Source organism: Microcebus murinus, chromosome 21, assembly GCF_040939455.1.
Source record: "Microcebus murinus isolate Inina chromosome 21, M.murinus_Inina_mat1.0, whole genome shotgun sequence".
Classification (NCBI taxonomy): domain Eukaryota; kingdom Metazoa; phylum Chordata; class Mammalia; order Primates; family Cheirogaleidae; genus Microcebus; species Microcebus murinus.
In genome coordinates, this window is record NC_134124.1 from 12582597 (window position 1) to 12818366 (window position 235770).

The following is a 235770-nucleotide window of genomic DNA, read 5'->3' on the forward strand; positions in this document are numbered from 1 at the left end:
TTTCAATCATTTTAGGCAAGAGCTAAAGGAGCCCACTCCAAAGACTGTGGTGGGGAGTTAGTCAATATAGTCGTATCAGCTACTATCACCTCATAAAATAAAGGTAATTTCAATATCCCCAAATTTGGAATAGACAGTCTTTTATGTTAAATGAATTTAGCTTTATAAAGGACTAAAAGCATTGCCCTAAATTTTCTCATTTTATATGAGAAGAGTGAAACTTTATATGGACTTATATTGGTCCAGCCCACAGATTCTGATTCAGGGACAATCTTAAAAAAAAAAGTTATGGATTCACAGAATTATAATCACTTAACCAACAAACATTTACTGAATATCTTGCAGATATCGCTCTGAACCGCACTCAAGAGAGATGTGTTTCCTGTCCCAGTAGAGCTGCAGCCAGGGTGGACATCAGATGAGTTCCAGTTTGAGAAGCATGGTATGGACCAAAGAAAATCCAATTACTAGTTGCAGAAGGACCTGTTTGGAGATTTGTTACAAAGCTGATGGAGCCGGTGATTAAAGGCAACTTGACATTTCTGTGTTGGTGTAAGATGAGCGTAACAACTGGGGAGTGTCGCAATGGAGATTGTATCTGAGGTGGGACGGGTGGCCACTCCTCTTCTGGGAGAAAAAAAAAACAAAACATCGCCTGTCAAAGTTGGAGCTTCCAGCATAATTTAATCAGAGGAAACCAAGTCTGGGGGCGACTTCAGTTGTGTCTACGCCTAAAAACGAGCAGATGTCTTTGTAACCTGTCTTTATTGCAGTATCTCTTCCCTACTGTTTCCTGATCATTTCGCTTGGTCTAAATGGGGACCCTCTGGTAGGAAATTTTACATCAAATGATAAAAATCTTGATCCTTATTAAGACGAAAAAATAACAAATATTATGGAGCTTCTACAACAAGCACAGCAGACAACGATGAGCAGCTCCCCCAGTGCATCCTCCCCAGCGGCAGAGCAGAGTGGTGAAGAGACAAAGAGGACTGCGGTCCTGCTCCTGGGGTCTGGGGTTACAGTTCGGTCCTGGCCATCTGTGACAGCGACTGTCCGAGGCAAAGTCAGCCCAATGACCAGCTGGTGCTTTTTGCTTTATTTTCCTGATGCTGTAGTCTCAGGAGCAGTGGTTACTTTTAAATAGTGGCTTGCGGACGTGCATTAGGGTCACCGAATGTGCTTGGGAAGAATGAAAAGTACTGAGTCCCTCTCCCAGGCGTCCTGAACTGGAATGCCCAGGATCTGCATTTTTAAACTCCGTAAATGATCATAACCTGCCTGAAACCATGGCAACCGCTGTCCCCACAGGTGCCCTACTTATCTAGGGATGGCCTCGTGGGGAATATCCAAACGACCTGAGAGGAGGTCTTGCGGGAGGTGAATGGGGGAGGCAGGTGCAGGGGGCCATTTCCCATTGGGCCATTTGTGTGCCCTCCTGGCAAGAAGAGAATGGTCATTTTTTAGAAGTCTCCATTGGTCTGAGGATGCTCTGTGAACCCCACTAGTCACTGTTGCTACTTGACCTGAACTTTCCCAAGGCTATTGTTCATCTTGATTCTGTAGGGCCTTTTAGGCTGAGAACTTCAAAAGCCAGAGATTACTCTCAACATTCTCCAACTTTCACATAGCGGTTTCCAGAGTAACCTCAAGCTAGTGAATCCTGCTGGTTCAGAAGGTAGGCTCAGTCCGGGCACGGTGGCTCACACCTGTAATCCTAGCTCTCTGGGAGGCCAAGGCAGGAGGATTGCTTGAGGTCAGGAGTTGGAGACCAGCCTGAGCAAGAGCAAGACCCTATCTCTACTAAAAATAGAAAATTTAGCTGGGCATGGTGACGTGCCTGTCATCCCAGGTACTCGGGAAGCCTAAGCAGGAGAACCACTTGAGCCAAGGAGTTTGAGGTTGCAGCAAGCTACGATGACGCCACTGTACTCTGCCCAGGGTGACAGAGCTAGACTCTGCACTGTCCCAGAGAAAAAGAAGGTAGGCTCTAGAACAGGGCTCCTCAAACTTTTTAAACAGGGGGCCAGTTCACTGTCCCTCAGACTGTTGGAGGCCATTGGAGAGTGCGGCGCACATTCCACACATGCGCACTGTGGGCCCGGGACAAGTCGGCTGCTAAGCAGGACAGGCAGCGGCGGCAAAAACACATGGCGGGCCAGATAAATGTCCGAGGCAGGCCACATGTGGCCCGAGGGCCGTAGTTTGAGGACCCCTTCTCTAGAATCTAGACACTAGAGGGCTGTGTGCCCTTGGGCATCTCCTTGTGCCTCAGTTTCCTCATCTACACACCAGGTTTACCCCCAGGACTCACCTCATTGGGTAGCAAATGAGATAATCTATTCAAAGCTCTCAGCCATGTGCCTGGAACGGAACTAGTGCACGATCCATATTAGCTCAAATGTACAACCAGTCAAAAATGCTGGGTCTCCCAGGGGGAAGTACCAGTAGCACATCTGACTGCCACAAGAGTCACCATGGGGGTGGGGAAAAAGAAAGGCTTATTCATTGGGAAGCAGCTGATCTTCCCCAGAGAACTCAAAGAGCCTGCGGTGCATGGCTGTGTGGGAGGCGAGGGGGCGAGGGGGGCCCGCTGCTCAGAGCCCCTGCTTGTGCTGGGGTGGGAATCGTGTGTGACAGGAAAGGAAGAGAAAAGAAGGGAAGTGACAAACTGTGCATGTGTCTGTCATCATGGATGAGCAATAGAGATGATAAGAATCCTCCAAGGCTGCGTCATTAGAGAAACAATAAAAAAGCTTATTATTAGGAGGAAATTGATGCTCTGTGAAACCAGTGCTTTTAGAACAAAGAGAATCAGACTGACGTGTTTTGCAGGCTGGGGAAGTGTTGTTTTATTCATGATCGGTTACAGGCGGGGTTTGGGGGTCTTTTGCTTTTTTTGTTGTTTTATTGTTTGGTTGCCCCTGTTCTCCACCAGGCCCCAGGCTGAACCCCGAGGGGAGTCTACGAAACAGCCCTTGAAGGAAGGCGTGGGGAAGGGGGAGGATTTCTTGTCATGGAAGGCAATTTGTATTTTGAAGGGCTTGATTTGAACTGCTTAGAAAATACTTCAGAGGCAGATCTGCATGAGCTCATCCTACATTCAACCTTAGACTTTTCAAAGGAGGCAGTTCAGGGCATGGAGAAGGGTATAGACTCAGCAGCTATCAGGCCTGGGTTCAAACAAGGTTCAAATTAAGGTGATTTACTGTGTTACCTTCGGGAAATCACTCAACTCCTCTAGACCTCAGTTTCCTTATCTGCAAAATGGGGCTGAGATCACAGCCAGCCTTAAGAGTCACTGTGAGCAACGAGACAAGGATGCACAGGTGGCATAGAGCAAGCCCTCGGGCCGGGGTGGGGGTGGGGAGAAGGCACCCTGGTCATCATCACCATCATCATCATCATCATCGTTGCCATCATTGTCATTGTCATTGTTGTCACTATGCCTGAGACGTATGGGAGCCACAATGAAAATCAACTTACAATCAAGAAGTTCCCCGACTTAAAACCGTAGCCGCATTCGAGAAACACACGAATCGCCTGTTCCAGCCCTAACAACCATGGCAATCATAGGCAGATTTATTTTGCAAGTGCTCTGTTCTTTTTGAAAAAGCGGTTATTTCCAGCGAGGAAAGCCTCAAGAATGCACATCCCCGCACAGCGTTGCTGCGGCAGAACAGACGCGTTCTTCACGGGGTTTGCCCGTTACTCCCACCCACCCCCAGCAACCAATTCCCAAGCCTCCTTTCCTCCCCAGAGTGGATCCCCGGGGCACACAGAGCTCAGAGAGGAAAGCAATTCTCACTGGTCTCTCTCAGGTTCTCCTGGTTTTTTTTTTTTTTTTTAGACCCAAATATTTGAACTTTTGTGTCCCAGGCTCCCCAGAGCTGGGGATCGCTGTGGGAATATTTCAGAAGGAGAAGAAGTGTCAGAAGGAGAGTAAGTGTGCAGAATTTAGACAAGGACCACAATCCAAAAAAAGAAGAAGAAGAAGAAGAACACCTCCTCCCACTCACTCACTGAATCATTCCGTAAACACCGTCTGAACGTCTGCTGGGTGTCAGGTCCTGTGCTTGGGGCTGGACGACTAGCAGGAAAGAGCACAGTCCTAGATCTGGAAGCCCACAGGCTGCAAGGCAGACACTGAGAAATGACCGCAGGGGTGTGGCGGGAGAAGGGGCACCTAGAGCATCCTCAGGACTGGCCCAGTGACACCTTCCCACGAGACTATTAGGCTCGTGTCCTGTGGACCAGCCTCAGCAGTAGGTGGTGAGCACTGAGGGGTATCCCCAAATATTTTAATATCCCCCATCCCTCACCTGCCTCAATGCCTGAACTCCCTCCTGAGTCCTTATCATTCCAGAAGAAGGGAATGCCAGTACCCATGGAAATGAGCTGCCATTTCTCAGTTGAATCCCAGTAGCCCCAGGACTGCTCATTATCAGCCGTGCCAAAACCCCTCTCCTTGATTCCTGTAACAGAACTTTACAGTTTACAAAATGTTTTTGTGTCTGTGATCTGATGGTCGGGTGGGCAACCTTGTCCCCATTTTACAGATGGGGAGTCTAAACGATGAGCCTCACAGCTCAAAGGTAAAAGAGCTGGGACGCGAACCCACATCTTTTGACTCCAAGTCCAGTGTTCAGCGAAGCCAGCTGAGGAGCAACCCTACTCCCTAGTACCTAACACATAAGTTACTCTTTCCCTCTCCAAAGTAAATAAGCTGTGCTTCTGATGGAGAAAATAGACTTGGACTAGAGTTCACGTCCCACCCCCCACCCTGCATTCTTCAAAGAGCTCCACGGACGGAGAGGCTGAGAGCTCTCCCGTCCTTCAGTACTTGCGGCAGAGATGGTCTGGTCAAGGGGAGAGGTCGAGGTGGCAGGAAACAGCCGGTAATGACTACCTGTTCCTAGGCCGGGCTCGGTGGCTCACGCCTGTAATCCTAGCACTCTGGGAGGCCGAGGCAGGCGGATTGCTCGAGGTCAGGAGTTCGAAACCAGCCTGAGTAAGAGTGAGACCCCGTCTCTACTATAAATACAAAGAAATTAATTGGCCAACTAATATATATAGAAAAAATTAGCCGGGCATGGTGGCGCACGCCTGTAGTCCCAGCTACTTGGGAGGCTGAAGCAGAAGGATCGCTTGAGCCCAGGAGTTTGAGGTTGCTGTGAGCTAGGCTGACGCCACGGCACTCACTCTAGCCTGCGCAAGAAAGCGAGACTCTGTCTCAAAAAAAAAATAAAAATCTACCTGTTCCTGGGTACTTCCCACGCACCCAGCACTGTGCAGCCAGCAGGCTTCAGCTCCATCACCTGGACGTCCCTACGCCCCACCTGCTCCTTCCTATATAACTGCAGTCCTCTCCCAGCCCCACTACTTACGGATTTCCCCCCACCCAGAGGGAGAACTTAGGAACAAGTCCCCTTGTGCTCTTCATTAATATTCACCGCCCACCCACGTGCCCCTGTGGGGATTATCTTGTCGTCCCCATGGATGCTGTGGCCTCCATTAAATCATTGTCATCCTGCCTGGGATGCTGCCTTCTGGGACTTCAAACCCTTGGGTGGCAAACAGACTTGGGTTCCCTTCTGTTCTCACTGCACTCCTAACACCGTGTGTGAGCCCTTTCCCCACCTCTGCATTGCATTCTGTCACCTTGGCCTCTGAGCTACTAAGTCTCCCATGTCACCTGGGGAGAGCAGAACCTGTAGCTTATGGCTGTCACCCCTGCTCCACAGGGACTGAGCATCTGCTGTCGGAGTCAGGCAGGGGCAGACCCCTCCTGGAGCTTGTACTGGCCCTGTCTACCCATTCCTCTCCCAGGCCCTACACCAAAGGCGCCTCCTTTCTCTTTCAGTGCAAAGCCATGTGAACAAAATCAGGGGACGCGGAGAATCTGGGCCCCCCAAACCAACTGAACATTGCTGAATAATTCTGGGAACGTGATGGGCCCCGGGGAGAGCATGCAAAAGTGGACCCCAATCATAAACTCCTACGAATCCCACACTGTACCCACAGCTGTTGTTTACTGAGACCTTGCATGCATTATCAAGCTAACCCTCACAAGCACCTTCAGAAATAAGTATTATTACCGCCCTCGATTTAGATAAGAAAATGATGGTCACTTGCTGAGGTCCCATTCTCCAAGCTTAAGAAGCGAAGAGATGACCACAGAACCTAAACCCTCAACCCTAATGCAACGCTGAGCCCCAGCATTGCCCGAGCTGGCTGTGTTTGAAGGATTTGCAGATCCACGCAGCATTTCTTACGACTCCATTGCTCTGAGCAGCAATGACAAAGGAGGGTGTAAGCATTGGGTGGGTGGGAGGGAGGCGAAGAAGCTGTTAATTTTAGATCTGTAATTCAGACTGCTCATTAGGTGGCAGAGGTGTCACCCTACCCCTTATCTTTGCCATCTGCCTTCCAAAATAAAGAGTCAGGGCCTATGATTTCCTCAGGGGGAGGATCCATCCTTCACGTACTTAAAGACCCTGGGGATACTGGGGCCGAAGAAGTCACCAACGAAGACTCTGGCCTGCCTGGAGAAGTCTCCCGTCATTTTCCCCAATCTTCCCAAAACGTGCCCTCAGCACCTAGAGTCTTATGCGGTAGGAGAATTGGGACCTGGTCACCTGGGCCCCTCGATCCTGTATCTGGGTCACTCAGATGTCTTCAGCAGCAACGCCTGTGGATCCTACGCCCCGAGGACACTGAATCCCTCCTCCTCTGTTTATATTAGTTCTGTGTAAATTGAAAATCAAGCAATTATTGGCATAGCCAAAGTAAGGACCCCTATTAGCATTGTAGCCAGGTGGGGATGTCTATAATATTACTCCTACTCCAAAATATACAGGGTAGCTTTATATTTTGGGTAAAGAAAGGGTACAAAGAGCGGCTCATATCCACCTGGTGTTTACCGCGTGCCAGGCACTGTTCTCCAGGTGTGGTCCTGGATCACTGTGTCGGGGTCACCAGGTTACAAATTAATAGGCCCCATCCAGGCTTATAGAATCTCAAACCCCGGGGACAGGCTCAGCAATCTGTGTTCTATCAAGCTCTTCAAGTGATTCCGATGCATTCTGAAGTCTGAGCCCTCTTCCCGTACTGCATTAAATCTCACAATGACTGGAAGTTATAGGAACTGGTGGACACCATTGTTTCCATTTTATAGAGAAGGAACCTAAGTCTCCAAAATATGGAGTGGCTTGTCCAGAGTGAATAGTAACACCAGGATTGGAATGCAGGTTGTTCTGCTGCCCAAGTTCCCTCTGCATGTATTTGCCTACTGGTAAAAACCAAGCATGATGGAGAGTCAGGGAGACAAATGACTGTCCCTATGGAAACCAATAAAACGTAGCTTCAGTGCAGGTTTTGGAAAAACATACACATGTGTTGAACATCAGTTGTGTGCCAGTCATCGTATGCTATTGTTCGAATGTTTGTGTTCTCCCAAAATTCGTATGCGGAAATCCTAACCCCCAAGGGGATGGTATTAGGAGGTGGGGCCTTTGGAGGTTGGTTAGGTTATAAGGTCAGATCCCTCAGGAATGGGATGAGTGCCCTTATAAAAGAGACCCCCTCGCCCCTTTTGCCTCACAAGGAAGGAGGGAAAAGATGCCCTCACCACTCTGAATCTACCAGCCAGTTGATCTTGGACTTCCCAGCCTCCACAACCATGAGCAATAAATTCCTGCTGTTTACAAGGTTCTCAATTTGGGGCATTTGTTATAGCAGCCCCAAAACACTAAACGACTCTACATAAATATCTCATCTCATTTAATTTCTCACAAAAACCCTATGCCTGGTGGACATTCTGAAACCAGATCAGGTAAGTAAGCAACTGTCCCAAGCTCTCAAAGCTAAGTAAGTTGCAGGGCAGAATTTGAATCCTGCTTAGTTTGTCCCTGAAATTCCTCACAGCCTCTCTGGGGCACATTTGCACATTCAGCAGATACACGTGTTCTCATGGCAAAAAGGCCAGGAAACCAAGGACGGATGCGTATGTAGCAGCAAATGAGGTCACCCCGCTCCAGGGCTGAAAATGCACCTCTCCAGCAACTGTGGGACTTTGACAGCGTTGCCAGTTACCGCAGTCTGCCCCTCCCGCCCCTCCCTCCCTCCTTCTCAAAAACCACCGACTCTCCCCTTTCTCCCTGTGAGACGGGGGAAGACAAGCGCTTACCAAATTGAGCACGTTGATTCTCTTCCTATTAACTGAGTATTTACCTGCCTTTCTGGGGAAGCAAGGCCCTCAGTGGGTAATGATGCCGGAAATAGGACAAATTGCCAGTTGGAAACGTAGCAATATTCAGTGAGGATTATCATAATGTTATGAATGCCTTTAGCCAGCTCCTCTCACAAAACACATACACACCCTTGAAACTGGCTTGGGATTTACCAGCAACCTTCCAAATAGATGGCTTAATTAGCTCGCAGGCTGTGTATGACATGTCATGAAATGTCTCTAAAACTCAAGTAGCAAGGGGAGGTACAAAACATGGCTATGTTTTTATACTAGCTACAGTTTCCCAGCCATCATTTTGCAGATTTCGTTTTCTAAAAAACAATTTGCTGTTTCTTTTCACTTAAAGACACAGTATTTTTAAACCTCAATCCATAGATTCAAGGAGACATAAAGCGAAAACTCCGGGTGAAAATATTTGTTGGCCTAAATATACAAACAGACCCCCAATCTAAAGGAAATCTCTGCCACCCCCTAGCTTAAAACTCATCACTGGCTCTCAGTTGCTTTTAGGATGGAGCCCAGGTGTCCCAGCCTGCTTTGCCAAGCACTTTGTGGTCAGGTGGCTGCCATTCTCCAGCCCCGAAGCCTGGCACTCCTGCCACACACCCTGTGCCCAGGTTAGGCAGGGTACAGGCAGTTCCCACAAGGTCCCAGGCCCTCCCATCCTTCGTGTCTTTGCACCTGCTTGGCTCTCAGCCTGGAATCTCCCTTCCATTCCTTTGCCAGGCTGACTTTTTCTACTTATGCCCCAAAATTTAGCCCAGGTGCCGCCTCTTCAAGGAAGTCATCTCTGATCTCCAGAGGGGGTTCCCAAGACACCATGTGACACCGGTGTGTGATAGTCTGCTTGCTTCTGTGCCACCTCCAAAGCTGGGAGCTGCATGAAGCATCTCAGCGTTGTCAGGGCCCACAAGAGGGCCAGGCGCAATGTAAGCACTCACAACATGGTTGTTGAATGCATGAGTGAAGGAAAGGATGAATTATGACCACCTCAGTGTTCATTTTCCCCACGGGCTCTGGGTTCGCCACGGATATGGGAGATGTAATTGTTCCTTCCCAATTCCCTTAAAAAGCTGCCTCCTGTAATCCTAGCACTCTGGGAGGCCGAGGCAGGAGGATTGCTTGAGCTCAGGAGTTCGAGACCAGCCTGAGCAAGAGTGAGGCCCTGTCTCTACTAAAAATAGAAAGAAATTAATTGGCCAACTAAAAATATATAGAAAAAATTAGCAAGGCATGGTGGCACATGCCTGTAGTCCCAGCTACTTGGGAGGCTGAGGCAGAAGGATTGCTTGAGCCCAGGAGTTTGAGGTTGCTGTGAGCTAGGCTGATGCCACAGCACTCTAGCCAGGGCAACAGAGTGAGACTGTGTCTGGAAATAACAAAAAAACAAAAAACTGCTTCCACCCCAACGGACTCATATGGACCAACACGGCCAGAAACATCTCAAGGTTGTAGAGAACCCCTAGTCCAAAACATTATCTAGATGAGCCCGATGGTGTCTACAAAGCTCAAGATTCTAGGCCAAACTCCTGCAATTAGTTCTAGTCTGGAATGGTCTGAAAACTCACTTTTCTTCAGATCTTTCTAACATAAGTTTGGTATAAGTATGTTCTATGTATAAGTATATTTTTGTGGGTTTTTAATTATAAAAGCAGTACATGCATTTCAGAAACCTCAAACATAAAGCAATGTATAAAGCAGAGAATAGAAGACTATACCTTGATACTGGTTGACAGTGTGACTCTCCAGAGATAGCCCCTGCTAGGAGTACTTTAGGGCCTGATATGCAATGAGCCTGCAAGACAAAAGCGGCTCACAGATGACCACGTACAATATGTTTTTTAAAACATTTCTATCAGTTGCCTCAAAATAACAATCAAGAGGTTTCACATAACTGAGATACTTTTTCATGGGGCTCCCAGCTTTGGAGGCGACGGAGAATTAAATAGACTACCACGAACCAGCATAAAAAGTACTGTGATTTCCAACATTTCTTGGAAAAGCTAAAGATCAACCACCCTGTTAGCAATGATTTGCTGAAGTTGAGTGGTGTCAATTGCTTAACATGAGGCATGCTCTCAAAGTTATCACAGTCCCTGCCTGACCCATTTTCAAAGCCAGTCTGGTCCCTATATGCATTTGAGATTGCAATCACTGATGTATATCCTTACAAAATCCTTCTATAATATTATGCGTGTTATGAGCGTTGCCTATGACCTTTTTTTTCATTATACTCATGTCAGTATATACAACTTTACCTTTGTATTCTTCTGTATGGCTACATTATGGTAGATGTCACCAATCCCTTCCTGATGGATATTTAGGTTAGCTCTATTTATTTTCCACTACAAACAATGTAACAGTGAATGCCCTTGTATGTATATCTCTGCATATTTTGTGTGCATTTCTCATGGATGAACTTCTCAATGTAGAACTACTGAGTGAAAAAGAACGCACGCTTAAAATTTTGATAGAAAATGCTGACGTTGGTTGAGAATCCAAACCCTGCTGTAGCTCCAAGCAGGAGGCAAGAAGTGGCTGAGGTGGGGCAGTGGTCTGGAGAGATGAACGGCCCACCATCTGAGCCTTCTTCTCCAAAAACCACACTCCTGTACTCCTAGTCTACCCACAGTGATTGCCACGAAGGCGGGATAGTTCTCCATTTGTTATTGAAAGCCAAACAAATTTTTAATCCAAATGTATTGACTAGTCTTTATTCAATTTGTTGGTATTTCTCATTGTTTTATCTAAAAAAAAAAAAAAATGCTCTCTCTGTTTCAGGCTTATTTCCCTTCCTGTTTCTTGTAGATTAACCTGATGTTACTTGGAGAAGGCTGTTTATGCTTCCAGGGTTTGAACTCTATTGAATAGAATGAAAAATAAAAGTCTGGGGTCAAAATTGCAATAAGGTATTGATTTAAGCAGCCTCTTTTGTATGTGATCAGCGTGGCAAAGGAGATGATGTGAAGTTGAGCGTGCAGACTGCCTGGGTTTTAAGTCCTGAGTTCCCCACGCACTAGCTGGGACAAAACAACCTCTCTAAGCCTCTGTGTCCTCATCTCTAAGATGAGGGTAATAACAGGGTTATGTGGTTCTTTGCACAGAGTCTGGTACGAAACAGTGTTAATTGTTATAATTTATTCTAGCATAACAGCCAACCCCGCCCCTTCTTAAAGCCCTACAGGGCACCGAAATGCCCAAGACCACACATAAGCCTCTAGGCAGCCACTCTGTGAGTTGACAGTCATGCAATGGCCAAATCAGAATAAATAACTGCTTCAGGAAAAGAAGCCAGGAGTTGGGCTCAGTTTTACACTGTACTTGAGATGCAACACGGCAGATATGAGGCTTGATGAGGGGATAATGGTTAACCTTTACTGGGCACTTACTCCCGTCACACTCTTTGAAGCCTTTTACAAGCATCATCTCAGTGTATGCTCACAGTAATCCAATGGAGTAAGTGCTATCATTACCATCCCTGCTTTACAGACGAGAAAACCAGGTGCAGAGTGTTTGAGGACCTTGCTCTAGGTCACGCTCTTATTTAATAAGATGGTGCAGGCCATCGGACTGCAAAGCTCATGCTCATAACTCTACATTAACTTAGAAACAGTGTCAGAAAGAGATAAACTACAGCTAAGACAAGAAGAAGAGTTCAGGTATTGCCAACTACTATCTTTTGAGCAACCAGACGCTGTTCTAAGTGCTACCAACACCTATTAGGAAATTTATTCCATATGACAAGCCTGAGAAATACATATTACTTGTCGTATTTTTGTGGAAAGGTCTTAGAGCTTTTAAGCACTCTGGGTCACAGAGCTGTTAGTGGTAGAGCCGAGTTTCCAGAGCACGTCTCCACATTCCAAGTCCCAAAATTTCCCCCGTGGAATGCAATGAGAGTTCCAAACACAAATGAGTCACCCTTATCACTCAGCAAATATTTATTAAGCACTTACTTGTGTCAGGCATAAATTAACAGCACCAACATGGTTTCTGCACCGTGAGATGTAAACTGTGTGGAAGAGAGAGACAATTTATAAGGACAAGCAGGTAAATAACATATAATATCATGCAATTAATATATAATTAACACCATCACAGGGCCCCCTAAAAAATGTCTAATTGACTTGACAAATGCTATTTACAGTCAGTTATAGAAAAATAATTCTAATTCTTGAGAAATAAAAGAGGAAAACATTTGTTTCCCACGTATTCCATATTATCCTGGAAGGCCTACCCATAAAGAGAGACATCTAGGACTCATCAGAGCATTTGGGGAATTACTGAATTTTGCAACTTTCCCACTGGGTGATCAAAAGTACCAGGCTGTGGTTACCCAATGGCCCAGCAGGCAAACTGTCTGCTTTTGCACAGACTTGCCCTGAGTTTAATAAGAACTAAAGCTGCATCCCGCTCACGGTTTTAAATCAAAACATTTACTGATTTCGTTGGAAAGGAAATAGTAAAGGAAGAGGAAGAAGACAGGTTGGGATAAAATGACTGATCACAGGCCTTTTCTTTTGTAAGACACAGTATCTGTTATGGATTAACATCTACTTACAGCACTTTCAGAGCTTTGCAATTTAGTAATTTTTTAATAAAAATTTTTATTTCTGTAAAATTTTTAATTAAAAATTTTTAATTATTAATTATAATGTATCGGCTATTAGGATTATAAGATTAAACTCACCCTGTTGCAAATGTGTTAGTATATCTATAATAATTTAAGCTATTTTTAATCTTTTAAAAAATGTGTTACACTAGTGATATATGTTTTTTGTTGTTGTTGTTTTTTGAGACAGAGTCTCGCTTTGTTGTCCAGGCTAGAGTGAGTACTGTGGCATCAGCCTAGCTCACAGCAACCTCAATCTCCTGGGCTCAAGCGATCCTGCTGCCTCAGCCTCCCGAGTAGCTGGGACTACAGGCATGCGCCAACATGCTCGGCTGATTTTTTTTAAATATATTAGTTGGCCAATTAATTTCTTTCTATTTATAGTAGAGACGGGGTCTCACTCTTGCTCAGGCTCGTTTCGAACTCCTGACCTTGAGCAATCCGCCCGCCTCAGCCTCCCAGAGTCCTAGGATTACAGGCATGAGCCACCGTGCCTGGCCGTGATATATGTTTATCATGGAAAAATTACAAATATACACAAGAAAAATAAAAAAATAAAAATCAGCTAATGAGTCCAGTGGCCAGAAATAATAATTACTAACAACTTGGCAAGCATTCTTCCAGTCTCAATATTATATATATTTTTAAATAACCTGGACTCATAACTTAAGTTTCTATACTTTTTTGTGAATTTCTTTCATATCATTAAATATGTATCTCCCCACCATTTTAAATAGTCATTTAGTATTTCCACATAAATACATGTACCACCATTTATTTACTCACTCCCCAGTTGTTGTACATTAAGGCTGTTTTTAACTTTGCACTATTATAAGTAATGCTATGAGAAACATACTTGAGTATATATCTGTTAGATTAGTATAAATATTTGTGCTATTTCAGGGCCCAAAGGTAGGTCATATTTATAAGACTTTGGCTATATACTAATTTTTTTTACTTTTTATTTTGAAATAATTATAGATTCACAAAATGTTGCAAAAATGGTACAGAGAAGTCCCTTGTACCCTTCACCCAGCTTCCTCCAATGATAACATCTGTATAATTATAATATATTATAAAAACTAGGAAATTGACATTAGCACAATACAATTAGCTGGCTTACAGACTTTACTTCGATTTTACCAGCTGAATTATTTTCTAATAATAGTAGAGTGGAAAGACACATTCTTTCCTGCTTTAAAGCTGTCTTTATAACTTCCTTCTTCTAATCTTCTGTAGAAGAAAGAATATAAACCTGCCTGGTAGACTATTCTCTTTTATTGAAAATCAGGATGAAGAAATGCAGGTAAGAATCTCTCACCAGATGCAGGGGGTGAACTATTGTTTATGGTACAGAAAATAAGTAAGTTTCTGTCCTCCATCTGATTCTTCACAATCACCCCAGTTTCTTTACAATACCCTAAGTCAGAGTTTTCCAAAGCCTGGCATACCCTAACACAAAATGAATAACACTGAATCACACAGTAAGAAGGTTATTCTCTTTTAATTTCTCCTTTACTCTTCTGATCACATCAAGGAGAAAGCCTCAGTTTGGGGCTACTCTTTAATGTCTCTCTAAAACTTGCTAACTCTGGCTTCTTAACCCAAATCCCTCAGGGGGCAAGTTCAGATCTAGGTAGGCAATAGCATTTAACTGGGATTCAATGACACTTCGTTGTTTTAATTATTATAAACATGCATTTTTCTTTCACCTTTAAATGTTAGCAAGAGAAACTGGTTTTCCACTTACAGAAATATTAAGCTTCCTTTTAAAATAAATTATTTCAATAAAGACTGATTTGACATTTTAAAAGAAAAGTATGTGACTATGTCAAAAGGCATAAAGATGGGATGCAAATGACTGAGTTTAGGAAAACATTTGTTAGAGCATTTGGTTCATAAAGAACTGGCCAACCTCACCGTCTAGCATGTTCTTGTTTGGGTTTAGTTTGGGTTAGAGTGGGGACCATCTGACTCCTGGTTCTTTCATGAGATCTGCTTACAAAAAAGAAGAAACATCTAATAACATCTACATTTAATAACCACAGACTCCCCATTCATCACAGATGGTCCACACTTCCTGGATCATGTATGGGTGAGTAGGGAGCGAAGTCCCATGGGTGCCCCATGCTACAACATCAGAGAAGCTCTAGGGCAAGAGGCAAGAAGTACATGGCAGGGTCTTGAGGACAGACACTGCCAGGTAGGATCCACCTGAATCCGGTAAAACTCAGCTTAAGGTGGTGCTGAGAACATTCAAAGCAGCACCCAAGAGGAATCCAGTATAAAACCATTATCGACCACTTGATGTACATCTGCCCAAACACAAATTTTTAAGAATATCCTTCATTCATAAACCCATTCAACAGATATTTATGGAGCATCAACCACATGCCAGTCACTGTGTTAGATACACCTGTTCAGTGGGAAGCTACCTAAGTTCCTTGCTCTCCTAAAGCTATCTGGGGGAGGTGGGTATTAAATAAATCATTACAAAATAATGACAGAATTGCAATTGTGATAATTGTTACAAAGAGGGGAGTGTAGGATGACAAACTCTCTGCTAGTGAGAATCAAGGAAGGCTTCCCTGAGCAAGTGGCATTTTAGAAAGCTCAAATTTGCAGAGAAGGAGGTGAACAAGGCAAAGCGGGAAGGAAGAGAGTAACTAGGAAGAGAGGAAGGGGAAGAGAGCGTGTTGCCAGGAAGAAGAGCATGAACAAATAAATACCTTATGGCAGGAAACCTTAAACTGTCCTAAGAGTAAAGAGAAAGCCAGTGGGTCTGGAGTGTGGTGGGCGAGGAGGAGAAGTGGGTTCAAGCCAAGGCCGGAGAGGTGGGCACCGGCCAGATCACACAGGGCTTGGTAGGTCAGAAGAAGGATTTGATTTTATCTTAAGGCCAATGGGAACCTCCCGAAGGGTTTTGAATAGGGGAACAATATGATCGGATTATCACATTTGCCTTTTCTTATAATCTGAAATCAAGATGTACTTGGAAACACAAGCAGCAGAAGCTCATAAATATCACGCAGGTATTAAAAAAGAGTGCAGCCCGTAATCGGGAGTGCCGATGGGGTGGGAGTGGGGTGGGAGAGGCCGGCAGTCTGGAGAGGGATGCACAATTCACCTTTTTAAAAAATTTCTTCTCCCACCCCACCCCCTAGTTCACTTTTTGTTTGTTTTTCAAAGACTACACGTTCTTCTGATTTGATGCCAAGGTGGCATTTGGGTGAGCCAGGATGAAATCCCCATTTAAAACCCTCCCCCTTCTCTAAAAGTTTCAAAAGAAATTTTCTCCCCAAGACTAAGGGCGCACGTGGGTGGTGCTGGGGACCACCCACAGGGTGTGATTCGAGAGGGGCTAAGAGACCCTCCTCCTCTTCAATGTCAATTTTGTCTGTCCTCCGCTAGTGCCTAAAATTCTACCATACGATTCTATTCGGCTGAATTTTCAGTTGCCAAATATGCTAGGGAAGAGTAACCCACTGGATCTCTCCTGCCTTCTGGGAATGCACTGGTTTGATTGTGTTTTCTCAGGGATGGTTCAAAGTGCTTGAAGCCTCTTGAGACCACTGACCACACAGCGGTGTGGAGAGGCCATGAGACTGCATGGACTATACATAGGAGCCTAGTCTCCTCTCGTGACCTCATTATTTTGTCTTGGCTTAGCCCTAGGATCAGCTGGTGTGTACAGTATAGATAGACGTATAAACTCGTATGGATTTATACAGTAAAGACACATGGGTATACTTGTGGCATGTACATGACTTTTTAAAGTGAAAAGAAATAATAGTAAGGAACACTGGCCCTGGGATGAGACCAACCTGCATTTAAATCACAAGCTTTGTAACTCTGGGAAAGTTATAGTACCTTGCGGGGTGTCTGGGAGAGTTCAATGAGATGACCTGTTTATTTTATTTTTTTTCTTTTCCTTTTTTTTTATTTTAGCGTATTATGGGGGTACAAGTGTTAAGGTTACTTATATTGCCCTTGCCCCCCTCTTCCCTCGAGTAAGAGCTTCAAGCATGAGATGACCTGTTTAAAATCTTAGCCCTGGCCCGGCCCGTGGTATACAGCAAGTGCTCCATATGTGCGTGTGTCCTTATGCAAGCTTGTGTACGTATGTGCACATAGGTGCAGATGTGGGGACGTAAGGGAGCAAGACGGTGTTGCAGAACAAGAGAGGGAAGGAGAGCGAATGTTACCAACCCCTGCAGCGGGGGTTCCAGCATTGGAGTGGCCCTTTCTAGGGTGTGAGGGGACTACAGGACACAGAAGAGACCAGCTCAGCTTTACAAAATGGAACGCCGTAAACGGCCCCGAACCACAAAGGGCTTCCTTGGGGTCACAGAGTTGAGAGTGGGCCTTAATTGGAGGAGGCAGGCAAGCAGAATGGGACGTGATATTTTTGAAGCTCAAAGGGGAGATTTAAAAAATGAGTTGCAAGTGGTCTTTGAAATTGACATGTATCCAAACTAGGCCTCAGTGCTCAGAAGACAGATATTGATAATGTCCTCAGTTTCAGCCTAAAGTTCTCCCTTGTTTTGAACTTTGTGCAAGTTTCATTTTTCAGAACTGACATGGAAGAACTTTGAGAAACCTAAACCAGCACAATGCTCTCAGGCTTTTTGGTCCCCTCTTAAAATTTTCTTGTGGCGCTGTATCTAAGTGTTTTCTGCATAATAAAGACCTGTCATCCTTATGTTGAGAGAGAAAATATAGTTTAAAAACAAAAAAAAAGAACACCTGATTTTAGTCCCAGTTCTGCCCCTAACTCGCTGGGCAACCTCAAAGAATCTCTTGATCTTTCCAAACTCAGCTGCTTCATGGAGTGGTCGTTTTGGTCGTTATCTCGTGACTTCCTGCCATCCTAGATCGGCCTTAGCTCTCTTGAACCACCTCTTCTCCTCCTAAAGTTATATCACTCCATGACACAGTAGCTGAGAGCACAGACCACCTGCGTCTGCCAGCTGTGACTCGAGGTTGAGTTATCTGCCTTCTCTGGGTCTCAAGTTTCCTCTTCTGTAGAACAGAGGTAAGAGGAGTTTAGTGTATCCCCGGCCCTTAAGAAGGAGAAATGGTTTCATATAAGTAAGATATAGAAAACAGTTTTCGGCACAGACGAGTGCTACCCTGGTGTTATGTAAGATTATTATTATTTACTTACTCAATTGGATGCCTTTGTAATTTTACAGGAAATGTGTTATTGAGAAACCAAAAGAAATAGAAGTATACGCATTATTTGGGGATATGAAAAGACGACAGTGAATAACAGGTGGGAGGAACACTGGGGACCATTGCTTTTTCCTTTTTTAAAAGAAAAAGCCCTTCTGTGCTCTGATTTTTCAAGTACGCGTATGTACACAACACTGTTTTTCGAGTTCAAAGAGATTGAGCAAAAAGATCACTAAAGCCCCTGTCATCTCTAAAATTCAGGGATTGACTATGATTTTTAAGGAGCAGTATTTTCTAGGTGGCCAGATTATCCTTGTTATCGTAAATACCATTAAATAACACATTTGACCTTCCCAGGAAATCCTTACAAAAGTTTAAAATAAACACAGTCCCTTTGGTATGTTTATAATGGAGCAGGTTTCAACTCCTTGGATGGAATAGAAAACGGGAAAGGTAAAAATATCAACTTTGTAAATACTTGGCCTTAGGGGCTGACTTCTAAACTGTTTTGCCTCTTACAATCTTTTCCCAGATATCAGTTCAGTTTCCTAAAGGAAGGCTCAGTAACAGAGAGTTAACTCAAAAAAAAAAAAAGCGTTGCTGATAGGCAGCAGCCTGGCGGTGAAAGCGTTAACAGGGCTGGGTAAGGCGATCCCTTTAAATGAGTAAGACTGAGTTGTTAAAGTTTTCAAAGCAGTAGTAGCAGCAGCAGCGGCCACACTTGGGGAAAAAGGAAGCCTGTTGGAGGGAGCAGCCTGCCCCTGCTGAGCGGAGGAGGGGTTGAGAGCCCAGTGGAGGTTCCAGGCACAAGGTTAGTGGCCGCCAGGCACCTTCCCAGCCCGCCATGCCGATGTCTTTGGAGAAAAGTCTTGGGGAGGCCAGGCGCCATCTCTCACCCTCCCGTGTCACGTCTGCCCTGCTTACTGGTTACTAGTTGGGTCGCTCGCCCTCCTGCCAAGCCTCTTGGGCTGTGGTGGCATTCCCTGCAGCCTTGGCACTTGGGAGGGACAACTGAATTCTTCCCAGGAGACTTTTCTGAACTGGAGACTTCTTTCCGTAGGTTCCGAAAGGAAACTTGTTTCTGGGTTGTTTTCATAACACACACACACACACACACACACACACACACACACACACACACACACGGACCCCCACCTGTCTGCTGCTCTATATCGGTTTCTACAAGTTGTGACCACAGTGCAGAATTCCTATCTGCTTCACTTGAAACTGAAAACAATTGTCAGAGTAACTAAACAGGCTGCACGACTTTACCTTGTGGGAGGAATATTGTCTCTGAGCCTAAGGTAATCAGAGTGAGGAGGCAAAAAAAAAGAAAAAGAAAAAGATAAAAAGAAATGGCCTGTAGTTAAGGCAAAACAATTTTTGAAAATGGGTTTCTAAGAGACATTTTTCTTATTCATTGCTAGAACAAAATCGTGGGGGAAGATATATTGTGCAGGAAATAATTCTACATCTGCATGAGATTCAGATAAACTTCCTTCCCTAAACTTAATCTGCGTGTGATGCAGGTAATAGATAAATTTAAACCTGGGGAAGAGGGAGGGGCAGAGAGCCTTGCAGATACTGCATTCTGACGGGGCTTTGATTCAAGAGTTGAGACTAACCGGTTGGGGTGCTCTCCCCAGGCAGGGTAAAGGACCCCTTGCAGCCCTGGCTGGTGGAGAGGAGAGAGCAGCCACTTTTGCAGGCTGGTTTTGTTGCAATGAGCAGTCAGTCCTCTGCCGAGTGTTCCCAGTGATCTTTGCAGCACGCACGAGTTGAGTCTCATACCTGCTAGCACTGAATCAGAATGAGTCATGCGGGACTTGGGTGCCGGAACAAAGTACTTGCAAACTGCCTGATGAGACACTGCCTCCATGTAGGTGGGATATACCTCGCAGAGCAGTCACAGTTTTTTTCCTCCCTTCTTTGAGCAGGCAGGGATTCTGACGCTCTTGAGAGAGACGGGCTCTGCCCCCTTGCCTGAGCCGACCCTACAATGTGGACCCTGCTCCTCCAGCTCGGGCCTGGAGACCTGAAATAAAATGGATGATTTGACGCTGCTGGATCTTCTGGAGTGCCCCGTGTGCTTTGAGAAGCTTGACGTCACAGCCAAAGTTCTCCCCTGCCAGCACACCTTCTGCAAACCATGTCTGCAGAGGGTTTTCAAGACCCACAAGGAGCTGAGGTGCCCGGAATGCAGGACCCTGGTGTTCTGTGGCATCGAGGCGCTGCCAGCCAACCTGCTGCTCGTGCGACTTCTGGATGGCGTGGGCTCGGGGCCAAGCTCCGGGAGAGGGGGCTCCTTCCGCAGGCCCAGCGGGCTGACCTTGCCGGACGGCAGGAAAAGCAGGACCAACGCCAGAGGTCTGCAGGCCAGCCCTTTCCGCCTGGTGCCCAACATCAGAATCCACATGGATGGGGTAAGAAAGCTCTTACTTGTTAATATCGTGCCACTTGGAGGCTGGATTTGCATATACCGGGAGCTAGGGAATATCTTCTTCCAGTTAGGTTTCACAGTGCTGCCGGTGATTGCCCAGGGATAAGTTTCTGTGGGCAGTGATCCTGTCTCTGAAACAAGGTGGAATCCTGAGCCTATCGAGTCCATCTAAGAATTCTCCTTAGAACTGCTAGAGCTTCCTTAGGCTCTCCTCACTTCTTGTCCGGGAGGTAGGAGAGCGAGGAAAGCCTTTTAGATTATATTTTTGGTCTTTCGCTTCTACTGTTCCGAGGGCAAACCAGCGCGTGGGAAATGCGTGAAGGGTGGGGAAGAAAAGAGAGAACAAATCCAAATGCTTGCTGCTTTTGAGATCTCCGAGAAGTTTCCAAACGCCAGGTATCGTTTGCATTTTACCCAAATCCATCTCCCCACCCCTAGTCATAAAGCACTTTGATGACAATGCCCATTCATCATCTGTTCGAAGCTATCGGGTTACTTGACGCCCAAGATAGTGCCAGAGGGAAGCGTCTATGTGGGTGGACGGATTGATAGCAGAGGCTGGGCTGTGAAGCACAACAGATATGTATAGGGGCGCTGCAGATAGGTCTCATTTTGCAAAATGAATAAAACCCACAAAAAATACACAGCAGAGGCTGCATCTTAAAAAACCAAACAGACCCAGGCGAACTGCACAGGTAATGCTTTTGCACAGTAATGCTTTTCGTGTCTGGATAACACGAATCTCTGAGTCCAGCCCTGCAAATGCAGCCCAAGGACTTTATCCGACCTGGTGGTGAGCCTCATAGCAGGATGCAATGTAAGGGCACATCCAGAGAAGGAAGGACATGGTCCCTGGAAGGCTGGCAGGATTATTTGCAGTGTCACCCCTGGAGTCAGCCCGCCAAAGTGGACACAGGGCGCTGCAGCTTGGGTCGTTGGCATAATTAGAAAATCGAAGCTGCATTCTTTGACGCCTTAACCCAAAGCAAACTTCAACCCAGGCAGGAGGGACCCACCTCTCCTCGCTCTGAAGAGGGCGTGGGAGGGTCTCGAGGAGACTCCCTCCCCGCTAGGGAGAAGTGGCTTGTGATGTGCAATTGGAACGACTTTCTGAAATTCTCCCTCCAAGAGCTCACCCCTTCCTGGGTTCGCTGCACCTTTAAGCCACCCACGTGGCAGGGGCATGTGTAGACGTTCAAACATCGAGAGTGGGAAGAAGCAGGACACTGCTATTTCTGCACTGCAGACTCTATCGCTGCTGTGCTCGTGTGTGTGAGCACATTCCAGAAGAGGGCTTGGCACTCCTCTCCAAGTCTCCCCATTAGCCCTGGTCTCCTTGTCATCAATCAGAATCCACAGCCCTGGAGACGGTGGGGTTGGGGTGGGGAAGCAAATTTTTTCTCAAACCTGCCTTGTTTACACAGAAAAGGGCTCTATCTCTGGGTCGGCAAAGACCCCTTGAATTCCTAAGACCCAGCAGCCCCCTCCCCTCCCCCACCTGCCTTTCAGCAGAGTGTCATCACTCACTAGGTAAGGAACATTGTGGACTTGTAGGAGGCAGGTCCCTTATCGGCTTCAAACGTGTTTGCTCAGGTCCTCTCATCTTCTTCCATGTGGCTGTGCTGCTAAGAAAAGGTAGCAACGAATGGATCCACAGCTACTGAGCTTTCAAACCATGCAGCATTCCTGGGGCCCTTCTGTCACAGGGAATTGAGGTGACAGCTCGTCATACGTAGGAGCCAGCCATGAATATCCCGGGCGCCCCTGGAACTCTGCCACAGGGACTTAGAACATCAGAGAGAGGTGCCAGTGATGTGTCTGTGCCTATCCTCCAAGCTGCGCGGGACCGAGTCCTACCAATGAGGCTGAGACACAGACCAAAGACTTTGAGGGCTCCTGCTTCCAGGAAAGACCTGGGTTAGGAAGATGCTCTGCAGTAGAGCAGAGCTGGCAGCCACCACCTCACCCCCCTGCCCTGCTTCCTTCCTTTCTTGAGCGATTCTTTCTTGTAGTGGCTCCTCTCATCCCTTCTGCCTCTCTCACTAGGGACATGAACAAACCTGTTCCTGGATGTAAATATGGTTGATATTCTGCAACCCGTCTCTACTGCCCCAAATATAGCTGTCTTTTCTGTAAGTGTGGAAGCAACCGAGCATCCCTCAGTTAAGAGAACTGGGCATGGCCGCTGCGGTGGCTCACGCCTGTAATCCTAGCACTCTGGGAGGCCGAGGCGGGAGGATTGCTCGAGGTCAAGAGTTTGAAACCAGCCTGAACAAGAGTGAGACCATGTCTCTACTTAAAATAGAAAGAAACTAGCTGGACAACTAAAAATACATAGAAAAAATTAGCCAGGCACGGTGGTGCATGCCTGTAGTCCCAGCTACTCGGGAGGCTGAGGCAGAAGGATCACTTGAGTCCAGGAGTTTGAGGTTGCTGTGAGCTAGGCTGATGCCACAGCACTCTAGCCCCAGCATCAGAGTGAAATTCTGTCTCAAAGAAAAAAAAAAAAAAAAAAAAACACCCAAAAAAAGAACTGGGCATTGTCTGGATGCCACACTGTGTTCTAGGAGTCACAGGAGTGAGCTTGCCCCCTCAGTCAAATCCTCCTGAGCTACTTGCTCTTTCTGCCTTAGTTTAGCCAATCTAGTGAGATAATACTTACTACCCGTGCCTTCCTCTGGGATAGTGTGAAAATAATCATTGCAACATACCCCCGTCACCTTAGAAAACATCTGCTATGTAAATGCAAGGCATCATTATCATTCATTTAAACTTGCTGTATGACTTTGAGTAAGCCACTTAAGTTTGCTGGGTCTCAATTTAAAATTCTGTAAAATGGGAAGACGTATCGTAAAAACACCCATTGTGAGGCTTAACTAATTAGTGTTTTGTAAAGGACTTTGAGAGCCTTAGATGAAAAGCATTTGGAAGATCATTATTATAGTGAACATTATTATTGACTGTTTATTGTGCCCTGCTATGCATGAGACATGCTGCAAAACATGGAAGGAGTTACAACCCTTGCAGGAGAGTGTAATAGATATTATTATTGAAGTTGATTCTATGATGGGTTCAGGCCAGGATAATACTAAGTATGAGGTACTCCCCCAGGAGGGCATAAATAACCTGTTGTCACAGGGTACCATTTTATAAAACACCTCTTTCAGAGGACTTGCTGATAACCTGGCATTCTTAAAGAGTTCATTTAACTTCCTGTCCTTGAGGTTTTTAAGCCCAAAGTCTGCTCTGCTCACCTAGGTGCATCTAAAAAACAAGCTCATCGAGATCCTTTTGTTAGCTCAAAGAAGCCTGATGCATCTCGTGCCAGCCATTTATGCTTGGGTGGAACCAATAGTCACACCTCATGGTGCCAGCCCAATAGACAGGAAAAAAAAATAGCCCATTGTGCCGACATGTCTAAAACCCTCCCAAGCTGATTGTGTAAAAAGAAAACTTGAGAAACAACTGTAGGTTTCTGCAGCACGCAATTATTTCAGACCAACAGGCGAGATCACCGGCCTCCTGTCAGGTCCCTGGTCATGCAGAGCCCAGTGGCTCTTACTCTTTCCCGTCATGTAGTCAAACCAAAGGAGTTTTGCAAGCCTCCGAAAGGACTGTGGGTTTCTGAATAGCTGATCTCTCTTCCTCTTCATTCTGTTTCATTTCAATAACATCTCTGAGTGAGGACAGGCAGTACAGCAGGGAAGTGAAGCATTTGCTGGCTTAGGTTTGAGAAATATCAAAATTCAAATCCTGAATCTGCCCCTCAACAGTTGTGTACTTTGTGGGGGGAGTGAGTCAGTTAAATTCCTCATCTGCACACTGGAGATAATAGTAGTGCCTACCTCGGGGGGGGGGGGGGTCGTTGTGAGAAATAAATGAGATGATTCATGTCACTCAGCTCTTAGCACAGTGACTGGCTCATAGCAAGTGCTCAGTAAGTGTTCTCTGTGGTTGTTATTGAAGTGACTCAACACTTTCTATTCTAAATTGCACGCCCCCTCTCACCCCCTTGTTAATCAAGTGCCATCCAGGTCCTCGGTCCCTCGATTTATTCCCTGTTTTATTCGCCTCCGAATGATCCGTGGCCATGATTCAGGAGTGTGATCCTCCACAGCATGTGCTGGCTTTGCAGCTCACTCCCAGGACCCTGAAGGAGCCAGGAGTTGAGTCTGGGAGAAAACTCCCTAACCAACTTCACTTCCCCAAACAGCAGGCTCAAAGGAAAAGCGTGCACAGGGCAAAGAGCCTGGTCCACTTCCCAGCATCATCGACTCTTCGTTAACTCTTCTGTCTTTCCCTTTCTCCTGCCTCTCACTCTCCTCCCCAACACCAGTGTCCCCACCCTGCGTCTTGTAAGGCTGGACTTTGTCCCTACATCGGTCGTTAAGTATTGTGCCAGTTACCTGCATTTCTGTCTTACTCGCCCCTTATCAGCGAGAACACACCTGTCACCTCCAGCACACAGACCAGGTGGCTTTGTCCTAGAAACTTTTTGGCCAGTGTTGCAAGCAACTGAGGGAGAAAAATGAGGTCAGAGAGCACATCAAGGAGTTGAGGCTGGGTGGAAAAACCAGAAGGCCGTCCAACCCCTTTCCTAGGTCTCAGATGTTGCGTCCCGAGACAGAGCTGTGATGCAGACAGTGGTTTTGCTATATTTGTAAGGCGATTAAAATCATCCCAGGCTCCTGAAAACAGCAGGCAGGGGCCACCTGGGACAGTAAGGACCATATGTGGCAGGTGGAGGAAGCCATAAAGGTAGGCGCTGAGGTTGAGAAGTCAGGAGACCCAGATGGTTCTCCAGCTTCACACACATTTGCAAACACTTTTAAAAACCACATGGCCCCAAACTGGCACTGCCCCCAACCTCTCTTGGTGCACCTTCTTCCTAGTTACAATCCCCTGCCTTTTATTGCTTACCGATTTGTGGCCTAATGGAGTTGGGTTTGTGCTGGGATTCAATCATTTGTTCTCTGTGAGGCCTTAGGCGAGTCACTTAACCTCTCTGATCCTCAGTTTCCATCTGTGTATAGTGGAGATAATAATGGTGTGCATATATTTTATCGTAAGGCTACTGTGAGATTAAAATGAGAATATATATAAAGAGCTTTGGTACATAATAGGTGCTAATAAAATGTCAGCAGCAGTAAGTAACAAGAGAGTAACGACAGAGGAGAAAGAGTGCTGGCCTTGGAGTTCTTTGCACACACATACAAACATGCAGGGATCCCCACTGAAAAGTTAAGCACAGGGGATTGCAAAAGGAAAGGGAGTTCTCAAAACAGACAAAACTACAGTGATGGAAAGCAGATCAGTAGTTGCCAGGAGATATAGGTTGGGGGAGGATGTGACTACACAGGGCAGCATGAGGGGGCTTCCTGGGGTGATGGAACTGTGTTCTGCATCCTGACTGTGTAGTTGTTTGAATGTGTACATGTGTCGAAATTCGTAGAAATATTACACCATGAGAAAAACGTCAATTTTACTGAATGGTAATTTTTTAAAACAGTATTTTAAGAAAGGAAACGAGCTCTTACACATTTCTTTGAATCTCTGCCTGATTTTTACCTGTCCCACTCTGCTTTCTTTTCATCTCTGTGTGTAGTGGGTCAATGTTATTTCTGAGAAGGACTTTGCCACCGTTTAAATGATCGTGGTAATTCCTGCAAGCGGGCTTCTCCCTGTTGTAGCCAGGCCATTCTGTTACCCACTTCTGTGTTCTTACCAGTTAAAGGTGTCTGGCCAAACAGCAGGCAAACACGGCAGTTTGTTCTACACAGGGTGGCCTCAGCTCCAGGGCAGGTGGGTGGGGCCCAGGGTTTCTCTTACTCAACCTCGATAAGCCACCACAGGCACTGGGGACAGGTTACCTAAAGAATTAGCCAGTGCACATTTTTGTGTTGTTTTTGTTTTCTCTTAAGAAAGGGTACCTATCCACCTGTCCTTTCGTACTATAAAGAGATTTTGGAGAGAAGGAAAGTGCCTGTTTAGCCCTTAACTCTTGAAAAGCATCCTTATTTGGCCCATTTCAGATACCCTTACGTTGCTTTGGGCTTGGCTGGGACCAGTTCACAGACAGGTTGAGCATACCTGATCTGCAAATCTGAAATCCAAAGTGCTCCATAATCTGAAACTTTTTGAGTGCTGACAGGAGGCTCAGAAGAAATGTTTATTGGAGTATTTTATCTTTTTGGGTTTTTTTTTCTTTTTTTTCGTTTTAACTCTCTAATCAGATGTCTTGATCATTGGAGCATTCTAAATTTCAGATTTTGTATTTTCAAACTTGGGATGTACAACTGGTATATATTCTGCAAATATTCCAAAATCAAAAAAAATGGTGAACTAACACCTTTTGTAACAACCTGGATAGAACTAGAGACCATTCTTCTAGGTGAAGTATGGCAATAATGGAAAAACAAACACTACATGTACTCACTATTAAATTGGAACAACACCCATGTGCACATATGGTAGTAAAACTCAACAAAACAAACTGGGTGGGAGGGGGAAGGAGGGGACAGATAAATTTACACCTAATGGGTACAGTGCAAACTACCTTGATGATTGGCACACTTATAACTTTTGACTCAAACTGCACAAAAGCAAAACATGTAATCAAGTCATTTGTGCCCCCATAATATTTTGAAATTTAAAGAAAAATTCTAAAATCCAAAAAAATCTAAAAGCCAAAACTCTTCTAGTCCCAAGCATTTCCAGTAAGGGAGACTCAATCTGTACAACTTTACTAAATTTCTTCTCCCATTCTATTTTATTTTCTAGAGACAGGGTGTTTCTGTATTGCCCAGGTTAGAATGTAGTGGCTATACATAGGCATGACCATTGTACACTATGGCCTTTAATTTCTGGGCTCAAGCAATCCTCCTGCCTGAGCCTCTCGAGTGGCTGGGACTAAGGCACGTGCCACCACACTTGGCCCTCTCTTTCTTTCTCTTTTTTTTTTTTTTTTTTTTTTTGAGACAGAGTCTCACTTTGTTGCCCAAGCTAGAGTGAGTACTGTGGCATCAGCCTACCTCATAGCAACCTCAAACTCCTGGGCTCAAGCGATCCTTCTGCCTCAGCCTCCCGAGTAGCTGGGACTACAGGCATGCACCACCATGCCTGTCTAATTTTTTCTATATATATTAGTTGGCCAATTAATTTCTTTCTATTTATAGTAGAGACGGGGTCTCGCTCTTGCTCAGGCTGGTTTCGAACTCCTGACCTCGAGCAATCCACCCGCCTCGGCCTCCCAGAGTGCTAGGATTACAGGCGTCACTGCGCCCGGCCTTTCTCATTCTTTTTATTCATGCCTATACTTTAGACCAGCCTTTCACATGGTATATTCTATAAGCTCTTAGTGGATGTTCCACAAAGTGCCAGGGTCAAACAAACCTGAGATTAAAATAAAGCTAAAAATTTTTTCTTTGCTGCAGGACTTTTCAGAATTTTTGGTATGCTAATGAATTGCAAAACTCTATGTAGAAGATTATAATAAATGTTTCTCAAATTTCTATGATGTTAGCAACTCCCTTCTCCTCCCTTTTATTAGCACTTTAGTAATATTAATTGCCCATGGAACAAAAGTTACAAAATACTATCTCAGACTTAATATGCTCAGTCATAATGTAAAAGATATTTTTAGAAAACTATTTGAAACTCACTATCACCACCCTCTGCAGTAGTTATTTAGTTCCTACCAGTTTCCAGTTATAGGTACTATGGTGACCTACACAGCAAAGTAAAGATTCTCACCTTCCCAATGCAAAAACCAACTCAGACTAGGTGGTAAACCAACCAGTCAGTATACATGTATACAAACATACATATACACTAGACATGTATATTTACATATTAAAATCAGGGATATTGATACTGATTTTAAGATAGTATTCATTTTGATGTGTATTATCTATTTCTTTATAGCTCTTAGGGGGGAAAGAGCATGTTAGATGCTCACTGTAAGAGACATCCAATTTTGGAAATGTTAAGATATTATAAAATGGTGTCTTACTAAAGAGTACATATTGTCTTCCTCATTGACATAAAGTTCTAAAGAAGACAAAACTGTAAACCATAGTGATTTGGGGATAATGGAAATGTTTTATGCAATGGTATATAGGCTGATCACAATTCATCATATAGACCCTTAAAATGGGTACATTTCTGTATGTTAATTATAACCCAATAAAGTTGATTAAGACAAAGAAGTCCTAGACTCACCAAATGAAGGCATATGAGAATGCCAGGTGGTAAAGTGGTTCATTTGGAGGGAAATGAAGCTTAGTCAATATAAATAAACTTCCTAGAAAATATGGGAGTTTTAAGGTTCAGGAAGGATGTGGTCGAGGGATGAAAAGGTGGGTCTATTCTGGGCGTACGGGTCTGGGAAAGGCAGGGGAGGGCAGGGATATCTTGAATTCGAATGGAAGCTGGAGGAGAGGGAGAAGGAAACAGATGGAGAAGAGACAGGGTGACTAGATACTTGCCTTCCTTATCAGGGTGACTAGATACCACTAGGAAGACACATGCCAAGTGCCCTCTGTAATAACGTCTGTCCAGCAGCCGTCATGCCAGACTGGTCGCTTGCCATCACGTGGCCTGTCGGCTGTATCGACAGCAAACCTGATGGATTTGGTGCAGCCCAACAAGATCTCTGTGCTCCAAGTGGGTGTTTGAGCTTGCTGGGTCCCTGAGGAGCAGTCTTCACGTCAGCGGCAGACAGAGCCATTCCCTTCCGTTGAAATGGTCAGGTTACCCGATAACCCTAGTACATATGAACGCCGGCCAGAGGATCCAACACTAAGTGGTAGAACACAGGCAAGCAGAGACTGGCCCGTTCACCACGGGCAGCCTCCTGCGGCTTGGGTCCGTGTTGGCCCCCAGGGCCACACTGTTCCAACTGTTCCAGATCCCAGCTCAGAAGCCCGAGCACTCAACAAACCGTCCCCAAGCTCCTGCTGTGTGCCAAGCTGCATCTTGAAAGTTCACACCGGGGACACTTTGGAGCTCAGGCTCCAAGACTCAAAACAGCTGAGTTCATCTCAGATCTCTGTCATTTCTCCAATCTTTTCCTCAAGCACAAAGAGAACAGGAAACTCATCACTCAATACAGTGCCCAAAGCACCCATTCCACAGCCCGGCCCATATTAGGAAGCTTGAAATGTTTTTTTAGATGGAAGAGTAAGTAAATAAACATACTCATGACTGCAGTAGACTTCATGGAATCACGAAATAACTCCTCGTGATGCAGAAATAACCCTTCATGAATTGAGCCATTACAGAGCTATGTGGGGAGTGAGCAGCACCCTCTATTCGGTGTAAAGTCATGTGGTCACTGAAGTATGCTTGATGTAAATCACCTCGTTAATGCCTTTTTGGGTGACAAAATATCGCTCAGGAAAACACAGTGGGTCAGGTTCAAAATCGCGTAGCTCGTGAACCCTGCCCCAAAGAAGATAGTAAATGCCACTCCACAAACAGCTAAACTTGTATGTCATACACCACCTTCCACGTGCTCTTTTGATCTGGGGAGAAACACTTTATCTCCAGTTAATTGACACTTAGTCACAGGGATCCCAGTGACAGAAAGGAAGAGGCTCTGAAAGAATGTCCCCTGAGTTTATGAGCTGAATCGACCTGGCCTCCAATGTGAACAGAAAGCAGCATTTCAGGTAAGAACGTGGCCCGTCTGCATGCGGTACCCGTGCTGCCAAAGCCCTGATTTCGTCGTTTTTTTCCAACAATTATGTTTTTTATTGTGGTAAAATATACACGGCATGAGATCTATCATTTTGGCCCTTTCTAAGTGTCCAGTTCCATGGCATTAAGTACAGTCACACTGTTCTGCAAAAATCACCACTATCTATCTCCAGAACTTTCCATCATCCCACACTGAAACATATTCCAAAGCCAGCCGGCGGACTCACCACCTAATGTACGCGCCTCTCAGTGTGTTTGCAATCCTCTGTGTCATGGGTTTCCGTTAATGCCTGCGTAATATAGGAATCGGATCATCTGCATTTTAAAAGAGGACCATCTCAATAATTTCCCTGAACGCTTCCACAAAGGGAGGGATTCTAAATTTTGATCTGGGCACATATTTTGGAATATGTGCCTCTCGGGTGCCATTCACAAGCACAGCACGGAGAGCCAAGAGCAGAGCCCAGAGAACTTGGATCGTTCACTGTTAGTCTTTCCTGAAAGGCTGATAGGAAAACCCTAGCCTGGAGACAGGAGAAATTAGGCAAATAATCCTCGCGTGTCTGAAGCAGAACACTGAGCTCAGGGCATCGTCAGAGTGCCAGTGTTAGAGAAGGCAAGAATGAAACTGTCCACTTAATCACAGAACTACCCCCACGTGGCTTACTGCAGCCCCCCGCCCCCCACCTTAGGTCTCCGTGTAGCCTGTTTTATTGTTTTGTTTGTTTTCTTGATTTCTTACTTCAGAATATTATGAGGGGTACAAATGTTTTGGTTACATAAATTGCTTTTGTACTGTTTGAGTCAAAGTTACAAGTGTGACAATCCCCCAGATGGTGTGCATTGTACTTGTTAGGTGCGCATTTACCCATCCCCCCTCCCCCTCCCACCTGCTTGATTTCTGATGAGTGTTATTTCCACACGTGCACATAACTGTTGATCGATTAGTTCCAACTTGATGGTGAGCACTCGTGGTGTTTGTTTTTCCATTCTCGTGATACTTCCCTTAGAAGAATGGGCTCCAGCTCTATGCGTATAGCCTTTGTTCATCCAGAAACTCAGCCGTTGGTCCCAAGCTCGGGTTGGGCTTAGGTTCCTCTGCAGCTTTCCAGGGTGCCCCGTGCTACCTTCCAGCTTCCACATCACGTATCAGACACGTGACAGCATCGTTTGCTTATGTCTCTTTGCTACTGGACTACAAGCTCCCTGGGTAAGGACGTGTCTTGTCCTCCCCTGTACCTAGCCTAGTGCCTGAAATGCAATCAGCATTCACTAAATAATTATTGAATGCATAACATTCACCATATTGCAAGAAATTGCAGTTAGATCAACCAGCCTCATGGCTGAGGAGCTCCTAGTCTCTTCCCCCGAGACATACCAGCCATTTTGTCCCCAGGATCCCTTCCAGCCCCTGTCTTGTTGACGAGGGTGTTTCTTGACGTGAGGCCAGGTGTGTTAGAAATGGCACGTAGGTGCTTGCAGGGGATTCAGGGGTAATTGGGAAGGGAAAAAAGAAGTCAAACCAGAATGGAGCCAGATATCAAGGAGAACACCAACTGACTGGCATGTTGAAGCCCTCTGAGCAGGTCGCCCTGGTTTTTGCAGAATTAAGAATGATATCGCTGTACACATTAAAGTACTTTAATTGGTTGCCAAGGCAATGTAGCAGAATCACGGGGCAGCCGAGCAGGAATGGAGCTCTGCAGGGCTGTGTTCAGGAAAGGTGTTCTTCTGTGATATTAACCAACTGCCTGGATATGAGGAAGGCAAGGCAGCAATAAATCTTATCTGGGACTTTTGCTAAATAAACAAGAATGGCAGAGAAATGGAGGGGCAGAAGAGAAAACGTCCCTTTCCAGCTCTCTGGAGAAGCAGGGGAGGTAATCTGGATTCCAAATTTCTCCTTGGAGTGGTGAATTCCCATGGATGAGGGAACTCCATCCAAGTAGATTGGTTCCACGCTTAAAGGAAGGAGAAGTCAAGGGAGAGAAGAATGGAAGAAGAGAGAAGTGTTCTCTTCCTCTTGAGAGATTACAAAAGAGATCCAGGGTGCAGGAGCTTACATTTTAGCAGGGAAAAAAATATTTCTAATTCCCTGCCTTTTGCTTCTCTTTGAATGCTAAAGGAAAAGAATTTGCAATTAAAATACATTTTTATTGCCTTGTTGTTGTTTTCTGAAGGTTTTGAAACAATAGGGTTTTTTCACAACCATAAAGCTTTGTGGTTGAGGCATGTCCAGGTTTCTTACCTGCCTCTGTCCCAGTTGCTATCCTAAGATCTGGAGAATGGAGCCAAGTTAACCAAGTAGAGTGATTGTTCTGATTGCCTGGCATGGACCAGGGCGCCAGGAGAGACAGAAGTCAGAGAGGAAGTGGATATAGCTGTGAGTCACCGCCTTAATAACTGCTCCCATCCTGCAGCTCACACCATGTGCCAGGCACCAAGCAAAATAAGCCTGGTTTCTTTTAACCCTCCCAGCAATCCTTGGAGGTCCATGGTAATTTTCCCCTTTACAGATGACAAAACTGCTAGAAAGTGACAGAGACAGAACTTGAGCCAGGTCTGCCTGAATCCAAGGACTGGGCTCCAACCAGATCAGTCAAGGTGACCGAGATCAGTGTGGTGTTCCCTGGAACCTCAGGGAACCCTGCACTAGCTGCTGTTGCTGGTCAGTTCCTGCTGACACCAACGCCACTGTTCCCATGTTGGTGATAAGCTTGAGGAGCACGATTTAACCCACAGCAAATCCAACTCCATGTTAATGATACACTGCGTCTTCGCTGGGTACTGTTGGGTGAGAAATTTAAGGATTTAAGTAGTGAAAATGAGTCTAGGAGAATAGAGAGGGAGACAAGAGAGGGTGAAGTTGAGAGAAAAGAGGAGGATGGAGAAGGAGAAAGGCGGAAAAGGCGCCCGTGAGATCCAGACAGCAGCAACAAAAACCAAAAAAGAATGAGGGGAACGGGGAAAGTCAATTAGAAATCAAATGTACAGGGCAGGCGTGGTGGCTCACACCTGTAATCCTAGCACTCTGGGAGGCCTAAGTGAGCTCAGAAGTTCGAGACCAGCCTAAGCAAGAGTGAGATCTAATCTCTACTAAAAATAGAAAGAAATTAGCTGTACAACCAAAAAAAAAATTATATATATGTATATAATTAGCTGGGCATAGTGGTACATGCCTATAGTCACAGCTATTTGGGAGGCTGAGGCAGGAGGATTGCTTGAGCCCAGGAGTTTGAGGTTGCTGTGAGCTAGGCTGACGCCATGGCACCCTAGCCTGGGCAATAGAGTAAGACTCTGTCTCAGGAAAAAAAAAGAAAAGAAAAGAAAAGAAATCAAATCTAAAAGGGAGGGATATTTGGAAGAGATATTTTATCAGAAGATATGACAAGCTCTGATCCAGAACTAATCTGTTTTTCCTAAAAAGTAAACAGAGTCAGGGCAAAGTACGTATGTTCTGTTCCTTACAGAAACCTGCCATCTGGGTAGGCAAAACGGTCCATGATAGGTGGGGAAAAATAGAACCTGAAATTCAGGAAACTCGGCTTCCAGTCCTGTCTTAGCTGAAAACCAACCAACCAACCACGTGACATGGAATGTACCTGAGTGCTTAACAAATCGTATCATTGCCCATGGATATGAGAAAAGTTTAAATTCACTGAGTCTCAGGATTCTAACATCCCAAATTTAAAACTTTCCCTCTTCATATTCTACAGAGGATGCAGAGGATACAGAAGTATTTGCATTTATGTTTTTAAGAAAAAATATAAATTCAAAGGTTTTCAGATGAGCTCTTACAGGCTTCAAGGGGCTGTGCTAAATACATGACCTGCAAAAGCTTATTTAATTCACAGAGTAACACTTTTTCACAGATAAGGAAACTGAGGCTCAGGAGTACTTTTGGCAAGCTACCCATGTAGACTGACTCGAAACCCATATTCCTGACCGTCGTGTTATGCTGGTTCATCTTGCAGCACAGTCGCTCTGCCTGCCTTAGGTAAAGAGCGTGCATAGCACGTATCTTTTTTTATTTACTAGCATGGCATTAGTAAATTTCTCCCAAGTCATGTTGCCATTGCCAGCTTACATCTTGGCCCTTCAGAACTACATAGTGCCAACCACATGTGCAGGGAGTAAATGAATTCGGTGCATTCACATCTTCAGTAGGGGGGAGTTTTCTGTGCCTAAACACACCCTATTCTCTGCACCTCTGGAGACCAATATTAGAAAAGTCTTCCTGAAGTTGAGCCTCACAAAACGCATCTGCCCACCCTTCCATGGGAACCTACAGCTCTTTGAAGGCAACTCAGGAAGGTTGCATCTTATTTTAATATCTTATTTTCAATCTTATTTTCTCCAGGCCGAAGTACTTCACTTAGTTCACCCAGTGAACTGGGTTCAATTATTCCTAACCCAGGAAAAAGACAGAGGAATGGTTAAGAGCGTGGGCTCTGGAGTCAGAAGAGCTGGTTTCAATATCTCTTGTTGGCTGTATGACTTTGGGTAATTTAACCTCTCTGACCCTCAATCTCTCCATTGAGAGTAACATATGAAGGTAACGTATAACTCACCCCATGCATTGGCTCTGAGGATTAATGGACACACTTAAGAACTGGCCCATAAATGTACTTTATACATATTAATGATTTTGGTTATCATTCGGTATTATTATTGTCACTCTGCACAGTATCTGTCTTATTCCATTGAGGGTACCTGGTCCAAGGTCCAGTTGCATTCTATTTCAACCACCCACAAATAAGCAGAACGGGGTTTTGTCCCATAAAACAATCTCTGAAGCATTTCCATGCTGGGTTTCAGCACTCCTGGAATTGCCACACTCCTAGAGGATCTCTCTTGTGATTCCCTCCCTATAAGAAGAGTCTCTAGCCATGACAAACTTTGCTAAAACAACACCTTAAACGAAATGCTACTCTTAAAAGCACTATAGCAAAAAAAAAAAAAAAAAAGGATTTTTGCTCTAAGTTTTAGAGAACACATTCATTTTACATTCTGTGGGTGCTTGGTAGCTACTGGTATAAGCTAAACTCAGCAAAAGGAAGAAATTCTATATTTAAATAATAATAACCACTAGTATTCACTCATTGCACTATGTATATTGAGTCCTCACTGAGTACCAGACACTAAACTGGGCACTAGGATATAACCGTAAACAAGATATTGATAGATGTATCATGTGCACTCTATTGCGATAAACAGAACAAGAAAGACCATGGTCTTACTTGGGTTCCTCCGAGAAGCAGACCCTGAGATGAAGATTGAGTGCTCACAGATTATTTGGGAGGTGTAAGGACATTGGCAGCGGAGTGGGAGCATCACATAGGGAAGAGAAGGCAGCCAATACAAATGTGTTATAAAACCACAGTGGGCAACTGAAGCTTAATCCTCTGGGGAAACTCTGGGAAACAGTGCAAAACTCAGACCTCAGAATTATGTTGGCCAAGAGGTGAGAGATCTGGATATTTATATCCCTATATCTGTCAGTCATTGGTGAACAGCTGCCCCCAGGGGCCAAGTAGGTTCTAGAAGTTCAGGAGGAGGCTTCCAACAAAATAGCAGGTGCTGGCTATTGGAAGGGAAGTTGGATTGTGCAGAAATGGTAAAGGGCTCTGAAGAGAGGTGGGCAGAACACCAGCAGCATCACAACACACACACACACACACACACACACACACGAAAGTACACACCAGTACAGTGTAGCTGTATACACCAACTCCAGACAAGGGCATGGAATGTAGGATAAAAGTGAAGATCTTTGATCAGGGTGGTCAAAGAAGGCCTTTCTAAGGGAGGCATTTGTGCTGGTGCCTGTAAGAGGAGAGGAAGGCAGCCCTGTGAAGAGTGGAGAAGTGGTTTCCAGCAAAGGGGAGCAACTTGAGCCTGTTCCCAGGGGGCAGAGAGAACTTAGCAAGTTCTGAGTTCTGGAAACAGAGTGCAGACCCACGTGACTGGACGGTTATAACCACTGAGATACGCTGCAAGGGAAGAAGGTCTAGAGAAGATTTAGAAGGTCATGAAGCCACGGTAATGAAGGGGGTTGGGTCCCAGATGCAAATGAGAAAGGTTAAAGCAGGGAATAGCCTGACCTGATTTTCAGTTCAAAATATATCGGCTCCTGTGTGGAAAATGAATTTTTGGGGACAAGAATGGAAGTAGAAGACCAATTCTGTTTATCTAGACGAATGGCCTGCACTAAGATAGTAGCAGTGATGGAGAGAAGTGGATAGATTTAAGAGTAAATTTGGAAGTAGAAACAGTAGAATTTGTTGCAAGGTGGACATGCAAATTGGACCCTTTATATATCACTGACCTTACTGAAAACTCAGTGTTCTAAGCACTTCCATGAACCTCTTGCAGCCTCTGTGTGTGGCAGGTACTATTATCCCATTTTACAGGTGAGGGGATTGAGGCTCAGAAAGATTAACTTGCTCGAGGGCACAGAGGGCAAGAAACAACACTGGATTTGGCCAAAGCTGATGCTCTGGGAGGCACTGTATTGTAGCATTAAAACTGGAGTGGAGTGGGGAGGAATCTACCAAATGTTACCCTCTCTGAATGTGCATCTCTCTGTTCACTTCAACAGCGTTTAGTTACAGGCAGAGAGAACATTACAGGCATTAAATCCAAAAGACCTATATTTGAATCCAGTTCTCTCACTTGCTGGCTGTCATTAGAACTCTCAGAGCCTCAGTTTCCTCCTCTGTAAAGTCATAACACCTACTTCAAATGGTTGTTCTCAAGACTAAATGGAACCCTGTAAGGCTAAATCGCTGGATTGTCCCAGAGTCGACTCGGATCACCTCCCTGGGTACCTCCAGCTGGGAGCAGAATTGGGGTAAAGTCAAGTTCACATCCTTAGGAGTTGGTCCAAGAGCCTTGCACTAAGGACTCAGGGGCAGCTTTCCTTCCAAGGGGAACTCATCCAAGCAAATTCTTCCCATGACTGCCTGAGGCCTGATCTGGATTGGGTTTTGCATCAAAGGCACCCCTAAACCAAGTTCATCACAGGATTTCTTTTAAAATGCCACCTTTTAAGGACTCACAAAACACAGGTGGTGAGGAAAGGGCTGTAAAAAAAAAAAAAAAACTGGTTCAATGATTTATTATACAAATATGGAGTTTAAGGCTTAAAGAGAGGAATGGAACTTTCCAAGGTCACATAGTTTGCCAGGGAAACAAGCACAAGGACCAAAATCCAGGTTTCCTGGGACTCTCAGTCCATGCACTTTGTATTTTACCAAACTGCCTCGCATCTTGCCCAGGCCATTGTAATTCGTTTGCTGGGCTTGGGTCAGAGGCCTCCAAACCAGATTGCAGCATAAAGAATTCCATTAGAAACCCGAACACATCCAGATTGTGTGTGGTGATTTGCAATGTGGCCTGCTCCGGGCACTTTGGGACCTCTGGCGCTCAACTGCAATTTGGTCTGAAAAGCAAATAAGCATGTACATGGTTTCACAGTTTATGCCAATTTTGGGCCTCAAAAGGCAGCTTCCAAAGACTCCAGGGAGAGGACCAGGGAAAAGCTATACAGATAGACACAGAATAAAATTAAGGGAGCAATAAAAACATCTTTAAAAGGTAAAACAAAAGAGATGATAAAGGCGAACATGGAATTGGCAGCAAGTACCCCCAACTTCATGGATATTATTATATCAGAAAGCATTTTTTATGCAACCATTTGCCCGATCCCACCAACTATTTTGGTTTTGCTTTTTAACATTTTATGTTATTTCCAAAGAACAGAAAAAATGATTACTGGGCCAAAGGGAGTGAATACTTTTGAGACTCCTGATGCATAATATTAATTTGCTTTCATCTGCGTTTGCTGAACTCTTTCAGTTGCAAGGGACAGAAACCATCTCACACTAGCTCAAACAAAACTAGGAATTTGTTAGTTGCAGAATGGAAGGTTCAGAGTTAGAGGTGGCCTCAGGGCCTGCAAGGGCCCAGATGGTCCTGGCAGGTGGTTCTCCTCGGCCTCGACTCTACCTTTTTGAGTATGTTGGCCTCATTCTCTCCATGTACAAATGGCGCTCTCCACGATGTGCATCCCTCGGGGTTCTTAGTTGCAAACGACAGAATCCACTGCAAAAAAATTTAAACAGAGGCAGGATTAACAAGAGGATATTGGGCTGTTCCCAGAACTTCTAGGAGGGCTGAGAGACTAATTTGAAGAGCCACCTTGCAGGAACAATGCCCCAAGTGACCAAGTACTGACTTCCAGGTCTGCCTTGGCCCAGCCTCTATTGCTGCTATCGGAGGTCAACCTGCTCTAGCCTCTACCATCATCACACAAAGGTACAGAGGAGTCTTCCCTGGTCCTCTCTTTGGGTCACTAACTCCCAATTTGAAATTCAAGTCAGGTTTATCTAATTGACAAAGCCTATATCCCTGGCTGAAAGCTGATAATGCTTGCATTTTAACTCTTTTCAGTTTTGGAGCAGGTTCTCCCACCCACCAAAACTCATAAGGTGGGTAAGTTCCCAAACATAGAAAGGGGGTTCAGATGCAGGCCATTCAAAAGAATCACAAATATATACTACAAAAAAAAAAAAAAAAAAAAAAAACATGGCAACAGATAGCTCAGACTTACATGCTTCCAGTTCCGCCACTCTAGAAAAGAAAGAAAATCTCCTTCAACATCACCTGGTTCAATGCCTGGCACTTAGTAAACATCTGTTGGACTGAACTTATCCAAAAGGTTAACGAAAAAGGCCTGATTCTAAGTTCTAAGACTCCTTTGTAGCTAATACTGACAAAACTAAGATGGAATTCAAGTCCTATGCCCTCTACTTTCCTAATGTCTAAAATATTTGTTCCCTAAACTTTTGTTTAATTTTTGTGGCTGTCTAATTTCTTTTTGTAGTGGGGGCCGGGGGGGAAGGGATATAACATTTCTGAAAAGTGGAAACCTAGCATTTTTACCAATGAAAGTCTACTGAAATAGAAAATGAGATTCTTACCTAGGAAGAATATTAACAGGATGTAAAATTGCTACTGGCACTTAAAGGTACATTAGCAGAGTCAAAACTGGGATCAAAAAGAACCCTAATAGGCAAGGCAACCAACAAATAGAAATCTCAGTTTCATTGAAAAACAGAGCAGGAAGTTAAAATGCAATTCCTCAAAGAGCTTTCACAGGTAGTGTGATATTTGATAGCAGCAAGCAACTGATGGAAATTTTTACACAGATGCTGAAATTAGTTTTGCTAACACATACTCCTACAGTGAACGCCACCCAGCCTCGACTCTTGCAAAGTTGCCTGTGGATGTCAAATGAAGAGGGCAAATTGATAACATTTTTGAAGACAGTGGGATTTTTCAGGAGCTGCTGCATGCCTGCATCCATCCTCACTTTTTTGCCTCCTGTCGGTTCCAGAGAGTTTGTAGTGGGGGAAATCCCAAGGGGGTCTTCGTTAGATGTGGTTTATGGGGAGCTCCCTTATTTGGTAATAGAAATAAGAATGTGGCGACTCATTAGAATTTTCTCACTTCTCAGGAAGGTACATTCTTTGACCTTCTCTGAATACCACTGCCTCTTTCTGGCCTTAGGGGACGGAGAGAACTGAGGAGAGAGAGAACACTTTAGATATAGATAAAGTAACCAACACTGGGATTCTAGGTAAAGATAGGGAACTATGTCAGGATTCTTCGGAATGAAAGGACTCGAATACCTAAAATACAGGACATAATCATGGTGAATAGTGATTAAAGGAATTTTAGTAGCTTAGATGTAAAAAAAAAGAAAAAAAAAAGAGGAGTCTGGGCAGCCACATGGCCATGTGCTATAACTTCAGTGGTTTGACCATTTTAACTGAAGTGTTGGATTGAGGCCATTGATTCAGCAAGAAAAGAAGAGTTGGTGAAGCCAGATGTTAGCCTGAAGTGTCCATTTTTGTTAATACCGATTAGAGTCCAGGCGTCCTCAAACTACGGCCCGAGGGCCACATGCAGCCCACCGAGGACATTTATCCGGCCTTCCGGGTGTTTTTGCCGCTGCTGCCTGTGCTGCTTAGCAGCGGACTCGTCCCCGGCCCACAGTGCGCATGTGTGGAATGTGCCCGCACTCTCCCACGGCCCTCCAACGGTCTGAGGGACAGCGAACTGGCCCCCTGTGTAAAAAGTTTGAGGACCCCTGGGTTAGACCAACGTATTCAGGAATTGTCCCTTGTGTCAATACAGTTTACTCTGCGTATGAAGACCTTTTCTGTTGTAATTTGCAAAATTTCTTCTCAAATTGGCTTCAGCTAAGTAAATAAATAAGGGAGAAGTGATTAGAGGATCGGTAGTTTCATGGAGATGTGAAGGGTGGGCTTTAGACACATGATGGCTTCATGGATTCTGGGTTCTAGATCTTTCTATATCTCAGCTCTGCCTGTTGCTGCTTCCTTCATCCCCAGGCAGGTTCTTTCCGGGAATGAGACGTTGGCAGTCAAAGCCTACAGCATTCTGTAAACTCTTAATCTTAAAGAAACGGAGGGTGTTCTCCATGACAGTTCTGCCAAGGAGACTCCCATTAGCTTACCTGGGTCTTCATGGTGTCTCTGAGCAGTTGCTGTGGATGGGACATAAGGAATACTCTAATTGGTCAGGACTGGGTCATGTGACCACGCTGCCTCCAGAGGGCGGGGCAGGATCAGCCCACTGGGACCACGTGGCCCTGGTTAAATTACTAGGGAATAAAGGAGAGACAGTTCACAAAAGGAGGAGAGCTTGTTCAGACAAGTGTCTCAGTACAGATACGTTTAAGTCCTAAGTGCATTTTTAGGGTTATTAATGTTTTATACATGGGAGTTATATTAAGTAATAAAAGCAAAAAGGAACTGAAACTTGAAGTACTTACCAATACTTTATTATTTCTCTTAACACTTTGATTCTTTTATCCAATCTCTCCACTACTCCACAAATCAGTCAATCAAAATCCTGCCCACAAGTTTCTAAGGTCCTATTCAAACATGCCTCTTTGGAAAATCATCTCAGTTGGTCCCTGCCTGAGATTCTGTCTCCACCTTCAGTTCCTATAACAAGACTCACCTGACACTTACCTTGTCCCGCCTTTCTGTGTCTTATATAATATATGAATGGTTTCTGCCTTATGCCCTCTCCCCACCCCCACCACCGGATTAAAAGCTCCGAAAATATTAAAAGACAGTAAGGGAGCAAGTGAAGGAGAAAGAAAAGGGTGTCTCTGAGTCAAGACTCCCTTTGGACTCATCTCCCCCATGATAACACTTATCTCCCTTGGTTGACATTTATTTATGCTTCCCCTCCTGAACTCAGTATTCCTTAACGTCAGTGACTCTATATTATTCCACTATTCTTTTTTTTAATAGCTTGCACAAAATAAGTACTGGATCTATGGAGGATGGATGAATTAATGACCACATTTGTAAAGTTAGTTGTAGTTTCTGACATAAATCTCCCCTTTGGCCTGATAAGAAAGAGTTCCAAAAAAATTAAGGGATTAAGATCAGCTGAGTGAGGGATCAAAACTTTTATACAGGAAAGTATCATAACCATATTAAAAACAGATGGAACACAATACATTTAGGCTGTTACACAAGAGAATTTGTTTTAATATGATGAACTATGGTTCTATCAGGCTGATTAGACACCCAAATCCTTCCCACCATCATTTTGTAACTGGTTCCCAAATCCCCTGAAGATGGGGAGCTGGATTAAGTGCTATCAGGTAACATTTTGCACCCCCATCCCTTACCTCCTTGATTTCTTGGGAACTCCCTTAATTGTTGTGGTTTTCTAGTTGCTGTGTCTCCCTATCACCAGAAAGTCCATAAACTGCAGTTGTAACTAAGTTGTACCCAACAGCAAAAACGAGAGGTGAGCAGGTTGTAGAGACTTGCCCTGTGTCCATTTTGACTGTGGATTCTTAAGTGACCCACCACAGGGCTCTCCTTGGTTCTCACAAAGCACACTCCACAAGCAGTCATTTTCTTATGTGTTCTGAGGACAATTAAATGAAGTGGCAAACTCGTTTTTCAGGCTTTTGTTATTTCTGACAAAGCTGTTCAAAAAGCAAAAATTAGAAGAATCACATTTCAGCCACCAATTGCAAGTTTTCCATTTTCCTCCTAGAACTAGCACTGCCCCATTTGGTCAATGGTATTTGCCCTCAGACAATGTCTGATTCTGTAGGTAACCATGAAGTGAAGAGTCCGTGTGAGCTTTATTAGCCCCAGAGTAAACAGTCAAGTGACAAGCTGTGTTAGAAATCCTCTTGAGCCTGTTCTGAGCCATCACCCGTTTTTGCTGTCTAGAGCCATCATTATTTTGGACTAGGGTGGGGGCAGTTTTCTGTTAATCCAAGAGGGGAAAAAAGTTGCAGTTCAATTGTATTCATTTCAACAAACATTGCCTCTTGCACAGGGAGCATTAGACTGGGCATTGTGGGGTTTTGAGAATTGAAAAGAACTAAGATAATTAGTGTTTACACTAATAAGCGTCATTCATTCTTTGAACAAATATTTATTCATCAGCCAGACAGACTACTAGGCCACAGGTATACAGTGCAGAAAAATGTACTCCTAGAGTGTGCTGTCTCATCAGAGAGATGTTATGTATTAAACGCACAAATAAATATATGATTTTAAAGTACGATTGGTAAGGCCTGAAATCTCAGGCCTATTTGAGGAGGGAGACTTAATGAAAGTGAGGATCGGGAATCAGAAAAAAGCTACTTCCAGAAGGAGTGAAGGATAAGCAGGGAGGAGCCAACTAAAGCTTGGGCAAGAGTATCTGAGTCAAGGAGAGTCATCACTTGTGCAGAGTCCTTAGGAAGGGAGACCACAGCGTTAGAGACTGTGACCTCAGGCCTGGGGAAGAAGGGGGAAGGAGTCAGAGGGGAGGGGGTGTGCGAGGCAGGGACCCACCTGTTTTTAAAGACAGTGGAAGGGCACTGAAAAGCTTGAAATGAAAACAGTACGATCCAATTTACATCTCAGATCTAAGGATCATTCTGGCTGCCTTGGTGAGCGATTGCACAAGAACAAAGTGAAAATGGAAAGACCTATCTGGAGAACAGGACAAACAGGGATGATGGCAGCAGTGGGGACGGAGCAAAGCGACACATTTGAGATCAGTTCTGGTGACTCCACTCCCTCAATTACAAAAGTGAAATCAATGACACCCACATCCTGGGGTAGTGAGAATAAAGAAACACAGTGTATGTGATGAGTTCATAACAATGCTCGACATGCTGTGAACACTCCAGAAATGTTAGCTGTTGTTGTTTTCACTATTTTCAGGCCAATGGGAATCATTTGAATAAACACTCACTTTTTTTCCTGGTGCTGAGAACCCTCTGGACAGGGATTCTAGTTCACAAGAATTAGGATACACATTCTATATCCAGCACTGCATCAGATGCTATGAGAATGATGGGATATGGCTCTGAAACTCAGAACAATCCAAATTTGATGAGCGGAAATGAAGAGATGATAAGACGAATGCTCATAGAGCAAATAGAAGTAATTACTTTATAAATAGGAACCAAAGACCCTTCAAAGGAAACTCTTTAGCTTTTATAATTTAGGTGAAAATCCTCCAGTTGGAACAATGATATTAGAACACAAGTCCTGGTATGAGTTGAAGACTGTTTAAAGTTCCTGTTCAGGCAACTGCTTCAAAGCAGTAGCTTTGGTGTGAAGAAAAGTCTCCAAATGTTTAATTAAACTCTGAATATACATCAGTTGACCCCTCTAATTTGCCTATTTGTGAATCCTGACCAAGTCTCTGGCCATTAGCTGAGCACTGAAAGAAATCTGCTAACTCTATCCATGAAACAAAGACACCTCAAGAAAAAAAAATTCCAGGAAAGTGCCAGAAAGGAAGCAATATTTATTTATTACCTGCTGTATGCCAGAGCCTATGAGGTAGGTATTATTCCTTCATCTCATAGAGTAGGAAACTGAGGCTTGCTGAGTTTCGGACACATTCCTGTAGTTACACAGATTATATATGGCAGAGTAGGGATTTGAACCTGGGTCTGCCTAATACCAGGTATAGGGTTTGACCATAATGTGGGACTATCACTGTCTTTTCTAGCCAACAATCAGAACACTTAGAAGTTGAATTTATGGTGAAATATTACCTGCATGGCTACATCTGAACTTGAGAACTCTGCAAGAGCCATATTTGTTCTAGCTACAATCTGAGCCCTTGGGCTTGGAAACTTCTTACCTGCCAGAAGTTGACCAGCTGGCTTTATTGGTTTGTAAGTAAATGAAGCCACAAGCCACCTCTGAAGGGAGCAAGTGCAGAAGCAGAGGTATTAGAGGGATTTCCCCCTGCCCTGCATCACCATCACCATCACCATCATCACCACCACCACTACTCACGAGAAGTACTTGACCTGCTTCCTGTAGATCAGGCTCCAGGGTACCATTCACACAGCAATCAGCAGTGACTGCCTGGGGCCACAGGAGAGGCAGTGGATTGGATGTGATATCCTCTCCCAAGCTGAACACTGCCTCAAGGGGTGTCACAGGAGGTGCAAATGTCTGCTGGGCCCCATCACCCCAGAGGTAGGCATCTGTTCTGTGATTGCTCCTATATTCCTTGGTCTTTACCCCTACTGGCCTGGCATCATGGCAAGACACATGGTCTATTTGGTGGAAGGAATCTGAGGTTAAGTGGGGCCAAGCAGAGCTGGGGCTGGCAGTATGCAGTACCCTGATCCTAGTTTGAGCTCCATGAGGGCAGGACTTTGTCTTACTAGCTATGGTATTCACAGTCCAGGCACACAGGTAGACACAAGGGCTACAGGAGGAACCGAGATGTGAACTCTGCCCTCAAGGAACTCATGGTCTACTGGGGTGAGACAGACATGTAAACATGCAATTAAAATGCAGTTTAATGAGGGTGAGGGCTATGACTGGGGAAGTAAAAGGGCCCCAGGAAGAGACACCTGAGAGTCTCCCCAGGAGACTCCCACCTGTGCTTGGGAGTCAGGAAAGGCTTTCTGGAGTGAATGACATCTCAGCTGGGACTTGAAAGATGATTAAGAGTTAACCAGTTGAAGAATTAGCAAAGAGGTTTCAGAGCAGAGGAACAGCATGTGCGAAAGCTCTGAGGCAGGAGAGAACTCAGAAATCAGAGGCAGAAAGAACAATAAAGCCGAAGAAGGTGGCAATGGCCCTTACGCCAAATTGAGGATTCTTGACTTTGTCTTGGGAACAATGAGAAGACTGCTGAAGAGTTCTGAGCAGAAAAATAATATGATCATTTAGGGACTGGGCATTTTAACATTATCTTCCACACCATCCATGAAAGACAGTGGATCTGAAACCAGTTGAGCTTCTCTCAGAAATAACTCTCTTTCACTCTTTGAACCTCTTGGTCCCCCCATAAGTGGTAGATGTTGAAATGTCCCAAAACAGGTCTATCCTTTTAGGAAGGATGAGAAAGTGCTGAAATCTCTGTTGGCCCACATAGGAGGAAAGAGATGGTGCTTCCATTATGCCATATAAATAACTGTAGCTTCCCTAGGTCTTTCTCCAAGGATACTTGAGCCCATTCAACCCAACTCAATCTGTTCTTTGTTTGATTGTTTGTTGAATTTTGTTTTTGTCCTGAAGACAAAATTGTCCTCTCCTAAATATTTCAGCAAGAGGTATTAGTGGTTCCATGTAATTTTTTGTTTAAGACATGTACATGGCAAATTGTGGAATCTGTAAAGAGGTGGAAAGGGGTAAGGAAGATTGAAAAAGAAGGCAGATTAGTTTTCTATGTTGTGTAACAAATTGCCACCAATTTAGAGGCATAAAGCAACAGACATTTATTATCTCACAGTTTCTGTGAGTCGGGAGTCCAATACAAGCTAGCTGGATCCTCTGCAAACAAGGGGTTGGCCAGGGCAGGGTTCTCATCTGGAGGCTCGAGTGAGGAAGGGTTCACTTCCAGCTCGCTCCCATTGTAGTCAGGATTCATTTCCTTGTGGCTGTAACACTGAGGACCAAGGCTTCTTGCTGGCTGTTGGCTGGAGGCCACTATCAGCTCCTTGCCATGTGGATCTCCTAATATGGTCACTTGCTTTGTCAAAACCAGCGAGGGAGAGTGTCTAGCAGAATGGAGTCTTACATAATGTGGATTAATCACAGGGCAGTGATATTGCATCACCTTTCCCATGTTCTTTGGTTAGAAACAAGTCACAGGTCCCTCCTACACTCGAGGGGAAGGAATTATATACAAAGGCATGAACGGGTTGCTCATGGAGAGGAACCTGGAGACCACCTTAGAGTCTGTCTGCCACAGATGTATAGGGAGGAGGAGGAAAAGAAAAGACGAAGGAGAAGAAAAAAAAAATGGAGGACAAACGTATATTTATGTATATATAACATGTATTAACCATGTATTATGTGCAAGATACTGACTGTGCCAATTATCTTCACATTAATTTCATCATTTCATCTTTCTCCAAATGCTGTGTCGTAGATGTTACTATTGTGACCATTTTACAAAAGAAAAAACAGGGTTCAGAGAAGTGAAGCAAGTTTCCTAAGGTTACACACAGTGAAAAGTGAAACCAGGATTCGTACATGTTTCTGTTAGACTATAGAGCCCAAGCTTTAACTAGAGGGGTGGGGCAAGGGAGAGAATAGGAGAATAAAAGAGGGAATGAAGAAAAGAGAGAGAACAGAGCTTCCAAACGTATGCAAATTTGTTTTTAAAAGAGATGATAGTTAATAAGGAAACCTGTAGGTCCACAATTATGGGATTGGTTTTGGCAGGAAACACTCAATTTAAAAAAGCATCATCTTAAACTGAAGCCAGTGGGACTCCAGATGAGGCTCATGCTTCTGAACCCTTTTCTGGCCCACCTGAGATTTTCAGAACCTGGAGTCAACACTACAGCCAAGCTGGGTCCAGAACCTTGGAGACGCCCAGCTCACGCAGGCAGACTCCTCCACGCATGCTCTGCCAAACTTCTGCGGGAGCACATCTGGGCCCAGGCAGCCAGGCTAGGGCCTGGGTTTGTTTTTCACGGCTCATTTGCAATGTCCCGTTCTATTCCTGGACACTCTGTCCTTCCCAAGTGACACTGCAGCTCAGTTTCCCAATCGCCACTTTAACGAGATGGCTCCAAAAGTGCTGCTCGGCGTCAGTCCTTGGAAACCAGCGATTTCCAACACTTGCTGCAAGAAGGCTTGGCTGAGCATGGCACATGGCTGACTCCTCTCTTAGTTGGCCAAGTCTCTTGTCTTAGAGGGGCAGCTGGAGATATCACGGGAAGCTTTTCCATGCAAGCACAAGGTGACTCACAGCAATGTGGGGGAAAGGAAGGCATTTGAGAATCAGAACCCCCCCCACCTTGCACCAACGTAGGGCGGGCAGGTGGACAAGGCCCAGCCCCCACCCCACCCCAGCTGCCTGCACTCTTTGACTTGACAAAGCCCCGGCTGGCACCTTCTGGACACTTCCAAGCCCACCTACCCAGAGGGAGAGATGAGCAGGACCACTGCGGTTCACAGTCAATCCTGCTAGAGTCTCACCAAGCGACAACCGAAACCGAGTTCCAACTTTACACAGGGCACCGAACCTTCTGCAGAGTGTCAAAGGAAACAGAAAACTTGACATTGTTGTCATACCTGGGACAGTGCCTGGCCCTGCCATTTGTGAGCTGCGGGCCTGTAGGCACATTCCTGCTCTGGGCCTCACGTCCCTTATCTATCAAGTGAAGAGGTCCAACCTCATGGATCGCTGTGAGGCTGAGATGGGACACCACGTGGGGACACAGTGCCAACTGACCAATGACAGTTACTTATGGTAGACACTCAGTAAGGAGTGAATGCTGTTGCCTTTTTTGAAAAGTTTAAAATCTGAAGTGAACAGCATATGCGAATGCATCACTATACAGCTTGCATAAGACAGTGACAACAAAAAAAGTATTTTCTGAAATGCACTTACCTGAGGCTAAAACACTCACTGCTTAGAACCACCTTGTAGTAGTTTCATCCCCAAATTGGGAGAAAGCATGCCTCCTTCGAGTGCCTGATTACGAATTTGAATAATATAGTTAAATGGAAAAGTCGATGAAAAATGGAAGGTATTAATCACTGACCGATAGAATATCTGAGCTGGATAGAATCTTAGACCATATTGACCAGAAGTGACTTAGCCACTGTCATGCAGCCAGCCCAGGCGGGACTAGAACATGAGACAGAATCTCACATGCCTGGTTAACAGCTAGGCTTGCTAGCCAGCTCTCCCCAGGGTCCTCGAGGTTAAAGGTCGTTTGAAACCACCTAGAACTGACCTGCTGTACGGTCCTGGGCAAGTCCTGCCATCTCAATTAGAGCCTGTATATCAAGGCATGTAGGAAGACAAAGTCCCTCTAAGACTCACCCACCCACTCACTGCTTCCCCTGAGCCAGGTTCTGCCCCTATTTGTGTATAAGCACGCTAGGCAAAGTCAGGCACTATTACTGTGAAATGCATTCATGCAATTATACCAGCACATGACCTAGGCCAGCCCATACCCTCATCTGATTGGCAGTTGAGAAAACCGAGGCAGAAAACCGACCAGCTGGGCAGAGGCCAAGCAATGGGTGAGCTGAGCCCATGTCTTCTTCTTCCTGGTCTTGAGATCTTTTTCTCAGGCCAGGCTACCTCCTGCAAGTGCTATAACAAAATGAAAAACAAGGTGAGCTAGTGGTTGCTCATCACGTCCACTTCGTTTTGACATATATGCTTACTGTTCTTCGATGGACTAACAGGAAGGGAACTGATGGTTACTGAACACTGGCTATATACTGTTGATGCGTTGCTACGTTAATTCTCATCACATACCTACAGTGATAAAAGCTAGTATTGATTGAGTGCTATGTGCCAGGCACAGTTCTAGGGGCTTTACATATATTTGTACCAGGACCCAGCCAAGGAGTTACTCTGTAGGTTGAATTCGGCCTCTGCTTACCAAGCTCTGAAATAGGACCGTATCAGCCCACGAGAGCCTCTTCATGTAACTCATGTGCCCAAAAAGATGCCCTTTCCAAATATACACAGAGGTACGCGTGGGTACGTGGTGGGGATCTTACTGTGTCCCCATATGGCTGGTCCCATTACCATTATCTTGCTGACATGTCGGAGCTAGTTAGTGGTAAAGGCAGGATTTGAACCCAGGTAGTCTAACCTATAGCCCATATTTAGCCTTCCTGAGAGGCATCTTGAGATAGACTCTAGTGTCACATACACATACGCCTTGGGCACAGAAAAGCTGACTGTCCCCCAATGTAGCCCCATGTTCAGAGCAGTGTTGGCACACACAGGCACTCAGTACATTTTGTTGACTGACTAACGGCCATTTTACAGATGAGGAAATTGAGTGTCAAAGAGGTTAAATGATTTGCTTAAGGTCACACAGAGAGCAGGCGGTATAGCTGGGATTTGAATGCACCTTGCTGACTCCGAAACCCTCTTTCCACAATAACATTGTCATTCATAAACATGTGCTGAGTTGATTAAACCCTGATTCTGTTTTCAGGAACGTGGAGCTAGAAAGATTTGTAAGATTTGGTTTCTACTCTCAAGAAAGTGGGATTCCAATTGTCTATAAAAATTCATGTTCCCAAAATCATATTCCCTGGTTCCCTGAATCAAAAAGCCAGTCCAAACGGTATAAGCCAGGGGTCCTCAAACTTTTTAAACAGGGGGCCAGTTCACTGTCCCTCAGACCGCTGGAGGGCCGTTGGAGAGTGCGGGCACATTCCGCACATGCGCACTGTGGGCCCGGGAGGAGTCAGTCGGCTGCTAAGCAGGACAGGCAAAAACACCAGATAAAAGTCCCTGGCAGGCCGCATGTGGCCCGAGGGCTGTAGTTTGAGGACCTGTGGAAGCCCTTGGTACATTGTTAGCCAGGGGTGCCTTTTCTATCTCCCAAACTCAAGGTTATTAAAGTGGCCACCAAAATCCATTGGCCCGGTCTATCTCCTACAGCGCTGGCCCGGCATATTCATAGAACACAGTTGCAGAGAACGCATTTAATCTGCACAAAACTGGGATGGCCGGCTCCCCATTCTAGCTTTTCTAGATTCCTTTGCAGCAAAGTGCACAGGGTGGGTTTTTATGTATATTTCCACGTCCTCCTGCTTTCCCCACGCCGGCCCCCATCTAAGGGTTTGCCAAAAACTGAGATACTTAAGTTAGAAAACTAGGCTTGAAAAGTTGTGCTTCTAAAAGCAGCAGTTATTTCAATAAATAAACATGTTCTGATTAGGAACGTTAATTCAGGGTTTACCTCATTTTCCTTCCTGGTTTTGTTTTCTATAATATTTAGGAGGCAGGAGGTAGTTGGAAGAGAAGGGTGGTTTTGTTTCTTTTTTATTTAAAAAAAAAAAGGAAAAAGAAAAACCAACCTGGAAATTCATTAGTTGAATTCCACAGGACTATGTGAGCAATCTCATAATAATCCTACATCAATACGAGAGAAGTTGTAACTAGTTCACTTAGGGTAATTATAGGGCAGCTTTCTGCCAGGTTTTAAAGATAGACTTTGAAATGTTTCTTTTTTCATTTGCCTCCTGCTGCGTGTGGGGGGAGAGGCGCAGGCTCCCGGGCTGGCCGCCAGGGCTACATGGGGGCCAAGTGAAGAGGGAGGCACCCAGATTGGGTTCCTGTTTTCCCGTGTTTGAACTGCTGGGAACACAGATCTCCTACCCCAAGAGTCTCCTCTTGTGGAAGACGCAAGGCCTAGAATCTAAATTCCGTCAGAAAAGAATTGGCAGAGCCACGGCCCTCAATGAAATCACGACAAGGCGTCCGGCACAAAGCTTCAGATTTTGCACTAACACAGTAGTCCCCAGAGTGTGTCCCCACGCCTGCGATGATATCAGGGTCACCTGGGAACTGGTTGGAAATGCAAATGCTTGGGCCCCACCCTGCATAAGAAACTCTAGGGGTGGGGCCCAGTCACCTGCATTTGCACAAGCTCTCCAGGTCATTCCCATGCACCTTAAAACTTGAGAATCGCTGCTCCAGGGAATGATGCTAAAGAGCCTGGCCAGGAAATAAGAGTTACTTTTAAACAGGGATTTATCCAAACACAGCGTATCTATACAGATCCACACAGGACCTTCGGAGATGGCCAACACCAGGCTCTGCCACTTACCAGCCATGGAGCCTCCAACAAGGTACTGAACTGCTTTAAGCGGTGGTGTGCTGGTAAATGTTTAACAAGCGGCTCTCTGAGGGAACTATAATATGTTTGTTCGTCGTCCTGACACAAATACTCCCGGCATGGCCACTTTCAACCTATTGGCGTGATGTCAGCCAACTTGAAAAACTCGGGAAAATTTAACAACTGGCTTCTAAGCCGGCTCCAGCACACCACTGTCTCGAAGACTCAATTTTCTCATCTGTCAAATGGGTGAATAATAGTATGTATCTCACAGGGATTGTTGGAAGAGTGAAGTGAGAAAATAATGACAGCCAACTTTTATTGAGGACTTACATCTACCAGGCACTTCGTATGGGTTACTCACCGGATTCTCATAACCATGAGAGAGAGGCACTGTTATTCCTTCCGTTTTATATATGAAGAAATCGAGCTGGAGTAGCTAGTCCAAAGCCACACTGCCAGCACGTGGGAACATCTGCGTTCAACTCCAGAGCCCACGAGGTGACAGAGACTGTAGTAGCACAATGCTCAGCTCGGGGTAATGCCCCGTCACTGGTAGCTATTTTCAGGATATAAAGAAACTCTCTAAAAGCTCTGCAGTTCACAGGGAAGGGTGAACAGTTTGTACTGGATAAAAACCTCTCAGCCCCAGAGGACCACGTTCATTTTCTTCTGGAAGAAAAGGCCAGGTTGCCTGATAGTCAATCCGCTATTGATTATTCATGGTGATAGATGACAAGAGTTACAGCTAATTGACAGATGCAGTTAATATAGTGACTCAGACTCATTTTGGTAGTTGTAAGCCTCTCCCCTCCCCAAATCAACGAGGTGCATGTTTTTCAGGCTTTAATCTGTGTTTATACACCAATATACACATGCACATTGGGTCATACTACGCATATTTTTTTTCCATTTGTTTTTTTTTTTTTTAACCCAAGACTATATCATAGATCTTTCCAATGGCCATTCATACCAGTCTATCTCATTCTCCCTAAAACTGCTTAGCATTCCTCAAGAATTACTTGACATCATTTATTTAACCAATTTATGACAGAAGGACATTGAGGCTATTTCCAATTCTTCTTTATTATAAATGATCCTGTACTCTGCAATCTTTTGTATAGATTCTAGTGTTATGTCTGTAGGAGAAATTCCTGAACCTGGGATTTTTAGGATTTGTAGATCAAAGGGAACATGTAGTTTAAATCTTGACTGAAAAACCCAAATTGCTTCACAATGTGAAATTTTAAGCTCCCAACATTCAAGAAGGAAGGTGCCTGTTTGCTTATACTCTCACCAACATTAATATTCCCCTGATGATTTTTTAAAACTTTTTATTACAAAAATTTCTAAATATAAAAAATAGAGAAAATAATACTAATGAACGCCTGTGTACCTATCACCCAGCTTCCACAATTATCAACATAAAGCCAAACTCATTTCACCCATACCCCATTCACTTTCTCCCCCTACTAGATTAAACTGAGGCAAAGCCCACACTTCATACCCTTTCATCTGCAAACACTTCAGCAGGTATCTTTAAAAGATACAGATTCCGGTTTTCTAACATAACCTCAATACCATTATCACATCTAAAAATTCCTCAATATCAAATACCCAATGTGCAAAATTTCCCAGTTGTCTCATAATGTTTTAATAATTGGTTTGTTTGAATCAATATCTACCAAGGTCTCTACACTGCAGTTGGTTGATAAGCCCCCTAAATCTCTTAATCTCTAGGTTGCTCCACACCCATCCCTCCTTTTCTTTGATTCCATGCAATATGTTTATTAGAGGGATTGGATCATTTGTCTTGTAGTTTCTCACTTTCTGAATTTTTCCTGTTGCATTTCTGTGGTGTCATTTAATATGTTCTTCAGCTTCATATTTCTTGTAACCGATACTTAGGTCTCAAGCTATGCTGTCCAATATAGTAGCCACCAGCCGCATGTGGCTATTCAAATTTAAATAATTAAAAGTAAATAAAATTTGAAATTAGTTCCTCAGTCGCACCGGCCACATGGCAAGTACCCAATAAGCACAGGTGGGCAATGACTGCAGTATTAGACAGTACAGAATCGCACATTTTCACCACGGCAGACGGTTTTATTGGACAGCAACGCTTCTAGAAGTATCATCGGATCCTCTGACAATTGTTAAATTATTTTTTCTCGTATGTGCTCATGAGCAAAGATGAACACCCTGAAGTTTGTATTACTGGGCAGCTTAGGCAATCTAAGGGAAGTAGCTAATCTATGCCAGACTCCACTCCTGTCTACTTTAAGTGGCAGAGCCTGTGTTTACAGAAGATGATTAGGTATTTGCACGAGTGCCTCAGGTATGCATGAGATTCTGTGGTGACAAAAGGTCAGCAGGAAGCCCTGGTCCTTTCCTAGCCTCCTCGGAAGGAAATTGAGGGAATCAGAGCTAATCCATAAGGCTCAGTCTTGCAATTATCATAGGACATGCTGGTTCCTGGATATTCCTAAACAGTCATCCTTTCACCAAGGTGCAGGTACTTCTGGAGGCTTCTTCCTGACTGTGTCTTTGTCTTGGCATGTGTGTAATGAGCACATTTCACAGCACACCAAACAGGTTTCTCGGCTTGCTTCGGTGGCACTTTGCAAAGCCCAGAGGAGCCCTGTCGAGACAGAAGGGCTGAGCATCTGCAGCCAGCCCGTGGCAAAGTCTGGCTGGCTGAGCATTCCAGCAGCAGCCTCGCCTGGTTCCTGAAAACCCTCACCCCATATATGAGGAAATGGATATTTGGGGCTTCTGGTAGGAGATAGTATGGAAAATCTGGAATTAGGAGACCATTATTCATGGATTCATTTGTTCTAAAAATACTTATTGGGCCAGGCACTGTGCTAGACACTGAGATCGATGGGGAGCTAGCTACAAGTTTCTGCCCTCACAAAATTTGCAATCTGGTGGAGGAAGCAGGTAAATAAACAAGCCAGTCCCACACCATCAGGTAGATACCGAGATGGGAGTACTAGAAAGTATCTTAAAAGCATGTCTTAAAAACATCCCTGACCCTGACATGGACATCCAGGGATGTGATATTTAAGCTGAGACCTAAAAGACAAGAAGCAATTGGGCAGGAGAGGGAGACAGCAGAGTGTAGAGAGAATATTCTGGAAAGAACTTATGAGGTGAGAGAGCATGAGGCATTGGTAGTTCAGAAAGATGTTCATTTTGGCTGCAATGGGCAGAGTGAGAAGAGAATGGCCAGAGACGAGATTGGAGAAATAGATAAGAGTGATGTAAATCCCAGCTGCATGAGCTGAGCCAAGTCATGTCTTCCCATGCCTCAGTTTCTTCCTCCCCCAGAGAAGCCTAAAAATACCACACAATGTTGTGATGAGAGCCCAGTGCCATAGCAGATGCAAAAGCATATTGCACACCGTATTCTGAAATCCCAGTGGTAGAAAGGCAATGGCAATAGCCTGGAGCAATGTTTCACTCTGCGGTGAGTGTGAGTTGCACAGGGAGCTCTCCGGCCATGTGTTGGGACCAGCTTCTAGCAGCTTCTGAGAGAGGCAACAGTGCACATCTCTTCCCAACTTCACTTTCAGTGATGTCACCTTGTAGCCAAGAGAGGAGTATTGACACTATGGAAATTTGCAAATGTTACAAACCAGAGCCTTTTTGTTTGTTTTATTTTAGTTTTTTTTTTTTTAATTTGTGTGTTTATTTTGTTTTTGAGAGCTAATTTACCTGCACGCCACTGAGTGAGGGTTAAAGTCAGGAGACAAGTAGGAATTCCAGGCGGTAGTTATTAAATAGTGTCCACCCACGACAAAAAACAAAATAGACTTCGGCACATTTTTGAAAGAGTGACTCTATTACTCTTGCTGCCATTTGAAACAGGCCCACCTGAAGCCAGCCATTAGGGATCAGAGCGAGAGGGCCACTCTTTCATGCCAGTCCATTCCCAGACGGGCCAGAGCAGTGTCGATGACACCCAGCTCATGAAAATGAGGTTGGAGCCTCCCAGATCAACAGCTGCCGAGAGCGGCTTGCTTTGGCCCATGAGACCAGTGATAAATTGGGTTTCAATGCTCTGAATAGGCAGAAAAAAGATACCTCCTTGCTCTCTCCTGATCCCTTTGCTGGAGCTGCCAGCTGGCACTTTTTGTCACTCATCGTGGCTGCCTGCAGTGGAGATTATACACTTAGTGCACAGGGCAAACAAGAAAGGAAAAGTCCTCAGCAAGCGGGAGTCTCCAAGGCAAGTACTCGCTGGAAAAGCTGGGATGCAGATGTAGCTCAAGGCATGTTCTAAATAATGGAGCCTTTTTAAAGGATGGCCTAGAAAAGCACTATATTTATCTTTGACCAGCGTGCCTGGATACTCCCCAGTCTTGGGGAAATAACTAGTCGGGTATGTTGGAGTTCTTTGCCAGGAGTACCGTTGACAAAATAGCAAAGTTTGGGTTGGGTTGAAGTGGCATGGTGTGACTTAATACTCATCCGTTCATTTGTCTAACACATAAATGATTGTTTACTCTGTGCCGCTAGAATGTAAGTCCCATAAAGGCAGATATTGTGTCTGTCTTATTTATTGCAGCCACCCAGTGCATTTCTGTTCAATGACTGAATGGATAGGCCTCATTTTGCCACATGTAGGTGGTATAAGGATAAATAAGTCACAGGTGCCAGATATGGTGGTTCATGCCTGTAATCCTAACATTCTGGGGGGATTGCTTGAGCCTAGGAGTTTGAGGTTGCAGTGAGCTATGATGACGCCACTGCACTCTAGCCCAGGCGATGGAGTAAGACCCCTGTCTCAAAAAAATAAATAAATAAAGTCATAGGGCCTGCTGCTATGGAGCTCACAATCTGGTGTGCAGACAAGCAAGTAAACCAGCAATTACAATGCAGGGGGATGAGAGCTGTGATACAGCATGTACGGGTGCAACGGCTCGCAAAAAACAGAGATCCAACCCAGCCTTGGGGGCAGGAGACAGGAAAGGCTTTCCGAAGACAAAGATGCTGAGGACCTAGAGGACAATGCCAAAGATACTGGCACCTATCTGGATACTACCTTATGGAAAAAGAGAACTGTCTACATAGTCAGCAATATCTCATATTCCTAAGGAAGACTATTGGCTCCGTCTCAGAGTGCAAAATGATTGTGAATAACTGCTGGAATACTTTGATAGCTTAATCATCAGTGATGGTTTCCATTTCTTGGAGATTTTCAGGGATTTCCCTCACTTCAGCCTTTCCGCTGAAAGAAATGACCCCATGCCCGTAGGACAGATGGCACGTAGGCCGTTGGCATCTGTCTGATGCACAGCCATTGGCTCCTGCCACGTCCAGGTCTATAGGCAGGCAGAGCGCTTCTTTTCCAAGGTCGTGTCTATTCCATTTGATATAAATGGGAAGAATGCTCTGAATGCTGATTTGAAAGAGGCAGACAAACTGCAGATCTGCAGAAAGTCCTGGTGGCGAAATATCTTGGCTTCAGCTGAACTGAGAGGGAAGAATTCCAACTTCCCAGGGCTTTGTGGCTCCAAGAGGGTCATGCCAGACTTCTTCCTTTGGTATCACCAAATTGAATCACAAATAAGTATAAATATGCACACACACACACATGCACACACACACACATGCACATGCAAGTCTCAAAGGATGAAGACTAATTAAGAAGCAAACCGTTTGAAATCTGTGACCGTGGAGGACAGCCCCTGCCACTTCAGCTCTCCTTTTCAAGGTCATTTTCCCCAAGGTGCTGGGGGTACTTGCAGTCACTTTATTCCTTCCGCAATAGCCTGTGAGGCTCCTGGCGCCTCTACCTAACTGGCAATTCTAAGCAGGACCACACACAAAAGCAGAAAGAAGAGTGTGATGAGCTACCTTCTACCTGTGACTCCAGTTTCAACAGTTATCAACATTGTGCCAACTTGGTTTCATCTCATCTATCACCTTTATTTCTGGAGTATTTTAAAGATACTCTTGGAGCTTTAATAACACACCTTCAGAGGCTCTGTTGTCTTTGGAGCTGTACGGTAACAGTAAAAATCACCTCCTCCGCTTTGCAGTTAAGGCAGTCGAAGCCCAGAGAGGTTCAGCGCCTCACCCGGGGACACACTGTGCAAGTTGTGAATCACATCCTACGGGCCACCGCCAGCCCCAGACCGGCCGGCCCTACTATCAGAAATGCCCTGCTGTTTGCCTGGGTCACGTTGTCACTGGTCATTCCCCCTTCGGCTCCCGAAACCCCCACGTGGAGGTGAAAGAGAGAAAACAACCCAGAGGAGAAAGCCAGAGTGGGGCGACCAGAGTTTCGTTTTCCCTGTAAGCCAGGGGAGAGGTGGTGGTGGGGTAGGGGTCACTCGACTCATTTTTTTTCTCACTCCGCATAATGGATTTGGCTCCGTTTCTCAAACCATATGGAAAAAGGCTCATCCTCCAAGCGCCACTCCTATTGGAAAGGCTCCCTCTGGAGAAAGGGGCAGAGGAAGGGAGCAGATCCACCTCCCAGGCCCATGGGACAGCGCTTGTCCTGCAGGCTCACACGCACCTCCCTCCCTTCTCCACAGGCGCCCTGTGCCCTCCTGGAGGGAGATGTGGGGACAGAAGCGCTTTGGTTCCCTGGGGAGTTCCGTGCCTGGGGACTTGGCACCCTGCCCATTTCCAGAGCAAGCCCAAGCGATTTCTTGAGAAGCAGCTTATGTTTGGAGCCAGGGACGCCAGCTCCGGACCCATCTGGGATTAACTCCTATGCTGGGGAAATGAGATCACTCCAAAGCAATCTCGGAGAAATGTTTGCAGGAGCAAAATGAAGGTGTGCTAATGGCAGCTCTGAAAATGCACTTTCTTCGCCCACACGGGTGCAAAACTCCTGCTGCCTTCGCCTTTGTCCTGCAGCAGGACCCCTGGAACTCAGGGAGGGGGCAAGAGGGACCAGGAGGAAAAGGCTGGCAGATCCTGGGTGTTGGATTAATATTTGCTTGAATGAGGAAGGGAGGAATGTCCTGCCCTTTGACTCGAAGTGTCAGGAGTTAGGTGAGGAGGAAAAGCGAGCCAGGGTGTCTCAGCACTCCAGGGAGGGCTGGAAGAAGAAAGGCCAAAACAAAAGACCGAGGGGAGATTAAACAAAGAGAGAGAAAGACACATGAAGAAAGTCCCAGAACAGAATGGAATTTGAGAGATAGATAAGGGGCCAATCATAAGAATCTTCCTTAGGTTGAGTTCCTTCCCATTGCTCAGAGCCCTCACCTCCTTAGTCTTTTCCTTCGTAACATTTACTCCCAGCTTGCACTTGCCGTATGTATTTATGTATATGTCTGTAAGTTTGATCTCTGTTTTCCCAATTAGATTGTAAGCTCCGTGAAGGGTCTTGTACATACCTGGCATAGCTGGCACTCAGAAAAGTGTTTCTTAAAATGAAATAATGAATGAACGTCACGTCAAGCTGGGAAGTCAGGCCAGAAGGTATAACAGCAAGCTTATTCCTCCTCCCTCCTGAGCATCCTTAGTTATTGAGCACTTACTATTTGCCAGACATCCTGCTAAGTACCGCATGCATGGTTTTTCTCATGAGTCCTCTCAACAAACCCAGATTGAACTCCTTGTTCTACTACTTTCCCCCCTTCTCACTACTGCAATTGACTAGTCTTAAAAAAAAAAAAGTAAAAAAAGAAAGAAGATGGAGAGAGAACAGGTGGTTCCTCGGAGAAGGGGACTCCTGGCAAAGCAAGAACAAAACTTTACTACTCAAGTACCCGCATGCCCTTGTTTCTGGGTTCTATTCTCCACCGCAATCATGGCTCTTGTGGTCCTCGGATCCCATTGAGGAGACAAATGGAATAGACGAATTATAGGAGCGTAGATGTCTTGAGCTTCTGAATCTCAGGAAAGGAAAGCCTTTTGGACATTGCACAAGGAAGAGGAGCTTGGTGACGACCTGCCCTTGAGACCTCCACACGCACTCTGTCCCCATACCCCCGCCTCACCCCTGCACCTGTAGACACAGAAAACAATTAGGGGTGATCAAAGCTGTCACCAGCAATACAGCAGGTGAGAGCTGACGTGCAACTTGGAATCACTGTCCCTTGAGAGAGCGGTGGAGGACAGGGTGGAATCAACCAGCCGAGTCTCTTCAGGTGCTTAACTTTTATGTGAGGGCTCCGGAGTTCAATAATTCATGCCCATGCAGCCGGCAGCCGGCAAATTGCATTCGCACTCTATTCAGATTCTGATTACAAAACACAGCCCCAGATGAGTTTTATGATGGAAAAACATGCGAGGTGACTTCAGCTGAATGGCAGACAACGAGGGTGGTAGGAGCACCAGGGCTTGCGGGTTAAATGAGCCTCGGCCGATCTTGAGTCTGCCATGCACTGGCTCTGTGACCTTGTCTGGTGACATCTGTCATTTCGGAACTTCTGTTTCCTCCTCGATAAAGTAGGGCGCTACCACCTCCTTCATAGGGTTTTGAGATCATATGAATGAGATAGTACATGGAAAGCAAAGCAGTGCAATCGCATAAGAAAAATTTCTGTGGCCTGGCAGAACCCCAGTAAATGTTAACTTCCTCTTCGGAGTCATTCACTCTCTCGGGCACTCCCTCCCTTCCTCCCTGCCGGCCTCCCTCCACCCCTCTTTGCACCGTGGAAGCCAATGTCTTCTACAAGCATGAATGTATATCTGAGAATACCAGGGAAGAGATTATCCAAGACGAAAAGAAAGAAGATGAAGAGGGTCTTCATGTTAAAAATAATTATAATTCACTTCCACAATATTTACTTATGTTGAGAGGACATGAAGAAAAGATGAAAATCGTCAAGCAATTAGTACTCTCTCAAGGTTTCAGAGTTGAGGCATCTTCAAAGGAATTTCAGCATTTTGTGCAATTGTGGTTTAACATGCTCTCTCTCAGTAATCAATAAAAAGGATTGCACTGGAAATATCTTCCAGGGGGGAAAAAGAAATAGAAGAAAGCAGGTTAGCAATTTACAAAGCCTACATCGAAACTCCATTCATCGCCCCCCTTGGATTTATAGTAAGTTATAGTTCCGACCAGTAGCAGCGAACCTAGAGGGAACATGTAGGTCAGGGATAGGGTTCAGGGGCTGCATTTTTAGCATCTCCCGGGATTCTGATGCAGGCAAACTACAGACTTCATTTTGAGAAACACAAGCTTACCAGTGCTTGGGCTTGAGGATAGATTTAACGTTCAAATCCTAAATCCACCACTTTCTAGCTCCGTGAACGTGGCCACTCGTAACTTCTCTGATTCCCAGTTTTCTAATCTGAACATTGGAATTTGAACTAATACACACCTAAAGGTTGTTTTGAGAATTAAATAAAGTGTATTGTGTGGTGCTTAGCACAGTCACTGATGCTTGGGAAGAAACACTCCATAAATGTTAGCTGTCGATATCCTCATTATTATGCAAAGCCAAAGAGGCTCGGATTCTTTTTTTTTTTTTCTTCTTTTCTTTTCATAAATCCGAAAGGACAATGCATTAAGCAGGATGGAAGTTTAGTTTGCTCTCAGACAAAAGTCTGGAAGTGACAGGGTCCGGGATGGGTGTGGCAGCTCTGCACCCGGGCTCCTGCCCTCCCTGTTTAGGTGTGGCCCTCGTCCCCAGTGTTCAGGATGGCAGCCAGAGCCGAGGGACCGTATCCGAGGTCCACATGGCAAAGATGGAGGAAAGAAAACAAAATCAGTCTCTCGGTATCAACACTTCTTCTTTTTTTTTTTTTTTTTGAGACAGAGTCTCACTGTGTTGTTGCCTGGGTTAAAGTGCCGTGACGTCAGCCTAGCTCACAGCAACCTCAAACTCCTGGGCTCAAGCAATCCTCCTGCCTCAGCCTCCCGAGTAGCTGGGACTACAGGCATGCGCCACCATGCCCGGCTAATTTTTTTTATATATATTTTTAGTTGGCCAATTAATTTCTTTCTAACTTTAGTAGAGACAGGGTCTCACTTTTGCTCAGGCTGGTTTCGAACTCCTGACCTTGAGCAATCCGCCCGCCTCAGCCTCCCAGAGTGCTAGGATTACATGCGTGAGCCACCGCGCCCGGCCAGTACTAATACTTCTTAAAAGTAGCTCACACCCCACTGGCCAGAACTTAGCTGCTAGGGAGGCTGGAAAATGTGATCAGTATTCCAGGTAGTCATGTACCAAAAAAAAAAAAAAAAACATGGTTTGTATCACAAAATGGACAAGTAGAGAGAAGGAATTTGGAGGGACAACTATTGTTCCCTAATGTATCCTACCCTAGGAATCTAGCAGATTTGGGTCATTCCCCAGAAATCCTCTGCTGCCATCCTGCTTCTGTCTGCTTATTTCTCAGGTAAGGAAAATCTTCCCCCAAAATGGTAGCTGCGTGGTTTGTTTATCATACTCAGCTTGGCTTATTTTCTCCCTAAATTTCTCCCATACCTTTCACTCCTCATCCCCCAGCTTCATTCACTTTCTCCTCACTAAGTGATTTTAATAAGCAATACCATTATTTCATTGTAGAAAAGTTAGAAAACACAGCTAAGTACTTAGGAAAAAAATTTTTAATATTTGAAAATCTCACTTCTTAGAAATGAGCACTCCAGGCCAGGCGCGGTGGCTCATGCCTGTAATCCTAGCACTCTGGGAAGCCAAGGCGGGTGGATCGCTCAAGGTCAAGAGTTCGAAACCAGCCTGAGCAAGAGCGAGACCCCGTCTCTACTATAAATAGAAAGAAACTAATTGGCCAACTAATATATATAGAGAAAAAATTAGCCGGGCATAGTGGCACATGCCTGTAGTCCCAGCTACTTGGGAGGCTGAGGCAGGAGGATCGCTTGAGCCCAGGAGTCTGAGGTTGCTGTGAGCTAGGCTGACGCCACGGCACTCACTCTAGCCTGGGCAACAAAGTGAGACTCTTGTCTCAAAAGAAAAAAAAGAAATGAGCACTCCTAAAGTGCTGGTGTACCGTCATCAAGCCTCTCCCCCAAGTGAAAATATACATATGAATTTACAATGAAAATCTAGCCTACATAACCGTTCTTAACCTTTTCTATTACACTTAACAGTATGTTATCAGTAATACTCAGTGTTATTAATTATAGATCAACATCATCAATTTTAATGACTGCAGAGTTTTTCGTCGCATGAGTGTATCATAATTTATTACACCAGTTTCCTGTTTATACACACAACATGGTGTTAGCCCCATGGTACACACGTCTTTGCTCACTTGTCCCCTAGTTTCTTGGGGATGAGCTGTGTTCCTGTGGTTTTCTAATTCCTGGGCTCTCCTAACTGCCTCCAGGGACCAGGAGAAAAGAACACTTCTACCATCCCATCAGCAAAGTGATGTCAGGTCTTGTCTCTAGCCCTAAGCTGCTTGCAATTCTTTTTTCAAATGAACACTGCAGACTTGGGAGATTCTTGAAGACCTGGATTAATGCCCCCCAACACTCCATTACGAATAGCAAGACTGCCACGGTGCGAAAAGACGACCGCACCCCACTGCTCAGAGAAGCACAAAATAAAATACAACTTCAGGTGACTAAACGGCTTTCTATTAAACCTAAGCTGTTAGAAGTTTCAGTTTGCCAAGCTGACTTCAAGCAAAACCGGAGTAAACGCATTTCTGTGTGGAGAAACCAGTTTCAATTAGGAAAAAAAAAAAAATGCATCTAACTGAAATAATTATTTAGACAGACAACTGATTTGACAAATGATGATTCCCCGAGCTATTTTTTTTAACTGATGATTGATTTCTGATTGTTTCTTTGTCGCAGTTGAGCTTCTTAATGATCCAAACACTCATGAGGTTTACACTTTCTACAGAAGGCTGAAGACAAATAATGTTGCATCACTCTTATACAGCACTTTCTATTTTCAGGTGGTTTTCACCTCAATTTCCTTCCCATCCATACTGAGGAGTAGGTAGATATCACCAGCCCTCCACTGTAAATGATGAGAATAAAGAATGTGCTTTATTGAGCATATACTATGTGCTAGGCGAGACGCTAAATGCATTATAAATATTATTTATTCCTCACAACGGCCCTAATGAGATAGGCATTCTATTAATACCCCATTTTATAATGAATACAGTTTAACAAAGATGAAATAGCTTCACCATGATCATACAAGTGGCAAGAGGTAGAGCCAGAATTCAAACCAGGAAGAGTCATTGACTCACACAAGTTCACACAGTTGTAGAGTCAAGTTCAAAACCCTGTTCCTGCCATAGTGATTAAGAACAAGGACTGTACTGATCAATAGGCACCCACGGGCACAAAGAGATGTAAAGGTCCTTGGAAATCAAAAAGGAGGGAGGGAGGTGGCTAAAAACTTACCTATCGGGTACAATGAGCACAATTTGGGTGATGGGCACGCTTAAATGCCCAGACTTGAGCATTATAAAAGGTATCCATGTAACAAAACATTTTACCCCCTTAATATTATAAAATTAAAAAAAAGAACAAGGGCTTTAGAAGAAGGTAGCCTGAGTTCAGAGTTCATAACTGCCATTCCCCAGCTGTGTCACCTCACTCAAGTTACTACCCCTCTGTGCCTCAGTCGCCCTATCTTATAAATGGGCATAATGCGTGTCTATTTCAAAGGGCTACCCAGATTAAATGAGATGATGCACACGCACGCTTAGCACATAGGAAGTGCTCCGTATATAGTTATTAACATTATACCCTCTCCCCTTCCAGCCTCTAAGCTAAGTACATAGTGTATTGTTCTGTGTCGCTGCAGGTGCCTCGAGCCAAGGCCTTATGCAACTACCGAGGGCAGAAGCCTGGCGACCTGAGGTTTAATAAGGGAGATGTGATCCTCCTCCGGAGACAGCTGGATGAGAACTGGTACCAGGGGGAGATCAACGGCGTCAGTGGGATCTTCCCAGCCAGCTCCGTGGAAGTCATCAAGCAGCTGCCCCCGCCACCCCCGCTCTGCAGGGCCCTGTACAACTTCGACCTACGAGACAAGGGCAAGAGTGAGAACCACGATTGCCTCACCTTCCTCAAGGTAAGACTCTGGTCAGCCACCAAGGTCTCCGGGGACCACCTAGACACTATGGCAGAACCTGGAGTCATTTGTTTAATGTTTGCTGATTTTTTTTAAAAAAAATTATATATATTTTATATATAAATCTATATATGTATGTGTATGTATATGCAAATGTGTGCATATATTGCGGTGTGTGTCTATGATTCAAATTACATGGGAGTGAAATCTCTAGAGAAATCTAAGAAGAGTTTGATAGCAGTCTTTAAGGCTTTTTCGATTGCAATTACAAAAATACACATCCACACATTCATTCATTCTACACACACTTTTTTTTTTTTTTTTTTTTGAGACAGAGTCTCGCTTTGTTGTCCAGGCTAGAGTGAGTGCCGTGGTGTCAGCCTAGCTCACAGCAACCTCAAACTCCTGGGCTCCAGCGATCCTTCTGCCTCAGCCTCCCGAGTAGCTGGGACTACAGGCATGCGCCACCATGACCGGCTAATTTTTTATATATATTAGTTGGCCAATTAATTTCTTTCTATTTATAGTAGAGACGGGGTCTTGCTCTTGCTCAGGCTGGTTTTGAACTCCTGACCTTGAGCAATCCGCCCACCTCGGCCTCCCAAGAGCTAGGATTACAGGCGTGAGCCACAGCGCCCGGCCTACACACACTTTTGAGCCCTTATTCTTTGCAGGTCCTGGGGACAGAGCGTGAGCAAGTCACAGTCCCTGCTGTCCTAGCACAGTAATGGGAGTAACAGATATGTGGGCAGAAAATCACAAACAGTTTGATAACGTGCTATGCAAAACTGCAGCTGCCGCCTCCTTGTCATTTATGCGTAATGGCATTCTTGCTGACCAACTTACGGCCACCTAATTCTACTCCTTTACACCATTCTATTTTGTTTTAAACGTAGCATTCAAAACACTCCAAACATATACAATAATATAATCATACGTCTATGCAAAAATAACCTCTTACAAGGTATATTTTCCAAACACATCAATTACCCTACGATATTTTCTGCCTTTCTTTTCCATCGAATGGTCTTCACCATTCGTAAGTAATGACAAGTCCCCTGAAGTCTAGGCTACTTTAACTCTCTGCATTCAGGATTTGTTATTCCTTAAACATTCAAATTCTCTCATAGAAACCAAAGTTTGGAGCCATTTTCATTCTTTGCCTTATAAGTAGACCAGCTCCAAGTACAAAAAGTGGCACTGCTGCCATAGGTCTTTGTTTTGTAAAATGTTTTTATGCTACCACTATCAAAAATGACATTTACTTCAGCTTTCCCCACAGCAGATAACCTCACTGTCTGAGTGACCTTCCTGAGGAAGGTTATTCTATAGCCCGAACAGCAAAGTCTAGACTCAGACTGCCGTTAAAGGAAGGTCGAGTCAATTCCACAAACATTTATTGAGTATTTACTTTGTGCCAGGCCTTAGACACTGAGCTCTGGGGATGTAGCAGGAGGAAGACATAAGCAAGCAGGAAGCATTATCTGCTTCTCTGACCCTCTCTGGGAATTTGCAAACTGGGACACTTACTCCCCACGGTCATTCGTCCCTTGTGCCCATCCATGTGCCAAGCTGGCTGCTGGGGACAAAGTGATGAGTCATTGTCCTTACCTTCACGGAGCTGGCAGTCTGTGAAGAAGAAACACACTCATAAATGAAAAATTGTGACAAAGAAATCAGAAGAGAGGTTTCTGGTTTGACCCATTCTAGAAGGCTGTAGAATGCTAGGACCTCGCTAGGAAATCTCATGGCCTTCCTAAACTGAACATGTCCAAATTAAACTCAAGATCTTCCCTCCCAAAACTGCCCTTTTCCTGGTGCTTTCTATCTCGGTAAATTGTACAATTTATTGAAACGTTCATGTATTGGTTCACGCATGCATGCATTCAAGAAGTATTTATTGGATGACTACTAAAGGGGAACCACTGTGTTAGGTGCTGGGAACAACAGAGATAAACAAAACACACAGAGACCCTGTGCACGTGGAGCTTGTGGTCTCATAGGGTGGACAGTCATTAAAGAAATAACGGCCTATAAACATGTACTTGTGAATTTGTAATAACCTATAAATGTGTAAGTATAAACCTATAAATGTGTAATTGCGAATGTAATTAAGAGGAATTAAGAGGAAGCTAAGAAAAGATACAACGCATGATGAATTTAGATTTGGATTAATCCAAATTACTGAGGCACATGGAATAGGTCAGAGAGATCAGAAAATCTTTTCTTTTTTTTTTTTTTTTTTTTGAGCCTGTCACCCAGGCTAGGGTGCAGTGGTGTCATCATAGCTCACTGCAACCTTAAACTCCTGGGCTCAAGCAATCCGATTTCCTGCCTCAACCTCCTGAGTAGCTGGGCCTACGGGTGCATTCCACCAAACCCAGCTAATTTTTCTATTTTTTTTGTAGAGATGGAGTCTCAATCTTGCTTAGGCTAGTCCATAACTCCTGGCCTCAAGCAATCTTTCTGCTTCAGCCTCCCAAAGTGCTAGGAGTACAGGCATGAGCCACCTCACCCAGCCCAATCAGAAGGTCTTTAGTGGATGAATATACAGGTTTGGATTGATGAGCAAGTATGGACATGGAAACTTAACACCATGTTCCTGACATGGTGTTAAGTAAAAAAAAAAAATCAGTATGTTCTGTATGACTTCAGATGTATGAAGTACAAAAATAGGCAAAATGAATGTATAGTGCTAGAAGTCAGAATAGTGGTTACCTCTTGCTAGGTTGTGGGAAATGGAACTTCTGGGTGCTGGAAATGTTCTAGATCTTCATCTGGATGGGAGTTTTATGGATATAGTCAAATATAAATATTCCTTAAGCTTTACATCTAAGATTTATGCACTTTATTGTTTGTACATGTGTATGTTTTTGACAATTTATAAAAATCTGTTTTTATACACATAAGCATATATATGTATAAACATGTATACATATGTTTATGTGTATAAATGTTTCTATCTTGATAGAAAAGAATGGGGAAAAAGTATGTTAAGCTGTTAATAGTGGTTGTATCTATATTACAGTAGAATTTTGTCCTTGTTTTGCTTATCTGTGTTTTTTAACATTTCTACAAATTTACATATAACCTTTTGCAATAAGAAAAATGTGAATCAAAAGCTGCTTTATGTTTGCTACATTAAAAAGTGAATACGCTCTAAAAAGTCTTCAAAATCTGTGGCTCACGCCTGTAATCCTAGCTCTTGGGAGGCCGAGGCGGGCGGATTGCTCAAGGTCAGGAGTTCAAAACCAGCCTGAGCAAGAGCGAGACCCCGTCTCTACTATAAATAGAAAGAAATTAATTGGCCAACTGATATATATATATAAAAAATTAGCCGGGCATGGTGGCGCATGCCTGTAGTCCCAGCTACTCGGGAGGCTGAGGCAGAAGAATCACTCAAGCCCAGGAGTTTGAGGTTGCTGTGAGCTAGGCTGACGCCACGGCACTCACTCTAGCCTGGACAACAAAGTGAGACTCTGTCTCAAAAAAAAAAAAAAAAAAAAAAAGTCTTCAAAATGAGAATAAAATTCATTCTTTTTGCTAAGCCAAAGTTGTGTCTCCCCATGGCTTCCATCTTGATTTCCCCGTCAGATTAATTTAGATAAAAAGCTTGGACCCTGCCAACGATTAAAAATTAGTAACGTTTCCAAGTTTTCCTATCGGATTCCATTGATCCTCCAAATTATTTCTATTTTCCCCTTATGGTCTTGGTGACCCAAATACTACCCTTCATGGAGAAAGTTCATTTTAGCAGGGAGATTTCCTAAATAAATCATGCATGAGCTACATTCCTCGCACCTTATAGCATCTGGGACTCCAAACTGATCTCCACTGAAAGCTTTTACCACCTGAGAGCTGAGAGTAAATGCTGACCACGAGCCTTTGTCTTTCAGGACGACATCATCACTGTGCTCAGCCGAGTGGATGAGAACTGGGCAGAAGGCAAGTTAGGAGATAAAGTAGGCATCTTCCCCATCCTGTTTGTAGAGGTACGTGAGTATCAAGTATGCAGCTCATTCACGCCCACTCAGCAATATGCACGTGCCACGGTGATGTACTGACTAAAATCTCTAAAGAAAAGATGTCAGTTCATAATACCCAATTCTGGCAAGAGTGTGGGAATATGGGCATTTTCCATTCTGCCGATGCGAGTGCAAACTGGCAAAATCTCTCATATCCAAACTGCAATGAACTCAGATCACAAACCCTAGAAATGTGCACCTCCTTTGAGTCAGCCATTCCACATCCGAGAGTTTATTGTAAGGAAATATTTAAATATGTATGCAAAGATATATGTACAAAATGTGCAAAAATGTTCCCATAGCATGACGGTGGTTGTGTATAATGAAGAAAAACTAGTAATAATCTAAATATCCAATAATAAGGATTTCGTTTTTAAAAGTTGTAGTAATGGGAAAATATATACCTATTAAAAATTATGTTGGAGGGGAGGGGTATATACAACCACAACGAGTAAAAGGTGCAACGTTTGGAGGGTGGACACACTTGAAGCTCTTACTCGAGGGGGGAGGGGGGCATGGGCAATATATGTAACCTTAACACATGTACCTCCATAATACGCTAAAATAAAAAAAAAAAAAGAAAGTAACTGAGGCACAATAAAAATAAAAAAAATTATGTTGGAAGGCCAGGCGAGGTGGCTCACACCTATAATCCTAGCACTCTGGGAGGCCGAGGCGGGAGGATCACTCAAGGTCAGGAGTTTGAAACCAGCCTGAGCAAGAGCGAGATCCCCGTCTCTACTATAAACAGAAAGAAATTAATTGGCCAACTAACATATATAGAAAAAATTAGTCAGGCATGGTGGCGCATGCCTGTAGTCCCAGCTACTCGGGAGGCTGAGGCAGTAGGATCGCTTGAGCCCAGGAGTTTGACGTTGTTGTGAGCTAGGCTGATGCCACGGCACTCACTCTAGCCTGGGCAACAAAGTGAGACTCTGTCTCAAAAAAAAAAAAAAAAAAAATTATGTTGAAGAATAATATTTAATATGATAAAGTATTTGATATTAGGGAAAGATGTATGATTTATTGTTAAGTAAATAAATCAGTTAATGAGGATACAGTTCCAGATTTGCAGGATAAAAAAGTTCTGGAGATCTGTTTCATAACAGTGTGAATATATTTAGTGCTACTGAACTGTATATTTAAAAATGGTTAAGATGGGTTTGGGGAAAGTATATAACATAAAAAAATGATTAAGATGGTAATCTTTTTAATGTTTCAGTTTTATTGACATGTAATATTTTACATATTTATGGGGTACATACGATATTGTGTTACGTGCATAGAATGTGTAATGATCAGGTCAGGATATTTCCATCACCTTGAATAGTTATCATTTCTATGTGTTGGAAACATTTCAAGTTCTCTCTTCTAGCCAATTTGAAATATACAGTACATTTTTATTAACCATAGTGATTCTACTCTTCTCTCATATGGTAAATTTTATGCTATGTGTTTTTTACCACAATAAAAAAAAAAAAATAAGTTCAATCAGATGAAGCTAGCTTTATTTATATTGTACGTATAAATGGATACAGGACTAGAAGGATATGTACCAAAATATTAACAGTAGTGATCACAAGATGGTGAGATTCCAGATGATTTTCATTTTCTTCTGCCAATTTGTATTTTCTAAATCTTCTGAAATGAACATATATTTATTACTGCTGGTTTTTTTTTTTAAGCTACTTACACAAAAAAAAAAAAAGAATGAAAGCAAACGGTGCTAGGCTATCCATCTATTTCTTCAGTCTGATAATGTAACTCATAGTCCCTACCCTCACTAGCCATGAGCCTCACCCTAGCCTGGAGCAAGTCATTAAAAATTTAAAAGAGAGTTTTCCTTGTTTAACTGCATTTATTGGGTACACACATAAAGCGAGTCCAATAAAAATGGGCAGTGGAGAGCCATGAAAGAAGTAAAAGGCGGTGGGGTGAAAGCAGAACAGAGGCATAATTAAGGAAGTATTAATATTTGATATTACGGAAAGGGACCATTGCATCTATCCCAAGAGCTAAAGCAGGTTCTGAGATGAATGGTGTACTCAGAGCCTTGCATAGCTTTCAAGGTTCCCTGGCTTCATATAGTGCAACTAATTTCTTTATTGTGATAAAAAATACATAACATAAAATTTACCATATGATAGCTGAGTAGGGTGACTGTAGTTATTAACAGCAAGCTCCTCTGTCCACCCTCTATTCAGTCAGTATTGAAGCAATGAATAGTTGAAGGAAGGGTCCAGAAGGGCTGGCAGGTCATCTTACTGTCTCTACTACACAATAGTCTCGTTCCTAATGCTTTTTCTCTTGCTGGGACTCCTTCTTGGTATACCCACCCAATTCTCTTTACCTGTCAAATTTCATTCATTTTACAAGGCTCAGCTTGCAACCCCCTTTATCCGTAAAATTTCAGCTACTGGTTGAAACCTTAGTGGTCCCCTTCCTCTGTGAACACCTGATGGGTGTGTTGATCATGCTTCACGGGCTAGCCTAACACAGCACAGGTACTCTGTTAAAAAAAAAAAAAAAAAAAAAAGCTCAACAAGTGAATGAATGAAAAATGATTTGGAAGGTAGTCAGAACTACTAGGCAAAAATTTAGAAAGCAAACCATTCAGTGTGATCCTATCCTAAATATATATTTAATCATTCGACTATTAATAATTTTTCATTGAGTGCATGCTATGCCAGGTCCTGTGCTAAGTTCTAAAGACACAAAACAGATGTGAGCCCCTACTCTCAGAAACTGTAAGGTCAGACAGTATTTCTATAGTCACAACATGATGAAGGATGCAAAGACTGAAGTAGACCCACCTGGGCAGTGGGGTAGGCAGATGCCACTTATGCCAAGATCTGACAGGTGATTAGAGTTAGATAGGTAAGTATGGAAGGAAGAGCCTTTTAGGTAATGGAGGCAGCACGTGCAAAAGTCCTGCAAGATGAGGACGTGTGGTGTATCGAAGGGACCAAAAGAATACCAGAAACCGGGCGCAGTGGCTCACGCCTGTAATCCTAGCACTCTGGGAGGCCAGGGCGGAAGGATTGCTCAAGGTCAGGAGTTCGAAACCAGCCTGAGCAAGAGCGAGACCCCATCTCTACTAAAAATAGAAAGAAATTCATTGGCCAACTAAAAATATATAGAAAAAAAATTAGCCAGGCATGGTGGCGCATGCCTGTAGTCCCAGCTACTCCGGAGGCTGAGGCAGAAGGATTGCTTGAGCTCAGGAGTTTGAGGTTGCTGTGAGCTAGGCTGACGCCACAGCACTCTAGCCCAGGCAACGGAGTGAGACTCTGTCTCAAAAAAAAAAAAAAAAAAAAAAAGGATGTCAGAGCTGGAGCTCAGAGAGTAACAAAAAAATGAAGGCAGGCAAGTAAATGGATGACAGATCACAGAGGGCTTTGTAAACTGTCCTGTGTAGTCACAGTGGGCTCGGTTGTGCAGTAATAAGCAGCACCAAAGTCTCAGTGACTTAACAAAGAAAAGGTTACTTCTCGCCCACATTGCATGATCAGCAGAGGATGATGGGAGACTCTGCTCACCTAGTCCCTCAGGCACCCAGACTAATCAGGCGGGGCCACCTTGTAGCTGCACAGTCTGGAACCTGTGGATTTCCTGGTTTCCACAGTAGGAGAAGAGTGGAGAAGAGTGAGTTGTGTATCAGTGAATAAACGCCTTAGCTCAGAAGTGACAATTGTCAGTCACTCCCACTCACACCCCATTGGCCTAGACCAGTCATAGAACCCCACCTGACTTCAAGTATAAGGGCACAGGTGGAATATTTGGTGAGTGTCATTGTCTCTGCCATATTATAGGGAGTTTAGAGTTGATGCAAAGGCGGATAGAAGCCACTGAAAGGTTTTCAGGGTCAGATTTGGAATTCCTTTTAAAGGCTGCTCTGGCTACAGAGGGAAGCATGATTTGAAGAGGAGGGAGGAGAAAACAGAAAGATGAGTTAGGAGGCTACTGCGTTGCCCAGTTAGGAGACGGTTGTGGCTTAGACCAGTAGATTGGAAACAAGTAGATTCAAAGACCTTTCAGGAGGTAGAATCCATAGTACTAGGAGATTGACAGAAGTGAGGAGATTGACAGGATAGGGGAGAGGAAGTATCAAGGACAGCCCCACTTTCTGATTTGTGTACCTAGGTCAGTGTGGAGCTCTTTGCTGGTTCAAGCAAGCTTTGCCGAGGAACAATTGCAATGATTGGGAGACAAGGGTTGACTCTCCAAGGACAGAGATCAGCTGCAATTAGCACCTAAATGGACACATAGGAGGTACTTACATTTTTGCAGAAATTTATGCATGGTCTCCTGAATTATTTTTTGAGATGCTTCTTCATAGCTCTGGGGGATGGGGGGAAGGCACCACTCCTATTATTACCCATTTCTGAAACCCTTCTCCCCCAAAACTTCTACATTTAATGATTATTCATTTGGATACTCTCCCTATCACTTCACCTCTAAAATTAATGATTACAAGAACCCTCAAGATTATCATTAAACTAGCCATTGCTTCATTTGTTCTCCTAATTGCTAGGAGGGGAAAAAGATAATCAAGTGGTGGTTCTAATCTGGGAAACCGGTTCTCAAAAATTACTTGAAATCTAAATTGAGCTTTTTAAAGCACTACTTAAATTTTGACTTCAGTCATTTCATTAAGACTAGCACTTGCTGAGAACTCTTTAAATAAGTTTTAATTACCAGTGCCATGCAAAGTAATTGGAAGGAAGGAAGGCCTCCTTACGAGGGTGACGTGGGGTGTTTTGGGCATGAACGGGATTTTTCTTGTTAATGCATCATTTGATTTATTGAATTGTACCTGCATTAAAAAAAGGTGGTAAAGCAAAGGCTGAATTTATGCCCATTCTTGTTAGGACTTCTCCAATGGGGCCTGCCTGGCTTATATGAACTTTGCTCAGCCCAGTGAACCTCAAAGATATTGTTTCAAGCGAGCGGGTGCAAATCTAAGAGACCTGCGATTCTTTTCCCACAGAGCTATTAATCATGTTGGCAGAGGACAGGGAAGATACAGAGTTTCACGGGGCTCTTTGTCAACGCTGACGTTGGAAAAGCCGGCAGTGGCACTCACGTGGGGACCGAACAATTAGGTCAAAGCAGAAAAAATTAATTTATTTCATTAAAGCCGTGAATGGCTATATAAAGAGCTTTACTCGTTCGATTCAAAGAGTGTACATTATCCTTTTATTGAGTGAACGATGGATGAAAAGGTTCCCTGGGATGCATAAGGCATTGTTCCTGGGCCAGGCTGCCATCAGAGTCTGCCTAAACAATTTCAATAACTTCCTCATTGGTCTCCCTACTACGTGCTATTCTGGCACTTAGAATTGCTTTTTATTCTGGCACCAGAATAACTTTTTATTCTGGCACCAGAAGGAGCTTTTTATTTGTTTATTTACGTACAGTAAACTTTACTCCTTTTGGTGTTCAGTTCCATAAATTTTGATAAATTCGTACAATTGTATAACCACACCACGATCAAGATATGGAATAGTCCCAACACTTTCCCCCCAAATCCCTCATGCTCCCTCTTTGTAGTTGATCCCTTCCCTGACTCCCAAGCCCTGGCAACCACCAATCTTGTTTTCTGCTCCTATGGTTTTCTTTTCCCAGAATGTCATATAAATGGAATCACACAAAGTGTAGCTTTTTGAGTCTGGCTTCTTTCATTTTGCAGAATGCATTTGAGATTATCCATGTTGTTTTGCATATCAGTAGTTCATCCCTTTTTATTGTTGAGTAGTATTTCATTGTATGGATATAGAAGAGTTTGTTTATTCATTCACCAGTTGAAAGATGTTAGAGTTGTTTGTTGGCAATGATGTACAAAGCTGCTATAAACATGTGCATCCCAGTGTCTGAGGGAACGTGAGTTTTCATTCCTCTTGGGTAATTACCTAGGAATGGGATTGCTGGGTCCGATGCTAAGCGTGGGCTTGACTTTGTAAGAAATTGCCAAACTGCAACAGGAACTTTCAAAAGCATAATTCAGATCACATCAGTCCTCTACCTAAATCTCGCCAAAGGCTTCCTATTATATTTAGAATAAAACAGACACCCCACCCCTGGTTCCTTGGAGGTCTGGCCCCACCTGTCTGTGACCTCCCCTTTGAACACCTGCTCCTCACCTGCTCTGTTCCAGCCTTCTCGGTTTCTTTCTTCTGCCTTTTTCTCAAACAGACTGAGTTCTTTCCCTCTTTAGAACTTTCCTACTAGTTTGTAATCCCGCTGCCTGGCATGTTCTTGCTCCCAGTGTCATGTGGCTAGCTCCTTCTTGTCATTTGTTGTCTCAGCATAAATGCTGCCTTCTCAGCGAGTCTCCTTGCCTCCCCCCAAATCTAAGGTAGCTACTCCCCTCGTCACTCTGCATCACATCTCAGCACTTACTACTACCTGATATTTTCTTGTTTAACTGGCTCTGTCATTTATAAGTCACCCTGTCCTGGTCTCAGATTTCTCATCTTTAAAGTGGACGGAACAATGCCTGCTCCCCTACTTGATAAGTTTTTCATAATATGACAAGCTTCTTGAGGCAAGAATTACTTCTTTCTTTCTTTCTCTTTCTTTCTTTCTTTCTTTCTTTCTTTCTTTCTTTCTTTCTTTCTTTCTTTCTTTCTTTCTTTCTTTCTTTCTTTCCTTCCTTCCTTCCTTCCTTCCTTCCTTCCTTCCTTCCTTCTTTCTTTCTTTCTTTCTTTCTTTCTTTCTTTCTTTCTTTCTTTCTTTCTTCCTTCCTTTCTTTATTTTTTGAGACAGTCTCGCTTTGTTGCCCATTCTAGAGTGAGTGCCGTGGCGTCAGCCTAGCTCACAGCAACCTCAAACTCCTGGGCTTAAGCAATTCTCCTGCCTCAGCCTCCCAAGTAGCTGGGACTACAGGCATGCACCACTATGCCTGGCTCATTTTTTCTATATATATATATTAGTTGGCCAATTAATTTCTTTCTATTTTAGTAGAGACAGGGTCTCGCTCTTGCTCAGGCTGGTTTTGAACTCCTGACCTTGAACAATCCGCCCGCCTCGGCCTCCCAGAGTGCTAGAATGACAGACGTGAGCCACCAGGCCCAGCCCAAGAATTACATCTTTAAATTTTTCTATCTCAGCTATTTTAATACTCTGGACATTGTCAGTAAAAGTTCTTAAGTGGGCAACTTCCCTTTTACCTCTAGAGTTGAATTTCTAAATCAGACTGAGACGTGTGGTTCTAGAGGGCAACACGTGACAATTATAATAACGAAATTTAAGTAGTCGTCCTGAAATGGTAGGGTTATTCACACAAATCCTTGCTTCATCAACATATTTCAGATTTCTAAAGGAAATGAACCCACAGGGGCCCTCAGTGAGTAGGGCACTCGGAAGCTATTTCTCGTGGGAATTTCAGTGGGGAAGAAGGACAGTAACACAGGGTTGTGCTCTAGCTGGCTGGAGCTACATGGCAACAGCTGGTTGTTGTATTTTCAAGAATTTTGCTAGCCAGTTGGTAAACCATTGGTAGATTAGTAAACTCTACAAATCAGTCTTTCTTTCTTTCTTTCTCTCTCTCTCTTCTTTATTTCTCTTTCCCTTCCTTCCTTCCCTCCCTCCCTCTGTCCTTCCTTTCTTTCTCTTTCCTAATTTACTGGCACATCACTGACTAAGAGGTCTAAAACAAGGAAGAATGGTGATGAGATGAAAGTATTTAAAGGAAGTACCGTGTTTCCCCGAAAATAAGACAGGGTCTTATATTTATTTTTCCTCAAGGAGACACCCTCGGGCTTATTTTCAGGGGATGTGTTATTTTTTTAAGCACTGTACAATAATCTACATTTATTCAAATAGAGTTAAGTCATGTTCTTCTGGAACATCATCCTAACTCTCCAAACCCCGAATTCCACCCGGAATTTCTTGCGACTCTATTTCCTTTAGAACCATTGGCCCCGATCTCTCATGTCGAGCCATAGAGCTCTCATGGGCCAGATGAGAAGGGCTGCTCGTCTTCTTTCCCGCTTCGTGACGAAATGCATGGGTTGTGCAGACACGCTGCGTAGCCACGCCCATCACTAGGGCTTATTTTCGGGGTAGGGCTTATACGGCATAAATGCTTAGAAATCCTGCTAAGGCTTATTTTATGGGTAGGGCTTATTTTCGGGGAAACACGGTAGTAAAAGACAGTTTTAGCATAAGGGATCTGGGTCCTGAATGCATCTACATCCTGGCTTGTCAAATGTGTGCATTTGAGCAACTTCCTTCACCCATTATTCCACAAACTCTCACTGGGCATCCGCTCTGGGATACAGGAGAGAGTAACGTGTAGAAGGTTCCTGCCCCTCAGCTGGCTAGCAGACCAGTGGGGGCAAGGCAAGCAAATGCTTATGGCATGGAGTGGAAAATGCAATGACAGGGAAGCCCAGATGCTGCTGGAGCCCAGCGGGAGATTCTGCAGTGACCAACGGGCAAGGGGAGAGGGCCACTGGGTGAAAAGGGCTGGACATGGCTGGGAGAAATGGGTAAAGGAAGAATACTCCCAACCAGGAAAGAGCATCAATGGCTTATTTTTATATTCTTTGTACCTCAGTAAAAAAGTAATGTCTACTTGGCAGGCAAGTTTGAGAAATGTATCAATAGAGCAAAGTAACTGGGACATTATTGATAAAAGATGGAAGCTGTTATGATGATGACCAGGGTATGGTCACCTGAACCAATGACCGAGGAGGAGGTGGCATCTGACCTGGCTTCAGACAAGCCTGGGTAGGACTTAGCTGCTCACGGTAGATCAGGAAGACTAACTTGACATCGGACCTTTTGTCTTTTCAGCCAAACCTCACTGCAAGACACCTCCTAGAGAGGAACAAAGGCCGTCAGTCACCCCGCGCAAAACATCTGTCCCTGGTGTCCTCATCCTCCAGAAGTAACACACCCACCCTCCGCAGGGGCCCAGGGTCCAGGAGGAAGGGGCCCGGGCAGTTCTCCATCACAACAGCCTTGAACACTCTCAACCGGATGGTCCATTCTCCCTCAGGGCGCCATATGGTGGAGATCAGCACCCCGGTGCTCATCAGCTCCAGCAACCCCTCTGTGATCAGCCAGCATGTGGAGAAAGCAGACATCCCTGCCAGCTCTTCAGGACAGGTAGGGATAAGGGCACCTTGGAGGTGGGCAAGTGATCTGCACTATGTCACAAGCAATGCTTGATATTTAGTACTTGCTAATACACACAGTGCACTAATAGTAACTAATGTTGTATGTATTGCACATCAGAGCTCTATATACATGATTTCATTTCATCTTTGAACAGCCTGCAAGTTAGGTGTTCTTACTGTTATCCCCATTTTACAGTTGAGGAAACTGAGGCTTAGAGGGGTGAAACAACTTGCCCAAATTCTCACAGACACTTTTCTTTCCCCTTGCTAAGTGTCATGCAATGGTTCTTGTCCCTTAGAGAACTTCCCTCCAAAGAGAGGGTGGCTCCCATTTTCCAGAAAGGATTTCAGCATCACAAGTTTGGGATTCACTATCCCATTCTCTGACCATACATTAGGCATCATGTGGAGAGAAAGCAAAAGAAACAAAAAGAAACTATGAGTTATTGAGTGTTCTCAGGACTGGCTACAAAGGTAATTTGTGGAGCCCAGTGCAAAATGGAAATGCAAATCCCATTGCTCAAAAATAATTAAGTATTTCAAGATGGCAAGGACAAAGCATTAGACCAAGTGAAGGGGACTCATATGACTACACATGTCACAAACCCATGAAGCCAGCCCAGAATGTTTTCACACATGGAGCAGCTAATAACGTGACATATGTACAGTCTTAGCATCATGATGTCCGGCACACACCAAGCACCAGATAAGCATTAGCTCTTAATACTGTTCTTATTAACCCTGGCCACTGAAGACTGATAAGCCAAGGAGCGGTCGTAACAATCCAGAAACGATATTTCTAACAGCGTGTGGCCACTTAGGTTGAAGGGTACTTTGAAAGACGAAGCAGCACAGGGAGGAGACAAAGTATTGTAATTAAGAAGAATTGCATGTTGGGTATTCAGCTGAAAACACGCTTTGGAACCGTGCAGGTGGCAACTTGAAAGGACAAACTTCAACTTGCACTCAGGTGTTTTTTTTTTTTCTTAAGAAGCCATAAATCTTGTTTTTAAACATGAATTTCTACCTTGGGATTAAATGGCTTAATTGGACTGTAATCCCTTTTTAACAAGACAAGGAGGAAGGAGAAAGTCAAGGGCTCCTCCAAGACCTTCGCGCTCTTCTGAAAGGAAAACAATCACCTCCGACAACATTTTCTATCTTACGCCACTGTCTGGATCTCTGACAAGCTGCTTGCTCACGTATTACTAATTCTGCTCAACACTTGCATCTCACACACACACATAAACACACACACACACTTTCTCCTTCACATACACTCTCCTTGAATTAAAAAAAAAAAAAAACCATAAAACTTTCTACACGCATTCCAAACACTTTTTTAAACATACGTGCTTTGTGCTCACAGTTCTGCTTCCGCTACAGACAGACACACACACACACCACACACATGTACACACTCTCGAGTGGGGGCCTTATGACTCACAATTAAGCCAAAGAGTCACCACAATTTTTTCGAAACCATTCTTTATATATAGACACAGATATATATATATAAAGTACAGCCCACACTCTATAGAAAATAAGCCAGCTTACTCAGCCTCAAGTTGGCTTCCCAAAAAATTTAGCCAAGAGTCACTTTTCCATGTGCTTTTTCAATTCTTATTTCTGGTTCATTGATCTCATCTACAGAGAGGCCGGACCGGAGTGGGAGAATCCTAGTAGGATTCAAAACAAGTATTATTCCTTCCTAGTTTTCATAAATCGTGAGAATTCCCAAGTATGGCATTCACACAGCCTATACCCAGGGAAACACTGTGCAGTATTGATAGCCCTTTCTCAATCTAGATGGGTGTGAGTATTTCTAGATGTGTGTCTAGGTGTTGTCAAAGCACACTCAATGTGTCCCACGTACGAGCTATCCCTAAAGATGAGCAGAAAGTTGAACAAATGACAAGGTCTCCTTCCTTTTTCTCCAGCACCCTTGAGAACTGTGATTGTGTCTAGTTTATCAAGGCACCGCGGGGTGCCTAGACCATAGTAGGACCTCGATAAATCAAGGAATTAAGACTTTTGACTTAAATATCTGGGCAGATGATGGTGACATATACTTAAGGAAGACTGGAGGAGGAATTAGTTTTCCATAGAAAGATCACAGACCAGTGTAACTCCTTCAGCCAATAAACATCTACTGAGTGCTTACCATGTGCTAATAACCATCGTGAGCACTGGCAATTCTACTACCAAAACTACAAGTACAGTAATATTAATCTCAAACTTTACTGAAACTAATATGAGATAGATGGATGGAGGGATGGTTGGAAATCTAGACAGATAGGTTACATAGACAGCTAGACAGACAGATAGATAGGTAGGATGGTATCTTCTGATAGCAAAGTCTTCTTTTGCTGCCAATCTTTTATGTCCTGCCATCCATCCTAAAAATGTGGTTAAGAGCCTTTGCAGGGGAGGTATTATCACCCCTTTACAGCAAAGTAATTAAGCCCCCCATCAAAAGAGAAAATCATTTGGCCGAGCTCATGTAATTAGTAAAGAACCTGGATTGAATTTGGAATTGTCTAATTCCAGGGCATAAGTTCTTGGCACTATGCTATGCTGTCATTATGCCAACTCAGTTTATCCTGGACGTCTACAGCCTCCCTTTTCTTGGTTGTCTTCACTTGACTCCTTTTCAACTCTAAGGCCTTCCAGCATTCTCTTCCCCGCCCGCCCCTCCATAAAGAATCTGTCCTAAGTCTTTTGCAACTGAAGAAGACTTCCATTTACTATTACTTTGCTCCTGTTTGAACTACCAACTGTGTCCAAAGATCATCTGTGGCGCTGACAGCACCAGGAACAAGCTGTTGCTTGGTTCTCTTCCTGTAACAGAGACAAGTCTTAGATTGTCCCTCACATCTCAAACCCCAAAGGGCAGCAATTGCTACCTTCTCAGAAAGGGAAGACAGAGCAAGGAATTTTGTTTTCCCTTTGTCACTGTGTCTTTCCAACTGTGAGAAACCACCTGACATTTCTGGGTAGGGCACCAGGAAGTGACCTCAAAGATGTACTGTAACTACAGACAATTGTACTTGAGAACAATTTAGGATTAGACCCGAAGTCGCTGAGTAAGTTACATGGAAAACTGCAGGGGAGGAGATTGAGTGGGTGGATTGAGTCCAATGTAGTTGGCCTTTGGGAGACTCTGGGAGATTATTTCTAAGTCTGCTCTGAGGAGTGACTTAGAAGGAGAAAGACAGTCAACTGCACAGGACACAAGTTAGAAAGAATTCCTTCAGCAGTGCCTCCTTGGGGGAAGTTACTAGTGCAAGGCCAATCTTGGTGATTCTAAGATTGACTTGTTCTTGTTTGCCTAGGAGGTTTAGCTTCCTCTTTCTCCCCTCCTCCTCCCCCTCTCTCATCCCCCTGCCTGTTCCCCAGGCCCCTCCTCCTCTGTCACACATCCAGGGTAGTATAGCTATAAACTAGAAGCTCTCTTTCCCTCACCTCCTACATTCAGCTCGTCAGTAAGCTCGTTTTGCCACCTAAATAGGTATTGCTTTGATCTAGTCTATCCCACTGCCTTAGTTTGGGCCCTCATCTCTTGCTTAGACTATTGCCCCAAAACTCCTTGCCGGCCTCCCAAAGCTCATACTCAGTCAGTACCCCTCACCCTGCCCAACCCCTCCTCCCCATCCATTCCTCCAGTCATGGGTTCCATAATCACCTCTTGAAAATCCAGATCCATTCAGTCGTTTCCCTTCCCCAAACCACCAATAGTTCTCATTATTGAGTGGCCACAAAAAGCTAGCCATTATACTAAATGATTTACAAACATTATGACTCTCCTCAAAACTGTTCTAGCAGGTATTGTTATGCCCATTTTACCAAACGGGAAGACTTCGGGGCAGAAAGAGTAGGTCATTTGCTCGAAGTCTCAAAACTAGAAACAGAGCCAGGATCTGAGGACAGACCTATGTTCTCTCCCCTAAATGTGTTCTTAGCATGGCATTCTAGACCCTCTGTGATCTGACTAGAGGTCACCTTCCAGCACCCAGCACCCCCCCACACACAAGCACACACAGAAGTTGCAGTAGTGGTCTAGTCAACATTCCATTAGGAATGGTCTAGTCAACATTCCTAAGCACAGCCTATGAGGCCATCTCTTTGCTTTTTGTCCTTGTACCCAGCACAATGCCTGCATTATTCAGAGCAACCAACAAATGTTTGTTGAATAAATAAACACTATTCCTGCTGGAATGTATTTTTGGTGCGTTCACCTGTTGTAGTCATATCTCTACCCGAAGGCCCTGTATGCATACCATTTTTTCTAGGAAGCTCTTGCCACCTCTCCCCTGCAGAATTAATATCTCTTCCCTGTGTTCACAGCACATTGTTTATGCTTGTGTTACAACACATATGTGTTAGAATATATAACATCATCTTTGTACTACAAATACCACATCTATATATACACACACATGTCTTTCCACCACGCACGTTGGATTGACAAGTACTTAAGGGCAGGGATGGTGTGTTATTTACTTATGTTGCTGCTGAGTTTCCAAAACCCATTTTCTGATTACCCAGAAAACAAAAGAGATCAGGGAGAAGGAGAAAGGCCAGTCACTCAAGTCAGTGTAAGGAATGTGACTCCTTTCCCTACCCCCTCCAGCCTGGGCGTGGCCAGGGTGATAATGCCAAGTCCAAGCATCTTTCCTGGGCTCCTGGGAAGATGATCTGTCATGCAACTTGGCGAATTCTGAGGTCTGTAAAACTGACTCTTCTTTTAACCCCATGTTTGAAATAGTCTGGGGAAAAAAAAAAAAAACAGTTTCTAGGAGCGATAATTATTATGCGTCCAGATCTCCTCCAGGGGCCCCTTTGTCCCTGACTTTTTAGGGGTCTCCCAACCCAACTTTATGTTACTCAGGGATGCCATGAAAAATGGTTTTTACTTAGTATTTTTTTTAATTTATTTTTTTTTATTTCGGCATATTATGGGCGTACAGATTTTAAGGTTTCAATAAATGCCCTTTCCCCTCTTACTTAGTATTAAGATCATGTCTTTCCTTTGGACACCCTCTTAATGCAAATTTATGTTTAAGTTTCTTAGCTAATCCTCCTTTGAAGGCAATTTACAGAGATAAATTAATTCTATGTTTATATTCTTATGTTGCTATCCTCCAATATAAATTTCTTTTGTTTTACAATTTTCACTCAACACATCCATACTTATAATTGATGTGTGGGCAGAAAAAGGGGGCGGTTCCACCAGCCCCTCAACCCACCCTGTTCCATGTCATCGTTACCTGATCCCATGATCCCTTTTATGGGGCCTAATAGGGATTTGAAATATGTTTGTTAAACTTTCAAGAATGTAGCCCTGGCCGGGCGCGGTGGCTCACGCCTGTAATCCTAGCACTCTGGGGGCGAGGCAGGCGGATTGCTCGAGCTCAGGAGTTCGAAACCCGCCTGAGCAAGAGCGAGACCCCGTCTCTACTATAAATAGAAATTAATTGGCCAACTAATATATATAGAACAAATTAGCCAGGCATGGTGGCCCATGCCTGTAGTCCCAGCTACTCGGGAGGCTGAGGCAGTAGGATTGCTTGAGCCCAGGAGTTTGAGGTTGCTGTGAGCTAGGCTTACACCATGGCACTCACTCTAGCCTGGGCAACAAAGTGAGACTCTGTCTCAGAAAAGACAAAAAAGTTCCAGATACGCTGTAGGTTCTAAAAGAAAAAAAAAAAAGAAAAGACAAAAAAGAAAAAGAATGTACCCCTGGTTGAAGAAAGCCAGTTACACTTCTCATAAATGATGAGTTAATGCCTTAGCAGGGGTTCAGAAAACAAGAAAAGACCAGAGGGCCTTCAGCTCCTTCTGTTCCACCAGGGCCCTCTGAATAAAGGCCTGTCAGGAGCCCCCTAGAGCAGCTACCTCGTCCCCATCCCAATCTTGGGACTTGGGCCGAATCAGTAACCACTCTGAGCTTCCATTTCCCATCAATAAAATAAAATAAAATGGGAATAACCCCTGCCTCACAGAGCTGTTGAGAAAATCAATAAAACGAAAGTGTACGCAAAGTGCTTGGCTACCACTTTTATTATTGTTCTTGTTTTTTAAATTTTTAGCAGTCAAAATTTCTTAGCAGTCAGTTGCTAGATTGCTCTTCAATCCCTATCCTGTATGACCTTTTGAACTCTTTATAATGGAAAACTTTAAACATATATAAAAGTTAGAATCATAGTGTAATGGACCCTCATGTGCACATCACCTAGTCTCAGCAATTATCCACGCATGTGCCGATCTTATTTCAGATATAGTCCCACTCATTCACCTGCCCCCGTATGCATTTATTTTAAAACAAAGCCTAGACATCATATCATTTCATCCATAACCATTTCATAAATGTCTCTTTAATAATATTTTTAACATAACCATAACACCATTACTATACATTATAAAATGAATGCTCATTTTTTTAAAACATTAAATATTCAGTGTTCGAATTTCCATGTTTGCTTTATAAATTTCTTTAGTGTTGATTTGTTCAAATAAGAACCAAATGAGGTAAACATCTTGCATTGGGTTAATGTGTCTTTTACATTTCTTTTATTCTACACGTATACCTTCCCTCCCCATAGCTACCTAGTTATCTCCCCTCTGTCTTCTCTCTCTCTCTCTCTCTCTCTCTCTCTCTCTCTCTCGCTCTCTCTTGTCCTGTGTCACGTATATATATATATTTTTAAAAAGTATTTGTCCTTTTGTATTTTCCATATTCTGGATATTACTGGTTGTGTCTCTGCAGTGTTGTTTAATACATTCCTCTCCCCCTCCCCCCCATACTTTCTGTAAACTGGCATCTAATAGTTGGATCTAGAAACTTGATCAGCCTCAGGCTCAATTTTTTGGCAAGAATATTTTATATACAGTGCTAAGTACTTCTTGTTTTGTTTTGTTTAAGTGTGCAATTTAATGGCTTTCAATATATTCACAGAATTGAGCATCCATCACCGTAGTCAGTTTTAAACATTTTCATGACTTTAAAAAGAAACCCTGCACCTCTCTACCATCACCCCCGACCAAGACCCCATTTCCCCCCAACCCCAGCCCTAAGCAACCGTTAGTTTACTTTCTGTCTCTGTAGATTTGCCTATTTTGGACATTTTATATAAATGGGCACACACAATATTTGGTCTTTGAGGCTGGCTTCTTTCATCTAGCATAACATTTCAAGATTGGACCATGTTGTGGCAGGTAGTGGTACTTCATTCCTTTTTACGGCCAAATATTCTGTTGTGTGGATATATCACAATTCTGTTGTGTGGATAGTATTTATCCATTGATCAGATGTTGGACATTTGAGTTGTTTGTACTTTTTGGCTATTATGAATAATATTGCTATGAACATTCGTATACACGTTTTTGTGTAGACATATGTTTTCATATAATTATATACCTAGGAGTGGAATTGCTAGATCATATAGTAACTTTTCGTTTAACTGTTTAAGGAATTGCCAGCTATTTTCCAAAGTGGTTGCACCCTTTTACATTCCCACCAACAGTGTGCGTGGGTTCCAATTTCTCCACATTTTACTAACACTTCTTTTATTGTCTGTCTTTACTGTAGGCATCAATTGGGTGTAAAGTGGTATATCATTGTGGTTTTAATTTGCATTTAATTTGATGGATAATAATGTTGCGCATCTGTTCATGTGTTTATTAGGCACGTGTTCTTTGGAGAACTCTCTATTCATATCCTTTGCCCATTGTTTAATTGGGTTTTTTATTATTGATGTATGATGTAAGAATTTTTTACATATTCTAGTATTCAAGTCCCTTATCAGATATATGACTTGCGAATTTCCTTTCCATTCTGTGGGTGGCCTTTTTACTTTCTTCATGGTGCAAAAATTTGAAATTATGATGTCCAATCACCATATCTACTCTTTTCTTTGTTGCTTGAACTTTTGTCAACATATCTAAGAAGCCATTGCCTAATCTAAGGTTACAAAGATTTACTCTTGCATTTTCTTCTAAGAGCTTTATAATTTTAGCTCTTACATACAGATTTCATGATCCAGCTGGAGTTAATTCTTGCATACGTTGTGAGGTAGGGATCCAGATTCATTCTTTTACAGGTAGGTAGCTATCCTGTCGCCCCAGCACCATTTATTGAAAAAGATTATTCTTTCCCCATTTTATCTTTACATTCTCGTTAAAATTAAGTACTTCTTATTGCAACATGTTAGGAGGCACATAATACCTGATTGCCTCTCTTTCTGTATTAAAATTGATTTTGATTCTCCATTAACCTTTCATCTGATGATTTGAACATCATTTCATTTGGGGTTGCAAAACGGTGATGATCCAAATCTCTCATTCCTTCCGAATCCTTTTCCGACACAATTCTTCTATAATATTGACTCCTCCTCTCTGAGAGCTGACTATGTGTAGGATGCTGCACGGTGACCTTTATCTCCCTGAGGTCTCCACACCTGCACGTCGCAGTATTGGGGAGTCTAAAGTGCTCATGTCCTTAACCTAGCTCTCTCTCTCTCTCTCCCTCTTTCTCTCTCTCTGTCTCTCTCTCTCATTTGTTCCTGGGCGTTCCCCTAGCTGGAAGACAGGACTCATTTCTCACCACCTTCCCACCTGGCGTGTTTGCCCTCGTTCAGCTGCTCCCCCTTTTCCCCCTGGCGGCTGCCAGCTGGGCAGGCGTGTGCTGCCAGCCTGTGCAGTCTCCTTGTTTACGCCCTTATCGCTGCCCTCCGCCCGGCCTCGGGTCCTGGCCTCTTTGGCCCATGTGCTCACCCCCTCCCGCCTCCCGATGGCTGCTCCCACCCCTGGACCAGGACCAGGAGGAAGAGGCCTGACTTCGTTCAGCCTGGAGAACAAAAGGCCTAGAAGAGGTTGAGGTGAGGGTGGGCGATGACTTGATTTTCCCAAACTTGGGTTCACGTCCTGCGTTGTGCTCCTGTGTTCTGAAGATAAAGGGCACATACATCAAAACAGCAGGGATGTGGGGAGCTACGATGAGAAATCTCTCCTACCACGTAGACTGTTAGAAACTCAATGCCGACAGTGCTGAAGGGCCTGGTGGTGGTATTGTTGCGTTTTGGTTTGGCTTTTATTTTTTCCTGTAGGAGGAAGGCAGCTTGGTAAAAATAGAAAGGCTTTGAGTCAGGCAAAGCATCTTGTCATGGTGTTGCCACCTGATCACGAAATGACATTGAACTCAGCACCAACCCCAGTGAGCCTCAGTGTCCCCATCTGCAAAATGGGATAAGTTCTCCCACGCAGGGTCTGCGCAAGGGGCAGCAGTAACTCAGTAAGCTGCAGCCGTTGCTGTTACCTTCCCCTTCTGCCCTCCAAGCAGAGAATATGCCATCATTTGTGTGACTGGGGACAATTCCTGACCTAAGGCCACGAAGGAGCCAGATGTCCTCTAAAATCTAGGTGACCCTTATAATATGAGTTCTCTGAGGTGCATTTTTCATAACTACCAGCAAATGTGGGAAAGCGTGATCTTGTTTCATTCTATGTGCAAGACAACTTACAGGGGAAAAAAAAAGAAAGAAAACTGACAGAGAAAGGAACTTCCTTAACAGACTCAAGGTCTTCCCCCCAAAAAATTAAATAAATAAATAAACCAATGGCAATTTAAAACTGAAGAGTCCCTACAATACAGGCATCCTGAAACTACGGTCCGTGGGCCACATGCTGGCCGCCTAGCACGTTTATCCTGCCCTCCGGATGTTTTTGCCCCCGCTGCCTGTCCTGCTTAGCAGCCAACTCATACCTGGGCCCACAGTGCGCACTCTCCAACGGTCTGAGGGACAGTGAATTGGCCCCCTGTTTAAAAAGTCTGAGGACCCCTGCTATAATATATAATTGAATGCCTCATCCTTGAGCCACATGGTCCCGGGTGGTATGATAGTAATCATTATTTGCACAAGACAGGTGACGGATATGTCACCAGTTAGACCTAAGAGAATGTCATCTCAGCACTCCCGCACTTTCACTGTGTGGCCCTACACAAGGCATTCTGCCTCTCCGGGTCCCAGTTTTCTGATTTGCTAGGTGGGATGACAAGACTGACCTGGCAGAGTATTATGTGGTTTAATTACTTAACAGCACACTCTGAAGAGATACACCAGAGAAAGCTGTTCCCTTTATTCAATTATTGATAGTTATTGTTGTGACTCCTGTCTTCTGCCCAAGCGCACGTTCACAAGAGACCTGTTTTCTCCCTGGCTAGTGCAGAGCCCCAGCAGGTATCAGGTAAAGTTCTTCCCTGAGTTTCTTAGCATAGACCTTCTTAGCATAGGCAGTAAAATGAGGAGATACACATATGGGCTTTGGGGTCAGCCATCTGAGATGGGACTCACACTAGTTCTCCCTGAACAGTATAACCTTGGACTAAATACCTAACCTCTCTGAGCCTCAGTTTTTATATCTGTAAAATGGAACTGATGACGGCAATCTTCCTAAGATTACCATGAGGATGAAAGGAGGCGATGCATATACACGAGCTGATGGCCAGGGTTCCGCAGTGGTAAATGGCTCAGTAAATGTTCAGTCTGTTATTACTGTTAGGTCAAGCCAAGAAGCTCTACCCGCCCCCCATCCCCACTGCCCCAGGACTGGCCTGTGCAAACAGGCCTGCCTAGAATGAGATTCACCAGCCACAGGCTTCAGAGGGCTGATCTGTCGGAGCCTGCCTTGGAGCGCAAGGGCTTCCAAAAGCCCCTTTGCTTCCTTGATAAGCAGTGACAATGCAGAAGGAGGGAGTGTGACTTGTGGCTTGTACCCAGGGAGGCCCTGGGTCAATTGCACTTACTTAATTCGGACACTCAGCTGCAATCCCGTGGGAACCCACATGAGGGAAGCCAAGGATGAATGCAGGAACAAGGGCTTTGGACAAAGGAGACCAGGATGGAGCGTGGGGCAGGGCCAGCCCTCTGTCCACCGCTTTCTACTTGCACCTTTCAGCTTCTCTGTGAACCTCACCCGGTGAGCGCCCAGGGCCTATAGTGGGCCTGGTTGCCAAAGCCCCTCACGGCCCGTCAGTGTACCAGTCAACAAGGAGTTGTTGGATGCCCACCATGCACCAGGCACTGAGCCGGGCACAGGTGATATAGTGACAGGATGGACATGGCCCCCACAGGTGTGGACCCTCCAAGCTAGCAGGGAAGACAAAAACTAAAAGTGTTAAAAATACTTGATTACAGGCCAGGCGTAGTGGCTCACGCCTGTAATCCTAGCTCTCTGGGAGGCCGAGGCGGGCGGATCGCTCGAGGTCAGGAGTTCGAAACCAGCCTGAGCAAGAGCGAGACCTCGTCTCTACTATAAATAGAAAGAAATTAATTGGCCAACTAACATATATAGAAAAAATTAGCCGGGCATGGTGGCGCATGCCTGTAGTCCCAGCTACTCGGGAGGCTGAGGCAGGAGGATCACTTGAGCCCAGGAGTTTGAGGTTGCTGTGAGCTAGCCTGACGCCATGGCACTCTAGCCTGGGCAACAAAGTGAGACTCTGTCTCAAAAAAAAAAAAAAAAAAAAAATACTTGATTACAAGATTGTAAGTGTGCAAAGTGCTATAAGGATCAAGGATGGGGAATGAAGGGCCCACCCAGGCTGAGAGGTCCAGGAGGCCTGCCTGGAAGAAGTGAAACCTGGAGGATAATAGAAGTCAGCCGCAGTCCCGCATACACCTCTCCTTAGCCCCAGCAGCCCAATCCCCTTTATACGAGGTCCACACCTGGAAGCGCCAGGACCCCTGGTGCGCGGTGACTCCGGCAGACTCAGGTGCCCAGCCCTGCCCAAACTCCCTCAGGTCTTCTGGGGAAAAAGCCTCCTGGTTTCTGGTGACTAAAGCAGGTTCGGTAATTAACCTTGCCTGCCTCCCCGATTCAGCATTTCTCCAGCGAGAGGTTAAACTTTACATCATCGTTTTGCCCAATTAATCCTGACAGGTGAGCCACTGAGGCGGCCCAGCCCTGCCTGGGTGACAGAGGGAGCGGCCCAGCACTCACCTCAGACGTTTATAACACGGACACTTTGGCTCTGGGTGCCGGCAGCAGGGGACATGGACATCCAAGGCCACCGGGGCCTGCAACACCCCCCACACACACACACACACACACAGAATTCCGCAAGAAAGGGAGACAAGAGAAGTAAAATAAAGTAGAAGGGCAAATGAAAGAGAAAAGCAAAGTCAGAGCAGTAGCCAGGGGACAAGGAGGGTACTATAGAGACACAGACAGACCATAAAGGTGCAATGACCTTGGCCATGTGGCTCAACCGTGCAAGAGCTCAGTTCCATCACCTTCAATGGGAAAACTAATAGCATCTTCCATCCAGACCTGGTAGGGGATTGAATGAGATACTCACATGCAGAGAGGGTTCTCAGCCTCAGCGCTATTGGCCTTCGGGGCCAGATCCTTCTCTGCTGTGGGGGCTGCGCGGTGCATTGTGGGATTCTTAGCAGCCTCCCTGGCCTCTACCCGCTGATGCCCGTAGCACCCGCCACCCACTTAGGGCAATGAAAAACGTCTCCAGGCATTCCCAGACGGAGGGTCGAGATTCCCTCCAGTTGAGAACTACTGATGTGCACGAGGTAGCACAGGCCGTGGCATGTAGTAGATGCAGGATAAATGGCGGCTAAGTCAAAGACTGTGTGAAAAAACACACGCCCCTTCTGCAGAGCCTCGGCAGACCGCTCTCCCCCAGCCGCACTGAGAACGCAGGGGCTGGAGGGAGCCGCGCGCTGAGTGGATTGTTAGGACAGGTCCCCCCTCCACTCCTGCTCAGCACAAAGGGACAGGAACCCACTTTGTGACGGACCCCGCGCCACGGTCTCACGTACGCCGTGAGTGCCGTTCATAGACGTGATTCTTCCCATTTTAGACGGAGGAACTGAGACTCGGAGAGGCTAAGTAACAGACTCAAAGTTACTCAGCAAGTACATTTCAGGGTTTGGATCAGAACCCAGGCCTGGCTGTCTTCCAAGCCCACACTCTTTCCCTGCCCCGGGCAGCGGGAGTGTGGCATCTCACGTGCTAATCCAGTTGTCCACAGCGGTGAGGATCCGGGGCAGATGCTGGGGCAGTAGCCAGGCTCGGTGGGAAGCAATGAGGGATCGATTAGTGACAGCTATCAGTCATGGGCCCAGGAGCAGGAAATGGGGCACAGGTGCCTTGTGTTTGCCATCCCCACGCAGGCCGGTCACCTAAGACTCGGTGATCCCCTACTGGCAGTACCTGGGGACTCCTCTGGGCTAGGGGTACATCTGCGTGTGTTCCCCAAACAAGCTCCTGTGCTATATGCTTTCTCCAGGCAGAGCCGAAAATCAGGCCTTCTCTTTAAGTGAGAGTTTCTATAGAGGACACAAAAGGGACTTGTTCTTGATAGAAAAACAAGATATGGCCCCTATCACAACCCTTTGTTAATGCCCTGGGAATGTTATTTTTGATCAGTAATAGTGTTTTTGTTTTTGTTTTTGTTTTTGTTTTTAAAAAAGAAAACAAAAAAAAAAAGGAAAAGAGAAAATGCCAAGGAAATGGACCATGTTCTTTCATGGAAAAGCAAACCTATTTATTATATTCCAAAGCACAAACTTTAGGAGATACAATATCCATCCTTCCTCCTCTCTTCCCACCCCAAAACAATCAAGCCCTGGTGGAGAATTGCACAACTGGATGCATACTAAAAACTGCTTACCTGTGTAAAGAATATTGCAAGCACCAGTCTGTCTGTTTCCAAGACACACTGGCTAGGAAAGCCCTGCTTTCTCACGCTGGGTACAGGGCAATTCTGAGGACAAGGCAGAGGGCAGAGTCAGAAGTGAGAACAGACTGTTCCCACCGGCTGGGCTAGGCTCAGGCTGCCTTTCCCCACCGCCTGTGACTCCACCTGAAGTCTCGCTGCCTCCTTGTTTCCGTTCACAAACATGGTGCGTCTGCCACGTGCCAGTTGTCTGTGCATTCAGTAAAGATTTGCTGAGTCCCAGGCCCGGAGCATGTGCTGGGAAGACAAACCCTAATCAGACTTGACCCAGGGGTCTATCAGATCACACCGCGAGTTCACTGTTAATAATCGGTCAACTGCACTAGTTTCAAGTAGGATGGATGCTAATGAGTTTGGAGAATACCTACCCTTTATTTTCAAAGTTTTGTTTCCATTGCCTGGGGTTAGATCCTCAGTGGACCCTCATCTTTTTGCGTAAATAGAGAAAGCAGTCACCAGGGAGAGGAATACCCACCCCAAACTGGAAATGATCCAACTTTTCAATCGTGTCTTTGAGCTAAAACAGGACTGGAAAACTCAAGCCTACAGGTCAAACGTGCCTGCCGCCTGTTTTTGTACGGCCAGCAAGTTAAGAATGGTTTTTACAGTTTTAAAGGATTGGAGGGAGCAGGGAACCAAAAGAAGAATAAAACTCCATGATGTGAAAATTATATGAAATTCCATTTTCAGTGTCCAAAAATAAAGTTTTATTGGGACGCAGTCACGCTCACTCTTCACATGTTATCTAGGGCCACTGTCATGCTAGACAGTGGCAGAGTTGGGTAGTTGTGACAGAGACCTTATGCAAAGCCTGAAATATTTACTCTCTGGTTCTTTATAGAGAAAGTTTGCAGGCTCCTGGGCTAAAACATTGCCCTCTTCCTGTAAAATCCAAACACCCTTTGGTCTAGCAGCTTCTGAGGTCCCTAATGCCTTGGTGAGAATGTGTATACCTGGTCACTTTGGTCCCTGTAGGGGAAAAAGAGCACTTGTCGCCTGGAGGGCACCAACAGAACCCCCAGACACTGACCTTTGCCCCCAGGTGGCCTGCCCACCTTGCTGTGGAATTCATCTAAGAGCTCCCTTACCTCCCTCAGCTCCTTAAGGACAGGGTAGCCGGTGAACCTCTGTCCCCTCCAGGGTTGAGCCCCGCTGGGCCTGGCATGGAAAGCAGTTTGGTAAATGTCAGTTGAATGTGCGAGTGAGGAGGTGAGTGAAACCCAGTGACCGTATATGAGCCAATGAACGGGAAGCAAGAGACTGAACAAATGGATGAATGAATGAATGAAAGATTAAGTGATGCAGAGACGTGATGAAAGAAAAAAGGTGGGAATGAGCGTGTGAGTGAGGGGATTCTTGTAAGAATGAGAAGTTGAATACGAGAATAAGTACGTAAGTGAAGGAAGCAGGCAGGGACCAGCAGGGTAGATACAGGCCGTGGGGCTTCAGAAGGTGACACATGGGCTGGGCGCGGTGGCTCACGCCTGTAATCCAAGCACTCTGGGAGGCCGAGGCTAGCGGATTGCTCAAGGTCAGGAGTTCGAAAGCAGCCTGAGCAAGAGCGAGACCCCATCTCTACTATAAATAGAAAGAAATTAATTGGCCAACTAATATATATAGAAAAAATTAGCTGGGCATGGTGGCGCATGCCTGTAGTCCCAGCTACTCGGGAGGCTGAGGCAGGAAGATCGCTTGAGCTCAGGAATTTGAGGTTGCTGTGAGCTAGGCTGATGCCACGGCACTCACTTTAGCCTGGGCAACACAATGAGACTCTGTCTCAAAAAAAAAAAAGAAGGTGACACATAAAGGGGATGAGGGTGTCAATGCCAGGCTCTGCTGACCTCAACACTTTGCCTTGCATGCTCGTGGCCTGCCAGCCCTGGGGACTCTGAGCTTCATCAGTGTCCTCCCTGGCTGAGGGCGTGTCCATGCTTTAGTGCTTTAATGTCTGGGCTCTGTCCAAATGACAAAATTACTGGCACCCCCAAGGTTTGAGGCCAGGCAGCCACGCCTGCAAGACTGCGGCCTCTCATACAAGGAAAACATATGCCTTTGGCTGAATGTGCTAGATGTTCAGAGACTGCCTATCTTTGGGATAGTCTCGTCTGCAAAATGTGAGAGCAGGTGACCCTGGTGTGGGACGGAGAGAAGATGGGACACACGGTCCCCACTGTCTGTGAGCACAGGGGCCTTGTCCCTGATCCCAGGACCTGCCACAGCACTTGGTGCCTGGTAGAGGCTCAAGCAGCATCCTCTGTGAGTAAATGCCGAGAGGAGACCCACAGAGGACGTTAGAGGAACTTTGCATATTTAAGTTTTTATGGTCTTTAATGAGGCCCAGTGAGGGGATTTAATTATAATTATTGCCAAACAGTTACTTCTCCGAGTGGACTGTAATGACCAGGAGGGCAAGGATTGTAATTAGGATTTGTGTGCCCTGGCATTGCAAAAAGCACTCACAGTTCCCAGCCCGGCAGGCAGACTCCACCTCAGTGCCAAGCCCTGCCTTGAAGGCAGCCGGCCTTGGGCTCAGGAGAGCCTGAGGCAGAAAATGGCAGCGGAGTGGCAGGTGGGGGGGGGCATTCTGGACCCAGCATGGGGGGAGCGTTCTGTCTTTGTGTGGGTGCATATTCTGATGCAGGGCACAGCTGCAGAGAAGTACCAGAGCCCCCACTTCCCTGGAAGCTTCAGGATACTTGAGAATAGCCCAGCCTAGGCCGGGCCTCACGCCTGTAATCCTAGCACTCTGGGAGGCCGAGGCAGGCGGATAGCTCGAGGTCAGGAGTTTGAAACCAGCCTGAGCAAGAGCGAGACCCTGTCTCTACTATAAATAGAAAGAAATTAATTAGCCAACTAATATATATAGAGAAAAAATTAGCCAGGCATGGTGGTGCATGCCTGTAGTCCCAGCCACTCAGGAGGCTGAGGCAGAAGGATCGCTTGAGCCCAGGAGTTTGAGGTTGCTGTGAGCTAGGCTGACGCCATGGCACTCACTCTAGCCTGGGCAACAAAGTGAGACTCTGTCTCAAAAAAAAAAAAAAAAAATAGCCCAGCCTAGTGTCAAGGAAGAAAGACACTTAAATTCCTCAAAGGGAACCTGGGCTATGGTGGCTGGCCCTTGTGTCCTAGAGAATGAATCTTTCCTTCTCCGATCCAGTGCTACTGAGAAAGCCCCACACATCTGCTTCCTCTCCCCACACATCTGCCCTGGATGTCTCCCATCTCGTCACAGTGACGGTGGTAACCAGTTATTGGATATTTCATATGAGTGCATTATGCAAAGCCCTTGCACATTCTGATTGAATCCACAAGAATCTCATGAGGTAGCCACGATTATTGCCCTCTTTCATAGATGAGGAAACTGAGGCCCAGAGGAATTAAGTCTGAGCCTCACATAAGTTACAATGCCAACACTCAAGCCCAGGTCTGACAGCCCCCAAAATTTATTCTCTTAGCCATGGCTGCATAGTGTCCCAAGGAGCTATAAAAGTCCACCTAATCAGTGACCGTCCTGTGGGCTTCCCCTTGAGTAAGGCAGTGGGACTGTGGAGCTCTCTAAGGACTTGAACTGACGGTATGAAGGCCCATGTCAGCTGGGGTTTTCCAAGCCTCTATGCAAATATTCCAAGTGCCACCTTTTCTTCCCAGCAGAAACCTCCAGGTGAATGCTCCCTCCAGAACCTTTCTTCAACAAAGAGAGTTTTTGATAAAAAACGTTTTACATCTGTTAAACAACTCTTAAAAACCCTTCAAAATGTTTTTATAACCATTTAAGAAGTTGAATAAGGGCCAGGTATAGTGGCTCATGCCTATGATCCTAGCACTCTGGGAGGCCCTAGGCAGGTGGATGGCTTGAGTTCAGAAGTTCGAGACCAGCCTGAGTAAAAGTGAGACTCCCATCTCTACAAAAAAAAAAAAAAAGTACAAAAATTAGCTGAGCATCATGGCACATGCTTATAGTCCCAGCTATTCAGGAGGCTGAGGCAGGAGGATCACTTGAGCCCAGGAGTTTGAGGTGAGCTACGACGCCACCATTGCACTCTACCCAGGGCAACAAAGTGAGACTCTGTCTCAAAAAAAAAAAAAGTTGAATCAGGAATTTAAAATCTTCCCACAAAGAAAACTCCAGACCCAGACAGATTTACAGATGAGCTCTTTCACTCTTTCAAGGAGGGGATAATTCAACTTCTATACAAACTCTTCCAAGGCACAGGAAAAAAGAAAACATTCTCCAACTCGTTTCAAAAGGCTAGAATATTCTTAATATTAGAATCAGAAAAAAGACAACATCAGAAAGGAAAACTAGAGCTCTCTCTCACTCAGGAACACAGGCACAAATCCTCAAGTGTATACCATTAGCAAACCAAATCCAAGAATGTATGAAAACGGAATACATCATGATCAAGATTGAAAGTTTCGCTTAACGTTATAAAATTAACTGATATGGCCGGGCGCTGTGGCTCACGCCTGTAATCCTAGCTCTTGGGAGGCCGAGGCGGGCGGATTGCTCAAGGTCAGGAGTTCAAAACCAGCCTGAGCAAGAGCGAGACCCCGTCTCTACTATAAATAGAAAGAAATTAATTGGCCAACTGATATATATATAAAAAATTAGCCGGGCATGGTGGCGCATGCCTGTAGTCCCAGCTACTTGGGAGGCTGAGGCAGGAGGATCACTGGAGCCCAGGAGTTTGAGGTTGCTGTGAGCTAGGCTGACGCCACGGCACTCACTCTAGCCTGGACAACAAAGCGAGACTCTGTCTCAAAAAAAAAAAAAAAAAAAAAAAATTAACTGATATAACTTAGCATATTAACAGATTAAAGGAGAAAAACCATGTGACATGTTCAATAGGTATAAAAACGTTTGATAAAATTCTATATCCATTGCTGTGAGCTAGGCTGACGCCACGGCACTCACTCTAGCCTGGGCAACAAAGCGAGACTCTGTCTCAAAAAAAAAAATTCTATATCCATCATCATTTATTGAAAAATTTAGCAAACTAGCAATAAAAGGAAACTTCCTTAACATGATTAATGAAATGTATCTAAAATCTACAGCAAACATCATACTTAATGGCGAAATGTTGAAGGCATTTCCTTTAAGATTAGAAAAAAAGAACAGAATGTCCATTAGCATGTTTCTGCTCAATACTGTCCCAGAGGGCCTGGCCAGCACGGTAAGGCAGGAAAAAGAAGTAAAAGGTTAAGTAGCTGAAAGGAAGAAATATAACTGTCATTATTTGCAGATAATATTATTATCTATATCTAGAGAACTCAAAAGAATCTAGAAAAAAAATGTAATGGGAATAAACATGAGCTTATCAAGGCTACTGGATACAACATCAATAATAAGAAAGTCAATTGCATTTCTGTACACTACAAGGAAAAATAGTTTTTAAAAGAGATAGCATTTATAGTAGCAACTAAATTGTTTAAATCCCTAGGAATAAATCCAACAAAAGACATGCAAGCTCTTTTTTTTTTCCTGAATGCATACTTAAGATGAATATACATGCAAGCTCTTTATTGAGAAAATGTATAAAACTTTATTGAAAGACATCAAAGAGGACCTAAAATAAATGGAGAAGTATGCAATGCTCTTGGATAGGAAGACTTGATATCTTAAAGATGTGGATTCTCCCCAAATTTAGCCATAAATTCAAATGCTAATGGGTTTGTTTGTATGGAGCTCAAAAGGCGGTTCTAAAATCCAAATGGAAAAACAAAAAGCCAAGAGCCAAAATACTTCTAACAAAGAAGATGGAATTTGGTTGGGGTGAAAAGTGGGACTTACCCAATCAGATACCAGTTTTTATGTTAAAGCTATAGTCATTAAGGTGGCATGCATTTAGCAGAGAGAGATTCTACCAAACCAAGGGAACATGCTGGAGAACCTAGAAACAGACCCAGCATGGAGACTTGATTTATGGCAGAGCAGGCTTGCAGATCAGAAGGGAGGGATGAACTATGGTGCTGGGCTAATTGGGTATCCATGTGGAAAAAGATGAAATTGGATTCCTCCCTTGTCAAAAATCAATTCCAGGTGTATTAAAGACTTAAATGTGAAAGGCAAAACTATAAAACTTTTAAAAGACAATGTAGAAGTATATCTTTATGACCTTGGGGGGAAAAAATCTTATCTAAGATTGTTTAAAAGTGTGAACCATAAGGGAATGTGTCGTAAGTTTGACTATATTAAAAATAAGAACTTCAGCAAAAGACACCACAGAGTAAAAATATAAGCTGCAAATAATTCACATGCAAAACATTAGAACTCCATAACGTATTAAGAAAATAATAAATAACCCAGTGAGGGAAGAAGAGACAAATGACATGAACAGACATTTCATAAAATGAGAATGGCCCATAAACATTTGAAAAAGAAAAACTCAAGCTCACTGGTGCTCAGAGAAATTAATTTAAAACCACAATGAGACAGCATTTCACACCCACCCGATAGGCTGGTATTAAAAAGTTGGACATTACCACATGCTAGGGAGATTGTGAGGTAACAGGAATTGTCTCCACTGCTGTTGGAAGTGTAAATGGTTACAGCCACACTGGGAAACAGTTGGTTATTACCTAATAAAACTGAACAGGCTCATGGCCCGTGGCCCATCAATTCCACTCCTAAATGTGTATCCTGGAGAAACTCTTGTACCTGTGCACAGGGGACATGGGCAAAAATGTTCATAGCAACATTGTTCATAGCGGCCCCAAACTGAAAATTGCCCAAATGACACATAAATGACAGAACGGCTAAATGGTGGTATAGTCATACAATGAAATACGAGACGGCAGTGAAAATTAGCCACAGATACACAGATACACACAATACTTAGTGCTAAGCAAAAGATGCAAGCCACAGCATACACGCATTGTGAGTCCATTCATATGTTGTTCAAAAACAGGCAAAACTAAAACAACATATTGTTTAGGAATGTATGCCATGGTGGTAAAAAAAAAAAAAAAGCACACCTAGAAAAGCATTGGAATGACTGACAGAAATTTCAGCATTGTAAAGTTACCTCTGGGGGGAGGGAAGAGATCTGTTTATGCAGGAATATGCAGAGGGCATGTAAGTACAGTATTCAATTTCTATTTTTATTCTGTTTTTTAATTTGGGTGGTATATATACAGGTGTCAGTTTTATTATTATTATTACTCATCAAATGGTACGTAAAAGTATATACTTACACCTGTATGCATGATATATTTATAATTTTAAAATTTAATAACAAAGGAAAGTTACAGTCAGAGCAGAGGTGGGACATAAGGGGCAGGTACAAAGTTTAAGGGTGACACAAAGAGTCAGCGTGGCCTGCTCAAAGAGCTGGGAAAAGCCCCCACTGAATGACAGGGGAACAGGTGGAGGAAGGGAGGCTGGAGAGGAAAGCAGGAGGCAGATTGCAGAGGATGTTCCAGAAGGCAGGGACTGGTCAGAAACTGTAAATTCAGTAGTCTTCACAGCGCTACACAATATTACCTCTGCCTGCCCGTCCATGTACTTTAGAAAAAAAATTTTTTTTTCCAAGATGGACCTAAAGGGACCTGCTGACAGCTCATAAATGAGTTCTCTTTCTCAGACAGTATTTCTACTCTCAGGACAAATAAATAGCACCGAGTGGCTTATCAAGAACAGGGAGGGCGTGCGGGCTGGGCTGGCTGTGGCGGGGCGTAGATGGAAGATGGAGAAGGGCCGACAGCAGCCTGAGCTGGCAGCAGGAGCTCTGACCGTGCTGGCACCTCGGCTCTGCCAGGGAGGGGAAGAGAAGAACAAGCAAAAACCATTTGACATTCCACCTGCCCTGCCCTTGGATCTATCCCGTGTTCCCGGGGAGGCTGGACAGAGACAGTGGTTGTCACATCTGCCAGCATAAACTGCAGAATGTTGAATTCGAACAGGTGTTTCTTTCTGGAAGGGGGCACACGCATGCCTCATAGGTGTGACCCCTTTAGCCACACTGAGATTTGGAAATGGCAAGTGTCAACCGTGGTGTTCTACGGAAGGGACTCTGAGCCTAGGGTTCTTGCCTCTAGTGTCAACTTGAGCACCCATTTGCTGGCCACTTTCAGAAAATCGTGAAATCTTTTTATCTCAGTCTCCCCGGCTGTAAAAATGGGGATAATGACCACGGGGCCCATGTAATATAAATCGGCACTGGAGTCATAGCACGGGAGAGTCAAACGGCCCTTGGAGGTCAAGGCGAGCGTCTCCTGCCAGCTCCCGGGGCACCCTGCCCCACCCCAGCACGTGCCTCGCTTATACGGCGCAACTGCAGGTGCGGCTGCCTTCCTGGGGCACACGGTGAGCTCCACGCGGGGACAGAGCCTTGTGCGTCTTGCTCCCGGCAGCACCCTCAGTGCCCAGCGCGGTGCCTTGGACCCAGTAGGTCCACACCCTGCAGTTACCGAACCTGGCTCCTACGTCTTTTCGAATCTATAGAGGGAAATGAGCTTTTAACGCTATAAAGTCAGATAGTCAACTCCAGATTGTCCCCCGTGGCGGGGACGGAAACTACCAAATACTTAATTTTCTATCCCTAAAATGCAGCCCCTTTCCCAACCCTGAGTGCACATGCACGCTGTGGGTTCCAGGCCCTGGTTAGATCCTGGGAATACCAAGGGCAGGAGCATCACCGGCTGTGGGGTAGTTCGGGCTCTGCTGGGGAGGCCAGTCACCCCACGCCCACCGGGTTACAGAAAGGCAACAGCCTTGGAGGAAATAGCTGAGTGGGTCAGGAGGGGGCCAGCCAACCTACATTTTGTGAAGGTGGGGAGGTTTTCCCCTAGAGGAGAGGGGCAAGGGTACCCCCAAAGGAGGTGCCCCATCTACCCCATCCCCACCCTATGCCGCAACTAATCTCTTTGCAGATCAATATAAAGAATATTTATTGAGCACTTACAATGCACCAGGCCCTCCCTCTGCTAAATAATTTACACGGATTATTTTTTTTTTTTCGAGACAGAATCTCACTCTGTTGCCCTGGCTAGAGTGCTGTGGCATCAGCCTAGCTCACAGCAACCTCAAACTCCTGGGCTCAAGCAATCCTCCTGCCTCAGCCTCCCGAGCAGCTGGAACTACAGGCATGCGCCACCATGCCCGGCTAATTTTTTCTATATATTTCTAGTTGGCCAATTCATTTCTTTCTATTTTTTTTTAGTAGAGATGGGGAGGTCTCGCTCAGGCTGGTTTCGAACTCATGACCTTGAGCCATCCTCCTGCCTCGGCCTCCCAGAGTGCTAGGTACATGGATTATTTTATTTGATCCTCATAACACCTCTGCAAGAAATACCACCACTGCCCCGTTTTACAGATTGTGAGGAAATGGAGGATCCACAGAACCTGATCGCCTGCCCGAGATCAGGGGACGTGGCTAGAGGTGGAGGCGTGGGCCCGGGCGCTAAGTGAGGCTGCCTCCCGGGCTCCCGAGGGAGGCCACATGCCCTGCACCTGCGCGGCCCGAGGTGAGGCCAGCAGGGCTGCCGGGCTCCTCACCCCACGCCTCCCTCACGGAACACCTGAAACCTGGGAAGGCCCAGAGACCAGACACAGCACAGCTGTGGATTCTTGCGTGGCCGATAAAGACTTCTATTTAAATGAGTCATTTCCTTCAAAAGGCAGAGAAAAATGTGTTTAGATTTTAGCAAAAGTGCCCATCCCCACCCCACCCTCACACCCTCACCCACTCCCTGATCTTGCTCAGCTCCCGGAACCCTCTGCCGGGAACTTCCCACCCGGCCTCCAAGCCCCTTGTGGCGCGGGCACCCGAGGTCACGATTGACCCCGGGGGAAGGAACCACCGCCAGGCCCGTTTCCTCTGAAAGGCTGGGCCTGCAACCTCTGATCCCAGGGACAGGAACAGACTTGCCGCCCCAGGAAAGCTGGCCATCCGTCTGGTTGTCATCCTTTACCGGGTGTGGCCTCCCTTTCCGCCTTGTTCTGCCTGCCCTCCTTCCTGCCCGCTTTCTCTCTTCCCTGCCTGCTTTCCTGTCTCCTCCATCATTCATTCCTCCATTTCGCCTCTGCCTTACTGATGGAGCCTCTGATTCACAGGTGTCCTGACTCAGTTTCCCTCCTCTCCAGGCAGCCCCCTGCCATGAGGGTCACTCGCTAGCTGCCCTCTATTAACCCCACCCACTTCACTGACCAATTCCAGAGCTTTGAGCAGAGTTAAGCTAAGGCCACTTGGACGTTTCCTCCCAACTAGATGCTATATTCATATTTGCTTTTTTAACAGCTTTATTGAGGTATAATTACATGCAGTAAAAGTTCAACCATTTTAAGTATACAGTTCAACGACTTTTGGCAAACGTATACAGCATGTGATCACTACCAAAATCAAGATAAAGGAAAAAAACGTTTGCATCACCTTGAAAAGACTTCTTGTGCCCCTTTGCAATCAATCCTCTCTTCCCAAACCCCTAGTTTTTGGTAACCCTTAATCTGTTTTCTGTCATTATAATTCTGGCTTTTTTTTTCTTTTTTAACAATTTCACATCAAGGACATCATATAGTATGTAGTCTTTTGTACCCTGGCTCTTTTACTTAGGATGATGTTGTTGAGAGCCATCCATGCTGTCACGCGTATTGCTGAGGAATATCCCACCGTGGATATACCACAATTTATTTGATGCATCAGTTGATTGGCATTTGGGTTGCTTCCAATTTGGGGCTGAAATGAATGAAGCTGACATGAACGTTCATGTACAAGTCCTTGCGTGGACACGGATTTTCATTTCTCTCAGGTGAATACTTGTGAGGACGATTGCTGAGTAGTGCGGAAAGTGTGTAGTTAATTTATAAGCAATGTCCAACCTGTTTTCCAACGTGGCTACACCATTTTGCATTCCCGTAAGAAGTGTATGAGAATTCTAGTTGCTCCACGTTCTCGCCGACACTTGGTCTGATCAGTCTTTTTCATTTTAGCCATTCTCATAGGTGTGTGGTGGTGTCGCATGGTGATTTTAATTTGCATTTCTTCCATAATTGTTGATTTTGAGCACCTTTTCATGTTGCTATTGGCTACTCAATATATCTTGCTTTGTGGTGTCTGTTGCTCATTGTTATTGGGTTGTTTTTCTTCTTAAGAATGTATTGTAAGAGTTTCTCCCATCCGTTTTATTTATTTATTTATTTATTTATTTATTTTTGAGACAGAGTCTTGCTTTGTTGCCCAGGCTAGAGTGAGTGCTGTGGCATCAGCCTAGCTCACAGCAACCTCAAGCTCCTGGGCTCAAGCAATCCTGCTGCCTCCCGAGTAGCTGGGACTACAGGCATGTAGCACCATGCCCGGCTAAATTTTCTATATATATTAGTTGGCCAATTAATTTCTTTCTATTTATAGTAGAGATGGGGTCTCGCTCTTGCTCAGGCTGGTTTCGAACTCCTGACCTTGAGCAATCCTCCCAGCTCAGCCTCCTGGAGTGCTAGGATTACAGGCGTGAGCCACCACGCTGGGCTTCCCATCCGTTTTTATTTGTCTCTTTTCTCCTTCCTTCCTCTCTCTGTCCCTCTTGGGTCTTTCTCTCCCATGGTGTCCCTGTCCCAGTTTGACCCTGGGCCCATTCTCAGCGTCTCCCACGCCCCCTTCCCTCTCCCTCCTTCTCCTGTGCCTCTTTCTCCTGTTCTCCCTCATCTTCTCCTAGACACCTCAGAACCTGAGCGTCCGACATCCTTCCCCATTGCACATTAGGAAGAACTCCATCGCGAGCCCACAGATTTCTGTCCTGGCCGGGGTCAGCGTTCCAAACAGGGGAAAAGACACCCTCCCCAGAGAAGTGAAAAAGACAGAGCCTGGTGGAATGAACGACAGCTTTGCGTTCTTGCATCTTCTTCCTCCCTAAATGATGAACGGTGTTTATGGATAGAAGTGCTTTTTATTCAAACGTAACATTGCAAAGCCGGAGGTGTCAGGTGAAGTTCATCCTGCTTAATCAGTGGCCTGACAGTCTCCACAAACGTAAGATTAGCTGTTCACGTAACAGGGCTCTCCCTTGGCAGGTCTCCCAAGCCCAGCAGGGCTTTACTCTGCCCAGTCACAGGGCAGGAGCAGCCTAGCCCAAAGCCAGCTCCTTTTCATGTCTGTTTGAGGGAACGGGTGTGACAATATTTGATTGCAAAGCACAGAACGCTTTATGTGGTATTAGAGTACCTCAGATGGGTGACTGTGAAATGGTTTCTTTTTTTAATGCTTTATTGGGATATAATGCACCTACCATACAATTCACCCATTTAAAGTATACAATTCAGAGGTGTTTAGTATATTCACAGATATGTGTAGCCATTAACCCCACAATGCTAGAACATTTTATCACCTCAAAAAGAGGCTCAGAGCCAGGCGTGGTGGCTCATGCCCGTAATCCTAGCACTCTGGGAGGCCGAGGAGGGAGGATCGCTCAAGGTGAGGAGTTCGAAAGCAGCCTGAGCAAAAGTGAGACCCCGTCTCTACTATAAATAGAAAGAAATTAATTGGCCAACTAAAAATATATAGAGAAAAAATTAGCCGGGCATGGTGGCGCATGCCTGTAGTCCCAGCTACTCGGGAGGCTGAGGCAGAAGGACTGCTTGAGCCCAGGAGTTTGAGGTTGCTGTGAGCTAGGCTGATGCCACAGCACTCTAGCCTGGGCAACAGAGTGAGACTCTGTCTCAAAAAAAAAAAAAAAAAAAAGAAACCCAGTACCCTTTAGCTGTCACCCTGTATTCCTGTAGTCCCCCAATCCCTGGAAACCACTAATCTACTTTCTATCACTATAGATGTACCTCTTTTGGACGTTTCATATAAATGGAATCAAATAATATGTGGTCTTTTGTGTCTGGTTTCTTTTACTTAGTATAATGTCTTCAAGGTTCATCTATGTTCTCATATGCATCGATACTTTGTTCCTTTTTATGGCTGAATAATATTCCAACAGATGGATATACTATATTTTGTTTATTCATTCATCAGTTAGTAGACATTTGGGTTGTTTCTACCTTTTGATTATTATGAATAATGCCTCTGCAAACTTTCATGTATGAGTTTTTGTGCAGACATATGTTTTCATTTCTCTTGGGTATGGAGTAGGTATTTCTCCTGTGCGTATACTAGAGGTAGACTTATTGGGTCATATGGTAATCCTATGTTTAATCATTTCAGGAGCTGCCAGACTATTTTCCAAAAGGGCTGCACCATTTTCCATTCCAACCAACAATGTAGTAGGGTTTCAGTTTTTCTACTTCCTCACCAACACTTGTTATTATCTGCCTAAAATGCTTTTTTGGTCCTACAACTAGATCCTTGAGATGTTGCAAATGCATACATAACTACACATACATTTGCACAATCATTGACACACACACATACAAAAACTACATGGTTGTGCATATGTTCACACACCTCTAGAGTTCACATACACACAGAATCTTTTCAATATTTACAATCACATACATAATTGCATATACATATAATCACATGCACCATGTTTCAATCCACAGATCACATGTGTGAACATGAGCAGACATACAATGGGCCAATACCATCACACATGTGCATGCAATTGCTGTGGGTCTGAGCAAACATACACATTTGCACACAGAACCAGAGACACACACATTTAGTAATGCATTCACACTGTACAAACGCAAATACATAAGCAATAGTTGGACACACAAAAGCATAAAAGCGTAGCCTTTGAAAAGCACACATACATAGTTCCCATCACTTATGGGTGAGTATCTGAAAGCAGATTGAATATATTCACCCAGGATGACATGGAGATGGTTGAGATTTTATTAGTCCTTGGTATACTAGTACTTTTCATTCCTTCCTTCATTTCTTTTTTAAGCTACAAGTACATGTTGGGCACATGAGAAATACAATGGTGACTAAGACTGACACAGTCCCTGCCGTTAGGGAATGTACAGTCCAGGGAAGGGGGAGAGATGGTCAGTAAATAAACAATCACAGTCTGTGATGTGTGCCAAGAAGGAAATAAGCAAAGCAATATGTTGGATAATAGGCAAAGTCCTGGCCCTGGAAAAGTGAAAGGGATTCAGACTCACCCACAAGTTATTGGATCAGCTGTTCTGTGTGTGTGTGTGTTTGTGTGTGTTAATACTAGCAATAGGTAATGAGAGTATGAGCTCAGAACCTGGACTACCTGATTTTATTTTTTGTTTGTTTGTTCTTACTGCAAAGATTCTATTTCCAATGGACTACCTGATGTTAAATTTTCTTTGTTCCATGCTAGTTGGGTGAGCTTTCTTCCCCTGCGTGTCTCAGTTTCTCATCCAAAAATGGGGATTATATTATTTTTATTAAGGATTAACTTAGCTGATACTTATAAAGCACTTAAAACTGCCTGGCAAGTGCACAGTTCTGAATCAGTGCTAGCCGTTGCATCATTTTCCGAGAGGGAGGTGAGCGCGCTGGGAGATTGGGGGTGGCGGGAGGGCTGGGGGGAGGGTCTGGAAGTGCCCCATGGACTGTAAATTGGACAACTCCTCATCCTCCACAGTATCTGCGCAGCCTTTTGGAACGTGGCTCTGGCACGCCACCCCGGCAGGCCATAAACAGCCCGTCCCCGCCCACAGTGGCCACAGCCGCAAACCACAGAGAGGATGCATGCTGGGTGGCGCCGGGCATGGCTCTTGGTTTGCAGTTGTATCAGGCCTTTGTGTGGCAGCTCTGTTCGCTCTGGGCCTGGCTCATGGCACTCACTGGTTCTGCTTGGCTGTCTTTCCTGTCTGTGTGTCCGTGCAGGTCAGCACTTACCACCCGGTACCTGCCTCTCCAGGACATTCCACGGCCATGGTCAGCATGCCCGGCTCCCAGCAACACCTGTCAGCCAACATGTGAGTAAAAGGCTTTGGCCCTGCACCCCAGCCATGGCACAGGGGGGTCGCCTTTCCGGGCCCTTTGCCAACGAGCATCACGACCTCAAACCGTCCCGTCCAGAGAGACAACGGTTCCCCTTCCTCCACCGCCTCCAAATGAAATAATGGCCCAAAACACAGATTAGCCAACCACATCATCCTAGCTCATTCTCTCACAAAAGTAGAGAGAGAGACTGGAAGGTCATGTACCCCAACACTGCTGGGAGATTGGACATTGAGAAATGTCTGTTGTCTTGCTTTGGATTCAAAATGCTGGGTCATAAATAGATGTTTTGTTTTAGGAATCAGCAAAATGTAAATATAGCATTTTAGGCAAGAAAAAAAAAAAAAAAACCTTGTAGATGAGAACGCTCCCCTCTTTCCTCTCGAGAAAACACTCCCATGTCTCACAGTCCTCAGAGCCTGGAAGGGTTTCCCAACGTCTGAGATGCCTGAGGGCCACGTGCTGGTGACCCCTGACTCCAGCAAGCCCAGGAGGATTGGTTTTAATGCCTGTAGTCAGGCAGCTGTTCTCGCCTCCCCGACCTCACTATTCCCTGTTGTCTTCACCCCCGTGACTCACACCTGGACACGCTCGCCTGATTGCTGCTCGGACTTCACAGTGCAAAGTCTCTGCTCTCACCTGAGGACATTCCTGCCCCGTCCCAGGCCCATCCCCACACCCCACCCCACCACGCAGCCCATGTTGCACTGAACGCCAAAAACCCAAAACCACCCCCTGCCTCCCCATGCCCGCTTCCCAGCCTACATTAAGCTGGCTCAGTCGGGCCACTCCGGGGAGTCAGACGTGTCCCTGCTTTCAGAAGAGGGAGTGGATCAGAGAGGCTTCTGTCGCTGACCTCTTATTTCCCAGAACCCTGCTGGCTGCCAGCGTTTTCTTGGGGAGTGCACCAAGCAGTCGTGGAAGAGCATCCTCTGCAGAGCCCGTACCTCTAGCATCGGGATCCCTCTCTGCCACTAACTCCGGGTCGCCAACTTCTTTCTCCGTTCAAGGCCAGTTTAACCCGTAGTTGAAGTGCCAAGGTCGGCCTAAACTAGTGCCTGGCAGCTAGGAGCGCTGGACGGAGGAGGAGGAGATGGAGGAGGCAGGGATCTGGCCCTCCCTCCATTGCAGTTTCAACCGGGTTGTGCCACTTTTGAACGCCTTACGCGTCACCGTGGCCGTGCCAGGTTTTTACTGCGCCCTCCAGCAGTGCACAGACCTTCTCCCCTCACCAGCTCCCTGTGTCTCCCCAGGTTTGTAGCCCTGCACTCCTACTCAGCCCATGGACCTGACGAGCTGGACCTGCACAAGGGAGAAGGCATCAGGGTCCTGGGGAAGTGGCAGGACGGGTGGCTCAGGGGCATCTCCCTGGTCACCGGGCGAGCCGGCATCTTCCCGGGCAACTACGTCATCCCCATTTTCAGGTGCGTCTCCTCCAACCCCAGGGCATCGGGAGGTCGGCTCATCACGGCCAGCAGCCATCTGTGAGCTGAACTGATGCAGGACTCGATGCTCTTTCAGAGTATTGGCTAAGAAAGAGCTAGTGGCCCTTCTAACTCTTCAAACAAAATAGCACAAATCATTATCTTTTTTGCAGCTCTTCACAGCTTGGAAGCACTTTCATGCCTTCTAGCTCATTGCCTAGGCCCAGGCATCCTGCAAGGTAGAGATTAATTTACAGATGAGGAAAACAATGTGCAGAGTTAAGCAACTTGCTCAAGAACTAGGTGTCAGGTTTTCTTCTGCACGGATCCCAGAAATCCCAATTCACATCCTCCACCCCAATACGCCATCTAGTGGCACAATGGGGAAATGCGGCCGAATGGCCTCCCCTGCACCTCGGGGTACTTCTCAGGCTGCTAGGCCCTAAGGCACAGTGTCCCTGAACTCAGACCCCCGTCTGTTCATGCACTGCCCAGATCAAACGCTAGTTACCCTGCCGGGCCTCCTCCCCAACAGCTTTTCCCAGCCTTTCTCATTCTGCGGCATTCCTCTTAATGTCATCGACCCCGGGGTTGTCCTGCCACCTCACATTGCTGCAGATGCATGGATAGATAGCCCCAGAGCTATCCCATGACTTGTGCCTCCACCCCCATCAGCCCAGGCACAGCCTGCTTCAAACACTGTCTTTGTGACAGACCGGCGGGTCACAATTCCCGGGAAAGTGACTGCCCCATTTTTCTCTGTGGGAGTCAGACCTGGAGTCAGGCGCCCAGGTTGGGGGATTTCATTTAGGCGGGGCACTGTGTCCGGAGGAGGGCAACAAGGATGGTGAGGAGACAGCAACCTAGGTCACAGGAGAAACTGATAAAGACACTGGGGTAATTTAACTTGTAGCTGACAAGGAGCAGACGGATCATAATGGACTGCATAGACCAAGAAGTAGATTTGTTGCAGGCGGGCACAGTGGAGTGGACCGGCGTATACAACTCGGAAGGTTTGGGTTCAATAAAAGGCAGCATTTTCTAACCCGTAGCTCTTTCCCAACCAGGCTGGCTGGTGGGTGATGACCCCCTTTCTAGGAAGAGTACAGGCACAGTGTGGGTCCCCCTAGATCCAGGGTTGTATAAAGAGATTTCTTCACATGGCAGAAAGATGGGATAGAACATCACAGTCATTCCTTTTGATGGAAGGTTTTTGAAATTTGTTATAAAGTTGCACAATATCCGGAGACAAACTAAGGTTGTCTATAACTGATGTTTTAATTCATTTTTATTCAACAATTTTTTTTTTTTTTTTTTTTGAGACAGAGTCTCACTCTGTTGCCCTGGCTAGAGTGCTGTGGCATCAGCCTAGCTCACAGCAACCTCAAACTCCTGGGCTCGAGAGATCCTCCTGCCTCAGCCTCCCGAGTAGCTGGGACTACAGGCAGGCCGTCTTTAACAAATATTGATTGAGTGCTAACTATGTGTCAGGCAACTTTCCGGGCACTGGAGAAATACCAGTACACAAGACGATAAGAAACCAAATAAATGAGTAAGATATGTGGTATGTTAGTGATAAGGGCTGAGAAGAAAACTCTGCAAGTGCAGATAGAATCTGCGTGGGGGTGGTTAAGATCTCAGACAAATTGGTTCAGGGTGGCCCTGCTGAGAAGCAAGGAGGAGGAATGAAGGAGCTGGGGTGAGCCCCGTGGCGCTCTGAGGGAGGTGGATCCCAAGCCACAGGAACCTCGGGTCCAAAGGCCCCGAGTAGGAGAGTGCCCGACACGAAGGCCGGCAGGCTTGGATTAGAGCAAGTGAGTAGGAGGTGAGGTCAGAATAGTACTGGGGCCAGCTTATGCAGGACGAGGGATTGGGCTTTAAACCCTGTTGCAGGGTTTTGAGCAGAAGAGTGGCATGATCTAAGCCATGTTTAACCAGAATCCCTCAAGTTGCTGCATTCGTTGAGAATAAACTATAGATAGGAAAGTGGAAAAGCATAAAACATAGTTAAGGGGCTATTGCAATAATACTGGGGAGAGGTGATAATGCATTGAACCAGGGCGTTAGCTGTGAAGGTAGGGAAAACTAGTTAGATTCTGGATATACTTGAAATTATAAACCCCAGGATGTTCTAATAGATCCAACATCAGGTGTGAAAGAATAGAGGATTCAAGGTGAGTCCAGGTTTTTTTGCCCTGAGTAACTGGAAGATGGGGTTGCTTTTCACTGAGACAGAGGTGATGGAGCCCACGAGAGGAACCGGTTTGGAGGTGTGAGGGAAGCAAAGGCTTAGCTGGCAGCAGATTAAGTCTGAGATGCCTCTCAGTGATCCAAGTAAGGATGTTGGTGAGCAGTGGAGCACACCAGTTTAGCATCTAAGAAAGAGCTCCGGCCTTGAGATGCTGCTTAGAGCCATAAGACTAGATGAGATCATCGTGGTAGGGTCAGTTGTATCCAGAGAGCGACACTCGGCCAGCAGCCAGAGTCTTCAAGAACGAGGGGAGAGGCCGAGAGGGTAAATGATGGTCACAGCAAGGTGGCACGTAGGTGGTCCAGTCTGCTGATAGGAGTCAGAGCCCGGAAGTGTTGAGGAGGGTGGGGGGAGTGTTCTAGAAGTAACAGTGAGGAGCAAGGAGGATGCCTGTCCTAACTTAGGAACGGTTTCTTCCATGAATTCCCCAGAGCCCTTGCCTACTTCTAGGGTATTTGCTTAGATATTAGGCCTTAACCCAACATCCTGGTTATGCCATCGAAGAACCATTAAAACAAGGGTGGCCATATATTTTATCATCCAAACTAGGACACTTTGGGGCAGGTAACCACTGAGACTCTCCTGGGAAAATCAGGCCCTATGGTCACCCTAACTAGAATGCATGTAGGGTTCCATTCCAGTATATTTCAAGGCTCCAGCTTCCGTTTCTCTCCTTCTTGGCTTTTCTTTTGGGGAGATCTCTTGTGTTCTTGGGCAAGTTGAGTGGTCAGCATCTATTCTCAGGCCCTTGGAGATGCCTGCACGTCAGACGATGGAGTCTCGGCTCTGTAGGTTGTCACTGGGTTCACCCCTTCCTCCCAGCTCATAGGAATCTGAACATATGCATATACTGAGGTGTGGCTAATGTTGAGGCATGATTCTGCTTACGGGAAACCAGCATTCCGTAGAACAAGTCCCTGTCAGAGGATGTGCTCCTGGCGGGTTATTAGGTGACAGAGGATCGAGGCCTCTGCAGTGTTGGCACGTTTTCCTTGATGGTCTCTGTGATGCAAAGAATGTTCCCTTCCCACTAATCCTGGACATGAATGACATACGCCCAATTTATCTATCTAGGTGCAGGCAGGTAACCCTTGTACTTAAGTACCCTTTCCACTGTGGGAACTTTAGTTCTTCCCACTATTGGGGCTGAGTGATGCTGTTCGTTGTTAGCTGAGTTTCTACAACCATGAGCAAGTTGTGAGCAAGACCCGAGCGGGCTGGCCTACACGTGCAAGCCCAGTCTGCTCTTGGATGCTGTGCATTTGAGGATTCCGCCCCCAGCCTGTTTCTGTTTGCAGGATGGCTCTGCACATGCGGCCCCGTGGTGCGTCACGCAGCCTCTTACAAGACAGCCCGGGCTCCGCAGTGTAAGGTGCCCCCCCACCGAGCATTTCAACCTTTATCTAATTAGCACCACCCCTAATGAACTGAACCAGCCAGAGTTTAGGGATTAACTGTAGATGAGAATCAACCAGAATGTCAGGGTTTAGATTTAAGATTCGGCGAATGAGCCTTTCAAGCACCAGAGAGGAAAAGGCAGCTGTGCTGCCCTGTGCCGCAGCCCTCGGTGCTAGCTGGTGACACCAAGCTGTCCAGCTGTTGCAGACCACAGTTGAGTCTCTGCCACCATGGTGCCTCTTCCCAGCTCCCGGAGACGTTCGCTGGCTTAGTCTGTACAGAGCATTTGTCAGGTTTCCATCTGTGTGGCAACCAACATCCCCTGGGTGTCCTCTTTCATGTGCAGTCGTGGTGGGAGGCAGACGCTTCCTCTCTCTTCAGAGGCTCAAGAAACCAAATCCTCCCCTTTTTCCTCCTCAACCCATCAACACAGCGAAGGGGCAGGTTCAGCCAATCTGACGCTCCCCCTGGGGACTTCGAAATGTAAATAAGGGAGGAAGCGAGAAGTGGGCAACGCTAAAGACCATTCATGGTGAGAGCCCAGCCACCTGCTGCCCAGCTCTCTGCAGCCTCCGGATCCTGTTTCCAAGCCCCCTCCTGCCCTCCCAATAAGCTTGCTTCTGCCCTGCTAGCCGGGATCTTCCTCTTCCTTGCAACTTCAGACACATACGCCTACCTGGTCCTTTATGGGTGGAGATAAGCAATACATGGGCCACCACTCATTGGCCTTTAACTCTCTGAACCGATCTACACAAAGATTGTCAAGGTCCAGCTGCCAGTGGTGAGCACAGAGGAGCTGCTGCTCATGATGCCCCCTGTGCAATCAGGCAAGCTCGTCAGGGCCAACGTACCAGGTAGAGAGAAGGACACAGGGACCTGCACCATGCAGCCAACCAGGTGCAACATCCACTCGTCCCACTTACGCCCAGAATGCCTTTCGGTCTCCCCATCTGGAAAACAGAGATCATAATGTCTGCAGGACTGGGGTGTCACGGGAATCAATTAGTGAATGTTAGTAAAATGCTTTGATGTTGGAAGAAAGAGCCAGGTGAGTGCTGAGCTTTTTGCCAAAAGACATAGAGGGACTCCTTGTTGGATGGGAGGCATGGGATTGAGGAGTTCCTGGAATCTGGCCCGGAGAAATGGGGTCGCACCTCTGTCTCTATAAACAGTCATTCAAAGAAGGGATTGGTGGAATGAGAGCGGCTAGGGCCTAATTAGCTGTATTCTGTCCTTAATGCTGCTGCTGTTGCTACTGCTGGGAAGAATTTGGGAACCTGCCTCGCCTGTTGCCAATCCATTTTGCAGCATTCAACACCTCGAAGCCTCTTTTCAGAAGGCAGGCAGATCAGCTGCACTCCGCCATGGAAGCCAGTGCTGAGCATTTCTCTCCAGGACATAGTCTGACCCCTCCCCGGTAGACAGCCCCACTCCTCTTCACTGGCTGCACCACCATGGGGACCAGAGGCAGGTTGACAGCTACGAATAGAAGTCCCCTTGCTGCAAGCATCCGTTCCTGGAGCATTTGGCCAGATATACTTCTTGGGCGGCGTTGGCCACAATTAAATGATGCTTTGCCTATCTTCATAGAATACTGACTCATTAGTAAGCTACATATCACTTTTTTAATCAAGAGAAAAGGAGCAAGAGGAGGATGAGGAGAAAGAGAAATGACCTTAACCGAAGACCTGGAGGCATTGGTGGGAAGGAAACCACGAGGGCATCTCTGTGCCAGCGCCTTGGCTGTGTTCATTATTCCCAGGGAATTAGTAGAAGTTACTTAATCAACAGAGTGACAAGGTGATGGATGGGCTGCTCGGTAAGAGATGTGATGTTGGGGCTGGATTGGTAAAAGGGCAAGAAAGGCACGAAGATGACAGCCACTCCCCACGGAGTTCTGGGAGCTGCAGGCTGGAAACGATGGACAAGGGATTGTTGTTTTATAAAACTTTAATACTACTCTCAAAAATCACAGCCTGAGGCTGAAGAATTAGAGTTTTATGGAGGCGTACATAGGGCCTACCAGCTGCTTCAGTTCATTCATTTCAGGCAGAATAAAGGGCTTTTTCTGCTACCAAATGATGAATGTTCTAACTAGAGGTGGTAAGAACAGATGGCCAGCCTAAACCTGGGTTCAAATCCCAGGCCCAGTAGTTCCTTGGGCAAGTAACTGTAAGTCTTTGTATTTTTTTGTTTATAAAATAGTGGCACTAAGAGTACATATCTAAGAAAGCTGTTGTAAAGAACTCATGAGATAAAATGTGGGCAAAGCCACTTGGCCAGTGCCTGGCATACAGTAAGCACTCAACATGTGTTAGCCAAAATGAACTGGCTTCAGTGCTAAAAACATCATGGCAGCCATTCAACAAATGTTTATTAGTCAACAATATATGAAGAATACAGGGAGATAAAATATTAAAAATAAGGCAGGACACTGTGGACCCGCCTGTAATCCCGGCACTTTGGGAGGCTGAGGCAAGAGAATTCCTTGAGGCCAGGAGTTCGAGACCAACATGGGCAACATAGTGAGACCCCATCTCTACATAAAAATTTAAAAATTAGCCAGCTATGATAGGACACACCTGTAGTCCCAGCTGCTTGGGAGGCTGAGGCGGGAGGATCGCTTGAGGTTAGAGGATCACAGGGAGTTTGAGGTTACGGCGAGGCACGATGACACCACTGCACTCCAGCATGAGCAACAGAGCAAGACCCTGTCTCTAAAAAAATAAATAAATGAAAATAAAGTAAGCTATAAAATCTCTGCCTTCAAAGAGTTTAGAATCTAGCGGAAAAGTCACTGACTGACTAAGAAACTGCCACTGCAAAGCAAGTTGGACACAGACAGGATCTTGTGCTTTGGACTCAAGGGCTAAAGGGACGTGGGGTGAGGGGTGACCAGAATCAGAGCGAGAGATGGTGAAATTCGAGTCTTCTGCTTCCACCAGGGCCTCCGTGTGGCCCCTCCCCCTGCGCCTAGCAAACCTCAGGCTAACAAGGTGTAGGGAGGTGGGACCAACTTGGTTAAGACCGTGGTTGACAAAGAGTCTGAATGGCTGGGTGGGAAGGTCAAAAGTGGTTACATTTTATATATGGTTGGGAGCTGTTAGGTTTTTAAAATAAAACTGAATGTTTTCTTTTTCTATTTTTTCTCTTTAAAAAAAAAAAATGTCCAACAACCAGAAAGACCTCTAGTTTTCCAGATTCCCGGAGCCCTGGTCTCTACGCCACATGGACATTATCCACCTCCTCTGTGTCCTCCCAAGGCAGCATTTCAGAAGGTGACCCCCGGCAAAGCCGTCCCTTCAAATCCGTCTTCGTGCCCACCGCCATTGTCAACCCCGTAAGGAGCACAGCCGGAACCGGGACCATAGGACAAGGGTCTCTTCGGAAAGGGCGGAGCAGCATGAGAAAGAGTAAGTGGTGAAAGAGAGGTAGGTGCCATGAGCTGAGTGATGGCGGGCTGTGACCCCAGGGTACACCGGATGCTTTTCACAAAAACAGGAGCTTGGCTGTACACGGAGCCACTGCAAAGGCTGCTTTGCAATTCCCAAATGATGAGTCGTTTTATTGAGTGAAGCTAGACTGACTCAAGGTCACTGCCTTGTGTCACTTCATACATGCAAGTTGAATGACTAGGGTAATAGCAGCCCTGAGTGCCAACACGTAATTAGAACATGGCCAACATGGATGCTGGCTCTTAAGGCAGAATGACCAAAGCGCTGGCCGGGTCAGTGCTTCTCAAACTATGTTCCAGGGAACCCTCAGGGGGTGCCACAAGACAAACAGGGAAGGATGGGGTGAGCACGCAGAGGGTGGGAGTAGGAAATGAGGATTGAAGAGGCAGTGCTTAGAGCTCCCGATTCCCACTATGTTATTTAAGTAAATGAATGCATAGGGTAAAAACAGAAAGATTATAGCGTACAAAGTATTCAAAAGCAAATCTCCTTCATATCCTTAACCCCCAGCCCAAGTTCTCTTCCATAGATAGATAGATAGACAGAGAAATAGAAAGATACACAAACTTGTTATCATACGCACTGTACTATTCTGCACCTTGCTTTTATTTTTACCTACATAACATCCACATTGCACACATGGCAATATATACAGATTCTTCATCTTAAGAACCAGGCATTTATCTCTTCACAGGTGGAACTTCTATATAAGATTCCATTTTTAGGTATTCTAAAAAGTATTTGAAACCCAATTGTTCTACAAAAAAAAAAAAAATCAAAATTTTATATTCTTACGTCTCTGTCGAGGACACAAAGCCAAGCACAGTAAATATGACTTATTCCATGTTCCCTGATTTAAATCAGGGTCCCCAATCTCTCTTGGGATCTTAACAAATGGTTGACATGAAAATGCAATCTGACTAGTCAAGGCAGAAGAATAGCAAGCGTGTGGGACAATATGCCACACGGGAACATTCACCAAGAAAAAGAGACAAATTTAGCTCCACCTGCCCCAGTGCTTTCATCCAACAACCTGCTTGACCACCAGACCGCTGCTCTGGCCACTGCATTCCTGCCAACCACGCCTCCCTCCTGCACCCTCCCTACCATCCTCCACCTCTCCCCCCAGCGCTCACACAAAATAAGTAATCCCACCACGACAGCCTTAAGCAAGTTACCAACCCCTTCAGTCTTCAGTTCACTCATTTATAAAGTAAAAATAAAAATAATACCTACCTCATCAGGGTTACTGGATGGATTTAATAAAACCATTCACATGAGCCTGATGGCAGTGCCTGGCACATAATTAATCTCTCAAAAAAACACTAATTTTTATAATATTATTTTATTAGGGTTATCATTGCTCCTATAACTAAGCAGATCATCTTTGGTCCATCCAGAGTGTGAATTCACTTAGGAATGTCCACACTCTGTCCAGACCACTTAGGAATGCAGAGAATTGCATCCTCTGGGCAATTGCTCATACTTCCTTTGATCCATGCCCTCTCTACAATCTACCTTCGCATAGATCTTGACTGGCTTGGAGCTTTGACTTCTTGCATTGTATGCACATGTAATAAGAAAGCATTAAGGCCAGGCCCGGTGGCTCACGCCTGTAATCTTAGCACTCTGGGTGGCCAAGGCGGGCAGATTGCTTGAGGTCAGGAGTTGGAAACCAGCCTGAGCAAGAGAGAGACCCTGTCTCTACTATACATAGAAAGAAATTAATTGGCCAACTAATATATATAGAAAAAATTAGCCGGGCATGGTGACACATGCCTGTAGTCCCAGCTACTTGGGAGGCTGAGGCAGCAGGATCGCTTGAGCCCAGGAGTTTGAGGTTGCCGTGAGCTAGGCTGACGCCACGGCACTCACTCTAGCCTGGGCAACAAAGCAGACTCTGAAAGAGAGAGAGAGAGAGAGAGAGAGAGAGAGAGAGAGAGAGAGAGAGAGAGAGAGAGAGAAAGCATTAAATCTCTTGGAAAATTAGGAATTGGCAAGATAAATAGATGAGGCATAAAACCGATGTTTCAGGCATTAATGAGAGCCTCAGGACATGTCTGCCCGTGCTGCTTTGACTTCCCGGGTCCTGGAGGCTTTCTCTTTCTCCCTTTTCCCAAGGCGAGGCTGGTCAGGCTATCAATCTCCCCAAAGTAAAGAGAAATTACAGGGGAATTGACCGTGTGCACCTCACAGGGCTGTCAGTGGAAAAATAAATGTCTCAAGTGAAAGGTCGGACTTGTGTAGATGGTGACTGGCTCGCTCGCAGCGGCCGAGGACGCCGGCTGTGTTGAGTGTGCGTTCTGCTTTCCGTGTTCGCGCCCGGCTTGACAAAGAGTCCCAGTGCAGACGTGGCCTTGGCTCAGGCCCTCTGTGCTGGACACAGATGACTCTGATTCAAACACGTGGCCGTGGAGTGTCACAAAGTTTTATACTAACATCTCTGGCTGGGACGTAACCTATGGCTCTCTAAATGCTGGCAGGCCCTCACAGAGAGACGGCCCAAAATGTTTCTCAGGGGTGTCTCCCCCACCTCCCCACAGCACGCAGTGAACGCCCGACTCCCCACGTCACCCGCAGGACATATGTCCAAGGGATGCGGATCTCCTGTCTTCCAGAGAATTTGAGGGGAAAGATGGCTTCCTTTTACTGAGGGAGGACCATCTCAATTTTTTAAAAAAGAAGAAAAAGAATGAGCTCAGGAAGGGGCAAAACCAAACTCTTGGACCTTGCAATTTTAGGGCATGCTATGTCTTACCCAAAAATAATGATAGCTAACAAGCACAGGGCATTTATTATATTCCAGGCACTGTCCTAACACTTTGCACACTTCATAAAGCCTAATCCTCCCAGAAGCCCTGTGAGATACTGTTACTATCTCCAGTTTACAAACGAGGAACCCCAGGTGCAAGGAGGTGATGTGACTGACTTCTCCCAGGCTCCCCAGGAGAAGGTCTGCTTCCAGATCTATGTCGGGAGACTTTACAAAGCTCGTTCGCCCAGCCCTAACTCTGGAATAGGTGACCTGCCTGAATCTGCCTCTGTCTGGGTGGTGCTTCCCTAGCGCACTCACCTTATTCCCACTCACCCGTCCTCCCTGCGCCCCGCAAAGGAGACCCCACCACCCCCTGCCTGAAGCTTCTGTGAGGCTTCTCCTCAGCAAGTAGCTGGTGAGAGTTCTCCTCTCCCTGCCTCCCTCTCTTTTCCTCTTTCCCGCTCTCCCGTCCTGCTGAGTTGTCCCTCCCTTGTGTTTCTCGGTTTCTGCTCTCTGTCTCTGCCCCGGCTCTGTCTTTTGTTTCTTATTTGGTCTGCCTGCTTCTGTGTCTGTTTCACACTGTGCGTGGTGTGCGTGTGTGTATGTGGTGTGTGTGTGTGTATGTGGTGTGTGTGTGTGTATGTGTGGTGTGTGGTGTGTGTGTGTGGTGTGTGTGTGTGGTGTGTGTATGTGTGGTGTGCGTGGTGTGTGTGTGGTGTGTGGTGTGTGTGTGTGGCGTGTGTGTATGTGTGGTGTGTGTGGTGTGTGTGGTGTGTGTGTGTGGTGTGTGTATGTGTGGTGTGTGTGGTGTGTGTGGTAGTGGTGTGTGGTGTGTGTGTGTGTGGTATGTGGTGTGTGCGTTTGTGGTATATGTGTGGTGTTTGTGTGTGGTATGTGGTGTGTGTGTGGTGTGTGTGGTATGTGTGTGTGGTGTGTGTGTGTGTGTGTATGTGGTGTGGTGTGTGTGGTGTGTGGTGTGTGTGGTATGTGTGTGTGGTGTGTGTGTGTATGTAGTGTGGTGTGTGGTGTGTGTGGTATGTGTGTGTGGTGTGTGTGTGTATGTGGTGTGGTGTGTGTGGTGTGTGGTGTGTGTGTGCACACACATGCGGTGGGAGCGAATGGAAGTCATATCCTCTGTGAGCCCCACGCGCGACATCCGCTGGAGGGGTTTGCCTCCCGCTTCCGCCACCAGCGCTAGAACAGCGCAAGGTCGGGACCGGCCGGGAGAACGGGCGGGACGCGGGACGCGGCCTGTCCCGGCTGTCCGTCAGGAGCAGCGCACGCGCTTCCACCGGCCGCCGCCCTGTCGCTGACGCGCCTGTCGTCTGCCTCCCCAGATGGATCCCTGCAGAGACCCGTGCAGTCGGGCGTGCGCGCCCTCGTGCTGGGCTCCCTCCGACGCAGCCCCACCGTGGTCGTGCGGCCCCAGCAGCTCCCGTTCTACCAGCCGCACGGGGGCCCCGCCTCGCCGGCGGTGGAGACGGGCCCCAAGCCCGCGCCCACGGGGGAGCCGGCCCTCACGGGCGTCAGCAGGGCCGGCGACGCCCGCACGCACTCGGCCGCCAGCTCCCTCATCGTGGAAGGCAAGGACATCCCCGCCAAGAGCGAGCCTCCGCCGAAGCCGCCGGCGTCCGCACCGCCGTCCATCCTGGTGAAACCAGAAAACTCAAGAAATGGCACCGAAAAGGTAGGCGTGGCGTGTCACTGGGGGCCTGACCCTGTAGACCCGCAGTTTGCACCGTGTCCCGGCTCCTGGGATATCGGTGTCAGCGGACGAGGAACCAAACCTGCAGCCGCAAATGAACCCTCACACACGACACCCCCCAACACACGCACAGCCTCATGCCTCTACCGCCCTCCCTGGCTGGGTTGCCCGTTCTCCTTTGAGCCTCCCAGATATTTCATACGTACTTCCTCTGAGGCCCAGAGTGGCGTGAGGAAAACGTGGCTTTGGCATCTTCGGCCAAAACACTTTACCCTTCTGGGATTTTTTTTTTTTTTTTTGCCTAACCTGTTAAATGCAGGGAAGAATAGGAATGGCCAAATAGGACTGGAGTGGGGATGAAATGAGATATGTAATGGGCTTACATAGGGCTTGGCATGTAATTATTCATGGTATAAAAGAGGCAACTGAGACACAGGCGGATTTAAGTGGCATCAAGTTCACACTGAATGATAAGGACGCCAACAACCAACTTATTGTGACCTCTTTGGCAGAGGTCAGATCTGTTTACTTCCAATCCAGGACTTTTCCCACTAGAAAAGCATAAGAGTTCTTGTTACAAGGCTTATGGTCTCCATAATGTCCTTGAAGCAGGATGGATGGTGGGAAGGAAGAGGTGACATTAGAAAATTAGGTGATGCTCATTGAATATCACCACGATCATCATCACTGATCACCACCAGCACATCACCACTATTGTCACTTCTACCGCCACCACCAGCATCACCCATTTCCCCAAAACAGAAAGACAGTGTGGTTTTCCCCTATTTGTTAAGCATTTACCGAATACTAATGACCTGGCAGGCACCATGCTGACTACTTCACATGCCTCATCTCATTTAATCCTGACGACAACCCTCTGAAGCAGGCATTAGTTTCATCCTCATTTTCTGGAGTAGAATCCAGATCCGATACAAAAACCCATCTTAATGCTAAGCTATATGCTTATAGGGAAAAGCATTTGGAAAAAGTTAATGTTAACTGATATAAATGTTCAGAGTTCTTATCCTGAATTGTAGTATTCAAATAATTCAAAGTCTGCTAGGCCCCACTTGCCCAATACTCCAGTTATTAGATACAGCCCTCAAACTGTGTTTAGTAAGTGCCCAGACCTCGGCCAGATATGGTGAGGATCAGAAAGTGGGAAAAAACTTGGATTCTTGGTGGACGACCCTAGGATTGAATTTTATGGAAAGAAGAAATCATTCCTAAGCAGTACCATCGAACACTTCGTTATGCCCCAAGACAGGGATTGACACAAACTGGAGATCGTGACTCTCATATAAAGGGGGACTGCTTCTCAGCTCTAGCCAGCTGCTGCCGGAATGGGCCATAGGCCCAGGGTGCCAGATCTTTCGTTTTTTAAAAGAGACATATGAAAGTCTGATTTTTATATGCAATCTCCCAATTTGTGTTGGCGAGTCATTCAAACCCGCAGACATTCTGCAGGCTAAAATCAGCCAGCGGGCATCCAGTTTGCAAACTCTACTCTAAGGAAATCTGTAAATGAAGTCATCAGGAGAGGCCCAAGGAGGAGGGGGGCCCAGAGACAGGCCTTAATGATGGGCAGGGAGGAGAGAGGGAAGGCAAACTTTCACTTTCTGGAAGGGATCATACACTTTTGCCTCAGGCCCTTTTCACAGGAGGTTGCCTACCGTATTTCTCCCAGATAATTCCTAATCATTCAGTTTTTATTTATTCATCTGATACGAGGTCTCCCTCTGTCCCCCAGGCTGGAGTGGAGTGGCACCATCACAGCTTCCTGCAGCCTTGAACTCCCTGAGCTCAAGCGATCCTCCCACCTCAGCCTCCTAAGTAGTTGGACTAGGGGTGCACGCCACCACGCCCTGTAGTCTCGCACTAATTTTTCTATTTTTTGTAGAGACAGGGTCGCGTTATGTTGCTCAGGCTGGTCTCAAACTCCTGGCCTCAAGTGATCCTCCCACCTCAGCCTCCCAAAGTGCTGGGATTACAGGCGTGAGCCACTGCTCCCAGACAGTTCTCCATTTAAACAGTTCTGCCTCTAGGAAGACTTCCCTGTCCACCCCTTTCCAGCTGGAGGTAGATACCACTCTGCATTCTCAGCATCTTATATTTCCCCATCATAACACTCGTTACAATTGTCTGTCGGGATGGTTTTGTTCACTGTTGGATCCACAGCACCTAACGTAGTGCGTGGTGCATAGGAGACACTTATATGATACGCAAATATTTGCTGAGTGAACACATAAAAGAGGCATTTCGAGTGTAGACAGGTATAGGAAAACACCACGAACCAAGTCCCAGGAGAAAATAACACACATCTCCCACCTTACCCATGTCCCTTTGCTCTCCTTTCTCTTGCAGCAAGTCAAAACCGTGAGATTTCAGAATTACAGCCCTCCTCCTACCAAACACTACACCTCCCATCCCACCTCCGGGAAGCCTGAACAGCCAGTGACCCTCAAGGGGCCCCAGCATGAAGCATCCTCCCTGGGCTCAGAGATGACCATCCTATTCGCCCATCGAAGTGGCTGCCACTCCGGACAGCAGACAGACCCCCGGAGAAAGTCAGCTCTTGGCAAGGCCACCGTCCTGGTTCCCGCTGCCGCAGCCACGCAGACCGTGTTTCCCAGCAAATGAATCTACAGGTGGCTTTTCCTAGACCCCAAAGAGGTGAATTGCATTTCAATACAGTCTGCCTCCACTAAAGGCATGCTGCCATTCTTTGGGGACTTGAGTAGGGGGTCCTTGTTCTTCCCATTTTACCTCCAGGAAAAAAAAGGTGGAAGTGGGAATTCCTGCCCTGGGTGGGAGGATAGATTGGGCATCCTTCCAGACATAATGATTTGATGCAGCAAAGCCCACTACTCAGACCAAGGAGCGGGAGACTGCTGTGCCCACTTTGTTCCCCAGCATGGAGCGTGTGGCCTCTCATCCCCTGTGCTCTGTGTAGAATTTCTACAGTGTCCTAACAGGGGCTCCAGCAAGGCGATGTGAAGGGTGGGATTGTTGGCATTGCTTCTTTGACCTTATCATAACCTCAGCAAGCATTGTGACAGCTTCTGCCATCTGCCGGGGCCTGTGCACTGGCCACTAGTAGCTACTGTATTTTTTTTTTTCCTTCTGTAAAGTCATAATCCTGGCTGCAAAGGTAGAATTTCTGGGAGGGGTGTGATGGAGACTTTGAACATTCTGAGAACCCACCAAAACTAGAAGGAGTAAGCTCCCCATGTTTGCCCCAAACAAGGTCAGAGAGACAGCTGACTACCAAGTATCAAAAGATTATCATACTTTAAGCTTCTTGATCTGCTTTCTCACATATAATCCTACACGACAGATAAGCAGAAAGCATGGGGCTGTGGATAGGGCCATGTAAGGTATCACTGGCAATTGATCCACCCTGGCTCTATAGGCTGACTTTCCCAAGAAAACACAACATGCTTAGAAACAGCCTCCTATGGGGCTGGAGCCTGGATGTCAATTCTGTTTGCATTGCACCAGTCTTGACTTGCCTTGGTTTCCCCTCCTGTGGGGCAGCTCAGCTGTTTCCCCCACGAGACGACGACGTCAGCAGGAATATGCCCGTCCAAGGGGTGGGTGCAGCCTAGAGGAAAGCTGCCATGACAAGGACTGGACAATGAAGGTTGGAGAGGAAAGGGGGAAGCAGAAGAGAAAAAAGAGGGAGAATGAAGAAAATACGGAGGAGAGAAGGGGGTGTGCGAGTAAGGGAGAAAGATACAGGATGGAGAGAATCAGGGAAGGAGATAAAAGGGGGCAACCTTGCCATTCCTGACAGGTGGTGAAAGACGGACAGAGTCTGCAATGGAGAAGGGGGCGAAACTAGGTGACCCCCACTAAGATGGGGCTGACATGCTGGGTACCGGCCAGGCAGCGCCTGGTAAGCAGGTGAGGCGGCGTCCCAGGGAGGCAAGGCAATGCTGTACGACAGCCCGTTAATTCCCATTAAACTTCATTGTTGTGATTGAACATCGAATGCATGCCCATTAATGTGGGCACTTAAACACATAAATACTATTTGGTACTAAGCTAGGTGCCATTTAAAAAAAAAAAAGAAAGAAAGAAAAGGAAAGAAAAGGCAGGTCTAATTAGACCTTTCCCCTCGACAGTTTTTTTTTTTTTTTTTTGAGACAGAGTCTCACTCTGTTGCCCCGGCTAGAGTGCTGTGGCGTCAGCCTAGCTCACAGCAACCTCACACTCCTGGGCTCAAGCGATCCTCCTGCCTCAGCCTCCTGAGTGGCTGGGACTACAGACATGCACCACCATGCCTGGCTAATTTTTTCTATGTATTTTTTTTAGTTGGCCAATTCATTTCTTTCTATTTATAGTAGAGACGGGGTCTCGCTCTTGCTCAGGCTGGTTTCAAACTCCTGACTTTGAGCGATCTGGCTGCCTTGGCCTCCCAGAGTGGTAAGATTATAGGAGTGAGCCAACACGCCCGGCCTCCCCTCAACAGTTCTTGAAGATCCTGGGATTCAAGCGTGTATCTTTTCCATACCCGCCCACACACTTGGCCAGTGGAATTGTCCACAGGCTTTTCCAGACCTTAATAAAACAGAACAAAACCATAATCCCGCCACAGAATACTGCCCATACGTCGGTAGAGCCAACATGTCGGGACCAGTAGCACGTTGTCGCAGAGTTTCTGCAAGCCGTTGACCCACGTGTACTCCACAAAATCAGCATCCCCAACTCCATGCCCCATTGGACTGAACATAAGAATCCAGGTGGAGAATGGACATAAAGTCACAAGGACAGGGAGGCAGGCTATGATGTGTCCAAATATGAGTACCTACGTCTCATCTGTGCCCCAGAAGTACTCCCAGTTAGTTTAACAATGGGCTGGCTGTCTACGCTACACCCAGAGTGGCAGAGACATGGCATGACCAGCCAACCAAATATTTAGTCTGTGCCTCAGTAGCAATGGATCCAGTTCATTTTTAACTTGTTTGGCTGACAAGCAGGTTGGTTGGGTGTGATGGAGACACGACCATGCCTTCCAAAGGAAATGGAATTTTCTTCCTGCAATCCACAGTCTCTGTGGGCTGACCTCTCTGAGGAATGTAAACACTCTGGGGCTTGCCACCCCTACTGCATCCAGCCTTTTCTCCTACGCTTGCTCAGCTTCAAGCTCACTCCCTCCCAAACCAAATCCCATCTTTGTGGAGTTTTGTGAGGGTTTGAAAGGGGAAAGGGGATGTTGCTTCCGAGTAAAAACAAGTTGACTTTGCTGGCAGCCTCAATTCATTTATTCCAGCAACAAGTTTCTAACATTTGCTGTGTGCCAGGCATGGCAATGAGGATGATAGACACATCATGTCATGTAACCCTAACCATGATCCTACAAGATATAATTATCCCCATTTCAGAGCCAAGGAAACTGAGGCTTGAAGGTTAACCACAGGCAGTGGCAGAGCAAGGATGTAGACTCAAGCCATGTGACTTCAGAGCCCATCTTGGGACTTGCTGTCCAAACCAAAAGCCCTTCCTTGACCTCAGGACACTGACTCCAGACTGCTAGGAGGCAGCATAGTGTCATTTAGCTGCAAATGCATAACGCGATTTTGGTTACAAATGCAAAAATGCCCAGCAGGCTCTGCTGCACACAAACTAGGTTCAAATCCTCATTTACCATTTTCTGGCCACGTTATGTTGAGCAAGTTTCTTAACCTCCCAGCAAGAGCCACTCTGTCTTAAATAGGAAAAATATAACGTAGTGCCAACATCATTGGACTACTGTGAAATTAACTGAGAGAATGATACAGAGTGTCCTACACAATGCTGGCACATAGCGAACACCTCACAAACGTTAGAATTGGATGTTTCTAAGAAAATAGGCCATTGAAATTTCAAGGGAGAAACTCTAACACAAGGGCATGCCCAGGACTATGGTGACACGATGTGGTGCCGAAAAGAGACAGTCTAGTCTCAGAGGTCAGAACACAGTGTAAGCTGAGTCCTGAAGGACAAGTAAGAGTCAGGTAGACAAAGTGGTGGGAGAACAGGTGTCCCAAGCAGAGGGAGAGCTTTGGCCATTGGGTTTAAATGGTGCAATTGGTCCAGTTTCTCTTGCACGTAGAGGAATCTGTTCCTTCATGGAACATTCCAGAGATCCCAGGTTGTTGAAATAGGTTTGTTACTCACAGGTGACTGGTGGATGCTCTGAGGTCCCGGGGCCCTTCCCAACACCCAACCTCCCTCAGGCCAGGTGCAGCTGAGACTCCCAGCAATAAAGCCCTTCTTCATTCTGATTGGCTGGTGCCTATGCCATACTCGTGGCAAAATATCTTGACTGTTACCCTATAGTACAGAGTAGGGCCCAGAGAGGTCACTCAGAGGCCAAGAGCCCTCTTCCCAGCCCCATCCTGGCCACTGGCCAGCCCTTGACAACCACCTTCGCCCAGCTCTTGGCCTAGGAAAGGAGCTGACTAGGAGGGAGGGCAGTGCCATGCCCGCTGGTCTGCCTTTCTCAGCTAACACTGTCACAGGCATGAGTAATGCTGGCGAGCGTCCTAGCTCCTCTGGCGCCAGTGGGGCAGGTTCAGAAGTCATCTGTTTCAATCAGAAGAGCAGGCATCCATCCTCATCCTCTCTCCCGCCTATGACCACCCAGGCAGCCACACATCCTCTGGACTCCCTTCCCGGGAAGTGAACAGCTGTGGCAGCAAAAACTGCAAAGTCCTATCCAGTCTCTCCAGCTGGGCCCACGTGCTCAGCAAGCTGGCGCGGGGCAGTGCCGGGTCCAGCAGCTGCCACCGCCACCGATGCTTCTCTTATTTTTACGTCTCGAGAGGAAATGCCCTGGTTCTTCCTTCAGCTAAGCAAGAGAGTGCTTGCACTCTCTTCCGGCAACTTCTCAGGTGACCGTGAAAGGCAGTCACTTAGGGACTGTGTTCGGCAGGCAGGACCAAACCGGAGGAGTTAACTCCAGAGATGCTTGCAGCCGACTGGTGTCATTGGGAATAAATCACGAAAGGACATTTTGCTTGCAATAGAGGAACGTTAAATGATCGAGCCGTCTTGATCATTGCTTGCCAAGCCATAGTATTATGTCCTAGATCAGAGCAGAAACAGAATGTTCCCAGGAGGCCCTCCACCCACAGACCTCCCCTTTCACAGATAGCATGCAGCAGCAGGGGGGGGGGGAGCCAAGGTGTGTTGTCAGGTCACGCTGGTGGCGGTGGGGGCCATGGAGGAGCGTTACAGACTCACCATCCGTTCGTCCATGTCCTAACTCAGTCACAGGTATCCACTACCCACTCCAGACCAGGCTCTGGGAGAGGTCATGGAGATAAAAACATTAACAGGATAAACGTAGATACAGCACTCATAGAGTGTTTGTTTCTTTTTCTTTTCTTTTTTTTTTTTTGAGACAGAGTCTCGCTTTGCTGCCCAGGCTAGAGTGAGTGCCGTGGCATCAGCCTAGCTCACAGCAACCTCAAACTCCTGGGCTCAAGCGATCCTGCTGCCTCAGCCTCCCGAGTAGCTGGGACTACAGGCATGCGCCACCATGCCCGGCTAATTTTATATATATATATATTAGTTAGCCAATTAATTTCTTTCTATTTATAGTAGAGACGGGGTCTCGCTCTTGCTCAGGCTGGTTTCGAACTCCTGACCTCGAGCAATCCTCCCGCCTCGGCCTCCCAGAGTGCTAGGATTACAGGCATGAGCCACCACACCCGGCCGAGTGTTTGTTTCTTACTAATATTTTTCTGGATTTGAGAACTCCTTTCCGCTTTTCTTTCCTTTTCATTATTAAATGTTTCATACATATGAAATATATATGTACACACATACATATGTATTTATATGAGGTCATAAAACAAATAACCATATGCCTGCCACCCAGCCTTTATAAAAATAGTCATTGTCAAAACCACTGAAGCCCACCGTGTGCCTCTCTCAATCCCATTCCTGTCTTCCCCTCCCCTCCAAGTTCCCTCACAAGCACTACCCTGAATTCCATGCTTATCTTTCCCTTGTCATTTTCCCACACATGCACCAGATGGAATTTTCTGTGTAGCCCAGAGAGGTATTCGGTAAACACTCATCAAAGCAAATACTGCAACCTAAGGCCACAGACATTCTGCCTGAATATTTGAGCTCACATCTGGCTTCTGTCCCTGGGATTCTCAGGCTTTGATTCATTGCTGGGAACCGAGATTTTGATGCACTGGCATGCCTAGTGTTGAGAGGTTCCGGTGTGGAGGGATTTTCTTACAAGAATTTTTCCAATTACGGCTGTCTTTGGAGACCTTGCTGCTTCTGAATAAGGAAACACGGGTTGTGTGGCTGTGCCCGGGTTGGTGAGTATAGGGCTTTTCAGGCAGCTGTCCTCTGGGCCTTGCCTGGCACCTGAGTAGCCAACCACAGAACCCAAAAGCAGCTCCTCTGAATCTGAACCTAAAAGACATCTTGCTGCTGCTGCTGCTGCCGCCGCTGCTGCTGCTGCTACTGCTGTTGGTCAAGTCTCATAAGAACATTGTGAGATGGGAGGGAAAAGCTATTTTTGTTCCCAGACTACAGATCAGGAAACTGAGACTCAGAATGTTTCAATTCCTTGCTTAAGGTCACAAAATTACTTTGAGATGGAGTGGAAACTTGAAAAAAAAAAAAAACAAAAAAACAAACTAGTATCTCTGACTCCTCATCCAGCAATAATTGCCACCATTACGAGCAACAGGACGTGCCAAGCACTCTGCATGCTACATGCACTGTGTCATCTAATTCTACCCAGCCCTGTGACAGACGTGCCGCTGTTATTTCCATTAGAGATTAGAATGAAGGCTCAGAGGTCAAATGACCTGTCCGAAGCAACAAAGACTGTAATCCAGCACTCTAAGCCCCAAACCTTAATCTTAAGTCACGACCTCCCTCTTCTTCAATGGTAACTGTCAACGTGGATGAGGTGGAGAGGATGGACAAATGGGGTGTGCTGCTGAGGCCACCAGGATGGGGATGGAGACAGAGGAGAGTTTAACTCAGTCAAGCTCTCTCAGAGAAAAAGTGCATGGTAAGGTCTCCTTGTCTAATAAGTAGGGGTGGGAGGAAAGAAAACTAAGAATGTTCTGTGCAGAGAAATCCAAAAAGCAGGTCTACCCCCGCTGCGAGGGCTGCCAGACAGAGCCAAGCAACTTGAGAAAGAACTGAAGCTTGCAATGTGGTTCTGGATCACTGACATCGAAACACAACGATCATTTTGCATTCCCCAGATCGCTCTCTCTTCATGATATTATTTCTGGTTTTGTCTGTCCTCGCTCCAAACGATACAGAGTGGAGTCCCAGAAGAGAGGGGATATGGTTTTCAAAACGACCCCCACTTTCATCTCCTCCGCGGGAACAAGAAGGACAAGAGGGCTCAGAGAGCTGACATCTTCCAGTGTTCCATGCTGGTGTTTATCCAAAGCTCGAGTGCAATTGCTTCGAGGGGTAGACACACACACCCACAGATGCAAGCTAATTATGCAAATAGTGTCACTGCTGGGTGGACAAGAGCTGCAGCCTGGTAAGGACTAAAAGGATGCCAGCCAAGACCCAAGAGAGAGAGGCAAAAGGCATCTGCAGAGGCCATTTTGTGCACTCTGTGCAGTTTTGCTAATGCTATAAAATCAGCGCTAGCGTCATTGACCGACTTGATGAGAGCCATTTGCAACGTCAAGGTTTGACTGCTGTAGGTCGCACGTGTCCTGGAGGCCAGCACCATCCTGATGACCTTCCCGTGGAAACACCGACACCCTGATCATCCAAGAGGATTATGAAAGCTATTTGCATTCAGGAGAACCTCACAAATAGACGAAAAGCAAACTTGAATCTAAACATAGGGAGGCAGCTAAAACAGGCCTGGAGGACCAAAGAGGAATTCAAATAAATATTACCTTCAAAGGGTTGTACCCAGATCCCTGCCCGTCCCCCAGCCCCCTTCAGCTTCTCCCCAGTTCCTTGGGAGATGTTTTATGTCTCTGTCCAGGAGAGAGTGGAGGACTGCCTGAAATGCAGAGAACATGTCAGTCACAGCTAGAATAGAGAGAGATAGCACCAGCTTCCATGACAAGGAACAGAACAGTCAGACAGTCAGAAGGGGTGATACTGCTTTGAAAGGAAAGCTAATTTTAGATATCAGAACCACATTTCCAAAATATTCTGTTCTGCACATTCTATTTATAAGCCAAATTCTTTTTTTAAGCTTAAGTTGTTTTTAGATGTTGGCAAGTTTGGGAGCTTAGGCCTTCTTTGTTAGGGGGCCTCCAACAGAGAACTTCAAAAAATCAGCCGACAAAGATTTGGGGGTAACTATAGCAGCTATGTTCCCAATCCACTAGAACGTTACAAGACCTGGAGAAGCAATTTAATAGAATAGCTAGGATGATGAGAGTTGGAGCCAGATCACCCGGGGTTTTGTCCCAGCTTTGTGTTTCCTTTGGCAAATGACTAAAAAAACTGGAAAGGTTAACATGTCCCTAGACCTCAGTTTTCTCATGTGTAAAGTGGTGATCAGAACATCTACCACCCAGGGTTCGCCGCAAGATGAAACAAGATCGCACGTGTCCAGCCCTGAGCATGGTATTGGGCACATCAAAGTGTTCAGTACATGGTAGTTAATACCAGTAATGGATATGCAGGCACAGTTCAAAAACAAAGAACTACAATAAGTTAGGCTCTAGCAGACAGAAGTAAAAGAGGGGAACAATGGGGGAGAGATTTAGTACCAAGAGAGCTTCATGGAGGAGAAAGACTCTGTAAGATGGGCAGCATGGAGAAGAGAGTGCCTGAGTTCTAGATTCACATGTCCATGGGTTCAAATCCCAACCCCACCATTTCTCATCTGTGTGACCTTGGACCAAGTTAACTAAACTGTCTGAGCCTTTCTTTGCTCATCTGAAAAGTGGGAACAATAATGGACACTTCGTAAGGTTGTTGGGAAGATCCAGTGAAATGAGTAGGCCAGAGGCTGGTGTGCAGAAGGCCCCCAGCAGTGGTAGCTGTTGGAGAAGACTGCAGGCATGACAAAGGCTTGAAAGTAGTGAGCAGGAGGAATACTGAGCCTAAGGACAGAATCTTACTGTTAATAGCTGCCATTTGTTAAGCTTGTGCAGAGTGCCAGGTACTGAGCCAGTCAGTCCCTTGGAGGGTTTGCTGCAGGGTTACTAACAGCCCAATGGAGTCATGTGACCTGGATTCAAACACAGGCTCCTTACTTTGTCACTGTGTCACCTCGGGCAAGTCGTTTAACTTCTCCGACCTACAGTTCCCTCCCTTGTAAAACACAGATATTAGCCGTGCTTTCCTTGAGCAGTTTGGTGGGGATAAAGGAGATAATGCACATGAAGTCTTTAGCACAGTGCCCAGCACGTAGAAAATACTGTGATGTTAGCTACCGTTATTATTATTTACATTCCTTTTCTCATTTAATCCTCACCACCACCACCCCTGTGAGTTAGGCGTTGTTGTTCCTTATTTATAGATCGAATAACTGAAGCTCAGAGGCTAAATCACTCGTCCAAGGTTAGCTAGCAAATGGTGGGACTAGCTCTGCAAGACTAGAAGCCTAGGCTTCTTTGCTCTTTTTCCTTTCAGATAAGCTGGTAAACGATGCCAGAGTTGTGGCAATGTGACAATTATTTTAAAATGCATTTTATGCCATAATCCACATCAATCTTTTCTCTTTTGGTTGTGCCCACCACCTCGCCACCTCATCTGTTGAAGATTTAAGGTTTGGGGCCGTCTGTACTCCGGAAAGCAGCCAGCAAGCACATGGGTGTTGCCCCTCCAGGGACATTTCATTTATGAAATGTCCGCTCTGGTTTGCAAACAGGTCTGCTGCCGACAGGCTTCCAGCTGGCTGGTGGTTTCAGTCACAACCCCTCCTCCTTGGTGCCAATTAACAGAAATTAAATGTCCCTGGCACACTTTGCAACTCAGAAAATGCATGTGCCGATTAGTTAAACCCCTGCTGGATGTGCCACTATGACCCGAGGACTCCAGGCCAATGTCGCTCTCACTCCATCTCCATTTAAAGTCACAGAATGTCTTCTTCCTGGGAAAAATCGATGTCACCTCATTCATTTATTCCTTCATTTTTTATTCGATAAATATTGAGCGTCTACAGTACCATGGCAGGTACTGTTCCATGCAGTTGAGATACACAGTGAACAGTGTAGATAAGGTCCCCCACGTTTGTGAAGAGGAGGGAAAAAACAGACATACAGCATTGGCGGGGAGAGCAGGAACGAGCTCAGCACGTCCAGGAAGCTCGCCATGGCGTACATTCGATGAACATTCCTTCATTTATCAAACATTTTTTATCACACAGTACTGTTGAATGAACAGTTAGAGAACAGATGAATCCTCTTTTGTCCAGACAAGAAGGAATCTTCACAGGGAGGACGAATTTAGGAAAGGGTGATGCCACTGGAGTTACTAGAGTTTGCAACGCAAGTTACTTCCCTTTTATCTGCCCCAGTCCACGGCTCTAAAGCAAGGGGCTTGGCTTGGGTGCTAGCACTCCTGGACTGTAGGCTCTCCAGCACTCACTGTCCAGAGGGATTGGCCCTCGCAGCTCTTTAAAGCAATGACAATACAGCAAGCAAAAAGCAATCTGTCATTTGTTTTTTTATAAAAAAAAAACAGTCAAAATGGTTGTTTGGAATTGTATAGACAAGGCGTGAAATGTCATTTCCTTTATCAGTAAGATGTACTTACTGAATTTCTGCAGCCGCTTATTCATTCAGAAAATAATTATTGCTAGTTGTGAGTCTCTCTCTCTTCCGCCCTCCACCCTCTTTCTCTCTCTCTTTCTCTCCTTCTCCTGCTATTTCCCTCCACCCTTCTCTGCAAAGCAGTTAAGAGCCCAGGATATAGAATTGGAACATCTGAGTTGTAGCTAAAGTACGAGATTTGCCGTGTGACTTTGGAAAAATCACTTCACCTCTCTAAGTCTCAGTATTCTCATCTGTGTAATGGAAGTAATAATAGAAGCCATCTCAAAACAACCATATAAAGTAAATACCAAGCTATTATTATCTTCATTACTATCTGTGTTTATCCTTCTATAGATTAGGATGTAAGATTTTAAGAACTCAACTTAGGAAACTGAGACAAGTTTTTAGGGCAAAAGAAACTCTAGCAAAGGGTGAGTTGAGACAGTGAGCCACTGTCTCATGATCTGTCCCCACCTCTAGGATTTTTCATTGTTTGAGATAATTGAGAAGTAGCATCACAATAAATAGCCTTCACTGTGCCTTTTAATTTATAATAATAATTTTGAGCCAACAATTATGGAGTCTCTGCTATGTGCCAGACACCATTCTATGTGCTTGACTTATACCGCGTATCTACCAATCTAAAAATCTCACCACAACCATGCAGAGTACATACTATTATTACTGGCCCCATGTTACTAGTCAGGAGACTAAGGCCTAGAGATTTTGCAATTCTCAGGGGGTCACCAGGCTAGGAATTAGTGGAGTTTGGAACTAAACCCAGGCAATCTGGCTCCAGTCTATGGCTGCCAACTGCCTGCCACCTCCCTTAAGATGAGATGCAAACGCTATCCTGCAGACATCAGGGTTTTCTACTTCAAATAGCCTTGCCTGCTGAGCACTCAGTACATGAAAAATTATTATTACCTGCCCAATCCTAAAACCCCTGGCCTGTGGACACGACACCAGTCAGAGCTGCTCCCCCGTCCTGCACAACACCAGCCATGAGAAAAGTCACACCTCCTACCATCGATAGGATTTCCGGATGCCTATTAAAATGTCAGTTGATCTTAGAGTTGACGTTCTTTCTACATCATTTAGCCCAACCTGGAAGGTCAGATGAATGTGGCAGCCAGCCCTCCCTCAGCAGCTACTTCCTTATGACTTCCCTGCCCCACGCTTGTTCTCAGAAATGCTACATCACAATACATGCCGTTAAAAGAGCAAACAAACCACCACTACTCCTTTGAGATCCGGACACGGCAATCCAAAATAACCTTGCCTTCAGTACTGGAGGGACATTCTCCCGGCGGCAACACCGAGACTCATGTGCAGATCAAAGCAGCCACACCTGGGCCCACCGTGAGATTAACAGGTTGCAGCATCAGCTCTGGCACAGCCCCTGGGCACAGGGAAGAGAGGCAGGATGTGTCTAAGGCAGGCCGCCTTCCTCTTTAAGGGCTAAAATTCATAAATAACAAAATGAAACTCCCGCTCAGTGGTGTATAGTAAAGACAGCGTAACTCCAAATCCTGTGTAATTTATTGATGTGGTGAGACACCGAACGCATCCTGGAAGTCACAGACTTTGTGTTCCCGCCGCCTCTCCTGCTGAATGTAAAGCAGCCACCTGAAGCCTCCCAGGGCTTTGCTGTCGTGCTGCGTGGAGCGCATTAGCAAATGGGCACGTGCGGCAATGCATCTGCAGGCCCTGAGAGCTCCGAGAAGCTGAGCTTTGAGCCCAGATGTGGTGGCCTGCTTGAAGGCTGGTGCTCCTCCGGGATACCCAGTCTCTGGGGCCACTGATCATGGTTCTGCCTCAGAGCCTGGGTGTTTGGGTAAGACTCCCCAGACTGCCATGGTGCAAGACGCCCACAAACTTTGCTTGCAAGATGTGACTGTCGCACGCCATTCCCCCAAGAAACGAGGCTGCGATCATCATGAAAGTTTCCCCAGAGAGAAAACTAGCCTGCTCAATCAGCACAAGTCCCAGGATAGAAAAGAAATAAGGCTCCAGATGAAAAGAAATCGGGCAGGAAATGGAAAACTGCTTCTCCTACTTTTCTGTTTCTACTGGCTTTTCATGGGAACTCAAAAGTCTTAGTAAAATTTTAGCAAGCCAGTTTTCCAGCATCCTTTTAACTTGCTCCTTTCCCCCTCGGCATAAGGGCCTGATTCCTGTTATACCCATTCAAACCACCTGCCCTCACAAGGGGCTGCCAGGGTGTTGGGCTGCACTTTTCTCCTGTGCATTCTCAGTCTAAGGAGGAGAAAAGGAACAAAAAGTTGGGCAGGAAGGGGAGGACGTTGGTTACATATGTGGGGATGATAGGAAGGCATTTATATGTTTGCTGAAATAGTGCAAAGAATTCCTGTAAATGCTTCCACTAGGTTCCCCAAATGTTAACATTGTACTGTGTACATTCTAATTTTTTCTGGACCATTTGACAGTAAGTTGAAGACCAAATGCCCATTTATACCTAAACACTTCAGTGGGTATTTCCTAAAAGCAAGGATATGCTCTTACATAAGAAAATCAATGTTGGTATAGTACTGTTAATATTAACTAGTCTACAGGTCTTATTCCATGGATCTACTATTTTTTTTTTCAATTGTCCTACTATTTTCCTCTATAGAAAATTTTTTTTCAAAAGCCTTGTCTAGGATCCCTTTCAGGACCACATATTGCATGTAATTTTCGTATCTCTGTCGTTTCCTTGAATCTGGAAAAATTCCTCAAAACTCATTGTCTTTCATGGTCTTGGCATTTTGAAAAGTATAAGCCACTTATTTTATGGAATTTCTCTCAATTTTCGGTTTGTCTGTTGTTTCTTCATTGTTAGATTCCTATTTTTTATTTTTGACACTAATGGACAATAACTCATAGAATCAAACAGGAATCCCTGGGTCCACACTGCTATAAATAAATACATGGGGGAGAAGAAAAAGCTCTTCCTTACAGTGGACACCAACCACCAAGTGTAGAGGGAATGATGGAATTTTTAAATCATCATTCAACAACCACTACAGTAATCATTGGTTCAGGCAAGAATCACCAGTGGATGTTAAAACTAGTGGGTAAGAGCTTGAACAGTCTCAGACTATCTCTTCACAAAATACTTATTAATCACAAAGAAAAAAAATCACAACTTTACCAGGGAAAAACCTGGTAGACAACCACCTTAGCCAAAAGACCAAAGTTAGCATCGCCACTAATGCAGAAATAGATAGTAGGTACCTCCCGACATCATGCACTTAGAAGGACGAAGCATCTCTTCTGTGACAAGAAAAAACAAATTTCTGCCCAAAATGTTTACGAATTTCAAAGAACTCTAGTTCCTCCTCACACCATAGATTCTGAAATCTTTTTCACCTTCACAGAGCCTGCCTTGGCAAACTTCTCCGGAGGAGCTGGGAGCCACTGGGATGCTGAAGAGAACAAATGATCTGCTCTGATGGAAACTGCTCAATGGCGAGTCTGTGGACCATGTGATGTTCCTTGAACATCAGGGGAGGCACAGGAGTAAGAATAGTCTGGCTCCCAAGACAGCAGGGTAATAGGAGAAAGAGCAAATCTGCCTGCAGCCCCGAGAGCAATGAGGGCTGGGCCAGGGTGGAGAAGCAAGTGAGTCGTGCACTGTCACAGGTTACTCCTGACTCCCCTCGCTCCTGCTGTCAAAGCCTCGCTTCATCTTGCGGATTTCTTCACAGCGTGGCACCTCACACACGGAAAGACCGGACATCAAATGCCTTCCAGCCCTGTCTGGCCTGTCTCTCCAGCTTAGCTTTAAAGCAAAGCGGGGGATGACATCACCGTCTCCTCTCGGGTGTTCAATCCGGACAGCGCACGGCTTCTGCACAATGTCCTCTGCCCTTCACCCCACCCCGACTCCCTGCCGAGCAGCCTGCATGCCTCTGCCACACCCTCCTCCTTTTCCATTCTGTCTTTCCCCCATCCCTGCTGGCCCAGAGGAGTTCTGTTAGAACACAGCCATCAAGGAAACAGGGACTTGACACGTAAAGAATCTCAGACAAGAAACATCCATGATGCTATACGAGAGATGCCACAGACTGCAATGCTTACAAAGAGGCTTTTTCAAGTAGGAAGATATAAATACCAGTTATAACCATGCATTCTTTTATGTTCATAAATAAGCCATCAAAAAGAACCAGCCATTAGAAGACATTCTACTCCTGGGTTTAAAACAAAAAACTGTAATCTAAAATACAATTTTTAAATTATCTGTGCTAACCCTGAGAGAGACATTGCATAGGTAGGTGACATTCACAAATGCCCTGATACTTTTTTTTTTTTTTTTTTGAGGCAGAGTCTCACTCTGTTGCCCCAGCTAGAGTGCCGTGGCGTCAGCCTAGCTCACAGCAACCTCAAACTCCTGGGCTCAAGCAATCCTTCTGCCTCAGCCTCCCAAGTAGCTGGGACTACAAGCATGTGCCACCATGCCCAGCTAATTTTTTCTATGTATTTTTAGTTAGCCAATTAATTTCTTTCTATTTATAGTAGAGATGGGGGTCTCGCTCTTGCTCAGGCTGGTTTTGAACTCCTGACCTTGAGCAATACACCTGTCTCTGCCTCCCACAGTCCCTGATACTTTTTGAATTACACATTTTCATTTTCTCTCTTTTAAGTCATCAATAAGAATTTGATTTTGGTTTTTTTTGAGACAGGGTATCACACTATGACCCAGGCTAGAGTGTGATCATAGCTCACTGTAACCTCAAACTCCTGTGCTCAAGCAATCCTCTGGCTCAGCCTCCCAAGTAGCTAGGACGATAGGCATGTACCACCATGCCTGGCTAATTTTTTGCAGAGACAGGGTCTCGCTGTGTTGCCCAGGTTGGTCTCAAACTCCTGACCTCAAGCAGTCCTCCCACCTCTGCCTCCCAAAGTGGTGGGATTACAGGCATGAACTATCCCTCCTGCCAGAATTTCATTCTTAAAAGCACATACTGCTCTGATTATCAAAGATGATGGCAGAAATGCAGAATCATTGTGGTTATGTTTGTTTTAAAGTTCAGATCCTAATGTTATACTGAAGCATCCTCAGTCTTTCATCCAATTCTGCTTGTAAATAGGAGCCAGCATCAGCCAAACCACGGAGCAGAGTAAGGATTGCATTGTGAAGTGACAGAAATGTTTTCTTCTGTATGAAACAGTCACATGTAGGGCTTAAACCAGCACCCATCTTTAATGGGACGTATCAGTTGGACTTCTCAACCATACCCTTCTCTCGGGTATGGTTGGTGGGAGAAGGTGGTTAAGAAGTCCCAGAGCATTGGCTTTATCTGCCAAGAATGCCAAAGGTATGGTTGGCACATTGGCTATTTACAACCTTGTCCTCAAGGACCTCTTACCCACACGTCCATCTTCATACACTGGCTTCCCTCTCTCACAATTTGAGCAGCAGGAAACCACCACTCCTGATTTTTACACCTGCTGGGTTTTTTTGTTTTTTGTTTTTAAGTCTCTGGAAACTTTCCATGACTTGTAGTGGAGTGTTTCATAAAGATTTAGCTCTTCCTTTGAACCAGCTCAGCCAATAAACCAAATATTCTCTAAAACACAAAATAAATAATCTGACTTGTTACCAGCCAATCCCAGCAGCTTAGGGAAAGCTCCCATTTTCTAAAATCTAAATCTCTGGATTCTGAGGACCAGCATACAGATTCCACATGGTTATGGGTCAAAAAGTGTGTGGGGGAGAGTGTTAGGGAGCTGGGCAAGGATGAGTTTGAATGGTTACAATGTCGGCCCAGAAATCTGCCTCAAAATAGTTAACTAACTATGAAAGCTGAGTTTCATCTCCTGGAATTGTTGTTTCTTATGACTATGCATTGGATCAGGGGAGAGAATGTTGTTTGGGGGGAAAAAGAGGAAGGAGAAAATGGACAAGGAGAAAAATTCACTCCTTCATGAAAATATAAGCAGAAAAACTGTAGACTTTTATATCTCTGCTTATTTTTTAAGTACAGTGTTTTTAATAGACCAAAGATAATCTTTATGAATATATATGTGAATAATGTTTATGAAAGGGGTATAATGTGTTAGTCATTAGAGAATATTGTATAAATAAACTTTAGATATATAATATATGTAAACATAAAAAATTGCATAGGGCAGTGGACACTTAAGGACTTTACAAACTTTTCATATCTTTGTTCCAAAAAATAGAGAGTTCCAGGGCTGGCAGCTTATTTCCCTAGTATATTCCACTGTAAAGTCAAGAGGTTTGGGGAATGTTTTTGTTTGTTTTCTGGTTTTATCACTGATAACGATCGATACGGATTGCTCTGAAATGTCTGTTGCATGTGTGTTGGTGGTGTTTACCCACGTGGAGTCATCAGAGATTCGTTCTACACGTTGTATCCTGGAATACCAAAAGGAATTTTCTAGTAAGCAGAAAAACACACAGAATATGTCTTCACTATTGGGTAACTCTCAGATTCGTACCACTCAGAGCTTTTTGTAAAATTAGGCTAATGGGATGTTTAATATTCAGGATTATTGTCTTTCACTTACGTATCTAGTATTGGGTAATGTTTTTCCTGGGGAGCACATATTTTTGTCGAGTCCTCTGTTCTCGGACTTGACACGGTCTTCTAGAGGAAACCAGAAGTCGTGGCCCTAAGCCTCCTCTCTCCAGGACCACTCCCTACCATCTAAGAACTACACACATGTTAATTCTGTTTCATGTTCTGTGATTCTGTGGTGGACTCAATGCTTTCAGAGCCTGGAGTTCTACTTGCTTGGGTTAGTGGCTCTAATGAAGTGCTAAATTGGCTCTTCACCCCCCAGACGGATCAGAAGCAGCAGAGGGGAAAGGGGGGCTCCCTTGCTGGAGAGGTCCCCTCGCACCTGTCACATCAGCCGCCAGAAGAACTACGCCGGAAACCTGTGTGTGAAATACCACCTGCTCTTCGTGCAGAGCGAGGTCAACCATTTGAAAGTGCAGAGATCACTCAAGTCTCCTTTGCCAAAAATGTGCATTGTTCCCAGCTGTAAGCTTGTGAGGCCTGATGCGTGTTTTAGCATGAAACAATAAAAACAGATTTATTTTCATTTAATAGAGTTGTCCCCCAGGCCTGGATTTTTTTTTTTTTTTTTTCTCAGTAGCTGGTTTGGAGAGGGCAGTACTTTTTCATAGATTAAATGTCAACATCGAGCATTTCATTTTCCCCAAAGGGATGTAGCTCCTGGCAGCTGTTCTAGTCATCCAGAAGGGAGGGCTGGGAAGACAGGAATCACTTGGTTAGATGGGTGGGGGCAGAAGCAAGTAGCACTTCCCGTGCACACGGCGCAGGCTAAGTTCAGCTCTGTGGAGCAGACTCTGGTTGTGCAACCACGTGGGCCCAAGAAGGCACCTTGGCTGGAAGCTTCTCTGCCTGTGCAGTGCTGAGGTTAACTGCGCAGCCTTGAAAACCTCGCTGCCTGTGCCACCAGCTGTGTGGCCTCAGGCAAGTTGCTTAACCCCTCTGTGGCTCAGATCCCTTTTCTGGAAGATGGAGATAGACCACCAGCTTGCCAAGAGATATTAAGGGTAAATGTCTCAAAATACGCAGACGGCTTTGAACAGTGCCTGGCACACGCAAGCGTCCAATAAAATTAGTGTTTGACCACCTTCATAATGTTTGCCATCTCCACCAACCATCCATGTTATTTACTTAATTTTTCTACTTTAATTGACTCAATTTTCATCTAAAATTTAATTTAAAAAAATTTACATCCCAACTCTACATGGAAAACTTGTATAATTTGCTATAAATATAAAGTAGCCATACAGTAGTCATAGCTCATATTTACTGAGTCCTTGCTTCTTGCCAGGCACTGTGCTAAGTGTCTCGATTTCTAATCCTCACAGCCCTGTGAGGTCAGCACTATCACTTACCCCTGCATAGACGAGGACACTGACACGGAGAGAAGTTAGCAAACTTGCCTACAGCTGCATAATTAGTAAATAGAGGAGACATTTCAGGCTTCAGAACTCAGGCTCTTCAGCGCTGTTCTGTGCTGCAGCCCTAACAAAAACAAGAGCATTCGATTCACATGGTAGATGATTGCTCTCTTAGCTTCCTACTGCTGCTGTAATCAATTGCCACAAACAGGGTAGCTTAAAACAACAGAAACATAGTCTGACACAGTTCCGAAGGCTGGAAGTCCAAAATCAAGATGCTGGCAGGGCCACACTCCCTCCAAAACCTCTGGGGAAGGATACTCCCTTGCCTCTTCCAGCCTCCGGTAGCCCCAGGCATTCCTTGGCGTGGGGCAGCCTCCCTCCAATCTCCACCTCCTTCTGCAGGTGGCTGTCCTCCCTCTGTCTCTATTTCTGTGTCTTCTCTTATAAGGACACCAGTCATATTGGTTTAGGACCTACTCTGATGACCTCATCTTAACTTTATTACATCAGCAAAGACTCTATTTCCAATAAGGTCACATTCACAGGTACCAGGAGTTGAGACTTGATGTTATGTTTTGGTGGAGGGGTGGGAGGTAAAGGACACAATTCAACCCAGAACAGTTGCCTACCGAAGGCTTTGAGCCTGGGGCCTGAAGACTTGCAAGTGCTGGAGGTTCAAAAACAGTACCAACCTGAGACTGTGTCCTTCAGCATGAGGACTGAAGAGTCAGGACAAGGGAAGAACGATGGCTTGTAGTTTCAGTGACATCATTCAGTGCCCAGTCCGGATGCTAACTAAAATTAACCATCTCCTGCCCCACTGCTGATACTTTGGGGAAAGTGGCTTGGCACACATAAGAAAGCCAATAACAATTCTTCCAGTCTTTTAGACATCCCTCGTGAGAAGGATGGCGTAGAAATCTGGGCAGTGCAGGGATGCAACTTTCCAAAACTCCAGGCAGGGGGTGTGCACAAAACTCACCTTTGGATATGCAGTATATGGCTGGACTGGAATAGCAACTTGACAGATAATAATGCCTTTATCAGGGGAATGCATAAAGAAAGGACAACAGTAGAGACAGTAGGGAGAAAATAATTTATTCTCATACTGTTTCTGTGAAAACTTAAGAAACACAATCTTTCTACTAAGAGGAGTTTGAGAGGAGGGTGTGGGGGGAGTGAGGAGGAGGAACCGTCTTGCTCTGTCAAATGAGGGTATCCTTAGTCGAAGGGACTGCACAGATTTCATACAGTTGGGAAGTCCTCATCTTGAGTTCCCGGGCCACTTGACAGATGGAAAAAGGCCAACAGCAGTGCACCGCCAGCCAATCCTCACACAAAGTGCCCTAGGGCAAGACCAGGATTCTATCACAGTCTCTGTTCTATCACAATCACACAGACTTGTCCCCACTCCCCCAGGGACCTATATTGTGTTACCTGCTGGCCCGCTGCCCACTGCTTCAAAGATCCTCCAGCCTCCTTGAGTCAACACCCCGGGGCCCCAGGTTGCCCAACTGCCAAGCACTTCAATTGCTAATCAACATCTGCAATTTAGAGCTCTGTCCTTAGGACTATTGATATGGGTCTCAGACTTGAAAATCCCTGACTTCTCTATTGATGTCTTGGTTTTTCTCTCTTAGGACCTAATATTTATAATTATTTATTTCTTTGGAGTAGGTATAATAAATGCACATGGCGCAAAATTCCCACAGTAAGAAGAGACAGAAAGTAAAAAATAAACCCACTCTATAGCTGTCCGAACTTATCAAGTCACCTGCCTGGGGACAGCGATTGTTTCCACTTTACCGTATACACCCCTAGATAAATTCTATGTCTACATAAGCATATTCTTTTCATGTAAATAATTGCATACTTCTGTGCCTCTTTTTTTTTTTTTTCACTTAAAAATATATCGCAGGAGGCTAGGCATGGTGGCTAATGCCTATAATCCTAGCACTATGGGAGGCCGATGGGGGAGGATTGCTTGAGGTCAGGAATTTGAGACCAGTCTGAGCAAGACTCCATCTGTGCCAAAAATAGAAAAATTAGCTGGGCCTGGTGGCACATGCCTATAGTCCCAGCTACTTGGGAGGCGTAGGCTGGAAGATCCTTCGGCTCTAGGAGTGGCTATGATGACACCACTGCACTCTAGCCTAGGCAACAGAATGAGGCCCTATCTCAAAAAAAAAGTAAATCTAAACAGCTGTCATACTATTCTTGGGTACTATTCTTGTAATTTTTATGTAAGTTTAAAATTATTTCCATTGGAGGCTGAGGCAGGAGGAAAGCTTGAGCCCAGGAATTTGAGGTTGCAGTGAGCTACGATGATGCCACTGTTCTCTACCTGGGAGACAGAGTGAGACTCTGTCTAATATATATATATATATATATATATATATATGTAATCTCAGGGATCATTTCATAGAATATATAAAAAGATGCCTTTTTTTAAACTATCCACATCTTAATATATGTAATTGTCTCTCCACTGCTTCTCATGCACCTCAGTTTTGGTTGTGCTGGAAACTGACTGGCTCTTTGTTTTTTTGGTTTTTTTTTTTGAGACAGAGTCTCACTTTGTTGCTCGGGCTAGAGTGAGTGCCATGGCGTCAGCCTAGCTCAAAGCAACCTCAATCTCCTGGGCTCAAGCAATCCTACTGCGCCTCAGCCTCCCGAGTAGCTGGGACTACAGGCATGTGCCACCATGCCCAGCTAATTTTTGTGTATATATATTTCTTTTGGTTGGTCAATTAGTTACTTTCTATCTTTAGTAGAGGTAAGGTCTCGCTCAGGTTGGTTTCGAACTCCTGACCTTGAGGGATCCACCTGCCTCGGCCTCCAAGAGTGCTAGGATTACAGGCGTGAGCCACCACGCCCGGCCCTGACTGGCTCTTTGAAGGACTCCCAGGGAACCCCATAAGTGAAATCTGCATATGTCACATAGGCTATATTTTAAGTCAGACCTCCCAAGTATATTCTCCAAATTTGGTATAATTCTGCCTGCCATCTTCTCTTGATGTAATTCGAGACAGAGAGACAGAAGTGTGCTGTTATTTCTCCAGATGGAAGGTGATGTGTGTTGGTTTAAGGAGTAAGACTAATCATGGCTACATGCTCCTACTCCTCTTTCATCAAAGCACAGCTCAGGCAGCACAATTTGTCCAATGGGCTGGGGACAATGTGCATCATAATTTCCCCTTAGAAATGCCCTGCACAACATGGCATTTTAGTTAACTTATACTTCCTGGTAAAGAATGAAATCAAAACATTTCTTTCTTTCACTTTCCTTTATCAAAGTTTCCCACTAAGTGTAGTATGTTTAAGCATCCTCACCTACACATCTTTTTTGGTTTTTGGGGGGTTTTTTTGTTTGAAAAATCACAGGTTTGAAAGGCATCCAAGTTCTCATATAAATTCAGATTCACATATACCTTCAAAGACACTTACCTGTATTTTATGTCTCTCCCTGGTGCCAATTCTCAGTGCAAAGGTGGAACCAGGTAACAATGGCCAACAAAGACACTCTCCATAATGCCTGGCAATGTCACACTCAAGACATACTGGACAACACAGACCACAGAAACCTGTCAATAACCACAGTAAATAATGCCAAGGTTCTTAGATGTTCTTGAAGCGACTTCACATCTCAAAGGGCATTTTCAACCCTATGCCATCAATTTAATGCTGAAATCAGGGACTGATATTGAATAACCAATTCTCAAAACTCGGTGTATAAAGACTGTCTTCTTCTGTTAAACACTGGCAAAGCTAAAGCTGATACAATTCTGCTAGTATTGACTATGATAATTGTATTTTTTTCCTGTCAAGAGAAAAACATTAATTTAAAAACATTAAAAATTAATAAATTATTAAACATTAAAAACATTAAATAATTTTTAACAGTTAAATCATAACTGTTGCATGTATCTAATTTCAGTATTTAAAATTGACGAGTATATAGAATATTTTTGAATAACAGACATCTTTTTCTCTAAATGTGATTGAAAGGTCTGATTCTGCCTTCTATTCCTATCAGGGCTTTATTCTATTCCTCAGACCAGGTTACTGTAAATTTTGTTGGTTTTATGAAGCCTCTGACATCTGCCATTTTAATCTACAAACGATTACGGGCTTGGTATCTTGAACATCAACTGGAAACAACTTGTTATTAGTTCAAACAACTTGTTATTAGTTTATTCATCTTTAAGCAGTGACATTGTTTCTTACACATTCTGCAGGAACCTTCTAATAGAAGTTCTATTCTAAATATGTTTTGGGTCACAGACTCTTTTGAGAATATGATGATAGCTATGAATTCACTCCACAAGGGAAAAGAAAAATACATGCATACAGACATGCAAAATTGTGCATTCAATTTCATGGGGTTCATGGATCCACTGAAAACTACAGATTAAGAACTGCTTATTCACGCCTGTAATCCTAGCACTCTGAGAGGCCGAGGCGGGCGGATTGCTTGAGGTCAGGAGTTCGAAACCAGCCTGAGCAAGAGCGAGACCCCGTCTCTACTATACATAGAAAGAAATTAATTGGCCAACTAATATATATAGAAAAAATTAGCCGGGCATGGTGGCACATGCCTGTAGTCCCAGTTACTCGGGAGGCTGAGGCAGCAGGATTGCTTGAGCCCAGGAGTTTGAGGTTGCTGTGAGCTAGGCTGATGCCACAGCACTCACTCTAGCCTGGGCAACAAAGCAAGGCTCTGTCTAAAAAAAAAAAAAAATGGAAAAAGACCTGCTTACATACTTTTTGTTTTTTTGAGACTGAGTCACGCTTTGTTGCCCAAGCTAGAGTGAGTGCCGTGGCATCAGCCTAGCTCACAGCAACCTCAAACTCCTGGGCTCAAGCGATCCTACTGCCTCAGCCTCCCGAGTAGCTGGGACTACAGGCATGAGCCACCATGCCCGGCTAATTTTTTCTATATATATTAGTTGGCCGATTAATTTCATTCTATTTATAGTAGAGATGGGGTCTTGCTCTTGCTCAGGCTGGTTTCTAACTCCTGACCTCGAGCAATCCACCCACCTCGGCCTCTCAGAGTGCTAGGATTACAGGCATGAGCCACCACGCCCAGCAAAACTACTTATATACTGTTAAGATGTTACGTCATCTGTCATTGCAAAAGATGACAACCCTGATGAACACAAATAATGAGGACTATGAAACAGCAAAAATACCAAGCTAACCATCATCTTTGAAAACTGTATTCAATAAATATTTTATTGAGGCCTAATTTTTATACAAGAAGATGTACAGGTCATAAGTGTTCAGCTGGATGAGTTTCAACGAGCATATTCACCCAAGTAACCAAGCATGTAGAATATCGACCTCACTCCAGAGTTCCTCATGCCCCTTTCCAGTCAATTCCAGCCCTCCCGCACCCCACTGCATAGGCAACCACAGTCCTGATTTCTATTCTCATAGATGAGTCTTGCCTCTTCTTGGACTTCATATAAATGGAATCATGTTTACTTTTGTTTCTGGATTCTTTCACTCAACATCATGCTTTTTGATTCATCTATATTGTTACGTGAATCTGTAGATTGTCTTCTTTATTGTTGAATAGTATTCCATTGTATGAATATTCTACGAATTGTTCATCTATTATCCCAATGATGGACATTTGATTGTTCTGTTTTTTGCTATTGTCAATAAGATTGCTATGAATACTCATCTCTATGTCTTTATGTTTACATATATTTTTATATCACTTGGGTGGATTCCTGGGAGGGGAATTGCTAGATCATGGGGTAGATACATGTTTAACTCCTATAAGAAATGACAGACAGTTCTCCAAAGTATTTGTACCACTTTACAATCCCACCAACAATGTGGAGAGCTCTAATTGTGCCACCTCCTTTCCAACATTTGCCATTGTCCATCATTTTTATTTTAGCTATTCTAGTGTGTGTGAAGTCATAGTCACCATAGCCTTTTAGTGTATCAGACACAAAGGCTCACACACCATGACACCAGCACCATAGAAGAACCTCCTGTCAATGGACTGTCTCTGCCGACCCCTTGTTCTGCAAGAGCGAGTGCCACAAAGCCCCACTCCCAAATTCAGTAATAAAGAGACAGAAAACTCGGAATGCTGTTTTACCTTAGAACCTCCCAAGGATGCTCCAGGACCCTAGCCTGCTTCCACTTGGGTGCACAGTGGAAGAAAGTAGCACACGTGTACAAAGGGCATGCAGGCAGGGGGCAGCCAGGAAAGGAGCAGCCTACCTTCAAGGATCAGAACATCTATTTCATCTATTCCAGAATCTCAAGACAATCACTAAATCATCTACTGTACGGCATCACTTGGCCCAAAGCAAACTCTGAGTTCAGCCCCTAAAAGTCTGGGATACTTCACCCCACATTTAAAAACAATCCCAGAGAGATCAGCAGGCCCCACTCTGCACTGATAGCCGGTATGAACAGCTTAGAGGACAGCAAACAGCCCCCTAAACCTACAGGGAGTAAAGTGCTCACACTATATGCAACCTTGAGTTAGGGGAATTTGGAACTAATGGTACATAAAAATCAATCAGCTCTCACTTTATGTGTGGACTGTGAAACAGCGTAAATCCCTGCAAATAAAAAAATTAATCAAAATTTGTTAAAGCTGGCAATTGTAAAGCTGGCAAACTAAGTGAATAATAAATTGTGTTTACACAACTGCCTCAGCTGCACCGCTTTAACTGTTAAAGATAAATGCCCATCATCATTAAGAAGTATACTGTAAAGAAGTTGTTTATGTGCACTGGAACTCCAGTAGCATATTTTTATAACTCATATGCCTTTTTAAAAAACACATACCTTTATTTTTATTTTTAATCTCTTTTGTCACATGTTATCTAAGTGTTCATTAGGAAGTGGTACTGGATGCTGAAGGAAACATACCTCAAATTCAATTACCATACTTCGAAACAGAAGTCAGAGGTGATTACAAAAAACACTAGGAAGGACAAATTTTTATTATATAATGCTAATATTTATACAGGTTTTTTTTTTTTTTCTTTTTTGAGACAGAGTCTCTCTATTGCCTGGGCTAGAGTGTCGTGGTGTCAGCCTAGCTCATAGTAACCTCATACTCCTGGGCTCAAGTGATCCTCATGCCCCAGCCTCCGAGTAGCTGGGATTACGGGCATGCGCCACCATGCCCGCCTAATTTTTCTATATATTTTTAGTTGTCCACCTAATTTCTTTGTATTTTTAGTAGAGATGGGGGCTTGCTCTTGCTCAGGCTGTGGTCTCCAACTCCTGAGCTCAAACGATCCTCCTGCCTCGGCCTCCCAGAATGCTAGGATTATAGGCGTGAGCCACCACACCTGGCCTCCAGGTTTATTTTTAAAAAGAGAGGAAACATGGTTTCCTTTTCTGTAATGTTTCATTTTTTACAAGATAAATGTAGTCATGTGTTATTAAAGAAAAAAATTCTTTTTTTTTTTTTTTTTTAAGGAACTCAGATTCAAAGGGAATTTGAGCCATAAAGTCAGACTCTTCCTCTTATACCCAACGGCCTGGTAGTTAGGTAAGCACTCACAACCTAAATGATCCTGGCCTGTTCCCTCAAATGGGCCACACCCTCCTGCATGGAATATTGCTCATTATTCATCCTTCTAATTCATGGGGGAGTAAAGATAAAGAGAAGAAACCTACACAAAACCAGAATGAGGAAGCCCAGAGAGCGGAAGTAGGAAAGGTGGGTAGAAATTGCAGTGAGGCACATTTCAGATCAATTATTATGAAAAGGCAGAATTTCTAACAATAAGAGATGCTCATAAAAGAAATGTGGCCCCCTCATGCATTGTCAGAGGGAAGACAAATTAGTATAACTTCTAAATGGAAAGCCATTTGGCAACAGCTATCAATATTTAAAATAGCACGTACTATTTGTGCAGCAGGTTTACTCAACAGATATACTCACACACATGTGAAATGACATCTGTACAAGGATATTTATACAGCATTGGTTTGAAGAGCAAAAGGTCTGGAAACCACATAAAGGTTCACCAGTGGAGATTTCTGGTTAAATAAACTATGATATATTCATACAAAGGAATCTTTGAATCAATTTAAGAAATTAGTTCTAGATTTGCTATTATAATCTGATCAACCAGATATATTGTTACATTAAAACAAAACAAAGATGCAGAACAGTTTGTGTTTACAAGTCTACCATTTATGTAAATTATACACATACAAGTAAAAAACCTGGAAGACAGGCCGGGCGCTGTGGCTCACGCCTGTAATCCTAGCTCTTGGGAGGCGGAGGCGGGCGGATTGCTCAAGGTCAGGAGTTCAAAACCAGCCTGAGCAAGAGCGAGACCCCATCTCTACTATAAATAGAAAGAAATTAATTGGCCAACTGATATATATATTAAAAAAAAAAAAAACAAAAACCTGGAAGACTAGATACCAAAATATGAACAATAATTTTTTCAAAAGCTAGGATTACAAGATGCTTTTTTCTTTTATAGCCTTCTGCATTTTTCTTCTTACAATGACCATATAATACTTTTATAATAAAAATCTATTTTCATTATATAAATTTTTATATCCTTATAAGTACACAGACTATATCTGGACTCAGGTAAGAGTAGTTGCCTCTAGAGAGAAAAACTAGGTGGATAGAGAGCAAGGATGGAGTACTACTTGTTTTCCATCTACAAAACGGGTAGGTACTTTTGAATTCTGCATTACATGCATAGTGACCTATTCAAACTATATTTTTAAGCACTGAGCTGGCTCCAGGGAAATGAGCCCTTATCCCTGAAGTACTCAAAATGCTGAGGCTGCCAGGGCATTGCCAGGCATGTTGCACAAGGGATTTAGGCAAACAGAGGAGGGGCCAGACCAGCGGAGCCCCAATATCCCTTCTAACTCCAAGGCTCCATGATTCTTTCAAACAAGTGCAAGAAAGAAAGAAGCAAGTAAGAATACAGATGAAAATTCATTCATTTATGTGTCATTCAGGAAATATTTTTAAGTGTCTCCTATGGGCCAGGTGCTCTGCTGGGCATCAGAGCAATGAACAAGACAACAGTGGTCCCTGCTTTCAGGGAACCTACGGTTTACCTGAGCCTACAGTTTACCATCCTCTATCATTTCCTTTCATAACTCGCTAATTTTATTTCCTCCATGGAATTTATCACAACTGTAATTATTTTTTATTAATTTGTTAATTGTCCATCTCCTCTAAGAAACCATGTGTCTTATTCACTAATATGTCCATAACACTTAATATATTGTGCCTATGCATGGGTAGGAACTCAATAAATATTGGTTAAATCACGAACCAGTGTTGATTACACCTGCCACATAAACATTCTTTGGGGCAACATACACATTTCCAAAGCTGGACTACCCAGTCTTTTACTCATGATGCCTTTTACCTATAATGGCATTTAGCAGCCACTATTTCACCTTGGTTTCATCTTCACATCCGAGCTCTCAGCTACCCTATCTTCAAAGGACACAGAGATACCCATTTGCTACTCCCAGAGCAGTGTAGATTCAGATAAAAGCACAAAGGTGGGAAGGAGAAGGCAGCTGAAAAAATATAATTACAAGAAGATGAAGAAGCAAAATGTCAAAAAGAAATGGAAATCACTGCTGTGAATAATACACCGTTTGCTTAATGGATGACAAATTATAGCAATAAGTCTCAGCATTTGATGGAAAAATGTCCCAGGATGGGAATCTGGCATGGAGCAGTCATGGGAAGAAGCTCTCCTTTTGTTCCCAAGTCTGTCGCAACTCTTTACACAGTGATTTATTTCAAATAAAACTTTGCGGATGAAGCAATCCACAATTAAAAGTCTTTTTAAACAAGGACAGGAAGAAATGTAAGATTCATAGCACTTATGTTCCAGTTGCATCTTCAGAATTATGGTACAGATAATGAGTGTATAAAGTAATATTACCTTTAAATTTTCTTCCAAGATGATTAACTTAAAGACACTATGAGCAGTCACAAAATGGGAGCTCATCTAGGGAAAAAAATTAGGATACAATATTCAAGATCACCTTGCACTCTATCCATGTCGTCTCCTTCATAATTCATGCCCAATTATAAAGAATATTGTATTTTTCCACATCCTTCCTTCTCCCCTTGTCACTAGAATGAACTCTCAAGTGAACAACCAGGAAATCCATGGGAAACCCAGTGTGGTTGGTGCCCTGAGCATTGATTGGGGGTTGAGAGCAGAACTGAGCAATGCAGCAACATTTAAGGTAAAGAGAATGCGGAGTTGTTCTTTGACAAGCTTTTAGTTGGTCTTTGGATTGGGTAGAAATCACACTGCAGCATCCCATCTAAGCCTTCTGACTCTACTCTTTGCTCTCAACATGCTGAAGGATAATAAAAACATATAATAACAATAATATGAATACCTAAGATTCACTAAGTGCATTGTCATGATATCTGTTGGAATTTTCCTGGTAACAGCACCCCAATAGTAAATTGAGTAAATTATCCCTTCGTTGTCGTGAACAGCGTTGGTAGGACTGTCATTAAGAGTGCCCTGGGTCCTTGCCTGCGAGAGTGGCCACTGTGTTGGTGCTCTGGGGCTTGGACCCTTAAAAAAATAAAAAAAAAAATATAAAAAAAAAAAAAAAAAAAAAGAGTGCCCTGGCCTAGACAATGAGTAGATATCTGACCCTAGCTAGGTAAATTGAGCTGCTTCTGCTGAAACATCAATTTTCAGACAGGCTAACACAAGGATAAAGACACCTGACATTGACCAGACTGTCAGCTAGCACCAATAATGTCCCTCCTGGGCTTGGTTTTTAGCTGATTCTTTGATTCTCTGAGTGACCCCATAGCCTGCTAATGAAATCCAATGTTTCCTTGTGTATTAGTTTCCTAGGGCTGCCATGACAAAAGACCACACAAATTGGGCAGCTTAAAACAACAGAAATTATTCTCACACTGAAGAACTACGGAGGTTAGAAATGTGAATTCAAAGTGTTGGCAGAGTTGGTTCCTTCTGGAAGGGTTCTGGAGAAAATCTGTTCCCTGCCTCTTTCCTAGCTTCTGGGGGTTGCTGGTAGTCCTTGTTGTTCTTTGGCTTTGTAACTGCATCACTCCAGTCTCTGCCTCTGTCTTCACACCGTCTTCTGCCCTGTGTGTCTGTGTCCAAATTTCCCTCTTCTTATAAGGATACCAGTCATTAGGTTGGAGCCCACCTTAATACAGTATAATTTTATTTTAATTTGACTACATTACAAGGACTCTATTTCCAAAGGTCACATTCAGAGGTGGCAAATGAACATGAATTTTAAGGGGACTCTATTCAACCTAGTATGGCTGGAAACCAAAAATCCCTAAATGATCCAGTTACGTTCCAAACCAGTGTTAAGAGGGGGTTCTACACATTATCTGCTTTAATCTTTTTTTTTTCCTTAACATGATGTCTCAGTGGCAAATCTGCTTTAATCTCGACAACAACCCTTGAGGTAAGCACCTTTATTATTTTCATTTTAGAGGTGGAAAAATGAAGACCCAGAGGATTTGCTCAGGGTTACAGGGCCTGTAAGAGGCAGTTAGGATTCAAGGTGAGGTCTATAGCTGATACAAAGCTGTCCTCTTAACCACTGCATTATCTTCCAAGCTTTGCCCTAGTTAGAAGTACACTGATGTTCCCCCAACCCTCAACCATAAGCTATGAAAGGGAAATGGTCCACTTATATATTGATCTGGAGCCAGATCTCCACATTTCTGCATGGGTACTCTACCTTTTCTGTACCTTGGTACTGGATGACAACCAAAGTCATGAGAAGAACAGAGAAGCAAGAAGAGTCCTGAGAGAACCAGAGAACAGCTTCCATAATCCTCTGGTCAGAAACCCACCTGGAGGCCGGGCGAGGTGGCTCATGCCTGTAATCCTAGCACTCTGGGAGGCCAAGGCGGGCGGATCGCTCGAGGTGAGGAGTTCGAAACCAGCCTGAGTGAGACCCTGCCTCTACTAAAAATAGAAAGAAACTAATTGACCAACTAAAAATATATATATGAAAAATTAGCCAGACATGGTGGTGCATGCCTGTAGTCCCAGCTACTCGGGAGGCTGAGGCAGAAGGATTGCTTGAGCCCAGGAGATTGAGGTTGCTGTGAGCTAGGCTGACGCCACGGCACTCACTCTAGCCTGAGAAACAAAGTGAGGCTCTGTCTAAAACTAAAAAATGAAAAGAAAAGAAACCCACCTGGACAGCAGTGGCAGGAAGAGACTTGCCAAGCTCTGGGTCAAAGGGAAAACTCTCAAGGCTGAATGAGGACTTGCTCAGAGCTGTCTAGGTGATCCACTCTCTGAGGCCTTAGGACAAACTCAGATCTTCCCAGAAGCCCACAGAGGATGGGGAGAGCTATATTCTTCAAAAATGTTAGATTTAGGGTGTGTTAGATTTTGAACTTATAAGACTGACTCTCATCCATCAAACAGTCTCTCCTCCTCCAAGAGAGATTCTGTGCTCCAGCTGCTCCTTAGGGCAAGAGCATCAGGTCTTGGAAAGGAATCCTAACACGTGGTACTAAGATGGGTCAGAATGTCCTAAGGGAAAGATAGAATCCATGTGCTTTGAACTCTAAACCCAGGGGAAAATCATGTAGCTTAAGGACAGTGCCATTTGTACCTCTTTATAGCTGAACCACTGTCTGAAAAGATTTCAGTCAACAAAAGGAGTTTCTTTTTGTAATTGTTCTTATTGTTATAAGAGTACTACATAGCCTTCATAGAAATATTGAAAAGAGAAAAGCAAGAAGAAAAATTATTCATCAGCCTACCGTCTAAAGACATTCGCCGTAAACATTTGTATTTGTATCCTTCCAGACATTTTTCTATATGTCTTCCCTTGAAAAATAATATCTACTGTGTATAGTTTTGCAATCTGCTTCTTCAACCTAAAATGTGTCCAAAACATCTTTTCATCTAATTAAATGTCATTTTACAGCATGACTTTTCATAGCTGTATAATAATTCATTGTATGGATGCCTCCTGCTGAACATTTAGGTTGTTCTAGGTTTTTGATGTAATAACCAATGCTATAAAATTCTATGTTCTTGCTAAATCTTTGCACATGATTTACTTCCTTAAACTAAACTCCTAAAAATGTAATTATTGGGTCAAAAGCTATGTAACACTTAAGGTTCTTTCTATATGCATTGCTAAACCATCCTGCAGGAAGGTTATACTGATTTACACTCCCACCAGCACTAAAAGAGAAAGCCCATTTTGTGTACCTTTACCAACAGTGAATTTTTGTCATTTAAAAAATCTTTGAAGGTACCATTTATTCTATGAAAGCCTCCACATTGCTGAAAAGCAAATTTTTTCCAGTCAAGGAATTCATTTGAGTCACTATAAGATTAGTCCATTTATTCTGAAACCATTTAATTTCTGTCCTTGTGCCTGACCACTCACTGATGTCTTGGGAAAGAAAATAAGTAAGGAGGAACTTAAATGGAAAGGCAAAACGTACAAATTCTCTTATCTCTGCAGACACTGAAGAGGCCAGTGCTCCAGTCCCCACCGGTCTGGACAACGGCTGTGATTGTGGTCCTGCTGCTGGCTCCACGGACAGGCTGCTTCACCACCACGCGGGCTGGTCCGTGGCTCCTGGAGGGTCGAGAGTGATGATTAACGTGGAACAAAGATGCGTCAGAACAGCAACCATTAGGCAAAGACAGAGTGTTGAAAAGGAGATAGAGACCCAGTGATGCCAAGGGGCTCATAATTCACAGCCTAAACAGACTGCACTGTCTGCCTCCTTTCTTTCGTCACCCTTCTCCTCTGACTGGTTGCCCATCTCTATTAATGGCAACAATGTCCAGTCTACTTGTTCAGGGTTTCTCGGTACTGCATAATAAAGTCACAGATTTGGAACCAAGAGGCTTCAGTTCAAATCTCAGCATTCCACTTCCCGGAGGCTTAACCTTGGTTCAGTGGCTTCACTTTTCTGCTTTCCTATGGTTCAGATGAAGAAACTACCTCATGGGGTCATTGTGTTGATCAGAGGATGTATGATTAGTTTACTACACCTAGAGGGTGTGTAGCAAGGTGACTCTGAGTGAGCTGCACCCCAAGGGTTTTGAACCTTTGTTGGAGAGAAACAGATGAGGAATTGGACTGGGTGGGCAGAACAAAACCTGGACAGGCTATAGACGTCCACATGCAGTATCACTGAAGTGAATAACTCAGACTTCAGAATATGTCTTGATAACAAACTACTGTACATTTGACTTAGTGGGGCAAAGTATAACTCTGGGTTGATTTCCTCTGAAAGGAATGGATATTCCCAGCGTCAATGCATTCTGAATTAGGAAATGAAGGCCCAGGGCTGGACTTCAAAACTGAGGTGAAGAAAAATGCCCTTCTCTTTCTGAAGCTGAAAGTCAGTTTTGCCTGAACTTCAACCATGGGGATACCTGGGGTGTTTGCCATAGTAACAGGTAAGCCGCACCTGGCCTCATGGAACAGGTGGGTCAGGAGTAGGGTAGAAGGGCACCAGAATGTGTCTGAGCCTGTACACTAATTAGTCTGTATTGTGCTTCTCTTATGGGAAGCCTCATTAAGGATTTGCATCTGGTTTCTGGTGTGCTATGAAGAATTAAAGAAAGAGCATGCCTCATACTTGAGACAAAACAAACAAGAGATAGCAGCATTTCTTCCTGTTACACTTGTGCTAATAATCACCAAAGTTCAGCACCTGGGACACAACAGCCTGCAGGCCAAAGCAGAACATTCCTAACCACCCTGAAGGCAACACCCTCATCTTGAAACCAGCTGGGGAGCCCTTTACCTCTGATTTTTGGCAGTAAAGTCAATGGGATTTCATAGTCTCACAATATGGCTTACACTGTTCTTGTTATTAAGATCCACATCTCTTTTTCATCCCATCAATACTGCTCATGTCCACACCTTGCCAAACATGACAGCACATTAGCTTGTTAAAAAAACAAATGCCCAAGCCTTACCCCAGACCAACTGCACAGGTTTCCAAGGATGAGGTACAGAAATCAGTAGCATAACAAGGTTTCCAGGTAACTCTTAAGCAGTCATCCTGATACCAGTGGATTGGAGATCACTGATGGTGACTGCAATAGCTTCCAAGTATCCCACTGGCTAGGTGGTGATTACAATGTAACAGAGATGGGAAAAAATAGACTAGGAGGTTAGGTAGGTTGGGAGAGACGAGGATGTTCAGTTTAAAGTGCCAGTGAGACATAGAGAGGACACCTAACAAAGGGCTGGAAATGCTGCAGCAAAGATTAGACGAAAGGAAGAGTTGGGAGTGCCTTGTCTAGAAGCATGAAGTGGAGCTTTGAAACACCCTATCCCTTCCATCCATTTGGCAGTATAGAAATATCCAGGTTCTAACAAGCTTTTCAAGAGCCTACATAACTGTTTGAGACCTGGAAAAAAGTATTGGCTCCACAACATTAAAACTGCAAAGGCCAGGCGTGGTGGCTTACGCCTGTAATCCTAGCACTCTGGGAGGCTGAGGCAGGCGGATTGCACCAGGTCAGGAGTTCGAAACCAGCCTGAGCGAGACCCCGTCTCTACTAAAAATAAAAAGAAATTAATTGACCAACTAAAAATATACATACAAAAAATTAGCCAGGCATGGTAGCGCATGCCTGTAGTCCCAGCTACTAGGGAGGCTGAGGCAGGAGGATCACTTGAGCCCAGGAGATTGAGGTTGCCGTGAGCTAGCCTGATGCCACAGCACTCACTCTAGCCTGGGCAACAAAGTGAAACTCTGTCTCTAAAAAAAATAAAAAATAAATAAAACTGCAAAATATAATTAATGCTCAATTAAACACAAAAATCTAGCATATGTCAATTTTATTATCAAATTAAGAATTCACAAGTATTTTACATTTGGAAACAACTTACAAGTTCTCTTATTTTGCAAAACTCCCAAATATGAATGGTTGCTGAGAAGCAGCAGTCGTAAATTAAATGAATTATTCATAGTCGAAATAATTTCAAAAGCACAATTATAAAAATCCTTTCACTTATTGTACAGCTAAATATAGATAGATATAATTTATGGTGTGGGTACATTTTAATATGTTTGCTATGATGTGAGTTAGTACCTATTGCTGTAGACTGAATTGCGTTCCCCAAAATGTATATGTTGAAGCCCTAGCCCCCAGTGTGACTGTATTTAGAGACAGGGCTCTTAGAAAGTAATTAAAGTTAAGTGAGGTCATAGGGGTGAGATCCTGGTTCAATAGGAATGGTAGTCTTATAAGAAGAGGAAGAGAAATAGATCTCTCTCTCCACCTGCATGTACGGAGGAAAGGCCATTTGAGCACACTGCAGATCAAGAGACCTCTCACCAGAACCCAAGCATGCTGGCACACTGGTCTAACTTCTAGCCTCCAGAACTGTGAAAAAATTAATTTCTCTTGTTTAAGCCATCCAGTCTATGGTATTTTGTTATGGCGGCCTGAGTAGACTAAGACATCTATGAAGATTTAACATTGGCCCTGAAGAAAGTACTTTTATATGTATCTTATTTCCTCTGCCCCCATGTGAGCTCCTAGAGGTTGGGGGCATAATGCTGCTCCTCCCTGCACACCCGGAATGCAGCACACACCCTGAAAACCTGTGCGTGATCATTATTTGTCAAATTGAATCAAATGGATTTACGTGTCTCTTTTGTCATATCCGAGTCCTCCTCGAATCTAGCTATAAACTATGTGACCTTAACTGTGCTTCATTCTCAAGTAAAGGCACAACTTCCAGGTGTGAACTGATGAAATACAAGCAGAAGGTAGCCTAAAAGCTTTCGGCATCCCCTCTACACAATCCAAGGCTCTTACCTCTCGATGTGATGCCCACAGCTGGGGCTTCCACCATTAGGCTAAGAGCTTAAATCATCTCTGATTTTAGTAGGGGAATTTCTCAGGCATGAGCACCTGGATTAGATTTTTTCCCTGAAATGAACCATTTACAGCTTACAGCCCTAGAATAAAATTTTTTGCTTCTGTCTCACCTTTCATTACAGTGAGGAAGCCTCTTTTCTATTTATTCCAAATCAAATAACAAGGAGGATAGCTTTTTCTGTGGTAGAAAAAAGTTGCTTATTTCTTTATCTGCCTCATTTTAGACTCAAGAAGAAATACATTATTTCTTTCCTTAATATCCTGAATCTTTAATGATTTTTATATTAAAATGTTTGAATTGACATACATTAGCTAAGACATTTCAATTCAAAATTATTGCTCATGTGTCATAATTAAAATAACCACCATAGCTACCCTCCACTGAGCACCTTCTACGTGCCACTAGTCCCATTAACTGACAGATTATTCAGGGGCTGCTACAGGTATCAGACTAAAGTAGCTGTTGCAGCTTCCTGAACAGTTTTCTATACATTACCCCAGGGAATTTTATGCTACCATGAATAGGAATGAGTTTGCAAACAGTGGGGAAAGCTGATGGCCACAGAGCTTTGCTAAATCAGAGAAAGCTGCCCATTTACCAACAAATTCAACACTATAGTTAGTAGAAAGAGCACAGATTTTAGATTTAGGCACACAAAAGTTCACATGTGGCTCAGCTATTTTCTAGTTGTTTATCCCTGGGAAACACAACTTCTCACAGCTCTCAGCTCTGGTCTCCCCCTCCTTAAAACTGGATTCAAAATATCCCTGCTCCACAGTTGCCAGGAAAATCATATACCTGGCACACAGTAGGCATACAGTCGATGGCAGCTGTTATTGTAACTTCAGGCTCCTGAACACCCCTCTCCCAGAGCATTCTGTACACTTTTCTGGGAAACAAAGAAAAGAGAAAGAAGGTCTGGGCGAGTTTTTCAGTCATCATAAGCACTACCCAAATGCCTTAAAATTCAGTCAGGATAATTGCCAGGCACAGGGGCGCACGCATGTAATCCTAGCTACTCTGCAGACTGAGGTAGGAGAATCACTTAAGCCAAGGAGTTCGAGACCAGCCAGGGCAACATACTGAGCAAGACCCCTATCTCTTAAAAAAAAAAAAAAATCCAGTCAGGGTGACCAACCGTTCCAGTTTGCCCAAGACTAAGGATTTTCCCAGAATGGCGAACTTTCAGTGCTAAAACCAGGGCAGTCCCAGGCAAATCAAGATGCTCCCTAATCCTCAGAAGTAGAGGGAGGCTTTAACTGGTGGGAAGCAGGAGGCTGACGCCTGTGAAAGTTTGATCTGCTCTTACTGAGTAACACGTTAGGGGTTTCATGAAAAACACTTCTCCTTTTTTGACTTCACTCTCTTCTAGCATTCCTGCTCTTCTTCTAGAAGCTAACACATGCCCCACTGCATGTCCCACATGCCTGGTACCAAATTTGGCCTGGAGTGTTTGATGTCACTCTCTTCCTTAACCACTTCGGTACGGCGCTCACCGGCCACGAAACCTTGCCCACAGCCAGCACTCAAAGTCCACACGATAGTGTGTACTGTCCATTGACGACGAATCCGTTTTGCTCGTGTGATGAAGAAAGCTTTAAAGCACTAAAAGCTTGTTTTACTTTACAGGCAGCTTTACTTGTAATGTAAATCAGAATAGGTAACATATACATATATGTTTTTTCACATTATTTTCAAATGTTCACAATTTTATTTTGATAAATGAAAAGTGAGAAAAGTCATATCATGGTGTCGGCCAAAGTCGACACTCGGCTGTGCGCCTTCATATCACAGCTGTCGGCTAAAGTCGAAGCTCGGTTCATCTGTGGCTGTCGACTATAGTCAATGCTCGTACCGAAGTGGTTAATCTAACTAGAAGTACTGCCTTCCACGCTGGCCTCCTTCATTATTTCAAACTCTTAACTGAAGCCAAAATTCTTGAGTTTTTATTTTAAAAGGGTAGAAATCATTGGCAGTCAACAAAAATAAAGTTTTACTTTGTCAGAGTTCAACATTTTAAGAACAAAGAGACACCCCCTCACCCAAGCCAGCCCTTTTCTTCTCACTAGCCAAGCAAGGCCAAAAGGAGCTAATCAGCTGCACCCTTTTCAAGTACACATGGGAAAGGATAGCAGCCACTTCCTTCCCATGCCCAGTTTTCTTTTTCTTTGCATCCTTATAAAAAGAGATTGATTTGCTCTCCAACCAAAGAGCAAAAGCTGGGGGAAAAAAATTCCTCCTACTCCCTACCTCAACTTGGAAATGAAATGTTGTTGATCTTCAGATGATACGAGCGACAACAGAGGTGAGTGTATATTGATTAAGGAAACATCCTGAGGACACTTAGAGAAGTAACTCCCAAACCAATTCATAATAAGTGTTTTCTTGTCACTTGGACTATCCTTTATCCTTTGGCAATAAGCTGATTCTAAATCTAGGTTCAATCCAAAGTGAAACAACTCTTGAAAGAATGTTCCCTTGATATTCTGGAACCTGAGGTCATAGCAGTGTAACTGCCAGACACCTTTTTTCTTTAAAGACAGCCACACACCCACCTGGACATGTTCATTTTACTAATCTGAAGGGAGATACTGCTGGAGATATAATGTAAGTGAAAAAAAGAAGAGAAGAAAAAAGACTTATCTTTGGTGGAAAAATCCCTTTGCGTTAAGAGATGCCTCTAGTAAACATTTATCTAGCCAAGTGTCATTTAACCTTTCCTTGGAAGATTCAGAAAGCTGCGGGTCTCTGCCATGCCATGTGCCTGAGAAGCAGGACCTCTCTTCATCCCCACGACTGCCAGTGCAATTCAGCAAGTATAAGTCCCATCGCTAACCCAAAAGCAGGGACAGAAAGGTCTTTCAGCCCAAGTATCGTATTTGAATCCATCCTCCAGGAAGTGGTCTCCCCAAGTTTGAGCTACGCTAGGTTGCCCCAACCTTGTTAGAACTTATAGAAATCATCTGCTCCTCCATAAACTTAATTGATAATGCCAGGAAAGTGATGCTGCTTTTCTACCCACCCCAGATGGAACCTAGTGAACAAATCAGGGGTTGGCTGGTCATGGCCTCCCAACAGCTCTGAATTCTCAGGGTCTTAGGAGCCTCTGAAGTATGCCTCTAGGACATTACCCTACAGATGTGTGAACCCCAGAAACACTGGGAAATAACCTTAGAAGACAAAAAATTAGGCAAAATTGCACACTGAGAGGAGGGATCTGTGATCATAATTCAGTATTATATTAAAAAGACAACAGGAAGATATTACCTTTCATCCCATAGAGAATGATTGCTTAGGGTTTTGAACTTCAAAGCATTTACTTGAACAGGGTTGCTAACAAAAGCCTATAATACCCTCCAAAGGCCTCACCTCATAATACCATCAGTGGGGGCTATATTTCAACATAATTTGGTGGATGGGGGGGGACAAACATTCAGACCATAGCAACAGGAGTTACATAAGCCTTAAAATATCACCTCACAGACTACTTATTAATTACAAAAAGGAAAAGTATACTTTTCCATGGAGAAATATGAAGATAGTAACCACATAATCACACTTACCATCACCAATAATGGAACAAACCCACAATGTTTGTCCTGATATGATGCAATGGGAAATATCAACTACGTAGTATTCTTGCCAAGGCTTTTAAATCCGATTCTAACCCTGAGAAAATACACAGACCCAGATTGTGAAGCATCCTACTAACAAGTGGCTTGAAGTAAAAAATGTTACTGTCACAAAAGACCAAAATAAAAAAATAGAAAAATTGTCCTAGTTTAAAAGCAATCAACAGACATAAGCCCAAAACATAACGGTTGGTCTTTGATTGGATTCTGTGGTTTTTAAAAAACACATTATTGATGAGACATTGAGGAAATGTGTAATTTTATTTCCCCAATTTTATTACGAAAGCTAATTTCCTAATATTATTGTATCATACTAAATTTCTTGGACATAATGATACGATAAATAGGAGAATGTCCTAGTTCTTAGGAGTTGCATACTAAAGTACTGAAAGTGCTGTGGTATCTGTAACTTACTATCAAACAGTTCAGAATTTTTAAAAAGTATATTCTAAATGCAATGTGGTATCCTGGATAAGATCTTGCAATAACAAGAAAATATTACTGGAAAAAGTAGTAAAATCCAAATAAAGTCTACAATTTTGTTAATAATAATGTTCCAATATTAATTACTTAGTTTTGACAACTGAACCAAAGTTATTTAAAATTTTAACAAGAGAAACTGGTTCACAGGAACTCTCTTTACTAAAGATGCAACTTTTCTATACATCTAAAACTTTCAAAATAAAAAGTTAATCTTAAAAATCTTAATTTTATTTAGAGAAAGATAAAGCAAATATTTGGCAAAATATTAACAATTAGTGACAGATGTATGAATATTTATTAGCCAAGTCTTTCAACTTTTCTGTAGGCTTAAAATGTGTCAAAATAAACTATTAAAGCTACAGAAGGTTAAAAATAAAATAATGGAAAAGATATCCCACAGAAACACTAACCAAAAGAAAACTGGTATCACTGTATTATAAGACAAAGTAGGCTTTAGACAAAAACAAAAAAAAAGAAGAGAAGGGAAAGGGAAAGGGAAAGGGAAAGGGAAAGGGAAAGGGAAAGGGAAAGGGAAAGGGAAAGGGAAAGGGACAGAAAGATAGATTACTAAAAAGAAATACATTATAATTAGAAAAAATTCAATTTACCAGAAAGATGATATAAATTTATATACATCTAATAACACGGCCTCAAAATATATAAAACAAGTGTCAGAAATATAAGAAGATATAGATTAATCCATGCTCATGAAAGATTTTAGTATACCTCTCAAAAACAGAAAAAATAGAGAAAACAAAATAAGGATACAGATTTGAATAATTCAATCTGCAACTCTGATCTAAAAGACACACAGAGGACTCTAAAATTGCAAAATACACATTCTTCTCAAGTTTACATGGAACATTAGTAAAGACTGACCATATACTGGGCCATAAAGCTAATCTCCAGTGCCCAAAGGAGGAATGGCGCAGGCTTTCTGTTGTGCTGGCAATGTGCCAATTCTTGACCGGTTGGTTGGTGATTACACAGGTGTTTGTTTTATTGATAAATTCCTTTTTTGGAGGTGGGAGAGACAGAGGGTCCATTTTTTATGTGTAAATTATATTTTTTTGTTGTTCACTCTTGGTGTATGTACATTGAAAAAATTTTAAAAAGCATTAAAATCCTTTAGAAAGGCACTAACATACTATCAATATAATAAGCACAATGTAGCCTACTTTTTTCCTTCAGCATTTCAACTAATTGCTGTTTCTTCAGTTGAGTACCAGATGAAGTAATGGGCTTACCTGTAGAGGCCTCCTTGTACAAAACTTGTGTATCTTTAAACATGAGAAGCATATTCGGCCTAGCAAGAAGCTCATTTTAAGAGAAACACACAGGAATTGAGATTCAGAGAAGAGGGGATCCATAAATCATAATTCACATTTAATCCAAAGCAGTATAGGTTCATAGGCTCATTTAATAAAATGGGCACAATCACTCACAATATTAAGAGTATTTTCCTTTCTCCCTTTTTATTTATTTTTTTGGCCAAGCATATGCAGTTTAGGTGGCTAAGTTAAACACAAGTAGGTTTGCTTTTACACATCAGGAAGCACTGCTTGATTTGGGGAATAAGGCTATGAAGATTAAAGACAGCAGCAAAAGAATTTAGAGGAATGCAAAGAAACAGCTGCCCCAAAGGAACCAATATAAAGGACATGATTATAGCTTATAGTAATCTTAAACCAATACACCCTGGTATATTCGTCGTCATCTTCATCATTGCTAATATTTACTTACTACTTCCTAGGCACTGTACTATATTTATGATTTTCCTAGATCAATTCATCTAACCATCCCACAATAGGCCTACAAAGCAGGTATGGTTATTAGTTCCAATTTATAGATGAAGACACTGAGGCTCTGAGTAATTGGCCAAGATCATCCAACTAGCAAATGGAAGAATTGGAAATCTAACCTACTGACTTCAGAGTACGTAATCTTACCCCACTATGCGATATTGCCTGCCTTCAGCAAATAAATGATGATTTGGACTTGATAATTTCTGAGGGATCATTCAGTTCTAACATTCTATGATTTACTTCAATAAATCCATGATAAAACATTCACCTAGGCCTGATAATCTTTAATTGTGGAGAAAAAATAAGAAAGCTCAATAAAATCTATTTATATGACTTCAAAGTCAGAACTCAGGTTCCCTTGGGTTATCAAAATGGGTCTTTCCCCATATTAAACCCATTGAAAAAAGAAATGGTTTTCTTCTTTGTCAGTCAATGCCTTACATTTTTTCCTCATATGAAAGACAGATGGCAGAGAGAACATGAAAACACATTCCAGCAAGAAATAAAAGAAAAAAATTTTAATATAATCATAGCATAACCCTTAAACACAATTGGATTGAAGACAAATTTGGTAAATGCAGATTCTTGGGCGGGGGGGGGGGGTCCTCTTTTAAAATGCCTAAATTTAGTGTAGATGAAATAAACTTATAAACTCTTGATATTAGCCTTGAATACTGGTGGTCATTTGAACATATTAAAGCTTTAAAAAGTCTCACAGAATGCAGGACTTATTTGTTCTTCATACAAAATAGTTAGCGATCATAGTCAAGTCAAAATATTCTCATTTAAATCATTGAGATTTCCTTGTATAAAAATGCAAAAGTGCCTAATTTACTTTAAAAAAAAAAAGAAATATAGCTAACTTCACAAATGAATATACTATAAAAGGTGCTAAATACTCCTTAGCCTTCATAAATAGTATAAAGAATACATCATATAAAAAAAAGTATAGCACAAACCATTTCTTTTAGAGGCCCAAAGAAGGACAAAAAAATTTATTAAGTCTGGGAATCAAAGATGACTTGGTATAATTGTGGTTACATGCAGAATTTAATGGTTAGACATGAAATCTATTTGGTCTAGCCTAAGATTCTCATAGCAAATCAGTAGGCACAATCAGAGGAGGAGTAGTATCACTAAAAACCAGAATAAATCTCCAATTTGCATGAGTTTAATGAACCAGATAGATAATTGTATCACCAATATCTGCCCGTAGCCCATTTTCAGTAAGATGAATTTTCTTGCTCATGAGGTCCACATCGAAAACAGCATGCTCAGAAATAGGGGTCTTCTCAGTGTGCTCTTTTCCCAGGACAGGAACTCGTCGAGGTCCCAACAGTGGATCATCAAATCTCATCAGTTTCACTTTGGAAAGATCTACAACAGAAGAGATTATCAATATGAGCATTTAACTGCAGTCACTAATTCAAACCTATGAATGAATCTAACAATTCATGTTTTAAAAACACTGACTGTTATATCTAAACAAAAATATTTTCATCAAATTACTAAATGGGACCCAATCTCAGGAGCAAAGCCAAAATCTAACAAATCTTCATTCCCTTTCGGCTTTTACCCAGATCAAATTGTCAGAGATTCTGTATAACACATCTCTTGGAATTATAACCTGAAAGAGAAAGAGTTCAGTGTATTTTTCAGCATCATGCTATATGGTCTCTCAAATCACTTTTTATATGCTTCAATTAACCATTCTACAGACTGTCAGAGAGTCTAAAACATTTCTTTTCTTGTTGTGTTTCCTGGAAAACATTAAACCTGCAAGAATTGTAGCTTTTCTTGGAGATCATTTTGGAGAAATAATTACTCTAAGAAACAGCACTAACAGTTTCTCATTTTGCCCAAAAGATGAAAGCATCTGTATAAAGTTGATGAGAGATGAGGAGAGAAGGAGGAGGGCAAGGGAAAGGACATAACTTCTAGAATTTTAAGCTTTAAAATGAGCTCCGATACCTATCCCACTTGAGATTTTCCCGATCTGCTCTTGTGCAAGCTGATAAGAGGGCTCCTGGAAAAAAAAAGCATCTGTCTCTTAAATTTATGATCCAACAACTGAGCCCAACAGAAATTTATTTATTTCAGCAATTCAGAGACTTCTCAACAATTTTATTTCAGATGGTGGAAAAAACACCAGAAATGACTAAAAATACTGATTCTGGGTTTCTACCTCATTCTAAGTGTAGCATGGCTAGTTATGTTTAACCTGATACATAAAAATAGAAGATATTTTCTGAATTACTTCCTACTCCTTTCTGAAACAGATCTCTGGGTGGTCCGTGAGCTACACTCCCTCATGTTGACTCAGGAGTATGAAGCTTAGCTCGAGGGGGATAGGAGATAAAAGGAGACATTAATGCAGCTGGCGGCTTGCCAGACATATAGGTTATCCATGCATTCTGTTCTCTTTGGGAAACAAAAACTGAAGGACTAAAAGTTTTGAGATGGGATCTTAAGGCTTATAGAGCAATTACCTACAACTACCACAAAAGCAAACCCTGTCTGAGAGTCTTTGCAGAGACTATACAATCTATTCCCTGACATAGCACAAGCCCTGAAAATTAAAATGGGAAAGGAAGAGGCACGGTCTTCATGACAGTCATAATCTTACTTGGGGAAAGAATACAATTCATTTTAACAGCTATCGCAATTCAACTTGCACATCAGGAGTACCAAATATTTCACTATAGAGGCAATGACAAGTCCTGCCAGCAGATTTTAGGCATAAGCCTTTTATTGCAGATCTGCCCCTCTCTCTCTCTCTGAAACAGACCTTCCTCGTCATTCCAAGCAATTCTGAATCAAACTATTTCAAAGAAACCTTAATACTAAATCAGACTTCTAAGTGACAAAACACATTTGCTTTGATGTTTCACTATGTAGTTCATTACTGTCGATAAGTTCTTGGAGCTTTCTTAGTGATTTCACTATCTTTTCTTATCCCAGACCTCTCATATCATTAAACACATTGAAATTTAAGTCTGTAACCACACAAGATTCAAGACCCTTAGAGAAAAGATGAGTTACTGAAAGTCCCTAGGGATTGATAATGTGAAATGGAGCCTTTCGCCTCCAAGTTGTTAGTTCATATATGGCACGGGTTGGGAGTGATTTAAATTCATTATCATCAAATAGTTACTCAGTGGCTTTTGTGGAGTCAAAGGATGGTTTTAGTATAGTTTCTCCTGGACCAAGATCACAATCACTCTCAAAATAATTGGCACTAATTGGACGACTTGCTGGCTGTCTAATGCAGCAAACAGACCCAGAAGTATGGTTACTGAATTTAACTCCTCTTCCATCTCATATACTCAATATACTCAGCCCCCTTAGATATCAAAGCATTCTGAAGGCTTTTGGAAAAGTATCAATGTTAGATCTCTTTTGAAGATACTTAAAGGAATATATCAATTCCAAACTCTCCCTAATGTTTCTATTTTCTAAAATTTACAGTAGCTACTAATACCAAACTTAAAATACTTTATGATAATATTATTCACTGCTAATATGATAAAGGAGATAAGAATTATGCCAGAGGCTCAGTGAGAAAAAACAAGAGATAGTAAACACATTTCAGTACAATTCTGCAGAACCTAGTCAGTGCTGTAGCTCAGTACATTAAAAAGTAAGACAGGCCGGACGCGGTAGCTCACGCCTGTAATCCTAGCACTTTGGGAGGCCGAGGCGGGCGGATTGCTCAAGGTAAGGAGTTCGAAACCAGCCTGAGTGAAACCCCGTCTCTACCAAAAATAGAAAGAAATTAATTGACCAACTAAAAATATATATACAAAAAATTGGCCGGGCATGGTGGCGCATGCCTGTAGTCCCAGCTACTCGGGAGGCTGAGGCAGGAGGATCGCTTGAGCCCAGGAGATTGAGGTTGCTGTGAGCGAGGCTGACGCCATGGCACTCACTCTAGCCTAGGCAACAAAGTGAGACTCTGTCTCAAAAAAAAAAAAAAAAAAAAAAAAGTAAGACAGATTTTACATCATATAATAACAGTTTTCAATACAGGAATACATCCTCTCATGTGCTACAACCTCATAATAATCCTATCCAGTGGGTCCACACAAATATCTATTTTCTTTAAAAGCCTTCGAGGCCTTGTTCTTCAAGGCTAAGAGTTCTTACAAAATCTTTTCAATATAAAATAGCCAAATGGCAAGCCACAAAGTGGCTTCCTATATGTTCACACTTCCAAATTTTCAAGTTCTGCTTCTTGTGGTTTATAAGTTCTAAGGATGGGCTATCATCTATGATACCTGGTTTAACTGAGGGAACATAATAAATGCATATAGGAACATGGATGAATCTTGAAGACATTTTGCTAAATGAAATAAGCTAGACAAAAAAGCCCAAATATTGTATGATTCTACTTATAAGAGGTACCTAGAATAGTCAAATACATACAAATAGAAAGTAGAATATTGTGGTGGGAATGTAAATTAGTACAGCCATTATGAAAAATAGTATGGAGGTTCCTCAAAGTATTAAAAATAGAACTACCATATGATCCAGCAATCCCACTAGTGGATATATGTCCAAAAGAAATGAAATCAGTACGTTGAAGAGATCTGCATGTCTATGTTTAGTGCAGTACTATTCACAATAGCCAAGATATGCAATCAACCTACTTGTCCATCAACAGATGAATGGACAAACAAAATGTGGGTATATTTACACAATGAAATACTATTTAGCTGTAAAAAAGAATGAAATCCTATCATTTTCAAGCAACATAGATTAGCCTGGAAGACATTATGTTAAGTGAAATAAGCCCGGCACAGAGAGACAAATACCCGCATAAGCTCGCTCATATGTAGAATCTAAAAAAGTTGATCTCATAGAAGTGAAAAGCAGAATGATGATTACAAAGTTTGGGATGATGACAAAGTTCCAAAGATGAATGCTTGCGATGGTTGCAAAACAATGTAAATGTAATCAAAGTCACTAAACTGTACACTTAAAAATGACTAAAATGGTAAATTTTGTTATGTATATTTCACCACAATTTAAAAAAAAGTCTATAAATAATAAAATCTCTAACTCTATACCCTAGTACACTGCTAGTGATGATGAGCCATACACAATGAAACAAGCAATTGGTATTTCCTTCCTAATACACCCTTTCTTCTTACCTTTGCAGGTATAATTTTCAAGGCCCCATCCAAACAATATTTATTTTTTTCAGACAGAATCTCGCTTTGTTTCCCAGGCTAGAGTGACTGCCATGGCATCAGCCTAGCTCACAGCCACCTCAAACTCCTGGGCTCAAGCAATCCTGCTGCCTCAGCCTTCCAAGTAGCTGGGACTACAGACATGCGACACCATGCCCGGCTAATTTTTTCTATATATATTAGTTGTATCCCTAACTGCTCAGACATAAAGAAAAAAAAAAAAAGAGAGAGATATATATTAGTTGGCCAATTAATTCCTTTCTATTTATAGTAGAGACGGGGTCTCGCTCTTGCTCAGGCTGGTTTCAAACTCCTGACCTCAAGCAATCCGCCCGCCTCAGCCTCCCAGAGTGCTAGGATTACAGGCGTGAGCCACCGCGCCAGGCCCAAACAATATTTTATCCATAAATTCATGCCTGATGACCACAGCTGGAAATAATCTCACCTTTCTCTGTGCTGTATATTGTATCTGTACCTTTCTTGTTGCACTCAGCAGCTTCTCCTCAGATTATGATTATGTGCACAACAGCTGAGTCCCCTATCCCTTCACTAGATGCAGCTCCCAATGCCTTTGTAGACTCCCCAACCACCAGTACATACATAGGAGTCTCTATGTACACAGTTGTTTGTACGTACACTACATGTGGTAGTCACTCAATAAATGTCTACAGAATGGAGATGAATAACTTCAACAGAATACAAAATAACGGTAGAATGAATTCCAAAAGGTGGAACCCATACTACTAAGTGAAGTATCCCAAGAATGGAAAAACAAGCACCACATATACTCACCAGCAAATTGGTATTAACTGAGCAGTACCTAAGTGGACACATAGGTACTACAGTAATAGGGTATTGGGCAGGGGCAGCTATATACATACATAATGAGTAAGATGGGCACCATCTGGGGGATGGTCATGCTGGAAACTCAGATTTGTGGGGGAAGGGGGGGAAAGGGCATTTATTGAAACCTTAAAATTTGTACCCCCATAATATGCCGAAATAAAAAAAAAGGGCTATTTCAAGTCTTCTATTTTAATAGATTACTACTACCCTGAATATAGTTCCATAAAATTAGGTCACTGAGAACTTTAGTAGAAAATTTTTATAGTGATAGAAAGTGACCTAATCAACTTTTGATGGTTATTAAAAAGAAAAAAGAAAGATAATGCAAAATAGAGAATCTCAACATTAATTTTTCTTCAGAGTTCAGAAGAAAAATAACACAGAGACACACTAAGTCCTGTCACACTCTGCTCAGCCTAAGACCTGGCTGGGTGATAAAAAAGGAAGCCACAAATTATTACATTGAATCTAATCACAGAAGACATAGGCTTAATCTTGATAAGAAATTAAGATTATTTAGGCACATTGTTTAGACTTTAGAAGAAAGAATATGAGCTTTGACGTCAAAAAGACCTGAGTTTGAATTCCAGCTCCAGGATTTACTAGCTGAATGAACTTTTCAAGTTACTTAGACTTTCTGAGCCTCTATTTCAACCTCTGTAAAAGGGAAATAATAATAATACCTTCTACATTATACGGTTGTAAAAGAATTAAATGGCTAATATATGACGTTAATTTAATTAATAATTAAATTTTTATTCTGTTTCTCTTCCTTTCCCAGGAACACACTGAGCTGAACAGGTTAGTTTAGAATATTAAGGGTATGTGTTTCTTAATTCCAAATATTTCTGAGAGACAGAAATCACTTGTTATAAATTTACAGCTAGGTGGAGTCTTAGAAAAATATCTCACCCAGTGTTTCTCATTTTACTAAAAGAAAAATCCATTTAAGGCTTCAGCCAACAATTCATAATTGCAAGGCTGTGGAAACAGCCCAAGTGCCCCTCAATCCAAGAATGGATTAATAAAATGTGGTATATTTATACCATGGAGTACTATTCAGCTCTAAGAAACAATGGTGATATAGCACATCTTATATTTTCCTGGTTAGAGCTGGAACCCATACTATTAAGTGAAGTTTCCCAAGAATGGAAAAACAAGCACCACATATACTCACCAGCAAATTGGTATTAACTGAACAGCACCTAAGTGGTCACATAGGTACTACAGTAATAGGGTATTGGGCAGGTGGGAGGGGGGAGGGGGGCGGGTATATACATATATAATGAGTGAGATGTGCACCATCTAGGGGATGGTCATGCTGGAGACTCAGACTTGTGGGGGGAGGGGGGGAAATGGGCATTTACTGAAACCTTAAAATCTGTACCCCCATAATATGCTGAAATAAAAAATAAAAAAATTTAAAAAAAAGCTTCAGCCAACCATGATGGCTCATGTCTGTAACTCCAGCACTTTGGGAAGCCAAGGTGGCAAGATCTCTTGAGGCCAGGGGTTTGAGACCAGCCTGGGCAACACAGTGAGACCCTATCTCTACAAAAACTAAAAAAATTAGCCATGCACAGTAGTCCTAGCTACTTGGGAGGCTGAGGCAGAAGGATTCCTTGAGCCCAGGAGTTCCCAGGCCACAGTGAGTTATGATCATACTACTCCATTCCAGCTTGGGTAACAGAGCAAGACTTTACCTCTAAAAAAAAAAAGAAAGAAAGAAAAGAATAAAAAATTAAAAAAAAAAAAACCAAAAAAGTATATATAAAAAAAAGCTTAAATAACATGGCAAAGTCACCAAGCTACCTAGCCATAGAATCCCACAAAAAACATAGGTTTCCTGATTCTGGGCCCAACACTTTTTCCATAATATTACACTGTCCCTAAGAATCTACTTTTCTTTCCTCCCCCTCCTGCTTAAAACTCATCAAATCCACAAGCTACTGCCAAATGTGAATTTCAGGAAAACCACTTACCTTTGATTCCTCGGTCCATTTTCATTAAACGCCTAATTATGGAATCACAGTTATCTCCTTGCCTAATTTCAATTTTGGTTGAGAAATGGCCATTGGATGGCTGGGGATTCACTAGGGAAACTGACACACCAGGCTAGGAAAGAGAAAATAATTGTTAAAGAAAATCAAACTTGAATACTGACAAGGGAGGGGAAATCTCTCCTACATTTTTAACGCCCAATGAAAGATCTAATTCTGGTATCCTAAAATCATGACCAAGGCACACTCAAACATAAAAGAAAAGCTGCAAAAGTTCATCCTTATAGGTATTATATGCTTACAGGTACAATGCCTAGGTAAAAATGACTACAACTATATACATCAATACTGATGATGGACAATTACAATAACTAAATTTTCTCTTCTATAATCACCATCATTTACTGAATTTCTACTATGTATCAGGCATACTAAGCACTTTATAGAAATTAGTTCCATACCCTGAAAGTTAGTTCTAGTTCTCTTGGACTCCTTTTTCAAAATGAGAAGCTGGTCACACAGCTGGTAAGTGGCAGGACCAGGATTTGACCCTGTTCCATGCCATACTACCTTCCACATTATAGAAGCTATATAGTCAAGGACTATTTATTATTAAGCAAAAAAAGTCAGTGAAAGACTTAAATACATAACATCTTAATGGGATACTTGAAAATGGCTTGAAGTAAATACATTTGTATAAGAAACACAAATTTCCTATACCTATCTTCATGGCCCAAATGACTGTACTTTAAAAAGTCGCCATATCTTGATGTAACAAGAATATTTGTTACATGATGATAAAGTTCAGGAAGTATCCATGATCATGATTACCTTATTCTTTCAAAATAGACTTTTTCTGTTTGCTAGGTTTTCAATTAAATATGGTAAAAGTAACAGAATATATCTAAATCCTCTGCTTACCAAGAAAAGGGCATTTTATGGACTCTCATGATTACAGTACCCTGGACTTTGCCAAATGCTACGGATCTGAATGGATACTTTGAGACTGAATAAATAGAATTTTCAAAACCTCTAAAACCTATTTATCATCACCAATAATGGCCAAAAAATAAGAGGGGGGGAAAAAAGCAATTCCAGCATACCTTATGATCACGCATCAATCTGGTTTATACCCAAAACCAAAAAGCATTAAAAAATAAGCAAACCAATACTCTTCTGAAGTTTGAAAGTTCCTTTTCACTGTTTAAAACAGTCTTACATTTCAATTCCCACTCTATTTTTTCTAATAAAAATCACGGTTTGAAAATCATATTTTTATTCTTATTTTTTTGAGACAGAGTCTCACTCTGTTGCCCGGGCTAGAGTGCCAGGGCATCAGCCTGGCTCACAGCAACCTCAAACTCCTGGGCTCAAGCAATCCTTCTACCTCAGCCTCCCAAGTAACTAGGACTGCAGGCATGCACCACCATGCCTGGCTAATTTTTTCTATATATTTTAGTTGGCCAATTAATTTCTTTCTAATTTTAGTAGAGATGGGGTCTTGCTCTTGCTCAAGCTGGTTTCAAACTCCTGACCTTGAACAATCCTCCTGCCTCGGCCTCCCAGAGTGCTAGGATTATAGGTGTGAGCCACCGTGCTCAGCCCCATATTTTTATTTTTTAAACCCACAAATAACATCTGACAACACCCATAATAATAAAGTAAGGAAAAAGTAAGTATTGTACCACCCAAGGAATTAGGACACCTCAAGTCTAGCCTCATTTCTAACAAATGACATGGCCTGGAACAAACCAATTACTTAATTTCTCTGGATCCTCCTTCCTTCCATCTTTAAAATGATGGGTTTAGATGTAATGATCTCTAGGGTTTCTTTTAGCTCCAAAATGCTAAAATTATTCAAGTGAGATTCCTTTAACTTACTTCTGTTCTAAAAACATTAAGTGGTTTCCCAGGACAACAGTCTTCCCTGACTTTATCTTCTGCTTCAGAGGCAAACTTGACTTCTATGTGTTCTAGCTAAATAGATGGGAAAAAATGGAAGTCATTAGTATTACTTAGTATGATTGAAATTAATCATCACCTCATTTCACTAAGAGCAAAACTAAGTTCTCCACTTAACATGAAATGGTCTGTGCAATTTTATTATTTTCCATATAAACATTAAATGAAATCTGTTATTAGGGACTTAATACTCAGATGTTTCACAGTATTGTTTATATAGCCATGTTTACCATTTTCTATAATGAAATCTGGTATCTATCTGCCATATAAGAGAAAATGGATATAAGCATAAAAGCCTTCCATTTAGACAAACAGAAGTTCAGAAACTTATCATTTGAGACTATAAGGCTTCCACTTAAATAAATGGAAGAAAAGCTAAAAAATATAACATACTACACATGCCTGAATATAAGATGACTCTCAATGTAAGGTATATCCCCCATTGTCCAAGTGAGAAGATGCAAGAAGTTTTTTTTTAATCTACATGAACATATATGAACATTTAGAGATACATATATGTAATACTATTTATAAATCTCATTAATTCAAATTTAAGATAAAATGCTTATTTAGAAATAACTTTCTTCTGTCTCCATATTTCATGAAACAATTTTATTCAAACTCTAAACCTGAATTTTTTTCTTTTTACTTTAGTGTCTTCATAATCACTAGAACCACTTTTTGAGTCCACTAATAGTTCTCTAGAGTGAATTACTTTTTCTTCTGCCTAAATCATCTGAGAGACAACATATGTAAAATCTGTACATAAAGTTATGGCTAGGGCAGAAAGAGAGGATGGGAAGAAAGCTGCAGATATGTGAAAGCTGTTGGTACTGTTTTATTCTTGGATTGAGTAGTAGATTCATAAATGTTCATTATTTATCAATTTGAAAAAAAAAACAGAACCAGGCATGGACCGATGATAATATTTCATGAACCACACAGATTATATATAATTAACCCAATTCTATGAATTTAAGGTCTGAAAGGGAGGGGAGGAAAAGAAATAATTCAGAGTACTCCTTATATGAGAAACTTAGAAAGCATTTGAATATAAGGTCTCTCTTAGTTTTCTTTAAGATAATTTGGGGACAATATCCAGACATATACAGTTAGTTTTTTAAATATATAATTGAATAATTATACATAAATTAAAGATAATTGATAAATGAAATAAAATGACAGATGATTTTTTTTTCTTTTTATAATTCTTATTCCCACCCATTCTGTTTCCCTCCAAATATATTTTTGACTGATATGATTGGCAAAGATACTAAACATATAATATGAAGTTGATCAAAAGGTTTATTATAAAATAAAAGAACTGGATTACAGTTTACTATAGTTGACTAGTTATTACAATCCCGGCCATCTTACCTCAAGGGAATTAGTCAGGTAGACTATATTCTCCATGAGCACTGCCTGTTCATCAAATTCTAATTGCAAATCCAGAACACGAGGCCCCATCTTCTCCAGATTTTCCTAATACCCAAAATGGTATGGAAAAACAAAATCACATAAACAGTATGTTGAAAAGAATGTATTTCCCCCAAAGCAATCACTCTTCTCTCAACTGATAAAATCTTTAAAATGCAACAGTTACAGGAAAGGCCTTGACTCATGGTTTCTCTTATCTATGTTTGCTTGTTAATGAAATTTATTAGCCATTTAAAGTATGATAAAAGTAAGGCAGCACCAAAAATACTGGAATGTACAGAGTGTTCAGATTTATAAAATAAATAAGTTTTATCATTGTTTATTTAGACTGACTTAATATGCAAGCCCACAGAATTTACTCTGACAAGGAATCAAACAAATGTATGAAAATATCCCTTCATGTAACAAAAAAAAATTTAATTTTCTAAGATACCACCTTCTTAAAGCTGTATCAGAGAATAATCAATAACGATCAAACAAAAAAATGCCCAAAGAGATTCCTGCAAAGTTTAAAGAAAAAAAGAAAAAATTATGCTATATGGGATACTCAGATAATCCCATGGCATATAAAAAACAATTTTTCTGAATTTTCTTGAACATTAAAAATTTCTGCTCAAAATGTACTTTTAGAGATCCAAGTACACATGCACAGATAGAGCTATCTGCCTAGAACATATTATATTTACATGAAAATGATCTGACATTATTCCTACTACTCACTGTTTTAGTTTGCCATCCAAGTTCTGTTTCTTTTTCCCATCAAAAAGAAAGCCATTTTCTTATTCCCAAATTTATTAATCACTTTCAAAGTTTATAAAACCACTAACGTGCCTGGCAAATCACCAATATTATGAAAAATATATATTACCACTTGAACAGTCTGACAGTAGTTCTTCAAATTTGAATGAGATCCTAAGGAAGCTAATCCTTGAAAGTAACATCACTTTATATGAAAATAACTACTTTTCAAATCGGTTTCACTGGATTCTCTTAAAGCATGTCATCAAAATTATTTGCCTTTGCAACCACCAATGAGATCTTTTGTTGCCTCCACATGTTGACAAGGGATCCGGCATTATGACCAATGACCAATGGCACTAGCCAATGAACTATGAGCATATCAGCAGGCATAACACAACTTGACTGGTGTAGGTTAACCCAGGATTCTACATGGTATAGGTCAACCCAGGATTCTACATTATTTCTAAAACTAAAAATACACTTGAGGATAAGATAGTGACTTCAGTCTGGGAGAATTAAAAGGCTTTCCCAAGAATACCAATCTACTTCAATACTGAAGAAGCTAAGCGTTTTCATCTCAGGCATCTGCAGCTGAGAAGACACAAAAATTAAGATACAGTACAAGAATAATCACTGTATGCCTAGCAGGCTAGAAGATACTAATTTACATTTTTAAACATTTCCTGAGTCTACTTCTTGGCAGGCACTATTTAAGTGTTAGGTGCATTATTTCATTAATTTCTCACAATATTCCTAAATAGTAGGTTCATCCTCATGTTACAGATGAACAACCCTGTGGCCTAGAAAATTTAAGTGATTTGTCTAAGGTCTCAAAACTAACAAATGACAAATACGGAGGATGTGAACCAAGATTTGTCTAACCCCATAGCCTGAGATCTTAAGGAATATATATCCTTCTTTCGGTTTCTCTTCATCAAAAAATCCAACAGATCAGTTACATATATGAAGAAAACCAAGAGTCTAACCCGGCAGTTGTCTCAATGTTGGCAGGGTGGGAGGGTCGGAGGTGATTTTGCCCCCAGAGGACATCTGGCAATGACTGGAGATATTTTTGGTTGTCAGAACTGGGGGGAAAGGGGATTCTACTGGAATCTAGTGAGTAGAAGCTATGGATGCTGCAAAACATCCTACAATGCACAAGACAGCATCCCACAAAAACTATCAGGCACAAAGTATCAATAAAGCCATTACCGAGAAACCCTTGCCTAACTACTACCCTTATCCTGCTAACCTAAACCTACACAAATATAGAATCTTGGTTCCAGTAATTCTAGGAAAAACACCCTAATGTAAGCCAAAAGAATATGCTTCCTCCCCAAACTGAAAAGAAAGAAAATCAGAACATGAAGGGAATAATTCAGTGCAGTGATTCTAAACTAATTTTTCTTCCACAATACATGTTTTTACATGCTCAGCAATTCCACAGGTAAATCCCAAATCTGATAGCTCATTTCTCACCACCATTGATTGAAAAGCGCTATTTTAGCAGATTTCTGGCGGAATACTGTGCCCAAGGCTTTTTCCCTTCCCTATATTGTCCCATCTAACCATTACTCATGTGGTCATGGCTGCATAAGGTCCACAGCTTACCTTAATCATGGCAACAAATGGCATCACTTTTTTCATATATTTCTTCAATTCTGGCAAACTGCCTAGTTCACTAGCAATGACTTTGTTATCAGGCAATTTTCCACTGTTGGCCTAAAAAAGGAAGTAGAGAGAGAAATACGGACAAAAACACTTTTAAAATAAAGCAGGACAGTAGATGTGCCTTTAGGAAGTATGCCAAACACAGAATGGTGGCCTCTGTCAGTCTGTTAGAAAACAAAGGAAAAATGTACAGCCTCTAACATCATGGGAAAATGAAAGCTGAATGAACAATACAGAAGAGAGTCTTCCTATTGCCTCTAAATTCAGAGGATACATGTTTTTTAGTTTTAAAAATAGAAACAGGTTGATTTTTGCTGAATATTTAATCTTTCCTTACAATAACAGCAACTCCAGGATTGTAACATTAGATTTTACGTGGTAAGAAACTGACATGGTCTTATAAAAAATCTTGTCTTCAAACTTTAAAATGAAAAGGTACACAACTATCATACAAGATTTATATGACATCTGCCTTGGAACATTCTTCTTTATAAATTGTTATCACAAATGTGAAAAAAGCATCTCCAGTTACTGACCTAATAAAAATACTTTAATTCCTTATCTACTCAAAAATAAATGCCTATATATTACTAATATGCATAAATTCCAAATATACTGAATGAATTTAAATTCATTTCTGTAAACATCAAGATTCCCTTCAACAGAGTAAGAAATAAAGTGGTCTTTTTAGAGTTTTAGGTGATTTATTTTCTTTGTTTTATTAATAAATGCATAGCACCAAAGCCAAAGTACTGCACTGTTCATGCATTTCCCAAGCCAACTGTTGGGAATGAATCCAAATGAAAAGTAACATATAGTAAGATTTCAAATAATCTATTTACTTTCAACTCTAACCTTTACTAAAGTATGTGGGGAAAAAATATTTTACTTGTCAATGTGTTTCTCTGAAACACACATAAAACAAAAAGGAAAGGATGGAAAATACTCCTTTCCCTTATGTCCCCCCAAAAATGCCATATTTAACACAAGAACACTCTTCTTGATTATAAACAAACATTCTTTCAGTTCCTTTGGATGAAAACAAACAAAAATTTAAAAGGAAGATGATAATGTCAAAATATGACATTGTTTTGAAACAATATATCTACTCAATATGTAAAAATATAACTTCTAAAAGAACAGAGGTAAAGAAATTTTTTAATACCTAGAACATTACATACTGTATTTGGTTTTTCCATCGTTTCCTTGAAATTGCTGGTATGAATACATAATCCACTGAGGCACTGTTTCATTTTTCTACCAACCAAAGTAGCTTTTATCTTTTACAATTCACAGTCTACAAGCACATTCTAAAGGCCACCTTCTATTTCTATTACACACAAGCAAAGGTGAAGGTCCAAAAATTAGATTAACAAGGAATAGAAAAAACTTGCTCTTCTCTCTCCATCAAATTTTACAAATGTAAAAGCAGTTTTTCCTGGTATTTCTTAATTAACTATGAAAAGTATTGAGACAAAATTCCAATAAAGGTCTGGAAAATAAAAGCTAAGGATTTTCCCTTTATGTTTCCACTTTGTTTTCACCATAAACCCTACTGTCTTTCTCTCTTTTTTAAGTGTACCTTAATGATCTGTGTCTACCAATAACTGTTCTAATAACCTGAGCAAAAAAAGCCAAAATTCCATAACATACTTTGTTTCCACATTTTAAATGTAAAAGAAAAATGGATTTTCCTCTTTAGGAAAACTTAGAACTAAGTTTAAATATTAAGTTTCCTTTAAACAGAACTATCATTACCTGACAGAGCCAAAAACATCTTCACGCTGTACATTTCTGTAGGTAATTATCAAACTGAACAACATTTTCTTTTAAAGTACTAAAGATCCAAGCTACAATTTTTTCGCATATAACAAGGTTAAGATTTCATGAATCCCACTGTTCAAGTCACAACCAATTCAAAAGGCAAACTCCATCCTGTTATCAAACCCTGTTTCATAATTTCAACTACGCATATGAAAATCCCCACATCTTTTATTTACATACAACTAGATCCAATGTATTTTTGAATGAAAGTTTCAGAAATTAGGAAAAAACAGCAGTTTTTTCTTCAGTATCCTTGTATTAGCCACCAAGGATAACAAAGGACACTCACTGCCTAAAGGGAATGAAATAAAGCTGCCTGTCTTCCTTTCCCCAGATATTGTCAACATCCTAAAAACAAAAGCAACAAAGGCAGTATACAACAACACTGTTGGGGGGAAAAAGTCTACTGAGAGCATCACCTCAAAGTGGTTGCGTAGAACTGACAGGGTGGTATGTTGCCAAGGTGGATAGTTCTTCGCCACGTAGATGGTGCAATGTGAGGGCTTCTGAGGTGGTTGTTTGTCAGTCTTCTACATGGTAAAAGAAAAGGGAAAAACATTTCAGTGCTTTCATGTAAACCAAAAATGAGAACCTTCCAATATATACCATCACTGCTTCTAACATTAAAAAAATATACATACTACAGAATTATATTAGCAGGAAATTTAGCTCTACACATTTTAATGAAAGTGTTTTTAAAATTTTCATTATTATTAAATGCTGACCAATAACTTCTAAGAAATTGTTTTTTAAAAATGACTTTACCTTCCCTTTAGCTGGCGTCATATAGTTCTTGAGTCGTAGTCTAAGGTCATGTGCTACCTCCATGACATACTGTGAGGAACGTATCAAGGCTTCATCCACAGGACCTGCCACAGGCCATGAAGCATTCATAATTGAATCAGGCTTTTAAAAAAACAAAATCAAAGGAAGGTGCAGTGAGATTAGACAACATGACTATTTTATGATTCTTGATTGCAGTTTCATACCAAGGCTACCAGCTGTAATTGTGTGCTCAAAGTTCAAACCTGACTACACATAACACACTTCCACAGCCCCTGATCTAATGTTCCCTAGAATTCAAGCTGTGAAGTCTGACTCTACATTCTTAATTAGCATCCATTTGTACAAGCATATTAATACCCACACACATATGCTCACTTTCAAAGAAAATTATGTAATGCTAATTTGCCTAAATTTAATCATTATTATATAAATTATGCATACTCTCAGTTTTTATCCTGTTAATACATCCAGTATTGAAAGTATGGCTATTTGGTATATAGATCTTCAGCATATTTCTGCATTGTTCATGCGTTTAAAAATACAAAAGAGGCTGGCTGATAAGGTTGGAAAGGAGTTATTAAACCAGCCAATCTATTTATCTGCAAGCCTGGGAGAAATAATTGAATTTATCTTCACAGTAAAAATGCTAATATCTCTGAATATGAAGTCCTATATATGCCTGAAGTGTTATATAAAATATTTATGCAAATATATACTTCTATCTTTGTTTATAAGCAGCTCTTAACAGTTGTTTATATCTTTCTCGATATTTTCACCTTTTTAAAATAAATACACTGCGTGTATATAAATAAAGGTATATATATGATATATCCATCTAAACAGGAGGTAGCTCTGGGTTAACTTGTTGTAATGATAATGATGAATCAAGATTATTTCTCAAATACTCATTTTTCAGCCTTTTTGTCTTAAGTAATGATAACACAAGGCAGCCAAAAGCAAAACCATTCATAACATTTTAGATGCATAAAGGTACCTTTCCCAGGAGTGTCCAGACATGCTCACACACATGTGGACAGAATGGAGCCAAGAGAAGTGTCTGAACTTCAATAAACCGGAACACAAGTTCTCTGTGCATGCCTTCTATGGCCAATTCACGGTACTTATCTTTCGCTGCCTATAAAATTCGAAATTAATTACCATTACCCTCACCTTACTTCTTTAAAATAAAAATAAAGTAAAAAGATTTCAGTATCTTAGCTTTAATGCATTTTTAGATGTTTAATCTTTTAAAATTCTATAATGAATTACTGTAAAGTTTTTACTTATTTTTAAGAATTTGGAAGCAAGTATGTATCTTTGTTCAAAAGATATTGCAGTTTATATTAATGACTCTCAAGAAAAAAAATCTTTAAAGACATTTTGTAACTGAGACATAAAATTTGAACAATTTTAACTGTGTACTAGGGTGAATGCTCTCCGCAGCATATAAGAAAAATATTAAGTATCAAAAGGCTATAAATACAACACATTGCTAAGCTCAGCACTTATCCTTATTTAACCACATCTCTAAAAACCAAGTTACATAAATCCCAATGTGATATTTTACAAAGCTGATTGAGTAAAGCTACAGTTTTACTTTAAGCACTTGAAATGCCAAACTTGAGGAAATACTGACATCTTGTGGAAAACCTCAGAAAATATTTGCTTTCAAACTAATGGCAATGAATTACAATTTTGCTTTTGTTTTTATCAATTTAAAAATGTTTTCCTGGGGCCGAGCGTGGTGGCTCACGCCTGTAATCCTAGCACTTTGGGAGGCCGAGGCGGGCGGATTGCTCAAGGTCAGGAGTTCGAAACCAGCCTGAGCGAGACCCCGTCTCTACCAAAAATAGAAATAAATTAATTGACCAACTAAAAACATATATACAAAAAATTAGCCGGGCATGGTGGCACATGCCTGTAGTCCCAGCTACTCGGGAGGCTGAGGCAGTAGGATCGCTGAGCCCCGGAGATTGAGGTTGCTGTGAGCCAGGCTAATGCCACGGCACTCACTCTAGCCTGGGCAACAAAGTGAGACTCTGTCTCAAAAAAAAAAAAAAAAAAAATGTTTTCCTGGAAAGTATGGCTAAATTTTAAATTTAATCTCCTTTACATTAATGCTCATAAATAGGAATAGAATTATTTATATTAAAAGGACACAACAGAAAAAAATGCCAAAGAAAACAACTTAAAACCACAATTTAACGATGAATTTAAAGATTTCTTGGCAGAATTTTCACAGTCTACACTTTAGTGGAATAATTATTTGATATCAGGAAGAAAAAAGGAAGAAAATACATCATATTCACACTGGCATGCTTTATACCTACCAAAAGAAATTAATAGCCTACCTGAAACTCAAAAAATCCTGTTTTCAAAGCTTCTTTAAACATCATCTTTTCATAGTTTTGATCTGTTTTTATAATTCCTGCATTCATTTCACTATTGAATAGGTAAAAAAAAGATCGTTGAGTTTAAAGGCAATTATACATAGGTATAAAAGGCTGCTGGATATACTATAAGCAGTTAAAATGAGAACAATGCCTGAAACATTTAAAATTGCTCAACACATCACCTTTATGTTTCTTAAAACTGATTCTTGCAGTCTATCAGTTGTCTATCCAGCCTTAAGTATTGTCATCTGATAATACTTACAACTTCTGTTTATGATAACACAGTAAACGATGCTTGCTTAAAAATTCCTTGATGAAATCTTTGTTATAAAGCCCAAAATGCAATATGAAAATAGCTCAACTAAGGTTGGAGCCAGGTATTTAACCATTGCATTTTAAATAACTAATAGTGGATATTAGAAAAAATTTCTCATACCAACTCAGGTTCTTCTTAATCTGGCTCAATCTGGCCCCAACCTGTTTCACCTCCTACCTCTATCCTCCAGATACTGCACTTCGAATAAATATCACACCCTTTTCATGGCTTTACACACTTTTTTCTCTCCTTGAAAAACTTCTGTTTATTTTTCAAGAAACCCAGAATTCACATGATATCTTTTCTTTATCCATCTAAACATCTATTATTTTCTATAATTAGAAATTATAGAAATTATTAGAAATTCTTTATCCATCTAAATACCTATAATTTTCTTTATCCATCTAAACATCTTATTATTGTATTTATATTAATAATTGGTTGGGTAAGTGATTGTCTCTCTTGCTAGATAACAAGGAAGTATCATGTCTTAATTCATCTTTGTAACACCAGTGCTTAGAATGGCTCCTGACACAAAGAGGTTAATTAATGTCTTTTGAATGTACAAAAAAAAGGTATTTCTCTCTTTCTTTTAATCTACTTTTCCTTTAATCATTCTGCCCCACTCTAAAGAAAGACAGCATGATAAAATAGTTATGAGAATAAGCTTTGGAGACAGAAGTAAATTCATATCCCAAGTATGCAATTACTAACTTTGAGGCATTTAATGAAATACTTAATTTTTCTAAGCCTCGGTTTCTTTATTTGTAAAATAGAGCTAATCTGCCAGCAGTGGTGGATCATGCCTATGATCCTAGTGCTTTGAAAAGCAGAAACAGGAGAACCCCTTGAGGTCATGAGTTTCAGATCAACCTGGGCAATATAGCAAGACCCCATCTCTACCAAACACATTAAAAAAAATTAGCCACGTATGGTGGCACACGCCTCAAGCCCCAGCTACTCAGTAGGATCACTTATACCTATGAGTTTGAGGTTACAATGAGCTATGATCATGCCACTGCACTCCAACCTGGGTAACAAAGCAAGACCCTGTCTTTTAATTAATTAAGCTAATAATATCTTTATCATTTAAGGTTGCTTTGAGGCTAAAGTCAGAAAACACATGCAAAATATTTAGCAAAGTGCATGGCACAAGCAATTTTTCATTGAATACTAGCTATTATCATCTAATTTATTTTAGGAAAAAAAGAAAGAAAAAGAAAACTTAAAAATGCACCAGGACTAAGCAACTCTATAATATAAGTGGTTGGGATGGACAGATTACCTGGCAAAAACTCTATCATTGAAAGTGTTGGCAAGACCACTTCTTAGGCTGTTCCAGTTGGCAAGCATTTCTTTCACCCATTCCACCCAGGTGTACAGACGGAGAATACCTGCATCTGCCATGGTTTCCACAAAGTTGGCATCTTCAACAGTGTCACCAGCATCAGCTAGAGCCAAGCGCATTCCTGGAAGAGAAAAAAAATAATTAATGAATTAAAAATACGGTTACTGGGCCAGGCGCGGTGGCTCACGCCTGTAATCCTAGCACTCTGGGAGGCCGAGGCAGGTGGATTGCTTGAGGCCAGGAGTTCAAAACCAGCCTGAGCAAGACCCTGTTCTATTAAAAATAGAAAGAAATTAATTGGCCAACTAAAAATATACATACAAAAAATCAGCCGGGCATGGTGGCGCATGCCTGTAGTCCCAGCTACTCAGGAGGCTGAGGCAGAAGGATTGCTTAAGCCCACGAGTTTGAGGTTGCTGTGAGCTAAGCTGACACCAGGGCACTCACTCTAGCCTGGGCAACAAAATGAGACTCTGCCTCAAAAAAAAAAAAAAAAAAAAAAAAAATATATATATATATATATACACATATGGTTACTGAGTATCAACTATGCGTCTAGTGGGTACACTGCAAAACCCATATATAAATTTAAAAACAACAGATGCTTTAAAGGACTGTCCTAGATTAACAACAAAAATAAAAATCACCAAAAGTAGGATCCCTAACTATGATGTTAAAATATCTGAACCATCCATATCAATTTACAAACACTTAGCATCAATATATGTTTCTTCTCATGCATGTTGAGTTAATGAGATAAAGTGATATTTAATGAGGCAGAGGAAGAAAATGATAAGCTGGGAATAGATAGTCATTTCTTTGTGGTTTCTCTATCAATATCCCAGCCTCATTTAGAGGTAGTAAAATATTATAATATTTTAATGCATGTAAGGCACACTGGTGCCTTATGTGTAGAAATGCATATTTAATTTCTCAGTTCTAAAACTAGGATCTTCCAAGTTTTCTACTAATAAAACTTTACTTTTTCAATTCTCATCTTTTAGTACCACCAAAATCATTCATTCTAAAATATTGGAAGAAAACCTAAATGTCTATCACTAAGAGCCTAATTAAATAAATTACAGGATATTCCCATAATGGAACACTATACTGCTTAAAAAAAAAAAAAAAGAGTAAACTCATTATGTACCAATGTGAACTGATCTCAAATATGAACTGGTAAGAGAAAAAGGCAAAAGTACAGAACAGTATGCTCTACCTTCTATGTCTTTTTTTTTTTTTTTTTTTTACTTATTATTGGGACTTTATTTTTATTTTACCCTCTATGTCTTTTTTTTTTTTGAGACAGAGTCTCGCTTTGTTGCCCAGGCTAGAGTGAGTGCCATGGCGTCAGCCTAGCTCACAGCAACCTCAAACTCCTGGGCTCAAGCAATCCTCCTGCCTCAGCCTTTCAAGTAGCTGGGACTACAGGCATGCACCACCATGCCCGGCTGATTTTTTCTCTCTCTATATATATATATTAGTTGGCCAATTGATTTCTTTCTATTTATAGTAGAGAGGGGGTTTCGCTCTTGCTCAGGCTAGTTTCGAACTCCTGACCTTGAGCAATCTGCCCGCCTCGGCCTCCCAGAGTGCTAGGATTACAGGCATGAGTGCCCAGCCTACCCTCTATGTCTTAAAGGGGGAATATGAGAACATATAGTTATATGTAAGTTATGTATGCATTAAATATCTTTAGAATACACAGAAGCTGTAAACATTTTTAGCTTTTTATTTTGAAATAAATTCAATATTTCTACATTTATTAATTGAAATTAAAAAGATAAAATATCCCTACTCCCCCACTGATTTATTTATCCAATTATTAATATATATCAGTATGGACTCATGGATATTTATTTTATTCACTGGGTTATAATCTAATACCCTCATTATTTACTTTGTTGAAAAAATTGTTCTAGCTTGGAAAATTTCAAACTCTTCAAGTTGGCTCCTGCGTCCTTTCGACATGCCCCTATCCTTTTTAAAGTATTTGTGCAGGGGTCAGCAAACTTTTTAAACAGGTGTGCAGTTCACTGTCCCTCAGACCGTTGGAGGGCCGGACTATAGTTTTAAAAAAGCTATGAACAAATTCCTATGCACACTACACATATCTTATTTTGAAGTAATAAAACAAACAGGCAAAAACACCCACATGTGGCCCGTAGGCCGTAGTTTCAGGACACCCATATTTGTGTATTTTCTGGCACCACAAGATATTTCACACTCATCTCATATTTTTCCTATCCCAGACCTCAAATCAATCACTTCTCCTAGGAGCCTTAGTTCTTTTTACAGGAAAATTATATTTAGAAACCAAGATCTGAATGCCAAGTGTTTCATTGTTACTGGGGTGTCACTGCTCCCAGGCCCTCTCAGCAGACAGAAGAACTAGGGAAATATATGTATGTATGTTAACCCATGCATACATACCCAACCATGTTTATTTTTATATCTATATACCTATACACAAAATAAATTAAACTCATCCTGATACCACCAATTCCAATCCAATACCACAGAGTTCACTGTATTAATAACATTCCTCTTTTACTTATTCATACCTTCTTTTTCTGACAGTGAGCTTTCTGAAGCAGAGGTTCTCATTATCTATCATATATTTACTTATTTATTCAATCCTAAAATACACAGAGTAGTTTCATAATTGCTTATATCTCTTGTAAGAGACTTATTAACTACAGCATTTGTGTACAGTTCTTTCTGTCTTTACCTTTAGTGTCCAATCACAATACTGTTTTTCAAAGTTACTTAGGTTACTTCTTCCCTATCCCTTCAGTATTGCCATGCTTTCATTCGCAATATAGTTATGTCTATTTATTACTGAATGTGTTCCACTTGGAGTCCCCTCTACACATCCTGATTGATTTCAATTATGTATTTAATATTTTGGTACATGAAATATTATTATCAAAGCTATACAAAAAGATTTAATAAAAGAAGTGCTGTTCCCTCCTAATCCTTACTTCCCAATTCCCACTCTTCCCAAAACTTTTCCACCCACCCCATAGGTAACTAATCTCTCGTTTCTAGTTTATCATTCCAATACAGTTGTCTCTCAGTATCTGTGAGGAATTGGTGTCCAAATACCAAAACCCTCAAGATGCTTAAGTCCCTTATATAAAATGGCATAGTATTTGCAACTATGCAAGTCCTCCCATATACTTTAAGTCACCTCTCAATTATTTACGATATTGAATACAATATAAATGCTATGTAAATAGTTGTTATACTGCATTATTTAGAGAATAATGACAAGGAAAAATCTGTACATGTTCAGTACATGTTCAGAAGCAACTACCATAGGCCCAATTACATTTCATTTTCAATCCACAGTTGGTTGAATGTGTGGATACAGAATCTGAGGATATGGAGGGCTAACTGTACTTTTTTTAAATTAACAGACATATATATGTATTCTTCTATCTCCTACTTTGTTACATGAAAGTACATATAGTAAATATTCTTTTGCACAGTTTTGGGTTTTTTTCACTTAAAAAGTATATTCTGGAAATCACTCTACATCAGTTCACAGAGATCTTTCTCATTCTTGCTTTTTTTTTTACAGTTGCATAGTATTCCATTATGTGACTATACTATAATTTATTTACTCACTCTCCTATACAAAGGCATTTAGGTTTATTCCAATATTTTGCAAGTACAAACAACACAGCAGTGAATAACCTATGCACATATACTTTTGTATTATTGCAGGTATATCTTCAGGGTAAATCCCTAGAAGTAGAATTGTTGGGCCAAAAAAATAAGGTAAGTTTTGTTTGATATTATCTAATTTGCCTCCAAGAGAGCTGTATTAATTTGCATTCGCACTAGCATTATATGAAAGGTATGTGAAGAAATTAATAACTTTGCCTCTGAGAGGAAATGGGCAGCTAGGGAATAGGAGTGAGAGGGGAGTATTTTCACTGCAAATGCTTTTTATACCTTCTGAATTTTGAACCATATGAATGTATTACTTATTCAGAAGCAAATAACACTTTAAATAAAGTATTCTAAGAGACAGAAACAACTTAATTCCAATTAAGAGAAATTGAGAATACAAGCTGAGCTAGCCAAGAACAATAAAAAGAAGTACCATGATGAACAATGACTATAGTTACAAAAAAAGGAATGGTTCCTTCAGAATAGACAGTACATTTCTTCTCTTAACAAAATAATAATAAAATGCAACAGAACTGAGGCCGGGCAAAAAAAAATTTTATAGGAAAATCAATGTTCCCAGGTTTAAGTCACCTGTAGGAGTATCAAATACAGAAGAAATATCTTGGAAAAGCTTCCTACATACTCAACATCTCTGTAAAGCAAAGTCTTGAATCTTAGCAATTATAGTGATTTTAATTTAAAAGAAGACTCTAAGTAACTTCAGCTCACATTTGTTCTGAAATATATCAATCAAGTCAGCAATTCTTAAGTTTCAAATATTAACATTAATTGTCCACAAAGAAAAAATGATTATTTTAACATTTTGTTAAAAGCAAAATAGAAAACAAAATTAAAACCTATTTTAACTTATCTTCTATAATCTGAGGAGAACAGTCCCATGAAATAGCAGTAACAAAAAAGCATACTCACCATCAGCTGAAAATTTGTCAATAGCTTGGTTCAAAGTGAGGAAGTTGCCTGTGGATTTTGACATCTGAAATACAAAATCAATGATCAAGCATTAATAAGAACATATATAAATAATTAGACCAAATTATCCAAATCAAATTAAATTAATTAGGCTGGCTATGATGAGACAAAAACAAAAAGGAATTAGAAATATGGAAAGGAAAAGACACTTCAGACTAATTTTAAAGAGACAGAAAGCGAAGGTAAGCCAGTAAAGTGACTTGCTTGGATTATTCAGCTATCAGTCTCAGACCTAGAACAGGATCTCCAGTTTGACACTCAGTCCACTGTGATTCAGCCTATACTGCCCCCGGTAATTGGGTTAGACATATGGAATGATTCCAGTATAATTCTGGAACACTTCAGCAGGTTATGTAAGGATGAGCTTTATAGCAATGAGAGTCACTCAGAAATGGAATGGACCAGCTCACAAGGTTAGAGTTAGTATTTTAGGAACCTTCCTATCATTAGGGTCACAATAAATGATTGTACTTTGCCTTAGGGCAATGCACCTAAAGAGTCACCATTCACAGACTAGCAATCTTTATTGTTTTAAAATTTTTATGCCATTAGCATAACTTTGCCAGTACCAAAAAGGAGTAATGAGTATAGCAATTTTCTACTACATGGCAATAGGTATCTTTTTCTAATAAAATGAGTATAGTACAGCAATGTTGAGACAGACCAAAAAAATGTCATGTTTGAACAGGATTAATATGTATTGCTTCACTTTCACTTACAAAGAAATGAATCCAATAATAAAAAGTACTTATTGATCTAACAAAACCTACAAAATAGCCCAAAGTTCTAAAAAGCAGTTTTTCAGTCTAATGCAAAGATTACCTTAAATGCACTTTTTATTATCTTGCAATATTAGGGCACTGGCTAAATCTGATGTTACATACTGCGATTCATATCATCTGCCATTTTATTAAATCTATAACTATTTCCATTATGATATAGATAGCTATATTGACTAATATTCTGCCATTACTATTCCACTGGCTGCAGTAGAATTCATTGGTTGTAATAAACCCAATTTGTTATAATTTTTATTAATGAGAAATAAATAATACTCTGATTTTTTTTAGTTGAGGAGGGGGTGCCCTTCTCTATTTTGCATAAAAGCATCATAGGGACATGCCAGGGCTCTGTCAAGTTTGTATACCCTCCTGTTATGGATACTGATTAATGAAATAAAGTACTATATAGCCTGTAAAAAATTCACACATATTATTAATAGTAACAGTAGTGATGGTGGTAGTAGTATAGAGGGGACTACTATACTGCCTGAGAAGAAGTATTACATGACACCTAAAAATTCTATAACTCCAAAATTCTATTACTTTATTTACTGATTTAGTGTCCAAAGGATAAAATAATCAGTACCAAACCATTTTCTCAAGTTAGTAAGAAAGATCTTCTGGGGTCACAATGCTAAGACCCTTATGATTCTTATCCCTGTCTCTCTTTCTTTTCTTCTCTCACACTACTCCATACACCTTTTGCCACTCTAAATACATATGTTATAATAGGTAACTTTTCCCTCTTTCCCCCCTCAATTAATACTATCTACTGCACTTGCTCAATTTTAAAGATAAAAACTTAGTTTATGCTATTAGTTCTAAACATTTTCAATAGGTTTTTAAACTCTGATTAATTCGTATTCTTTCATATGTATACATATATATACATAAGATATAGTTTGTATATGTATGTGTGTGTGTGTATGTATATATATATATATATATATATATATATAGATGCAACTTCCTAAATCTGAAAAGCCTTCTGAAGAATTTTAACCTTTCAAGAGGCAATAAATGAGCCTTACCTTCTCGGAGTTGAGGAGGAGATGTCCATTTGCTCTCACAGCTGTAGGCCATTTCTCACTTTACAAGTAAATGTTTAAAGACAGAAAAGAAAAATTAAAGATTAAGCTTTAGCCTTAAAAATTTAAGGTAAACACTGACAGAACTTTGCTAAATGTACAAAATGTATAAAAACACAGAAGTTTGTAAGACGTATGTACAAAAATATTTACTGTAGTCCTGTTTCTAACAAGAAACAAATGAAAACAAACCAAAGGACTGGCTATATAAACTATGTTCCAGGCATCCAATGATGTAACTATTTTAAAAATAAAGGTGGGGCTATATGTATGGATATAAAAATATCTTAATATATTATGTGAAAAAAAACAAGAGACAGAAGAGTCTGAACAATGTGGTATCTTTGTATAAATTTAAAAATAAATACAGATATCTGATGCTGGTATATAAAATCACAAGAAACCAATGGCAGTAATGAACTTTGGGAAGTAAAGTGGTATATGGGCAAGGATTAAAGTGTACTTTTCACTTTTTGCCTTTATGTAGTCTTTGAGTTTTAAAACTACATACATGTCATTCATTCATTCTAGTAATAAGATCATGTGGGGCATGGTGGTTGAGAGCAAGAGTTATGGAATCTCTCTGGGGTTGCATTTTGGTTCTGCCATTTATTAGATGGGTAACTTTGGGTGAGTTACTTGACCTCTTTATGCCTCAGTAAGGTTCTTTGAAAAGTTGCAGTGAAAGATAAAAGAATTACTAAAAGTGATTAGAAAAGTGCCTGGCATAAGCACTTGATGTTATTATCTGTAATTTTGAAAAACCTAAAAAATATAAAACTTAGTGCAAAGGGATGAAGACTCAACTTATTAGTAGAGGGTACTTCTGAGATAACCAATTTCTATAAAAATACATTTTAAACAATAAAGAAAAATAACTCGGTAACAAATAGAATAAGAACCACATTAATTTTAGTCCTCTACTTCAAAACTTTCCTTTTATTCTTGAGAAAAAAAATACAATCTCATTCTAAATACAAGAAGAGACATGAGATTGTCTTGCTTTTATGAAATAAAATTTGAACAGACTGAGGTGATTGTTTCCTCAGCTACTTGAGGGACCACCAGGAAAAGCAGAGACATGTCGGGGTTAAGAGGGAAGAGGATGGAAGGGTTACTATAGGGCACACACACAGTATTAAAAATGCCTCTGCTGGACCCAGATTCTAGTCAAAACATTGCTCCCAACCAATGTTGGATCCTTGGGGCTCCCTGATCTAAAGGGAAGATTCTTTCCAATTCTAACATTCTAGGACCTGTCTTAAATTTCTTTTATTCTTGCATCTAAAGGGTCAAATGAATTACTGGCAAACCATCAATGCACCTGAAATATAACAATGCTTTGGTGGCCTGGGGTAGGTATGAGGCTATCTGGATATAGCAGATAGGAGGAGGTGAGCTTTCTGCTTTAGTTTACATTTAATAGAAGAAAAAGAATGTACTTGGCAAATATAGCTATTACCTCTACAATAATTTCATAGACATTTGAGGCTATAAGACACCCATGTTGACAATCAATAAATCTAGTCCACATCTATTTTAGCATTCACCTTTGTTCCGGCCACATAGCCACATGATTATAAAGGTAATATGAAAGATGATTTGGAACAAGATCCTTGCCAGAGACTCGAATATCCACAGGATACCAGAACTCAAACTCCTGCTTTAACCAATCTAACTTTTCCTTTGGGATCTGAGTCTTAGGAAATGGAGCCTCCTTGAAGAAAACATAATCCCAAACTTCCTTGGTCATCTGTTGTGGTCTGTATTAAAAATAAAACAAATAAACTATTGTATATATATAATTAATTGGAAATAATCAACAATTTAATCATGAATTAGGAATCTCTTTATGTAGTTAGCGTAACAAATAAGAACAATAGGCTCCTGTAAGAATGAAGAATGGATAATGATAACAGTTGAGGCTATTCATTAATTTTTCTCAATGTAATAGTAAAGAAGCAAAAACATCACGACAAAATTTTGCTAAATGAATTCTTATGAAAACTAAATATAATGAAAGAAACATTTCAATATGTAAGTCAAACGATCACAATTTTTTTTTTTTTTGAGACAGGGTCTCACTCTGTCACCCAGGCTGGAGTGCAGTGGCACCATCATAGCTCACCATAACCTCAAACTCCTGGGCTCAAGCAATCCTCCCACCTCAGGTCCCAAGTAGCTGGGACTATAGGTTTGAGCCACCATACCCGGCTAATTTTTAAAATTCTTTTGTAAAGACCAGGTCTCATTATGTTACCCAGGCTGGTCTCGAACTCCTGGCCTCAAGTGATCCTCCTTCCTTGGCCTCCCAAAGTGACAGGCCACCTTGCCCTGCCTCAATTCCTGCAAACAAATTACACTCCTTTCCTTTATCTGTTTACCTACCTGATGCCCAGTGGAGACTCTGCCTGTCCACGCAAGTTACCCCCTTGCAACAGGTGTGCGACTGTGTAAAATGCCATGTAAATAGTGGAATCAGAAAGTGATTCAATCAGCCACTGCTCATCCCAAGGTAGGCGAGTGCCTACAGAATAAAAAGAACAGTAATGCATGAGGAACCTAAAAGGTACTTCATCTATAAAATCCACTTTTTTTTTTAAGAGACAGGGTCTCCCTCTGTTGTCCAAACTGGAGAGCAGTGGTGCAATCACAGCTCACTGCAGCCTAGAAATTCTGGGCTCAAGCAATCCACCCATCTCAGCCTCCTGAGTAGCTAGGATTATAGGCACGTGACACTCAGCTAATTTGTTTATTTTTTTTGTAGAAATGGGATCTCACTGTGTTGCCTAGATTGGTCTCAAACTCCTAGCCTCAAACAATCCTCCCACCTCAGCCTCTCATCCTAGGTTTATACACACGAGCCACCATGCCCGGCCTGAATCTACATTTTTAAGAAGACAGCTATAGCATTTACAAAATTACTTATTTAAGAAGTTCTTAAATTCTACTTAAATAATTAATAAAAATAAAATAGTAGATATAATAATAAAATGATTAAAGCTTTGGAGTTTCTCTATTAAACAGTCACACCATAATAGCTATGTGGGTTAGGAAGGACATATTTCTACCACTAGGTAGATGGTAGGGGACCACATCCTAGTTTTCCTCACCCTCTAACAAAAACCCCTTGCTTTCAATTCAAAAAACACTAGAAGAGAGGGGACAAAAAGGTAAAAATGTAAATTTGCCATGTAATTGGCAAAGGTATCCAAACAGAAAAATCTAAAGTTTGTTTACCTAGACCGTAAGTTCTTGAGCAAGCATGTTCTTGTAGCCAATCTAAGGTAGCTTCAAAATTCCTCCTGGTTTCCTCACAGAATCTAGAAAAGAGAAAAGATAAAGTATCTTATCTCTCTACACCTTTATCATTTCCCAACTCTTTTTTCCCCTCCCTCATCACTTTCTCCCTTCTTACGTTTCTAAGTTCTTCAAGCACTGAGATGTCTGCTTTTTCCAGTTCTCTTCTCCATAATCCAAGTACCTGGGAGTAGACAAATTGATTTTTTTTTAAGTCAGAGATGAGCAAAGTGACTTAAGGGAATTTTCTTGCTATAAGAGAGACTAACCACTGGTCACAAAGAGCCACGACACATTCATCTGAAGACCTGGACATCACTTGTTTCTCTGGTTCCATGTAAATAAGTGCATCTCCCTAAATGAAGGTAAATAAAAATATATTAGATACTATATCAAAAAAATGCTATATCACCAATAACAAAAATTCCACATTTCATTATGTCTTCCCCCTCTGCCCAGGGTCAAGTTTATCTGTCTTTCCTTTTATAAACAACACGTGCTTTTGAAAAAGCATTTGTCTTCATCAAGTGGATCTCTTTCCCTGGATACAACAAATTATTCCTTTTCAGTGAAAAATGAAAGATGTTTTGCAGTTTCTAATCCTGTGGTTTGAAGGTTACGCTTCCTATAGGAGCTTTTTATCCTTATTATAATAAAAATATAAAGAAAACAGAAAATTAAATGCATGGAACCACTGCTATTAAAAACAAATACACAGGCCCGGGCGCAGTGGCTCACGCCTGTAATCCTAGCACTCTGGGAAGCCCAGGCAGGCAGATTGCTCAAGGTCAGGAGTTCAAAACCAGCCTGAGCAAGAGTGAGACCCCGTCTCTACTATAAATAGAAAGAAATTAATTGGCCAACTAAAATATATATAGAAAAAATTAGCCGGGCATGGTGGCGCATGCCTATAGTCCCAGCTACTCGGGAGGCCGAGACAGAAGGATTACTTGAGCCCAGGAGTCTGAGGTTGCTGTGAGCTAGGCCGATGCCACGGCACTCACTCTAGCCTGGGCAACAAAGCCAGACTCTGTCTCAAAAAAAAAAAACCAAATACACAAAGACTAAACATGGAAAACCTTGTTACTAAAGATTTATAGCATCATGGAAAATTCCCACTAGAAAACTGACCGTGAATTTGATTTTTTACCAAATATAAATATCTCTTAATATATGCTCCTATTCTAACCTATTTTAGGTTAGAATAATTTTTAAAAATAAAATTCAGCATTATTACTCATAAAATGATTCACTGTTCTGTTGTTAATGCAATTCTTCATGCTGAAATTAAATAGCTACAATTTTGGTGTAAAGATGATAAAAATAGACTCCCTCTCAAACTTCAAATAAAATGACAAGAAAGGTTTTTTAAATTTTTTAAAAATCCACATACTAATGTGAGGAGGATTTTAATAGCATGAATCTACAAAGACAAAAAAAATGGAAGAAAAATATCAACGAAATTTTGAAAACCAAAAGAGAGAATGAGTGATAACTATATTAGCAGAAATAAGAAAGCTAGCTGAATCCTAAGCCAGCAGTAGAGAAAGCTGAAAAACAATTCAGTTTGCACTACAGAACCTCCAAAAGACTTAGAAATTGATAGTATTAAATAGCTCGGGAAGTAGAGATTAGGTGAGGCTAAAAAGAGCAAAACTGACTGAACGAAGTCTGTGAAAGACAAGGTTAGTAAGTAGCCTGAGCAACAGTGAGACCTCATCTCCATAAAAAATAGAAAAAATTACTATGTCAACGAATCGGGCCTTCTAAAAAAACAAAACAAAAAACAAAAAAATAGAAAAAATAAGGTCTGGTGATATGTACCTATAGTCCCAGCTACTTGGGAGGCTGAGGCAGGATCGCTTGAGCCCAGGAGGTAAGGCTACAGTGAACTATGATCCTGCTATTGCACTCCATCCAGCCTGAGTGACAGAGTAAGACTTTGTCTATTAAAAATATATAATAAAAATAAAAAATAACAATAAAAATTTAAAGAGTTAAAGCAGCTAAATAGAAGAGAGTTTAGAAAGTAGCTAAATGAAGGGGTAAGGGAAGGATGAAAGTAAAAAGTAAAGCACCATAGAAAGAGAGGCTTGTAACTACCAGTATCTATAACAGCCACTGTAGAAAGTATCATTTAAGTTTTCTCTGTAAACACTGTCTTTATCAACATTATAGATGAGATGTTCAAAATAAATGAATTGCTAAATAGGTCTATTTTCTGCCACAAAACGATATGACATCTTTAATACAGCTCTAGGTTCTACTACAGAACTCACTGCTTATAACACTGTAAAGTCTACTATTAATAACTAACAGCTCTTCACTTAAAACAGCCTTCAGAAGATAACATATCACATATCACATACAATGTCAATCATCTTTTTCTGAATGGCCTTCTTTACATCTTGGACCTTCTGTCCTTTAAATCCATCCACCAACATTATCTAAAAGGATGAGAAGGGGGAAAAACACATAAAAAACAATTAGAACCTGCTTTGTGTTTCTCTCGAAATTTTCCCTAACTAAATTTACTTGTGCTTACCACCAAAGTATTTTTCGTGTGAAATTGATCACATTTACAAACATAATTTTTATTTTGGTATAGCCTTGACAAGTAATATTTATAACACACTTGTCTTTCTGTTAGTATAACTGGGATAGCTAGTGTAAGCATGCTTAGAAAAGAACACTCAATTCCACTTCTCAGGTTTCCACATAGAGAGAATTCCACTACACTAACTCACCTCATTCCTGATGGTTTTAGAAAACACTATACTTGCCTTAGCCCCACTTAGGCTTCTCTTTCCAACATTGCTGACTGCAGGTGAGTATTCTTCTTTGGTTGGCCATGTGATAAACCTTGCTCTTAAGAGTAGGCCTACTGTTTTTCCACTCTACCTTTTTACTCAGTGGGCAAATTTAATGATAGGGCAAAGTATTCGCTTACCCATTGTTGTCACTGATTAAGCCATAATCTCCTTCCTGCTTTCTTAGGTGACAAAGCTAAAATTTTAACCTCCATTTAGCTGACTCCTGTGTTTCTCTCAAATAGTTTCTATCTTAGGTAGAAAAGACATGTGCTCTTTTTTTGACTTTCCAATCCTCTAACATACTAAAATGCCTTATATCTGTTTAATCCAACATCATGAATTTATATTTAATGATCATTATAGTATAGTGATTAAGAACACAAATCCCAGAGCCAGGCTGCCTAGTTTGAATCCCAGTTCTGCCATGGGTTAGCTATCTGGCTGATAACTTAATCTCTTTGTGCCTCAAATTCCTTATTTATAAAGTGGGGATAATAGTATCTACTTCAGAATGGGATTATTTTGAGAATAATAAATAAGTTAATACATAAGTTCTATATGAGTTGGCTTTTATTATCACTCAAAATATATGTCACTTAAGAAAGAACATATAACCAATTCTTGGTTATCCAGAAAAATGAAGGAAAGATAAAAATAAAAATATTCTCAGTGTCCTTAGAAATCTTCATTTCAATGTCAAGCACCTAACAACTTGTTTGTATTTTTACTTTCTCTAGCCTAGTCTTCTTTCCATGGACATGTAAGCCACATTAACATATATGTTCAACTGAGGAGAAAAAAGAGGTTCAGAACATGTTTATTGTGCTCACCTGTCATTAGTGGACATCAACAAATAAATTAATAGCCTGAATGAAACTGCTTATCTAAAATATGAACCCCTTAACTAAAAGAGCAAAAGAAGAAACCTGGTATTCTCCATGTAATAAACCTTTGCAGTTTACTGTATAATAATATGAACTAGTATCTTCTCAAGAAATTCATTCCTTAGCTATTCCTAGAGGGCCAAAAAAAGTACACTTTCTGAAAATGCTTTTAGACAAAGGAAATGATTTTTAAAAATAGAAAACTGGAAAATGAAGAATGCATTTTGTCTCAGATCAATGTATAGCTGAAACTATGTTGACGTTTTCTATATTCTAAATCATTAAAAAGAAAACCAGAGCATGGAGTAAATCAAATAAAAAAATTATTACTTACACCATCATAAAATCCTCTTAGATATAACTTCTCCTTTGCTTCTGCAAGTTTTTCTCGGTCATTCTGGCTCTGAATTTTCAACTCATCACAAACGGTTACAGCAGAAAGATTTCCAAAACCTGGGATTTCAATGACTGATACCTGCAGAGAACAGCAATGCCAAGAACCCCCTAACTTACATCTTCCCCAGCTCTCAATCCTCCCCTGGCATATAATTAACTAAATAATTGATATTGAAGCTAGCAAAATTATGTAAATAACTAATTTTGTGGATGATCTTGTTTTTGGTTTATATTTAAGTTTTCTAGAGTCTTCATGAAAGTTATTTGCTAGTAATTCAATATTTTTTCTTCTGCAGGCACTAATATGAAAACATAAGAAACATAAAACAGACTTATATAAGATTTTAAGTTATTATGGGTGGAAATAAACATTCATGCTTAGTAGGGCAAAATTTTGTCTTTAGAAGCCAGGAAATTGATAATACTAGCAAAACAAGATGCTATAAAATTAATGATGCTAAAAAGCAGTTTGTTCCAGAACTGTAGGTAACAGGTTTTAAGAAAATGCTTGCTCGTTTTTCTCTCTTATCTGCTCTAGCAGATATCAAATTAAAGTAAGTGAAGCCTTAGCAAACTCCCTCTTTTATGTTCATACTCAACCAATTATTTAATTTTGATACAAGGAAAACATTTTAGCTCTTTTTTTCTCTGATAAAAAGATGGATCTGAGCTGGGCATGGTGGCTCACACCTGTAATCCTAGCACTCTGGGAGGCTGAGGCAGAAGGATTGCTTGAGCTCAGGAATTCAAGACCAGCCCGAGCAAGAGTGAGATCCTCATCTCTATTAAACATAGAAAAATTAGCCAGGTGTGCTGTGCGCCTGTAGTCCCAGATACTGGAGAGGCTGAGACAAGAGGATCACTTGAGAGTAGGAGTTTGAGGTTGCAGTGAGCTATCATGACACCACTACACTCTACCCAGGGTAACAGAGTGAGATTCGGTCTCAAAAAAAAAAAAAAAAAACAAACAAAAACAAAAACATGGATGTGAATATTCTCAATTATTTCTGTACTCACTGGCTCAAATGGCAGGACCATATCATCTCTAATTCCATACTTTGCTCGTAATGCCTACAAAAAAATTTCCAAGTTAACACTAATGAGCAACACTTTATTGATATCATCATTAAGAAAAGCAAAATCCAACTCTAAACTTTTTAAAATATATGTTCTCCTCTCCATACACAGCAATTTCCTAACTTAACCAAATACCTTAAGAAGATATCTATGACCTTTAAAAACTTAATAGCTTAAAAGTTATAGTGAACAGCTTAAATAATGAAACTGTATAGCCAAAAGCAAAAATGAACATACACACATTAAACTGAGGTTCGTATTCTAGATTTCAATGAAACTGTGAATATCAGAAAACTTTTCAAAATTCTATGAAACATTAATTCAAAATTCAAACTACAGAAAATACATAAACATCAAAAAACAAGCTAGAGATAGCAGTTTAAAGATAAATGAATAACATTTTAGCCTATCCCATAGTGTAGTTCAGTAGTACCTAAGCCAGGAGATGGTGAAGAGGAAGTAAGAACGTGAAACTCATATACTTACTTGCTTTTTCTTCAAGTCTCTGAGGGCAGCAAAATCATCAGGGGAGTCAGAAGGAACACTTGTGACCACACCAGTGCCTTATAATAGAAAGTATGAAATTAAGTAACACAAACTAAATGTGATTACCAAAGTACCTCTATAAATAAACTCTTTACCTTTATCCTCCTTAATGGTTAGCATTGGGAGAACATAGATCACTTTATATGACGTTAAAGGTGCAGAAAGTGATGCACCAAGAATTTCCTGTATAAAAAAAAGATAAGTATAAAAGGTGAAGAAATGTATTTGTCTGAGCTACAGTGAGACTCCATCGCTATAGAAAATAGAAAAATTATCACATCTGTAATCCTAGCACTCTGGGAGGCTGAGGCAGGAGGATCGCTCAAGGTCAGGAGTTCGAGACCAGCCTGAGCAAGAGCGAGACCCCGTCTCTACTATAAATAGAAAGAAATTAATTGGCCAACTAATATATATAGAAAAAATTAGCTGGGCATAGTGGCACATGACTGTAGTCCAGCTACTCAGGAGGCTGAGGCAGGAGGATTGCTTGAGCCCAGGAGTTTGAGGTGGCTGTGAGCTAGGCTGACGCCACAGAACTCACTCTAGCCTGGGCAACAAAGTGAGACTCTGCCTCAAAAAAAAAAAAAAAAGAGTTTCTTTTCAGAAAATAGCAGCTGCAATTGCAAATTTAATATGACCAGAAATGCAGGTACAGTACTCAAAAAGTAGTAAATATCTAATGTAGCATTAAATCTCTTGGAGAGGATTACTGAGTAGAAACATAAGTTTCAAAAATGCAATTTTTGTGATACAGTCATACTATGAATACTGCATAACAATAAAAAATGAACTCCTATAACATGTATGAATCTCAAAAACATAATATTGAGCAAAATAAGCCAGACACAAAACAGAACACAGATATAATTCTATTACGTAAAGTTCAAGAGCAACAACTCATCTTTGGTGGAGTCAGAGCAATGGTTAACCTTGCAGAAGAGGAGTGAGTAGTGACTATGAAATGGACAGGAGAGAGCCCTCTGGAGTGCTGGAACTGTTCTGTATCTTGATTTGGATGATTCTTACATGAGTGTATACACATATGAAAATGTACCAAAATATATACTTCAACGACTTATACACTTTACCACCTGTATATCTCATTTGAGAAGTTTTTATTTTTTTTTTGTTGTTTTTTTTTTTTTTTTGAGACAGTCTCGCTTTGTTGTCCAGGCTAGAGTGAGTGCCATGGCGTCAGCCTAGCTCACAGCAACCTCAAACTACTGGGCTCAAGCGATCCTCCTGCCTCATCCTCCCGAGTAGCTGGGACTACAGGCATGCGCCACCATGCCCGGCTAATTTTATATATATATATATATCAGTTGGCCAATTAATTTTTTTCTATTTATAGTAGAGACGGGGTCTCGCTCTTGCTCAGGCTGGTTTTGAACTCCTGACCTTGAGCAATCCGCCCACCTCGGCCTCCCAGAGAGCTAGGATTACAGGCGTGAGCCACCGCGCCCGGCCGAGAAGTTTTTAAAATGCTCTTTTCTCAAGATACATTATTGAAATTTTCCTCTAAGTTTATGGACGAAAATAAAAAGTCTGTTACCCAACTTACCTCCCCCATTAATTCCTTAACAACAGGCACCACACCATTGTCTTTGGTAAAGCCCTGATATGACATATTCCTGGCTGATCTTTGGGTACAGATGAATATGTCGCCATTCACCGTCTCAAATCCAATGTACTTCATATCAGGACGCACCCAACAGTTTGTCTGTCCAAACATGGTCTCAGGTCTGAGAGTAGCAGCTACCAAAAAAATATTTTTACCTTTCAGACCACTGAGAAGAAAAAATACAATATTTATGTAAAAATGTTAGCTATGATAGTTCTATCACAACTATCTGATAATTCAGAAATGATGAAAAAATAACTCTTTGGTGAACCTACCTTAATTTGAATGGGTATGGCTCAAGCACTTTCAATTTGATTAAAGTATATTCCTGAGGTCCAACACCCTAAACAAACAAGATAAAAATTTGAAGGGAAAAAGACTTGTATTAAACCTACTAATCTATGTGAGATGTCTGATTCAAATTTCTAAAATGAGTTCTTGCATTGTTAGAATAATTCTTTCTTCCAGTGAAGAGACTGCCAATACTATGCTGACTGTATCCATATGGAAGTCTTGCATGCAAGGAGTTAAAGTAACCAGCCAAAATGCGATTTGCCAAAACAGAGATGAGAAGATACAATCAATGCTAATCCTGAATCGAGGACAGGTCCCACAGTGTAGTCATCAAAGACAGACACTGGACCAGAAATCAGATGATGTGCATTCTAAACTTAGCTTGGTCCCTTACTAATGGTTGACCTGAGGGAGGCACAATCTCTAAGCCTTTTCTTTCCTCATCTGTAAAATAACTGCTGTGCCTCACATAGGACTGTCCTGAGGAACCTGTAAGATAAAGGGTAAAACAATGCATTAAAAAACTATGAAGTATTATTGAAATTCAGGATATTGCTACCGTTGGCTATATTAAAACCTTATTGAATCTCCTGAAGTCTCTCAAATCTTTGAAAATTTAGATCAACACTCATTTATCAAACAAGTTACATCAACACTAAAGGCTGATTTTAAAAATATGTTCAAAGACAGTAATAAAGAATGATGCACTCATAGGGGTTCCTAAGTTCAAACGCTAGCATTATCACTCATTTACTAGGCCAAGGCTTCAGACAAATCACTTAGCTTTGCTGTACTCAAGTATTTCAGGGAATAATGTTACTAATGTGTCCTATAGGAATGTAGAGTGGACTGATGTTATGCATGACTAGAAAGTACTTTGGAGATAAGCACATGATCAAAGCAAGTATAAATGAAATTTGCGCACATTGAATGTTAGCCACATATTTCATTACTTTTCCCCACACTCTCTTTTTAGAGCTGTGTATTTTCCAGATGATGCTTTGCAACAATAACACACATATGAATCACAGTGAAAGCACATGAAGAAAGACAAATTTCCTGGGCCCCACCCCAAGAGCTTCAGATTCAGCAATTTGGGGGTGAGGCTCAACAATGCACTTTTCTGTAACAAACTGATACAGCTGTTCTCAGGCCTCTTTTAGAGTTACAGGATCCTAGACAAGATACAAGTACTTGTATTGATATTGTCTCCCACTTCGTACACACCAAAGTATCATGACTATACAACTCAGCACTGCAATAAAGTGATTTTTAGGTTTCAAATCTATTTCTTATACTCTATGTCCATTTTAAGGATTATTATAATAGCTACTCCATTTCACAAATAATCACCTCTCCAGTTTGCCTGTCATGATCCATGCAAGGCTGTCCATCTTTTGGAGAATAAATGGTATACCTAAAAAATAAACAATAAGTGACAAGTATTATCATAATAGTCAAGTTTTATCCTAACATATCTGCCAGTATTGCTCCTAATATCTCATGTGTATTCTAACTGAAACTTCTGAGTAAACATCTATTATTTATACTCTGCTGAGTAGTTCTATTGTCATCCCAGCTATTTAATGACAGTACTCTACCCACATCAAAGGTAGTAACACTGAGAAACATGCACTGATCTTGGCTTTGTAGTATGGAACAAAAGACTATAAAATACAAATTCACTTATGAAATGCAAATATCATTGATTAACCTACATAATAAGGGAAGAATCTTAAACAATTTATAGAAAAAAGTATAAAATAAAACACAAAATGATTATTCTTCTGCTCGGCAAGGAATACTAAACCAGATCTTCAGTAAGACCATAAAAAGCAGCTAGGCGCAGTGGCTCACACCTGTAATCCTAGCACTTTGGGAGGCCAAGGTGGGAAGATCACCTGAGGCCAGTTCAAAATCAGCCTGGGCAATAGCAAAACCCTGTTTCCACAAAAAGTAAGGCTACACATGGTAGCATGCACCTGTAGTCTCAGCTACTCAGGGGGATTAGGTAGGAGGGTCACTGGAGCCCAAATGTTTAAGGCTTCAGTAGCTATGATGATGCCACTGCACTCTAGCCCAAGCAAAAAGAGTCAGATCTTGTCTCCAAAAAAAGATCATAAAGGCAACACTCCCATTTATCCCTGGTTCTAGCTGTCACAAACACAAACAGCTCATAAAAATTAAGACACTAGCAAGAGAAAAAGGAAAACAAAAGATACAAGAGAATTTAAAAAAATGATAAAAAGAGAAAGGATTATGAGGAAAAGTGGGCTACAGGGTATTGAATTATAGTACAGGAATTACATGATTTTTAGTTTATTCTATTAATGGACTACAAACTTACCGCTTCCCAAATTTAATTTTGTTTCTTTCTCTTAATGTTAAAAACTGCCATCTAACAAAAGAATCATAGTAAGGATTTACATCAGTGGTAATGAAGGAACGACGCCAGTCTACCTACAGAAGGAGAAAGGAAAGGGCAACTTTTGAGAAAAATGCAAAATTTTTATGAATAAGAGAATTCTTATGAATCAATTATTTACTCTTTTACTCTACTTTCCAACTTAGAATTGTATCAACTATTAAAGAAAAATTTTTCAAGTTTCATTTACTACATGTATAATTATTACATTAGTTTGTTCAATTAAATGTGTGGTTTTTTTTTTTTTTTTTGAGACAGAGTCTCGCTTTGTTGCCTAGGCTAGAGTGAGTGCCATGGCGTCAGCCTAGCTCACAGCAACCTCAATCTCCTGGGCTCAAGCAATCCTTCTGCCTCAGCCTCCCAAGTAGCTGGGACTACAGGCATGTGCCACCATGCCCAGCTAATTTTATATATACATATATATGTTAGCCAATTAATTTCTTTCTATTTATAGTAGAGACGGGTCTCGCTCTTGCTCAGGCTGGTTTCGAACTCCTGACCTCAAGCAATCTGCCTGCCTCGGCCTCCCAGAGAGCTAGGATTACAGGCGTGAGCCACCACGCCCGGCCAAATGTGTTTTTAAACATACACATTTCTATGTTAACAAATGGAAGTAATATGTAAATACTACCCTTATGTATTCCTAAATATTCAAGTAAAACTTTGGCTTCTTCATATTTTTTGAATAAAACTCCTTTCTACTAATTAGTAATATATCAACATTTATTCCAACAAAACAAATACTAAAGTATTCATTGCCTATATTGAGGTTAATTAAGTTCTAATATAATAATAAGCTGGGCACAGTGGCTCACACCTGTAATCCTAGCACTCTGGGAGGCCGAGGTGGGCGGATTGCTTAAGGTCAGGAGTTCGAAACCAACCTGAGCAAAAGCGAGACCCCCTTCTCTACTATAAATTGTAAGAAATTAATTGGCCAACTAATATACACAGAAAAAATTAGCCGGGCATGATGGTGCATGCCTGTAGTCCCAGCTACTCGGGAGGCTGAGGCAGCAGGATGGCTTGAGCCCAGGAGTTTGAGGTTGCTGTGAGCTAGGCTGACGCCATGGCACTCATTGTAGCCTGGGCAACAAAGCGAGACTCTGTCTCCAAAAAAAAAAAAAAAAAAAAAAAAAGCTCTCCTTTAGATTCACAACTTGGCTAACTGTCTGGCGTAACAGACCTAGCTTCTGGCCTACCTTGCCTTTTGACACATCTTCCTTAGCAAGCTTAATCATTTCTAGCTTTTGATTTAAAGTGAAGGATGTCTGACTTTTCACTTGAACACTTAGAAGCCATTGCAGGGTTATTAATTGGCCCAATTTCAATATTGTTATGTCTCAGAAATTAGGGAAACCCGAGGATAAGGAGATGGGAGAATAGCTGGTCATTGGAACAGTCAGTACATAAACATTTATGGATTAAGTTCGCCATCTTATATGCCCCAAAACAATTACAACTGTAACATCAAAGATCACTGATCATATAGATCACCATAACAAATATAACAATAATAAAAATGTTTAAAACTTTAAATGTTTAAGAATTGAGCACATGCTTGGATAAACAGCCCCAAAAGACTTTATTGACACAGGGTTGCCACAAACCTTCAGTTTGCAAAAAAAAAAAAAAAAACACACTATCTACAAAGAACAATAAAACAAGGTATGCCTATAAATGCCTTCTTCATATTTTCTTTAACCATGGACATACCTTCAAACCCATTCTCTTTAGATCCTGAATAGCCAGTGGTGGAAAATAATCAAGCCAATGTTCTGCTTCAGAAAATTTTACTATCTCTTCTTCAGATAGGCCAAGGGATTTCATAATGCTCCACTGGTATTTAGAAGACCCAGCTTTAGCAGTAGCTTTACTCTGAAAATAATGGACAAAAACTTCATCAAATAATAACCAACAACTGCTTAACATTCCAGAACCACAGTAATTTTAAGTGAATAATCCCATTTGTAATTTTTTTAATTCTATAACAATGCTGTTGACACATCAGAACACTGAAGGAGTCAGAAACACTATTTTGTCTGCCATACTGTATAGTCAGGATATTCACCAGGATATTGACACCAATGATAACTAAATGGATGGAAACAGAAGGAACTACAAATCGTGAAGATCTCAGTACCAAATCCTCTCTGTTTCCTTTCTTCTAATACAACATACATCTTTTTTACAGTGTTTCTTCACTTTCCAATATTTAGTAACACCAAAAAGACAATCAAATGCCAGGGACTGAAGGTAATGAATGGGGTTAAACTATAAAACTATAAAGAGATTTTGGGGGGTGATATTACTGCTCTGTATGTTGCTGTGCTCCAAATGACTCCACATATTTGTCAAACCCACACGAACTACATACTACAAAGTGGAAATTTTACTCTATGTAAAATTTTTAAAATTCAACCAGATTTTTGGAGGAACCTAAGATGTAACGCAGATTGTAATAAATGTATCTCACGGTATTACAAATATATGACATAACCACACTAAAGGAGGAAGGGGAGAGAGGAGGTGATTTAAGCAATTTTAGAAAACAATGTGTTGACTAGATTCTAAAGGCAAAAAGAACCATACATAAACACTGTACTTCAGTTGGTAAAACTCTTTTTCCTGGGGATGTAGGTTAGCAATGCTGAAACTACTTTAGTAGACTAGGATTGAACAAATAAATAAATATACCATCGATAATAAGAGACAAATTACTATTGTAACTAAGAAGTCACAAAAAAGCAAAGGGAAAATGCTAAAATGAGCCTCATAGTGCCAGGATATCAGTATGAATTTATCTATTTTTTAATATATACTTATAAAGAGATAAATATAGATTTTCCACTGAGAGTGCCTAGAAGCACTGACACCTCAGTAGCAATGAGCACACCTAGCACTCAGACCTTAGTTTCTGAATATCATTCTTCAATAAAAGGAACCAGTGTTCCTTGGAGAAATAGTTGATTTCAGGGCTCAAACGAGGAAATTACAAAGTAAGCCTGGAGCACCTTGTAACACTAGAAAGAAAGTGGTAAAAAAAAGATGGGGAATGTCAACTGGACACAGGAGCCAACCTAAAAGAACTCCGAATGGCCAAAACTAGAACAATTTGACAACAAATTACAGTGTTGTTAACAACCACCACAAAAAAAACCTGATAGTGGCTAGGCACAGTGTTGTCCCAGCTACTTGCGAGGCTGAGATAGGAAGATCACTGGAGCCCAGGAGTTTAAGGCCAGCCTGGACAACATAGCAAGAGCTTGTCTCTTAAAAAAAAAAAATAGTATTAGATTATAACCTAAAGAATAAAATAAGTATCCATGAATCCATACTGATATAAAAAAGATGGAATTAATAAGTAAATGAGGGAGAAAGGACAACTCTTTCTTTCAGAAGAATTCTAGATAACAAATGTAGAAACAATGAAGGAAATGGAAAATGAAAATCACCATTAGAACACCACAGTAATAACTGTTGTAGGCAAGATCCACTGATGAATGCTAACATTAACGAGCAAATATTTAAAAAGAAACAGGGTATCATTTCCATAGCTCCAAAGTACCTCTCCCAAAATGTATATTACTCACAAAAGGAAACATGGAATCTTCATGGTAGAAAACCCTAGCAGAAACCACCTTAACCAAATGATCATGGTTAACATCACCAATAATAAGACATATCAATATCATATACTTCCTAATATAATGCATTAAGGACACATTACCTTTCAGATATTCTTCCAAAAAATCAATAACCTCAATCTTATGATGAGAAAGTATCATACAAAACCAAATTGAGGGACAGCCTGTAATTATCTGACCAGTACTCTTTAAAAGTGTCAACTTGGGCTGGGTGTCAAGTTCCAGCTGGACATGGTGGCTCAGGCCTATAATCCTAGCACCGTGGCAGGCTGAGGCAGGGGGATTGCTTGAGCTCAGGAATTCAAGACCAGCCTGAGTAAAGAGGGAGAACCCATCTCTAATAAAAACAGAAAACTTAGCTGGACATAATGGCACAAATCTGTAATCCCAGCTACTGGGAGGCTAAGGCAGGAGAATCACTTGAGCCCAGAAGTTTGAGGTTGTTGTGAGCTAGGCTGATGCCATAGCACTCTAGCCCAGGTGACAGGGCACTCTAGCCTAGGTGACAAAGCGAGACTCAGTCTTGGAAGAAAAAAAAACAAACGTCAAGTTCATGGAAGACAATGAAAGACAGAGGAGACTTAGCAGACATAACAACTAAATGCAATGTGGGATCCTGGATTGGACCTAGTAACAGAAAAGGACATTAGTGAAAAAACTGATGAAATCCAAAGGAAGTCTGTAATTTAGTTAATAGTATTACACTAAAGTTGATTTTTTATTTTTGATGATTGCATCATAGTTATATAAAATGTAAAATTAGGGGAACTGGGGAAGATTATACGGAAATTAATTTCTCTATATTATCTTGCAACTCTTCTGTAAATCTAAAATGATTTCAAAATAAAGGAAGAAGGGGGAAAGGCAATGAGAAAGTAAGAAAGATAATTTTTGCTTTGATACTTTTTAAAAATTACAAAGTACATTTTATGTGCCTGGCACTGTGTTAGTATTGGGAATGCACATATAAATCAGATAAATATAAAATTTCAACCAACGGCTGGGTGCAGTGGCTCACACCTGTAATCCTAGCACTCTGGGAGGCCGAGGTGGGCAGATTGTTTGAGCTCAGGAGTTCAAGATCAGCCTGAGCAAGAGCGAGACCCCATCTCTACTACAAATAGAAAGAAATTAATTGGCCAACTAAAAAAAAAAATATATATATATATATATATAAATTAGCTGGGCATGGGGGCACATGCCTGTAGTCCCGGCTACTTGGGAGGCTGAGGCAGGAGGATTGCTTGAGTCCAGGAGTTTGAGGTTGCTATAAGCTAGGCTGACACCACAGAACTCTAGCCCAGGCAACACAGTGAAACTCTGTCTCAAAAAAAAAAAAAAAAATTTCAACCAACATAAATATCAACAACCACCAAACCTTTTTTCCTTTAGCTTTATCCTTAATTACTATATCTTCCGTTTTAACATTGATTTCTTCCTCTTCCTCTTCTTCATCTGGAAAATCAGGGGGGCAACCATACAGCTCTATTTCTCTTTTCAACTTATCAGCACATGCCTATAATACATTAGAGATAGTGAACTTCAAAATTCAAGGTAGACACAACTTAAATTTTTTGTTTTTATGGCCAACTAAAATTCACTCTTTCTGAAAATTTTGCAATATATCTATACATATGTGATTATAGAAAACAAATGATACAAATCATATACCTCAAAATTCATTAATTTATAAATTAGTATTTCACCTCATTTAATCAGCAGGGATTTATTCAACACCTAGAGTACTCAATGTAGTATACTATATGCTAGTCATTAGAAGTATAAAGATATATAAAACATAACATGTTATCACTTTGAATAACAACAGTGTTTATCAATCTAAAGATTACTGTCAAATATACTCTATTAGTTATCATAACAAGCCTACTTAGGTATACAGGACGGTTATTAAGATAGAAAACAAATGCTGAGATATAAAGTGATTTACCCTAGGTTATAAAGAACCTGGACTTTCTACCTCAGCTCTTATCAATCATATGATAATGAGTCCACAGTGAAAAATAAAGGTGACACCAAGTAGACAGTGTTAAAGTTATAAGAAAAATACAAACATAGAATTGAAAATTTTTTTAAAAGAGGGGGCTCTTCTATACAGAAGCATTTCAGTTAATAAATGAGGGAAGAATGATACTACCAGAAAGTCATCTTTTTGTAACCACTAATACAATTAAAACAGGCAAGGATCACTATAGGATGCTAAAACCACTGGCTGATTGAGAAACGGATATTCAAAGGCTCTCAAAGTATTATCTCATAGATTACTTTTTAATTACAAAGGGAAAAAGTCACCAGTGTGAAGAAGAAATCTGGCAGAGATTACATAAATCACTAAAATGGGACAAAATGACATTATCCACTTTTTGATGTGATACAACGGGAAGTTTACACTTCATCAATGAAGTATTCTTGTCAAAATATTTAGCCCAAATCTGATCATGAAGAAATGACCAGAAAACTGATATGAGAGGATATTCCACAAAATAACTAGCTTAGACTCTTCAAAAATATCAATACCATCATGACAAACAACTAAAAGATACTGAAGATAAATGATAGATAACTAAATACAATGTGCATTCCACAAAATAAAAAGTAAAAAACAGTCAGGACATTTTGGGACTATAGAAATTTGACTAGATTAGATAAAGATGGTAATATGACATCAATGCTAAATTTCTTGGAGGGGATAAAGGGATTTCAATGATGCAAAAGAATGCCCTTGTTCTCAGGAGATAACATGCTGAAGTATTAAGGGGTGACGTGTCATGATACCTGCAACTTACTTTCAAGACGTTCACAAAGAAGAGAGAAAAGCAAGCACGTGCTCATGTATACAGTGTTAAGACAGAACTAAAGCAATCGTGGCAAATGTTAATACTTGGTAATACAGGTGGAGGGTATATGGGTGTTCATTATAAGATCCTTTCACCTTTTCAGTAGGACTGATATTTTTCAAAATAAAAGGTTGGAGAATAAAAAGAAAAGGGAGTTAAATTTCCTAATCCTATTACATTTAGGGAATCCTTTCAACTCTAGTTTTTTGGCCCATTCTTCATTGAGAATTATTTCTAATATAAATTTATGGAAAAATGAAGATTTTTGTAAAAATGACCAAAATGTGATAAAACTATTCTATGCCAATATTCTATATATGTCACAAAGGCACAAACAGCTGTGTATTTTACTTGTTAATAAAATACAATTAGTTATTACCTAACTCTAAAATAGACATGAATACATAAGGTAAAAATTACTTAATAAACACTTAGACCATAATGGATGCTCTTTATTTAAGCACTTCTTCAAATGTTTCTTTTTTTAATTAATTTTCACTATAATAAATTCAACTCATTTCACAAACTTTAATGTAACATAGCAGTATTTGAAAATCCTATTTTAAGCTCTTAAATTGGCTATTACTATTTGCTCTAAGGTAAAAGAGTAGAAACCAATCCTATAAGCAATTTTACCTTAATAGGCATTCCAGTACAGTGCAAGCCAAAGGGAAACAGACAACTTTTTCCTTTCAATCGCTGGTACCCTACTGCAAACTATAGAAAGAACATTAAATTTAAATCACAAATTTAAATGCTAGACAAACACAAAATGCTGACTTTTCACAAAAAGTATTAGTTTTTATCTTTACATTTTCCTTTAGAACACCAGCTAGATTTTAGTCATTACAAAATTCTCGTGCACTGTCCTTTTTTTCTCCTCTTTTCACCAACCTAGGAATTACTTTTGAACATGCATACATGCACGGGCCCCTGCACACATATACACACAGCATATGAAAATTAAATATAAAAATCAAATTACTTAAATATAAAAATTATGCTTTACAGTAAGGAATTCTAAGTTCCCTTAACAGGAAATAAATTCTACAGATACAATTTTTTTCAGAACAATATTTATTAAAGATCCCCCAGCCCATCATAGTAAACATAGAAGTTTTACCTCACATTTGGATAAAGAAAATGTGTGTCCCAGATGAAGGCGCCCATTCATATATGGATAAGGGAAGGTTACAAAGTACTTGCCTTTACTGTAAAACAATTACGTGAAAAAGAAAGTACAGAAAAGAAAATGTTAAGTTCCTTTGACAACAAGGGTAGAGCAGAGAATGTCTGATATAACTTGTTTAAATTTTAGATATTTAAAATACATTTAAAAGCAAATTTATAAATCCAGAAATTAAAAGCTCTCTCAAATTAAAACTTACTTTTGATTCAGAAAGAATAAGACATTGATAGGTGGCTGTTATGAAATAAATATCCTTGTAGCAAATACTAGAGGTTTAACTTAAGCTAAAATACTTGAGTAAGCCGGGCATAGTGGGTCATGCCTATAATCCCAGCACTCAGGGAGGCCAAGGCAAGAGTATGGCTTGAGGTCAGGAGTTCGAGACCAGCCTTAGCAAGAGTGAGACCCCCGTCTATACTAGAAATAGAAAGAAATTAGATGGGCAACTAAAACAGGAAAAAAAAAAAAAAAACCAGCTGGGCATGGTGGCACATGCCTATAGTCCCAGCTATTCGGGAGGCTAAGGGAGGAGGATGGCTTGAAGCCAGGAGTTTAAGGTTGCTGTGAGCTAGGCTAACGCCACAGCACGCTAGCCCAGGCAACATAGCAACTCTGTCTCAAAAAAAAAATAAGAATTCCATAGAAAAAAAGATCCAACAAAGAAAAAATTAGGCAAGCCATGGTGGTGCACACATGTAGTCCTAGCTACTCAGAAGGCTAACCAGAAGGATCTCTTGAACCCAGAAGTTGGAGACTGCAGTAAGTTGTGATCACACCACTCACTCCAGCCTAGGAAACGCAGCAAGATCCCATCTCAAAAAAATAAAATTAAAAATTTAGGACAGGTACAGTGGCTCATGTCTGTAATCCCAGCAATTTGGGAAGCTGAGGCAGGAGGATTACTTGAGGCTAGGAGTTCAAGACTAGCCTGGACAACACAGTAAGACCATCTCTACAAAAAATTTAAATATTTAGCCAGGCATGGTAGCACATGCCTGTAGTTCCAGCTACTTGGGAGGCTGAGGCAGCAGGATCACTTGAGCCCAGGAGTTTGAGGCTACAGTAAGCTATGTTCTCATCACTGCACTACAGCATGGGCAATAGTGCAAGACCCTATTTCAAAAACAGAAAAGATCCGAATTTGAATGTAGAAAGTGGAAGTCACCTCATTCAGTCTGTTTCAGAAATTATACATACAAACTGACTTATGTGTTCCACTGAGCAGTTTCTGTGCTATTAAAGCCAATGGTTTCAGAAACACAATGTGCAGAACTTCACAAACTATTACTCACCTGGTCTGCTTCTCTAAATTAGATGCATTGACTTCAAACACTTTCTCAGTATCCCATTTCTGTTGGATTTCTTTCTCAATTTTCTTCAAAAAGTCCACTTTAGCTGTTCCTTTTCTTTCCTATTAGACACAAAAGATATAGAATAATCCACTCTACACTTCAGCAGGCTTCCTTTAAAAAAGAATTGGGTTCACACAGAACTGAGATGCTCACTGATAGATTCTTCCACGGTTATCTTGAAATTTAAATCAGCAAGATTAAAAATTAGGGTTATCATAACCCATCTACTTCAAACATCAAAGGAATGGTTGAAAATTTACTTAAATACATAAAATACTTAGAAATACATTTTTAAAATTAGATACTACAATGTAACACTATCATCAAATGTTCCCATTTAGTTAAAATATATGAATATTTAGAAAAGTATAGTATGGATCAGCGCCTACTAGTCAAGCTATAATCATGTCCACCAAAGGAGAACAGAGGACCAAAGGGTAGACATTAAGGCAGCATTAGTGATCTATGTGTGTTTTTTCAAGGACATTGATAAAGAACTTCCCTCCAAAATGGTTAACAGATTAATGTGAAATTAACATGACACAGAAAAAGACAAGCAAGTCTCTAGTATATTGGACCTACCTGGCAACATTCCCATCACCCCTTAAGCCACCCCTGGATGAAAGTGGAAGAAAAGAGCATGCAGGATAACTATATCTTTGGAAAAGAAGGGTTAGAGCTGAATTCTCAGTTTGTTACTTTATGTGAAAAAGAATTAACTGCTAATAGCAGTGGAACACAGCACTTACACAACAGGCAGGAGTGAAAGTTAGGATACCAATGGACCAGATACAAACAAAGCTAATTCTGTTTTGAAAAATTAATATTAGTTTCTACAATTTTATTTTCTGGTATAAAATTATCTGAACTGAAATTAGATACTTTCCCTTCTTATATGCTAACCTTTCCAGATTCTGTAGCATTTTCAAATGAGAAAATACCTAGGTTCCATTCATATTTCTTCAACCTACTAGACAAGTATCCACATCACCTTGTACCTAATCTTTGGATCTCAGTCTCCTTTAATCATCTACCCCTCTACCTACCCAACAATTTTTAAAATGTTTTCCATTCACTTCACAGATATGCTGCATTCTTAGTTTTAGCTATTTTTTTAGTGAGGTGCTCAAAGATACTACCTACTTTTTAAATGGTTACACAGATTTGAAGTATTATGCCAAGAGGAATTCTGTGCAATCAAAAAAACACAAACTCATCACTATTTCTCCAATAACTGTCTTAAATCAACTTACATATTAATAAAAATAATTGTGTTAAAATTAGATAAGATTCAGTACAAATCTACCATAAATCTGTCAACTTTTTGACTATTTTTACTTTTCTGTATTTTAAATCAAAAAATGGTTTACTATTCCTTTTTATTTTTTAGGCAAGATAGGTGTAAGAGAGAAGAGAAGGGGAAGCAAGAAAAAATGAAGTGCCAGCTTACAAGGAGGAGTTAAAATGATGTATTAAGGAAGAACCTCACCACAAAAGCAGAGGGGAAATGAGAAAGAACTCTGTAATATGAAAAAGTCATGGATATAAGTTATTTTAAGAACCAAAGGAAAATAAAAGTAACAAGTTTTTGTTTCTATAAATCCTGACCAGATCATAATTACTGTCAGTGGAAATCATATTAAAACACAAATCTCCTTAGTCTCTTCCAACTCTCCCACCCTGTGCCAGTCTCTCTCCTCTTGCTAAAGGTGGACCTGAAACTTCAACATATCAACTTCTTCTCTAAGGATAATTTAGTCATAATAATAAAAAACAAAACAAAACAAAAAAAAACATATCAACTTCTGAGACAGGCTCCATGGCCAGGTCCCAGGATTGCAGGACTGGGACACAGGTAACAAGTCCTTTCTGGCCTTCACCACAACACACTTGCCTGTAGCAGAGCAGAACCTTACCAGATACAAACTCTGAATTGGTGATCCACTGAAATTCCCAGAAAAGAAGCCAATGCTGATGAACACAGTCCAGGTTTTGAGCCCAATTTGTAGATGTGGGTACACCCCAACATTGTGTATCCCCCAGGAAAGCTGGAGGTCCCAGAACCTAGCAAGGGAGATGATCTGACAAGCACACTCCCAGCCACCTCAGAATGAGGATAATGCCAATGGCTCAGAGGCCACAGGAGTGGAATCACTGCCCCTTTTCTCTAGCAAGCAGTCTCACTCTTGGAAGAGGTTTGCCTCTTCCCCCAGCAACTGGGAGATGTGATGTCCTCCCTCTTTGACCTTAACCTGAGGATCCAAAGAGTCAACCCCTGCCCTATTAAAGTTATCCTCAGCAAAAAAAAAAAAAAAACCACACACACACACAAATTTGACCAAGTCAATCCCCTTTCAGAGGCTCCCTACTGCTCTCAGGATATCAAGTCCATACTCTTAAACCTGCCATTCAAGGCCTTTCTTGTCTCATCTCTGCCAGACCACTCCTTTCTTCCCTCCCCTCCATTCCTCTACTACCATTCTAGGCCTATTAAACCACCTGCATTTTCCCAAATGTGCCAAGCTCCCTCTCTCACCTTTGAGCCTTCATTCAAGCTATTCACTCTGCTCTTACACCCCACCAATCTCTTTGCCCAGCTATCTCATCTTTCAGGTTTCAGATAGTCACCCATTTTGACTCCTCAAGAATTCATGAGATGCCCCTCTTAGTATGTCCCTACACACCCATATTTCCCCTATCATGGTACTAATCACACAGTGATGTCAGTATCTGTTTCTCCCACCAGACTGTAAGTTTGTTCATGGTGGGGACTCTGTCTTTTTTCATTATACCTTCAATGTCTACCTTAGAGTAGGCCCTCAATAAATATTTGTTGAATATTTAAACATTTTAATAAAGAAGTAAATAACGGGCCGGGCACGGTGGCTCACGCCTGTAATCCTAGCACTCTGGGAGGCCGAGGCAGGTGGACTACTCTAGGTCAGGAGTTCAAAACCAGCCTGAGCAAGAGCGAGACCCCTTCTCTACTATAAATAGAAAGAAATTAATTGGCCAACTAGCATATATATAGAAAAAATTAGCCGGGCATGGTGGTGCATGCCTGTAGTCCCAGCTACTTGGGAGGCTGAGGCAGGATTGCTTGAGCTCAGAAGTTTGAGGTTGCTGTGAGCTAGGCTGATACCATGGCACTCACTCTAGCCTGGGCAACACAGTGAGACTCTGTCTCAAAAAAAGAAGTAACATGAACTAGGAACTGGGCTGTATATTTGAATCAAGGTGGTAAGAAATCTGGACTCTTAAGTTTACATTTAAAAAAAGTATGGTTGCATAATGTTATTTCCTTTTAAGGAACAAATAAGCCCCTGCATCTGTTCACTCCTTCCCATTCCTGCTACCAACCACCTTCATTTAGACTATCACCTCCTTTGCCCCTTCTTACTGCAAAACCTCTCCTTAATAGGTAACCCTGGGCCGGGCGCCGGTGGCTCAAGCCTGTAATCCTAGCTCTCTGGGAGGCCGAGGCGGGCGGATTGCTCAAGGTCGAGGAGTTCAAAACCAGCCTGAGCAAGAGCAAGACCCCGTCTCTACTATAAATAGAAAGAAATTAATTGGCCAACTGATATATATATAAAATTAGCCGGGCATGGTGGCACATGCCTGTAGTCCCAGCTACTCGGGAGGCTGAGGCAGTAGGATCGCTTGAGCCCAGGAGTTTGAGGTTGCTGTGAGCTAGACTGACGCCACGGCACTCACTCTAGCCTGGACAACAAAGCAAGACTCTGTCTCAAAAAAAAAAAAAAAAATAGGTAACCCTGCCTCCAGTCTCTCTATTCCAGTATATGATATAAACTCTGTTTTCAATGCTAATATATAAGGACTACCATTTTAAAATAACTATGGCAGCAACAGCATATACAACTTCCCCTTTCTAACTCAGTAATAGAAGCCAAATGTATTCAGGGTAGTGCAGCAAATGCAGTTAAGCACACTCTTCTCCATCTCCACATGAATTCACAGTTAGATTGTAGATATGATTGGGTTCTAGCAAAGAGGTTTTGGGCAAAAAAAAGTTAAGTGACTTCCGTCTAGCCCTTAAAACATCCTGTACAACTCCTAATGGCTGACTTATGCAATAGTTACAGCAGGCACAGTGCTTAGGGCCCACAGTACTTTTAGGGGTTTCACAAAAATGTCTTGGTTTTTGTAAAATTGAAAGAAAAAAATAAACTTGGAGGCCAAAGAAAAATTTTAATATACAGTATGTCTTTATACCAATGAGTTGTAAAATATAATTTTTACAGAGGAAAGGGCCACAAAGGCAAAAGTATCTAGAGCCTCATGAAACCTAGTTTTGTACCCCCTACCCTACAGTCATGGGTCATATGATATTCCATTACTAAATTACTAAATTTACTAAATTCCATTACTAAATTCCTCTTTACTTAAACCTACTTGAGTTGACTTCCATTGCATTCAACCAAATGATCCCTAAGACATTTACCCAGTTGGGCTGCAAACTCCCCACAGGCAGAAACTTTTAGATCTTTTATAGTCACCTCAGCACCAAATACAATGCCATTGGCACAGAAGTTATATGACAAATACTTTTTGCTTTAAAATGACATTACCCACTTTAAAAAAGAACATGAAACCAAGTCTTTACAACTTACTCAGAACTATGTGTTTCTTTTCATCATGCTGAGCATGCTAAACACACAAAAGCTCTTTTTTTAAGTTTTCTGCTTCTCAGAAAAACTAGTTCCTCAAAACCTCAAAGGTTTACTGTAATGAAATCTGATATTGGCCCCACCACCAACTTGTTGCATAACCTTGAGCAAGTTACTTGATCAATCTCAGCTTCAACTTCTTCATTGGTTAATAAAAGGTTATTTATTATTTCTTTCTTTTCCTTTCCTTTGTTTTGTTTTGTTTTTTGTTTTGTTTTTGTTTGTTTGTTTTTTAGATAGAGTCTCACTCTATCACCCTGGCTAGAGTACGCTGGCATCATAACAGCTCACTGCGACCTCAAACTCCTGGGCTCAAGCAATCCTCCTTCCTCAGTCTCTTGAGTAGCTGGGACTATAGGTGTGTGCCACCATGTCCAGTTAATTTTTCTATTTTTTGTAGAGACAGAGTCTTGCTCAGGCTGGTACGTATTCCTGAACTCAAGCAATCCTCCTGTCTCAGCCTCCCAGAGTGCTATGATTACAGCTGTGAGCCAACATGCCCAGCCTATTTATTACTTCTTTTAGAAAGAAAAAAAGGTTATTTAACTAGAGTTCCTAAACTTTGGCACTGCTGACATTTTGGGCCAAATAATTATTTGTCCTGTGCACTGTAGGATGTTTAGAAGCATCCCTGGCTTCTACCCACTAGATGCTAGTAGCACTCTCCCAGTTGTGACAATCCAAAGTGTTCCTAGACACTGCCAAATATCCCCTGGGGGCAAAATCACCCACAGTAAACAGCCACTGAACTAGATAACAAAACCTTTTCATATATTCATACCATTATGCAGTTCTTAAAGCACTTTTATAAACATTAACTTATTCACTTGTAACAACAATCCTAAGAAGTGAGCAGAGAAGCAATTACCATTTACAAGGAGATCAATCTGAAGTTCAGAGACCAAGCCAACAAATGGTGGAGTTGGACAAACACCTTCATCTTCTGACTCCTATTTTTCCTTTCTTTTGGTATTTTGCCCATATCCTGGCTCCACCACTTACTAGCTATAGAATCCTAGATAGGTTCTACGCAGGTTTTCAGTCCCTCTCAATTGTTCCAGTCTATGTTCTGCACACAAGAGTCTCTTGTGAAAAAAAAAAAAAAAAAAAAAGAGTCTCTTGTGAGTTGTCAGATGCTATATAAATACAAATTATATTGCTTTTCACTTAAGGATACTTGACCTTGTAGGATCAGCTTCTCTCAGTGTAAAATGGAGATAATAATTCCTGCCTTACACTCTCTTTCCTTGAGATTTTTTAGTTCCTTGTTCATGGTCACTCTCTCCACTACCTCTCTCATCATTTTGGCAATTTCAATAGCTAAACAGATCATTTCACAAGATTTTAATGTAATACACAGATGACTCTTCAAGAATTCCAACTCTAATAATTCTTCAATCCTACTGGGGCCTAATGATCCTGATGCTTATTCACTAATCCTTAGCCCTCCACTCTACCCTGTGCCATGTCTATACTCGCCTACCTTAAGTCCATCTGTATAATCACTCCTTGGTCCTGACCTGCTCTTACTTCATCATTCTTACCTGGAAAAACTCCAACCTTCTATCTACTCTCTCTGCTCTTTCACCTAAGCAGCTGAAAGTGGCAGGAAAAAAACACTACACCATGCTAACCAGTCTCAATTTAAATTCATGACCACTAACCTCAAGTGACAGCAAGCAATACTACCAATTTCTGAAACTCAACTTAGTCTTTCCTTCTCCTAGACCAGTCTTCCTTAAACTTTAATGTGCATACTGTCCGATACAGTAGTACTGGCCACATATGGCTATTTAATTTTGAATTAATTAAAGTTATGATAAAAATTCAGCCCTTCAGTTGCACTAGCCACATTTCAAACATTCAAAAGCTACGTGTGGCTAGTGGCTGCCAAAGTAGTACCAACACAGAACACTTCCATCACCACAGAAAGTCCTATTGACAGGACTATCCTACACAATTGTTTCATACCTTCTCCTCTCTCCTTAAGCCTCCAACACCTTTTGTCCAACCCTTACTCTTAGCTGACCATCCTGCTTCCTATTTCACTGAGAAAACAGGAGTGAACAGCAAACTTCTACAAGCTCCCTCGTCACATCTGTACCCATATACTCTGTCTTCTTTCCTGTTACTTCAGATGAGTGTGGTCCTGTTTAACTCCTCTACTGATGCACTGGATCCCATCCACTCTGTTGTATTCAAGAACATCACTCCAGGCCAGCGCGGTGGCTCACGCCTGTAATCCTAGCACTCCGGGAGGCTGAGGCGGGCGGATTGCTCAAGGTCAGGAGTTCGAAACCAGCCTGAGCAAGAGTGAGACCCCAGTCTCTACTATAAATAGAAAGAAATTAATTGGCCAACTAATATATATACAAAAAATTAGCCGGGCATGGTGGCGCATGCCTGTAGTCCCAGCTACTCGAGAGGCTGAGACAGAAGGATTGCTTGAGCCCAGGAGTTTGAGGTTGCTGTGAGCTAGGCTGATACCACGGCACTCACTCTAACCTGGGCAACAAAGTGAGACTCTGTCTCAAAAAAAAAAAGAACATCACTCCAGCAATTGTGCCTCTTTTCTGCAGCAATCTTCCCTTTCTACAGAATAATTCCTATGAACACACAAGCACTGTGTAATTTCTCCCATTTTTTAAAGCCCTCTTTTGACCTTTATTTACTACCCCATTCTCCTGCTCTCCTTTATAGCAAAATTCCTCAAAAGTTGTCCCTACTCATTATCTCCAGTACCTCTCTTCCCATTCTTTATTGAAATCACTCTTTAGGCAGGCTTTTGCCCATCACTCCTGAGTAACAGTGGAAATGACCTTCATGTTCCTAAACCCAATAGTCAATTCTCAGTCTTCATTTATTACTTTGATCAACAAATAGCTCTTAACACTCTCTTCCTTGAAACACTTCCTTTATCTGGTTTCCAGGATACCACATTTTCCTAAGTGCCTTCCTCTCTCACTAGTACTTCCCATTCAGTTGCCTTCACTGGATACTTTTCCTCACAGTTTTTGGATCTTTTTGTATAGCCAACCTATATATACCCAATATATACCTCAGTAACTTCACCCAGCCCCATGGCTTTAAATATCATCAACATTTCCCTCTAGACCCAATCTCACCTCTAATCTCCAAATTTGCAGAGATCCACCTGAAATATCTAACAGGCATCTCAAACTTAACATGTACAAATACAGAACCTCTGATCCCACATCTGCCCCAACCAAATCCTGCTCCTCCCACAGCTTTCCAAATCATCAACATCCAATCCATCAGCAAATCTTATTGGCTCTACCTTCAGAATATATTCAGAATCCAATCACTTGTCATCACCTCCATGACTTCTACCATGGCCCAAGTTCCCCATCCTCTCTCAACTGATTATTCAGAACTCTTACTGATCTATCCCCTTTCACCTGTAATTACCCCTCCCCCAACAGAGCAGCAGCCAGAGTCATAATTTTTTTTTTTTGAGACAGAGTCTCACTTTGTTGCCCAGGCTAGAGCGAGTGCCGTGGCCTCAGCCTAGCTCACTGCAACCTCAAACTCCTGAGCTCAAGCAATCCTGCTGCCTCAGCCTCCCAAGTAGCTGGGACTACAGTCATGTACCACCATGCCTGGCTAATTTTTTCTATATATTTTAGTTGGCCAATTAATTTCTTTCCATTTTTAGTAGAGACGGGATCTCACTCTTGCTCAGGCTGGTTTCGAACTCCTGACCTTGAGCAATCCACCCGCCTCGGCCTCCCAGAGTGCTAGGATTACAGGTGTGAGCCACCGGCCCGGAGTCATAATTTTTAAACAATCAAGTCTGGGTCCTGTCACTTATCTATGCAAAACATACCAATGGCTTCCACAGTTAATATCAAAGTTCTTCCAGTAACCGACAAGGCCTTACCCTACCCATCCACTGACCACCACCAACGTCCCTCCCCTCAATACACACACACACACCTATCTCTCTTAGATCACTGTCCTTTAGCCATACAACCCTCCTTGCTTTTCACTCACACTGGTCCTTCTGCCTGGAAATCTCTTCCTCCATATAGTTGCATGGCTTGCTCCCATACTTCCTTTGTGCCACCTTCTTAGCAAAGACTTGCTTGACCATCCTTTTTAAAATTGCAACTGTACTCCCACCCACCCCCATTCCCTGCTCCATTTGTTTCCACAGCACTTATCAGCACCTGACATAATATTCTACCGTGTGTTTTAGCATGTAGCACACACACATACATAAACCCCATGGAGAGATTTTTGTCTGTTTTACGGAGAGGCGCTCTATTTTCTTCTGAAAGGAGACATGCATGTTACATACTCCTCTCCCCCTACGTCGGTTTTAGAATCTTCAGTGAAATAATAAAAATGACGTTCAAATAATCTATAAAGTTAAACACATCAGTTCCTGGATCATCAGCTAGCATGAAAAAGCAAATTCTCAATGATGGCCACCCCTTAAATGTGTGGGGGTTTGGGGGAGTCCTTCTCCTTTAGAAAAGGATTTTTCCCTTAAGGACGGCGACTAGCAGCACATGGGAAGCCCCAAAAGCGAGCCAACCCGAATAAAGCGCCCAGCCCAGCGGACACTCTTCCCGCCCAAACTCACCGCCATGGCACCGCCCAGCCGACTCCACAAATAAACGACAGTGACCCCGGCGACCCCCCTCAAAGGAGTGGTTACAACCTTTCCCCTCCCTCTTGAAGAAGCCGGCCTCCCGCGACACGAAAGCGCACGCTTCACAACTGCTGAGGCAATCTCCCGGCTCACAACTAACTACAGCCGGGCACTTCTAGTTGCCTGCCGGGAATTGTAGTTCCTAGTGTACGAGAGCTTGCGCCCAGCAGGCGCCTATTAACTACAGTTCCCAGAGGACAATGGGACGCCGGAAGTCTACTCGGTGGGCCCACTGAGAGGAGACCCCCGGCACGCTGAACTACAAAGCCCATGATGCAGTTCAGGGTCGCAGAATGCCGTAAGTGCATCCTGGTTCGCGGGGAGTTCCCTGACCTTCAACCTTTTCACCCTGTGGAGCTGGCTGGTTTTCTGGATGCCGGGACACGAAGTTAATTGTTGTTTGGTGACTGAGGTGCTAATTATTGCTTGTCCCTACACACAAATATTTATTATCGTCGGTGGCATTCAACAGTCCAGCATTTAGACATTTTATAACGATTTATTAACATTCTCCATTTTTAAGGGAAGAACTGAAAACCTTCTACCTGGTCCCAGGACCAGTCTCCAAGGCTAAAGTGTCCAATGCGGTAGTCACTAGCCATATATCACAATTTAAGTTTTCATTAAAATTAAATATCCACTCCCAAAAAAAAAAAAAAAATTAAATTAAATAAAGTTCATTTAATGTTCATTTCTTCAGTCGCACCAGCTACATTTCGAGTGCTCAACAGTTCATGTGGGTAGTTGGCTAACTTACTGGATGGTGCACATATAGAACGTTTGCGTCGTCCCAGAATTTGCTGAACCGCGCTCTTCCAAGGCTTTTACCTTCTGAACTACTCACGCTTTTTTTTTTTACATTTTTAAACAACTAGTTTTGAAATACAAATTTAAAGATGGCTTAAAACGATGCCTGGCACATGATATGGACACAAAAGTTTCTTGAACCAAAGAAAAGAAGTTAAGGACCGGGCGTGGTGGCTCACGCCTATAATCCCAACACTCTGGGAGGCCAAGGTGGGAGGATCGCTCAAGGTCAGGAGTTTGAGACCAGCCTGAGCAAGAGCGAGACCCCTGTCTCTACTATAAATACAAAGAAATTAATTTGCCAACTAAAAATATATAGAAAAAATTAGCCGGGCATGGTGGTGCATGCCTGTAGTCCCAGCTACTTGGGAGGCTGAGGCAGGAGGATTGCTTGAGCCCAAGAGTTTGAGGTTGCTGTGAGCTAGGCTAATGCCACGACACTCACTCTAGCCCGGGCAACAGAGTGAGACTCTATCTCAATAAAAACAGAAAACAAAAGAAGTTAAGAAAGAACTTTAGGCTATAAAGAAACCCACCAGTGCCTCTCCTACCTCTGAGCTCTTATATATAACAAATATTCTCCATCACTTTCTTCACCCTCTTCCTTTAGTTACTAACCATTTAGACATCACTTCCTGACAGCCCAAGTCTCGATGAAATGTCCTCTCCTAGATGTTCCCCTAAGCAATCCCTTCCTTGAAAAATTTATCTCACCAAATTTAATTGCCTATGTATTCATCACTAAACTGCAAGTTCCGTGACAGCAGAGACTGTGACTACCACAATGTTGGGAACACAGTAGGTGCCTTATAAATATACATTGAGTGAGTGAAAGAATCCTCATCCTCCACAGCACTTATAACTGTGGTTATACTTTCCTGTCCTAGTACTATTTGTCATCTTTGATTCATCACATTCCAATCTACATTGGTAATCAAAATTATTTATACAACAAATATTTACTGAGCACCTGCCATGAACCTGACTTAAAGCTGGGATAGAGAGCCGGGTGCGGTGGCTCACGCCTGTAATCCTAGCACTCTGGGAGGCTGAGGCGGGCGGATTGCTCGAGGTCAGGAGTTCGAAACCAGCCTGAGCAAGAGCGAGACCCCGTCTCTACTATAAATAGAAAGAAATTAATTGGCCAACTAATATATATGTAAAATTAGCCGGGCATGGTGGCGCATGCCTGTAGTCCCAGCTACTCGGGAGGCTGAGGCAGCAGGATCGCTTGAGCCCAGGAGTTTGAGGTTGCTGTGAGCTAGGCTGACGCCATGGCACTCACTCTAGCCTGGGCAACAAGCGAGACTCTGTCTCAAAAAAAAAAAAAAAAAAAAAAAGCTGGGATAGAGTAGGGGACAAGACAGACGGGGTCCCTGCCCTCCTGGAGCTCACAGTCTAAAGGCATGAGATTAAAGCAGGAAGTAAACAAGTCATTACATGATTATGAAAAACCTGCTTTCATGCCTCCAAATTCATCCTTTTAAATTTTCCTATTTAAGTGTAATAACTAATAATCCTCTTTTTAAAGGTCATTTGGATTCCACTCATTCAACAAAAATGTATTTACATTCTACTATGTATGAGGCACTATTCTAAATGCTGGGGATAACAATGCTTGAAAGACACAGGCACAGCCACCTCCTACAGGCCAATAGCAGGGACAGACATTAAACCAGTGGGAGCACGAGAGCCCATCAAAGTGTTTTAAGCAAGGAAGTGACATGGTCCTCCTTGTGTTTTATAGAAATCATTCTGAAGAAGAATTGGAAAAGAGCAAACGTGGAAACAAGAGGCTATTGCAGTTGTTCAGGTGAGACGTGATGGTGTCTTAGAATACAGTAGTGTCAAGATAGAGAAAGGTGAACAGATTCAAGAGATATTTAGAAAATAAAATTTAATACAGCTTAGTAGGGTGGCTTTTTAATTGGGAATGGTCTATTCTTTGCTAGGAGATATGGAATACCCTCTCTAAATAAATGAAATTAGAAAGGTGGCCTAGTGGATAACAAGCTCAGCCTCTGAATCAGACAGAGTTCATCATTTACTAGCTGGGTGACCTCAGGCAAATCAACTAATCACTGTGTAAAATGAGGATGATAATAGTATGTAACTCATAGGATTGCTATGAGGATTAAAGAAATAATATGTATATAAACCCTATTAATGTATATGTGTATTTCTGACATATAGTAAGCACTTTTAAATGTCAGCTATTTTTAATATTGTTTTAGGAAAATTGGTCTATAAACATTAGTCTGATTAAAATGGAAAAAGCTTGGCCGGGCGCGGTGGCTCACGCCTGTAATCCTAGCTCTCTGGGAGGCCGAGGCGGGTGGATTGCTCGAGGTCAGGAGTTCAAAACCAGCCTCAGCAAGAGCGAGACCCCGTCTCTACTATAAATAGAAAGAAACTAATTGGCCAACTAATATATATAGAAAAAATTAGCCGGGCATGGTGGCGCATGCCTGTAGTCCCAGCTACTTGGGAGGCTGAGACAGAAGGATCGCTTGAGCCCAGGAGTTTGAGGTTGCTGTGAGCTAGGCTGACGCCACGGCACTCACTCTAGCCTGGGCAACAAAGCGAGACTCTGTCTCAAAAAAAAAAAAAAAAAAAAAAGGAAAAAGCTTACCTGTGCCCTGTACTAACCTCTTCCCTGGCCTAACTGAGCAGGTTACCACCATGTAACTGTGTGGTCTACCTTTCCCTACTGTCAGATCATATCATGGTCATTCTTCAGAACTCGACAACAGAACTCAATTCCTCCCTGATTTTTTTTTTTTTTCCTGAACACACCCCAGTGGTCACTCTACTCAATTCAGTAATTTGTCAGCATTTCTAAATTTAGATCCATACGGCTATAATTAGTTTCAGCTTGTCTCCGTGTCCTTTTGTGTTTGTTTTTCATGCATATTTACCTAACTTCCCTACCTTTAGATGACAAGATCCTCTGAGGAAAAATTGTGGGCACTTCTTTGGATGCTTCTGTTCCTGAGGCATATGGCACTCAATGAATATTGTTATTACTTCCCTACCCTGTTAGGCACCTATTGTTTTTAAATGATTTTTTTTCTTCTACATCCTTGTTCTCTCTTTACCTTCACACTTCCTGAATGGTAAACAGATTTAATTTTTAAATAATACAAGCAAAGATTAGAAATATGAAGTGAAAATCCCTTTAGGACTTAAGAGCTTAGCCAATGCTGGAGTTGCTCTGTGTGCAACTTCAGACAAAGTTAATGGTCAGGGAAAGAAGGCAGGGTGTCTGGTAGTAGTGTTCACAGGCTTTGGAGTCAGATGCCTGGGTCTGAATTGATGCTCTGTACTGTGCTAGCTCTATGACTTTAGGCAAATTCCTTCAATCCTTGGGACCTCTGGGTCCTTACACATAAAATATGGTTAATGATAATACTTATCTCCTAGGCTTGCTGTGAGAATAAAATGAGTTATACCAAGCAAGGTGATTATCCCAATGCCTGATATGGGGTAAGTGCTCACAAAGTATTAAGCTAGGAAGAAGAAGAAAAGAGAGAGAGAGAGAAATGAAAGGAAGAAGGAAAAGTCAAGACCACTGGAAACCAGTTGGTCAATTAATTAATGAAAATTCCAAATCAGATTGACATGAGCTAGGAGACTAGCTTTTTTATTTAGACAAATGCAAGCAAATCATTGAAGTTGCACCTTTCAGGTGTCGAAATTTCAAAAAAAAGTCCTGTTATCTAGCTTTCTCTTAAAGTGGTGTATTCGTAACTCTCAAGAATTAAAAATCAGTCACTCGTGTTATACTGCTCCAGACTCAGGCTCCACAAGATTCAGGCTGCCCTCTCATCAACATTCCACAGAGCACCCAGAGCTGGATCATGTGCTCATATGGGAAATGTGACACCTGAGTCATCAAAACACTGCTCGTGGTTCCTAAATAGCCTACCTACCCAAATTGCCACCACAATTACCATTATGGAGCTGTCCAAGGGTCCTATAAGACATGAAAGGAAAGAAGGAAGGGAGGGAGGGAGGAAAGGGGCAAAAGAAGAAAGCAAAGAAAGGGAAAAAAACAGGCAAAGACAACCAATCATATATTATTGAGATTCCAATCCCAGTGACATATATATATGCATATATATATATGTATATATATATATATATATTTTTTTTTTAGACAGAGTCTCACACTGTTGCCCAGGCTAGAGTGCCATGGCCATCAGCCTAGCTCACAGCAACCTCGAACTGCTGGGTTCAAGTGATCCTACTGCCCCAACCTGCCAAGTAGCTAGGACTACAGGCATGCGCCACCATGCCCGGCTAATTTTTTCTATATATTTTTAGTTGGCCAATTAATTTCTTTCTATTTTTTTTTTTTTAAGACAGACTCTCACTTTGTTGCCCAGGCTAGAGTGAGTGCCATGGCGTCAGCCTAGCTCACAGCAACCTCAAACTCCTGGGCTCAAGCAATCCTGCTGCCTTAGCCTCCCCAGTAGCTGAGACTACAGGCATGCGCCACCATGCCTGGCTAATTTTTTCTATATATATTAGTTGGCCAATTAATTTCTTTCTATTTATAGTAGAGACGGGTCTCGCTCTTGCTCAGGCTGATTTCGAACTCCTGACCTCTAGCAATCCGCCCGTCTTGGCCTCTTTCTATTTTTTTTTTTTTTTTTTTTTTTTGAGACAGAGTCTCACTTTGTTGCCCAGGCTAGAGTGAGTGCCATGGCGTCAGCCTAGCTCACAGCAACCTCAAACTCCTGGCTCAAGCAATCCTCCTGCCTCAGCCTCCCGAGTAGCTGGGACTACAGGCATTCGCCACCATGCCCGGCTAATTTTTTGTATATATATTAGTTGGCCAATTAATTTCTTTCTATTTATAGTAGAGACGGGGTCTCGCTCTTGCTGAGGCTGGTTTCGAACTCCTGACCTCGAGCAATCCGCCCGCCTCGGCCTCCCAGAGAGGTAGGATTACAGGCGTGAGCCACCGCGCCCGGCCTCTCTTTCTATTTTTAATACAGGCGGGGTTTTGCTGTTGCTCAGGCTGGTTTCAAACTCCTGACCTTGAGCGATCCTCCCGCCTCAGCCTCCCAGAGTGCTAGGATTACAGGCGTGAGCCACCACACCCGACCTCAGTGACTTTTTAAAAAGTTTATTTTGTGGCCGGGCGCGGTGGCTCAAGCCTGTAATCCTAGCACTCTGGGAGGCCGAGGCGGGCGGATTGCTTGAGGTCAGGAGTTCGAAACCAGCCTCAGCAAGAGCGAGACCCCGTCTCTACTATAAAATAGAAAGAAATTAATTGGCCAACTAATATATATATATAAAATTAGCCGGGCGTGGTGGCACATGCCTGTAGTCTCAGCTACTCGGGAGGCTGAGGCAGCAGGATTGCTTGAGCCCAGGAGTTTGAGGTTGCTGTGAGCTAGGCTGACGGCACGGCACTCACTCTAGCCGGTGCAACAAAGCGAGACTCTGTCTCAAAAAAAAAAAAAGTTTATTTTGTGCATTTACAATATTTAAGATTCGTATATCTATTGTATTAATGAGATTAGATTGATCTAAACTATATAAGTTGGACAAACAACCCCTTTTTTTTTCCTATTAATTGGTCATGCCCTCAATATCTTGCTAGCCAGAAGTCCAGTATCTTCCTCTAGATGTTATTTCATATAGTGTCTGAGAGTGGGGGCTCTGGTGTCAGACTGCCTGACTTTGAATCATGGACCTCACCCAACCCCCAACTTGTTGTGTGAACTTAGGCAAATCACTTGACCTGTCTAGGCCTGTAACATGATGCACACATATGAGGGGTCTTCAAAAAGCTCATGAAAATGCTTATTATGAAAAAGCTATGCATAGATTTTAAATTTTTTTGCACCAAAATAAACTCATACTACCTTGTTATATCTGAACTGAATCTAGTTTAAGGCACTAAGAAGGATAAGACAACTGTTTGAAAAGAGCCCCTATCATATGAATTCTGCTAAAATTGAAGCAAGAACAAGCATTAAATCTATGGTGGGTCCGGCGGGGTGGCTCACGCCTATGATCCTAACATTCTGGGAAGCCAAGGCGGGTGGATTGCTCGAGGTCAGGAATTTGAAACCAGCCTGAGCAAGAGCGAGACCCCATCTCTACTATAAATAGAAAGAAATTAATTGGCCAACTAATAGGTAGAAAAAATTAGCCGGGCATGGTGGTGCATGCCTATAGTCCCAGCTGCTCCGGAGGCTGAGGCAGCAGGATTGCTTGAGCCCAGGAGTTTGAGGTTGCTGTGAGCCAGGCTGACGCCATGGCACTCACTCTAGCCTGGACAACAAAGCAAAACTCTGTCTCAAAAAATAAATAAATAAATAAATCTATGGTGAAGCTTGGGTGGAATAATGGTAAAATCATTGATGATTTACAAAAAGTTTTTGGGGACAATGCCTCAAAGAAATCAGTTTACAAGTGGATAACTTATTTTAAGAAGGGATGAGAAAACATTGAAGATGAAGCCTGCCATAGCAGACTATCAACATAAATCTGTGAGGGAAAAATTCATCTTGTTTGTGCTTTAATTGAAAAGGACTGAAGGCCGGGCGCAGTGGCTCATGCCTGTAATCCTAGCACTCTGGCAGGCCGAGGCGGGCGGATTGCTCGAGGTCAGGAGTTCGAAACCAGCCTGAGCAAGAGCGAGACCCCTATCTCTACTATAAATAGAAAGACATTAATTGGCCAACTAATATATATAGAAAAAAAAAATTAGCCGGGCATGGTAGCACATGCCTGTAGTCCCAGCTACTCGGGAGTCTGAGGCAGGAGGATTGCTTGAGCCCAGGAGTTTGAGGTTGCTGTGAGCTAGGCTGACGCCACGGCACTCACTCTAGCCTGGGCAACAAAGCGAGACTCTGTCTCAAAAAAAAAAAAAAAGAGAGAGAAAAGGACTGAGAAACAATAGTCAACACCATAGACATCTCAGTTGGTTTGGCTTACATAATTCTGACTGAAAAATTAAAGTTGAGCAAACTTTCCACTCAATGGGTGCCAAAACGGTTGTGCCCACATCAGGTGCAGACAACAGCAGAGCTTTCAATGGAAATTGTAAACAACTGGGATCAAGATCCTGAAGCATTTCTTTGAAAATTGTAATAGGGAATGAAACATGACTTTTCCAGTACAATCCTGAAGACAAAGCATAATCAAAACAATGGCTACTGGGAGGTGGAAGTGGTCCAGTCAAAGCAAAAGTGAAGAGGCGGGCGGATTGCTCAAGGTCAGGAGTTCAAAACCAGCCTGAGCAAGAGCGAGACCCCGTCTCTACTATAAATAGAAAGAAATTAATTGGCCAACTGATATATATATAAAAAATTAGCCGGGCATGGTGGCGCATGCCTGTAGTCCCAGCTACTCGGGAGGCTGAGGCAGTAGGATCACTCGAGCCCAGGTGTTTGAGGTTGCTGTGAGCTAGGCTGACGCCACGGCACTCACTCTAGCCTGGACAACAAAGCGAGACTCTGTCTCAAAAAAAAAAAAAAAAAAAAAAAAAAAAAAAAAAGCAAAAGTGAACTGGTCAAGAGCAAAGGTCACGGCAAGAGTCTTTTGAAAGGCTCAAGGCATTTTGCTTGTTGACTTTTTGGAAGGCCAAAGAATTGTAACATCTGCTTACTATGAGAGTGTTTTGAGAAAGCTAGCCAAACCTTCAGCAGGGAAACACCCAGGAAAGCTTCAACAGAGTCCTTCTCCACCTTGACAATGCTCCTGCATTGTCCTGCACTCCTCTCATCAAACAAGGGCAATTTTGCAAGAGTTGTGATGGGAAATCATTAGGCATCCACCTTACAGTCTTTTTTTTTTTTTTTGAGACAGAGACTCACTTTGTTGCCCAGGCTAGAGTGAGTGCCGTGGCGTCTGCCTAGCTCACAGCAACCTCAATCTCCTGGGCTCAAGCAATCCTCCTGCCTCAGCCTCCCGAGTAGCTGGGACTACAGGCATGCGCCACCATGCCCGGCTAATTTTTTCTATGTATTTGTAGCTGGCCAATTAATTTCTTTCTATTTATAGTAGAGACAGGGTCTCACTCTTGTGCTCAGGCTGGATTCGAACTCCTGACCTTGAGCAATCTGCCCACCTCAACCTCCCAGATTGGTAGGATGACAGGCGTGAGCCACCGAGCCCAGCTCACCTTATAGTCTTCATCTGACCCTTTCTCTTTCTTAAGGCTAGTCAAGTGAAACAGTGGGAGTGGAAAAAGAACAAAGAAATCTGTAATTGGTTATGATCAATTAGTTGTAAACACCACTGCACTCAGACCAGTCTGACTTTTTTTGTTTCCTAATCTTAAAAATTATTTAAAGGGCAACCATTTTTCTTCAGTTAACTGTGTGAAAAAGACTGCATTGGCATGATGAAATTCCCAGGACCCTCAATTTTTTAGGGATGGACTAACTGGCTGGTATCATTGCTTACAAAAGTGTCTTTTTTTTTTTTTTTTTTTTTGAGACAGAGTCTCGCTTTGTTGCCTAGGCTAGAGTGAGTGCCGTGGCATCAGCCTAGCTCACAGCAACCTCAAACTCCTGGGCTCAAGCTCAACTCCTGGGCTCTGTCTCAGCCTCCCAAGTAGCTGGGACTACAGGCATGAGCCACCATGCCCGGCTAATTTTTTTATATATATTAGTTGGCCAATTAGTTTCTTTCTATTTATAGTAGAGACGGGGTCTCGCTCTTGCTCAGGCTGGTTTCGAACTCCTGACCTCGAGCAATCCACCCGCCTCAGCCTCCCAGAGAGCTAGGATTACAGGCGTGAGCCACCGCGCCCGGCCTAAAAGTGTCTTGAACTTAATGAAACTTATGTTGAGAAGTAAAGTTTGTATTTTTTATTTTTATCTTTTAATTACATCTTTCCACAAACTTTTCGAAGACCCCTCGTGTGTGTAAGTTTAGTTCTATTTTTTTTAACCCAGTCATGAACTCAATTTTAAATATAAATTTAGTTCTACACAATGTTATCACCCCTTTAGTTCCTGCATCCATCACCACACACCACAGCCAAGATACAGAACAGTTCCAACATCACGAGTGTTCCACACATCGCCCTTTTATAACCATACCCACGTTCCCGCTGTTGGTAAGAGCTCTCAGTACCTCTCCATGTGAGCCTTTCCATACGGCTGCTTGGATGTCTTGGGACATGGCGACTGGCTTTCCCAGAACAAAAGATCCAGGGCAGAAGCTACAATGCTTTTTTATGGCCTAAACTTGGAAGTCACCACCACCCCTCATCTTTATCTTGCACTCCTAAAATTATGTCATTTTCAAAATGTGATCTAAATGAAACCATGAAATATGTAACCTTTGGGGCTTGGCTTTTGCCCTTAATATAATTCATCTACATTGTTACATATATCAACAGTCCATTTCTTTTTATTGCTGAGTAGTATTCCACGATAGAGTTGTATCTGTTTACCCATTCACCCATTAAAGGACATCTGCGCTGATTCCAGTTTTTGGCTATCCCAAACAAAGTTGCTATACACATTTGTGTACAAGTTTTTGTGTTTGAACATCGTACAGGTTTTTGTGTGTGAATGTAAGTTTTCATTTCTCTGGGATAAATGCCTAGGAGTGCAATTTCTGGGTCATATAGTAGTTGCAGATTTAGTTTTTTAAGAAACTGCCGAACTATTCTTCAGGGTGGCCATACCACCAGCAAGGTATGAGTGATCCAGTTTCTTTGCATCCTTACCAGCATTCAGTATTGTTATTAATAGTTTTTTTAGGCCGGGCGCAGTGGCTCACGCCTGTAATCCTAGCACTCTGGGAGGCCGAGGTGGGCGGATTGCTTGAGGTCAGGAGTTAGAAACCAGCCTGAGCAAGAGCGAGACCCCGTCTCTACCAAAAATAGAAATTTATTGGCCAACTAATATATATGGAGAGAGAAAAAATTAGCTGGGCATGATAGTGCATGCCTGTAGTTCCAGCTACTCGGGAGGCTGAGGCAGGAGGATTGCTTGAGCCCAGGAGTTTGAGGTTGCTGTGAGCTAGGCTGACGCCACGGCACTCACTCTAGCCTGGGCAACAAAGTAAGACTCTGTCTCAAAAAAAAAAAAAAGTTTTTTTTATTAGCCATCCTTATATGTATATAGTATATATAAAAAAAAAAAAGAAATCCTTATAACACAAGTCTCCTAGAAAAACAAATATATATTTCCAGAATGAAGAGAGACTCTTCAAGTTGACTCACTATATCTGTCTGCCAACTCACCTTGCCTTTGTGTAACTAAGATTCTAGTGGCTTTTATTGAATTTCCTTGGAGCCAGATAGGCTGCTACCGGTAACCCAGACTCAGAAAACACTGATGTTTTAATGTATATGTTGTTTAATTCAATGATTATATACAAATGCACAGACAAGAGACAGTCTCTTTATAAGCATGAGCTTCCTACTTTGAAATTCTATCAAAACTTAGTTTCATTGCATGTAAGGGGAGCATGTTGTGACTATTAATTTCACTGAGAAAACTCAAAAATGACTCTCAATTCCTCTTATTGTACATCTGGGTCAGCTTTTAGCTACAGGGTGGAGAATTAGAACAACAAAAGAAAATCAATTTGTTAGCATGATCCACTCTGATTCTGGAAGGCCTTTCTATCTCTGTCAACATTTGTGTAAAATCCCAACATTGACAGTTCTTCCTGGTCGAGGCCCAGTTACCTTCAAGCAAAGGCAGGAATTTAGTTTGAATGAGGATAGTTTAGATGTCTGTTCTTCTCATAGTCATCTTCTTTCTTCAATGCCCCCTATTAATTAATCATCTCTATTTTCTTAAATAAATTGGCATCTTTCTCTCTTTCTCCCTGTAAAGATAAAACTACGAGAACTCTGAGTCATTCTTTCTTAAGTATCCACCTTAACCTTCACCTTTACAAAGGAAAGAAAAATTATTTACAATCAGTCCTACTCTCTATTATATAACAACAGTGATTAACAGATGGTAATAGGCTGAACACATATTTGTTGAATATTTTGAATGAAATCACATAGTTCATATTTCAGTATTAGCGAAATAGTTTTAGTGAATGCTAAAGGTGTGGACTTTGGACTCAAATAGGTATCAAGGCTGGATCCTTCCATTCTTTAGCTTAAGGATGCAATTTTTCTCTTTGGGATGCAATTTTCTTTTCTTTGAATAGTGTTATAGTGTTATATAGGGGTAGTGTGAGCATGAGAGGCAATAATGCACTGAAATACTTAGCACAAAGCAGGCACAGAGTATGTGCTAAGCATCTTTGCTATGATTGTTATTTCCAATGTCTATTAGGCCATCAGAATCCGAGCTCCTAAAAAGCAGTGAATGGATATAACTTCCAACTTTTCTTTGTCTTTGCTCCAGCACAGAATCTGGCATATAGTCACTAGCACTCAGTATGTGAGTATTGAATTAACACACATATATATATGCATTGCATTCAGGGTAGTCCACTAACTGTATGGCTGAAATCAGTGCCCCATTCATAGATTGCAGATGAGTCAATTTTGTGCACACAATGAATGCTACTGAATAAAGTAAATTGCAAAATTTTGGCCCATGGCTACTGACCAAATATGAAACATTCAGTAAATGGCGTGAGCCAGGCATGGAAGTAGGATTGACTATATTGTATCCCACTTCCACTTCTGCAAAACCAGCTCTTCTACAGAAGCTAATTCTTCAAGATACAGTTTGGGATTTAATATCTACATTCAAAGCAATAGTCTATACATATATATAATGTAGTCAATTCAGAAAAGTAATATAATAACATTGCAGTTTGAAAATAGAGAAAAGAAAACAAAATTACCCAGGGTTCCCAAACCCAAATCTCATCATTGTAATCATGTCTGTTCTACTCTCTGTAATGTGCTTGGTCACTAGGAAGTCAATATTTCAGTGTTTTCATCTCTGAAATAAGGCCAGCAAAATTTGTCCCAGAGATACCTTTAAAGAATACTTTTAAATTCTTGCAGAGGAGTGCTTTACTGTAATAAAGGCAATTCCTGTTCCATTTTTATCAAGTTCTTGCCTAGTTTTAGGCCTAATCAAGACACTTTCACATTTCTCTTTTAAAATTTCTGTCATTTGGGGGATAACACTTCATCTCCTTTGGAGGGAAAATGTGGATAAGCATAAAGGAAGGAGGGGAGGAGGAGAGAGGGGAGGAAACAGGCTGGATGTGAGAAAGTTCTTGTCAGAAGCTCTGGATACTACTAATGCTCCCTCTACAGATGTGTGATTCTGTATAAAACACTTGTCTCTGGGCTCTTCCCCTCATTTGCAAAGCTGTGGGGAGAGCGTTAGGGAGGGAGGTTCATTAGATGATTTCTAAGTGCACTTCTGCTTTTATTACTCTATGTAAGGGGTCTCAAACTGCGGCTGCCCAGCAAGCCAAACCCAGCTAGAACCTGCTTTTGCACAATCATAAGGTTATAATGGCTTTACATTATTTATTTTATTTTATTTTATTTTATTTTATTTTATTTTATTTTATTTTATTTTATTTATTGAGACAGAATCTCACTCTGTTGCCGGGGCTAGAGTGCCATGGCGTCAGCCTAGCTTACAGCAACCTGAATCTCCTGGGCTCAAGCAATCCTTCTGCTTCAACCTCCTGAGTAGCGGGGACTATAGGCCCACGTCACCATGCCTGGCTAATTTTTTCTATATATTTTTAGTTGTTCAACTAATTTCTTTCTATTTTTAGTAGAGTTGGGGTCTTGCTCTTGTTCAGGCTGGTCTAAAACTCCTGAGCTCAAAGGATCCTTCCACTTCGGCCTCCCAGAGTACTAAGATTACAGGCCTGAGCCACCTAACTGGGCCTTACTTTTTTTTTTTTTTTTTTTTTTGAGACAGAGTCTCGCTTGTTGCCCAGGCTAGAGTGAGTGCCATGGCGTCAGCCTAGCTCACAGCAACCTCAAACTCCTGGGCTCAAGCAATCCTTCTGTCTCAGCCTCCTGAGTAGCTGGGACTACAGGCATGCGCCACCATACCCGCTAATTTTTTCTATATATATTAGTTGGCCAATTAATTTCTTTCTATTTATAGTAGAGATAGGGGTCTTGCTCTTGCTCAGGCTGGTTTCGAACTCCTAACCTCTAGCAATCCGCCCACCTCAGCCTCCCAGAGTGCTAGGATTACAGGCGTGAGCCACCGTGCCCGGCTTACATTTTTAAATGGTTGAAAAAATTAGAAGAATAGTATTTTGTGATATGTGAATATGTACAAAAATTGAAAATTTCATATGATTTTTATATAAGTATTATTGGAATACAGCCACAATCATTTGGTTTACACATTGTCTATGGCCAATTTCATGCCAAGATATTGCATGTTGAGTAGTTGCCACAGAGACCTCAAGGCCCACAAAACCAAAAATATTTACTATGGGACCCTTTGCAGAAAAAGTTTGCTTACATCTGTTCTATGCATACGTAGTATACCTCCTTATTTGAGGTTGATCTGTCTCTCTTATATGAAGTGTGCACTCATCAGGTATTTTTCAAAACATTATTGTTAGAATGCATAACCCCATAAAATGTTCAGCTTCCTAAGAGGAGGGACTGCTTTCCTCACCATTGGACTCCTAGTACCTTGCACAGTGCTGGCACAAATCAGTATTTGTTG

General features: G+C 42.4%; 3 protein-coding genes across 3 annotated transcripts; 1 reads left to right on the plus strand and 2 right to left on the minus strand.

Annotated features, from left to right (window-relative positions):
- The first annotated feature begins 18717 nt into the window (after window positions 1-18717).
- SH3RF2 (SH3 domain containing ring finger 2) lies at window positions 18718-121778 on the plus strand. The gene is made up of 10 exons (XM_075996169.1): window positions 18718-18849; window positions 19976-20461; window positions 64048-64317; window positions 68214-68309; window positions 77145-77459; window positions 105965-106056; window positions 107335-107505; window positions 114335-114567; window positions 118702-119051; window positions 121434-121778. Exons 2-10 carry the CDS (start codon window positions 20084-20086, stop codon window positions 121707-121709), a joined length of 2181 nt encoding a protein of 726 aa, XP_075852284.1. The 5' UTR covers window positions 18718-18849; window positions 19976-20083; the 3' UTR covers window positions 121710-121778.
- A 17687-nt stretch (window positions 121779-139465) lies between these two features.
- On the minus strand, window positions 139466-162884 carry PLAC8L1 (PLAC8 like 1). Its single transcript, XM_012774167.3, has 4 exons — window positions 158850-162884; window positions 153184-153320; window positions 143148-143284; window positions 139466-141046 (listed from the first exon to the last, which is right to left on the minus strand). The coding sequence occupies exons 1-4, from the start codon at window positions 158969-158971 to the stop codon at window positions 140906-140908; spliced, it is 537 nt and encodes a 178-aa protein (XP_012629621.1). The 5' UTR covers window positions 158972-162884; the 3' UTR covers window positions 139466-140905.
- A 596-nt stretch (window positions 162885-163480) lies between these two features.
- LARS1 (leucyl-tRNA synthetase 1) lies at window positions 163481-221461 on the minus strand. The gene is made up of 32 exons (XM_012774166.2): window positions 221273-221461; window positions 211916-212034; window positions 210558-210645; window positions 210071-210151; window positions 207958-208095; window positions 204649-204810; window positions 202855-202967; window positions 201861-201924; window positions 200489-200556; window positions 200154-200379; window positions 198688-198775; window positions 198533-198609; window positions 197987-198040; window positions 196908-197048; window positions 195246-195323; window positions 193146-193231; window positions 192995-193060; window positions 192817-192899; window positions 191965-192103; window positions 191127-191339; window positions 189520-189577; window positions 187647-187710; window positions 182973-183156; window positions 181330-181420; window positions 179973-180113; window positions 178958-179098; window positions 178612-178722; window positions 176309-176419; window positions 173897-174001; window positions 172439-172534; window positions 170540-170672; window positions 163481-163896 (listed from the first exon to the last, which is right to left on the minus strand). The coding sequence occupies exons 1-32, from the start codon at window positions 221276-221278 to the stop codon at window positions 163691-163693; spliced, it is 3531 nt and encodes a 1176-aa protein (XP_012629620.2). The 5' UTR covers window positions 221279-221461; the 3' UTR covers window positions 163481-163690.
- Window positions 221462-235770: the final 14309 nt, after the last annotated feature.

What these genes read in the sequence shown, in the direction of transcription:
- SH3RF2 (XM_075996169.1), top strand. Translation starts at nt 20,084, where the DNA reads ATGGATGATTTGACGCTGCTGGATCTTCTGGAGTGCCCCGTGTGCTTT. An exon ending in TCCCCATCCTGTTTGTAGAG is followed by an intron (nt 68,310 to 77,144) that starts GTACGTGAGTAT and finishes TTGTCTTTTCAG; the next exon opens with CCAAACCTCACTGCAAGACA. An exon ending in TACGTCATCCCCATTTTCAG is followed by an intron (nt 107,506 to 114,334) that starts GTGCGTCTCCTC and finishes TCCAACAACCAG; the next exon opens with AAAGACCTCTAGTTTTCCAG.
- PLAC8L1 (XM_012774167.3), bottom strand. Translation starts at nt 158,971, where the DNA reads ATGAATTGGTTTGGGAGTTACTTCTCTAAGTGTCCTCAGGATGTTTCC. An exon ending in CTGCAGAGATAAGAGAATTT is followed by an intron (nt 143,285 to 153,183) that starts GTACGTTTTGCC and finishes GGTTATTGACAG; the next exon opens with GTTTCTGTGGTCTGTGTTGT. An exon ending in GGGAGAGACATAAAATACAG is followed by an intron (nt 141,047 to 143,147) that starts GTAAGTGTCTTT and finishes GTCTTGCCCTAG; the next exon opens with GGCACTTTGTGTGAGGATTG.
- LARS1 (XM_012774166.2), bottom strand. An exon ending in GAGACTTGAAGAAAAAGCAA is followed by an intron (nt 198,041 to 198,532) that starts GTAAGTATATGA and finishes ATTTTTTTGTAG; the next exon opens with GCATTACGAGCAAAGTATGG. An exon ending in AATGGACCGAGGAATCAAAG is followed by an intron (nt 163,897 to 170,539) that starts GTAAGTGGTTTT and finishes CTTCTGTTGTAG; the next exon opens with ATCTTTCCAAAGTGAAACTG.